At 32.5% G+C, this 288,358-nt stretch overlaps 4 protein-coding genes and 2 long non-coding RNA genes across 7 annotated transcripts; 4 read left to right on the plus strand and 2 right to left on the minus strand.

Moving 5' to 3' along the window:
- Positions 1–4,575: 4,575 nt before the first annotated feature.
- Positions 4,576–9,248, plus strand: LOC126889499 (uncharacterized). Its single transcript, XR_007700049.1, has 2 exons — positions 4,576–6,087; positions 6,239–9,248. It is a non-coding gene; the product is annotated as an uncharacterized LOC126889499 (long non-coding RNA).
- Positions 9,249–25,206: 15,958 nt separating this feature from the next.
- Positions 25,207–43,780, minus strand: LOC114324554 (hydroxymethylglutaryl-CoA synthase 1). The gene is made up of 2 exons (XM_028272412.2): positions 43,147–43,780; positions 25,207–35,060 (listed from the first exon to the last, which is right to left on the minus strand). The coding sequence occupies exons 1-2, from the start codon at positions 43,569–43,571 to the stop codon at positions 34,118–34,120; spliced, it is 1,368 nt and encodes a 455-aa protein (XP_028128213.1). The 5' UTR covers positions 43,572–43,780; the 3' UTR covers positions 25,207–34,117.
- Positions 43,781–55,329: 11,549 nt separating this feature from the next.
- On the plus strand, positions 55,330–59,101 carry LOC126889498 (uncharacterized). Its single transcript, XR_007700048.1, has 2 exons — positions 55,330–56,551; positions 58,820–59,101. It is a non-coding gene; the product is annotated as an uncharacterized LOC126889498 (long non-coding RNA).
- Positions 59,102–62,457: 3,356 nt separating this feature from the next.
- LOC114324555 (angiogenic factor with G patch and FHA domains 1) lies at positions 62,458–89,260 on the plus strand. Of its 2 annotated transcripts, none has more exons than XM_028272415.2 (8): positions 62,458–62,772; positions 62,826–63,047; positions 66,721–66,879; positions 69,705–69,786; positions 73,580–73,978; positions 84,151–84,355; positions 84,412–84,511; positions 88,985–89,260. In XM_028272415.2, exons 1-8 carry the CDS (start codon positions 62,569–62,571, stop codon positions 89,150–89,152), a joined length of 1,539 nt encoding a protein of 512 aa, XP_028128216.2. In that variant the 5' UTR covers positions 62,458–62,568; the 3' UTR covers positions 89,153–89,260. The 2 variants fall into 2 exon arrangements, with proteins under 2 accessions (XP_028128216.2, XP_028128215.2); XM_028272414.2 differs by lacking the exon at positions 69,705–69,786 and adding an exon at positions 69,826–69,946.
- Positions 89,261–93,535: 4,275 nt separating this feature from the next.
- On the plus strand, positions 93,536–113,687 carry LOC114324556 (15-hydroxyprostaglandin dehydrogenase [NAD(+)]). Its single transcript, XM_028272416.2, has 5 exons — positions 93,536–93,713; positions 99,544–99,670; positions 99,825–99,931; positions 102,794–103,131; positions 113,474–113,687. Exons 1-5 carry the CDS (start codon positions 93,618–93,620, stop codon positions 113,619–113,621), a joined length of 816 nt encoding a protein of 271 aa, XP_028128217.2. The 5' UTR covers positions 93,536–93,617; the 3' UTR covers positions 113,622–113,687.
- Positions 113,688–117,796: 4,109 nt separating this feature from the next.
- LOC114324557 (uncharacterized) lies at positions 117,797–175,272 on the minus strand. The gene is made up of 10 exons (XM_028272417.2): positions 174,992–175,272; positions 174,772–174,936; positions 170,343–170,530; positions 160,466–160,561; positions 154,172–154,257; positions 152,994–153,153; positions 147,677–147,886; positions 139,044–139,369; positions 136,150–136,410; positions 117,797–131,631 (listed from the first exon to the last, which is right to left on the minus strand). The coding sequence occupies exons 2-10, from the start codon at positions 174,920–174,922 to the stop codon at positions 131,493–131,495; spliced, it is 1,617 nt and encodes a 538-aa protein (XP_028128218.1). The 5' UTR covers positions 174,923–174,936; positions 174,992–175,272; the 3' UTR covers positions 117,797–131,492.
- Positions 175,273–288,358: the final 113,086 nt, after the last annotated feature.

The raw sequence follows: 288,358 nt of genomic DNA on the forward strand, positions 1-288,358 counted from the left end.
GCCATGTGTGTTGCCTCTTATCAAGATTTGCCCTTATTTTGTAATGTCTCTATTATGAGGCTGTTCCAATATTTTATTGATCTGCTCTATCTGTTTTACCCTATTGGTTTAGCTTCTGGTTCAATGTTGTCGAATTCGAATAATTAACAAAAATTTTGATCGTGTGTGACCGTGCATCCTACAAAACCGTTACAATTTTACCACAGAGAAACTGGATTCTATGCTGCAGTACTGCAGAATTGATATCATCGACGATTTTGTCGAACGACTCCGCAGTATGGTGAGTGGCCGGCTTTACTGTTCATCCGTGTTATATGACCGAACTATGCTAATTGTTTTTCGTTTAGTGAGTCAAGCAATGGTTTAATTTTAAGTTTGTTTCTTATTTCTTCATTTCTGAGTATGTGTGTTCTTCTTGATCCTATCGTTCTTCTGAGGTATATCATATCTGCTGCTTATATCCTACTATGGTGTCTTCTGCTTGAAATCCTCTATGCAGATAGAGAAGCTATGCTAGATATGCCTCTATAGTTCTGAAAGAGCCATTCTTGTGAAATGGTACAAATATTTTTTTCCATATTAGATTTAGGATGTATAATAATCTTTTCTTTGCCTTTCCTCCTATATGTATATTAATTTAACATTTCTGGACTAACTGTACGCTCTCAGGAGCTTTCCCAGTTTTAATATTTCCTACTTCTTCCGTTCTTCCTCTAGTTCTTCTTGTTGTATAGCTTATATTTCCTCAGTGTTTTCCTCTGATCCGCCATTTACGTTATTTTCATTTTCTTTTGCTTTTCCTTGTTCTCCGTTCTACAGTTGATCGAAATGTTCCTCCCATCCTTTCATTATGTCCTTGTCGTCGATTAATATTGTTCCATTTTTGGTTGTCTATTATTTGTCTTAGACTTATTTCTTTATTGCTTCATAGGATTTTCTTTTTTATTTAATAGTATGTACATTCTTTCACGGTTTTTGCTGTAAATTTTAAAGAACCGCTTGAATTGACATGAAATTTAGCATACGCATAGCTAACATGTCAAAGAAAAAAAGTGATATGGTGCCGATGTGTGCTTTTCCCCTAGGGGTGAGTTTCACCCCATCACGTCCCGATATGTCCAAGATAAGTCCAAAAATGGATAAACTGATTAATTTTAAGCAACTTTTGTTTTATAGAGTTTTTTCACCAAATCAATACTTTTCGAGTTATTTGTAAGTGAATATATTCATTTTTCAACAAAATAACCACGTGTTTAGACAGTTTTTCGCAAATAACTCAAAACGTAGGCATTTTGTCGAAAAAAATATTCTTACCAAAACTATAGGCTATAAAAACTTGAAAAAAACGGTGTATATGTTATAGTCAAAGCCCGAATTTCAGGCACTCCTAGGTTTGACTAGGCAATCCCCAGGTCTAACTGACGGTCTTAGTCAAAGCCCGAAATAAATTACAGTTTCGGCCTTTGACTTGTCAAACCTAGGAGAGACTACGTTGACCAGGCAAAGGTCGAAATTTAATTTTATGAAATCGGGGTTTGACTAGTCAAACCCCGATCAGCTATTAAAATGTTGTAATTTGTTAGATTAGGTTTAGTAGAACGTCATTTTTTAATTGTAATGTTTAGTATTTTTATATTGCCGTAATTAAAATTAAAAAATTGGTGTGTATTCTCGCATGTTGAGGCATTATGGCATTTAGAGTTGCACAATACGTTAAACCTTTTACACTTACATAGTTTTGAAGAGCACTTCTTATTGCAGTGGTATTTTATAGATCCTTGTCATCCAAATTTAGACTCTTTTGTACTTATTTCTCTTAGAGACAGCTTAACGTCTGGAACATCTTTGAAATTATGAAAATTCTCTTTGCATTCTCTTATCTGATTTAAAAAAAAAAAGTGTGTTTATTGTTCCGTATTTCGTACAAACTCTATATAAACCATCAATTATTGTTTTATCTTGTATGATACCCAAAATATTTCGAGCATCTTCTTGGCACGCGTTCGAGCATGCGTTGTGCACAGACAGAAAAGATTAAAATAAATAAAGGAAATTCGATTGAAGGTCTTCGTGCCCAGGCTAACGCTATGAAACAATTAAGTGAAAAAAAATGTCCTCCAATTTCGATCGGAAAAATTGTAACAATACCTATCCCCAGCTTTGATAGAGCCATAGAGGATGCTCGAAATATTTTGAGTAGCATACAAGATAAAACAATTGACGGTTTATATAGAGTCGATACGAAACACGGAACAATAAACACACTTGTTTCAATAAATCAAATAAGAGAATGCAAAGAGAAATCTCCTAATTTCGAAGATGTTCCAGACGTTAAGCTGTCTCTGTCTCTAAGAGAAATTAGTACAAAAGATTCTAAATTGGGAGGACAAGGATTTATAAAATGATACTGCAATAAGAAATGCTCTTTCAAATTACGTAAATGTAAAAGGTCTAACGTATTGTGCAACTCTAAATGCCATAATGCGTCAACATGTGAGAATAAACACTAATTTTTTTATTTTAATTACGATAATATACAAATAATAAACATTAATATTAAAAAATGACGTTTTATTAAACCTAATCTAACAAATTACGCCATTTTAATAGCTGATTTCATAAAATTTAATTTCGACCTTTGCCTGACCAACTTAGTCTCTCCTAGGTTTGACTAGTCAAAGAACGAAATTATAATTTATTTCGGGCTTTGACTAAGACCGTCAGTCAGACCTGAGGATTGCCTAGTCAAACCTAGGAGTGCCTGAAATTCGGGCTTTGACTATAACATATATATTAGGTCTCTATACCTAGCAAAAGCAGGGTTACAGCTAATTAAAAATAGGTTCATATTCGAAAAATTCCAAATAGAATAATTCAATGTGAATTATCCAAATAATGAAGCATTCTTGGTGAAAACACATTACAACTTTTTTAAAGTGTTTAAAAAAAGCTTTATTTCTGTTTTTATAAAAAAAATTCTAGCATCAAATGTAACCAAGCTACGCTCAAAATAAAGTTGGTCCTTTTGTTTTGGCAAAAAAAAAATCAGGAATATCACCCCCCAATTAGCAACTTAAATGAAATTAATCGTTACCGCTTCACAAGTTACTTTACTTATGTTGTGTTTATAATATGATCCGTAAGTTTCATCGATCCAAAGTGCTTATTTTTGAAAAAATTTAGTTTTAAAGTAAAATTTTTAAAAATTTTAATTTTGAAAAAAATGCTTTTTTTTCAAAATAACTTAAAAATTGTTAGAGATACCAAAAATCTTAAACAATAAAAAAAGTCGGCTTTACTTTTCTGAATATTTTTTATTTTTTTGTTTTTCTGTAAGACAAAAATTGGTTAAGATTTGGTGTTTCTAAATTTGCATACATTCGTGTTAAGTGACTCGTTCAAGCCCTTTTAACTACAGCTCTTTCAAAAATAAGGACTTTGAACCGATGAAACTTACATATCATATGGTCAATATATACGCGAGTAAAAAACTTGTGAAGTGGTAACAATTAAGTTTATTTGAAATGCTAATTAGGGGGTGACTTTACCGATTTCTTACCAAAAAAAGGGAACAACTTTATTTTGAGCGTAACTTGTTTACTTTTGATGCTAATTTTTTTTTTAAAGAAAAATAAGCATTTTTTAAACACTTTAAAAAAGTTAAAAGGAGTGTTGTCCAAAAAAGTGCTTCATTTTTTGGTTATGGCACGTTAAAATATTCGATTTGGAATTTGACGAATATGAACATATTTTTCATTAGCTATAACTCTGCTTCTACTAGGTATAGTGACCTAATATGTACACCATATTTTTCACTTTTTTACGTGCTATATTTTTGATAAGAATTTTTTTCGACCAAATACTTATTTTTTGTGTTATTTGCGAAAAACCGTCTGAAAACGTGGTTATTTTGTAAAAAAAAATTAACATATTCACTTGGTGAAAAAACTTTATAGCACAAAAGTTGCTTAGAATTAGTCACTGTATCCATTTCCGGACTTATTTGGAACATATATTTTTCACCCACAAAAGGGGGTGAAACTCACCCCTAGGGCACATCGTCACAATATCACTTTTTTTCTTTGACTTCTTAGCTATGAGTATGCCAAATTTCATGTCAATCCAAGTGGTTATTTAAAATTTAGAGGTCTTGCAATATTCTACCTTTAAAGAACGTACTATAAGTACGGTTTCTTGCATTTTTTGACAATTTCTTTCAACTATTTTTCTCTGTATTTTGTATCTTTCATTATTTTGATTGTGTTTTGTCTTGTATGTATTCTTTAGATAATTTCTTCTTTACCTATAACCCGGTCTATATAGACATTTCAAATAACAAAAATTGCCGGAGAGCCAAATTTTGGTGGAGAGCTAGGGTATACCATAACAAATAAAGTTTAAAAAGTCCCCATCGATCCCATGTGTGCGTCAAAAGTTATTCGGGGTCAAAGGTCAAAATTTGAGATTTTTTGGATTTTTTTCGAAAACCTGTAACCAAAGTTGTAGATCTTAAAATTCTCTACAAAAATTGTCCTTACTATTTTTTTCCTAAGAGTTGCCATTCCTGAGATATCGCGATTCAAAGAGTCACATTATACATGATACGCACACGTTTCCACACCACCTGTAGTGTACTCGGCGCGTTTTTTTACCGTGGTTTCCCCTGTAGGCCTACTTCACTAACTGTTTTGACAATTTTAGGATAATTTAAGGAAACAATACCGGTCAAGTTCTAGATATTACCTCCCTAATAGCACACGACGTCCTTTGGACGTCCAAAATAGGTCCATTTTTGGTCCTTACGTCCATGGACTATAAACGGACGTCCTTTGGACGTCCCATGTTGGACGTCCTTCGGAAGGAATAAATATGGACGTCCTTTGGACGTCCGACGTTGGACGTCCTTCGGACGGAATAAATATGGACGTCCTTTGGACGTCCGACGTTGAACGTCCTTTGGACCTCCATACTGGACGAAATACGGACGTTTTATGAACGCTTATATATTTTATATTGGACACATTATTACGGGATCAAATAGCAAAATAATTCAATAAAATATTAACTTACGCGTTAACTTTACGTTAATGAAATACAGTCAAACCTGTCAGTAACGGCCACTAAAATGAAAGAACTATTGGCCGATATAGAAAGGTGGCCGTTATTGCCAGTTTTTGTAGTCTAGATATACAGTAAAACTTGTGTTACTGGCCACCTGATAAAATCGGCCACCTGTACTAACTGCCGGTTTAAATATTCCCCAAACCAATTATATCTGGACTACAAAAACTGGCAATACCGGTCACCTTTCTATATCGGCCAATAGCTTTTTCATTTTTAGTGGCCGTTACTGACAGGTTTTACTGTAATTGGTTTGGGGAATTTTTAAACTGACCGTTAGTACAGGTGGCCGGTGTTTGCAGGGGGCCGGTAACACAGGTTTTACTGTAGTTTAAATCGAAAAGATTAAATCTTAATTCAAAATTGTATATACAATTATTACAATTATAAACAAACTATATAGTTTAATATCCAAAACATGTTTTTGATTTTATGTAATGTAATGAAAATCTTATTTGTAAATTATTGGTTACAATGTTTAACAATAGGAAATATTCAAGAATAAATAAAATAAAAGTTTAATCCTAACAACACAAAACATTCCAGGAATATAGGTACTACCGTTCTATTCCGTGAACATCTATCTGATTAAATTATATTATGGGTGGAAAGTTACCACAAGATATTCTATGAACATAGTACAATGTCTTCCTGGAGGGGTAAAATTTTCCATTACAAGAGGCCATTTACTGTTCAATTTGCGTTCATTTTCAAATTTGCCGCGCGAGTATCTATGTAGCGTCGCGTGGTCATTGGTCATCACATTTCATTTTCATAAGATAAAAGATAACCTAAAAATTTAGTAAAAATTTTGATTGGAAAAAAATGCATCGATAAGGGGGTGTGGGAAATGGAAATTAGTGGCTTTTCTGCTGTACTGTCTGCTAGTCAAATCACACAACACTTTTTTCTATGCTGCTAGTTTTTGCTCTGGGCTCTGGCTGGATCTCTTGTTTAAACAATTTTGTAAGTATTATAAAATCCGTTTTCAATTTTCTTTATTCTTTATGAAACGAATCATTTATGCATGCATATTATTATCTGTAAATAGTACCTATTTTTTTTATTTTTAATTGTAAAGAATAGAAAAATTACCCTTCATTTTAATTTTTTTTAGAATCAGCTGAAAGTGGCCTACAAAAAAAAACCAAGAAGGAAATATATAGCCTTGTGGCTATGAAAGGCAAAAGAGAGATATAAAAAGTGTATTGGCTAGTTGGAAGAAAGTCCACATTGTCCATGCATAATAAGTTATTACTTTATCAACAAATATCAAGAAGATAGCAGGGTCACGAGCAACAACTTCATAAGTTCAAGAATATCGAGGAAATCCAGCTCCTCGATACTACTGGGCAAACTAGAAGATTGAAGAGGACAAAGCCTTTTGAACTAGTTTGAGTGATAGGTGATAGTGAAAAACGGAGCATAGTGCTTGTGTGCTGTGCCTGTGTATGTTAGAATAGTGCACGATCTTGTTAGATTAGATAAGAGACGCTATGGGGTAAGCTCTTCATTTTAAGAAACAGTAGTAATTTAGGTTAAATTAAAATTGCTCATTGGTCAGTTATGACCAGATTGTTTTTTTATGTTTGGCAAAAAGGACTTAAGTCAGAATTGCACATTGATAATGTTTTGATGATTTCTGGACCAGAAAAAAACTGTTGTAGATGTAAACTGTATGTACAGTAGAATCTACTACAGTACTGTAGAAATCATCAAAACATTATCGATGTGCAATTCTGACTTAAGCCCTTTTTCCCAAACATCAGAGAATTGTAATGTACAATAATTCTCCTATCTGCTTTTTCATGAATTTTGTAGGAGATGAAAAACCATTTTTAGGATCATCTGCTTTCACATGTAAATTTTGACATGTTTTGTAGTAAATAGATAGTTGAATTTACTACAAAACATGTCAAAAAATATATGAAAACAGGAGGTGACTATAAAAAAAGTTTTTAGTCTCTCTTACAAAACTCATGAAAAAACAAATCGGAGGTATGTCACATCAGTGACTATATCCAGGGAATGTCTAAAAAATATACTTTGATGTCCCAAGAACCAAATATAACCTACAGTCCATCTAATTTACTTACTGTTGCACGTCATTATCTACGCCAGAGATCTAAGTTGACATAGTTGCCAAAGTATAAAAAGATCCTGAATCCATTTTAAATCAAATATATCACATAATTATTGTAAACGTGGATTATACAACAAAACAAATTAATATTCAATGTAAATAAGTAAAAACTTAAGAAATAGAGAACAAGAATTAAGTTATAATCTTTTAAGATTTGCAGTGCAAGAGTTTTTGCACTGCATTGTTAATAATTAAAAAACGGCTCCGAACTCTTGGCAAACAGCTGGTAGGTTTCTTTGTATAAGTTTGTCTACAATAACAACTAAAAAAGTTGTCAGATACCTCGATTATTCCAAGTCGTTATAAAATTAGGTGAAATTTATATTTTTATAGTAGAGGATCTTTTTATAGTAAAGTAAATAATAAAAACAGTAAATATAATAAATAAAACAGATACTTATAGTAAAGAATATAAACAAATATGAAGTGTCATCACCGTAACTGTCAAATAAATGTTACCAATTTATTCTAAAATGTCACCTTCGTTCGATTACAGTTACAGTGTGATCCGAACAAATCTGCTTCATAAAAACGCTTTATAATCCATTTATACAAATTAAATGAAACATATTATTGTGTATTTCTTTAGGTTAACATTAATAGAAATCTTCAAATATTATTTCTACGCGTATATAATAAAATATGTCTAGTGGCTGTAATTCCATTGTACTCGGCAAAGTGATTCTAAAAAAGAACACACCTACCGCCTAAATATTTCAGTTAAAATAAATAACAGTTAGTAAATTAGACGAAGTATGTAGATATATACAGGGTGTAACAAAAATACAGGTCATAAATTTAATCACATATTCTGGGACCAAAAATAGTTTGATTGGACCTAACTTACCTTAGTACAAATGTGCACACAAGAAAAGTTACAGCCCTTTGAAGTTATATATATATAATAGCACTAAGGGCCTTAGAGGCCCATGGCTTGAAAAGTTTGTTTTTTTCTTCATTTTCACGTTTCTTTATGTACTGAGATCTTCTCTGGCTTGATATGTGATTTTTCTCCATTCCTTCCTGTTATTCATTTTTCTTTTCTGACCCTGTAGCACCATTCTTTCCAAATCTTTTTCGACCTCTTGCTTCCATCTATTTTTCGGCCTTCCTCTTCTCTTTCTTGAAGCTGTAGTGTAGTTTAGTACCATTTTTGGAGTCCTCGTGTTTGGCATCCTTTCAATGTGACCTCGCCATCTAAGTCTCTGTGCCTTTATCACTCATTTGAAGTTACAAGATGAAGTGATTTTTTCCAATATATCGAAAACTATTAGAGATTTTTTATTGAAAATGGACATGTGGCATTATTATGGCAGCAGTATCTTACGAAAAAACTATAGTAAAATTTGGACACCCCATAAAAATATTTTGGGGGTTTTGTTCCTTTAAACCCCCCCAAACTTTTGTGCACGTTTCAATTTAATTATTATTGTAGTACCATTTAAACACAACGTTTTAAAAACTTTTTTGCCTCTTATTGCTTTTTCGAAAAGTCAATTTTTATCGAAATATTTTGAATATTTGTCAAATCCACCACATATTTGTATATGGTTAAGTACAATTATGGAGACTTGGTAATAATATGCAGACTTATTTATGCTTTACATTTTTAGGTATATTTTGAACCATATTAAAAAAGAAGCCAGATCTCGATAAAATGTGCCTTATCGAAAAAATACAAAGAGGCAAAAAAGTTTTAAAAACATTCTGTTTAACTAATGGTACCTCAGTAATAGTTTAGTTTAATTGGAACGTACACAAACATTTGGGGGGTTTAAAGGAACAAAACCCCCATAAAATTTTTATGTAGACATGTTAAAAAAGAAGTCGCAACTCGATAAAAACTGCCTTATCTGAAAAATACTAAGAAACAAAAATATTGAATTTAACTAATGGTACCACAATAATAAAATTGAATTGGAACGTACACAAAAGTTTGGGAGGATCTAAGGGATCAAGACCCCCATAAAAATTTTATGGGGTGCACAAATTTCACCATAATTTTTCTTTAAGATATTCCTGCCATAATACTGCCACATGTCCATTTTCAATAAAAAATCGCTAATAGTTTTCGATATAATCGAAAAAATCGATTTTCATTTTGTAATTTCAAAGGGCTGTAACTTTTTTTATGTGCATATTTGTACTAAGGTAAGTTAGGTTCATTCGAACTATTTTTGGTCCCAGAATATGTGATTTAATTTATGACGTGTATTTTTATTACACCCTGTATATACAACCGATTACGCACCACCTTAAAAAGTGGGCATTTTTGATGTCTCGAATTTCCTAAACCTGTTGTTGCATCTAAGTGATTTTTTTATAATATTCTAGCCTAGGCTATAGGTTAAGTACCTCCTTATGCTTGTCATGCACGGGGAGCTATACTGTAATATATATTATATCACATCGCACTCTATAGTAATGAGTGAGCCTGCACATACGGAACCATTTGTTTCCTGTCTGCAGGCTCACTCATTACTATAGAGAGCGATATGATATGTACATATATTACAGCATAGCTCCCTGTGCATGACAAGCTTAAGGAGGTAACCTATAGCCTAGGCTATAATATTATAAAAAAATCACTTAGATGAAACAACAGGTTTAGGAAATACGAGACATCAAAAATACCCCATATTTAAGGTGGTGCGTTAATTTCTTGGAGAAGTGTATTGTAATTTAATGTAAATAATGTAATATCCAATAATTGTAATTTAATATAAGATGTAATATAAGTTCCTTAAAAAATATATTTTTTATTTCCCACGACATTAGATGGATGTTCGGCAGCAAGACATTGGACCAAACTGGGACGTCCTATGAAGGCCAATTGACGTCCACCGAACGTCCCTTCGGATGTTAAGTGGACCTCCATTGGGCGTTTGGCAACGTGGCATTTGGACCAAAATTGGACGTCCTGTTAAGGTCCAATTCACGTCCCCTAGAACATCCGGTTAAGGTCCAATTTACTTCCGATTAAGGTCCAATTTACGTCCGATTAAGGTCCCATTTACGTCCGATTAAGGTCCAATTTACGTCCTATTAAGGTCCAATTTACGTCCGATAAGGTCCAATTTACGTCCGATTAAGGTCCAATTTACGTCCGATTAAGGTCCCATTTACGTCAGATTAAGGTCCAATTTACGTCCGATTAAGGTCCAATTTACGTCCTATTAAGGTCCAATTTACGTCCGGTTAAGGTCCAATTTATGTCCGATTAAGGTCCCATTTACGTCCCATTAAGGTCCAATTTACGTCCTATTAAGGTCCAATTTACGTCCGATTAAGGTCCAATTTACGTCCGATTAAGGTCCAATTTATGTCCGATTAAGGTCCAATTTACGTCCGATTAAGGTCCAATTTATGTCCGATTAAGGTCCAATTTACGTCCGATTAAGGTCCAATTTACGTCCCCTAGGACGTCCGATCAAGGTCCAAATTACGTCCGATTAAGGTCCAATATACGTCCCCTCGGACCTTAGATGGACGTCCAATGGACGTTCGGTAGCGCGACATTTGGACCAAAATAGGACGTATAAAGGACGTTCCTCGGACGAAAACGGACGTCCAATGGACGTCCCTAAAGTCCGTGAAGGACGTCCAATGGACGTCCATTGGACGTCCTTGTGCTATTAGGGCTTATTATTGATATTGATTATTGACATTGCTATTGATTATTAGGTTAACTATTGTTTTGATTTCTTTGGATATTTTAATCAGATTCATATTCTTGAAAGTCTACTTCAACAGCCAAGTCTTCTTCGATTTCATCTTCTTCCTCTTCCTCTTCCTCTTGCTGGATGTTCAAAAATTGTTCAAATGTGACTGAGTCATTGGTCTCTCATTAAAATGGTTTAGATTTAAAGGTTCTAGGTCGAACAGCTGTCATGATGCAGTGGCTAATATTCGTACAAACTAATTTTAGATGATCTAAATTATTACGCTTGTTTTTTAAGATGACTTGTTCCAAAAAATATGACAATGATTCGGGAATATCGTTATTTATATCCTCGAACATTCTACCTGATGGGGGGTACATAGTATTATCGAAAACACAAGATTCTTCACGAACGATTGCTGCTGCGGCTTTCAAAGTTTTTAACCGCTTGTCTTTTTTATCCAAGTCTTTTTTATCAGACCAGACTTGACTTAAAATATCTTGGTAATTGGCAATAAAACAAATAAATGTTAATTTTCCAGGCTTTTCTGTAATAATAATTCTACTACCATACTTCAATTTCAATCGTATTTTTATAGTTCTGTCATCTAAAACTACATCTTGACAAACATTCCTTAATTCATCCAACGAAAACTGGCAATCATCACTCGTTTCTATGAATTGAAACATTTTCTCCATCGCAGAGTTTACAGTTTCATCTTGTGGACGGCCAATTTTACGACCAGTATTAGGTTTTAAGAAAGATTTGTAACAACTGTCATGGTATTTTGCATCAGCAGCGACTAAATCATACTCAAAATTAATACGTTCAAGAACAGCCTTCGAAACATCATCAGAACGATCTTTAGCTAATTTCAACAGGGATTCTTTGAATTTTAGTGTAGTCACGTTACGAATTATTTTTCGAAGATGCTGTGCTTTCTTTATCTCAGATTCTTCATTGGCTTCATTCCCACAAAATAAACAGTATTTTTTGAAACAAAAATGTGATTTACTTACTCGCGTTCTAGTATGAGGTGGACTTACTTTTGAAGTACTAGCCTGTTCCTCCTCACGTTGTCTTTTCACTGCAGCGATTGAAGTTTTCCGAATGTATGATTTTCTGCAATTCACGTGTATTGTAACGGATTTTTGAGTTCTTAAATACTCAATAAACTCATCACCTCTCTCGACACCAGCCTCGATTAAATTTGGCATTCCACGATCAACCACAACTGTTTTAGTTTCACTTAAAAGTTTATTGCAAATAAAGCAAAACTGAGACATTTTTAAAACTATAAAATTGTACAAATAACGGTAACGGTACTAAATGGTAGACGCTTGTAATAAGTACTTATATTCACTTGAACTGAACCTTTAGCACTAAAAGAAACAGATAATATTATGAACCAGACCTACTGACAATACTGTAGCCATTGCCTATAATAGACAATCTGTTCTTTTTTAAACAATGGTATAGCCAAATGTTTTTCAAGGCCACGTGGATAGAGGAAATTCAGTTTGGGACTGATTACCTTTTGAAGAAATATTTTCAGAATAGTATAATATACTATATAAAAGAGACACAAATAGGCATTTATACTTGTCTTAAGGGCCACATATATACGTGGCTTATATGTGCATATAATGTATAAAGTAACTTTTAAAATCGCGATATCTCAGGAATGGTAACACTTAGGAAAAAATTGTAAGGACAATTCTTGTAGAGAATGTTAAGATCTACAACTTTGGTTTGAGGTTTTTTTTTTGATAAAACTTACCGTTTTCGAAAAAATCCAAAAAATCTCAAATTTTGACCTTTGACCCCGAATAACTTTTGACGCACACATGGGATCGATGGGGACTTTTTAAACTTTATTTGTTATGGTATACCCTAGCTCTCCACCAAAATTTGGCTCTCCGGCAATTTTTGTTATTTGCCAAGCATTTTGATGTCTAAGTTGACCGGATTACTACTTCTGCCAAGTATGAAAAGGATACGTTGAATAGTTTTAAAATAGTGAGCAAAAATAGTTTTTAAATTTTTAAACAAAACACCCTGTAACTCAGTAAGGAGCCATATTTTATTTAAGCGATTGTCGATTGTGGTTAAATCTTAATATTTTGATGTCTTCTGTCACCCATTGGCTAATGTCCAATTAATTATGGGACACCCTGTATATTAGCAAGTTTTCGTTTTCCAATATCGTGATTCCCTTCCTTTTCTTTTTGTTTCTGTTATAGCTACGACTTCAATATTCTTATTTTCTATTTCTTTCCTCATTTCTATTTCATTCCTGTTTATGGCTTTTATTTCATATTGCCATTTTTAAAGGCCATCTCCTGGTTGTCTTATGTTGTCCTTTAAATGTAGTTTCTTTCTGTGTATGTTATCAGCTTTATATTCAGTCATGTCCTTATTCGTTGCTATTTCTATTTCCTGTTCTGTCCACGTATTTTCTTTCACTTGATTTTTGAACTGGCTGGACATTTCATTGTTTGTAGCTTTTTCTAGCATGTTTGTTTTTTGGTTCCAATTCCATATTGTGTATTTTATATTTATGAATCCGTAAGTAACCGATTTTGTTCTTTCCCATTTACCCTTTCCTTTGTAGCTATGTTATTAAGTTTTCTTTGTATTTTGATCTCTTTTAGTGTCATTGTTATTCATATCTTGCTAATTTACCTTTGGCTTTAAATACTTTTAATTTCTCGTCGAATTTGTATTTTTTTATAGTACATACAAAGTAATTTATAAATTTGTATAATACATTGGCGGGCAAAAAAGTTAGGGCACTTGATGTTACACTTTTGATGTCTCAAAATTTCATTTGCATATCTCAACCTTTATTTAGAGCATTTAGATTTAGAGCAACAAATAAACTGTCACTTTGTAAGAAAAAAGTCAACATCCCGTATCTCGGAAACGAAGCATTTGTGGACATATCTTTATAAAGCAAACAGTCATTATTTTTTCATGCAGAATTACCCCATAAAGTTTGTCGCACTTATTAAGAAACACCCTGTATTGATGAAGAACATGGCTAGTTGTTAAAGTACCTAACGTTTTTATTATCCAACATATGCAAATGAATAAAAAAAGAAAATGTTAAGAAAGTCTCAGGCTACAATTGAGTTTTAATTTCAATATTTTACCTATGCTATAATACTCCACAGAATGTTCCGAACTTTAAGGAAAAAACACAGTATGATTCTTACACCCGGTATAAAATGACATTTACCTGTCTAGCAACAATATTAATACATTGAGATTCTTAAATAATAAAGCTATAAGATACTAAAAAAGTCACTCAAATCGGACAACAGGTCGATTTTTATTTTTAAGTTATGATATTGTGGCATATATGGTATACTAGTGACGTCATCCGTCTGGGCGTGATGACGTAATCGATGATTTTTTTAAATAAGAATAGGGGTCGTGTGGTAGCTCATTTAAAAGGTTCTTCAATTCTCTATTCAGTAATTTAAACATTTACATAATTATTTATACAGGATGTCCTTCTACTTCTTTTTTTGTCAAATACAGTAAAACCTCGATATAACGGACTAATTGGGGGAACATGGTGTCCGTTAAAGCCGAAAGTCCGGTATATAAAATAGGTTTAAAATAAATCAGACTATTTAGAAATGTGTCCTCATTATGCTATAATAAAAAGTTTATTGAAATTATTTGTAAAATATAGCGTTTGGGAACCACGGGGACCCCGTTGTTATGCAATGTATCTTGGTATGGACAGGGTTAAGTATGTATACTATTAATAGGACGTTTTTAATTTTTTAACATTTGACCGGATTTTTGGTCCATTATATCCGAAGTCCGTTAAATAGAGGTCCGTTATATCGAGGTTTTACTGTAATTTAATTAATTAAAAATTTTTTGGAGACCCTGTATAAATAATTATGTAAATGTTTATATTACTGAATAGAGAATTGAAGAACCTTTCAAATGAGCTAGCACACGACCCCTACTCTCATTTAAAAAAATCATCGATTACGTCATCACGTCCAGATGGATGACGTCACTAGTATACCATATATGCCACAATATCATAACTTAAAAATAAAAATCGACCTGTTTCGTGATTTTTCCTTAAAGTCGCCGGTTTACGAAATAACGAATTTATTCCTTTCATTTGCACCATACTGTCGGTGGAAAATAGTGTCGCGCACGCTTGATTAGCAATTAAAAAACAAAGGAGATTTCATCAATAGAAGTTTAAAGAATATCTACCTGCCTTGGCAACATTCAAATTTTCAGTTTTTCACATAGTTTTTGAGGGTTAAAAATGGCCGATTTCGCATTTTTTCAATTTTTAATCGCTGATATGTTAAAAACTATCATTTTTAGAGAAAAGTTACCAAAGACCTTTTCTGTTTGGAATGATCCAAAAAACCTAAAAAAAACTTTTTTCCATGCAAAAAAAATAATTTTAGGAAAAAAAACAAAAAAATACGTTTAAAAAATTTTTGACCACCTTTTGGTCCTGGCAACATGCAAATTTGTTAAAAGGAGTCCTTTTTGAGTAAGACTGTGCAAAAAATCCGAATTAGAATATTTTTCCTAGCGGATTCGCAGTGGCTTTCTGGACTATATGGTCCTATCTGTGCCTCAACTTTTACCAAGTAACTTTTTTTCGTATCTCTTTTGTATTGTATCTCTGTCTCGTACTATTGCCCTACCCTGTATACTAAGTAATATATATACTAAAGCAGATAACGTTTTTTTTTTGTTTTGCTTGGTTTTAATTTAACACTAATTATTCCAAAATAAAAACAGATGATTTGTTAAATCTGTATGAACCGTGCATTTACACTCATTATCAAAAATAACCCGTGCATGTTAAGTCAATCACTATCTTGGCCTAACATGACCTATAACATGCATTTTTTAATTGGTTAAACAAGTGGAGCTTTTTAAACGAGTTAAACACTTCAGCTGCCAATTTTTATATTGTAAAACAAACAAGAATGAAAAACCGCTTAAACGCCGTAAAGAAATAATAAATATTATTGCAGATTTATCTTTTATCTTCCGTAAATTGAATGCTGCATCATATTTATAGAAAAACACATAAAAATTAAATTGAATTAAATACAGAGTGTATTTTATAGCACGTATATTAGTTTCAATTTATTATACTAAATAAAAATATACATTTTTATGTGACAGCCTTATCTCAAAAGTTGAAAGTTATTAATATGTATAAATAAATATCCTGATATTGAAAGAATGTTTTAATTGATTAAAACACTTATAGCTAATTATTCAATAAAATGTAGTCAAGTGCTGTTAGAGACAAGGCGAAAACGGCGGGTTCGTTGGAAAAAATATTCCTACGAGATTTTTTTGTATAATCACCTTCGTGAGACATTCCAGAATAAGGTTCAATAAGTCGCCCACGTGAAAAGTGGTCCAAATTTTTTTAAATCAAATTTCAAAAATCGTTATTATCGGCCTAGACATTTTTTTAGGTTTTTTGGACCATTCTGGACAAAAAAGGTCTCTTGTAATCTTTCTCTAAAGTTGATCGTTTTTGAGTTATAAGCCATTTAAAATTTGAAAAACGCGAATATGGCCACTTTTAAGACTTATTAACTCGGTTAAAAATCCAGATTTAGCCCCCTATAAGGGGAAAATTCATTCATCCCAGATACCTAGGGTATCAGAAGGATTGAGCTCTGGTGGGATTCTTTCCGTGTTATCGAGCCCTAGGTGACTTGGTACGCCGGAGTATCTCCCAAAAATTTTCGCACGCATCTGGAGGTCGATAGTAGCACAGCTTTCTGCATAGTCTGGTAAAGATGTTCATTTAGACCCAGCTTTTTGATGTTTTCTATGAGGTTCTTTGGAATGACTCCAGTAGTAGAATACTTTATATATTTTCAATATATCGATAAGCCATGCATGCGGCACTAAATCAAACGTTTTCTTGTAGTCAATGAAAGCAGTAAAGAAATTTCGTTTTTTGATATATGCCTGGTTAGAAATGACCGAGTCGATAATAAGCTGTTCTTTACAGCCCATGGAACCCTTAGCGCATCCTTTCTGTTGAGGCTCTATGATATTGTTTAGAGTTAGAGAACAGTGTTGGTAGATACGCCGAGCTACACAGGATGTGACCAATTTGTGCAATGTAGGTAGACAAGTAATTGGGCGGTACTTGGTTGGATCTTGGGTGTTATTTTGATCCTTCGGTATTAGATAAGTGGTCCCTTTAGTAAGGAATTATGGTAGTTCCTGCGGATCAAAAATAACATAATTAATTAAAATTGACAATCGCTCATGAACACACCAAAACTTCTTTTTTTTAGAAGTTTTGGACTCCGTCCGGGCCAGGAGATTTCCAGTTGTGAAGCTCTTTGATAGTATTCGAGACTTCTTCAGTGGTGAAAGGTTCGTAAGTAATATTATTGTAACGTTGACAGTTGTTCGTCGTGTCTTCAATCCATCCAGCATTGTTGTTATGAGTAGCTGGCGTTGAAAGTTGGTTTCCCCAAAACTCATGAATTTCTTCTTGACTTGGGTATACTTTATTTTCATTTTCCACAGTGGAGTTAAGTTTCCTATAAAACGCCTTCTCTGAATGCTCAAAGAGTATGTTGTCGTATTTTCGGTTATTACTGGCTTTGTATCTCCTTAGACGGCCTGAATAAACGGAGAGTTTTTGTTTTAATGTGTCCAAGCAATGCTCAGCTGTGTTGTTTTCTGGATCATGCTGTGAGTGTCTCGGAGTATTTCGCATTATTTCTTCAGCTCTTCTAATTAATTTTCTACTCGTTGTTCCTCGAATATATTCCGTTATTTGACCAATATCCCTTCGCAACTATTCAATTTTTCTTTGCAGCCGTTTTTCCCAAGGTGCAATTATGTCACCAGTCCTTCCGTTATTAATACCCCGTCGTGTTCTGATCTTAACGCCCATTACATTAGCAATAAATGTTGCTGCACAGTAGATCAACATATGCAAATACTCCAATGTTTAAGCTTCTACGACATAATTGGGTAGGACTTCAGTGTTCATAATTTGTAACAGCGTACTAGAAGAGTTTATTCTTGGTAGCGGTGGTCTGCTAAGTGGGTTTGTTCGGTTAAAAATCATTATTATGAAAGTCAGAAAGTGACTAAATCAAAGTTTAAAGCCTCCCCTACATGATCCTGAAGAAATGTGTGTCAGTAATTTATTACTAAGCTGTTATTTTTAATTATTAACAATGAGCGGTAAGATCGTATTGACGTGGCTGTAAATGTGAGTGCGAGTAAGATGCACCATTGACTGCCGGAATAGCATCTATCTCGCATTCACCATTGATGGCCGCTTAATATGTGAATAGCGCTCATTATTATTACTTAAAAATAACAGCTTAGTAATAAAATAATGACAAAAATTTCTTTCAAAGATCTTTCAATTTACGTACCTACGTATGCACCAATGCAAATAAAGTTTGAAAAAAAATATATTGTTTTTAGTAAATATATTTATTATAATTTTTGTGTCGTTGGATTTGTCTTCGTTGGGAATAGGATAATTAGTATTAAAATATGATGAAAAGGAAATTAAAAATTTGTGTAGAAAATCTGGTGTTTTTTAGATTTTCTACGATTCATCAAGGGAAAAGTAATTGCGAAGAGGCTACAGTTCATAAAAAATGACGTATTAACCTTATTTTTAATTTTTGATATTATTTTAAGTATTAAAATTAGTTTAATATTTAAATAAAAATACAATTATTAAACTGTTATATAAAATATATTTATTTCGTTGAAATCATAATAATAGAAGTATAACTTTTCTTGTAGTAGCGTATTATTGTTTGATTGTCAACTTCATAGATTCGTGATAATGATGCAAAACTTCTTCTTAAAATCCCTAATCCAAAATAGGCACTAATTCGTGAAATATACTGTACGTCACGACTAAAAGAAGATCTGGGAAGATTCATATATAAATAAAGCGTGCTCCAAATATACATAATTTCTGGAAGTCTCATTATTCATTGCATCATTAATCATCGTTTAAATAATCAAACAATAAAGTATACCTCGAATTCTATTAGGAATTTCCACGCCCGCCCATGTGTACTATGTACTGTTGAATCTGATCATGTCATTGTTTTGTTAATGTTAACATACCAAAGTGCTGTTGTCTATTTCTTTTTTCTTTAACCTGATTATATAAACACATTATTACTCACTTCAGAATTGAAATCCCAGAATTTATTTTTAATTAGAATGTCCAACAATGAATTGACAAGATTGAACCGAATTGAAGATATTGAGTAAAATGCCGAAAAGTATATTTATATTTTTTATATTTATTTTTATTTATTTAACATAACTTTTCTACAATTATTAATGTACAAGCCCCTATTGATAATAAAATGGAATCCATATTTTGAATGATTCATTCTCTAGGTGCCCTGCAGATGTACCTCTACCATATTGGCTCTTAACAAAGGGGAGTTCGTTAAGGGGGGCCCGAAAAAAATATATCCTTAAAAATACTCCAAATTGTCAGATTAAGATAAGTTAGGTATAGTATTAGTCCAGAGAAATAAGATTTTTCTCGTGACACATCCCCCTCCAAGCCGAAACCAATATATTAACCTATATGTTTCCTGCAGCCGATTTTGATGCATAGTTACAAACAAATGAAGATCAAAAAACGCTCAATTTTCGCTTTTTTCGTCTATTACCAAAAAGTTAAGCACTTTAAACAAATTTAAGAATAAGAAACTCATAAATCGTATAAAAAACTTCAATATGGCGTTCGCTGAATATGTCCATCCTTATTGGTTGCTTAGAAAATTGCAAAATAAATCATAAATTTTGAGTTTTTCAAAATATTCATAACTTATATAAAAATTAACTTAGAACCTTCTTATTACACGGAATGCTGATACTTCTTGTACTTAAATTATATTTTAAATTTCAAAGCAATTGGTCAAATAGTTTAAAAGTTATTTAATTTGTTTATCCCAAATTCATTTTTTTTGCAACACTACAAGTCAGAAAATTATGAGGCTACAATCATACTTCGGACAGTTTATGAAAGAAGAACATTTATACTATTACCATTATTAAAAATAAATGACAAAAAATAATTTTAAACAGTGTAAAATTATTTTGAAAAAACATGTCGATTTTTTGCTTACTTATAAACAATTAGAATAACTTTTTAACCGTTACCTGTAGAAAAATTATTTTTTCATATTTAGAAAGACTGAATTTTTATACACATTTAAAAAGAAAAACAACTATTCTAGGACAATTAGGGACAAAGTTAGCCCCCCCCCATTTATTTAATTCACATGTTTTTGCAAAATAATTTTGCAATATTTATAATTATTTTTTGTAATTTTTTTTAATTAAATTAATACTGTAAATTTCCTTCTTCCATAAACTATCCAAAGTATTACTGTAGCTTCATCATTTTCTGACTTACAGTGTTGCAAAAAAAATAAATTTGGGATAAACAAATTAAATAACTTTTAAACTATTTGACCAATTTCTTCGAAATTTAGGGTATGAATTAAACACCATAAGTCTCAGCATTCCGTGTAATAAGAAGGTTCTAAGTTAATTTTTACATAAGTTATAAATATTTATAAAAACTCAAAATTTATGATTTATTTTGCATTTTTCTAAGCAACCAATAAGGATAGACATATTAAGCAAACGCCATATTGAAGTTTTTTATACCGTTTATAAGTTTCTTACTCTCAAATTTGTTTAAAATGACTATTTTCTTAGTTATAGACGAAAAAAGCGAAAATTTCCCGTTTTTTGATCTTCATTTGTTTATAACTATGTATATCATCAAAATCGGCTGCAGGAAATATATAGGTTATTATTATAGATGTCCATATTACTCAAAAAATTTGGTTTCGGCCTGAAGGGGGTTGTGTCGCCAACAGGCTATTTTTTTTCCTTATTTCTCTGAACTATATTTTTACTACAAAAGCGACATTACGTAGGTCAAAATTTTTGACGTAAGAGAACTGTCAAAACATTAGAATATGACTTTTCATTATTGTCATGTTTATTATAAACATGGCAATAATGAAAAGTCACATTCTAATGTTTTGACAGTTCTCTTATGTCAAAAATTTTGACCTACGTAATATCGCTTTTGTAGTAAAAATACTATACATGCAAAAGAGTGTATATTTCAAAAACCTGACGATTTGAGCGGGGCGTAAAGAAATGGGCGAGTTAAAAAGTTTCACAAAAAAAAGAATGTGTGTGTACTTTGTACGCACGTAAGAAGTTATACTTCTATTATATGATTATATAATTATAAACGAAATTAATATACTTTTTATTTATATTTTATTTAAATATAAAACTAATTTATACTTACTACTTCTCAAACATTTTTATTAAAACAGTGCCAAAAATTAAAATAATAAAAGAATAAAACACACACAAACACATTAAAAATGCCACAAATGATTTCTGAACATTAATTGTCGGAAATTTTTTTAACTAAATACGTATTTTCTGAAAATAAAATTATATAATGAATATACTTACAATCATAAAATGTATAAAAAAATAAAAAAATAAAAGTTTCTATTGGGATTTGAACCAACTTACCAGCGCGGCTGGTATTGGCGTTGTATTGGGGTTCACTCGCATTTTACGCTTCGCCACGGAGACAGTGTGTCATTATGTGCGAAGATCGACTAACTAAACGGATTAAACTTTTGACATTTTTGCATTATGTAAATCAAATTATTTTGATTTTGAATTGAAATGATTTAGAATTGAAAAAATACAACAAAACATAGAGTAAGAAAACAATATATTAGGTGAATATTGATAGAAATTTTGATGGTAATCAAATTATGTAAATAAAAGTATTACATACTATGTATTTTGGTAGGTACCTATGATACATTTACAATTATTACGTACCTGTTGCTTTAAAAACTATTTAAAAATCACTACAATTATAAACTTTTTTGTTTTGCCATATTGGATAATTTTTGTCATGTCATTTGAACATCCAATCAGAACAAAGTTGTAATGCGACTGCGCCGGGATCAAAGGTTTTAATCCTATTAAAATTCACCCTCTATCGCGCGTAAAGAAGTATAACTTCAAAAAGCGAATAATTCGCGAAATGAACGTTAGATCGAAAAACTAAAAAATACGTGTTTAATATTTTTCAAAAATCTATCGAGTGGTGGGGTGGGCGGTTACTTTAAAATCTTAAATAGGAGACCCAAATTTGTATTCCAGATTTGGATTCTTTACGTCAAAATAAGCAACTTTTATTCGAAACATTTTTTCGAATTATGGATAGATGGCGCTATAATCTGAAAAAACGATTGTTGGAAATGGAAAATTAAATTAAAAAATTGCAAGCGCCCACTAAAATGAAAAACGTTACTTAACTTTTTTTGGTTTTAGGACCTACTCTTCACAACCCAATAGGTCCTCAAAGAGATCGAGTGACTGCACATTTAGCATACTTTGCTTCCCTACTATAAAAAATTGACTAATTCTAAGCAACTTTCGCTGTATAGAGTTTTTTAACTAAGTCAATACTTTCCGAATTATTTGTAATTGAAATTTTTTTTTCGACAAAAAAAACCACGTTGGCAGGCGGTTTTCCGCAAATAACTCAAAAAGTATTTTATCGAAAAAATATTCTTAGCAAAAATTTAGCATATAAAAAAAAGAAAAAAATGTGTATTCGTGAAGTCTATAGATCCAGCAAAAGCAAATTTGTAACTCATGAAAAATACGTTCTTATTCGTCCAATTTCAAATCGAATAATTCAACATGAAATAACCAAAAAATGAAGCCTTTTTCGGGAAAAATCCATTAAAACTTTTTTAAAGGGTTTAAAAAAGCTTTATTTTTTACAAAAGTTTCTAAACATTAAAACTAAGCGATATACGCTCAAAATAATGTTATTTTAATAAAAAAAAAAAATCGTGAAAATCTCCCCCCATTTAGCAGCCCAAATAAAATTAATCGTTACCGCTTCACAAGTTGCTTTACTTATGTATTTTTTATATGATCTGTAAGTCACCGATTCAAAGTGCTTATTTTTAAAAGGGTTATAGTTGAAAGGGCTTGAACGAGTCACTAATCACGAGTGTTTGCAAACTTTGAATATCCATATCTTAACCAATTTTTGTTTTACATTAAAACAAAAAAACAAACCCTAATTTTTTGACTCTTGTATTTTTTGTATCACTAATTGGTCTGGATCCCGCATATGAAAAAAAAGTTGATTAATAGCAAGCTGAAAATTTGTTAATAGCTTAAGGGTGTCTAGTCGGATAAACTTTGATATATGGGAACACTGGAACAGAGGCAGTTTTAATTGTGGAACAGGTTAAAAATTTGGAACGGTCAGACCACGAAAACGGCACATTTATTTTGTCCGACAGAACAGACTTAAACTCTCCGAACAGAGATTAAACTCTCATGCAAAAATCAGACTGCTATTTATACCCTGTCATAATTCCTGTCATTTGACATATTCTACATGTTCCACTCATTAAAACGCTCATTTGGTGATAAATAGCAGTCTGATTTTTGCATGAGAGTTTAATCTCTGTTCGGAGAGTTTAAGTCTGTTCTGTCGGACAAAATACATGTGCCGTTTTCGTGGTCTGACCGTTCCAAATTTTTAACCAGTTCCACAATTAAAACTTCCCCTGTTCCAGTGTTCCCATATATCAAAGTTTGTCCGACTAGACACCCTTAAGCTATTAACAAATTTTCAGCTTGCTATTAATCAACTTTTTTTCATACGCGGGATCCAGACCTATAATACTTTTTAAGTTATTTTGAAAAAAGAGCATTTTTCCTTCTTCTTCTTTTCTTATACTTGTTGTAGATCTATCGATCTGTTAATTCCGACGTTGAAGTATTTCTGGAGAGGTAGACTGCCAGCTATCTCTCCATGTTTTTGGTGGTCTCCCCGATGGACGCTTGCCAGCTGGCTTTCTTTCTAGCGTAATTCTTGGTAGTCTGTGCTCCTTCATTCTTTTTACATGACTGAACCATTCTCTTCGTCTTTGCCTGCCCCATCTGACTACATCTTGCACGCCACAGTGTTCCCTGATGATGTTGTTTCGTATTCTATATCTTCTTGCCTTCCCTGCTATTGCACTTAGTGTCTTCATTTCGGCTGTTCGTAGCATGCTTTTGGTTTTATTGGTGTCTTCTCTTGATTCAATGCCATAGGTCATATAACAGATCTGATGCAAGTTTTATAAATTCTAACTTTGCTGTCCATTCTCATATATGGGTTATTCCAGACCACATCTCTCAAACATCCGGACAAGACAGCGGCCTTGTTAATTTGTCCTCTTAGGTCTCTGGCTGGGTCATGATAACTTGATAACTCTACACCTAGATATTTGAACTGGTAGCATTTTTCCAATTTTTTTTAATATAAAACCAAATTTTTTCAAACATAAGCACTTCGAACTGGTCAAACTTACAGATCGTATAAAGTATAAACAATACATAAAGTAAATGGTAAAGCGGTAACGATTAATTTCATTTGGGGTGCTAAATAGGGAAAGATTTACACGATGTTTCTTTTACCAAAGAAAAGGGGTCAACTTTATTTTGAGCGTATCTCGGTTAGTTTTGATGCTAGAAACTCGTATAAAATATAAAAATAAAGCTTTTTTAAATCCTTTAAAATAATTTAATAGGTTTTTTTTCGAAAAGTGCTTCATTTTTTGGTTATTTCACGTTCAAATATTCGATTTGGAATTTGTCTAATAAGAACGTATTTTTTATGAGCTACAACTATGCTTTTGTTTGATCTATAGGCTTCACGAATACAATTTTTTTTTTTCGTTTTTTCATAAGCTACAATTTTGCTAAGAATATATTTTTTAATAGAGTACTTACTTTTTGGGTTATTTGCAAAAAACCGCCTGAAAACGTGTTTTTTTTTGTCGAAAAATAAACATTTTCAATCCCAAATAACTCAAAAAGTATTCACTTAGTTAAAAAATTCTATAGAAGGAAAGTTGCTTTTAGTCAATTTATCCATTTCCGGACTTACTTTAAACAAGCGTTTTTTCACCCCCTAGAAGGGATGACTGTCACCCCCAAGTAAAATCTTGGGATAATTTAATCCCACGGTTGTTATTTTTCTTTTGACTTCCTCTTTTGTTCATTAATTACGCTCGCTTTACGAGCTGTACAAGGTTTTTAAAGAAGTCTTCAACTATCCTTGTTACGAGGTCACGTCACAGGAGAAATAAAAAACAAGTCTAGTTTTTAAAAAATACCTGTATTTCAGAAGTAACAACGAAAGGTAGCCACTTTGGTACATCCTACGAATTACATTTTAGCACCACTTAAAAACTAAAAAACAAACTACTGCGCAACAAAAATTTCTGGTAGTCGTCCTCATACGCTTCAACATAAATAAATTAACAAGAAATCTTCAACTTAATAATAATAATAAATGTTTGTATATGTATATTGCAACTTAAAATAAATGTGAAAAAAAGTCTAAAAAACAGCCTACGAAAGGTCTTTTCAGTAAGTTAAAATATATAACAGTTAGGTATATTTAAGATTTACGTTAGAGTTATGGATTATAAAAAGTTCCATAAAGGGATTCACCCAGGTATTTTGGATTGTCTTTAATCGTTTCTCTGTCAATTTGTAAATAAACCGTCAAAAATGTTTCAATAACATGTACAATTAATTGATTTTAATAACACTGAGTACGATGTTAACAAATAATAATAACAATAGTAATATATGTCGACAATACAGCGTCGAACTATTGGTTGACATCAGGAAAGATGTTCCCTGAAACGGAGGGTTCATTACTGGCCATTCAGGATCAGGTTATACCAACCAAAAATTACCTGAAATATATCATCAAAGACCCTCAGGTCCAAAACGACAAATGCCGATATGGATGTCAAACCCAAGAAACCATCCAACATCTTACAGGGGCCTGCCAGGCATTTGCTGCAACTGAATACAAGGAACGGCATGACGCAGTGGGAAAAATCCTTCACCAAGAGATAGCTATCAAGCTGGGACTTCTCCAAACGGACCATCTCCCGTATTATCAATACGTCCCAGAGAGTATGCTTGAGGATGGCAACTACAAGCTATACTGGGGCCGCACTGTGCTCACAGGCCAAACAGTGGTATAATATAATAGACCAGATCTCGTACTAGTTAATAAATTAACAAGACAAACAACACGAATTGATGCGGCGATACCTAACAACAACAATCTACGTAGTAAATTTACTGAAAAGATCGCCAAGTACAGAGTTCTGGAAATTCAAATACGAAGACAATGGAGAATGCAAAGTACCCAGACGATACCTATTATTATGTCTACTACTGGAGTCATTCCGAAGAACCTCCTCGAAAGCATAAAAAGCTGGGTCTAAATGAACATCTTTACAAGAACTGCCAGATGTGTACGAAAATTTTTGGGCACCTGCATACCAAGTCACCTAGGGCTCGACAACACGGAAAGAGTCCCACCAGAGCTCAATCCTTTTGATACCGTAGGTATCTGGGATGAGTAAATTTTCCCCTTAGAGGGAGTGTGAGCCGTATGACTAAATCTGGATATATTACCACTTCGAGCCAAAGATTCTCATGGTTTGGTTTCCAAGCTTCCTCCATTCCTGTTTGTTCTTGGCTTTTTGTTTCCAATTGCTTACATTGAGATACCTCAGATCGGCATTAACTTCATGTCTCTATGCGGTCCTAGGTTTTTCTTTTCTCTTTTTACCACCTATTATAGCGCTTAACAAGATTTTTGGCATTCCAACTTAAGTCATTCTTTGCACATATCCTAACCATCTAAGTCTCTGCGCTCTTACTACTGCAATTATATTATATTAGGCTGCTTATATAATTCTTCTAACTTTTTGTTTGTTCTTCGTATCTACTGATTGTTTATTATTTTTCCGCCAAATATCCTTTGAAGTATTTTTCTTTCCCATACTTGTAACATTGATCGCTCAGTTTTTGTCATAGTCCAGCTTTCTGAGGCATACGTACTTATTAGTTTTATTATTAAGGGAACTTATTGCACATGCTATTATCTATGTCTTTAGGGGTTGGTGTTTTATTGGAAGTCACCCCTCTCCCACGGCAAATGTTCTGCCACTACTACTGAAGCGCCTTCAGAAAATTGAGGAACAATCACCATAAGTGCTGCTAGAGCAGAACGAGACACCTCAGGTTTTTACACATGCTGAATAGAGTGCCTCTAAAAATCATTAGATATGCCGACGAAGCAGTAGTTTTAGCAAATAGCAAAAAGCAAAGAAAAAATATTGTGTTAACTCGACTATTATGATTTTTTCCACCATTTCTAATAGCCATAAAATAGATCTCATTATTTAACCATTTTGAAGGTTTATTTACAAAAAAACATATATTTTTTCACATTTGACCAAATTTCGTCTAAATCGCCTGGACTATAAGATATAAATTTGTCAATATGTTAAAAATGAAAGTGATTACACCTACTTTCACCGAATAGTGTATTGAACAGGCACTTGAATAGAAATTTGAGCTCTATAATGTATAATTATTCCATTTCCGAAATTTCAACAACGGATTATTATGCTGCATTTCCATAACATTTCCCAAATCACACCTAACAAGGTCTAGGAATATTTTTAATAAAAATTTTATGTACTACTAGACTGGGCAGATTATCCGAGAATAGGCCATTTTTGGGAAAGGTTATTTACCAGCAATTTTATTGCTGGAATCGAATATTATGACTATTATATTAATAATATAGGTATGCAAAGTCCGCAGATAGTGTGCTACGTTTTTTATAAACAAAATGGCGCCCCCAAATGTTTTTTTCAATGATTGCTCTATAAATCCAAAGATTTTAACTTTACACCAAAAACACCCAAATAAAAATTCATCGTAATTAAATTCTGCATAGAGACATGTTTTTCCTGATTTACTTCGACGAAAATTTTCCTCGGAAAATGCGGGCTTTTCCAACAAAATCTTTAATTTTCAACTAAAATTTTAGGTAAGTAATTATTTATCAATAATTAAATAACTTGGTGACATAAAAGCCATTTTGGTATAAATTATATTTCCAGAAGCCGATGACAATTGAATGAACAATTTAGCAACAAATAAATTGTTAATTAACAATTTACTTACGGTCGCTATAATAACCATAATAATTACGATACATAAGAATAACTATGATTTTTGTATAAAAAGGCACTATACCTATCTAATGTACTTTACAGAATTGAAATTGGACTATTTAAACGGCCTCAGGAATATTTTAAAATTATAAACAATTTTTTGACTTATAAACAAATAGAATATCTCGGCAACTATTAAATTAAATTAAATTATGAAAACGGTATTGGAAGGAACGCGGTAGGAGGCTGCTTTTAAAAGAAAAAACGTTTAATTGCGATGAGTGGTTAGTATCGCGTATAAAGACAATAGTCATATAAAAAAATTATTTTTTTAAAGATGTGTTTATTAAGTCTAACTAATTGAATCCTGTTGCAATTAACCTTCGGATGACCAAGCGGGGGAAATTGTGACCCCAGCGTATGTTTTTCTTTAATAAATTCAAAAGTATTTTCAATTTTTAACTCATTATTTTTTTATTTGACTTTAATATCATTCTAGATATCCTCATATTTTGAAATAAAAAAAATTCCCTATATTTTACGAATAAAAATATATTCTGAAGTTGATGTTTAGTAAAATACCGTCTATTATGTGTAATTCCAAGTAGTTTTACGCTAATGACGTCGACTTTGCAAAGTAACAAGACACTTACTCAACATACACACTACACATATAACTAATACTCACGTTGTGTTTGGCTGAATGTCCATGCCATAAAAAAAATAAAAAAGAAAACTTCATTTTTTTGTTAATTGTCATTTTTTACCTGGGGTCATTTCCCCCCCCCCCCCCCTTGGTCATCCGTGTAACAAAAAAAGGTTGGTCATCGGAAGGTTAAACAAAAATTGTTACAGAAAGGCAAAAACGTGTCTCCCAAATTAAAATTCATCTTTTGGACACTCTACAGAGGTCAAAAACAACTAAAAGTATCAAAAAAAATTTTTGTACCTCAAAACATTCTTAACAATATAAGAAAATATTTCTTTATTTATTGATAATGGTTATAATTATTATTATGGGTATAATTATAACCATAAATAAATCGCCTGATTTAAGAAAAGTTTTTTTTTATATTTAAAAATTGTCCTTTTTCCAATTTAAAAAAGTAAAAGTCCCCTTAACGAGTATGGCTGCATAATTTGCATAATATCCGAATGTTTTTATCATCCATTTAATTAAGTATAACTATGCATCTAATTAAGTCGAAAGACAATCGAAAGACGTCATTAATTTTTGTCTAAATTGTAAACAAGTTGACTGCTTATTTTTATCAACTTTTAACAACAAAAACCAACTTTGAGAGTCGCAAACAAGTATTTGTTTTGACCAACATCATCTTCGAAGTGCCCCATAAAAAATACATCAAATCAACTTTTTTGGGTGGTCATTACTCATTAAGGATGTTGTCAATAACACCGTAATGGTTGCTTTAATAAATGTCTTGAATTATTTATGGGTATTATAATTAAATACTGAGAAGTTTAATAGACCAGGGCGCATCTGTGAAAATATTAGTACATTTGGACGTTGAGAGGTGACTCAAATTTTTTTGCAGAAATTGCTTGAAAATAACTCAAATAAGAATATTTGAGTTATCCTCCCTCTCAAAAAGGTCCGGAACATTCTTTAAATAATCAAAATGTCAAAAAATGAAGGAAAAATTCGATTTTTTTCTACGTTTTTTGATTATAACTTAAAAAGTATTCATTTTCAAGAAAGGTTGTACTGACATAAAAGTTGCGTAATTAAATTTCCTACAATATAGAATTAGTTAAAAATTTAAAAAATAGTCACTCTTGTTGTAAAATAGCAATAATTGCTATAAAACCATACAAGAACAAGTATTCGCATTTTACGTTTTTCAACCATTTATGTTACACTTAGGACCTTCATATTTCACCCAGAAAAACCTTATGATACATTAAAACAATACGATAAATTTCATTAAGATCGGTTCAATAGATTTTGCAAAATAAATTGTGCAATCCAGCTTTCGCAAAAAAAATTCATTTTTTCGAAATGTTACAGGACTGAAAATAAAGAAGATAGCAAGTTGAAATTTTTTTCGCGTATAGAAGTGTACTGTACCTTTCATTTACAATTTGCAAAATTAAAATCGATGAACTACCACGGCGTCAGGAATTTTTTTAAATAAACATTCATTATTGGTGCTACGCGCAGGACAGCGGATAGTTTGCTCTGATTGGGCATTCCAATGACCTTTGATAGTGATTGATACATTTTAATTTTTATTACATTTCGATATAAATAAATAAATTTGTTTATTGCAAAATAAAAACACATACTCTATCCTTTGAAATAACACTCTTTTTAGCAAAAACTTTCTTTGTTCGTATATTTTAACTTAGAAAATAAGAGTTTATTATTTTTAAACATATGCAATTGTTTAAACAATATTTCACAAACAATAATAAAATTAGTTTGATTTTTGGGGAATTAAAATATTAAAATACAACAAAATATAGAGTAAGAAAATTAGATAAAGGTTGGAAGAAATTTTGGTGGAAATCAACTTGTGTTAATCGAACACCGCTGTCCTGCGCGTAGAACCAAAAATCAATGTTTATTTAAAAAGTTTCCTGACGCCGTGGTAATTAATCGATTTTAATTTTGCAAATTGCAAATGAAAGGTACAGTACACTTCTATAAGCAATAAAAAATTCAACTTGTTATCTGCTTTATTTTCAGTCCTGCAACATTTTTAAAAAATGAATTTTTTCTGCAAAAGCTGGATTGCAAAATTTATTTTGCAAAATATGTTGAACCGATCTTAATGAAATTATTTTACTGTATCATAAAGTTTTTCTGGGTGAAATATGAAGGTCCTAAGTGTAGCATAAATGGTTAAAAAACGTAAAATGCGAATACTTGTTTTTGCATGGTTTTATCGCAATTATTGCTATTTTGCAACAAGGGTGACTATTTTTTAAATTTTTAACCAATTATATATTGTAGGAAATTTAATTACGCAACTTTTATGTCAGTACAACTTTTCTCAGAAATGAATAATTTTAAAGTTATAATCAAAAAACCAATAAAAAATTCGAATTTTTCCTTCATATTTTGACATTTTGATTATTTAAACAATGTTCCGGACCATTTTGAGAGGGAGGATAAGTCAAATATTATTATTTGAGTTATTTTTAAGCAATTTCTGCAAAAAAATTTGAGTCACCTCTCAACGTCCATCTCAAAACAGATGCGCCCTGGACTATAACGACTTTGTTGATTGCACAAAAAAATAGTAAATTGGAGAAGACGATATTTTTCTTCTTCTTCAAGTTCTGTTCAGATCTTTCTTGTTGGAGCTTTTACCACGCTGAGCAGATGAGTTGTGAATTATTTAAAATTCTCTCATCTTAATTTCCTCGGCATCCTGTATGATTTATAATTTTTGAAAATCTCGGGAGGTTGTAACCAAAGAAAGTATTCCACCTGTTGTCAATCTGGTGGTATGGGAACGATATTTATTGTCGTTTTCTGTGCTACTTCGATTGATAACTTACTTTGTTTTGCGGTAGATGGCCCTAGTTCATCCGTGACATTTCTTTCTTTGCAATTCGGAAAGGCCCAAAGTGTGGTACGTGGAAGAATCTGAGAGAGGAGGATATGGGACTACTGATGAGGGGGAAACAATCCCCGAAACCGGTATAGACTCTTCCTGCACTCTCAGATTTAACCAGAGTATTATGCAGCTGCTGCATTTTCGTGTTACAAAGAAATTGAGAATGTTTATACATTTTTAAAAAGTTAATTTGTTGCTACGCAGACTGCAAAATAAGTGAAAATCGTTATCTATTAATAACTTTTACTAAAACTAACTTAGAACTTTAGTGTTTCACCCAAAGTTGGTTATTGGGGTACTTAATAGACCCTCAAAATTTGAGACCGATCCAATAATTAGTTTAAAAGTTATTCTATTTGTTTATCCCAGAGACCTTTATTTTGCAATAACATAAGACAGAAAATAATGAAGATATGGCAATTCCGCGTATGCCAAATGAAAGTAGAAAAGTGATATAATCGAAATGTATTAAAAAAAGATAAAGAAAAATCATCTAATATAGTCAAAAATCCTAATGCCAAATTTTGGAAATTTTGTAGTTTATAAACATTTAGAATAACTTTAAAAATATTGTACGGAGAAAAAATCTTTTTGCATATTCGAAAAGCTGGCCTTTTAAACGAATTTTTAAAAATGTAGTTCAATTGGTGACTTGCCGTGATAAGTGAAGAGAGAGCTGGGAGCCGACAAATGTATAAGTTCAAAAACTAAAAAGCAGCTTTAAACTACTATCACTTTATATATCTCGGGATCTACTCAATGGATTTTGATCTTTCTTGTTATAATTTGTATGTACATTTTGTGTATATTACAAATATGCAATTTGTCTAGACATTTATTAGTTAATAAACAGTCTAATTTGTTTAAACATTTTTTGACAAAATAATTTTTTCCCTAAAATCCCTTTTTTTTAATCATACTATCATTGGTAATCATAGAAAATAGAGCGACTGGTTACAACTTTTTGTTGATACATTTTTGACAAAATTCCTATTATTATACAGGGTGTCCCAAAAAGATTGGTCATAAATTATACCACACATCCTGGGGTCAAAAATAGATCGATTGAACCTAACTTACCTTAGTACAAATGTGCTCACAAAAAAAGTTACAGCCCTTTGAAGTTACAAAATGAAAATCGATTTTTTTCAATATATCGAAAACTATTAGAGATTTTTTATTGAAAATAGACATGTGGCTTTCTTATGGCAGCATCATCTTAAAAAAAAATTAAAGTTACATTTGTTCACCCCATAAAAATTTTATGGGGGTTTTGTACCTTTAAACCCCCCCCCAAACTTTTGTGTACGTTCCAATTAAATTATTATTGTGGCACCATTAGTTAAACACAATGTTTTTAAAACTTTTTTGCCTCCTAGTACTTTTTCGATAAGCCAGTGTTTATCGACATATTTTGAATATTTGTCGAATCCACCACATATTTTTATATGGTAAGTACCATTGTAGAGACCTGTTAATAATCTGAAAATTTATTTATAATTTACATTCTTATGTATATTTTGAAAAAGAAGCCATATCTCGATAAAAGATGACTTGTCAAAAAAAGACTAAGAGGCAAAAAAGTTTTAAAAACACTGTGTTTAACTAATGGTACCACAATAATAGTTTAATTGGAACATACACAAACATTTGGGAGGTTTAAAGGAACAAAACCCCCATAAATTTTTTATGTAAATATATTAAAAAAGAAGCCGCATCTCGATAAAAACTGGCTTATCGAAAAAATACTAAGAGGCAAAAAAGTTTTTAAAACGTTGTGTTTAACTAATGGTGCCACAATAATAATTTAATTGGAACGTACACAAAAGTTTGGGGGGGGGGGTTTAAAGGAACAAAACCCCCATAAAATTTTTATGAGGTGGACAAACTTCACTATAATTTTGTTTTAAGATGTTCATGCTATAAGAATGATACATGTCCATTTTCAATAAAAAATCTTTAATAGTTTTCGATATATTGAAAAAAATCGATTTTCATTTTGTAACTTCAAAGGGCTGTAACTTTTTTTGTGAGCACATTTGTACTAAGGTAAGTTAGGTTCAATCGATCTATTTTTGACCCCAGAATGTGTGGTATAATTTATGACCAATCTTTTCGGGACACCCTGTATATTAGGTTTGTTCGTAGAACGATCAGCAACCGTTGCCAACCGTCAGACGCAAGCGCGTTCGTAGTCTACGAACTCGAACTGTTAACTGCGCAGCGCTAACTGTTAACTGCGCATGCGTCTGATGGTTGGCAACGGTTGCTGATCGATTGGATCGTACTACGAACAAACCTATTTAACAACTGCTGGTAATAACCAAAAGCGTAATATCTTTTATCCAGGATTGTTTTGAAATGCAGCATAACTTTCTTAATACGTAATACCACTCTCTATTAATACTACGTGGTCAAAAAAGACTACGAATACCCGTTGGTGAGCGAAGGAATCCTATTGTAAAACCTTCTATGCATATCGTCTATTTTAATCAAATAATACGTTCCCGGGAAATACCCTTCTATACTACTGATAGGCTCATAAGGAGCCTTGTGACAAGTCTCCTGCCTCAATTCTAAACTAGCCTCGAATTTTTTCGGTTCAAATTTAACCCGCTGCTCTAGCCTTGATTTCACCAAAGAAGAATTCGAAATTATACGTTTTAGAGCCTCGGTGTTATTACTAACTGTTAGAGAAAACATAGAGGCTGCCAAGCCTGATCCGTAAGAAAACAGAACGATTTTATTACCAGCCAGAACCTCAGGCTTTTTATTCACTAATAAAGAAACTAATCCGCCGTACAAAGACGACGTATACATATTACCAACTTGCGTAGCTACCAAAAGAGACGGTTGCGTTTTTTCTACAAATTGCTGTTTACTTACATCTACGAAGGCCTTTTCTAAGTCTCTATCGAAGTAACTGTCTTCTAGTTTCACCTTTTGGAACTTTTCCAGAGACGGGTACAGGTCGGGCTTCTGTAAAAAGTCGTTTAGAGCCATTCGTCCTACGGATTTCTGCACGAGTTTGCAGAAAGGGGTGTGGAATAGAACCGCGTCGAAGTCCTTCAGCGTAACATCCTTTTTATGCTTCTCCGCCACTTTTTTCTTGTAAAGGGAGTAACAGTTGTCTAAAGCACTTAGGTAGCACTGAATTGACAGTTTGCCGTCGACTACTGGATACTCGGAAGTGAGGTCCGGCTTGTAGAAGTCGTAGGCGTGTTTCAAGTACGTCGCACGAACGCCCCTGTCAATTACCAAAGGGGCATTAGGGCCTAGTAACATCGCTACTGCTCCAGCTCCTCCTGTAGGCCTGGCGGATCCTTTGGCGTATACTGCTATGTCAGCTGCCACGACTATCGCGTATCTGTAACAAATTTAACATCCTAGTATCTAGTAAATAACTATGGTAAATTTGATTAAAACTTATAGTGCAGGCCCTGGAAGTGTTTGAGTATGCAAAACCTGAGGACCGGCAACTTTGTTCATATTCTTTTACCTGAGAAATTGAACAATGAAAAACTGAATCTTGCCGGAAGGTGCGATGGTGCCTGGTTATCCCCTCCCTGTCCCTATATTAAGGGCAGATGAAAAGCGATTTTTAACAAAACAGAATATTTTTTTGGGTCATTCATAATCTAAATAGACTACATCATCAACTGTTGATGTAGTCTATTTAGATTTCTCCAAAGCTTTCGATCGTGTTCCCAAACGTCGATTACTAGCTAAATTGGATCACTATGGTATCCGCGGAAAGTTAAACTTTTGGATTCAAAATTTTCTATCAGACAGGTACTTCCGAGTTCGTGTTGGGGAAGCTTATTCACTGGACAAACCAGTCAAGAGTGGAGTTCCACAAGGATCAGTACTTGGACCACTACTATTTTGTATATACACTAGTGATCTTCCTCTTGTTGTATCCAGTAAGGTTTCCATTTACGCAGATGATACTAAATTATATGTGAATCCAATTATTGACCAACATGTTCTTCAAACCGACCTTGACGCAATATTGAAATGGTCCTCAGAGTGGTTACTTCCACTGAATATTGAAAAATGCGTCATACTACATACTGGCAAAAATAACCCATTACTACCGTACTTTATTAATGGGCATCCCATAGAGTCAGTAACCTCCCACAAAGATCTTGGAGTGATAGTTAACAGTAACTTAAATTGGTCTGACCATATAGTGTCCGTGTGTAAACGTGCAAATTCCAAACTGTTTCTAATCCGCACATGTTTTACACGAATATCTCTAACCTCAATGAGTAAACTTTACTCTATATACGTCAGACCTATTCTTGAGTTTGCCGGACCAGTGTGGAGTCCAGATCTTAACCGTGATAAAGTCTTACTTGAAAATGTTCAACGTAAAGCCACAAGACTGGCATTTGGCCGTGTAAGACCTAATTATGAAGACAGACTATCCTTGGCTCATCTAACAACATTTGAACATCGACGTCTTCGAGGTGACCTAATTATATCCTTCCGTATTTTAAAATATAATTTTGGAAACCTTAACACAATATTTACGCTAAATCTAGACGAACGATTAAGAGGTCATCGTTATAAATTAAAGAGGGAACAGACGACAACAAGATCCAGAATGAACTTTTTACCAAACAGAATATTTAACATCTGGAATAACTTAGATGAAGACACCATATCGGCAACTAGTGTTAACATTTTTAAAAATAGACTTGATAATTCTTTATTTTCTTTGCAAGACTGAATAATTTTAGGACGGCATTATTTATTGTTTCAAAATTTTGTTTGAAATTGTAATCTTTAAAATTTTTATTAGTTTTATAACGATATTTTTCTTTGTTTTGAACATTATGGGAGCTTTACAGGATTGAATTGTTTTAGGGCGACATTGTTTTATTGTTTCAATATTTTTATTTGATGTTTGTTAATTTTTAACTTTATTCTTAATTTGTATTAGTTGTAAAATGATATTTCTCTTTGTTTTTGGGCATAATAGGAGCTCGCTCCTCTGCCCTTATTTGATTTATAATAATAATAATAATAATAATAATTCTAAGCAAAAAATGTTCTTACAAGTTTTTTCGTAAGATGCATATAGTTATCGAGATAACCGCGGTTGAACATTCAAAAATCGAGAAATTGCAATTTTTGAACCCGAATAACTTTTGACTAAAAAATAAAATAGCAATTCTGCTTGCAGCATTTGAAAGTTTAAGTCAAATTATACCGATTTTGATTATTTGCATTGCTAAAAATTAATTTTTTTATTGTTAAACAAAGCTATAAACGAGTAATGCTTAGTGATGTGTGCATTTCTCATTTATGGTAGGGGAGCCCAAGCGGGGATTTTTGCAGTTACTCGAGCGCGTCAGATTAGCATATGGGGAGAAACCTTGTACCCTGTAAATGTACCTCTTCCATATATTGGCTCTACCGCCCGGTTTCATAATCAACTTTAACTAAAGTTCACTTTAACGTTGACATTTACCCATATGAATTGCATTGATAAAGGTATTTTTTTTGGCATACACATTAGTGATTCAGCCAGTCACAAGATACATATTATAGCCCTAACTAACCTAAATAATCCTAACTACCTTAAGCGAATATTCGAAATAAAAATCAATAATTATGACAAAAGGAACATTAACTGGGATTGATAAAGGTATTAACTTAAAATTTAAAGTCCACTTTAACTGATTATGAAACCGAGCGTTAATACTGAAGAGTTCGATAAGGGGGGTCCAAAAAAATCTATCCTTAGAAAAATTCGAAATTGTCAGATTAAGATAAGTTAAGTGCATGCAAAAGAGTGTGTACATATTTAAAAAATCTGACGATTTGGGCGGGGCGTAAAGGCAGTTTTACATTATGCTATTTTCATGCTAGGCAAGAGCCATGCAAGACAGATCATGCAACTGCGCATGCCCACGCGCTATTTCCATGCAATTCCTGTGCTAGACGAAAGATTAACATGATCTATTTTTCATAAAATTTTTTCATTTCTAAGTTTAGAATAAAACAACCTTATTTTGTAAATATAAATGTTATTTATTGGAAGTAATAATAATTTGTGATTTATACTTGAATATATTTAATGTTGGACTGAAATTTTCAACTGAAATATCTAAAGTTAATGTTTTGGTATATTTCTGTTGTTGGCAACAATGAAAGTGATATCAAAAATAGCACAGAAATAGCTCTGATGTAAAAAGACCAGGCTAGGCAAGAGATATGCCATGCAAGATGGACTTGCATAGCATGAGACTTGCATAGCCTTGATGTCAAGCTGCTTTAAGGAAATGGGCGAGTAACAAAGTTTCACAAAAAAAGCGAATACTTCGTGAAATGAACGTCAGATCGAAAAACTAAAAAACACTTTCAATATTTTTCAGAAATCTATCGAATGATACCAAACACGACTCCCCACGAAGAGGGGTGGGGGTAAATTTAAAATTTTAAATACGAACCCCGCGATATTTCGCGAAATTAACATCAGATCGAAAAACTGCAAAATACATGTACATATTCAATATTTTTGAAAGTCTATCGAATGGCACAAAAACACGAGGTGGGGAGGGGGGTTACTTTAAAATCTTAAATAGGAAGCCCCAATTTTTATTGGAGATGACATTTTTTCGAATTATGGATAGATGCCACTATAATCGGAAAAAACGATTGTTGGAAATGAAAAATTAAATTAAAAAATGGAAAGTTCCCCACTTTATGGAAAACTTAACTTGACTTTTTTTGGTTTTGACTCTTCACAACCCAATAGGTCCCCATAACGATCAAGTAACTGCAAATTTAGCATACTTTCCTCCCCTACTATTAAAATCCAACAAGTAGGTACAAGTGCAAGTGCCTGCAAACAGGCAATTTCTATGTAGCATGCATAGCGTGCATGCGACAAAATGCTCAAACCCTATTTGTTTATAGCTTGGCAAATAATTAAAACCGGTATAATTTGATTTGAACTTTTAAATGCTACAAACAGAATTGCTATTTTATTTTTAATCAAAAGTTATTCAGGTTAAAAAATTGCAATTTTTCGATTTTTTGAAAGTTTAACCGCGTTTATCTCGAAAACTATGCATCCTATGAAAAAACTTGTAAGAACATTTTTTGCTTAGGATGACCCAAAAATACAAAAAAAGTGTTTTGTTTTGTGAAAAATCGCTTTTTATCTGCTCTTAACATTGGGGCAGGGAGGGGATAACAAGGCACCATCGCACCTTCCGGCAAGATTCAGTTTTTCATTGTTCAAGGTCCCAGGTAAAAGAATCCGAACATAGTTGCCGGTCCCGAGGTTTTGCATACTCAAATACTTCCAGAGCCTGCACTAATACCTATTTGTCAAAAAATCAAATCAAATTGATTATTAGATTTAGATAGGTATGTGATAACCGCCCTGAACTTGGCACCCTTAATGATAGCACCCTTCCAAATTTTTAGAGTTCTGAGCTCTTTTTGAAGAGTTCTATAGTTCTCGCCGGGGTGCAGAAAGAGTTCTGCAGTTTAAATGCCGTTTTTTTTAAAACAAATTTTGGGGTGCCAATTTCAGGCCGCACCCCTTTTGTGCGGAAGGGTAGTTCCAGGTGCACAATTTGGAAGAAAATAAAGAGTTCTAGAGTTCTCAATAGTTTTTTTAAGAGTTCCGTCATAGTACTCGAGTTAGGGGCATTTGAAAAAAAAGCGAGGATTTGCCGCCGCATGCGTATTGAACGATACTTGAGAATTATTATAGTTTAATATTATTAAAGTATAATATTATTATAGACTAAAAATAGCTTTTCATGGAGCAAATCGAATCAAAAGGAGCAAAAAAATTTGTAAGACAATATTAACATTTAAACAATCGATGCATATTCCCTTTTTTTATCAAAGTGTACTAAAAATTTAATGTATATTGAATCTCGAATTAGTAATTATTTACATAAGAATTTTTGTCTTTAATTATACAAGTTTATGAATAATTTATTCATAATTCATAAACAATAAATTAGAGTTGTTATATTTTTGTTAACCGCCCTGAGCTTGGCACCCTTAATGATAGCACCCTTCATGAATCAAAGGATTATTATTAACCATTAAACTATATCTGCATATGTGGTTCATCTTTCTTAAAGAAAAAATATTTTTTGCCTCCTTTTTATTTATTAAATGAAAGATGAACCACATATGCAGATATAGTTTAATGGTTAATAATAATCCTTTTTATTATCCGATTTATTAAATAAAAAGGAGGCAAAAAATATTTTTTCTTTAAGAAAGATGAACCACATATGCAGATATAGTTTAATGGTTAATAATAATCCTTTGATTCATGAAGGGTGCTATCATTAAGGGTGCCAAGCTCAGGGCGGTTAACAAAAATATAACAACTCTAATTTACTGTTTATGAATTATGAATAAATTATTCATAAACTTGTATAATTAAAGACAAAAATTCTTATGTAAATAATTACTAATTCGAGATTCAATATACATTAAATTTTTAGTACACTTTGATAAAAAAAGGGAATATGCATCGATTGTTTAAATGTTAATACTGTCTTACAAATTTTTTTGCTCCTTTTGATTCGATTTGCTCCATGAAAAGCTATTTTTAGTCTATAATAATATTATACTATAATAATATTAAACTATAATAATTCTCAAGTATCGTTCAATACGCATGCGGTGGCAAATCCTCGCTTTTTTTTCAAATGCCCCTAACTCGCGTACTATGACGGAACTCTTAAAAAAAACTATTGAGAACTCTAGAACTCTTTATTTTCTTCCAAATTGTGCACCTGGAACTACCCTTCCGCACAAAAGGGGTGCGGCCTGAAATCGGCACCCCAAAATTTGTTTAAAAAAAAACGGCATTTAAACTGCAGAACTCTTTCTGCACCCCGGCGAGAACTATAGAACTCTTCAAAAAGAGCTCAAAACTCTAAAAATTTGGAAGGGTGCTATCATTAAGGGTGCCAAGTTCAGGGCGGTTATGTGATATTGATATTATGTATCCAAACACTTGAGGAAACCGATAAATCCATGTTAGCAAATGCTCAAAGTTGAAATATATACAGAAGACATGTACTAGATAAATTATAATTTACAGATTACATACAAGGATAACCATTGACACACCAAAAAACTAAGAACTCTCTGATGTGTTGAACACTCCTGATACAGAAATTCCTGACCAAAAAATTAAACCTTTATACAATATACTCTCTCTATAAAGAACACGAGTATTACGAGGTTTTATTCATATCGAGGTACGTTAGGGGTCCCATGAAATTCCTATTAAACTATAACGTGTCTATGACAATGGCTATAAATAAATATGTATGTAATCAGGCGAGAGGAAGATGCCATAGTCAGAAAAGTTTTTGACCGAAGAGGGCCGATAGGACAACGAGCAAGAGGAAGACAGAGACTTAGGTACTAAGACAACTTAGAGAATGATTTAAAATCTATTGGAATTAGAGCATGGAGAAGAGTTGCCAGAGACAGGGGTAAATGGAGGATTGTTCTGAAGAAGGCTTTGGCTCATAAAGAGCTGTAATGCCACTGATGATGATGATAACGCCTCTATGACAATGGCTATAAATAAATATCGCAGCTGCCTGTATACAAAAAAGACTTATCTTTGTGCTTATCGAGACTAATGATGTAATAAACTCTCCACCGCCTGTCAACTCTTCCTGTTTATCCGCCAACTCTTTTCAAAAGTGCTATTCAAACAATATTTAGCATCATACATTGCTCGGAATGGCTTCACGGAAGTTAATGTTTTAAAAAACTACATATTCATAAGTATGCACAATATTATTGTTGTCTGATATAATGAGATTGGCTTATAACAAGGTAATTAGTGTGCCATTTCAGTTATCGTTATAAAAGGAGTCTACTGTAATAATATTATGACTTTTAAATTAGGCGCAAAATAGGCGCAAAAATCCACAGTTAATTTAAAACAAATGGTTTTTGACACATGTATCCTTCCTGTCATGACTTATGGAAAAGACACCATGACACTTATTAACCAATCTCTTAATAGACTTAGAACAACTCAAAGAGCTATTTAACTTTTTAACTTTAAAAACTTTTATGTAATAGAATATTTATATCAGATTGAAAAAAACTTAGCATTTTATAAGATATTTTAGAATAAGAAACAGCACTTACACCCATTGTCTTCCAATTAAATACTTGGACTGTACTTGTACCTTTATACAATTTTTACATACAATTTAATTAACGAAACACCGAAATTTTGTAAAAAAAAAGTGAACAATTGCCATATAAAATATAAAAAGTAGAAAACACACTAGAAATAAACTTAACTAGTCATTATCGCTTTCAAAATCTGGTTCGTCGGGTTCTTGTTGAATATTATCCTGAGTACCTTGATCTGGGATTTTTTATCTTTCCTGTTGTTGGTAAATCGAATTTCTGTAGAAGTTGTGATGGATGGGAGGCACAAACTGCACTGATTCCATAAGATTAGCATATGTTGCCTGTTTTAATAATGGATTTCTGGTTTCACATGGTCTAGATCATTTTGTAATATTTGAGGTATTCCCCGACGATTCGGTTTCATGCTCAAATTTTCGAAAAAAGATTTAGTTCCTACACTGTTCTTGAAAAACAATGTATCAGGATGATCTTTATATAGGTATTATATATTATTAATCAACGTAAGATTTTTGTTTGTTTACTCTTAATATTGGTTATGAACATGTGTGCTTGGTTGTACATTAATTTCCAGCCACGTCTAAAATGTAACTAACTTTGCAAAAATATAATTACTAAAATTACTAGATAGATATAGACAATAGATTTGGTTTAGAATTACCAGACAATTACTAACAAGTATTAATGAGTTGGTTGCCAAACGATATAACTAACACTTGTTTGGAGGCCAAGGGATATAAGCATACTCATATCCATATAAGTGAAATATCCATAGATATCACTACTGGTTTTAAATTCACTTGTATCCTTTGTACACAACATTAAAATGGGTATTGACTATATATTACTGTTCTTATCTCCAACTTGACCAAAATTGCACTTATACCCCTTGGCTATTAGACGCCTCATATAAGAACCAAACATCTGAGAAGAAGAACCAAAGTAAAAGGTGTTATAAAAGCTATGGCAAAATCTAAATGGAAATGGGCAGGGCATAAGAAAGCAAAGAGAAGTGGGCAAAGAGATTAACAGAATGGCATCCAAGAGCACATAAACGAGGCATAGGAAGATCACAAAAATATGGATTGATGACAGTAGAGAAGAAGCAGGAGAAAACTGAGCACCAGATAGCTTAAGACGGGCAAATATGGAAAGCACAAGGGGCACAAACACTATGTCCAGAATTGGACCAGACGAGGCTGTTAAACAAGAAGAAATAGATCATCTTGGAGTACGTTTACAATCATGTTTAAAAAGTATTTTTGTGAACTTACCTTCCATTCCAGGAAGAAGACTCTATCCAATTCACAGCATTGATGAGTGCTGCTGTACCACCATAACAAGCATTAGTTGTATCTATACCTTCTATATCAGTAATACCATGTGGTTCGAATAACTGCATAAGAACTGTTTTAACACTTTTCGATTTATCAATGATAGTTTCAGTGCCAACTTCCAAACGACCTACTTCTTGTGGACTAACGTTGTAGTTTTCCATTAATTTCTGAACTGCGGTAAGACACAACGAGTTGATATCTTCTCTGTCAGTACAAAACCCCATTTTTTGTTGGCCCAAACCAATGGTGTATTTTCCTGTAGAAACTCCATCATAAACTTCTAGTTCGGTTTGGTCCACGTATAAAGAGGGAATATACAGCTCTAGGGCTAAAATACCAACATCTTTTGGCCAATGATCCATGGTGAATTGACGAAGGGAAGATCACGATTAAAGACACAACGTTTTCACTTGTACGACTAAAGAACCGTATTTTAGTACTGCATCCTGCATTTTTCGGATGTAGTGTTAAATAATTTCACCATTCCACCACTCTTTGAACATCTCCAATAATAATTTTAAAAACCCTTCCCATTACTGTATCATCATCATCATCCAATAGTTAACCTCAATTTTTTGAACAAAAAGGCAGCGTTGCCACCTTCAAACTTTCTATTCTTAGAAGTTTATATAAGAAACTATTTAATTTAATAATTTTGTACTACATATTACAAAATGAAATAATTAAATAAACCAATGAGGTTCATTTACATTAAATAAAAATATTATCAAAAAAGTAGCTGTATTTAAACACAAATAAATGATTTTTTATTGTAATATCCCAGCTTTCATTACAATAAGTAAAAGTGACAACAGTAGGTTTTCATCATCCAAATTAGCACGAGTAGTGGCTAATAAACATATTGGCGGTAAATTAATTCCTATAAAAAAAATTGTGGTCATACCGGGAATCTTAGGACTGTCGTCTTGTTAAAGTTAAACAGTGATATAACTTATGCTATTTGCCACGTTTCTGGTATTTTGGATTCTTCTGATAAGTATGTGCGTTTCGTTTCAATTACCGTTTCGTTTTTCATTTGCTGATTCGATTGTCGTAGTACTTTTCTGTTTCTTATTTTATTTGTCTTGACTATGGTTTATTTTTAAACCAAGCGGAGTAAATAGTTCAAGTAATGAAGCTTGAAATAGGACAAAACCTCGCAATTTTTACGGAATGGATCGATTTGCTTAAAAATTTGAGAATAAGTAGTGGATATAGTCCAAAGATCAAATCAAAATCTATGCAGAAAGGCGCTTTTACCATAGGGGTGGTGGCCACCCCATCTTGGGGGGTGGAAATTTTTTTATTATATTTTGACCGCAAAAGTTGGTAAAAACATTAATTCTAAGCAAAAAACGTTCTATACATTTTTTTTGAAAAAATTAATAGTTTTCGATTTATTCGTTATCGAAAGTGTTAGTTTTATCGAAAAAATCAATGTTTTTAATAAGTTTTCTGCTAATAACTCCAAAAGCTTTCGTTTTATCAAAACAACTGTACTTAACAAACGTGTAGGTACCTTTTAAAAAAATAAACAAAACCATTTTTTTAAATTTTCTTCAAGACCAACAGTAACGAGCTACACTTTATTATATGTTAACTCTTCTTCGTCAAATAAATGCTAAATATTGTAGTGTCAAAGTCAAAAGACGGGGAAACTATGCATTTTTCGAGGATAACTTGTTCAAACTAATTTAAAGTATTTAAAAATATCTATCTCTAAAAAAAGTCTCTAGCTCAAAAAATAAGTGACTTTTAATGAAAAGAATGTATTTTTTTTTCAGGGAAAAAGTGATCGGAAGAAACCTCCTAATCACTACCCTAATTAAAATTGGTGATTGACATTATTTGGTCTTCTTTATTTATATATTGTTAATAGGTTCTAGAAGTTTGACCGGCTTAGAATGATTAGTTTTAAAAAAACGGAGTTAAAAGCGAATAACGAATTTTTGTAGTTTGGAAAAAATGGCCTTTTCTTCAGAACAGAAAGATTAGCATAAGAGATATGAAAAAATGTTTAATATGAAATTGTAGCCTATTTAATTAGCAAGAACCTGCTTTGCAAAAAATTTTTTACGGCAAAAATTGGGTGAGCTATTGACAATTAAAACTTGTAATAACATGCAAAAACCACCTTTAACAACCCTTTTAAAGTCACCTCTTTTTGCAACTGATGATTTTAAAAAGATTTAATATTAATAGACTTAAGACCTTGTAAAAACCTACAAAATTCTTTTTTACCAAACTTTCTAAGATAAAAAATAAAAAAGTTACGGTTAAAAAATCAATATATTTTTTTGAAAAAAAAAAGGTGAAATCCAATTGGAAGCATAATAATGTTAGTTAGCGATGTTTTTAGTCATTGACCTTATTCATTATTCTTTAGTTATGTATTATTAATAGATGCTAGAAGTTTGACTGGCTTAGAATGATTAGTTTTTAAAAACCTGGAGTTAAAAGTGAATAACGAATCTTTGTAGTTTGGTAAAAAATACCATTTTCTTCAGAATAAAAACATTAGCTTTAGAGATGCGAAAAAATGTTTAAATATGAAATTGTAGGTTATTTAATTCCCAAGAACTTGGTTTAAAAAAATTTTTTCTACGGCAAAAATTGAGTGAATTGTAAATGATTACCGAAAAACATTGATTTTTTCGATATAAAACTAACACTTTTGATAGCAAATAAATCGAAAACTATTAATTTTCTCAAAAAAATGTATAGAATATTTTTTGCTTAGAATGAATATTTTTATCAACTTTTGCAGTCAAAATATAATAAAAAATGTCCACCCTAGAGATGGGATGGCAACCACCCTCATGGTAAAAGCGCCTTTCGGCATCATATAGATTTTGATCCTTGGACTATCCACTACTTATTCTCAAATTTTCAAGCAAATCGATTTCATTCTGTAAAAATTGCGAGGTGAAAAGCTTCGGTTCCTGGACTAAAACTAAAAATATAGATTCTCAACCAAGAAAGTCAGTATAAAAAACACCAAATCCATCTTCTTTTTTGGTTGATCATATCGGCCTTTGACCAGGGCCGCCGCTACCATGTGTGCAAAGTGTGCATCGCACACGGGCGGCCGATTATAGGGGCGGCCAAAAGCAGTCCACTGAGGTTATTTTTTTTTAATGAAAATAAATTCAAAAGCAAATAGTAATGATTCAGATATTTCTATAAACTCTAATATTTCAAACAATCTAAACAAAAATGCCAGTAAATGTTATTTATTATATGAACTGTCCTTTTGCAACTGTAGTCATAAAGTAGTTCCGGGAATGCTTTTTAATTCAAAGTGGCTGGCGGTTTTCGGACTTTAAGGATATTTTTATCTACGTGGTTCATATGCGAATTTTTCAAATTCTGAACATTTATTATTTGTTAAGAGAGTACGACACGACAATAGGATACTTTCCGAGAATTTAAATAAGTGCTTGTTAAGTTGCTCTCATTGAGTAATAAAAAAGTCTTTTTTATTACTCGATGGTTTAAAAAATCTTTTTTATTACTCGATGATTGCTCTGTTATAATATTGGTCCTTTATGCTTGTATGGTTTTAGATGGGTTATAGTTCAGTCTAAGTTGAGAATTTGATGATTTTAGACACGCTTTTGATAAACGATTTTGTTTGTAATAGATGTATAGTAGTGTGCCCGTTTCTTTTGCACACTACTGTATTTCAAATAGGCCTGGAACCCGCGTGCCAAAAAAAGGCGATTAATAGCAAGCTGAAAATTTGTTAATAGCTTAACGGTGTCTAGCCGTGCAAACTTTGATGTACGGGAACACTGGAACAGGGGAAGTTTTAATTGTGGAACAGTTTAAAAATTTGGAACTTCAGATTACGAAAACGTCCCATGTATTTTGTCGGACAGAACATCCAATTGATTTGTTACCCTTTAATTAAACTCTCATGCTAAAATCAGACTAAAGTGTTAAAAGGGGACGGCAAATATTAAGCTGCACACGGGCGGTCAACACTTTAGCGGCGGCCCTGCCTTTGACGCTAATCCATAAATATTATATTATACTAATACGTCACTAAAGAGTTCTAAAAACAACTGATTTTTATATAAAAGTAGACTAAAAATCTAAAAATTAAAGGACCAACGCAAAAAAAGAATGTGTGTGTACTTTGTACGCACGTAAGAAGTTATACTTCTATTATATGATTATATGATTATAAACGAAATTAATATACTTTTTATTTATATTTTATTTAAATATTAAATTAATTTATACTTAATACTTCTCAAACATTTTTATTAAAACAGTGCCAAAAATTAAAATAATAAAAAAATAAAACACACACAAACACATTAAAAATGCCACAAATGATTTCTGAACATTAATTGTCGGAAAATTGTTTAACTAAATACGTATTTTCTGAAAATAAAATTATATAATAAATATACTTACAATCATAAAATGTATAAAAAAAAATAAAAAAATAAAAGTTTCTATTGGGATTCGAACCAACTTACCACGCGGCTGGTATTTGCGTTGTATTGGGATTCACCCGCATTAAAACTGCGCTACAGACACAGCTTGTCATTATGTGCGAAGATCGTCTAACTAAACAGATTAACCTTTTGACATTTTTAACTTATGTAAATCAAATTATTTTGATTTTGAATTGAAATGATTTAGAATTGAAAAAATACAACAAAACATAGGGTAAGAAGACAATATATTAGGTGAATATTAAGGTGTAAAATAAAAGTATTACATACTACTTATGTATTTTGGTAGGTTCAAGGTAGGTATCGGAGCCCGTATAACGACTAATAAATTTCGCAATCAATTGCGTCGTGCGAAGTGGCTATGTTCAAATATCATAACAAAATTTGATCAACTATTTATAAAACACTTACCAGTGAAAGATTATTTAGCTTTGAATAAGCGAGATCTGCGGCACTCATACTAGGCACAGTTTGATGAGCTTTCACATTGGCATGCAACAATCATTTCTTCTATGTAAATAAGTCCAAAAATATAATATGAAAACTATTTAAAAAGGCAGTATAACCATTAACTAACTTTTTGTTTGTTGTTTCTCTTCCTACAAATTTTAAAACGCAACAAGCATACATTATAACCAAACCATGCACAGTCCCACAGCTGTGCCACAGCTGCCATATTGGATAATTTTTGTCATGTCATTTGAACATCCAATCAGAACAAAGTTATAATGCGCATGCGCCCGGTCGCTAGGTTTTCCCATATAAAATTTCACCGTCATTACGCCCGTAAAGAAGTATAACTTCAAAAAAAACACAAAAAGCCGCCGATATATCTTAACCTATGAAATGCCAGTAGTGTCAAAATTTTATAAATGTCATTAACGTCAAAATTTCACAACAGGGGAGTAAACTTGCTTGAGGTTGGACCAATTACAAACAAGCAGTACGGCGCGGTAAATTTGAATTACTTCTCTTGATTTAAAAACAGACCATAGTGTCTGACCGACTGTTTTTCAATAGAAGTTCTCAAATTCTTCCATTCATTATTTATATCTGGTTTTATATATGTATAGTGGTTTGGTAAAGAGAGATAAGGGTCAGCATAGATGTGTAAACACAAAAGCTGCTCTCCTATTCAGAGGTAAAAAACAAATAACAGTTTAACGAGCCTTACGTACTTCTCAGGAACCCATTTCTCTCACATACATCTCCATAGCTCTTGTCTTGTCTAGGAGATATCTTTATGTGTATAACAGAGAAAATTTGTTTGAAAAATTGAATGACTTCATGAGAAGTACGTAGGATTGTACTCATAGACAGTACTAACTTTAAAATGACAGTGACAGTTGACATCCTTTAAACAACTGTCACTGTCACTACTGTCACTGTCAGGCGTGTGTGATCTACAAGAATCTACAGGTCGAGCAAGTCTCGTAAATTTCACGATTGTGAGCCACGCTTCACGCAACCGTGTTTGCGTACTTGTGTTTCGAGTTGCGTGGTCGTGCGGAGTTATATTTACCAATTCGCGCAATCGTACTTGAGACGCTGTGTCGAGGTGTTTGAAAATTTGTGTAACTTGATTATGTGGTGTGAAGGTGGTTAAACTTTTGTTTTATTTTTTTTCGCAGAAAATTTTTAGATGAAGTAATTGTATGATGAAGATAACACAGAAAATACAAGAGGGCAGCATACTTTGCAAAACAACTGTTACAATTTGAAATCAACAAGTTGTTGTCTTGCAGGTAAAAAAAGTGACTTTTTAAAAAAATTATATCTTGGAAACTAAAAATTATTTTTATTTATAATTGAAACATGTAAAAGTATAGTACTCTCAAAAAAATTTCAGCCAAAAATATTCATTTTTGGTAGAGTTGACTGCAATTTTTCGACAACAGCCCTTTTTTGCGGTGAGCAGCATAATTAACAAGTCCAGTCTCATCTGAAATCAAAGTTTCTTGTAGTTTATACCTCTGGCTAGTGAATGAACAAAGGATTTTTTATTAGATGAGGTCATTTTTGTTTTATAAAAAAAAAACTACTTTAAAAATGAGAAAAATTGGAGTCAAAAATGTGTTTATGTAAAATCTTCAAATTTCATTTTTTTTTAATTCCTTCGTTCATATTCTAGCCAGAGGTATAAACTACAAGAAACTTTTTGATTTCAGATGAGACTGGACTTAGTTATGCTGCCAACGCAAAAAAAACTTAAACTCTACAAAAATGAATATTTTTGGCTGAAACTTTTTTTGAGACTACCTTAAGTACTATACTTTTACATGTTTCAATTATAAATAAAAATAAATTTTAGTTTTCGAGATATAATTTTTTTAAAAAGTCACTTTTTTTACCCACAAGACCTATGTAACCCCTTAAAAAAATGTTTTGAAGAATATGTTTGATGGCCAAGATGCATACATATATTTAGAAGGAAAGTTCCTGATTTCTGTAGTAGGTATAATACATAATACCAAAGAGGAAGTAGCCCTAAGCGCCGGACTCCACTTGCGATTTGTAGTTGTGAAAATTGAACACATTCTTTCAAATAGAAGTCAATCCATGATTATTTAGTCACAAATGGATTGACTTGTATTTGAAACAATGTGTTCAATCTTCCTGATTACAAATCGCAAGTGGAGTGCGGCGGTAATAACACCAAAATATTCCATATAGGTACACAGACATTGAAAAATTCCTGGAATATCCCCGAAAACATGTTCCCTGAACATCCCAGGAAAATCCTGTGTCAGCATTTTAAACATTACCTAAATGTCTTATTGTAACATTCCATGAATGTCCACGAATGTTCTCTGGACATTCAAAATATATTTTGTAGACATTCCCTGGATATACCAGAAATACAGTGATGAGCGCTCTAATAACCGGCAAAATAGCACAAAAGATGTATTAAGTAGTGAGATAAAAAGACATGAAACTAGTCGAGCTGGGAAATTTAGCGATATTAACTTATACATTTAGATTGTATTGATTGTGTACCACCTTCAGACGTATCAGACGAGTTTGGAAACTACCACTGTCACAGTGACAGTTTTAGTTGACATACTCCTCCGATATGTGTAAAGGTGGGATCAATATAACATAAATTTAAAGGTTAATTTCGCTAAATTTCCCAGCTCGACTAGTTTCATTTCTTTTTATCTCACAACTAAATATGTTGCCCATATTTTGCCGGTTATTAGGGCACTCATCACTGTACATCCTTGCTGATGTGACAATACCTCCTATCTGTTTTTTCATGAGTTTTGTATGAGAGATGGAAAAACATGTTTTAAGGTCACCTCCTGTGTTCATATGTAAGTTTTGACTTGTTTTGTAGTTCATAGATAGTTTAATTTACTACAAAACAAGTAAAAAAATATCATATGAAAACAGGAGGTGACCCTAAGACAAGTTTTTAGTCTCTCTTACAAAACTCATGAAAAAAAACAGATAGGATGTATTATTACATCACTAACGATATGTGGCCATACCAAATAATACATCCTTGATAAATATAAACATTTTTATTGAACAAAATCTTTTCGTACATTTTTTTAATGCAATTTACTGATATTCCTAAATATTTCAAAAAAATGTGTCACATTTGCTTTGTAAACCTTTCTTTTGCCTTTCGTAGCCACATATTCCGTTTCCTTCCTGATTTTTTGTAGACCACTTCTCTCAGCTGATTCTAAAAAAAATAAAATAAATGGTAATTTTTCTATCCTTTACAATTAACAATCAGAAGAAATATTATTTACAGATAATGATATGCATAATAATAATAGGTTTGTTCTAGCATCAGTTTCAAACAGTTTGAAACCATCAGCGAATAGTGGACCAGCGCGAGTAGAGGGGATCGCACTGGTGACCATATTATGTTCTTTTACTGACCAACTGTTTGCTGACGGTTTTTGACTAGTTTGACTGTTTGCTAGAATAAACCTAATAATAATGAATATTTTGTATTTTGACAATGACATCTGATGTGGAAGTCAAAACATTAATAAAATTATTTTTTCAAGTTAACTTTCACATGCGCGTCTTAAAATTGTACTTTTAATACTTATATCATAAATAACTATTAAAACTATCTTAAAAGGAAACAGTATCGATCAACAGGGAGCGAAAATGTGTTCCAAGATTGCGGCTGTAATTTTGAATATTTTTCGAGATATTTGGCACACATATTCTTAATATAATAAAGAATGGCGGTACAGAGCCCAATTTGAAAAATATATTAATATGTGGAAATTACTCTGTAATTAAATACAATATAAAAAACGAGCTTGTACCGCCATTAAGAAGAACAAAAAAATACACTTTCTTCAAATACAACTTTTTTATCCGATTTTGTGTTATTTTGGAACTACTAAAATTTTTTATTTCATTAGTAGTTCCAAAATTACACAAAATCTAGGCATCGGATAAAAAAGTTTATTTGAAGAAAGTGTATTTTTTGTTCTTCTTAATGGCGGTACAGGCTCGTTTTTTAAATATTGTATAATTACAGAGTAATTTCCACATATTAATATATTTTTCAAATTGTGCTCTGTACCGCCATTCTTTATTATTTTACGAATACGTGTGCCAAATACCTCGAAAAAAATATTCAAAATTACAGTGGCAATCTTGGAACACGTTTTGGCTACCTGTTGATCGCTACTGTATTAACTTAAAACATTGTAATTTGCTAAACCAGTATATTTTACTCTACTACTACTCTACTAGCTACCTCATTTTCCACTGTTTCTAAAGACTTGTTTACATGGGTAGAGTTTTGAGGAGAGTAGAGTAGAGGTAGTACTCTACCAAAAATGGCTTGATACCATTCACATGAGGAGAGTACAAGTATAGTACTGATGCTAGTATAGTGAAACCGATTTTTGTATTTTTAAACACTCTTGATTATAAGTGCACCTTAAATTCTTAATTTTTTGCTTAAGCTCGTTTACTCCAAAGCCCCCTTTGCCATTCTTTTGACGATTTCATCCTCCGCAGCTTGCTGCAAACTTTTATTTCTGTAGTATACACTACCTAAATTCCATAAACACTGGTATTCGCCGTATTATAGCTCTACAAGTTTTAAAGTTTCATCTTCGGTGAACTTCATTTTCACTAATTACACAAAACACAATTCCAGCCAGAATGACAGCGCCCCCATGTACTCTCCTACCTACTCTATTCTGCCATAATTGAGCGTGTTCCATGGGTAGAGTGTGCAGCCGAGTAGCCATTTTGGCAGTAGTGGTGGTCATAGAGTAGTTACTTTGCCATAGGTTGCTAGTCACTCTACTTTAACTCCAACTATACACTCTACCAGCTATTCTACTGTGCTGAGCATTTTTACAGGTAGAGTTACTCTACTCTATCAAGTACTTGCATCATTACTCTACCCGTGTAAACAAGTCTTAAATCTACTGAATGAAAATCTACTTAATCTTAATCTACTCTTAATGAAAAATGTCTAAAATCATTTACCCACCTAGTATTATTGTAGAATTTAAGACAGTCCAGTGCCTTATAAATAATTTCAATATGAATATTTTTTCCTTTAATTCTCCTTTGATACCACTCCATTTTAGATTTTGGGGAACTTATTTTATTGTGTTTATAGCCCATATTTATTGAAGGAACCCAATCTGGAGATTGTTATTATCGATTAAGTCGGCTGGTTTTCCTATTTTCCTATAAGATTAAAATGTTAACATCTTCAAAAATCGTTACTGTTGTAATTGTAACTTACCAGATATAAAATGATTACAGCAGACAGGACAGGAAAATTTTCATTTCGCTAGTAAAACCTGTACATTGTATTGCATTTAACCATTGTTGTCTCTCAGATACCTTATTTAGTTCAGTTTAAAAGTGAACTTTATCTTGACTTTATCACAATTACTTTGCATTTCACACTTCAAAACACAACACCAATGAAGCATATCTTTCTAAATTAATACTTCCAGAGAAAATGTTAAATTAATCTTTGTACAACACAAAATTACAAAGAAATACAACTAAAATTATCTAAAACTCATGAAGAACAGATAGAATAAGATTTATCTTTTACACCCAGTAGCCATATTGAGAAATAGTATTTTATTTATGAATCAGTAGAAACGATTATACAGTGGAACTCCGATAAGTCGGCCCCCGATAACCCGGAAGTCCGGCTAACCCGGACCGATTTTCATCAGACAAAAATTTAACAAATAATTTAACAATTTTATCAAATAAAAATGTATGTAGGCCAAATAATATTTCAGAGATAATGTGTATTTGTGTAATTTGAACACATAAGTACAATAGTAAAAATGATTCATGCACACGGCGGCAGCCAGAGCGACCGTCTCAGCTTATCGGAAAGAACAGACACCTGTCTGTATTCCTTTTTCTTTATTTATGTCAAACTGTCTTAGTATTGTTTAAAAAAGACGTGACTATTTAAAAATTCTTGTATTGTGTGTAGTACAGCCTATTAATCACTTCCGTTCTGTAATGTAATCGTGCTTCAGATTGTGTTTGCTTTGTCTACGTAATGGTAACAAAACGTAAAAATGTTGCAGTGACAATGGAAAAGAAACATTAGGTAGGATTGATAAAGACGAATCTTTAAAATAAATTTATTGCAGCATCATAATATGATATTATGCTACCATAGGTCTGGATCCCGCGTATGAAAAAAAAGTTGATTAATAGCAAGCTAAAAATTTATTAATAGCTTAAGGGTGTCTAGTCGGATAAACTTTGATATATGAGAACACTGGAACAGGGGCAGTTTTAATTGTGGAACAGGTCAAAAATTTGGAACGGTCAGAACACGAAAATGGCACATTTGTTTTGTCCGACAGAACAGACATAAACTCTCCGAACAGAGATTAAACTCTCATGCAAAAATCAGACTGCTATTTATCACCTGTCATAATTCCTGTCATTTGACATATTCTACATGTTCCACTCATTAAAACGCCAATTTGGTGATAAATAGCAGTCTGATTTTTGCATGAGAGTTTAATCTCTGTTCGGAGAGTTTAAGTCTGTTCTGTCGGAAAAAATACATGTGCCGTTTTCGTGGTCTGACCGTTCCAAATTTTTAACCTGTTCCACAGTTAAAACTTCCCCTGTTCCAGTGTTCCCATATATTAATGTTTGTCCGACTAGACACCCTTAAGCTAATAACAAATTTTCAGCTTGCTATTTATCATTTTTTTTTTTGTACGCAGGATCCAGACCTACCATATTATGGTGTCGGTACATCTCTACAGTATGACTGAGTTTTTTACCAAGAAATGAACAAAACTCTACACTCTATACAACTATACGTAATTTAGATGTGTACTGTGCATATGTGTTTCATGTTTTTGTAATTGTAATGGAGGTTATTTATTAATTTTTACTATATTCTCCGGCTAACCCGGATTTTCGATAACCCGGATCGGCCGCGGTCCCGATTAATCCGAGTTATCGAGGTTCCACTGTATTTAAATTTGGTAAATATAACTCCGCACGACCACGCAACTCGAAACACAAGTACGCAAACACGGTTGCGTGAAGCGTGGCTCGCAATCGTGAAATTTACGAGACTTGCTCGACCTGTAGATTCTTGTGTAAGACAACTATGTGTCAGACACGGTTAAACACAGTATAGGTAATAGGTATTTAGTCCATTCCGAAGTTGTAGTTTGTTTTGACATTTCCGTTTTATTTAACCTAACCTATGTTTTGTGTTTTATTGTGTTGTATACAAGGAGTTGTATATTGAAATTGAATTGATTCTTGTTTCATTGAATATAGAGGAGTTGTTCTGTTGCAAGTTGTTCTAGTTTTGTTGTTTTAAAATCTGCGAAAAACTATTTATAGATAATGGTGAACTTAAACAAGAAATGGACATGCAGTTTGCTGATTACTTAATTGTGTACTCACAACACATAGGTACAGGCATTATGCAAATACATACCATTTAGAGGATACTTCATTCAAATTGGAGGACTCTGCGATATTGGGCTTCCTTAATAGTTTACCAGACGTAGACACTGTCTTTTTCTTGGTAGAAAATGACACCTGTTTCACCCTTTCTGAATTTTCTCAAGTCTCATATTTGGATCAACGTGAAATTTGTTGGCTTTCACAGCTTTAATTTGATTAACGGCTGTCATTAAAATATCTTCACTGTTGCATTTTTGACCTAATGCAATTACTTACAGTGCTGAGCAGATAGTATCTCATGTAATTTCTATCTATCCCTCGGTTTTTGATGTGTGCGTAGGTGCTGAAGACTCCAGTTCTTCCCAAATATCACTGCTTGGAACTTAATTATTTAGTGTGACTCATGTAATACAAAGGTAGTGAATGTGCTGGCAAATATTTGATTGAATTAAAGATTTGATTGAATTTAATTTAATAAAATAATCAAGGCAAGTACATGAGTAGGAATGGTAGCATATTTTACATAGTATGTAGCTGACAAGATAACATACATTAAACAGTTTCTCTGTAACAGTACATATTTTTGAGTTTGTTTTATTTTTAATTATCCATTTTTTAAATTCATCATTTCCTTCCACACTTTCAATATCAAATTTATAATTTGTGGCTACAATTAATGGCAGTCAATCAATCAGTCCTTTTTCCTGAAAGCCACAAAAATCTTGACAAAATTAAATCAAAACATATTTACAAACCTTTTGTTATCTGAATTAGTCTTTCCACTTGTTTATCTCGAGTGTAGTGTGTCAAATTATGCATGCTTTTATCTAGTTGTTTCACCTTTTTATAATACTGTGCATACTCTCCAAGTACATATTTGTATTTGTTAGTAATTCCTTTCTATAACAGTAGAACCCCGACTTAGTATTCAAACTATAATTTTTACTCAGGTACTCATAAAATTTAACAGTACCAGAATCATTCTCCAGTTGGAAAATTCAACAAATCTATTTAAAAGTTGTTAACTTCTAAAGTACTTTGTATAAATTTCAAGCACTTGTATACATACTTCCATTCTTTTTTCAACTACAGAAATTTTTGTTAGATTAGTTTTCCAGGCACAATCAATGTGCCAGGAACAAAATAATCGATTAGACACAGCTGTCACATTATCACTGCTGTCCATCCGTTATAAAAAGTTTCCATTATATCTCTCATAAACATATCTGTAGTGATATTATTAGGTAGAAATTGTAGTATTCATTCTATTTGAAATCATGTATGTCACAGCAACGCCTTCACCAATATTAGTTCCATAGGTACCATCAATACAAACAATTTTTTTTGCAAATGTCATGACAGCATAACGTTGTACATATATCATTCATAATGATAATGCAGAAATCTGAGCAATCTAAATTATGCTGACTATCCTCAGAGCCTTGAGGTCTGTAGTATAATACACTGGCTACACACTACGTTTTGCCTGAGACCCTGTCTGCAGAGACTCATTTGCGCAGGTAAGAGCAGCAAGACGGTATCACATGTAAGCCTCCAAGCGCCGCCTGTACTCTCGTCAACATGCTGAAGATTTTACCTGTGCAGTTTTACTTGAAGTGTGGTCAGAAGTTCAGTCCGGCAAAAGTTTTCAAGGTGGACAGTCGAAATGAGTGATATTAGAAGCATTGCAAACCTATTCTTAATTGAAGAGTTGTACAAATTTTTGAGCTGGCATGCATTATGGAAGGTGAAAAGTAGAGAATGAAGCATACACTTTAATGATTGAAAAATTAAAAGAGGCAATATTTTATTTTTAGTTCATTCTAAAATAGAGAATTCTTTTAAATCATATAAATTTCTTTTACCATTTTAGTATTTAATTTTCCAATATTGGGGTACTACTGCCAAAAAAAATTTATATACTTATAATAATAGAATATAATAATTAATCAACTTATGTATTTCTGCTAAGTTCTGACACTGTTTTCTTGTGGCATATTTAATGTAGTATTATGTTCATATGGGATTGAGCCACTGTTGTAGGTGTAAAGAAAATTGCATTTCTTAATTTACTACTGATTGGTGTTTCAATTTCTTTCTACTCTCTACAAAAATTTAAGCAGAATTTTGGGCATGGATGCCAAATTTTTGTCGAAATAAAAGATGCTAATCGAATTTCTAACTGTCTAAGAAATTTCCTGCTGTTTCTATTGTTGACACTTGACACACATATTTGTTGCATATTTGCGTTTGTGGAATAATCATATCTACCTGAAAAGGTATTTTGTAAGTTTCTATCAATTAAAAACCATGATTAATTTAAAAAAATTTCTTTATTAAACTATATCTACGTTCACAATATTTAGAACTTGAATTAAATTCTATAATTAAACTATATTATGAATTACACCATGGCTATTTTGGCATGGTACACTACCTTCATTATTGAAATACCATAAAAAAAGTTTATCCTTAGTTTGCTTGGCGTCTCTGGAAATACTTATATAATGTTATCTCTGCATATCAATGAGATTAGAATCTTCTGTTCTTAAACCATTCCTATTGTCAACGTCTAAGCTTCCAATGGGAGTATAGGTTGAAGCATATTTAATTCTCAAAAAGTTATGGAGTACACAATATGTCATGACAATGATATATACAGTTTTTAGATTTAAATTAATAGTGGTATGGAAAATTCAAAATCTGTTAGCTAAAATACCAAAGACATTTTCTACAACTCGCCTTGTCCTTGACAGGCGGTAATTGAATATTTTGCGTTCATTTGTTAATTCTCTTTGATTAAACGGTTTTAAGAAATGTGGAGCTAAGGCAAAAGCTTCAACACCAATAAACACGTCACTAAGCATTTTATCTGAACCACTGAGGCGATCAAAGACTGGAATTTGTAATGTATTTTCTTTTAATTTGTTGTAAAATATTGTTTGCTCTATAACACCTCCATCACAAATTCTCCCATTCACGCCAAATTCGTATATTATGAACTCATAATTAGCATTTACAACTGCCATCAAAACCATACTATGAAATCCTTTATAGTTATAAAAATAGGAACCTTGCCCATTTGGTAGAATACTCTGCACATATTTGCCGTCAACGGCACCGAAGCAATGGGGAAAGTTCAATCTTGCTTCAAATTCCTTTGCTATATGTTTCCATTATTCTTGTGGCTTTGGAATCTAACAAAAATATTTTTTTAGGATTTCTCTGACACAGTTTCCAGTACAGAACTGCCACAGGAATCTCCAGTGGAGTTGCAACCGCTCTCACGGACATCCACAAATCAAGTTACAAAACTGTTACATGACTCTATTGGAGTTGCAACCGCAATTGGATAAAAGTGAAATTCGAATAATGCCAGAAAGACTATAACCGTCCAAAGTGATAGTGTGAAATTAAAATCAAATGATTACGTATAAATCATATTTATAATAATTATAAATAGTAGCTGTATTTTTTAAATAAACAGATTTGATAAGTTATATTATTTTTCTACAGTTGGTATGTTTTAATAAATATATTTTAAGACTACTGACAGTATTGTTGGTACTTTGGATCTTTTATTTATAGTAGAGGATCCAATATAATGTCGATCTGCACCGATCTGTTTAATAATGGATTAAAATTATTGGATATGTAATTTAGTATGGTAACAATTATAAAAAACAAGGGGTGCCCGATATAATTTTGTTCTGACTATAATTAACATGCATACATAATCGAAAACCTCTTATACCCGAAGGTGTCGAGGTGTACAAGCTCTCTTAAATTTTTTTCTACAAATGTACACCACTCTTTTCTGTCTCTAGCTAGTTCCTTCGGCTCACTCTATGTCTTCCCTCTTTCTTTGAGAATCTTGCTTATCCTATTGTTCCATGTTTTTCTTGGTCGTCCTGTACAGTGTATGCCAGTAGTACAGTCTCATTTACGCATTCAGTATTATTTTCTGTCATCCATGGTTGAAATTTAGCGTATTCCTTGTCATAGATACGTTTATTTGGTAATAGATTCTCAGTCGCTTTATTGGCTTTTTTTCAGAAATATCGAATTTCTCTTGCATTCTGACTTTTTTGACAATTTCACATAGAAAAACTTTGTTTATGTTAATACCAAATTGCTAACCAACATCACTTTTCTACCAACAGTACTAAATACCTGCTGCGATACAGTATTTCTTCTAATTTATTATATTATAAAATTAAAACTTTAACTGACGCAATGAACCGCTATGACATAAAATTTTATATTCACCACATGCATAATTATGTAATTTATAAGCTTGTCGCCCTTAGGGTATAAACATCTATTTAATGCCCTTGATACATAAATAACTGTTTAATATATAAAAAAAGTAATTTTTTTAATTATTCATTAATTATAGTCAAAACAAAATTATATCGGGCACCCTTTTTTTTATAATTTGTAAACATACTATAAATTACATCAAATAATTTTAATCCATTAAACAGATCGGTGCAGATGGACCTTACATCATATCTCATTAGACTATTAAAAGGCTATTAGATTAAATTAGAGGAATTAGGGATGGTGCCAAAAGAATGTGCAGATAAAATTCGATTACGAAAACGTCAAGAATTACAGAAAATTGGATGCATATGCAGTAGTCATATAATATTAAAAGTAAATAATGTCACAAATGAGGTTTCTATGACATTTCAAAACACATTATTATGGCGTGTTTTGGGCATGATATAGTGTTGAAACATATAGACCATTAGCACTAAAAACATAGGAATAAATCGACTTTTAAATACAGCACCTAGAGACTTTAAACTTTTCGTGTCTAGAGACTTAAACATGTCTATGGTCACGTCACCTTCTGGATGCACTACCTGGTGCCCAAGATCACTGCTAAGACATGTTGTCTTCTGGAGTGTGGAGGATTTTTGAGCACCGGGGGTCATTTCCACCCATTTTTCTATAGTATACCTTTTTTCTGACACCATCCTAAACACAATACAAAAAGTTGCAAATCTCTAGGTGCTGTATTTAAAAATCGATTTATTTTGTGCTAAATGCCCTGCTCTAATATTCGCATTTGGAATTACTGCTAATAATATAATAAATCCCTTTTAATGCACCAATTTAAATAAGACTCCTATTATCATTATAACAAACATCACAAATTTTAAAACAACAAAGCTAGAACAACCTTGGACAGTTTAAAAGTCTCTCTATATTCAGTAAATAAATAAAACAAAAAATCAATTCACAAGTAAGTGTAAAGGCAAAAAAGGCATAATATGCCTGTATATAATATATTATATTATTTTATGATACACATATAGGTTATGTCAGAAGGGAAATGTCAAAACAAAACTACAACTTCGGAATGGACTAAATACCTATTACCTATACTGTGTTTAGCCGCGTCTCTATGTGTCAGCCAGCAGATAATAAGCTAAAACAGTGTTACCAGGTCTAGTGAAATTTCACTAGATCTAGTGTTTTTTTAACAATCTAGTGAAGTAGTGATAATTTTTCAAAATAGACACAATTCTAGTGATTTTTGGAAATTTCCATTATATTGAATATTTTTGCTACATTATAACAAAAAAAATATTTTCAGTAGTATTTTTAATACTTTTGTATTAAAATTCATTTAATACTTCCGTGTATTGTTTAAAAATTACTTTGCAAAGAAAGAAAAATCTCCGGAAATTTGTGATGGCAATTTAATACCTAATCATAACATACCATAATTTTAACATAAACATGGTAATCCTTAAAAGTGATGAGTCAATTCACGATAACGACTCTCTTCTCAACTCAAGAGTTTCAAGTGTCAAGAGAAGCTTTAAAAAATTACATAAATAAAAAATAATGGTTGTGCGGTTTTCTTTGACTGTGAACTTATCCATTATCCCAACCATAGAAAATCACGTTTGTCTTATCTGTTTCAACCAGATGAAATAAACTGTTAATAAATATTGTGTTTCATCATAATAGGCCTGGATCCCGCTTACCAAAAAAAGTTGATTAATAGCAAGCTTAAAATTTGCTAATAGCTTAACGCTGTCTAGTCGGACAAACTTTGATGTACGGGAACACTGGAACAGGGGATGAAGTTTCAATTGTGGAACGGTTTAAAAATTTGGAACGTCAGATTACGAAAACGCCCCATAATATATTTTGTCGAACAGAACTTCCAATTGATTTGCTACCGTTTCATTAAACTCTCATGCAAAAATCAGACTGCTATTTATCCAGAATATAATGCTATGTTCTTCGTGTTGAACTCATTAAAATGCCCAGTTGGTGATAAATATAAGTCTGATTTTTGCACGAGAGTTTAATGAAATGGTAACCAATCAATTGGAAGTTCTGTCCGACAAAGTACATGGAACGTTTTCGTAGTCTGACGTTCCAAATTTTTAACCTGTTCGACAATTAAAACTTCCTCTGTTCCAGTGTTCCCATACATCAAAGTTTGTCTGACTAGACACCGTTAAGCTATTGACAAATTTTCAACTTTTTTGGTACGCGGGATCCAGGTCTATAATGGCGGACCTGAGTGAAAATCACTTAGCTCTTTATTTATAAATTAATTGAATTATGGTCGCTTGGAATAATAACTTGAGCATAATTATTGTAAGGTCTTTTTGCGTTTTAACCTGGATAATTCAAAAATAGGGAAATCCCCTGAAAATTCTAGGAAAGCCCTATAGTTACGAGTATGCGCAGTAACGAAAAATGTGTTACTGTGCATGATTGCACGTTATTGCGCATGCGCGTAATCTAGTGAAATTCTAGTGATTTTTTTCAGTGAAATCTAGTAACTTTTATAAATTTGACCTGGCAACACTGAGCTAAAAGTCTAAAAGTGGATAGGAAATTGGAGGTGGTATGGAAAATGGAATGTGGAATTAAATAAAATGTTGATGTTATGATTTTGTTAATTGTGAAATAAACAAATTTATAGATAAAAATGGATATCGAAGTAGAACAGTCGGAAACAACTAAAACTAGTGACTCTTCGTGTAGTGAATCCGACATAATACAGAAATGTGATACGAATTTAAAGAAGAAACTACTTGAAGAGTTTCCAGAAGCCCTAGAATATATTAAGAAGCTGGAATCAATTATTAAGAGACATATAAAGAAGATTAATAAACTAAGGAACAAATTAAAGGTTTATAGTGTAGTCTATTCAATTAATAACTATTTACAATATATTGTTTGTAGGCAAAAGTTAGATGTAAAGAAAATAGTACACAGACCGATCTAGAGGAATCATATTCAGCTACTGATAATACAGAGGCTATTGAAACTGCTGAAAACACTCAGAAGAGTCTAGTAGACGACATTAAAGAAGCAGCAGAAATTGCTATGCAAAAAACTGGGTTCGTCTATGAAGAAACTTCAGGACTATATTATGACTATAATACTGGATACTATTATAATGCAGTAAGAACCAATATCTGTTTAAGAGTAAACAGTAGCAACAAAATATAACTTCGGGAGATAGTATCATAAACTTTGGCAACAGTGGTAATCTTTGACATTATCTAAGATTAATATTTTGACAATATCATAGTCGCGCTAAATGGAAGTAATAGAAAACGATTTTATTATTAATAAATAGATATTTATAAAAATAACCCAAAATGGGTGAAAGTTTTATGTTAAGATAGGTATTTAGAAAGGTATTTGCATGAAATATCTAATAATAAAACAAAAATAAATAATCATTTTTTGTTGCGAAGTGAAACAAATTTCGATTTTCGAATAATTTTGGCACAGTTTTTAATGGACTTTTCTTGAAAGGTTTCACTTTATTTTCCGTTTGATTTACTTTTTCCATTTTGTTAAACTATTGATAATATTTTTAGAATAAAAAATCCTCCTAAAACTTTATATACTAACTCGCATTTAACAACAATCTATTCTTTCAAAGAGGCCAACAACTTATACAACAACAAATATATAATAAATTAACTATCAATAAACACTACTTTCCTATGAAACAACAATAATGAATTCTTAAATTAACACACTACTGTACTGAACAGATATCGATAAAGATGACAGAACAGTGATAATTTCTCTATGTTGCCTAATTAGTTATTTAGTTATAATATGTTCGATTTCTTGTTAGAAATAAAAAATTTTAGTAGTTCCAAGATTAAACAAAATCTAGGCATGGGATAAAAAAGTTTATTTGAAGAAAGTTTTTTTTCTTCTTAATGGCGGTACAGGCACCTTTTTTCAATATTTTATTTAGTTATAGAGTAATTTCCACATACTAACATATTTCTGAAATTGGGCTCTGTACCGCCATTCTTTATTATATTACGAATATGTGTGCCAAATATCTCGACAAAATATTCAAAATTAGAGCCGCAATCTTGGAACGTGTCTGTTGCTACCTGTTGATCGCTACTGTAGCCTCTTAACACATTGCCTGCCACATCATCTAAAATTGACTGACAGGAATTTTTTTTGTAGGCCATGTCGGTTATAAGTATATGAGTGACAATGTTATTTCAATAGGGGCCACTTGAGTACACTGTCTGATTATCGAACATTGACGATCATATTGGCAATAATAACTTTGTTTACGGCAGCTCTAAACAGATTAGTGGTAGTCTCTTGATATCACTACTCAAATAGCACCGAACAGGTTTATTAAGTCTTTTAAGGATGCTTTAAAACTGTAGAATAAAACTGAAATTAAAACCATTTGGTTTTTAAGTAAACCTTAAGGTTGCAATAAAACCGCTGTCAGCATAAAAGGGCACACTCTGAAAGAGGTCAATAAAACCACAAATAAAAACCTTCTTAAAACTTTGTTTTCTTAAGCAACTGATTTTAAAGCTGCTGTGAAAGTGCTTTTAAAATCATGTTAAAAGACACTTTAAGTGCAGGCAGTTTTATAGTAAACTTAAAAAGGTTTCATAAGTGGAGACTTTTAAAGACAAGTTACCATATTAAATGATTCTTTAAACCCATATACTCCATATAGGCCAACACATTTTTACATGTCATATGATAGAAAGATACGTATTTGTAACCATAAAATAATAAAAAGTGCTTAGTTATTTTGGACTGTCATGGTAGAAAAACACTTGCGCACCCAACTTTATTGATGATGTTAACAAAAATAGTTTTAAATAACTCACGCGCCCTAAAATTTCTGACTTTTGGCGTTTAAAAAATAAAAATAATAAAAAGCTTTAAAACTGAAAAATATTAATTTGAAAGAAAAATACGTTTATCTACAATTTTAATGTTTTAATGTTAAAATAAATCGAATTTATGTCTTGTAAGATGCTTATTTATAATTTTTATGTAAGCCTTATATTGTAATATATCATGGCTTTCAGCATCTCCAGAAAGCAATATGGCTGAAATCCAAATAAAACTATTTGGTCTATCGACACAGAATTGTTAAGATCAAATGGTTTTATTTTATACCTTTCCAAGAGCATATATCCTACATAAAAGCAAGATTGCCTTGGAATTAAAACAATTTAGTTTTAATGTTGCTGTCAATAATGCAACTTGGTTTAAATGTGAATCTAACCTAAAATCGAGGCGTCGTAGTACTGTGTGTGTTGTAGTTTTCTTTTAAAATGACCAGTTCGTTTATATTTTAAGTACTTGCGACTTATTTCTTACATACTAATTGTACTTCCACTTTTTACAACACACTACACCACTCTTTCGCTGTAAAACAAATGGCCGACCATGTTGGACATGAAAGAAGAGGTGATGAGTTTAGTTTTATTGTTTCTAACAAGAAGCATAGTTTAGTCTTTACGATAACCAAATTGATTCAGTTAAGAGCGTTTGGTTTTAATATAGCCTACTAATTGCTTTTAAGAAAGCAACTTTGAAGAAAACTAAAAAAATAGTTTTAATGCATATGTTCTACTGACATAATAGTCTTAAGATCAGGTAGTTTTAATAATAGGTTTTATTAGTAATATTAGGAGAATCTTTAAAACTGCAATAAAACTAGAAGGTAACAAACTAGAATCTAATAAAACCAAACAGTCCGGAAGTTCTTCATAAAACTGATTGGTTTTAAAGTGAACTGAGAATAAACCATTTTAAAACTACAATAAGATAAATTATCTATTAAGATTAATTAGTCTTATTTGATAATCTTATCAGATACTTTAAAACTAGTGACAAATGCTTAACAGTTTTAAAGTTCTGGCAGTATATCTACAAGGCAACTTTAAAACCATTATCGTCTTATTAACCACAATAAAACCTTTATAAACCTTAAATAAAACTAAAATGTTTTTATTGTGCTACTTGGGTAGTGGAGATTTTGGATCCAGATTTTGGACGATCTTGTTGGCTGATGTCTCATTACATGGCCGAAATATTGTAACTTTCGAATTTTTATTGTTTTCGTTATTTCTGTGCTCTTATTCATTCGATGTAAAACTATTTCATTTCCTATTCGATGAACCCAACTGATCCATAAATTCGTCGATAGATCCACATCTCAAAGGCCTCCAATTTTTTCATTAGTGTCGTAAGGGTCCAGCTCACCATGTCATACAGCAAAGTATGTAGCAGCATATTAATCTGATTTTAAGGTTAATGTGATATCTCTATTAATAAGAATTTTCTTTGGTTTATAGAAGGTGCTGGCTTTTTCAATGCATATTAGCTACAGTAATAGGGGTCACAGCCATTATTTTCTAATAAATTGTGGGAGGTCACACCAAAAAAAGAAGATATATGAAATTTTTTTTTTCTTGGGGCCCCAAAATTTTTTAATAAAGTTTCACTGGGTGCCTCAACAAAATTGTATATAAAATTCCATATATCTACTGTCACGTAATTTTGAGTGATAGGAGGGTATTCAAAAGTTTTCATATCAGTTATATTTTATGAGCTACACTGCCTCACCTTAAAAGTTTTTGTCAGTCATATCTGTCTGACATGACCCCCCAAAGTTGAACAACTTTTGTGGTGTAGTATCACCAGATGCTTTTTGAGAATGGCGTATGGCAGGCAATGTGTTAATTTAAATTTATATAAATGTACATGTAATATTTGAGATAATTTGTACAATGTAGTGTTTGTTCGAATCTGATTAATTTAGAACTTTTTGTAGGAATATGGTTTGTATTATGACGGCACCACTGGCAAATATTTGCAATATAACTCTGAGACACAGACCTATGAGTATCATTCGCAGGTTGCAGTACCTAGCTTGGATGCAGATAGAGTAGAAAATGCTATTCCAAAAAGGAAAAAGAAACATAAAATTAAAGTAAGTTTTCAATATGGAGTGACCTACATTTTGATTCCTAAATTGCTCCAAATACAGGCAACTTACAGTGCACTGTTGGTAGTTGAATAAGAGCCCTAACAACTAAATATTTGGATAACTGAAAATTTATTGAAAACATTCAACTTCACATAATTGCTTATTAAATAAAATAACGATATTAACAATACATCTTCTTTCTTATAATCCTTAGTGGCCTTCAGGGTGTCGGATCAACAATACATTAAAGTCTATAATAGGGAACTTGCACATTTTTTTTATTACATAATAATGTTCAGTTTTGTTTAAAAATGAGATTTCTAAAATTTCACGCTTCAAAAACTCATAATAAGAAGAACAAATTTAAAATCTTCTGTGATATCAAATAGTTTAAACTACCCGTGACGTCATATAGTTCTACTATACACATAGGTTATGTTTATGGTTATATTTAGGTATATTTTATTGGCCTCCACCTACTTGGGTATTTGGCCAGCTCATCCTCGCGAAATAAGGGAAAATATTTATATTTTAATGACATTTATTGTATGTCATTGTAATAATATATACCAGTTTGTTGAGATTGGAGTTTGATACAGTTTTTGAAGAAAAGGAAAGAAGGTTTACTATGGAAAATAAAAGAAAACACTATAAGTGTTGTTTACTGCCATTTTGTAAAAGTACAATTTAAAATAGTTCAAACGATCAAAAACACTTGTGACGTCACATAACTGTATTTTCTACTGACGTTTATAATGTCTAATTTAAAATTATATTATACAATTTTGTTTACTTTGTTGGTGCAAAATGTAAACACACAACCATATGATGTCACGACGTGTTTTGGGCTATTAGGTGCAATAATTTGAATTTAGAACCGTCTTTAGGGGACAAACGGAACACAAAAACAACTTTTTTATCTTTGATACATGCTTTAAATTATGTTCTGTTGTGATTTATATTTTTTTCGAATTTAAAATTTTATACAAGTTCCCTATTAATAATAAAATATTGAAACAGTCTCAATAAACTTTGAATTTCAGTGTTGGTGGAAAAATAAACGAAAATATTGCAAATCGTGACAACTAAATGTTCAGACAATTCAAGAAATTACTATTTTAATGTGGTGTTACATCGCCAAGTGCCTTTACAATATCACAGCAATTCTGCCTTGCATTGTCCTTACTAAGGATTGACACAAGTCAGAGTCAAAACTATCCCATTATTCACCTAATTTTCTCCTCAAGCACCGTCCTACTGGAATATAAAATTTGAGTCCAGGTAGAGATCGTGAGCACTTAGTACAAGACTATTTTTCAAAATTTCTTAATACTTTGCTGTGTTAACTGTATCTTCCGCTACCTCGTTTTTAAACTAGGAAGAGTAATTAAAATTTATGAACTTTTAACATTTATGAAATTTTGACACTATTGGCATTTAAATGTTCACAATTTAACACGCTGGCTGCCATAATGTTAAAAAAAGTGGTGGACACAACATTTGTGCTCTGCACTCTACTGGTAAATTGAACTGTAAGGCATTGTACCATAGTTCATAAAGTGTTGCCACAGCCCAGTTGGCAAATTTTCTCTAGTAATTGTTGATCCGTATCAGATACTATTAAGTCTTCCAAACTCTTACGTTTAGGTTGGACACTTTCACTCTCACAATAATGCTTAAGTATGTCTGCAATTGTAGACTTAGCCAGATCTAATTCTTCAGCAATTTCTCGTATTTTTATCCTGACTTTTTTTTTTAATTATTAATTGACAAAATGTGGTATGTGTTGCACTTTTTGTGGCCATTTTTGAATAAATACTTTATCAGAGCTTTTCGCTAGAAGTTTGTTACAAGTGACTGTCAAGAAACTTACACCTTATTATGGATTAATGTCAAAATTATTTATTTTATACATATGTATAATAGTAACCAGATATTTCCGAACATTTAGTTGCTACGATGTGCGATATTTTCATTTATTTTTTCGCCAATATTTTATTATTAACGATAGAATCTAATGTATTGTCAATCTCATTTTTTAATTCAATAAGCAAGGTTGTGAAGAAGAATGTTTTCAATAAATTTTTGTTTGTCCGAACAGTTAGATGATAGGGCTCATATATCTATAGCAACACGCTTCATTTATTATTTTTTTAATTGCTGATTTTAAATATTAACTTTTTATTATATTAATTATTATTATTAATATTAACTAATCTTTTCTAAACGAAAATAATATAGGTCATTTAAAATTCACATGTGTTTCGCTCCTAAAATACAAAAACCAGATTGTATAAAATTAATGGTTTTTCTGGGAAACAAATTCCCGATTAAATAGTTACCTTATTAGACCTTATGTCAATAAATCACTTTTTAAATGCATTCGAAGACGCTTCTTAAAACTACAGAAATGTTTTCAGCTTTTAAACACCAGGTAAAGGGCCAGCCTCTTTATGTCGATAAATTAGTCATCAACGTAAAACCACAGACATATGTTTTGAGTTCAGCCACATCAGTCGATACACAACCATCGGTCGGTCATACAACCCTCGCTGGGCCCAAACAATAACAAACCCTCTTACGAGATATAAGCACGCCTTTTTTAACCAAAAATAAATAAATATATTACTGTTCGTTGTTGTACACTTATTTTAATTTAAGTTAATTGTTTCCGTTAACCACCCACGGAACATATCCTTAGGCTTAGAGTAACATGTAAAAGTGAGAGAGAGAGAGAGAGAGAGAGAGAGAGAGAGAGAGAGAGAGAGAATATTTTCAATTCAACCATCAATAAGGTTTTATTATACTAATTTCATTTTCTTTTTCAGGTAAAGACTTCTTCTGATATGGACGAGTTATTGCTATCTTTCAATAATATGAACATAAATACTCTACGAACTAACGCCCTGGGTACGTATCATAATAAGTAACATGAAATTATTATTTCAGGCCAAGAAAATCCTCAAAACCGACAATGAAGATGGCCAAGAAGTTGATAACATAGAAGAAGGCGAATGCTCAGCTAGTGATACAAACAGTGACGATGAAGAGGTCGATTCTGATTCTAGTGGTAGTTATTTTTTATTTTTGGTTTTTTTCATAATAATACCTAATATCACTCCATTTAGATAAATCAAATTATAAGAAAATTGTGTTGTTTTGTTATTTTGTAAATTTAAATAAATAAAAATAATATCATAGTCAAACAACAATATCCAGTAAAGCTCCGTAGATCTGTTATAGTAACACACTGAGGTGCAAACAAATCGATCCACTTAAAAATTTGGTCATTTTGATGTCTCGAATTTCTTAAACCTGTTGTCCAATATAGGAGCTGTAATAATATCGCTGTAATAATATTATTGCTAGACAGAAAAACTGTCATTGTATACCGGGTGTACGAATCAAACTGTGTTTTTTTTCTAAAAGTTTGCATCACCCTGTGGACTATTCTAGCATTTATAAAATACTGAAATTAAAACCCAACTATAGCCTCAGGTTTTCTGAACATTCTTTTTTTAGATTCATTCGCTTATGTTGGATAATAAAAAAGTTAGGTACTTTAGCAACTGGCCATGTTCGTTATGACCGATAATATTACCCATATGCCGCCAATGGTAAAAGTAAAATTCTTAATTGTATGTCAAAAAAATTTGCAATAGCTACGTCTTAAAACCCACCAAATTTGATTTGCATATCTCAACTGGTTTTAAAGCAATAAATAAATCGCCAGTTTGTAAATAAAAATTGAACATCCCGTATCTCGGAAACGAAGCATTTACGGACATATGACTATAAAGCAAACTGTCATTATTTTCTCACGTAAAATTACCCCTTACAGTTTTTCGCACTTATTTAGAAAAACCCTGCAATGATGACGAACATGGCCAGTTGTTAAAGTACCTAACTTTTTTTATTATCCAACATAAGCGAATGAATCTAAAAACAGAATGTTTAGAAAACCTGAGGCTATAGTTGGGTTTTAATTTCAGTATTTTATAAATGCTAGAATAGTCCACAGGGTGATGCGAACTTTGAGAAAAAAACACAGTTTGATTCGTACACCCGGTATACAATGACAGTTTACCTGTGTAGCAATAATATAATTACAGCGATATTGTTAATGAATAAGGCTATAACATGGTATAAAAATCACTTAAATCGGACAACAGGTTTAGGAAATTCGAGACATCAAAATGACCAAATTTTTAAGTGGATCGATTTTTTTGCACCCGAATGTAGATAGCAATAAAAGTTAATAACAAAAATTGTAGCCAACTTTGAGCTTCACATTTCAAAATTAATTAGAATGTTACAGGGTGTTCGATAACATAGTGGCAGACCAAGCTTATGTTTTTTTAAATGGAACACCCTGTATTTTATTTTATATTTGAAATCTTCTTAACTTATTCATTACAAAAATATAAAGGTTTGTTTTGTTATACATGGTATTTACAAAGTTATAACCAATTTTATATGAAAATCGTAACAAGTTCAACTCACTGTATAAATAAAAATAAGCACAAAAGCAATGGATTATTGATGCCATATTTTTTTATTTATTGTCAAAATTTTCATAAATGATTGATATTGCTAATTTTCTTTATATTGAATACAGGGTGAGTCAAAACGCAAGTACATTATTTTCTCAGTAATTTTAAATGGAACACCCTGTATTTTATATCACTATCGAAAAGTACCATTACCGTATTTTAATTTTTATATAACATTCCCTATGTCTAAATTTATTAGTTTTCGAGATATTTTCATTTTTCAGAGCAAATTATTAATTAAGTGTCTAAATTTTTCCAAATTTTAAGTAAGCCATAACTGAATTGCCTAAAACTGACAATTTACGATTACTGATTATTAGACAAGGCGAAAACGGCGGGTTCGTTGGGAAAAATATTCCCATGAGATTTTTTTGCATAATCACATTCGTCAGACATCCCAGAATAAGGTTCAAGAAGTCGCTCACGTGAAAAGTGGTCCAAATTTTTTTTTACATTTTTTTTTAATCAAATTGCAAAAATCAATGTTTTTGGCCCGGACAATTTTTTTGTAAGTTTTTTGGACCATTCTGGATAAAAAAGGTCTCTTATAATTTTTCTCTAAAGTTGATCGTTTTCGAGTTATAAGCAATTTAAAATTGAAAAAAAAAAGAAAAATGGCGATTTTCAAGGCTTAATAACTCGGTTAAAAGCTATTATTATGAAAGTCAGAAAGTGACTAAATCAAAGTTTAATGCCCCCCTACAAAATCCTGAAGAAATTTTTGTCATTATTTTATTACTAAGTTGTTATTTTAAGTAATAATAATGAGCGCCATGTACGTGTTAGCAGCCGTAAATGCTGAAAGCGAGAGAGATGCCATTCCGGCAGTCCAATTGTGCATCTTACTTGCACTCACATTTACAGCCGCGTCGATACGATCTAACCGCCCATTGTTATTAATTAAAAATAACAGCTTAGTAATAAATTTATAACACAGATTTCTTCAGGATCATGTAGGGAGGGCTATAAATTTGATTTAGTCACTTTCTGACTTTCATAATAATTTTTAACCGAGTTATTAAGTCTTAAAAAGGGTCATTTTCGCGTTTTTCAAATTTTAAATTGCTTATAACTCAAAAAAGATCAACTTTAGAGAAAAATTATAAGAGACCTTTTTGTCCAGAATGGTCCAAAAAACCGAAAAAAAAATTATCCAGGTCTAAAATTATGATTTTTGCAATTTGATTAAAAAAAATTGAACCACTTTTCACGTGGGCGACTTCTTGAACCTTATTCTGGGATGTCTCACGAATGTGATTATGCAAAAAGATCTCATGGGAATATTTTTCTCAACGGACCCGCCGTTTTTGCCTTGTCTATATCAATCTGGTAATAAAAATGTAACAATGTAGCAAATAAAGAAAGAAATATAATTTATTAGTAATAAATTTTACAAAAAAAAAACACAACCACAACATACATTTTTGAAACAATTAAAAACTACTTTTGTATGTAAGTGTAACAAATAAAGAAAGAAAAATAATTTATTAGTTATAAATTTTACAAAAAATAACACAAGCACAAAATACCACATTTTGTGAAAACAATTAAAAACTACTTTTGTATGTCAATGTAACGGATGAAGTGGATGGTGGATTCTAGTAGCTTTCGAGAAATGCCAATAGGTGGCAAAAGGTAAAACTACCGCCATTTTGTATGAACTTTTTTATGCTATCTCTGAATAACGTTATATTTAAGTATTTATAGTCGAACAGTCATTTTAATAATTATTAATAAATCTAACAAAAATACAAATAAAAAAAATACAAATGCTGTTATCGTAATTCTTAGATATCTATTTAACGAATGATAACAAACTGATTTTGACATATTTTATGACAGCGTTTCATGTCAAATTGCAATAATACTACGCATGTGTAATCTTTGAAATCATCTGAACTGGGTTCATGAACGCTTGAATATCACCGTTCATATTGAACGCAGTTTAAACCACCCAAATCGTTTGAACGGGAATTGAGAAAGACTAGTTCACTAAAAGTTCAGGTTAAACTTGAGTTGAACTCGATATGAGAAATCGGCCCTTACAGTTTGCTTATTCATTTTTATTAAAAAACCAAAGATTATGTGTTATTTTTAGTTATCTAGCATAAAAAACGTATCAAAAGATTTCCAACGTTCTATTATTTCAGATATATCTAAAAGTTGGCCACCTTGCATGCGCATCATAGTCGAATCAACAGAAATACCGGGATTAAAGAAAGGTTCACTGCACATAATTACTTGCAGTGGAGGATCACTAGGTCGGGAAGGGGCGCATTCCATCCTTCTGAAAGACCCCAACGTCAGTAAACACCATCTCAAAATAACCTTTGACGAAAAAGGTGGACAGTACCAAGCAGTGGATCTGGGGTCTAGGAACGGAACTTTGCTTAACGGGAAAAGAATGTCGCCGTCCAAACAGGAAAGTGATGCTATGGACGTAGTGCATGGCAGTAAGATCCAAATAGGCCAGACTGTTTTGTTGTGCCATGTGCATGATGGTAACCAGACGTGCGGGCATTGTGAACCAGGACTTATTCAAGTTGCAGGTATGTCTATAATCTAGAATTAGATAACACTAACTGTAGTTTCTTTAGAAATTACAAAATATTCGACATAATGATAAATTAGGGAGTCAGTGTAGAACGAAAACTTGCATTTAACTAGGTTTGATCGGAAATAAGCCACAATTTTACTAAAAAATGATTTTATTAACGTTTCGACGCCCAAATCGGGTGTCGTCAAAATACAAAAAATATTAATGAATTAAACAAAAATTTTGTTGCTTAGTAAAAAAATTCTTCTAATAATTTATTTAATCTGACTCATTTTTATCGGCAATTCAGACATATATCTTGAAGCTCAGTAGACTCATAGTCAACTTAGAGCTCAGTGCAAAATTTTATCAAAAAATTGTTATGCTAATTATATACTTTCAACTGAGATTTCGATCCAAGCTAATCCAAAAAATTTTTGGAAATTTGTAAACAGTAAGAAAGAAAATAATAGTATGCCTGTCTCAATGTCACTCAACAATACACTAGCCTCTAATGGCAACGATATTGCAAATTTATTTGCTAGCCATTTCTCTTCAGTTTTTAGTAATAAAACTCTTAAGCATAATGACAATTTAATACAGTCTAAGGTCTGTGTATCTTCCTATATTATACCAATTTCAAAAATATACGAAAATCTTTCAACTCTTAATGTCAATAAGGGACCTGGGCCAGATGGTATTTCTCCCATTTTTCTTAAACGATTCTCTTTTATTCTGTCTCGGCCGCTTTATCATATTTTTAATAAATCCGTTCAGTTGGGGGAATTTCCTGACTTTTGGAAACTATCCTATGTCACTCCAATTTACAAAGCAGGTAATAAAGCTGACATAACGAATTATCATCCTATTTCTATTCACGGCACAATTCCCAAGGTATTTGAGAGAATTGTTACTGATTACCTTAATTATGACTGCTCTTGGATACTAAATTCTCAACAGTTCGGATTTTCTTGTGGTAAATCAGCAGAACTTAGTTTGTTGCTTTATGTTGATACCTTGTCTGAAGCTTTGGAGAGGGGGTTGCAGATTGATTCAGTGTATACTGACTTCTCCAAGGCTTTTGATAGGGTGAACCATGATCTTTTGTTACATAAGCTCAAATTATATGGCATAGAAGGTCCTGTGTTGAAGTGGTTGGGCAGTTACCTAACAAATAGAACACAGCAGGTTAGGGTTAATCATCATTACTCCAACACTTTTCTAGTAACCTCTGGTGTACCTCAGGGCTCTCATTTGGGTCCACTTTTGTTTAACCTGTATATTAACGACATCGTCACCTGCTTCTCTAACACTTCTGCTCTCTTATTCGCTGATGATCTTAAATGTTATCAAATCATTAATAATCAAGATGATGCAATATCATTGCAATTAGATTTAGATAATTTAGCCAACTGGTGTCTTGATAATGGGATGGATTTGAATGTCAACAAGTGTCACATTATCCGGTTTTGTCGGAATCATCATTTATCAGTATTTAATTATACCATAAATGATCAATTATTGGATACGGTAGACTCAATTAAAGATTTAGGTGTTGTTCTTGATTCCTCTCTGAGCTTTAACCATCACATCAACAATATTACTCAAAGATCCATGAAAATGCTTGGCTTTGTTAAAAGGACAACTCGTGATTTCACGAACGTGTTCGCTATTAAAATGCTCTATTGTTCTTTAATCAGGACGCACCTTGACTACTGTTCTCCAGTTTGGTCCCCACATTATTTACACCTCAAGAACAAACTTGATAGTGTTCAACATAATTTTCTTAGATATATTGGGTTCAGAAAACACATCAATTATATGTTGTTCTGAAGCCATTTGTAGTACCATCAATTCTCCTTGTAGTGAGCTCTCAAAATTTTTATTAAATATTATAAAACCATTTGCAAATAATAATGACACATTTATAAAAAATACACAACATTTTTTAAACAAAGTAACAAATATTGAATTTAATCCAAATAATATTTTAGTAAGTTTTGACATAAACAGTTTATTTACAAATGTGCCATTAGATAAAACTTTAAACATAATTAAAACGAAGTTAGAAAATGATAATACATTGATAACTAGGACAAAACTAAATGTATCAGATATAATGGAGTTATTGACATTATGTACTAATAATACCTATTTTCAACTAAATAATGAATTCTATAAACAAAATTTTGGTCTAGCAATGGGCTCTCCTTTATCTCCATTATTGACTAATATATTTATGGAGGATTTCGAAATTAATATCATTTCTAAACAAAATTTAAAACCCACAGTATGGTGGAGATATGTAGATGATGTGTTTTCAATATGGCCTCATAGATCAGAATTGTTGGATACATTCCTGAATATTATAAACGATCAAGAAGAGACAATAAAATTTACAATGGAAAAGGAATACAATAACACTTTGCCTTTCCTCGATGTTTTAGTCTCAAAGAAGGATACTGGATATGAGACTCAAGTGTATAGAAAACCAACACACACCAACAGATATCTCAATTACAAATCAAATCACAACATCAACGTTAAAAAGGGAATCATTAAATCCTTATATGATAGAGCCAAAATTACTTGTTCTAACGAAAATTCATTTTTAGAAGAAAAACAATTGTTAACATCTGTTTTATTAAAAAATGATTATCCTTTATCGTTTATAAATAAGGAATTGACAAGATTAGATCGAATGGAACAGAACAACTTGGAACGGGATCCTACAACATTCACAAGAAATAATACCAGGAAAATAACAATACCATATATAAAAGGACTATCCGAGAAACTTAAAACGATAGGAAATAAATTCAACATTTCAACAACATTCAAAACAACAAACACATTGAGATCTATTCTATCTAAAACTAAACCTAACAATGAACAAGAAAGAACAAAGAATTGCATTTATAGAATACCTTGTGAATGCGAACAATTTTATTTAGGTGAAACATCAAGACCATTAAACGTTAGAATAAGTGAACATCAGTCTTATATTAAAAACAGAGAATTTGATAGATCTCAGATATGTCAACACGCATGGGATAATGAACATAGAGTTCAGTGGAGAGATTCAAGTATAGTCCTGAAAGAATCAGATAGTAAAAAGAGAAAAATCAAAGAAGCGGCTCTAATTATGCTAAATGAAACCAATTGTGTCGCAAATTCCTCGGTAGAATGCAGTAGGATGTGGTTACCCATACTGAAAGAGGAAGTCAATAGAAAGAAAATACCACGATTAGTAAGTCAATAACATATCGAGTTAGTACAAATTTTATATTTTAGTATTACTTATTGTATATCTATGTAATATTAATATTATTTATAATTTAAACATATTAAAGTCAGAATTTGGTATTAGTTTTTTGAAGGTAGATTAACTGTAAGACCAAATACTTACGATGTCGGGATAGTATCACGAGGTTTTTTCCTGGTTTTCCCTCGTGATTTACTATGGAATCTCTAACACGAGAATTTTACTGTCATCGTTGCATTTGGTTGTCTTTTTAAAGACAGATCACATGCTATGATTTTTTTGCGACGGATATTCTTGAGTTGGGATTGATTTCATGTAATCGAATGAACTCTCTTTTAGTAAAGTCGTCCCAGGAACGCAACTCATAAATATTGGCGATATCATTTTAAAGTCTTCTACTTTAAAATGTATAATATACGTCTGAATTGCCAATATAAATGAGTCAGATTAAATAAATTATTAGAAGAATTTGTTTACTTAACATGTTTGTTTTATTTTAATAGTATTGTGTATTTTGACAACGAAACCCGATTTGGGCTTCGAAACGTTAATAAATTCATTTTTTAGTAAAATTGTGGCTTATTTCCCATAAAAAATACGTAATAATAACATTAATTATAATTATACAGATATGGAACGATTTTTGAATATCTCTTCTCTGGATGTCCGTAGGAGGCGTAAAGATCTTACAGTATTGTTTAATATTATCAATGGCATATATTACTGCCCTGAACTCCTTGCTAAAATATTGTTGTTTGTTCCACCACGATCAACAAGACAAATTCAAACCTTTCATATTTTTTTTCATAGATATAATTACTCATATTTTACTTTTGTTCCTAGAACACTAAGACTTGCTAACTCCCTAGGTGACCTTTTACTTTTTGGTAACTGTGTTGATGTTTTTAAGAACCATTTAACCAAATTAAATATTTAGCAATGTCATAACCTTGTTATTTGTTAGTAATTAATGTTTTGTAATTATTTTACCTTGTCATGTCTTTTTAAATGTTTTGTACTCTCTCATTTTATTCTTATATATTCAACACTGTAATTATCAATATCTTATTAATGTATTACCGAATTGGGCTTGCCCGTATAAATAAATAAATATATTATACATTTTAAAGTAGAAGACTTTAAAATGATGATTAACTATTTATATGGGAAATAAGCCACAATTAAATTGAAAAAAATAATTTTATCAACGTTTCGACGCCTAAATCGGGTGTGGTTGTCAAAATACAAAATACTACTAAATTAAACAAAAATGTTGTTGCTAAGTAAAATATCCTTCTAATAATTTATTTAATCTGACTCATGTATACTCGATTGACTTACTAATCGTGGTATTTTCTTTCTATTGACTTCCTCTTTCAGTATGGGTAACCACATCCTACTGCATTCTACCGAGGAATTTGCGACACAATTGGTTTCATTTAGCATAATTAGAGCCGCTTCTTTGATTTTTCTCTTTTTACTAGCTGATTCTTTCAGGACTATACTTGAATCTTAATTAATAATAATCATAAAATTATTTTTTTCAATTTAATTGTGGCTTATTTCCCATATAAATAGTTAATCATAAAAATGCCACAAGGAAATAGCTTCAGAACAACTTTAAAATGATATTGCCAATATTTATGAGTTGCGTTCCTGGGACGACTTTATTGAAAGATAGTTCATTCGATTACATTAAATCAACCCCAACTCTAGAATATCCGTCACAAAAAAATCATAACATGTGATCTGTCTTTAAAAAGACAACCACATGCAATAGTGACAGTAAAATTATAAAATAATATTGGCAATATCATTTTAAACTCTTCTACTTTAAAATGTATAATATATAAAAAGGTAAAAAGGTAAGGTAAAGTTTTCAATCCTAATAGCAACATTTATAATATTGAAAAATATTAAAAATATTACTAAAAGATTTTTAAATTGAAAACTTATTGGTCCATTTCTATATTTGTATAATATATGTCTGAATTGCCGATATAAATGAGTCAGATTAAATAAATTATTAGAAGATTTTTTTTACTAAGCAACAACATTTTTGTTTAATTCATTAATATTTTTTGTATTTTGACAACGACACCCGATATGGGCGTCGAAACGTTAATAAAATCATTTTTTTAGTAAACTTGTGGCTTATTTCCCATCAAAACTAGTTAATTGCAAAAATGCCACAATAAAATAGCTTCAGAACACATTAAGAAAACTTGTATTGTTTCGGAAAAAATCAAACAGGCTTATATTTTCCTAAATCCTTTTTTGTTGGTTTATAAATGTTACAGTAAAAAGTTCTACCCACAGATTTGGCCGCTAATTGTTTATTAATTGTTTAAACAATAAAAGCTGTTTGGTATAAACAATTTTAAAACTATCGGCGAATTCATCATTTTACCTCGATGATAAATGTTTTTATTTTGTTTTTAATTATGCTGAATCCGAATCTAACGTTAAAATTGGAGAATTCAAAAAAAAATTGAGCTCTTTTACAGTATGTCTGCGTAATTTGGAACCATATGGGAAACTATTTTATTATCAATTTTACGAAAAAAGTTATTCTTCATAAAATGCTTGGTCTAAAATCTGAGATCGAAATATCATCTATCAAATTTTGTACGAGAATATTTTTTGACATAAGATCGAAACATCAGATATCAAGTTTTATCCAACGAGATATGCCAAAAAATATTAATTTCGCTCAAGAGTAAAGTACGTTTATATTTCACAATATGTATCGAAAATTTCGAAAAGTTGTTTGGAATTCAAAACTATATTTTAACGTGCAACTACATCCTTCTAATTGAAAGAAAAAATTACATTTTTTTTAAATTACAGATACCCAACATCAATTTATTACAATTATGATAACTATTTTATTATTAATTTCACGAAACAAAGTTTTTTTTTTATAAAAATGGTCTAAAATCTAAGACGCAATTCTAATATATAAACTTTTATAAATTTTGTACGAGGTATGTTAAAAAATATGAATTTTGCTCAAGAGTAAAGTACCTTTATAGTTCACAATATTTCAATTAGAAGAATATAATTGCATATATTAAAACATAGTTTTTAGTTCCAAACAACTTTTCATAATAAAAATTTACTCTTTGACGAAATTCATATTTTTTTACATAAGTACCTCGTATAAAATTGATAAAATTTGATATCTGATGATTGCATCTTAGATTTTATACAATGAAGAGCATTTTACGAAGAATAACTTTTTTTTCGTAAAATTGATAATAAAGAAGCTAAAAATGCGAGCATTATCATAACGAAAAGTTTGTTTATTTACGTATTTGAATTATGTATTTTCAATGGTCAAGTCTGTTTTTTTCTAAAATTTATATTTTCGTAGGTATTTAAAAAAACAACTAATTTCGCAGTTCATTTGTTTAATAAAAAAAATGAAGCACCCACTTTTGGAGTAGATCTTTTTGATATTAGACAAGGCGAAAACAGCTGGTTTGTTGAAAAAAATATTCCCATGAGATTTTTTTGCATAATCACATTCTTGAGACACCCCATAATAAGGTTCAAGAAGTCGCCCACGCGAAAAGTGGACCAAATTTTTTTTAACAATTTTCAACGAAAACATTTCTTTTATATATTCGCAAAAGTCTATGTGTTATTGCGTTGCAGCTCCTGCAATACTCAGATCAGATTTATCGATGGATTCTTATGCAGTTTTTTCTTCTGAATCCAAATCTGAAAACGGCATTTCGATATTTCTAACCGTGACGTCACACTTCCGACACACTACACGTCCAGCTGAAATCGTTGCTATTAAGTAGGCTAGTTTTTTAACCTCGATTTGTTAAGCAAAGCATAATAGGTTATTTACATTTGAGTTTGACACTTCGTGAATGTCAAACTAAATTTTAAATTAAGTATTAATAAAACATTAATGACATTTGATAGTAAATTTAATTATTATATAAAATAAATAAGATGTTCAAAAATACAATTTTAGTATATTTTAAAAGCAATAATTTATTAACAGCTTCAAAAAGGTTTATACGAGTATGGGGCCTCCCCTTTATGATAAATGGACTGTTCCATTTGCTATGAAATTAAAATATAGTCGGTTCGCTAAACTCGACACAACTGGCTAGTGATTTTAGTAGGTAATTTTTTTGTTTTTGCGAATTTTGCCAAAATTGACAAAATTAGTAATTATTAACTAATTAGTAATTATTTTTTTGCCAAATTGGCAAAATTATTGACTGAAATCACTAACCAGTTGTGTCTGAGTTTAGCGAACCGACAGTATATGAAAGAATATTGTTTGGTGTAAACAATTATGGTCTGATATGTGCAATTACATCTTTCTAATGGAAAAAAATATTTGAAGATTTTTCTCAAATTATGGATACCAGCAACATTTTCATTTATAACTCTTTTATTTTTAATTTGACGAAGAAAAGTTATTCTTCATAAAAAGCATGTTCTAAAATTTATGATGCAATCATCATATGTAAAATTCTATTAATTTTATACGAGGTATATAAAAAATATGAATTTCGATCAAGAGTGAACTGCCTTTATAGTTCATAACATTTAAATTAGAGTGATATAATTGCACATTAAAACATAATTATTAATTCTAAACTACTTTTCATAATAGCAATTTTCCATATTATGAATTAAAATACGTAAATAAATAAAGTTTTCGTTATGATAATGCTCGCATTTTCAGCTTGTTTTTAATCAAATTGCAAAAATAAATTGTTTCGGTCCGGACAATTTCTTTTAGATTTTTTGGGCCATTCTGGACAAAAAAGGTCTCTTGTAATTTTTCTCTTAAGTTGATAGTTTTTGAGTTATAAGGAATTTAAAATTTGAAAAACGCGAATATGGCCATTTTTAAGACTTAATAACTCGGTTAAAAATTATTATTATGAAAGTCAGAAAGTGGCTAAATCAAAGTTTAAAGCCCCCTTCATGATCCTGAAGAAATTTGTGTCATTAATTTATTACTAAACTGTTATTTTTAATTATTAACAATGAGCGGTAAGATCGTACTGACGCGGCTGTAAATGTGAGTGCGAGTAAGATGCATCATTGACTGCCGGAATGGCATCTCTCTCGCACTCACCATTGACGGCAGCCTAATACGTGCATGGCGCTCATTATTATTACTGATAAATAACAGCTTAGTAATAAAATAATGACAAAAATTTCTTCAGGATCTTGTAGGGGTGACTTTAATCTTTGAGTTAGTCACTTTCTGACTTTCATAATCATAACTTTTAACCGAGTTATCAAGCCTTGAAAATCGCCATTTTTCGTTTTTTTTTTCAATTTTAAATTGCTTATAACTCGAAAACGATCAACTTTAGAGAACAATTATAAGAGACTTTTTTTCTCCAGAATGGTCCAAAAAACCTATAAAAAAAATTTATCCGGGTCTAAAATATTGATTTTTGCAATTTGATTAAAAAAAATTGTTAAAAAAAATAGACCACTTTTCACGTGGGCGACTTCTTGAACCTTATTCTGGGATGTCTCACGAATGTGATTATACAAAAAAATCTCATCGGAATATTTTTTCCAACGAACCCGCCGTTTTCGACTTGTCTATATGTTTTTTATTAATCATTCCTTAAGGCTATGGGTACATAATTCGAAAATATTTTACGTGTATCCCTACTTTTTCTGTCTTTACACGGCAAATTACGTGTAGTAAAATTCACACTGGTATGGATATGTAAACATTACTAGAATGTCATTCTACTTGAAAATGTCATCATTAATTTAAAGAGATGGGTTTTGAATGTTCTTGGATAACTGCTATTTTTATAATTGCAAATTATTAATTCAGTTAATAAATGTGATAATTTTTTCACTAACTATGTATTCAGTGATTGTAATAATTTATTTGTACAACAAAGACTAATACTCAATCGAAAAAAGAGAAAAAGTGTTAAAGTGATTTTTTAATAATATATTGTTATGGAACGCTTACAATTTTGAACATCTTTAACAACAAAATACTTGGATCACAGAATATATTATCCTGATGTATTCTCTGCTTGGATCTTCCACAAATAATACACAATAAATAACTTTTTATTAAGTTCACGTCTTAAATCAATTATTTATCAAATACATTATATATCAATAATATTTAATCAATAACTCAACATATTCCCGATGCAATGTCAAATATTTAAAATTGTCACTGATTGTCAGTGTCTGACTGACAATATATGCTGACAATATTATATTCGGCTGAGTGCGTTGTAAGACAAAGATAGATTTGGAAAATATTACCACGGCATTGTGTTTATTTTTTTCAAATCCTGAAAAAACCAATAAATATTTTTGAAAAATTTAAACGCAGAATGAAAGACTAAATTATTACCGAGGGCCGAAAGTCCCTTAGAATAAATAAAAAGTTTATTTTGAATGATATATTTGAAATGAAAAATCACACTAAATTTTCTCTTAGTTTTTCACCCCTGTAACTTATTAAAATAAACATTATAGAAGTTCTCAGGGACTTTCGGCCCTCGTTAATAACGTGATCTTTCATTCTGCGTTTACATTTTTCAAAAATACTTATTAGTTTTCTCAGGATTCGAAAAAAATGAATCCCCATTTGAATATCATTGCAGCCGAAAATACGTACCGATCCTCTTAAACAAATTATAAAAAGTTCTATGTTGTTTGATTTTTTCCGTAAGTAAAAACTCCATTCACTCCAGTAAATTTTTAGCAAATGGTTAACATTTCAGAATTGAATTTCCTAAGTATTCCTGGTAATTTTCTCCTTTGGTTTATGTTTAAAATGCCATTTTCCCTCTCTTATTCTTCATTCCAATTCTTCATATTGTGTTGAAGCATTTCTGCGTTAGATGAGGAATACCTGTAATCAAATTAAATCATATCTATTTCAGAACCAGTACCAGGAAGAATATACAGTTACAGTAAATCAAATAACCATAAAAAGGAATTGAAGGGTTTGAAAATGCGCTACGGCGTCTCTGAGTACGAGGGAGACTCTAAACTGGCAAGTGGATACACCGATCGAGCTCAGAAGAGAAGGGAAACTGTCGGGAGTCAAAATCCTCATGAAAAAACCCAAGTAGCATCTGTAGATGAGTATGGGTACCGAATATTGTATGTAGTTCTTAAACATTTATAGCTTCTGTTTTCAGGTCGATCAATAAAGAGAATAAAGGGTTCAAACTACTGCAGAAAATGGGATGGAAAGAAGGAGAATCGTTGGGCAAAACTGGCGATGGTCTCATAGAACCGGTAAGTTTATAATTCAAATACATGTAGGAAACAGGCTGAACCTAGCAAACTGGACACAAGTCCGGTTTTATTTTTTTTCTGGTATATCAAGGGGTGCTTATTATGAGACTAACTTTTTCTTAAAAAATTTCGCCCGTAACCCCCATTTTCATCCCTTAAAAGGGGGTAATTTATGATTTTTGCGAAACGTAGCCCTTCCTGTACGTTTTGCAAAAAAATTCGTTAAAAGAAATATGATCCGATGACCGCACACAAAAAAGTTATACAAAAGTAAAAGAACTTTGCTTACTTACTGAAGGCTAAAATCAGCTTCAATAATCTTTTTGCAAACGAGCTCTTCAGTGTCTAGGTAATAAATTTGGTCTACTCGAGATTAAACCAGGTTCTGTATATCCTCCTAACTATTATCTCGTTTATGTTAAGTTTTTGCACTGTTAGAAGACGCTGTTGTAGTCGAACGGCTATTAACAGGAAAATATTATTAACAGCAATTGTTATACAGGGTGTCCAGAAACTCTACCGACAAACGAAGACAGGAGATTCTTCAGATAAATTTAAGATGATTTAACCCAATTCACTTTGTCCGAAAATGCTTCCTAAGGGAGCTAGAGCTCTTTGAAGATGGCGTCTTGTAATTAGTTTTTCTTAAATACTTCCAGAACGCTTCTATTTAGAAAAACAAAAATTGGTACGCGTATTTATCTTCAAGATATGAATCTAATCCATCCATTGCAAATTTCTAGTACCGATCATAGGCGTCCGTTTTGGGTAGGGCAGCGGTTATTTTATCGCATAACTTTTTTATCTTTAACTTTTATGCATTTCTGACACTGGATTATTAAATTGTGAAGTAGTCTAGTACTGAAAGGTACTCTTGTTTTAAATCGGTAGGACACACGTTTTCTAGAAAAATCGATTTGAAAATTTTTCGCTTTTTGAATTAAAAAAAAAATTCAAAAAAAAAACTGTTTAGAAAGACGAAAACTGGTACATTTATTTATATTCCAGAGATAAATCGATTTCATTAATTGCGAATTTCTAGTACTGGCCATAGGCGTCCGTTTTGGGTAGTTCAATAGTTATTTTATAGCATAACTTTTTTGTCTTGAATTTTTGAGCATTTTTGACACTAGATTATTAAATTATGAGGTATTCGAGTACTAAAAGTTACTCTTACTTTTTGTTGGTAAAATACTTCGTTTTTTGTTGAAAAGTACTTTCAATTTTTTTTCAAATTCCAAAAACGAAAAACTTTCAAATCGATTTTTCTAGAAAACGGTGTGTCCTACCGACTTAAATCAAGAGTACCTTTTAGTATTAGAATACCTCACAATTTAATAATCCGGTGTCAAAAATGCATAAAAGTTAAGGACAAAAAAGTTATGCGATAAAATACCCGTTTCGCTACCCAAAACGGACGCCTATGACCGGTACTAGAAATTTACAATGGATGGAATCGATTCATCTCTGAAAAGTAAATATGCATACCAATTTTCGTTTTTCTAAATAGAAGCGTTCTGGAGGTATTTAAGAAAAACTAATTTCATGAGGCCATCTTCAAAGAGCTCTAGCTCCCTTAAGAAGCATTTTCGGACTAGGTGAATTGGGTTAAATTGTCTTAAAATTATCTGAGGAATCTCCTGTCTTCGTTTGTCGGTAGAGTTTCCGGACACCCTGTATACAGAGAGAGTCTGTAATTTGGAATAAATTCAATATCTCAAATACTAATTGTTTTTTTGGAAAATGCTCAGACTCGTCAATTAGTATTTCAAATTGTCCTTTTTTACATACAATAATAATGTATACAGGGTGTCCCAATTTAGAGATATGACGCGATCGTTGATTTTCTTAAATGGCAACACTGTCATTTTGATAGCTATTTTGATAGGGTGTGTAAAGTTATACACAACTGCAAAATATCAAATTTTTATTCTCTACCATTTACAAGATAATAGAAAATAACAAAGTTATGTCTGTATTTTGGAATAAATTCAATAATTATTATAATACTAATTGTTATTTTGAAAAATGCTTAGACCCGTCGATTAGTATTTCAAATTGTCCTTTTTGACATACAATAATAATGTATACAGGGTGTCCCAATTTAGAGATATGACGTCATCGTTGATTTTCATAAATGGCAACACTATCATTTTGATAGCTATTTTGATAGGGTGTGTAAAGTTATACACAACTGCAAAATTTCAATTTTTTATTCCCTACCATTTACAAGATAATAAAAAATAACAAAGTTATGAAGAACAAGAAATTAAATAATAATTGAATTTAATTATTTCGAATAAGCAAATGCTCATAACGTTGCCCATTGACAATTTGACAATAATTGAGGGCAATATTATGAGTATTTGCTTAATTGAAATAATTAAATTCAATTATTATGTGATTACTTGTATTTCATAATTTGTTATTTTTTATTATCTTGTAAATGGTAGGGAATAAAAATTTGAAATCTTGCAAATGTGTATAACTTTACACACCCTATCAAAATAGCCATCAAAATTACAGTGTTGCCATTTAAGAAAATCAACGATGACGTCATATCGCTAAATTGGGACACCCTGTATACATTATTATTGTATGTATAAAATGACAATTTGAAATACTAATCGATGGGTCTGAGCATTTTTCAAAAAAACAATTATTATTTTAATTATTGAATTTAATCCAGATTACAGACATAACTTTGGTTTTTTCTATTATCTTGTAACTGGTACTGAATAAAAATTTAATATTTTGCAGTTGTGTAAAACTTTTCACACCCTATCAAAATAACTATCAAAATGACAGTGTTGCCATTTAAGAAAATCAACCATGACGTCATATCTCTAAATTGGGACACCCTGTATACATTATTATTGTATGTCAAAAAGGACAATTTGAAATACTAATCGACGGGTCTAAGCATTTTTTAAAAAAACAATTAGTATTTAAGATATTGAATTTATTCCAAATTACAGATTCTCTCTGTATACATATATAACGGATTGATTACGGCTGTCGCCGCTTCTCTGACCCCAATTTCCATCTTTTTCTGTCATATTTATGCAGTTGCCTCTTCTAAGTCTCTTGCCGCCATTGCTTCATCAATATCGTTGCGCCAACTTCTCCGTGGTCGTCCCCTCTTTCTTCTTTCAGGAGCGATCCATTCCAGTACTCTTCTAGGTCCTCTGTACTCTGGCATTCTTTTAACATGTCCGTACCAGGTTAATTGATTTCTTTCTATGTCATCGTTGATATTTCGTTCCATTTTCATTTCGTTTTTATTTGTTCGTTTCTAACTCTCGTAGAGAGTTTAAGGCACGGGTCGCTGCTCTGCCCTTGTTTATTCTTTCCCTGATTTCATCTGCGCTATTTCCCTTATTGAAAATGACGCCCAAATATTTGCAGGATTGCACGCCTTTGATTTTGTCATATTCATGTTTAGACCTGCCACCTCATATGCTTCTTGTACTTTTCTCACCATATAGCTAAGATCGTCGCTGTATTCGGCAATTACTACCTGGTGACCCGCAAAGAAAAGTGTATATAGCGTGTTTTCTCCCACCGTTATTCCCATGTTCCTACATTTTTTTACACATTTCACTAAGGATCTATCTAGATAGATTTAAATAAGGGGGGTGACAGACAGCAGCCTTGTCTTAGTCGCTTTGTTGTTTGAAAAGGAGACTTGAGTTCTTGTCCCATTTTAATTCTTGCAAAGTTTCCTTCGTAGTATTTTTGAGTGGCGTTAATAAGAATTGGGTCTATTTTCAAGTTTCCCATTTCTATCCATAGTTGGGAGATCTGTACACTGTCATATGCTTTTTCCAAATCTATTAAAGCTATATGGGTTTCTTTATTTCTCTGCACTCGTTTTTCCATTGCAATTTTTAATGTGAAAATATTATCCATTTGATATCATTAATTTTGAGTATAGTCGGCCTATAGTCGCAATCACTGCTATCCCTCTATAGTTTTTAGGATCCGTCTTTGTGCCTTTCTTGTGTATTGGAGAGATATACGACTGTCTCCATTCTTCTGGAACTTCTTCTCCGTTTACGCATCTTTCGAATAATTTTCGGATCATTTCAAACAGTTTTGGTGATCCATACCTAATCAGCTCTGGATGTATTCCACCTGGGCCTGGGGATTTTCTTAATTTCATTCCCTTAACTGCTTCTTCCACTTGGTTCTATTGATATTTATATTCTTCCTTCTACTTCCACTTGTTCATTTGTCTGTCTAAACCTTTCTCTTCTCTCCGTTAATAAGTTCTCAAAATGCTCTACCCATGTGTTCTCTGGTATTCTATTTATTATGACATTGTTTGTGACAGCAGTTGTTAACCTCTTAAATCCATCAGTCTCCAAATATACGAGACTTGATAACAAAATTGTAACCATTCTCAATCAATTTTTTGCTCCCAAACACAGTGTAATAAACTATAAAATAAGTCCTGAAACTTTTTCACAGATCAAACCTACATCAAACGAAGGCACTGCGGGAATTGGGGCCGCCAATACACAAGTGACTTCTATTCCGACTGAAACAAAGAAACAATCCATTTGGAAGAAGACGAATGAGAGGTTTCAGAAGCTGCCCGAGTCCAGCGATGCATTTGATGTGGATGTAGACGACTGAAAGTGTTGTGTTTGTTTTAATAATAGTAATTTACTTATTTTACTTTTTTATATATGTGCAAAGTTGTGTCTATATTTATTGAAGTTAATAAAAAACATTTTCTGAAAATTTAGTTTGATTTTTTTAACCTGTAAGTACCTACATAACAACTGAAAAAACATAAAGAACTACTATTAATAGTAATTTACTTTTTTTACCTATATGTGCAAAGTTGTTTCTATTGTATTTATTGAAGTTAATAAAAAACATTTTCTGAAAATTTGGGGTTTCATTTTTTTTAACCTGTAAGTACGTAACAACTGAAACAAACGTAAAGAACTACAAAGATGGATCCGTAAGCGACTGAGCCATCTTGGACTAGTGGATATAACATTTGTTGACTATGGATAGAACCATTTGTTGACTAGTGGATGTAACAAGTGGGGCAAAAGTAATCACACGATGTTCTTTTGCTGTTATTTTTTTTTTTTTTTTATAAAAAAGGAGTCTTTTTTACTTCTTTTATCAACGACAAGAAAGCGTTTGATTCAATGGCGCTTGAATGGTTCATAGATAAAAAATATATAAATGACAACTACAAACTGTAATGCGACAGTACTGTGCTCACAGAAAAAACAGTGGCACATTATAGACCAGATCTCATACAAATTAACGAGACATACAATACTAATATTCGAATGGAAAGTACCCAGACAATACCTATTATTCTCTCTACTACTAGTCATTCCGAAGAACATCCTAGAAAAAATAAAAAGCTGGCTCTAAAGGAACATCTCTATAAAGCCAAGCAGAAAGTTGTTCTATGCTCGACGTCCAGATGAGTATGAACATTTTTGGGAGATACTCCAGCATACCAAATCGCCTAGGGCTCGATAACACGGAAAGAATCTCACCAGTGCTCAATGCTTTTGATACCTTAGGTAACTGAGACGAGTGAATTTTATCCTTAGAGGGGGTGAAAGCCGTAGAGCTAAATCTGGTTAATAATAAACTTCCTTCTTGTATGTAGGCTTTAAAGCCTGTTTCTTCTTCAATATTAGCCTGCTAAATAGTTTAAGTTATCGCACCACCTTTTTCTTTGTCTGCCAATACTTCTTCGTCCGTTTGGTGACATGTCTCATGCTATTCGTACTATCCTATCCTCTGCCATTCTACTAATGTGTTCGTTCCACTCCTGTTTCCGTTTTGTCACCCATCGATTTATGTCTTCTACATTGCATGATCTTCTTATGTTTTCGCTTCTCTCCCTATCCAACAAACTTTTCCCTGATATTCGTCGGAGTATTTTCATCTCTGTTGTTTCTAGTAGTCGTCTCGTTTTAGATGTGTCAGGTCTTGTCTCCGCCGTGTATGTCAATATAGGTCTAATTGCTGCTTTATAGATTCTTGCTTTTGTGTCTTGTCTTAGGTGTTTGTTCTTCCAGGTTGTGTCATTTAGAGATCCCGCCGCTTTACTTGCTTGTAAGCTTTGTTGCCGTACTTCCTCTTCAACATCTCCGTAACTGGTTATATCTATTCCCAGATATCTAAACCTTGCTTCCTGCTTTATTATTTTCCCATCAATTTTGATTTTACATCGTAGTGGGTATTTAGATGTTGTCATACATTTGTTTTTTTTTTCTGCTGATATTATCATATTGTATTTCTTGGCTGTTGTATTGAAGATGTGTGTTAATCTTTGGAGATCGTCTTCTGTCTCGGCGATTAATGCGGCGTCGTCTGCATAACATAATATTTGGATTTCTTTGTTCCCCATTCTGTAACCATGACCTTTACGTACTGATTCTATTATTTCGTCCATTATTAAATTAAAGAGCAGTGGGCTTAATGAGTCACCTTGTCTGACTCTTTGTACTGGTATAAACTGCGTTAGTTTTCCATTTATCTGTGCCTGTATTCGATTATGAAAGTAGATGTTTTCGATGGTTTGTATAATATTGATTGGTATGTTTCTTCTATACGGTAAATGTAAGACGTCTTCGACTTGGATGCGATCGAAAGCCTTTGTCAGGTCTATAAAACATAGATATGCTGGTTTATTGTACTCGATGGCCTTTTCTGTCTAATAATAAACACTTAACTAAAATATAGTCAGAGGAAAGGTTCATCCATGCAGGAGGTTTAGATATGCAAGATGGCCAAAACATCGAGGCCATGGGTGAAAACGACATGTATAAATATGTCGGAGTAAAGCTAGCACGGAAAACGAAAAATTGATAATGAACAAATGAAAACCGAACTAACTTCCGAGTTCGTACGAAGAGTGAGACAGCTAAATATCTAGTAATATAAAGTGGTAAAGCGGATATAGAGAACGAAGAACACTTCTAACAAAGGGACAAAAACATCATCCACGCAGTGTAGTAGAGAGAACAACATTACCGCGATATCTAGGGGGAAGAGGACTCATGGACATAGGTGAGCAACTGGATAAACAAGTTACTAATCTAAGATCATCATCATCATCTTGGTGCTACATCCCTTAGAGGACCTCGACCTTCTCAAGATTTCTACGCCATTCTGTTATGTCCCTTGCTTGCCATTTCCAGTTGCCGACTCCGATCTTCTCGGCATGTTGTGTTACCCCGTCCATCCACCTCAGCTTTGGTCTACCCCGTCTTCTCATTCCCACGGGTTGCGCTGTTAGAATATTTACTAATCTAAGAACAAGAACTTAGTAGATGACACAACACCTATTAAGCTGAAGGATCAAGAAATGCGCATAAACCACCTGTTTAAGCAAGAAAAAAATGCGCACCTGGATAGGTAAGCCTCTGCATGGGCGGTATCTGATAGAGGTTAACCAAGAACATGTCGACAATTCAGCGTCCAACTATTGGTTGACGACAGGAAAGATGTTTCCCGAGACAGAGATAGAGGGTTTCCTACTTGCCATTCAGGATCAAGTTATTCCAACTAGAAATAACCTGAAGTATATATTGTCAAAGACCCTCAGGTCTAAAACGATAAAATGTCGATACGGATGTCAATCCCAAAAATCCATATAGCATCTTACCGAGGGCTGCCAGGCATTTGTCGGAACTGATTATAAAGAACGGCATGAGTCAGCAGCAAAGATTCTTCACCAAGAACTGGCTAGAAAACTGAGACTTGTCCAAACCGACAATCTCCCTTATTATCAGTACACTTCTGATAGAATGCTTGAAAACGACAACTACAAGCTATACTGGGATCGCACTGTGCTCACAGACCAAGAGTGGCACATAATAGACCGGATCTCATACTAGCTAATAAACTTTGCACTAACTTAATAAACTTGCAACGTAATACAAGCACTAAAAATTGATCATAAACAAATGAAAACCGAACTAACATAGGAAAATAATATTAGGTAATAGAGGTGGCGATACCTAACAACAATAATCTGCGTGTTTAGCGCAACGAAAAGATCGCCAAGTATAGAGATCTCTATATACAAATAAGGAGACAATGGAGAATGGAAAGTACCCAGACAATACCTATTGTTCTTTCTCTTTCTACTACTGGAGTCATTCCGAAGAACCTCATAGAAAACATCAAAAGCTGGGTCTAAATGAACATCTTTACAAGACTATGCAGAAAGCTGTCCTTTTCTCGACGTCCAGATGAGTAAGAAAATTTTTGGGAGATACTCCGGTGTATCAAGTCACCTGGGGCTCGATAACACGGAAAGAGTCCCACCAGAGCTCAATCCTTTTGATACCTTAGGTATCTGGGATGAGTGAATTTTCCCCTTAGAGGGAGTGTGGGCCGTATGGTCAAATCTGGACAATTAACTAATCTACTTGGTTTTTGAATTACTATTTCACTCGAGCAGTGCTACATTTAACTCCATTGCAATATTATTATTCAAAATCTAGTAAGTCAATTTTAATGAAATTTCGTGTACGGTTTTAGCACATTACAAAAATTTTCTAAGCGAATTAGGAAGATTCCAAGTGTAACCTAAGTGATGGAAAATCATTGAATGAGGACAGGTTTGTTTTGCCCCCTTATTTTATATTTATTGCTATTTTGCAGCAAGGTTGATAAATTAAGACATTTTTAACCACTCGCATCTGATAGAAAATTTAATTATGTTTGTTTTATTCCTATACGACTTTGTTCCAAAATGAATCGCTTTAAAGTTATAAACAAAAAAAGTAGAAAAAAATCGATTGTTATTCGAAATTTTTTAATATTTTAATTTTTTTATTAATGTTCCGGGCATATTTTAGAAGGAGCATAAATCAATTATTATTTACGAAGTTATCACCTAACTTTATCTGTAAAAATCTGAATGCCACCTCTCACATCCCCCTAAAAACAGATCCTTACTGGTCTATAATACAACTTGACGAGATATAAGATATAACAAAACAAATATAGATACACAAGATAAGAATGCAAATTAAATTCAAGCCAAATAAAAAAGTCAGTCTAAAAAATCTATAATAATCTAAAACGCGTCTAGTATAATTATATAATGTTTGAAGTTATCGATAAAGTTGCTTTAATTACAGGAGGTGCCTCAGGTATAGGGCTCTGTTATGCTAAGGAGCTCTTAAGAAATGGGGTAAAGGTAAGAATTATTTACTATAAAGTAATATACCACAATGTACACTATTTACATAACTTTTTAGGGGAGTCAATATAGAACGAAAACTTGCATTGTTTCGGAAAAATTCAAACAAGCTTATATTTTTCTAAAACTTTTTTTGTTAGTTTATATACATGTTAAAGCATTGATTATAGACACGGTGTCTATAATCAATGGTTAAAATAAAAAGTTCTACTCACAGATTTAGATGCTATAGTACGTTCTTTAAAAGTAAAATATTGCAAAACCTCTCAATTTTAAAGAACCGCTTGGATTGGCATGAAATTTGGCATACACATAGCTAACAAGTCAAAGGAAAAAGTGATTTGTGCCGATGTGTGCTTTTGCCCTAGGGGTGAGTTTCACCCACGTTTGAGGGTGAAAAATACATGTTCGAAATAAGTCCGGAAATGGATAAAATTACTAAAGTAATTCCAAGCAACTTTTGTTCTATAAAGTTTTTTCACCAAGTTTATAGTTTTCGAGTTATTTGCGAGTGAATATGTTAATTTTTCTACAAAATAACCACGTTTTCAGACGGTTTTTCGCAAATAACTCAAAAGTAAGTAGTTGGTCGAAAAAAGATTCTTATCAAAAATATAGCACGTAAAAAAGTGAAAAGCATGGTGTATATATTAGGTCACTATACTTAGCAGAAGCAGAGTTATAGCTAATGAAAAATAGGTTCATATTCGTCAAATTCCAAATTGAATATTGTAACGTGCCATAACCAAAAAACGACCCTTTTTTGGGGAAAACTTATTTTAACTTTTTTAAAGTGTTTAAAAAAATGCTTATTTTTGTTTTTTTAAAAATTTTTTAGCATCAAAAGTAAACAAGTTACGCTCAAAATAAAGTTGGTCCCTTTTTTGGTAAGAAATCGGGAAGATCACCCCCTAATTAGCATTTCAAATGAACTTAATTGTTACCACTTCACAAGTTTTTTACTCGCGTGTGTATTGATCATATGATCTGTAAGTTTCATCGGTTCAAAGTCCTTATTTTTGAAAGAGCTGTAGTTAAAAGGGCTTGAACGAGTCACTTATCATGAGTGTATGCAAATTTAGAAACACCGAATCCTAACCAATTTTTGTCTTACAGAAAAACAAAAAAATACAAAGTATTCAGAAAGGCAAAGCCGACTTTTTTTTATTGTTTAAGACTTTTGGTATCTCTAACAATTTTTAAGTTATTTTAAAAAAAAGCATTTTTTTTAAATTAAAATTTTTAAAACTTTTACTTTAAAACCAAATTTTTTCAAAAATAAGCACTTTGAATCGATGAAACTTACAGATCATATTTATAAACACTACCCAAGTAAAGTAACTTGTGAAGCGGTAACGATTAATTTTATTTAAGTTGCTAATTGGGGGGTGATCTTCCTGATTCTTTTTTGCCAAAACAAAAGGGACCAACTTTATTTTAAGAGCAACTTGCTTACATTTGATGCTAGATTTTTTTTTATAAAAACAGAAATAAATCTTTTTTTAAACACTTTAAAAAAGTTGTAATGTGTTTTCCCCAAGAATGCTTCATTATTTGGATATTTCACATTGAATTATTCTATTTGGAATTTTTCGAATATGAACCTATTTTTCATTAGCTATAACTCTGCTTTTTCTATGTATAGAGACCTAATATATACACCGTTTTTTTTTTCACTTTTTTATAGGGTATAGTTTTGCTAAGAATATTTTTTTCGAAAAAATGCTTACGTTTTGAGTTATTTGCGAAAAAAACCGTCTAAAAACGTGGTTATTTTGATGAAAAGTGAACATATTCACTTGCAAATAACTCGAAAAGTATTGATTTGGTGAAAAAACTATATAGAGCAAAAGTTGCTTAAAATTAGTCAGTTTATCCATTTCGGGACTTGCCTTGGACATATATTTTTTCACCCCCGAGATGGGGTGAAACTCACCCCCAGGGCAAAAGCACACATCGGCACCATATCACTTTTTTTCTTTGACATGTTAGCTATGCGTATTATGCCAAATTTCATGTCAATCCAAGTGGTTCTTTAAAATTTACAGCAAAAACCGTGAAAGAATGTACTACTAATTGTTTAAACAATAACAATTGTTTTGTATAAATAATTTTAAAAATATCGTTGAATTAATTATTTTACTTTGATCAAAAATATTTTTATTTTGTTTTTGATTATGCTGAATCCGAATATGACATTACAATTTGAAAATTCAAAAAAAAATATATTTTTTTATCCCAGATACAAAATTCACTATTCAAATGAAAATAAAAATAGTAAATAATTATTTAAATCTGAAACTTTTCTTATTGGAACCCCTTTCTGGTAATATCCTTACAGCCGGTTTCCGAAACGTTATTCAAATCTCCGATCATCTAATCGGCTGTCAGATTTGATCAACTGTTAACCTGTGATGGGTTTCTCAAACGCCAATTATTGTAAAATTGCATGATCATAGATCATGTAATCGATGATCTGACATACGATTTGGTAGCGATACTGTCACAATTGCCTCTTATCCTTCAAAATTTCAATTATATTAACCTCTAAATCCAAACTTGTATCTTTAGATTCTAAAGGTGCATTCTCTCTTACGTACTGTCACTTTTGTTTGGAGCAAGAATTGAACGAGAGCATTTTAAAAATGAGGCTAGGTAATGTGACGAGAGTTGGAGATATAAAACAGTATATTTATGATGTATAATATTTTATACTCGTATTTTTATTTTTGGTCTATATATTTACTTTTTATATTTATTTTTAATTTATTTACCGGCTGTTTTATTGTCTTCAAAGTTAGCTGCTATAATTTCTCACACGTTTTCCCTCTTATTTACATCGCTATAATCATTATGTTCTGCTTTTTAGAGCTCTGGCCTCTCAAAAAATAGCTCTATAAGTCTACAATCCTTGTTATCTTACTTTTTTAAAAGAAAAGAAAATATAAATTATATAATCAATTATAAAAAATATTCGAGATATCCATGTTCTGCAAGTTAAATAAATATTTTAAATTATTTCTTCCATAAAAAAAATCTTATTTTTATCGAATAATATGATTTATATCATTTATATACAGAGAGCACGTAAAGGTTGGAATAAATTCATTTTCTCGAGAATGGACGATTTTGGAAAAAAATCCCGAAACAGGTCAATTTTTATTTTTAAATTACGACTTTTTGGCATATATATCATTCTAGTGACGTCACCCGTCTGGGCGTGGTGACGTCATCGATGATTTTTTTAAATGGGAATAGGGGTGGTGTGATAGCTCATTTGAAAGATAATTTAATTCTCTATTCAGTAATATAAACATTTACATAATTATTTATACAGGGTGTCCAAAAAAATGTTTTTTAATTAAATTTATTGACATAAAAAGAAGAATGCATGTGATTTATTTAGTCCAAAATACATTTTACTGCTCTCAGAAAACAGAAAAAAATGTTTATTTGAAAAGTAATCATTGCTTCGCTTAAATTTAATGTTCAAACTGTCAAGAGGAAGGTGGGTGGCGGCTTTAATATTGAATTTAAGCAAAAAACAATATTTATTTATCGAATAAACATTATTTACTGTTTACTGATAGCAGTCAAATGTATTTTGAGTTAAATAAATTACACACATTCTTCTTTTTATTCTTCTTTTTATGTCAATAAATTTAATTAAAAAATTTTTTTTGGACACCCTGTATAAATAATTATGTTAATGTTTATATTACTGAATATATAATTGAATTACCTTTTAAATGAGCTATCACACGGCCCTATTCTCATTTAAAAAAATTATAGATGACGTCACCACGCCCAGATGGGTGACGTCACTAGTATGATACATATGCCAAAAAGTCGCAATTTAAAAATAAAAATTGGCCTGTTTGGGGATTTTTTTCCAAAATCGTTCGTTCTCGAGAAAATGAATTTATTCCAACCTTTACGTGCTCACTGTATGTGTTATTTGACAATTTTTTCCCGGTATTTGTTAATTACAGTAATTAAAAAACTAAAAAAACTCTTAACAGCCCGTTAATCGGCGGATAGTCCCAGATTAGGTGACAGTCCATTTTTACCGCCGTTTGACAAGCGAAACTGGTTAATCAACCTTTCGGAGACTCAAAACACTCATGATCGGCTGTTAACTAACGATTAATCTTTTGTCAGGTGATCGACTGTTGTTAAAACTAGTTTGGTTGACGTTTCTGACGCATTTAATCTATTGTTAATCGTCGATTACATAATTTTTGAGATGATCATCCTTTCGGAAACCGGGCGTTAATCTCTGACTTTTACAATTTGAATTGTTGAATATTGTTGAATTAAATAAGTTGTCCATCTAGTCTGACTTGTATCTTATTGATTTGATAGACGCATTCAATTGTTTTTATAATATCCAGTCCAGCGGGATCTCATAAAGAGATGTATTATATACATTTTTAATTCTTTTTCTATCAAATACCTTCTTTTAGATCGATTAATAAAAAAATCCCAGTTGTTTTGCTTTGGGATTTTTTTTAAACAAACAAGCAAAACAACTGGGTAAGAAATAAAACAAAAGTCAAAGACGCAGGACAACATTATAGCTAGGCTACAATGGAGCTTCGCAGGTCATAACGCTAGACAAACGGACAATAGGTGGAATACCACAATACAACAATGGAGACCATGGATAGGAAAGAGAGCAAGAGGACGACCCCAGATGAGATGGGGAGACGATATTAAAAAGATCGGAGGAACGCACTAGAAACAGAAAGCACTAAACAGAAGCGAATGGATGAAACTGGGGGAGGCCTATGTTCAAAATTGGACAAATTAAAGGACAAAAGAAGAATAAAAAAAAGAATGTGTGTGTACTATGTACGCACGTAAGAAGATATTCTTCTATTATATAATAGGTAATTTAAACGAAGTAAATATACTTAAAAGGTTATTTGTATTTTATTTAAAAATCAAACTAACTTTCTTATCTACCACTTTCAAAAAATGTTTATTAAAACAACTAAAAATAAAAAAAAATATGAGTCGCCGGGAATTGAACCCGTAACCTTCCAATCTCAGTGCTACCGCATTTCTAACTACTCCATCGAGCCACTAGAAATAAACATGTAAGTTTCAGATATAATTACACAACACGGCGACATATAGTGTAAAAATGTTATGCTTACATAATATTTTATTAATCCAAAAACACAAGAATTATAATAAATAATACATTTTCTAAAACCAATAATATATTCTTTTAATGACTTATTTGCACGGTTACAGATACATACATACCTATCTTGAAAGATTAGGAATGAACTACATAATATGTAGTTATTATGTACATATTATGTACTGTCAGAACTACATACTGTCAGTGTGCGCAGGCGCGCGGTAAATGTACAATTTTACCCTCAATCGATTCGCCGCTAAAGAAGAATATCTTCAAAAATCAAGTTTTTTCAGAGTGAAAATCACTAGGTAGAGGTTTTATTTTACTGGATTGCCAAGTCAGATTAATCTCGCTTCTTGTAGATGTTCAAAAAGAACTGACATCTAGACGGCTATAAGATTCGCTTCCTGTGATTTGTTCTGTATCTTGTGATTGTCTTATTCGCCAGTTTACAGCGTTTTTTATTTTTTCGTTTTTTTTTTGTAGTTTGTTTCCATGCATTTGGAAGTTTTTGAAATTTTTGGACGTTCTTTGAAAGTGCATTTCTTCTCTCATTTCTTCATCGTCTGTTAGTTTGTATGATCCTGCGATTAAGGCTTTGTTAAGTACCTCATAACTTGCAAGATAAGTTTTAAATCGATTTTCCAAACATGTAAAGAATTATAAATATTTCAGGGAGTTACAATAGCAGACATTGATGTAAAAGTGGGAGAACATGCGGTAGAGGAGCTTAATAAGGAGTTTGGTGCGACGAAAGCTATATTCATTAAAACTGATGTGACTAATAAAGATAATTTTGAGGGTAGGCCTTTTTAATCAGCATAGCTTTAACTAATTGAAACTACATACTAAATATAAGAAGTATATTAATACTAGAGCAAGATGAAATGTTTTAAGCTTAGTTATTAGCTATTTTTAGTGCAGCATTTTTTCACTGTTGACTGTTTTATTTGTAGCTGCTTTTATTCAAACCGTAGATGTTTTTAAAAGTGTTGATATACTTGTTAATAATGCTGGAATCTATAACGATAGAACTTGGGAGAAAGAAGTGGAAGTCAATATTGTAAGTTTTACGAAACACTATTTTATTTTGTAATGGATATTATTTTTTCCTTCTTCCTAAGGTCGCTGTATATTATCATGCACGTAGCGTTTAGTTTCCGAAATATATGATTTAATGGTTTTAACCTTTAACTACACGCGGTGACGTATTTTGTACGCCAGATATAAGAATTCTACTGCAAATATATTTAAAAGTTGAATTTTTGACCTTGTTTATCTATCTAAGCTATCACTGGTATGTGCTTTACAATTGGTTTTAGTTTCGTTATAATCGGTAATCGGTGTTTTGGGAAGATCGTAATTTACAGTTTATTATTTGTTGTTGCCGGTGGTGGACAATATACGCCGCAATTATTGTAATATAAGTACATCTTTCAATTGTTTTTTAGTCATTATGGCACAAAATATATTTTTCTTTATAAACAATACTTTTTCTCATGTAAAAAATCACATTTCAAAAAAATTTTTATTAGTAATTTTATTTACCATGGAATCAGACTCCAGTCATAAATCTCAATTGGCTTACTTAGAAGGAACTCACAAGTATTTGCTAATGCCGAATAAGGTTTATAACAAACAACCAAGTGTATTTTTTCAAAAAAAAAATAAATAAACAAATTAGCTGTTTTTAAGTTTATTTCCTTGTGGCGTATAAAGTACGCCACGCGTGTAGTTATGTTATAACTTGATGCGCGGGTAGTTAAAGGTACAATATAAACAATTCACATTGTCTGGAACATATCGTATGATAATCACGTGCATGATAATATGCAGCGACCTTTACTCATAAAAATCATTCATACACAATCATACAACTTCATGTCATCAAGAAATATAGAACATCTTAGATTCTTCCCTATAAGATCTTAGATACTCCTCTAAAGAACGTCTGAGTGAATGGTTGTACATCAATTAAGTAATTAGTTTCTTCAATCAGTATTTTATTACTTGATAATAGAACAAGTCATGGAGTTTAAATATCTTGGCATCCCACTATCTAGTCACGGAAAGCTCGAAACTGAAGTGGAAGTTCAAGTGAATACAGCAAACAGAGTTGAATGAAACAATATGGAGAAATAAGAATATCTGAAAAGAAATCAGAAGGCAGAATTTACAAAACAGTCATCAGACCAATAATGACAAACGCAGCAGAAATACGACCTACACAGAGAGAACAAAAAGAATGCTAGAAACGATAGAGATGCAAACGCTTCGAAAAATCGATGTTAAGATACTATGGGACAGTATACTAGAAGTACAGATATACGACGGAGATTTAAGGTGAAGAATATTAATAACTGGATAAGAAACGGAAGAGTAGAATGGAATGACCACATAAGCCGAATCACAACAATTAGAGTAGCCAGTAAAGACGATGAGAAACGTTTCCCCAATAGGAAGGCGATCAGTGGGAAGACCACGAAAACGATGGAAGGACAACTTACTGGAAGCACATTGAAAAAAGCGACAGTCATTCCTACACAAAAAGAAGAAGAAGAATCAGTATTTTATTTTATTTTAACTTATTTATAGGAGAAGTGACGTGTATTATGTATCTGGTAGATGGACTGTGAATGACTGTGTGGAAAATTGTTTTTGTCAGGCGCTCACTTTAAGGCATATCTTTCGAATAAGTTTCAAAATGACATTTTATACCCTTATATTTAGTTTGTTCTAACACAACGAAAAACCGTCATGTAACGATCAGCGTCCTGACTAAACAAAATAACCCATTGAACGTATTATTTTATAGTAACGTCACAGTATAAAGAGGGACAGTAGAACCACTCTCCGAAAAATTGGAAGTAAAATCTGTAGTCGCGCATGGCGACCGCGCAATGTTCTTAGTCGCTTTTGCCCCACTCTCGCATTGCTAGTCACATAGAAACGTACGGCTTTTAACAGGGCAAACTCGCATCCACCACTGGTGAATTACCAATTGCTTACTTCCGGTATTACTTCCTGAGATCAAAGCGCCGACAGAAGAGTGATTTTACTGTGGAACCTCTATATACTGTGGTAACGTGATCGTTACATGACGGTATTTCGTTGTGTTGGAACCTGTGATAAGAAGTCTACTTAAAACAGCGAGGAGTCGAATCGTCGGAAAGAATGGTTAATTCAGTGGAGTAGTGGGAAAAGTTTCACAGATAAAAACACTAAAACAGGTTGAAAAAGAATAATTGGATCGAGGAACCTGGAAAAAAAGCAATGGAGAAACTATATAAACAAAAAAAAACCAAACTATGAGCTGCAAAGCTGCACAAATAAATAAAAAGGCAGAAATTACAGAACACAGTTTTTATACGAGTAAAATAATATTATGCTTTTTTATTTAAATAATAGAAAATTTACAATGGGAAGTCCCGCCAGATCCGAAAAGCTAAAGGCTTCTACCGTGGAACCAACTTTCTGGTTATAATACGTGTTTCCCAATACGTGTTTTCTACAATTTACAAAGCAAACAGACGATGGATAAAGGGACTCTACAATATGCACTCACCTCCCGTCAATTCATCTAGGTAAAAATTCCATCGAAAGTTGATTCCGTGAACTCACAATATGAGTAAACTAAGAGAAAATAAAAGACAGTTTATATTTCATTTCGTTTCAGAGGCTTTATTCATCGTCTGTTTGCTTTGTAGATTGTAGAAATCACGGATTGAGGTTGAATCCAGAAAGTTAGTTCCACGGTAGAAGTCTTTAACTTTTCGGATCTGGGACTTCTCATTGTAGATGTTGCTACAGCGTCTGAAAGCGAATTATTTGTATAATTAAAAGCCTCTAAAAGGTTCGTATAAAGTCTCTAAAACGGAATGAAATAAAAAACTGTTTTTCATTTTCTAATATAAATTTGTTTCAGCGAGGAACAATAAACGGAATAATCTTGGGTTTAGAAACATACTTAAAAAAATTTAAGCAAGCTGACGAAGCCGTTATCATCAACACAGCTTCGATTGCTGGTATAAGGGCAGGTGCTTGGATGCCCATTTACGGCAGTACCAAGTTTGCAATAACGGGCATGACTCAGTGCTGGGGAGATCCTTTTCACTTCCAAAGAACAGGCGTTAGGGTGGTTGCCGTATGTCCAGGAGGTACTCACACCCCGTTGTTTGAGGCGGAAAACTACTCTTTACTGCCTGAGTATATAGATGCACAAAATCTGGCTTCGGAGAAAAGTGGACTAAAACATAGACAAAGGTAATCAGAATGTGTGTGTGAGTACATACAGGGTGTTTGGTAGGTCGATGGAAATTTTTTAAGGAATAATAGGGGACGCCATTTGCAAAATTTTTTGCTAATAATGTATTGTTCAAACTGTTAAGGTTTCCGAAATAAAGTTAAATTTGTCAATATTCGACAACCGTCTATTTCACGCTAAAAATTATCTAGGCGTACTACCTCCCTGTTTTACGAATGGAATAAAAATGTAAACCTACAACACTGACTCTTCGCATACAATTTCCATCAGCTATCGTCTATCGTCATTCTATCTACCTGCTATCCTAACAAACAATCTACCTGCTATGAAGTGGTTTATTTTGGTTTATAAACATGGTTATTGTATGCGTATGAAAGGTGCGTTTTACTGTTTTGACATCCGAATTGTGTTTGGAGTTGCATTAACAACGAAAGGTTTTTGCAATCTGAGCAAGTAATACGTAAGGCATTTTGTATGTCAGGGAAGTATCTCGCTTAGATAATTATTTTTAAAAATAAAATAGACGAGCAGCCTTATTTTCGAATATTGACAAATTTAACTTTATTTCGGAAACCTTAACAGTTTGAGCGATACATTATTACCAAAAAATTTTGCAAATGGCGTCCCCTATTATCCCTTAAAATATTTCCATCGACCTACCAAACACCCTGTATATAAAGAGAGACATGTGTGAGGTGTGAGGGAGTAACAACTAGTGTTAGGATAGGTGTGGTGCGACAGACTGATACATTTCATATGAATGTAGGATTACAGCAAGGCTCGGAGCTTAGTCCCAATTTGTTCTCATTAGTTTTGGATCTGATAACAATGAAACTACAGGGTAAAATTCCCTGGAGCTTAATGTATGCTGATGATGTAGGGGTGGAACAGCTGGAACGTTTTCTTCTCGTAGCACTACAATCCGGGGTGGGTCTTGACTGACTGCACAACTCGCTTATTCCATTTCAAACGGTCGTCCATGATAATTGGGTCAGTGGATAGCCCGATCTACTTCCTGTGGGGGCTTCCTCCCAGATTACCTTGGCAATGCTGTTATTATGGAGTCTATGGACATGACCAGCCCATCTTAAACGTTGAGATTAATTTCTTGGACTACGTCGCTCGCCCTATACATCTGCTTGACCTCAGAATTTGTTCTCATTCGGTATTGGTTGCTATTAGGGTCGTGATAAGGTCCAAAGATTCTTCTGAGGATTTTGCTCTCAAAACATCTAAGTTTTCTTTCAATTGCTTTGGTCAGAGTCCATGTCTCACACCCATACATGAGCACCGGTCTAATCACTGTTTTATATATTCTGATCTTTGATGTTCGTGTTAGGCTCTTATATTTAATAGTATTGTGTAGGCTATAGATACATTTGTTTGCTGCCTGAATTCTCCCTCTAATATCTTTCATAATATCGTTATCTGCAGTGATTGTTGCTCCGAGATATTTAAAACGCTGCACTCTTTCAAAGTTATATGGGTCTTTTGTAACATTTTGCCCTATTTTATATCGCCCCTTTGGCTGTTGATGCACATGTATTTGGTTTTCTCTTCATTTAGGTACTATTAAACCAGTTTGCTTTGCCTCTATCTCCAATTTATTGAAAGTCTCCTTCACATTGGTGATGTACAAGAATTCATCTGTACTCAGTAGATATATTTTAAAAACACCCTGTAATTATCTACGATAATTACTTTCAGTTATTTATGTCATCATAACAAACATTACAACCTTCATTCGATTATATAAATATTGTTAGCCAAGATCACGATTCACTAATAATTGCAGAGTCAATTATAAACACTTTTCATGGTCGATGCTGAATAGGCATTTCTAAATATATAAACAGTTAAACTATAACAAGGGAATTCTTTATTATTATATTAGACATTCGTCATTCTATTTTGGTGATCAGACGTAATATTTCCACATTAAAGATAGTGTCTCTTTCTACACGAGATGTTCTTTGGGTGAGGTGCTACCAGCTTATACTAATGCGAGTGTAAATAAACCAACTCAACAAGTAAGCGTATCAATTATTCCACCCCTCGGATAAGGGATAACCACCCTCACCGGGAGAAGATAGCCTTAGTGCCCAGGGCTGTCATATGGCGATCCAGAACCAGGGAAGAACGCAGGACTGGTGAACAGGACAGGTATGGAGAAACACGTCAATGTTCAGGCACCTAGACCACCTTAGACAACAGTGTGGTATGTAAAATGGATGGAGACATCAGGCCGACGCGGAGCTGAGAATGGAATAGTATGGAGATGGAACATCGTGGGACAATGGACAATGGACAATGCTATGGAACGTGCAGCGAGGACTTGTGATACGAACAAAGACGTGTAAAAGTGGTAAGTCCATATTAGCTATTTTTATGGTATTTCCTGATTAATATAAAGTATAAAGTATAAACATTATGTGCTACCTTAATTACATTAATATATGTTTCAAGTTTACCTAGTTTTACTTAATTATTCTATTCTATTACCAATATTTATCAATATACAAAGATTTTTTTTTACCCTCATATTAAGTTATTATAGGACGCAATGATACAATTTTATATGATTTTTACATATTTATCAACGTATACTTCATCCTTGCTGACTTTTATTCATTTATTATTTGACTACTGATTTTTAGTACATTTTTGCAAATTTTATGATTTTAATATTTGCTATCGTAAATATACCTATCAAAATAAATATACGATATAACAAATATACGCTATATGCATAATACATTTAAATTATTATTCTAACTACTTATTTACAAGGGTTAATATAACGTTATTTATTTTTGAATTTTTATTACTACTGCAATTTTTACATATTTTTACCATATATTGACGTATTATTTTATCTCTATATTTTTACTATATATCTATATACTACATATCTATATACACCGTAAGACTATCGAATTTATATTTTCGCTAAGAAGTGCAGAAGCTGAAAAAAATTATGTATAAATGAGTAGCAACAAAGTTACTTGGGAAGATTTTGTCAAAATAGTTGAGGAAATTGCACAAGAAATAGACAGGCAAAGCAGAAGAGTCTTAAAGAAAAAAGTTCCGAAATCTAAGGACATAAAGGAAGAAGTAACGACACAGCTAATTAAAGCTTATAACAAGTTCACACAATTGACTAGGAAAAACTGGGAAGCACTTTCGGACAAACAAAGGGAATCGTGCAACAAATATTTTGGAAAAATCAGAGACAAAGTTATACGAGCATTTCAAGCAGTAAATGTGAGAACAGTGGTTCCAAGTTCAATACATCAACCAATCGACAAGGAAGTTGAAGAGGAACAAAGCGATGAGGAAATAGAAGAAGGAAAAAGCGACGAGGAAGGAGAAGAAGAAATAATTAACGACGAAATAAAAGAGAAAAAAGGTGACATAAAACAAGATATAACAATATTAAACATGGCTTTGACAATCAATGAATTTTTGAATATCGCAAGCAAGATATTGCCCAACGAGTTCGATGGAAGCGCAGGGAAATTACAACCATTTTTAGACGCATTAGAACTACTTGGAAAATTGGCAGAAGGTCATGAAGACACAGCTGTAACGCTAATAAAAACGCGACTCACCAATAAGGCTAGGAACCTAATAACCACAGAAGATACAATTCCACGGATAGCTGAAGCACTAAAGAAAGAATTAAAAGGTGATAATCCGAAGAATTTAATAGCCAAATTAGCAAAAAAAAGGCAAGGGCATAGAGATGCAGCAGTGTACGCATCTGAAGTGGAAGAGTTAGCAGAACAATTAAAAGTAGCATACATAGCGGAAGGAATGCCACTTGACTTAGCAAAGAAATATACGACCGAAGCTGTAGTAACAACAATGAAACGAAACGCTAATGCAAAGAAAGCTAAGCTAATACTGGAAGCAGGTAACTTTACATCACCGCAGGAAGTAGTATCTAAATTTTTGTCGATCGATACGACTGAAGAAAATGCACAAGGAAGAGTCTTAAATTATAGGACAAACTACGAGAATAGGAGAGGACAGCAGCAATACAGAAGAGGATACCATAACAAATATGACAGAGGAAGAAGAAATAACTTCGGACAACGGAACGAAGGAGAAGCAACGGACAATCAACGAAATTATTCGAACAGAGGATACAGACAATTTAACAATCAAACATACAGAGGAAACCAGAGAGGCGGACGTAACAGGAACGTAAGGTTACTAGAAATAGAGGACAGTCAAGAAGAGCAAGAAAACCAGCAGTTGGGGTTTTGAATGAACAAGAAGTTGGAAGCACACAGGCAGAAATAAAATATAACATTTACAACTTCGACCTAAACCTAACGAACTTTGTACGAATGAAAACAGGAATTCTTGAAAACACAAGCACTTTTATCATAGACACAGGAGCTGACATTTCAATACTAAAATGTTCACAAGATTTTATGAAGGAACAGGTGAAACCAAACACAAAGGCAAAAATAAAAGGAGTCACTAAAGGAGAGTTGCAAACAATGGGAGAAGTTGAGACAACACTCGAAGTAAAAGGAACTCGATTCGAACACATCTTTCAATTGGTAGAACCTAACTTTCCAATTCCAACAGACGGAATCATTGGGAGAGACTTTATTTCTAACTTTCAATGTATACTAGATTACGCAAACCTTAAAATGCACATTAAAGAGGACAACGATTGTTACATTAGTACGAAAATTCTGGATAATATAGACAATGACACCATAATAATACCGCCTAGATGTGAAATTTACAGAATCGTAAAATTTTTTCAAACGTTAAAGAAAGACAGGATAGTGGAACAGCAAGAAATACAACCAGGAATATTCATAGCAAGAGCAATTATTTCAAGTAATAATCCATACATCAAAATTTTGAACACAACGTACGAAACAGTAAATGTAGACGCAAGCACAATCAGGACGTTGGATATTAAACTATTCAATATATATAGGCTAGTCAACGACAGCAAGGACAGAAAAAAAGAATTACGAGAATCACTGAAATTAGACATACCAGAATACATACGAGACAACTTAGTATCGTTATGCGAGGAATATTCGGACATATTCGCCCTAAGGCATGATATGTTAACCTGTAACAATTTCTACGAACAAAAACTAAGAGTTAAAGACCAAACTCCGGTATATATCAAGAATTATAGGACACCTCATGCGCAAACAGAGGAATTAAATCGACAAGTACAAAACCTAAGAGACCAAGGAATCATAGAACCATCTACATCCGAGTACAACAGTCCAGTAGTACTGGTACCGAAAAAAGCTATAGATGGAGGAAAAGCATGGAGATTATGCATAGATTTTAGACAACTGAACAAGAAGATAGTTACAGACAAATTTCCATTACCAAGAATAGATTCGATATTAGATCAACTAGGAAGAGCAAAATGGTTTTCAGTTATAGACTTAATGTCAGGCTTTCACCAGATACCATTAGAAAAATCATCGAGAAAATACACATCGTTCAGCACAGAAAATGGAGCATTTCAATTTACTAGATTACCTTTTGGATTAAATGTAAGCCCAAATAGCTTTTCAAGAATGATGTCAATAGCATTTTCAGGATTAACACCAGACAAAGCATTTCTTTACATGGACGATATCGTAGTAATTGGAATATCCGAAAAACATCACTTAGACAACCTGAAAAAGACATTCGAGACATGTCGAAAATTCAATTTGAAACTTAACCCAGGAAAATGTCAATTCTTTAGAAGGGAAGTAACATATTTAGGACATGATCTTTCTCAAGAGGGAGTATCACCAGACAAAGCGAAGTATGCAGCAATTGAACAATATCCGACACCTCAGACAGCGGAAGAAACAAAGAGATTTGTAGCATTTTGCAACTATTACAGACGTTTTATTAAAAATTTTGCGGAAATATGCAGACCACTCAACAAATTATCGAGGAAAGGAGTAGAATTTTCGTGGACCGAGGAGTGTGAAAAAGCATTCAAAAAGCTTAAAGCATCTCTGACGAAACCACCAATTTTAAAATATCCCGATTTCAACAAACAGTTTATCTTAACAACAGACGCATCTAATGAGAGTTGTTCAGCAATCCTAAGTCAAGATTATAACGGAATTGACCTACCTATAGCATATGCATCAAGAAGTTTTAGTAAAGGAGAATGTAATAAACCTATAATCGTTAAGGAATTACTAGCGATTCATTGGGGAATTAATTATTTTAAATGTTATCTATATGGAGCACCAACATTCAAAGTAAAAACAAACCATAAACCTTTGACACACCTATTTGCAATGAAATAACCAACCTCAAAACTCACGAGGATCAGATTAGACCTAGAAGAATATGACTTCGAAATAGAGTATATAACAGGGAAAAGTAACTACGCAGACAGCCTTTCAAGAATAACATTGCATCAACTAAAAAACCTATACATAGACAACGCCCATATACTAGCCATAACAAGAGCTCAAGCAAAAGAAAAGGAGAAAGAAGCAAGACAAACAAAGGCTGAAAGTGAACTCGCACTACAGCCAGAAGCCACCAAACAGACAGTAAGGAAGGTACTAAATAATTTAGAGGCGCATAGACTACCAATTTTGTCCTTTGGAGCAGAACTAATCTCACCAAGACTGAGCATTAGGGCCAAAAACAAAATAAAATGCAGCAAAAGCATAGCAACAGGATTGAATCATTTCGATTTAAACCAAGCGTTGGTACAGCTTGATAAGCTGGCGGTAGAGAATGCAGTACGTAAAGTAAAAATATACGTAAATGATATTATTTTTAAAATGTGCACAATTGATGAATTTATTAAAGAAGGAAATAAAAAATTGAAGAATATAGAAATATACATATGTGAAGTACCAGAAACAATAAAAGATGACAAAGAAAAACACAGATTAATAGAAGAATACCATAATCACCCGATGTTCGGAGGACACTTAAAGAAAAATAGACTAATAAAGAAGCTAAAAGCAAGATTTAGATGGAAAAATTTAGAAAAAGACGTAAGAAAATACGTTAAACAATGCCATGAATGTCACATTAACAAACCGAATAGAACACTTGTCAAAGAAGACGTGATATCGGACACTTCTTCGAAACCAGAGGACACAGAATACGTAGACACGATAGGTCAACTCACTAGAAGCAATGAAGACAAAAAAGAGCGGCAAAAAGAAAAGAATAGGCTCAAAGCGACACCACAACACTTTAAAAGGGGAGACCTAGTCCTTGTAAAAAGGGAAGATAATGGTAAGTTTGATAGTCTTTATGTAGGTCCTTTCACGATAACAGAAGTAAATAACGTTAATTGTAAAATCAGAATAGAAAACAATAAAATCAAGGAAATACATAAGAATAGATTATATGCTTACAATCCGAAAACACAGTGAGTGACAAGTGTTACGAAACAATGTTGTTAAACGAACATTTTATATTATTTATGTATTTGCGTAGGCTTAGGAAGTTTGTATATAAAATAAATTTTTTGTATTGATTACAACACAGTATGGGTTGGTAGTACGACTTGCAAATTTCCCTCCCCGTAGTCGGAAAATTCCTAAAAAGGGAAGGTGTACAAGAATTCATCTGTACTCAGTAGATATATCTTAAAAACACCCTGTAATTATCTACGATAATTACTTTCAGTTATTTATGTCATCATAACAAACATTACAACCTTCATTCGATTATATAAATATTGTTAGCCAAGATCACGATTCACTAATAATTGCAGAGTCAATTATAAACACTTTTCATGGTCGATGCTGAATAGGCATTTCTAAATATATAAACAGTTAAACTATAACAAGGGAATTCTTTATTATTATATTAGACATTCGTCATTCTATTTTGGTGATCAGACGTAATATTTCCACATTAAAGATAGTGTCTCTTTCTACACGAGATGTTCTTTGGGTGAGGTGCTACCAGCTTATACTAATGCGAGTGTAAATAAACCAACTCAACAAGTAAGCGTATCAATTATTCCACCCCTCGGATAAGGGATAACCACCCTCACCGGGAGAAGATAGCCTTAGTGCCCAGGGCTGTCATAGTGACAGTTTCACACAATGTCAATGTCATCCGCGTATGGTAGTTGTACTTATGGTCCGTTTACTGTCAGTAATTGTTACAATTTGTGCTGTTCTTACTACTTTCTCCAGGTTATATTAAAAAGGAGAGGTGATAGCGCATCTCCCTGTTTCCAGCTACTACTTATTTCTAACGATTCTGAGAGTTTGTTACCTATTCGTACTCTGGATATACATCCATTTACACATATCTTAACAAGCTGGATAAGTTTTTTTTTTAACTAACAGTTCTGCCATTGCATTCTACATCTGATCACTTTTAATGTTGCACGCTTGTCGGAAATCTATGAAGAGATTATGGATAGTTCTATTGAATTCCCATTATTTTTCAACCAGCTGTCTTAGAGTAAAAATCTGACCTATAGTTCTATTTTTAAGCCGGCTTGGTATTCCCCTATGAAATTTTCTACAAACGCTGTTAGCCTACTTAATAGGATGTTCGAGAAGATTTTATACGCTGTATTAAGTAGGGAGATATAATTAGAGTACTTGGTTTTGTCTCCCTTTTTGATGGATGGGGATTACTACATTTTCGTGCCATTTTGTTGGTATTTTCTCTTCATGGAAAGCTGGAACAGTGCAGGTAAACTCTTGAAGGAAAAGGTTTAAAACTTAAAACAAAAACATAGTATTTGGAATGTTCATTTAAAGATGGAGTTAATACAATTAAAATGATATTTTTATTTTTTAAATGGTGAAATGATGTGAAAAGTAATAGTTTAAGTACTTAAGGTCGGTATTATAGAGTAATGGAGCCATAGATGGAACTGCATGGCGTAACTTAGGGATGGATGGGTGAAGTGGAAGGAAGCGAGTGGTGTGTTGTGTGAGAAAATTCCAATGAAGCTGAAGAGAAAAATCTAAAAAACAGCCATAAGACGAGCTTTAATACAAGAAACTGAACGTTGGGTAGTAGAATGAAAGTGGATAAAATTAAGAATGAGTTGGAGATGAAGAGAAAACTTATTGGTAGAGCTAGATATTGGTATGACCCAAGAAAGAAACTTAATGGAGAAATGTAATTGGAAAAGCGGATAAAGCCAAAGAGAATGATGATTAGACTTAGGCAAATATGCAAATAAAAATGTATGAAATATGCGCATAATTATGCAGTATTTTACCCAAAAATATGCATGTTTATCTAGAAAATATGCAGGTAATAAAAACAATATTCGCAATATTTTTTTATTTACAACCTTCACATGTAATAATTAATATGTAGTTACCTATGTATTTTACAAACCAAGCTTATGTAATTAAATATTTATTTTTTTTAACAAATAAATGATATAATTTCGAATTGTGGTAATAACAATAAATTATCAAACGGTGTTCAAAATTTTTAAATTTTTTTTTCAAATTTAGATACAATAATGTTGGTTCTAAATTAAGTGGTTTGGAAAATGTCCCAGCTAGTACCTACTTGAACCACTTCAGAAAGAACCTGGTAACTGGTAACCACTGTTTATTTCCATGGTTTCTTTAAATTCTTGGAAAATTGCATTCCCAATACCTATGTATTACTTTTAATGTTTTGACACAAGGATTCAATTTTTTTTATTAAAAATGTACTGTCTAAATATTTATTAAAAATGTAATGTTTTCTAAACAAAACTATAGTTTGATTTTATGAATGGCACTGAACTGTTTATTTTCGGCATTTTCAAAGCATAATAATTATTCACAATTACAAAGACACTTGTTCACGGCTTATTTTATAACAAAAGGGAAATAGACCGTTAAAATAAAAAATTTATTTATATAAAAAAATAAAAAATAGAGATATAAACTGGCAGATGTTGGAACCCTTGTATCAAGGACAAAACGTGACAAAGTTATGTATAAGCTGGTATCTTTTATTAGTTACTACATTCCGATACCGATACCAAAAATTTGACTACCAAGAGATTATAAAACAAAATCAAATATTGAGATTATCAAGCTATTTGTTACCTGAATATAAAAAGATATGTATCTATAGTTAAAACCAAAATTTCAAATTATATGCACTTTATGCAGATTTATATAAATTTATGCAAAATTGTAAATTTTTGCATTTTTTATGCATAATTTGCAAAAAACGCCATTTGCATATTTGCTCAAGTCTAATGATGATGAATCGTTATCGTTAAATTTGAAATAATACGTTACATTTCGAAATAGCTTCACATGTATTAAACTCATTTCAAAGACATAAAGACTGTTACTAAAATTACAAACATTTTTTATATTTCAGTCCAGAATTTGTCGCAACAGAAGCCGTTAAAATAATAAAGTATGCGAGAAATGGAACATTATGGGTAGTAGAATGTAGTGAACCTGCTTATCAATTTATATTACCCGAAAGAGACACATTCAAAAATAATAAACTTGTGGAGAAATAACCAAAGTTTATTTTTCATTCTAACGAAGAGATTGTAATAATTGAATAAATATAAAATACACAAGAATTTGAGTATTATTGCATAATATATTTCCTATTGCGTTAGGTACTCTTTATTGCTACGATAGAGAAAAGTAAAACATATGGAATTCCTTGATTTCTCCGAAAATATAAGTTGGAAGCGCACTATAAGATCATCCTCTATTTCAGTCGTTCTCTTTATTATCGTATTCATACCTCTGTGTCAGATGCACGAACGATACGTGTCTGGCAGGCGCGTTTTGTTTTATCGTCTCGCAGAAAATTTCAAAGGTAAATATATTCAACGAGTATTATTGGTTATTATGCATGAATACAGACTTGTTATGCTATTGAGTATATCGATTGTACCTTTATTTTAATATTTTATGATGTTCTGTAATTAAAAATTACGACTTGAAAAAATGTTGATACTAGTTTGAACTTATGTACAAATCCAAATATGGACAGTCGTTGGTTCCTAATTATGGAATAGTGGATTAAGTACATAAATGTGTGGGCTCATTATGATTGTGCTAGTCCCAGAGTTTCATACACGGATCTGTGATGTCTGCATATGAATTAAGCTACTTCTTTCATTTTTCACAATTTTCTTATTTAAATCTATTTGATCTCTGATGTTAATGTCTATTTCTGTTATTCATATGTTGGTTTATGCGTATATTTCATATATGGGTACCTATTCCATATTTGGTTACTCATTTGGGATTTTGTTTTTTTTGTTCTCTTTTATTTTGTTAATTAAGGTATTTAATAGAAGGCTTTTAATTAACTACTACCTACATAAAAATGTATGACTGATTTGTCATTGTTATAACAATCAACTGTTTTCATTTAAGGCCATCGGTACATAATTCGCAAATATTTTACGGCTATTCCTACTTTTTCTGTCTTTACACGGCGAATTACGTGTAGTAAAATTCACACTGGTATGGGTATGTAAACATTACTAGAATGTCATTCTACTTGAAAATGTCATCATTAACTTAAAGAGATGGCTTTTAAATGTTCTTGGATAACTGTTATTTGTATAATTGCAAATTATTAATTCAGTTAATAAATGTCATAATTTTTTCACTAACTATGTATTCAGTGATTGTAATAATTTATATGTACAACAAAAATTAATACTCAATCGAGTAAAGAGGAAAAGTGTTAAAGTGATTTTTTAATAATATATTGTAACTATGGAACGCTTACAACTTTGAACATCTTTAACAACAAAATACTTGGATCACAGAATATATATTATCCTGATGTATTCTCTGCTTGAATCTTTCACAAATAATACACAATAAATAACTTTTTATTAAGTTCACGTCTTAAATCAATTATTTATCAAATACACTATATATCAATATTATTTAATCAACAACTCAAAATATTGCCGATGGCATGTCAAATATTTAAAATTGTCACTGATTGTCACCGTCTGACTGACAATATGCTGACAATATTCTATTCGACTGAGGGCGCTGTAAGACAAAGATAGATTTGGAAAATTTTACCAAGGACATTTTGTTCATTTTTTTCGAATCCTGAAAAAACCAATAAATATTTTTGAAAAATTTAAACGCTGAATGAAAGATTAAATTATTACCGAGGGCCGAAAGTCCCTTAGAATAAATAAAAAGTTTATTTTGAATGAGATATTTGAAATTAAAAATCACACTAAATTTTCTTTTAGCTTTTCACCCCTGTAACTTATTAAATTAAACATTATAGAAGTTCTAAGGGACTTCCGGCCCTCGCTAATAACGTAATCTTGCGTTCTGCGTTTAAATTTTTCAAAAATACTTATTAGTTTTCTCAGGATTCGAAAAAAATAAATCCCCACTTGAATAGCATTGCAGCCGAAAAAATGGTATTCCATAACGACTTTCCTCTACCTATCCCAGGCTTTACAACGACCTCTCCCCTCGTGTTTCTTATCTCTGTTTCGTTGTTTCCGTTTCTGTCGATGGTCATGACTTTGGTCTCTTGTATATTTATTTTTTTACCATATCTCATGTTTCTTATCTCTGTTTCGCGGTTTCGGCTTCTGTCGATGATCATGATTATTCGTAATTTGTTCCAGTTCTTCTGCTGAAAACGCCAATTGAAGTGCATCATCAGTATATCGTAGGTTTTTGATTTTTGTCCTGGAGGACGATTTTACGATTTTGGTTTCCGAAACGGTCAGTATGGGTACTCGGGAAGCTCTCTTTTGCATGCGAATACTCTTACAAAGGAGCATTGAGTTTAGGAAAAATATTTACGTATGCGTTATAGATTTCGAAAACGCCTGTGATAGAGAATCACATACATTAATATTTCAATGCTTGGACTTAGTTGGTCTGGACACATACTACATTAGATTGCTCAAAAATATTTACTACAATCAGACCGCTTGTATTAAGTTAGACCAAGAACCAAGACCAAGTCATCAAAGGATAGTCAACTTGAACTGTAACATATATATTGTAACATTGAATATAATGGGAGACATTACGCATCTCTGTCAAACTCCAGATTTAAATTTGAACTTTTTCAAAACCACGTTATTAACTCTTACACTATCGATATTATTAACATACAGTTCTTGTAATTAATAGATTATTATACATGTTCTGGCGTAAGCATTTCTCTAAGTATATGCCACATTTTATCCCATTTTACATTACATGTGTCCGTGTCCCTACCTGCGACGATTCCACATTTACCCAGGGCCGTAACTACCATTGGGGCAGTGCTCCGGGGCCCCCGTTTGGTTGGCCGTGCATAGATTGTAATGAGATCGAATAAACTTTTTAAAGTACTTTCAGTCAAGTTCTACTTCGAGTTGTCCGATTGTAATAAGTACACCGCATCTTAATGCTAAAAACTTCAATTACCGATTTTAACCTGTTTCATCTGCACCATTATAAAAAATTTTGTCTCAAAATCACTCCATGAAGTCACCTGCAGTCTTCGAAGTTCTGCATATGTTAGAATTTGTTTTTTTAAGATTTTAATGAAAGGTACCGGATGTCGTTTTCTAATATCCCCGTCAAATTGGATTCTGCTCTCATTATAGCTGTATACAATTACTTCCCGACGGTCTCCTCCTTTTTGACATTTTCCTATCTCCTTCAATTTTTCTTCAACTTTTTCCATATCGAATTTTAACGCATTCTCGAATTTTTCTTCCACCTTTGCAATTTTATGTATCTTCTCAGCAATGTGGTTTACCTCTTCTTGCATTTTCTCTAAATAAACCTTCATATTTTTCCAACTCCCAACGAAAAGTATCGTTCGTTGGGAGGCACTGAAGTCTTCATACCAATCTGAAAGATGTTCCTCGAAAGTGACTCTAAAACCTCTCAATCTCAGTCCAACACGCTGGACTGGAAGATTTGATGCAGTCAATACATTGAAATACAGATATTGCGATGTTTTGAAGTGCCTTTAAAGTCTAGTTCTGACAAGTTACAAAACAAATAAAGAGACGAATCAACATAACTGAAAGAAGAAACTAGAATTATTCAAATTTGTTTTGCTACTTGTTGTGCAAAATAAAATCCTTGAAATCCTCAACATAGTCTCGAAAGCACTGCAATCAAAATCTTTGGACCTTTTAACAGCTTACAGTTTACTTGAAGAGAGCCTCTTAAAAACTAACTAAAATGAGAGGATAATTTGAAGCCTTCTTTCAAGAGGCTTCAAATACGTGTCAACGTTGGGGAATCCCAGTAGGGTTCCCTCCAAAAATAATGCAGAAGACGTAAAAACATTTCGATGAACTGTGCGAAGATGAAACACTTCAAGATCCTAAGTCATGCTTTAGAGTAACCGTGCTTTATTCAATGATCGACACATTATGCCATCAGCAGACAGTCGCTTTCAAGGAATGAAAGCAGTGTTAAATACGTACCGAATTGTTCAACCTGATTTTATGTTGAATACAAACGAACAAGACCTTCAAAAAAAAAGCAATCAACTTCGTAAAACGTTTTCCAGATGAGAGATGGGGGGTTTACCCCACTTCCGCTGGGGGTAGCCCCGAGACCTCCCGGTGGGGGGCCCCCAGATCACGTTTGCCCTGGGGCCCCCAACATCGTATTTACGGCCCTGCCTTTACCTTATTCAACCTAAAATGTGTTAAATGAAAAATAAAAATCCATGAACATCCAGTATATTATATTCACAACTACTGAATAGAACATCCATATATTTACAGTAACATAAAGGTTAATATTAAGACGACATCGAAGTCAAGTAGTGACCATTTAATGGAGAATACCACACAACTTAGACAAACAATACATGTAAAGTAATGATTAAAACTAATATCATTAAATGAAAAGTATAAAAATTTTTAAATGTTTTCAACAAAACAGTTTTTCACGTATTGCACTTAATTTTCAAAACAATAATACCGAGGACGAAAAGATTTCTACTAATCTACCCAATATCCTTAATTTAACCCATGAAGGACTCGCGTTGCATTATGGCAACAATGTTGAGTTAGACAGAAACTGCTTCTGAATACAAAAGTTTTACTCCAATAACAGATGGCGCTAGTATTTTTTTGAAAAACTTTTTTTTTATTTAGCTAATGTCTCGACAACTAATGGCCATTGGCATGGTAGGCAATACAGTGAATTTTTGCAGTTAGGTATCTAGTGTCATGTGTAGTGTGTGTGTGTGTTGAGTAAGTGCCTTGTTACTTTGTAAAGTCGACGTCATTGTCTTTGCAAAGAGACGCTAATTGTATCCGAACGTCTGCGGTCCCTCATGTGAGTACCGATCCCACAAGGACAGAAACTACCTTCAATTATTAATTTATAATAAACGAAAAATTTCTGACCCTGGTGTGATTCGAACTCACGACCATTCGGACCTTTCGATCCAAAGGTGGGCGCTCTTACCACTGAGCCACAGAGGGGGGTTGAAAAAAAACTTCAAAACTGTATATTATGGTATATTTTGTGTGTTATACAAAATAAACTTCATAATATTAGTGTCTTATTTTTAAATAATTTTACTCTCAGTTCTAATCTAATGTCTTTGTTGCAGAGAATTATTATTTCTGTTGTTTGATCATTACTGTCTGTAACAGATCTTTTATTAAATATTTATTCCTTCACTTAAGTAGTAAGGCTTCTTAAAAAATACGCAACCTCGTCTTATACGAAAAAAACCCGGCTTTCAAATGTTTTTGGAAGTTTCTACTAGATTTTTCCATATTTCATCACCTTCCAAAGAAAAAAATGAAAGAGTATTAAGGCATGTTTAAAAAAATCTTCCAAAACGTGAAACACATCCGTCTACAAGTGTCTCTAGCCGTTCTTTTAGTAGTTGTCACTTTCTGACAACTAGTGTAGACGAAAAGAAGAAACACGCAGGGTAGATCTGTATATCGACTTTCCGAACAATTGACTGCATACTGAAGTAGGCAAAGGCTATAACGTACAATATCTTCAATATTTACTTTGACCTCTTTAGTTATATAGTGTGTTAATTCTTCTTCCTTTGGCATATTTTAAAATACCTGTATGTTTAAATTTACAATGGAGGACATATCTGACAAGGATTGCTGTTACCATATGGCAACATGTATTTTTTGACTTATTTGTGAGGGTAAAATCTTAAAATTATTTTTAGCAGTTTTTCTTTGCATATTTTATGTTATTAGAGCTCTTTGGCCATCAACAATTCTGTTCTTCATGGGTTAACCGGGTGATTGACATATTTATAGTTATTTTGATCCATTATAAGTAAAAAAACAATTATTGCCAAATACAATGATTAGAAAAATAGTCTACATTTGATCTACAATGCTTTCTGTTTACCAATTACTTATTAACTACAATAAAAATCGCATGTTGGAAATTTACTTCAGAACGAACACTCCTTACGTCAAAGGGTTTACACTATACTAGAATTAGCACCTTTACAACAAATTTCTGCACTGTTTTAATGATATATCTAAGGATTTTTATATCTAAACAATGATTTTATATCTATTACGAATGACTGTATTATATGTCCTAACCTACAATACGATAAAGTGAAAAATCATGAAGTCTTTTAGAAAATTCTTACTAAAGTACAACTTACAAAAGATAAACAAAGGTTTAAAGACATTATACAGGTGATGTAAAATAGGTAAAGTGATTTTAGTATCAAAGTCAAAGTATTATGCACTTACCGTACCTACAAGATGCATTTAATTTTGTGTTTGTAAAATTAAGCAAAGCCGACCCTGTGTGCGCAGGAGTCAAGTGTCATGTTTTATTTCTCCCTAACTTTTAATAGGGTTTTTCATCGATTGTCATTTGTTTCGAGCTTCTGTCATATGTTGTATAATCTGTGTATAATATTAATATACACGGATTATACGAGATATGACAGATGCTCGAAAAAGTGACTGTGAATGAAAAGCCCTACTAAATCATGTATATAACACAACATAATTCTTCACATTTAAAGGGTTTTTACCCAAAACATTTTGGTAGCTCAGACATGCTATTTTTTGTAAGTATGGTCTCTGATTTTTTAAACCTCTGTCAACTTATAGTACTAGTGAATCCAGTGGCACGTACCTACATAATGGAAAAAATATTAGATGGCGCTGGTACAAAAGACAGGCATTGTGGGATAACTCTGGATAAGAAATGCATGGCTGAAATTTTAATGGAGGTTAACCCTGACTTTGAAAAGTTAAGAGGACCAGGAGAAAAATAAGTTTGGTAAATTTATTTTGCATTTAAAGTATACACGATTAGATTTAAAATGGCCGTTTTTCATCACTTCTGTTTCACTTGATCATTTATCGGACAACACTACCACCAGGAACTGCAAGTTGTCTACATTTGGAGTAACTCAGTAATAAAAAACAGAATTCAATGAGATCTTTGTTATTTTTTGTCTAATAAAATCAAAAAACCAAATATTTTCAAATATTTGTAGATTTTGGTATTTGCAAATTCTGTAAGGTGTATATCCAAAGGAAGTGTACGGCAAACATAATTGTTTTCATATTATGAGGAAAATTAGAGTCGGTGCTCTACCTAAAATGGTACCTTTACACAAGGACATTACATACATTAGTTTCTTTATGTTATTTTTATTTGTTTCCTCTTCTATTACCTCTCATTGCCCCATTGCTATATATTACCCATTCATTGTTTTTGTGCTGTACGCTGTCATTACGAGCGTAGGCGCAAATATTTTACGGCTATCTCTACTTTTTCTTTCTTTACATGGGAAATTACGTATAGTAAAATTCTCACTGATATGGAGACTAGACTAGTTGAGAATAACATTGTCATCATTAACTTAGAGATGGCTTTTGAATGTTCTTGGATAACCGTTACTTGTTTAACACTTAAATTATTAATTCAGATAATTAATATGATTATTTTTTCACTAACTATGTATTCAGTGATTACAATAAATTATATACTATACAACAAAAACTAATACTCGACAAAAGAGAAAAAGTTATTTTTTAATAATATATTGATACTATGGAACACTTAGATAAATTTTGAGAACATCTTTAACAACAAAATACTTGAATCACAGAATATATCCTGGTGTATTCTCTGTTCACGTCTTAAATCAATTATTTATCAAATACACTATCAATATTATTTAATAAACAACTCAAAATATTCCTGAAGTCATGTCAAATATTTAGTAGCCTTATTTGTCACTGTCTTGTCACCACGTTCTGTTCGACTGAGTGCATTGTATGACCAATATTTTGTTCATTTTTTCAAATCCTGAAAAAACTAATAAATATTTTTGAAAAATTTAAACGCAGAATGAAAGACTACATTATTACCGAGGGTAGAAAGTCCCTTAGAGCAAACAAAAAGTTTCTTTTGAATGAGATATTTAAAATTAAAAATCACACTAAATTTTCTTTTCTTTTTCACCCCTGTAACTTATTAAAATAGACATTATAGAAGTTTTGAGGGACTTTCTACCCTCGGTAATAACGTAATCTTTCATTTTGCGTTAAAATTTTTCAAAAATACTTATTAGTTTTCTCAGGAGTCGAGAAAAATGAATGAATTTAAATAGCATTGGAGCCGAAATTTTGCGCCTATCCCCTTAAACAAAACCTATAAAATTCTATCAAGACAAATATGACGTGTAAAGAATACGCATGCGCACAATAAATGCAGAATTAATAATTAAATATACTTTCTAAAGCTTTTTATTTACATTAGCATCTAACAATAAGAATTAAGAATAACAAAAAAGTAAAAAATTCTAGTTAACAAAAACAAATACCTTATGAGAAACACAAAAAAAAGATTTCAATAATAATAAATTTTGTAAGAGGTACGAATGTATCAAGGTTAATGATCTAAAAGACTTCGCAAATAATAATAATACACTGTTGGAAGTCAAAGAAGTGAATATATGGCAGTTCATAACATGGAATTAAACGGAGATGACAGCAAATTTTAAGCCGGCAACACAAGGGCGGATCCAGGGAGGGGGCCATGCCCCCTCCGAGAATTAAAAAAAAATATATAAATTTAAATATTTGCAGTTCAAATGTTTTTAGTTTCAAACACATATATATGAGGATAAATATGTCTTCTTGACTAGAATTGAACAAAAGCAGTAAAGGTAGCTTCAAGAATGACATAGGATGTTTTGTAAATCAAAATGTTGATAATTTTACAGAGTGCCGATTGTTAGAACGATCTTGGCAGCCATTAAAATCGTGTAAATTTCCACATTCTGTACACATACAGAATTAAAAAGAAATGGAGCGTTACTTGGGTCACCAGCGCTTAGAACAAAGGAGTTGGTTGGTACTTTCGCATATTCAAAAGATATTGTTTTGTAAGTATGGCGTTTTATTTTTCTAATGAAAAATATGGTCACAATAAAGGGATGACAGCCCAAAAGCTTGTCACTAAACCTTTATCATCTTTCGCTAAACTCATGGACAAAGACGGAGGCATACAAACTCATGAAAAAACATCATACCACAAGAAATTCGTTCAGATTGGGCTGGATTTTCTACAGTTATCGCAACCCGCAAAAGTCAGTCATTAACCAGATAGACTCTCAGAGATCTAAAGAGATACAAGAAAATTGAGAAAGACTATGACCAAAAGTAAAGTCTATAGGGTTTTTAGGTCGACAAAATATTCCTCTAAAAGGCCATCGTGATAATGGCCTTCTGCTTCTGGACGAAGATGCTGGACCCACCAATGAGGGGAATTATTAAGGTTTAAAGTCGCATCAGGAGATAAGACTCTTAAACAACACCTATCCACAGCATCTTCCTGAGCAACATACATTAGTAGCACCATTCAAAATAAATTGATAACATGTGGAGAAATAATTGAACAAATTATGAATCAGAGTGCAAATTATTACTCTGTCATATTTGACGAAACGACCAACGACGTATCCCACATGGAACAGCTTTCTCTAAATTTGAGATACCTAAATACACAATAACAACATTCGTGAAGACTTTGTCAGGTTCATTGACGCTTATGAGATAATTAGTGAAAATCAAGGAAGAGGGGAAAAAGAAGGCTTGCCAGGAGAAGCATTGGAAAAAATAGTATTAAACTTATTGAAAGAACTGCACTTGGATCCGAAGAAATGTGTAGGAATCCGTACTGACTTTAATAACGTTAAGTTTTGAATGTCTTTCCCTCCACTCATTGGCCCTCAAAAGTGTGTGAAAAGTGACTTAAAACTCGCCATTAGTCTGTACTCGATTATAGTCTGTACGAGAGATAAAAATTGAAATATTTCTCAGCATTACTGATGTATATGTGGTATGTGCATGTCTTTGACTTCCAACCCTGCGTACAAGTGACGAAAAATTATAATTTTTGTGCGATTTCAAATTGGAAATGTTTTTAGGTTATGATACCTGTCAGTTACACGCATAGACATAATATACTACCTAGACTGCGCGCTGTAATCTAAAATTGTTCCCCCAGTGTGACAGAGAACAGTGTTTGTATTTAGGGTAGGCATCTCTAATCGGCGAGGTTTATTAAATCGGCGGTAGTGGGAAAGTCACGTGGTCGATAAAGCCAACGTCATTGGATAAATCTCGTCGATTAGAAAGAGATGCCTACCCTAAATACAAACAATTTTCTCTGTCGCACTGGGGGAATAACTTCTTCATTTGATGCCTATTCGTTTCGAATTTTGGCCTATCATTCTGGCTATAATTATTTTATTAAATGATGCTTTACATATATTAGTTTTTGTTGTGGAGAACCATTTCCTCAGGTTCTTTAACCATGATATTTTTCTTCTCCCAATTCCTCGTTTTCCGAATACTTTGCCTTGAAGGGTTACCTTCAGTAATCTGTATTTAGTGCCGTTTCTCATTATGTGTCCGAGATATTCTAACTTTCTCCTTTTAATCGTATACATCACCTCTCATTCTTTCCCCATTCTTCGTAGTACGGTCTCGTTGGTTATCTTGTCCGTCCATGATATCCTTAGGATTCGCCTGTATAGCTACATCTCGAATATTCAAGTTTTTTCTGCATCGCTTTAATGAGTGTCCAGGATTCAACTCCGTAGTATAATATTGAGAAGATATAACATCGTAGGAGCCTTACTTTTATCTCCAGATTAAGGTTGTGGCTTTTAAAGAGTTTGCCCATGTTGTTGAATGTACTCATTTCTTCTTTACGTGCCATCTCCGAGACGAAGGTTGGCAATCATCATTGCTATTCTAACTTTTGACACTACAACCCGAAAGAGTTCAGTTGAGCTATATCTAAACCATTCTCTGAGATTTCTAAATCTGGACATTTTGCTTCTACCTATGCTGCGCCTTCCTAGAATCTTTCCCTCATTATTAATTTTAGGAGTTCATATCTGTCACCACGTGTTATATGACCCAAATATTGTAGTTTTCTTATTTTGGTGGAATCCACTATCTCCCTGCTGTTCCCTATTCTTCTTAGTACTTCTTCATTGGTTATTCTGTCTGTCCAGGAGATTCTCAGCATTCTTCGATATGTCCACATTTCAAATGCTTCCAATCTATTGAGACATTGTTTATTAAGAGTCCATATCGCCACACCATACAAAAGAACAGAAAATACATAACACTTTAGTACTCGTTTTCTAAGATTTAGACTGAGGTCTCTACTACATAATATTTGTTTCATAGATTGAAGGCACTTCTAGCCTTTTCTATTCTAACTCTGATTTCTTTGGTATAATCGTTTGTTTCATTAATGTTTGTCCCTAAATAGTTATAATTCTGAACTCGTTCTATCGTCTTATTCTTTACGTGTAGATTGATGTTTCTAATATTTTTCTTTGATATAACCATGAATTTTGTTTTTTTATGTTTAGTGACAGACCAAATTATTCACTCGTTACAACCATCTTATCTACAATTCTTTGTAGATCTGTAATATTTTCTGCTATTAGTATTGTATCATCAGCATATCTAATCTCACATATGGGTAGGCCATTTATTTTTATGCCTGCTACTTCATCTTCTAATGCTTTTTTGAATATTTCCTCCGAGCATGCATTAAACAGTGATGACGACAAGACACATCCGTGTCTAACACCTCTTTTGATTTTATTAGTTTTTAAATTATTTATTCTTATGACAACTTCTTGTTCATAATACAGATTATTTATTATTCTTATATCCCGTGTGTCGATATTCTTTGTTCACAGTAGTTTTATTAGCGGATTATGTTTCACCCTATCGAATGCCTTTTTATAAGCTAGGAAGCAGACATAGATGTCCTGGTTTACATCTAAACATATCTGTATTAGCACATTTACTGCAAATAATGCCTCTCTGGTTCTCGAACATTTCTAAATCCGAACTGAGTTTGTCCAATGTCTTGTTCTAAATTTTTATATATTCTACGATGAATAATCTTTAGAAATACTTTTAGTGTGTGGTACATTAGACTGATGGTACGGTGTTCGCAACATTGTCTGGCGTTTCTCTTTTTCGGTATAGTCACGAATGTTGGTAGAAGCCATTCTTTATAGACGGAGAGGCAGCGCTGAAAAATCTCTTTGAATTTACTAAAGCTAAATTTTTCACAGTTGATTACTGTGATTGTGTAGAGAAACATACTGCGGTCGGTCAAGCGAAACGTAGAACAGGGGTTACTGAGAGGGTATCAAAGTTGCTTTCCTACGAAGGTAATTAAATCCATTTACTAAGGCTAAAAATCAGTACACACATTCTAAATTGAATATAAATAAAATTTATTATAGTCGGTCAGCTGTATGACGGGACAGAGCCGGTCGGTCGGCCCCAATGAATGTACAGGGTTATTCATTATATTTTGACCCCCTTGTAAACTGCTTTATTTACAGAATTAGAAAGAAATGTAAAATACAAAAGTAATTCGATTTTTAAATTATGATTTTTTGACATATATATCGTACTAGTGACGTCATCCATTTGGGCGTGATGACGTAATCGACTTACAGTACTCTATACAGTACTGTAAACATTAAGATCATTATTTATACAGGGTGTCCAAATTTTTTTTTTAATTACAGTGGAACCCCGATAAGTCGGCCCCCGATAACCCGGAAGTCCGGCTAACCCGGACCGATTTTCATCAGATAAACATTTTGATTTTCAATATTTTGTATTTTTCAATTTAATTGTGGCTTATTTCCAATCAAAATAGTTAATTATCAGACAATCCTTTCAACAATAAAAGTGTATGTAATATAATATTTGAGAGATAATGTGTCTAGACTCTCTGTGTCATGTACTTATGTGTGTAATTTGAACACGAGATTAAAAATTACTCATAGTACACGCCTCAGAAACAACAGCCAGCTGTCTGTAGTATCTATTCCTTTTTATTTCAAACTGTCAGCATTGTTTAGGAAAGACTATTTAAAAAATTCTTTTATAAACAATGGTCTTTAGTATTGTGTGTCTTGTATTGTTTGGGTTTGGTGTTTTTTTTAGAATTGTAATGAGTAGGTAATATGTACTGTGCATATTTATAAAAATATTTCATGTTATTTCAATTCTAACGGAGTTTATCTGTAAGTATACCGTATTTTATTAATTTTTACCATATTCTCCGGCTATCTCGGATTTTCGATAACCCGGATCGGTCGTGGTCCCGATTAATCCGAGTTATCGAGGTTCCACTGTATTAATTAAACAATTAATTTAATTAATTTTTTTGTACACCCTGTATAATTAATCATGTTAATGTTTATATTACTAAATAGATTTTTATATAGATTACATCAGATATAAAATTTTATCAGTTGTATAGGAAGTGTGTAAAAAATGTTCTCCTTGCTCAAGAATATCTCTATTTTTGATCATATTGAAAATTAATATAGAGAAAATATGTTGTAACCTTTTAAACATATACAGTGTGTCTGCGTATATGGGAAACTTTTTTAATATCAATTTTACGAAAAAAAGCTATTCTTTATAAAGTGCTCTACATAGTCTAAAACCAAAGACGCAATCATCAGATATCAAATTTTATCAACAGTATGCGCCGGACTCCACTTGCGATTTGTAGTCGCGCGATTGTTTTGTCACGAAGATTGAACACATTGTTTCAAATACAAGTCAATCCATTTGCGACTAAATAATCGGGGATTGACTTGTATTTGAAACAATGTATTCAATCTTCGCGACAAAACAATCACGCGACTAGAAAATCGCAAGTGGAGTCCGGCGCTAAACGAGGTATGTCAAAAAATATGAATTTCGCTCAAGAGTAAAGTGCCTTTATATTTCACAACATCGAAAATTGTCATTGAGAAAAATTGTTTATAATTAAAAATTATGTTATAATCTGCATTTACTCTTCTAATTGAAAAATTTTTTTTTGAAATTTTTTTTCTCAAATCACGGACACCCAACATCATTTTTATTTATGATAGCTTCGTTATTATTAATTTTACGAAAAAAAAAATATTCTTTACAAAACGTTCTGCATAGTCTAACAACTAAGATAAAATTATAAGATATTAAATTTTGTCAATTTTATACGAGGTATGTCAAAAAATATGAATTTCGCTGTAAAGTACCTTTAATTTTCACAATATTGAAATGTTATTATAAAAAGTTGTTCAGAATTAAAAACTATGTTTCAGTATGAAATTGCATCCTTCTAGTTGAAATATTGTGAACTATAAATAGGTCTGGATCCCGCGTATGAAAAAAAAGTTGATTAATAGCAAGCTGAAAATTTGTTAATAGTTTAAGGGTGTCTAGTCGGATAAACTTTGATATATGGGAACACTGGAACAGGGGCAGTTTTAATTGTGGAACAGGTTAAAAATTTGGAACGGTCAGACCACGAAAACGGCACATTTATTTTGTCCGACAGAACAGACTTAAACTCTCCGAACAGACATTAAACTCTCATGCAAAAATCAGACTGCTATTTATCACCTGTCATTTGACATATTCTACATGTTAGACTCATTAAAACGCCCATTTGGTGATAAATAGCAGTCTGATTTTTGCATGAGAGTTTAATCTCTGTTCGGAGAGTTTAAGTCTGTTCTGTCGGACAAAATACATGTGCCGTTTTCGTGGTTTGACCGTTCCAAATTTTTAACCTGTTCCACAATTAAAACTTTCCCTGTTCCAGTGTTCCCATATATCAAAGTTTGTCCGACTAGACACCCTTAAGCTATTAACAAATTTTCAGCTTGCTATTAATCAACTTTTTTTTTCATACGCGGGATCCAGACCTAAAAGGTATTTTACTATTGAGCGAAATTCATATTTTTTGACATGCCTCGTATAAAATTGAAAAAAAAATGATATCTTATGATTGCATCTTAGTTTTTTGACTATTCAGACATTTTTATAAAGAATAACTTTTTTTCGCAAAATTAATAATAACGGTGTTATCTTAAATAAAAATGATGTTGGGTATCCGTAATTTGAGGAAAATTTTCAATTTTTTTTTCAATTAGAAGAGTGTAAATACATATTATAAAATAATTTTTAATTACAAACAACTTTTCTTAATAACAATTTTTGATATGAAATATAAAGGCACTTTACTCTTCAGCAAAATTCATATTTTTGGACATACCTCGTATATGATTGATAAAATTTGATATCTGATGATTGCATCTTAGGTTTTAGACTATGCAGAGCACTTTATGAAGAATAACTTTTTTTCGTAAAATTGATATTAAAAAAGTTTCCCATATGGTTTTAAGTTACGCAGACATACTGTATCATATCGGCATCAAAATCTATCGTTTAAAAAATGTTTTAGCTGTGACTATACAATTGACCTTTTTGGACAAAAGCATCCGCCTATATCTTTTTCACAAAGAATTCGACTACTTGTTGGATAGTCTTGATGATAGAGGTCCACCAGAATGTTCCTCATCCCTTTGGTAACTGACAAGCATTCATCTCGATGAAATAAAACTTTACTCAAAACAGGTACACGTATGTTTACTTCTACAAATAATGTTTAACGTTCACAACTTATCAACTAAAACCTAGAACTGAATATATTAACTCTATGATTAAAATAAAAATATACATTATAATACAATTAATATTATCACAAATTTCTTTCAAATGTTTCATGAGCCACTAGTCTAGCTGGCAGCTATAAAAGTGTATGTAAAATATAGCAAGAAATTCGAAGCACGAAAAATCCTTACTAAAAAGCTTATTTTTTGAATAAATTGAAGCCGTAAATATTTTTGGATAGGTCTATCATGGAACGGTATATGGTCCGGGAAATATACAGCGTGTACTTGTCTTCACGAAGCCTACTAGCAAAGAAAATAAGAATAAAAATTGCTTTGACAGAAATAAGTAAACTGTTCGTAGCTACAAATAATTACGAACAAAAATTGCATAGAAAAATTAAGGGTGTTCATATTGGAAAAATATTCTGTCCTCCCATTCCCTTTTTTCCTTTTCTACCTCATAGAGGGCACGAAAATGTCTTTTTTAATACAAAAATCGTTCAGTTTCTGCATCGAAATGTAACAATGGATGAAATACGTATCCACCACTTCTTTAACCTACAGATTTATTTCGCATCCACAGCATTATTCAGATCTAACCCTCGGCAACTGTTTACAGACCTCACAAGAATGCTCCAGATAAGGAAATTTGGAAATACTTGGGACGTATTTGACCCAACCAAAAAGTTGACAAATAAAGCACTAATATCAACCCCAGAAGAAGTTTATGTGGACGAATAAAATCCAATTTTACCTAAAAATTCTTGGTCTATTAGCTAGGACCGGAATGCCTTTCCCTTTTACCTTTTCTAAGGGCAATTTTTTTGTTTTTGTTTATGTTGCACAAACGCAACATACTCATAAACTCCAAAAGAATGTTGTATGTAGAGATATTTAGAGAGAGAAACGAAAGAGAAGAACTTAGAGGGTGGAATGTGGAATACAAAAGTTGACAAATAAAACCTTGGAATCAACCCGAGAAGGAGAATATGTGAACCAATAAGATCCAACGTTACCTAAAATTTCTTGGTCTATTAGCTAGGACCGGAATCCAGACTCTTTTATATTTTTTAGTGGTAGAATTCTGTGTTTTTGTTTATTAGTGTGTTGCATAAACGCAACATACTCATACCAAAAGAATGTTTCAGGTAGAGATATTTTGAGAGATAAACGAAAGAGAAGAACTTGGGGCGTATTTTGAGACGTATTTTTGTTTATGCGGGTGTTGCACAAACGCAACACACTCAATAAATCCAACAGAATGTTCCAGGTCTATATTATATTTTGAGAGAGAAACGGATGAGCAGAACTGGGGGCATATTTTGAGACCTAACACAAAAGTCGAGAAACAAAGCGTTGAAATCAAGCTGAGAAAGAGAGTATGGGATCAAATAAGATCCAATTTTACTTATAAATTCTTTTTTATTATCTAGGACCGGCATTTATTGGCTAAAATGATAATTAGGAGAAGAAAAAAGGAAAAAAACTAATTTCTTTGAGCCTGTGCACCCTTTACATATCAGTAAAGATAAAAGATATTTGACAATATCTCACTTTTAAGCTTCAGGCGTTAGTAATAGAATTAAAAATTGACTTTTCTATACTTTTCACGATTGAAAAATATCAATAGATGACTGGTTTATTCATACGATGCAAATATCTATGAATATTTATTTCCCTGATGTATATTTGTAGCTCAGGAACAGCTTTAAGCGATTTTATGGGAATCATAACACAGGTATAAAATTAAAAACTTCTATAAATATATTAACGTTTCTGCTTTCGAAGTCACACAGGAAAAAGATTTTTAAACGTTTTTTCCCGTCCACATGACTAATCTGAGATAAGATCTGTTATACAGAACAAGCCAAATAAGAACGGGACATAAGCAGTTATATAGAAACAGATCCATGTTTTCCTATTATACTGTCTAATATCCCCAAAAATGCCTAAAACTGATATGCTACAAGATAAAGGGCTTTGGAAGAATATTCGGAAAGAGCATTATGAATGACAATTATCAAATATCAAAAGGAGTCAAGTTTTGAGATTTTTAAAAACTGCGTCATCTACTTATCATTTTTCGAAACTAAGAAGACTAAAAGTATTTCAATCAATACTTATAAACTGGTAAAACACTGGTAAATATATTTTTGTAGTAGTCATTAATCAGTACGTGTCTAGTACTGTTCCTACTAAACGTTTTGTTTATTTTTTATATTTCCCGATAAACTATTCTATATTATAAACTTGGCAACAATATCATGTATATAGAATACCAAAATCTACGAAATAAAACAACTGAACTATAATTTTACATAACTTTTTCATCGGCCTTCTGCTATATAAGTGTTCAAAACACTTCTGAAAGCTATAGACTGGCTTGCACTTGTTGCGCATCTTCGGGAGTAGGATTTACGTTGGCGCTGATTGTGGTCACGTGGTTTCCAATGCTTAGTGCAGCTACTTTGGCACGCTGATAGGCGCTTAGAGTATTTTGGCCCAAAAACCTGCAATAACACAATAACACATTTACACTCGAATGTTTACTGCATCATATAGAGTGGACCAAAAGTCTGGAAACGTTTAACCTTCGGATGACCAAGGGGGTAAATTTGGACCCCAGCGTATGTTTTTCTTTAATAACTAATAATTTTCATATTTTAACTTATTACTTTTGCATTTGACTTAATATCATTCTAGATATCCTCATATTTTAAAATAAAAAAAAATCCCTATATTTTACGAATAAAAAATATATTCTGAAGTTGATGTTTAGTAAAATACCGTCTATTATCAAAATCTATTTTTAGACTGTGGTGCCTGTTATGTACGAATCATGACATTCCTGTCTGCTACAGTCAGTCATTATTATTATTATTTCCTGGCGTATATTATTATAGTTTCTTAGTATTTTGTGTACATATAAGATATGGCCCGTAAATATCTTACTGAGGCTGAGTTACAGGAAATTGTTGCTGCTAGCGATTTTTATGATGATAAACAAGATGAAATAGTATCAGAAAACGAGCATGTATTGTTAGATGAAGATTTAAATGCTGAAAACATTCATTCCAGGTCATTTTTGACCTGGGGTCATTTTTTACCCCCGTTGGTCATCCGTGTAACAAAAAAAGGTTGGTCATCGGAAGGTTAATTACCTCTTAAATGGATAGTGTGTGTACCGGGTGTCCCAATAAGAATGGCTCTCGGCCATATCTCAGGAACAGTTTATAGTACAGCTTTGGGAAAAAAAATTTATAACAAAAGTTGCCTCGGGAAAAGCCTGGAAATTATTTTTATAATTGTGGGTCCACCGTTAGAGGGCGTAATTGAATGTCGAAAATTAAAAAATCTAAATTTTACAAAATTTTCCTGAAGAAGAGGCACTGGAAATCCCATTATCGTATTCTTCATAAAATTCAGCGCATATTTGATTTCACAAGTTTAAGTCTACCTTTGCAAATAAAAGGTGGGGATGAGTGAGAACCTTGTCATAAAAAATAGCTGTAAGTCCGGTTCTGCTAAATCGAATTTTGCAAACTTGGTCTTGTTGAAAACAGATCTTTTTCATCAATGTAAGAGGTATAATTTCGAATCAGCATAATAAGTAATATGCCAGCTAGGAGACGTTATTTAATTTTTTGTAGGCATAGGCATTTTTAATCCTGTATTATAAAATTAGATTAAATTAGCAATAGAATAGCGAAAACCGCATGTCGATACCTTTTTTCTATCTCGAGATATCTTCAGAAACGTGTAAATTTGAAATATAACTGTTACTGTCACCGGTAAAATAAGTTAAGGAAAAGTAGTGTGCGATGGAAAAAACACAGAAACATTTTTCAGATGTCAACGTATATAAATATAATTAATTAAAACAATAACACAAACAATACTATAAAATACAACAAAGAAATGAAAATAACTACTTAGTGACGAATTAAATGTTCAAATTGTTGCCCATCATTTTCGATGCAATCGTTTACTACGCTACTCGAGAACACATGATCCAGAGAATACGAAACGCCATTCAAAGCATTTCGCGAGCAGAAATTGAAACTGCTGTTCAATCTACTCTTGAAAGAGTAAATGCGTGCATCGCAAATGAAAGGCAACAATTTGAACATTTAGGTCGTCACTAAATAGTTGTTTTTATTTCTTTGTTATACTTTATAGTGTTGTTTATCTTATTGTTGTTTTAATTAACAGGGTTTTTCAACGCTTCTCATTTGTTTCGAGCCTCTGTCATGTGTTGTATAATCCGTATATACTTAATATTAATATACGACATATGACGGAGGCTCGAAACAAATGATAAGCATTGAAAAGCCCTATTACAAACGTTGACATCTGGAAAATGTTTCTTTGTTTTTTCCATAGCACACTACTTTTTCTTAACTTCGTTTAAATATACACGTTTCTGAAGATAGCTCGAGATAGAAAAAAGGTATCAACATGTGGTTTCGCTATTCTATTGCTAATTTAATTTAATTTTATATTACACGATTAAAAATGCGTACTTAGTATTTAATATTTTCCAAAGAAAACTAGATTTCTGAAAAAAATGAAATAACGCCTCCTAGCTGGCATACCACTTATTAGACTGGTTCGAAATTATAACTCTTACATTGATGAAAAAGATCTGTTTTCAACAAGACCAAGTTTGCAAAATTCGATTTAGCAGAACCGGACTTACAGCTATTGTTTCATAACAAGGTTCCCACTCACCCCCACCTATTACATATTTGCAAAGGTAGAATTAAATTTGTGAAAGCAAATATGCGCAGAATTTTATGCAGAATACGATGATCGAATTTCCAGTGCCCCTTCATTAGGAAAATTTTGTAAAATTTAGATTTTTTAATTTTTGATATTCAATTACGCCCTCTAGCGGTGGACCCACAATTATGAAAATAATTTCCAGGCTTTTCCTGAGACAACTTTTGTTATAAAATTTTTTTTCTCAAAGCTGTACTATAAACGGTTCCTGAGATATGGCCGAGAGCCATTCTTATTGGGCCACCCGGTACAATAGAAGCATGTACATACCTGAAATTGTTAACATAACTTCAGAGTTTTGTGGACTGTATTAGGTTATTGGAACAATGTAGATTTAGAGAGGGGCTATGATATAGTCCAATTCTTTTAATTATAGTGTTTAAATTTAGTGGTACATAATTTAAATCAACATGTTTCTATGCTTTTGTTTTATATTTTTAAGATGTTCCTGACTGCATGACATCGAAAATATTGTTGAACTGGAATTGAAATAAAGGTACAATATACAGAGTGTTGTATTTAAAAACATAAAGTGACTAATGATATCAGAAAAATGGTAAACGTGGCAACACTGCAAGTATCAAATTTGAAATCTCCATATTGCAGAATAGGCATATCCCGGTGTTTGTACAATTCGGGCCATCCATTTTAGAGATAATTAGTAGTGATGTTGAAAAAGTAACTATTCGTTACAAAGTACTCGTTACTTACAAAGTAACGATTACTATACAGAGAGGCAAATCGTTACTTTGATTACTCTGATTACTTCGTACCAATCGTATCAAAGCTAGTAACGACTATTGTATCTACATACTTTGATTACTCTGATTAATTCGTTACTTCGTACCAATCGTATCAGAGCGAGTACTTACTTTACTTACTTACTTAGTCCTAAGCCTTTCTACCTTTAGGTGTAAGGCTGGTGGAGTTGAGTTTGGCATTGTAGTCTCCATGCTTTCCGATCTTGCGTTAGGTTTCTTGCACTTTCCAATGTCAATCCCTTCTTCTCGACTTCTTTCCTGATTTCATCTACCCACATAACTCTTGGTCTTCCTCTTTTGTTTTTCCCCTGCACTCTCGTTTCGAACACTCGTTTTGTAAGCCTCTCGTTCGACATTCTACACACGTGCCCGAACCATCTTAGTTGTCCCTCCACTATTTTTTCATTGATTGGTTCCAGTTTTAGGTTTTGTCTAATTGTTTCGTTTCGTATTTTGTCTGTCCTCTTTCTGTTTGCTATTTTCCTCAGGAATCTCATTTCCATAGCATTGACTCTGGATTTTTGTCTCCCCGTCAATGTCCATGTCTCGCTGCTATACATGATTGTTGGTCTAACTACTGATTTAACGACTGCCGTTTTTACTTTCTCCGGTATCTCTTTTTTCCCCAAAAATGTTCGTTTTCATAGCGTTAAATAAGCTTCCTGTTCGTCCCATTCTCTCGTTTATTTCCATGTCTTGTTTACCATTTGCTTCGATTATTACTCCTAGGTATTTAAAATATTCCACTTGCTCTAGTTGTTTCCCGTCTAATTCTATTGCGTGTGTATTCCTCGTATTTGAAATTATCATTGTTTTTGTTTTCTCTGTATTAATTTTCATATTTATGTTTGATAGTTCTTCTTCTAGAATTTCAAGATTGTTCTGTAAGTCTTCTCTGGTTTCTGCTATCAATACCATGTCGTCTGCAAATAGTAGCTCCGATAGTTGAGTCCGTTTCATTTGTCAGTATCCTAATGTTAGTTTTTCATTCTTCTCTTGGCTTTCTTTATCGCTTCATCCAGTATCACTGAGATCAGAGCGAGTAACGACTATTATATCTACTTTGATAACTTCGTACCAATCGTACTATTGTATCTACTTTGATTACTTTGATTACTCTGATTACTTCGTACTTCGTGAAGGTCGTTATTTATATCAGAATACCTATACAAAATACCTACCTACTGAGAAATACGATTCTCGATATGATTACCGGTACTGAAATGCAAAGTTAACAAAAGTAATCATAGTAATCAAAGTAACGAATACTGTAAATGATTACTTTATACAAAAGTAACGATTTGTAACGAATCCTCGAAAGTAACTATAATCAACATCACTAATAATTAGGCGTTTTCAGATTTTGGTCCACTCTGTAGAACACTTTCCTGGATTTTAAAAGACCGTTTGATAAGGTCCATAAGGTCCTGTATACGAACATAACAGAAAAGCGTAAGTATAGTAAATTCATAGTATTCATCTCACCTGATACAGACGTAGATTACCATCAGTGCCAGGCTGGCGCTGACCATTCTTATGTACGGATTTGCATACAACTGAATTGAGATCCAAGCTCCGGCGACGGCAAGACACATGCATGTTACGATGAAGGCAGTACTTCCCCAGTGTTGTGCAGTAAAACCTTTGTCCCATTTCACCTCGCTGCTCTTAAGAATGTCGTATTCGTAATTGCAAACTTTGCATTTTAAAGGTTCGTTACTGGAGGAAGAGCTTTCCATTAACCATCTGAAAAATAAACTGTCATGTAATATCGATCCATCACAAAAAATTCTACCCTGATTATTTCATTGATAAAGATTCTGACCAATAGAAACCTACAAGAATAAAAATTACGGCGATTATTTTTTATAGATCTAGAAACAACATAGATCAACATATATACAATAGACTACATAGACAACTTGGAGTAGCCATCAAAGCTGCAAACAACGAAACCTTCGAACATTACATTACAAACCTTACAGCAAATGGTCAGACGCTATGGAAGGCGACTAAGAAGCTCAAAAAACCATACACAACAACTATTCCTCCCCTCCATAAACCAAATGGTGAATGGGCTCGTTCCAACAAAGAAAAAGCGGACGTCTTTGCTGAACATCTTACAAGTGTATTTCAAACCGAGCCACCAGACCCTGATGAAGAAGTGGAAGAACTAATTAGCGCAGCATGTCAAATGTCCTTTCCAATCAAAAGTTTTACTCCTATAGAAGTCAAGAAAGAAATAACTAAACTCAACTCACGAAAGGCTCCAGGTTATGACTTAATCTCGGCACAAGTACTAAAACAACTTCCTCGTAAGGCCATTATTATGCTCACAGTAATATTTAATCGCATGATAAGTTTATCATACTTTCCAAAAATATGGAAATTTGCAAAAATCATAATGATCCTTAAGCCAGGCAAAGTGCCCAATGAAGTAACATCTTATCGACCCATCAGCCTACTCCCAATCGTTAGCAAAGTTTTTGAAAGATTGCTGCTACAAAGAATATACGCAGATCATGAATTCCTAACATTACTACCAGAACATCAGTTTGGTTTTCGGGAAAATCACTCTACTACACAACAAATCCATCGAATAGTAAATGAAATATCAAAAACTCTCGAAGAAAAGAAATACTACAACGCTGTATTCCTAGATATCTCACAAGCGTTTGACAAAGTTTGGCACAGAGGTCTGCTTTACAAAGTAAAATTAGCACTATCTAGTAACTATTTCCTCCTAATCAAATCCTACTTATCAAATAGATATTTCTCGGTAAAATTCAAAGACCAACAATCCAGCCTCTGTCCTATTAACTCCGGAGTTCCGCAAGGTAGTGTTCTCGGGCCGCTGCTGTTCTCACTCTACACAGCCGATATACCAGAGTCTCATAATACTACGATCGCTTCCTTTGCTGATGACGTAGCAATACTAGCTGTAAATGAAGATCACATACAAGCCTCACAAGACCTGCAACACCATCTGGACATACTCAGTGAATGGTACACAAAATGGCGAACAAAAGTAAATAAAACAAAATCATCTCAAATAATGTTTACCAACCGCCACAACACATGCCCACCTGTAAGAATAGAAAATGTACGAATACCAACAGTAACAGACGCTAAATACCTTGGCCTCCATCTTGACCAACGTCTTACTTGGAAAAAACATATCCAGACCAAAAGAAGACAACTAGACTTGAAATTCCGGCAAATGTATTGGCTCCTTGGACGCAGATCAAAACTCAACATCCAAAACAAAATTCTTCTGTACAAAGCAATACTCAAACCTATTTGGTACTACGGACTACACCTCTGGGGCTGTGCAAAGTCAACATCACTGAATATCATCCAACGATTTCAGTCTAAAGTTCTAAGATCAATAGTAGATGCACCATGGTACGTAACTAATCAAACACTTCACGAAGACTTAAATATACCTTTCATCAGAGAAGAAATCCATCGAGCCACGGAGTCACAAAATGAGTGTACCATTCACCATGACAATGAGTTAGTAAGGGAATTATTCCATAATGGCCCTGCCACAAGGAGACTAGATAGAACCTGGCCTCAGGACCTATTTTAAAACTTAAACATAAATAGAATAAGATGAGACATCATTGGAAGTATCTTCTTCATGTCCAAAAACATGGAACAAATTTACTTAATACTCTTTTAATTATGTAGATTGTAAATAAACATAATTACATAAAAAAAGATTATTTTTTAATGATTTTAACTTCCAATCGTGTAGTAAGATTTTTCATCACATGTTTAATTCTGTCCAACCAGATTATTATTACAGCGGTAATTTTCTACTGTACATTATGACAGTGAGAATAATTTTAAGTAGATTGTTCCTGTTTAATTCCAACCAGTTTCCTAGTTTTGACAACTGTCACATTTAAGAAAATATCCATAATATACTTTTAGTTCTGGATCAAATGTCAAATTGTCACGAGTTGTCGAGTTTACTTCGGTAAGATTATTTCATGAATAAAACTGTATTTATAAATAATTTTAACTAATACTTTATTAATATCTTCGTGTAAATATTTGCTAAACTGTGCTGTTCACTTTGATAAGTTGAAAAATGTGTGTCACATTAATTGGGATTAATGTCACTGAATGTTTTTATACAAAGACTTGAAATTTAAATGTAAGTATTAAAAAATAACCTTACGAATATCACACGACCGTAAGAATAAATAAGAAAATAATGCTCCAATTTTCTTTCTTAAACTTGTTTCCAATCGGCAATAGTCACTCGAGCCCTCCGGGCTCTCGTGTCTATTGTCAGGAAACAAGTTTTCGAAAAATTGTCGCATTATTGTCAATTTATTTTCACTCTCTTGTGATATTAATGCTCTTACCTTCGAAGACATTCGTGATGAACACTCGACACGTCGCCAGTGCAGTCGCACGGCTGTATCAGGGGCTCGGTCTTATCGGCGTCGTAGCATATCCAGCATTCCCGTCTATCCAGAAACGCTTCGTCGTCGGTGTCAGTCTTAACATTTTGATCGGTAACGTTTTCGTTCCTCGATTGGTCTATTTTGGCTAAAAGTTTGCTCGGATTCAGTATCCATAGCTCGGAGGGTTGCATGCAGTTCCACAATACTGCTGGAAACCATAGAGCGACGCCTATTTCCACCACTCTAAAGATTATGTTGTGCAGGTTTCTGGAGTTTATTGGCACCTGTAACGGAATGATGTTAACAAGATAGTGCAAGAGATCCAAACGAATGATAAAACCGAAAAAGTACTATTATACTCGATTTGGAAATGCATAATTGCTCATTTTTAGACATTTTTATTGAATAATTTCACTAAAGAAATAATAAAAATGTGGAAGCAGTACTTTGAAGGACTAACAGAACGGAAACAATATAAACAAGAAATAAGAGAGGAATACATGATCGAAAATAGAAAGGAAATTCAACAAATAACAATACAAAAGACGAAGTTACGGAAGCCATTGATAAATTAAAATTGGGAAAATCTCCAAGCCAAGATGAAATCACAGCTGAAATGTTAAAATACATGAGTGAAAATTCAAAAGAAAAATTCCGAGGCCCACACGAAATAATCACGGTAAAAAAACCATCGGATTGAAAAACAGATATAATAGTAATACTGTTTAAGAAAGGAGGCGCAAGAAATTGTGAAAATTATAGGGGTATTACCATAGATTATCAGAACATGTGGTATTACACTGACATGCGTTCCTGCTAAAATATTTAATAGAACAACTGAAAAAAGGCTACGGGGAAAACTAGAAATACAATTAGAAGAATCTCAACACGGATTCAGAAAGGGAAGGAATACCCAAGATCTGATTTTTATATTGAGACAAATAGGAGAAAAACTATGAATTGATGAAAGACAAACAGATCCACATAAGCTTTATTGATTTGAAAAAGCTTTTGATAGAATAAGAAAGGAAGATATATATGGACATGTTTGAAGCAAAATGGAATAGAAACGGATATGATAGAAGATAGGTGTAAAACAAGGCTGCGTACTATCTCTTCTACATGGTACTTGATGACGCATTAAAGCAATGTAAGGAGAAAAGTAAAAACATGATATTGGGGAAATGGAAAATGAATAATACAGACATACAAGAATTACTATTTGCAGATGATATGGTACTGGTAGTTAATTCAGAAAAGAAACTGCAACAAATAATGAGCATGGAAATAAACACAGACAAAAGCAAAACAATCGTAATGTTAACTACGAAAAAAGTAATAAAAATTAAGGTAGAAGGACAAGTATTATAACAAGTCAATAGCTACAACAACTACTTAGGTACAATTATTGAGGAAGATGGGAAAATAGACAAAGAAATAAACCATAAAATAGGAAAGGTAGCGACAATTTACAATACATTAAGAAATGCGTTCTTTGGAAAGAAAAAGATACCCAAAGAAGTAAAAGCACAAATGTACCCAAAAGTGTTAAGGCCTTCAATCGTCTTATGGGAGTGAGTCGTGGACGCTAACAAAGAATAATAAAAGAAAAATTAAAACTACAGAAAGGAGATTCCTAAGAAAAATAGGTGTCACAAGAAGAGATAAAATAAGAAATGATACTATAACTCAAATCTCTAAATTAAAACCTGTCGAGACAATTATAGGGGAAAGACAGCTAGGATGGTTAGGCCACATCCATAAAATGAACGACGGAAGAACAAAAAAAGTATATGAAGTCAGAGTACAAGGTAAAAACAAAGTAGGCCGCACAAGAATGAGATGGGAAGAACAAGTCAGACAGGAAGCAAAGAAGATAGGACTGCAATGGAATGCGTCTTTAGCCCAAAATAGAACATTATGGAAAAAAAGTATTAGAGAAGCACCGCAAGAGTAAATGTATAGACAGAAAAATTAGTACTTTATAATTATTAAAATTGTATTGTTAAAATAAGTATTTTATAAGTATTAAACATGTATTGAATAGCGAACTTACACATTTTTTTTATTACATAATAATGCTGTTTCGTTTAAAAATAAGATGTTCTGAAGCTATTTTCTTGTGGCATTTTTGTAATTAACTATTTTCAATGGGAAATAAGCCACAATTTGACTAAAAAATGATTTTATTAACGTTTCGACGTCCAAATCGGATGACGTTGTACAAAAAATATGAAAAATATTATTATTAAAAATAAGATTTCCAAAATTTCACGCCTTAAAACCTCAAAATAACTTAGAAGTACAAATTTAAAATTTTCTATGTATTTAAATCATTTCAAAAGAATCAAAAACACTTGTGACGTCACATCATTATATTTTCTACTAACGTTTATAATGTCTCATTTAAAATTATATACAATTTTGTTTACTTTGTTGGTGCGGAGTGTAAACATTATAATCTGTAAACAATAAAAGCTTATTATCCTACTTGCACTTAATGGGAAAACTTCATTTTTACACAAAAGAAATATTTTTATAAATCAAAGTCTAATAGATATCTCACCTAAAATCTACAACCTGGTACGATACAGAAAAGTCTGATAAAAGAATCTCACAAGTGTCCAGAATTAGATAATGGCACCTCTTAAAAAAGATGATTGAATTAATACAGTTGAATTGGGCGAAAATTACCTGACAAATAGCGGAATTTAAATAAACATCCTTTAAAGAAAACTTTATTTCTGTAATGGAAATAATAAAACAAATAGTAGTGCAGAAAGCCACTGCGCATCCGCTAGGAAAAATATTCTAATTCGGATTTTTTGCACAATCTTACTCAAAAAGGACTCCTTTTAACAAATTTGCATGTTGCCAGGACCAAAAGGTGGTCAAAAATTTTTTAAACGTTTTTTTTTTTGTTTTTTTCCTAAAATTATTTTTTTTGCATGGAAAAAAGTTTTTTTAGGTTTTTTGAATCATTCCAAACAGAAAAGGTCTTTAGTGACTTTTCTCTAAAAATGATAGTTTTTGACATATAAGCGATTAAAAATTGAAAAATTGCGAAATCGTCCATTTTTAACCCTCAAAAACTATGTGAAAAACTGAAAATTTTAATGTTGTCAAGGTAGGTAGATATTCTTTAAACATCGATTGATGAAATCCCGAAGAGTTTTTTGCAATACAATATTCAAAAGTCCTTTGTTTTTAATTGCTAATCAAGCGTGAGCGACACTATTTTCCACCGACAGTATGGTGCAAATGAAAGGACTAAATTCGTTATTTCGTAAACCGGCGACTTTAAGGAAAAATCCCGAAACAGGTCGATTTTTATTTTTAAGTTGTGATATTGTGGCATATATGGTATACTAGTGACGTTATCCATCTGGACGTGATGACGTAATCAATGATTTTTTTAAATGAGAATAGGGGTCGTGTGCTAGCTCATTAGCTCATTTGAAAGGTTCTTCAATTTTCTATTCACTAATGTAAACATTTACATAATTATTTATACAGGGTGTCCTTCTACTCCTTTTTTTGTCAAATAATTTAATTTAATAAAATTTTTTCGGACACCCTGTATAAATAATTATGCAAATGTTTATATTACTGAATAGAGAATTGAAGAACCTTTCAAATGACCTAGCACACGACCCCTATTCTCATTTAAAAAAATCATCGATTACGTCATCACGTCCAGATGGATGACGTCACTAGTATACCATATATATTCCACAATATCATAACTTAAAAATAAAAATCGACCTGTTTCGGGATTTTTTCTTAAAGTCGCCGGTTTACGAAATAACGAATTTATTCCCTTCATTTGCACCATACTGTCAGTGGAAAATAGTGTCGCGCACGCTTGATTAGCAATTAAAAAACAAAGGACTTGTGAATACTGTATTGCAAAAAACTCTTCGGGATTTCATCAATCGATGTTTAAAGAATATCTACCTACCTTGGCAACATTCAAATTTTCAGTTTTTCACATAGTTTTTGAGGGTTAAAAATGGCCGATTTCGCAATTTTTCAATTTTTAATCGCTTATATGTCAAAAACTATCATTTTTAGAGAAAAGTCACTAAAGACCTTTTCTGTTTGGAACGATCCAAAAAACCTAAAAAATTTTCTTCCATGCAAAAAAAATAATTTTAGGAAAAAAACAAAAAAAAAAACGTTTAACAAATTTTTGACCACCTTTTGGTCCTGGCAACATGCAAATTTGTGAAAAGGAGTCCTTTTTGAGTAAGATTGGGCAAAAAATCCGAATTAGAATATTTTTCCTAGCGGATGCGCAGTGGCTTTCTGGACTATAGAGAAAAGACTTAATTATTGTATCCAAGTTAAATTAACTTCATTTGTATATTATTCCACTTTATATCAAAATACTTATCTTATCATTAAAACATTTAGTGCAGTCACTGAAGGTTTTCACCTCAGATTTCGTTGAACATCCATCGATGTTTATGAAAATTGGTCAATATTTAGGAGATACCTATAGAAACAAAGGTGTCATGGTGCCAACTTGCGCTTTTTCCTTGGGGGTGAATGCCATTCCTTCTCGAGGGTGAAAATTATTTTATTAAAAATATCCACAGAAATCGATAGAGATACCAATTCTAAATCAAATAACTCAAAAATAATAAGTTTTTTCAAAAAAGTTGTCATTACCAAAAATGAAGCTAATAAAGAATCGAATAAACTTCTTATTTGAAAAACCATCATTCTCTTTGCCTTATCCCTATGCGGGGTCGACTTCCCTAATTGCATTTTCCCCCACAATCTTGGGTCATATCATCAATATTAAGCCCCCCTTTACCTTTACCAACATGTCCTGCCTAATCGTCTCCCCCCGGTCTTCTTTGGTCTTCCTCTCCTCAGCTATTCTTCGTATTGGGGAGCGTTCAAGTATTACGTAACGCGATTTTTGACCCCCCAACCTGCGTTACGTAATACTTGAACGCTCCCTTGGTTACTTAACGTCTCGACGTTCAACATGACCAAACCATCTTCTATGCTCTCTCATTTTCGCATCAATTGGTGCTACACCTAGCCTTCCACTAATATACTCTTTTTTTTGTGAATTTGATGGCCTTGGCTGAGCCAATTAGCCAGACAATTTATTTTAAAAACAAACAATTTTTTTTTTCAATCAGAGGAATTTTTTCTGTATTTCTAACTCTAAATATATGTGCATAACAAACTAATATACTACGATCTAAAAAAATACACTGTTTTGGATGTAAATATTTTTTTTTCTATATACAGTTGAAACCGCTTATTGGAATAGCCTTCGTGCCAATCAAAAGTATTCCTATAACCGGGATATTCTAATAACCGATCAGTGGTTCTTATTAGAAACGTTTCGGGACCTCAAATTTCTATTCCTTAAACCGGGATATTCCTTTAAGAGGTATTCTAATAAGCGGGTTTGACTGTATTTATTTTTTTTGTATTTGAAGGGTGAAGGAAAAAAACAGGGAATGTAACATTTTATGAAAAATTGAGATATTGACACTTTCTAACAGATATTTTATGTATTTACTATTTACAGTAGAATGGTAGATAATAACTTGGACCGTCCGATAAATATGCCTATTTAAAATAGTACTGCGAAGGAAAAAACTGGAAATGTCCACGCGTTAAATACAAAAACAAGGAGAGTCCACTTGAAAAAAAAAACAAAAATTAACTACGTTTTTATTGCGAGTTTAGTCGTTTAGTTTCCTTTGTTTATGTTTGTTAGAAAGTTCTTTTTCTTCTTAGGGTGCCAGTCCATCCGAAGGTTGGTGATCATTCTGGCTATGATGACTTTGTTGGTTGCTATACGGAATAGTTGCGTTGAGATCTTTCTATACCATACTATCATGTTAGCAAGGCAGAATATTCTTCTTCGTTCTGGGTCCTTTTCCCTTAATTTTACCTTGTAAACTGCATTGGAGTAGCTCGTATCTGCCTTGATTTCTCAAGTCCTAAGTACGGCCCTTCACGATGTTGACTAAATCTGCGGTTGTGTTCATTCTCCGTAGCTGCAGTACTTCTTCATTGGTGACTTTGTCTGTGCATGGTATCTTCAGGATCCTTCTGTACAGCCATAGCTCAAAGGCCTGAAGTGTTAGAAACGGCACGGCCTATATAGTTAGAATTAAGCGTAATGGAGTTTCTCAAAAAATTAATGCGTGTTTTAAAGCATTCATGTCAATACATGGTGTAACTAAGGGCAAAATTGAACACTTACAAAAAAAATTTAAAAGCCACAGGAACTTCTGGACAAGTGGACAAGACAAACGTGGTAAGCATGGTTCCCAGCATAGAAAGTTTCATCCAGAATCGCGTGAAGCAGTATATAACCGCATAAAGTCTTTTAAAACTAGAATATCCTATTACAGTTTACACGAATCTAAGAAAAAGTATTTACCAGAGAGTTTGAACATTACAAAAATGTTCAACTTGTTCAAAGAAAAACATCCGACCATTAAAGTTTCTTACGTTACATTTTATCAGCAAATTTCGTTTGTCCTTTGGTTACCCAAGATCAGACACATGTTCAGCATGTGATGAATTCTAGGCGAAATTACAATCATTAAATTATGACAAGGTTGCTGCAGAAATTCGCAAATTAATAATTCAAAATGAGTTACACAAACGTAAGACACAGACATTCTATAATTTTGAAAACGCTGCTCTCAAAAAGTCAAAAAAATCAGGCGACCATTGCATTAAACTATGAAAAAAATAATGTATTTCCTTTTGTTATAATTTTTATTACCTTTATTATTGTCATAATTTTGTTTTCAGCCTTTCTATCAGCTGGTGCAACTAATGTTTGTAACGTAAAATATAACGTGATGTTTGGACAGTCCTTGTTTTTTTTCAGTTTTTATTTGTAGTTAGCTACTTCTTAATTTTTTTATCTCTGGTTTTTAAAAATTTGGTTGAAATGTGTTTGTGTATTAAACACAATGTACTTTAAGTTTACTAAATAAACATAAATACTATTTCTTCAGTGCAATGGTTTCAATATATGTAGTCACAAACAATAAATTTCCTATTTTCTCAAAACAAAGATAACGTGACATTCCTTGTTTTTTTCATTAACCCTTCATTTGTTTTATTCTTTTTTTAATTGGTTTTTTTTACTACGCTAAGACATAAACCCGATTCAATATCTCGGAGGTTTACATCTTCTTAGTTTTTTTTTCTTTTTTTTTTCCTTTTTTTTTCTTTTTTTTTTTTGGTTTTTTTCTTGTTCTTTTTTTCAATTATACTATACAATAATTACTTAAATCTATTACTAATATACTCATTTCTAATTTTATCCTTTTTTGTCACTCCACTCATCCATCTAAGCATTCTCATTTCCACCACATGCATTCGTTGTTCCTCTTTCTTTTTCACTACCCAGCATTCAGTTCCGTACATCATAGCCGGTCTTATGGCTGTTTTATAGAATTTTTCCTTCAGCTTAACTAGCATTTTTCTGTCACACAACAGACCACTCGCTTTCTTCCACTTCATCCATCGAGCCCCAATTCTACTGCATGCATCTCCATAGATTTCTCCATTACTCTGTAATACCGATCCTAGGTACTTAAAACTATTGCTTTTCAAAATTATTTCACCATCCAAAGATACCATTTTATTTGTAGTAACTCCATCTTTAAATGAACATTCCCAATACTCTGCTATTGTCCTACTAAGTTTTAAACTTTTTTCCTCCAGAGCCCTTTTATCTCCACTGTTACAGTTTTTGTTCTAAGTCTCTTTCACTACTTCCTACTAACACTACATGTAGTTTCGCTGTTATCTGGTCCAAAACTATCGACAATAAATAAGGACTAGGCACCGAGCCTTGGTGGAATCCTAATTTCACATGAAAAAGTACTAAGTGCAAGTATTTGTCGGAATACTTAATAGTTCATGTACCAGTACACGTATTTTTTGGAGCACTTAGAGTAGAGTACTTAAAAGTACTTAAGTACATTTTTTAAGTACTGTCGGTAATCAGTACCACAGCTCTGGGTGTTACCGATATGTACATCGGGGTATTTCGCTAGTTTACTTGTATAAAGTACGGAAATAACGAGTATTTCTAGCAACAAGGAATCGGTACTTTGTATCGGGTAGGTACTTTTTTACATCACTATTCAACGGGTCTAGAGACTTCGTACATACAATTTTTTCACTTTTTTATAGGCTATATTTTTGCTAAGAATATTTTTTTCGATAAAATACTTACTTTTTGAGTTATTTGCGAAAAACCGTCTAAAAACGTGTTTTTGTTAAAAAACGAACATAATTTACTCGCAAATAACTCGAAAAGTATTGACTTAGTGAAAAAACTATAGAATGAAAATTGCTTAGAATTGATCAGTTTATCCACTTCGGACTTGTTTTGAGCGTATGTTTTTTCACCTCTGAGAAGGAGTCGTACTCACCCCCAGAGCAAAAGCGTACATCAGCACAATATCAATTTTTTTCTTTGACGTGTTGGCTATGGTATACCAAATTTCATTCAATACAACCGGTTCTTTACAACTCGGAGCAAAAACCGTGATTAAAAGGCCTATAATAAATACTGCACTTACCTTAGTTTTCCAAAATTCTGAGAGAGTTTCCGAAAACAAGAATCCGGATATCACAATCAACATCAGAGCTTGACTTAACAGTCCTATTCGGGATTGATGCAACTGAGACAAATTGATCTGCGTCTTTAAGAGAGCCTCGTCTTTCAAAGGCTCCGTTTCGAAAGAGTTACCGGCCAGTTGTAGCGGTCTTGCGATGAATCCTCCTCTAACCTGAAAATAAACAATACGAGTGTTTAAAAACATCAATTTAAACAAAGAAAGTACAGAAGCACTATAGATCTCTTTCGCCAGAGAGCAAATTTCTGGTAATAACCTGAAATCAGAACTTTTTACACTTTGCAAAGCATACGGACCGATAAATAATAGACATGAGAGAATCTACAATATGCATTCTACACCTCGCTCGCCAAAAAAATTTTTTTAATTAAATTAATTGACACCAAAAGAAGAATGTATGTAATTTATTTAATTCAAAATACATTGTACTGCTTTGTTACTACGCATAATTATTCCTTATTGCGGCTGCGCGTAACGATTCAAGAACGGTTTTGTATCGAGTTGGAACAAACCTTTTGTCTCAGGAGTGGATTGCAAAATTGAAACCGTCAAAATTCGAGAGTGAATTAACTGATTCGTTGGTGTGATATACTAGGTTTTAAGTTATTCGTATTTCGCGCGGTGTCACTGCCCATTGTTGACAGCAGTGACCATCCCACTACTCTGTAACAGTATATAAGACAATTGTAACCTGTATTCGACCTCTTGTATGTTACTTCAACTGTATAATAAAAATAGTCCGTTCATGTCCGGCTTTTATTTAAAGTGTAACGTCTCGAGCACGTGTCAGCTGAATAGCTAGCGCTGATACATTACAGTTGGCATTAAACTGTGATTAAGCTATCTCTCATTTCATCAATTTAAATTAATTTTATTTGGTTCCCCGTATTTAGTAATTTTATTTGTCAAAATTCGAGAGTGAATTAACTGATTCGTTGGCATTAAGCTGTGCTTAAGCTATCTCTCATTTCATCAATTTAAATTAATTTTATTTGGTTCCCCGTATTTAGTAATTTTATTTGTCAAAATTCGAGAGTGAATTAACTGATTCGTTGGCATTAAGCTGTGCTTAAGCTATCTCTCATTTCATCAATTTAAATTAATTTTATTTGGTTCCCCGTATTTAGTAATTTTATTTGTCAAAATTCGAGAGTGAATTAACTGATTCGTTGGCATTAAGCTGTGCTTAAGCTATCTCTCATTTCATCAATTTAAATTAATTTTATTTGGTTCCCCGTATTTAGTAATTTTATTTGTCAAAATTCGAGAGTGAATTAACTGATTCGTTGGCATTAAGCTGTGCTTAAGCTATCTCTCATTTCATCAATTTAAATTAATTTTATTTGGTTCCCCGTATTTAGTAATTTTATTTGTCAAAATTCGAGAGTGAATTAACTGATTCGTTGGCATTAAGCTGTGCTTAAGCTGTCTCTCATTTCATCAATTTAAATTGATTTTATTTGTTTTCCGTTTCCATAAATATTGGGTTTGAATATTTTTGGAACAGACTGTAGCTTTTTTTTTCTATAAAAATCTTTGACTCAAGAATGCGAATGTCAGTGTACGTATCAGTTCGCAAAGTAAAGTATGTATGTGAATGCATCGCGAAGAATACGGTGACTCTCTCGCACTTTTAACCCGGTAAAATGGACAATTTTATTACACAAACTCTTTTCAGTGTGTCCTAGATATTTATTATTCTCTGTTATAATGTACTATGTCAAACGATTATTCTTTATTTTCATCTTAAGTACAACGTGAAAAAACCAAACACATTCCGAACTACGCCCTTGAAGTCTGCCAATAAAATCGAAGAAAATTGCAGTACCATGGTCCTTAAATATTTGGTATTGTACCCATAGAGAAAATAATTAATATAACCTATTTCTCAACAATTAGTGGAAATTAAAGTGAATTTCCACCAACGAGGAAGAATTGGCCGAAGTCGAAGTGTTTTATTATTCAGCTTGCCACATTTATTACAAAGGTACTGCAACGCCTCTAGACCTTCCAAAACAAATTTTTATCGAACTCTGCAATTTAGGCTCCACAGCTTTTATCACTTCTTCGTTAGAAGAAAAATTACCTTTTTTAAATAGCCGGACGGATCCAGATCTGATGAATTATTGTGTGTTCGGGTAATTCGAACTCTAAATTACGAACTGATCGTATGGAACATAACATTTTTGTTTTCACCCAATTTTGAAAAAAATGTGAAAACCTTGAATTATGCACGTCCGTCTTTCTGTCTGTGAACACAACTCCTCCGTCATTATTCGCGGTGTGCAAATACTTGGAAGGGATACGTTAAACGATCGTGCGCGAATAGCGAAGAAATATTGCAACTTTCTTAAATAATTCATATTGTCAATTAAAATTGTCAAATTGACGTACATTTCATATCTACTGTCATTGAAAAAGAAAAATTATATGTTGCTCCACAATATTGATACGACATGCAATTATTAGTCCAAGTAATGAAGCTTAAAATAGGACAAAACCCCGCAATTTTTACAGAATAGATCGATTTGCTTGAAAATTTGAGAAGAAGTAGTGGATAGTCCAAGGATCAAAATCCATATGAGGAAGAAAGGCGCTTTTACCGTGAAGGTGGTTGCCACCCCATCTCGAGGGGTGGAAATTTTTTATTTATTTTGACCGCAAAAGTTGAAAAAAACGTTCATTCTAAGCAAAAAACGTTCTATACATTTTTGTAATAAAATTAATAGTTTTCGATTTATTTCCTATCGAAAGTGTTAGTTTTATATCGAAAAAATCAATGTTTTTAATCAGTTTTCTGCTAATAACTCAAAAAGTTTTCGTTTTATCAAAACAACTTTGCTTAATAAAAATGTGCCTTTTGAAAAAATAAACAGAATAGTTTTTTTATTTTCTTTAAGACCAATAGTAATCGAGCTATACTTTATTATATGTCAGCTCTTCTTCGTCAAATGCTAAATATTGTAGTTTCAAACTCAAAAGACGGGAAAACTGTGTATTTTTCGAGGATAACTTGTTCAAACTAATTTAAAGAATTTAAAAAATATCTATCTACAGAATAAAAAAAGTATCTGGCTCAAAAATTAAGTGACTTATTATGAAAAGAATGTCAGTCCTTATTTTTTTTCAGCGAAAAGTGATCGGAAACTTCCCCATACTTAACACCCTAATTAAAATTAGTCATTGACCTTATTTGGTCTTCTATATTTATGTATTATTAATAGGTTCTAGAGGTTTGAGCGGCTTAGAATGATTAGTTTTTAAAAAAAATGGAGTTAAAAGCGAATAACGAATTTTTGTAGTTTGGTAAAAAAATGCCTTTTCTTCAGAATAGAAAGATTACCATCAGAGATACGAAAAAATATGTCAATATAAAATTGTAGCTTATTTAATTCCCAAGAACGGGGTTAGCAAATTTTTTTTTTCTCGCAAAAACTGAGTGAGCTATTGACAATTAAAACTTGTAATAACATGCAAAAACCACCTTTACCAACCCTTTTACAGTCACCTCTTTTTGCGACTTAGGATTTTAAAAGGATTTAATATTAATAGCCTTATAGATATTATAGAGACCTACAAAATTATTTTTTACTAAACTTTCTAGGATAAAAAAAAAGTTACGATTAAAAAATCAATATATTTTTTTGAAAAAAAAGAAGAAATCCAATTGGAAGCTTAATAATGTAAGTTAGCGGTGTTTTTAGTCATTGTCCTTTTTCATACTTCTTTATTTATGTATTAGTAATAGATTCCAGAAGTTTGACTGGCTTAGAGTGATCAGTTTAAAAAAAAATGGAGTGAAAACTAATAACGAATTTTTGTAATTTGGTAAAAAATGCCATTTTCTTCAGAATAGAAAGATTAGCATTAGAGATACGAAAAAATGTTTCAATATGAAATTGTAGGTTATTTAAATCCCAAGAACTTGGTTTGAAAAAAAATTTTCTACGGCAAAAATTGAGTGAATCGTAAATGAGTATAATATCGAAAAACATTGATTTTTTCGATATAAAACTAACATTTTCGATAGCGAGTAAATTGAAAAATATTAATTTTATCAAAAAAATGTATAGAACATTTTTTGCTTAAAACGAATGTTTTTATCAACTTTTGCTGTCAAAATATAATAAAAAATTTGTACCCCCAAGATGGGGTGGCAACCACCCCCATGGTAAAAGCGCGTTTCGGCATCATATAGATTTTGATCCTTGGACTATCCACTACTTATTCTTCAAATTTTCAAGCAAATCGATCCATTCTGTAAAAATTTCGAGTTGAAATGCTTCGGTTCCTGGACTATATTATATAAAGGTAAATTTAATTAATTGTATTTTACTTGCAGTACTGTATTTTAATAACTAATTTTATTTACTACATACAATTGTTTTCGTTTTGATAACATAACCTGAATCTTATTTTTTCTTATTATTTTTTTGGGCTTTGGCCTTGACAATTATCCAGTAACCAGGACTAATATAATTGGCCAATATAATTAAAAGTGCGAATAAAGTTGCAGAGCGTAGAAATAGGTGTCGCTTTGCCGAACTTGGACGGTCCCAATACCAGGTAGAATGACAAGTGTGGTGTCAAATGAAAGCTTATAATCCAAGGATGGTACTAAAGGTGAGAAATTTGACCTAGCTGTCTGTCCGTTCGACCGCGAATTTAACTCCTCCGTGATTATACCAGGTAGAATGACAAATGAGGTGTCCAATGAAAGCTTATAATCCAAGGATGGTACTAAAGCTGATAAATTTGACCTAGGCTGTATGTCCGTCCGACCGCGAATTTAACTCCTCCGACATTATACCATCTTGAATGACAAATGAGATGTCAAATGAAAGCTGATAATCCAAGGATGGTACTAAAAGTGAGAAATTTGACCTAGGCTGTCTGTCCGTCCGACCGCGAATATAACTCCTTTGTCACTATACCAGGTAGGATGACAAATGAGATGTCGAATGAAAGCTTATAATCCAAGGGTGGTACTAAAAGCGAGAATTTTAACCTATGACTTCCGGTTTGAGAAAAGCAACCAGAAGTACTGTTTTAAAGTCACAGGAATAGTACAAGTGACATATTATTCGACGCGCCCGATTATTTTGGGTGAAAACCTAGGACTTACGAAGTCCAATTAGTTGTCTTGTTGAGTGGTCATTAACGTTTAAGAGGTACCGAAATGACAATCTACGTAGCGGGTACTATATTATTCACGCTACGTATTCTTATGTTGTTAGTTAAATTTAATGTTTTATATTACCTTAAAATAGACTTCCACTCCGTAGATTAAGAAGAAAATAACAACGATGAACATCAATACAGCATAACAACCGTTGAACAGATGATGATAGAAACCGGGATCATCTGAGGGAGGTTCAGCAAGTTGAGTGGTCAAAAATTCGGCTAACAGAAGACTGTAACTGGAAGAAAACAAACATATATATGTATTAATAAATGAAAGCACTTTAAAAACTATGTGCTAAGAACACTTCTAAACTACGCCGTAAAAATTTTGGAGTGTTTAACACCCTCCCCCCTTCCGTCGTAAAGCGTCATTTACAGTCTCGCCCCCCCCCCCCTCATGCCGACGTCGCAATTGCAACTCATGACCTACCCCCATTAGTGATTTCTATTTTAAATTCCATGTTATTTCTGGATTTCTAACTAATATTCAATCAAAGGTGGATTACCTTAGTTGGGTCTGAAACTCAATAAAATGTACTGGCTGATAGGAAAAAGGTCACAACTGAGTTTGTACAATAAAATATTAGTATATAAGGCAGTGATTAAGTCAATATGGAGCTATGGTATCCAACTGTGGGGATCTGCGTCGAGATCCAATATCGACATCCTGGAGATATTCCAATCGAAGACCTTCAATCCTTCAATCGAATACATTAATCGTGATCTTCAAATGAAGACTGTCAAAGAAAAAATTGCCAGTTACGCCCAAAAATACAACATACGACTACAAAACCACCCCAACAGGCTAGTGAAGAACCTAATGAGATCCCAGGCAAACAGAAGGCTAAAGCGCCACACTCCAAGCGATCTACCAACAAGATTTTAAATTTTCAAAAATACTAAAATTATGATTTCATAGGTTATTGTCACTGGACAGTCTCCTGCAAGTCTCTTTTAATCTTTTAAACAATTTACTTATTGTAATCATTATTACAGATTGTAAATAAATGGAATGTTAAAAAAATTTCTGGATTTTTTAAAGTTAACTCTCAAACTTTATTTACGAATGTATCCAAATCAGTACTAATATGTAGCTCATTAATATCCGCGTACTTTTTTTCCCTCAATTCACCCCACAACTAATTAGCTTTATTGGACAAAACACAACACTTTTATCGGAGTTCCTAAGCATTTTGTTTTGATTTCAATGCCATTTCTTTTATTAAAACAAAGTATAAATAGTAGTTAACTTACCTGATCAAATTAAAAGTAACGAAGGCCAGAAAAGATTTGGAAAGAAACTGCGGTCGGTCCCAGCGAATTCCCGGTAAATGGAATACCTGTAATTAAATAACAAACTCGCTGTCATTATGACAATAATGTCAAAATAATTTTAAAGTTATAAAATCAAACTCATCATTAGATTCACATCTCTTATGATTCTAGTGTCTGAATTATTTGTCCAGCGGTTATACCAGGGTACATATAATTTTTCTTCTTCTTCTTTTTATTTTATATAGACAGTAATGCCTGTTTGTCTTCAACGGTGCCTTTCGTTCTGTCCCTAAATTGTCATTCCATGTTTTCCTTGGGCGTCCTATACTTCTTCTGCCTAACGGTGACTTGTACCTGGCCATCCTTGATTCAGACATCTTGCTTATGTGTTGATTCCACTCTTCTTTTCTGTTCTTTACCCAAGTATTTATATTGTCTACCCCACATATGCGACTGATTTCAAAACTTCTTGCGCTGTCCTGTAGTCCTTTTCCGGCAATCCTTCTTAAGATCTTCATTTCGTTGGTCTCCAGATGTCTTTGTGTTTTGTTTGTATCTGGTCTTGTTCCGGCCGTGTAAGTCATAACTGGCCTAATAACCGACATATATTCGGGCCTTTGTTTCCACTCTTATATCAACAGCCATTTTCTCGTGGAATTTTGAGAACCAAGGTCGATTTCCTTGAAAATTTGGATTTAGGTAGTAATTATAACCTTTGTCAAAATCTACCCTATACCGAACTGCACTTTTGCCCTGGGGGTGAAAACAACCCCATCTAGAGGATGAAAATTTTTAATCAAAATAACTATGGAAATGATAAAGTGACCAATTCTGGGTAAATTTGGTTCTATATTTTTTTTTGCAAAATTGACACTTTCCAAGTTATTTGTGATTGAAACTATGCATTTTTCATTGAAAAAACTCACGTTTTATAACCGCTTTTTATGAATAACTTATAAAAATTAATTTTCTAGAAAAAATTATTAAAAACAAAATTGTAGCTAATAAAAAAACAAAGAGATTCGCGTCTGAAAGACCTATATAAACCCAATAACGACTGACTTATTGCTCTTTAAAGGATGGTTATTTTCGAAGAACATCGAAATGGAGAACGTTTAATCTCAAATAACTCGAATGTGGTGCAATTTTTTGGGAAAACTTAGGAGACAACTTTTAAAGCCCATTAAAAAACCTTTCAAAAGGTTTTTGACAAAAGTTTTTTGCATAAGAACTAACTGACATGACCAAAATAAAATCGCTCTCTGCTTAGTCATTTCTCAAATATAAAAATTAAACCCTCGTCGTTACAATCCTAATAGAAATTAATAGTTTCCCACTTGAAATTAACTTTATTTAGGTATAATTGATACGATCCATATGATTTGACTGGTTTGGAATACTTATCTTAGAAAAACTAGTTGATTAAACCGAAAATGATATATTTAAAATTTAAAAAAGTGCATTTTTCTTAAATGAATCTAAAAGTATTCATAATATGAAAAAATGTTTCAAATATTAATAATTGTAGAATTTCTTTTCCTGAAAATTTTTATTTTTAAATTATAATAATGTCATTTTCAATTTAATTAACTATTTTTTTCTAAACTAAGCATTCCAAACCGGTCGAATCACATGGATCGTATCAACTATACCTAAATAAAGTTAATCTCAAGTGGGAAGCTATTCACTTCTATTAGGATTGTAACGACGAGGGTTTAATTTTTACATTTCAAAAAGAAAAAAAAGCAGAGAGCGACTTTATTTTCGTCATAAGTCAGTCAGTTCTTATGCAAAAAACTTTTGACAGAGCTTATTTGAAAGATTTTTTAATGAACTTTAAAAGGTGTCGTAAGTTTTCCCAAAAAAATTGCACCAGATTCGAGTTATTTGAAATTGAAGGTTCTCCATTTCGAGGTTCTTTAAAAATAACCATCCTTTAAAGAGCAATAACTCAGTCGTTATTGGGTTTACCTAGGTCTTTCCGACGCGAATCTTTTTGTTTTTCTATTAGCCACAATTTTGTTTTTAACAATTTTTTCTATAAAATTAAATTTTTGTAAGTTATTCATGAAAAACGGTTATAAAACGTGAGTTTTTTCAATGAAAAAGGAATAGTTTCAATCGCAAATAACTTGGAAAGTATCAATTTTGCAAAAAAAAATTATAAACAAAATTTACTCAGAATTGGTCACTCTATGGATTTGCACAGTTACTTTGATTAAAAAATTTCCATCTCCTAGATGGGGTAAAGCGCAGTTCGGCATAGGGTAGATTTTGAAGAAGTGTCAACAGAGCTTAAACCCAAAGTTTCATTAAAATCGCTGTTGATTATAAAAATTCCACGGTTTTTTGCCGCTGATGAGTGGTCTATTAGGTGTTTGTTTTTCCAAATTGTGTCGTTTAGGCATCCGGCCGTTCCATTCCGGTCATCCATTCAGACATTCTAGACAATTCAAATAACTGGTAGACTGTAGACGATTCGAGAACAGGATCGGAATACATATAATAAGAGAATTTGTATTGTAGGGACTCATTCATAACTCTGACATGAAGTGCGCGTTTTATATTGTCGAGTATACCGAACACCTCTGAACGTGTTTAACTCAAGTGAGGGTCAAATGGTGCCCGGGGCCTAATCATGTGATATTAAGGGCCGGTATTTCAATAGCTACTTAAGCTTTTGCTTAGCTAAGCCTGTGTCAAAAGTTAAGGAGAAGCTTAAGCTGGGTGCTGTATTTCCATCATTCTCTTAACTAAACTGATGCTCAGCTGTAAAGTTAATTGGTTTGGTACCTCTGAATACGTCAAAGTGCCAGAGCTAACTGTTCTGAGGTAAAAAACCACTACTGTTGACATTTAATTTTATCTTGTCATCTGTATCAATGTTATTTTTACTTCACTTAATTTTGTGTACATGGTACATGTGTTTTTAGTTTATTGTCTATATTTTCTCTGGTTATATTTTTATTGTTATTTTACATAAGCAATAGATCCGTCTTTGTAATTTTGTTTATTGGATATATTCCTTAAAATGTCAAATTGGAATGTAAGTTTATTTTTGTAAAATAAATATACCTACCAAGCATTGTAGAAATAAACAATTTTCATGTGCCTACACCTTCCAAAAGTTGTAAGAATTTTAATAATCCTTATTACGATTAATAAATTAATAGATTATTATTTAATAATCCAATAATAACTTTATTACTTAAAAGTTGGTTTTCAAAACAACTCTATAATTAATAATCTATAGAAATAACCTCAAAAAACAGAAAACAAATTTTAAGCAAAGGCTTAAACCAACTCCCGCGCGAGCTTAAAATTATTTGGTTTAAGCCTAGGCTTAAGCCTCAAATTGAAGTGGAAATACAGGCATCTAAGCTTAAGCAAAGGCTTAAAGTAAGCTTTGGCTTAACTGAGGTTGGAAATACCGGCCCTTAGAACATCCATGTTACTTTTAACAATTGTGGTCAATGTTTCCAAGACTGTATAATGTTATAGGGTTTTTACCAAAATATTTTCAATTTTGGTGGCTTAGCATGTGATCATCCTGTGAATATAACCTAAACTTTTTTTCAACCTTGTCAACGTTTAAAATTTTGCTTTAACTTATTAGGTTATACTTATTTTAGGTTCAACACTGATGATGATCAGAATCAGATCGAAAATGTTCTGCATATGTGATGTATCCCTTTTTGGGGAATTTTAATAAATTCTTCTTCTTCTTCTTCAGGTGCCGTCCTCGTTCCGAAGTTTGGCTATCATCAAGGCTATGCGTATTTTTGATACCGTAGATCTAAATAATTGGCAGCTGCTGCACTTGTACCAATCTCTTAAATTCTTCAACCATGAATGTTTTCTTCTGCCAATGGATCGTTTACCTATTATTTTTCCCTGAATAATTAATTGTAGTAGCTGGTACTTTTGTCCCCTCATTATATGTCCCAAGTATTGCAGTTTGCGCTTTTTAATAGTAAGCGCAAGTTCTTTTTCTTTCTGCATCCTTCGCAACACTTCCATGTTTGTCACTCTATCTGTCCACGATATTCTCAGTATCCTGCGGTACATCCACATCTCGAATGCTTCTATTTTCCTTGTATCGATCTTTTTCAGTGTCCAAGCTTCCATTCCATAGAAAAGAACTGACAGCACGTAACATCTCATCAGGCGAATTTTAAGATTTAAACTTAGCTCTCTTCCGCATAAAACTGTTTTCATTTTGGTAAAAGTAGCTCTAGCTTTTTCTATTCTGATCTTGATTTCTTCAGAGTTGTCGTTGTTTTCATTAATCACAGTTCCCAGGTAATTATATTTTCTAACACGCTCAATTCTTTGATCATGTACGGTTATGTCAGAAAAATTTTGTGGAGATTTCGACACCATCATTATTTTTGTTTTTTTGATGTTAAGTGATAAACCGAACTTTTCGCTGCACTCTACTATTCTGTTTATCAGTGTTTGGAGATCTTCCGGGGTTTCTGCTATTAATACTGTGTCATCAGCGTATCTCAAATTGTTTATTAAAGTGCCATTTATTTTAACTCCTATATCTTGGTCAGCAAGGGCTCTGTTTATAATATCTTCTGAATATAAGTTAAACAAGGTTGGTGAAAGTATGCATCCCTGCCTTACGCCTTTTTTTATCTCGAGTTCCTCGGTTGTTTCCTGTTCTACTCTAATATTCGCCTTCTGGTTATAGTAAATATTGAAAATAATTCTGAGGTCCCTTTTATCCAAGTTTTTCTCTACCAACAGTCTCATCAGGTGTTCGTGGCGAACTTTATCGAACGCCTTGTTGTAGTCAATAAAGCACATATATATATCCTGGTTAACATCCAGGCATCTTTGGCACATGATATTAAGTGCAAATAGTGCTTCCCTTGTTCCAAGCCCGTTTCGAAACCCGAACTGAGTATCACTGATGTCAGCGTCTAGTTTTTTGTGAATTCTTGTATGTATCACTTTAAGAAATACTTTTAGTGTGTGTCCCATTAAGCTTATTGTGCGATGGTCGGTGCACAGTTTTGCGTTTGTTTTCTTTGGAATAGTCACAAAAGTTGACAGAAGCCATTCCTTAGGTATTTCTCCCGTTTTATAAATGCAGTTAAAGAGGTCAACCAAAACATTTACTGTTTCATCTTCCACAAGCTTAAGAAGTTCCGATGGAAGTCCATCTGGACCCGGTGATTTGCCATTTTTCATTGTTTTTATAGCATATAGTATTTCTTCTTTAGAGATTTTTGGTCCTTCCTCACCTTGTATGTTACCAATATCATGATCCTCTCTTTCATCGGCAAAGAGTTCTTCTATATAATTCTTCCAGGTCGTAAGCTTTTCTTGTAGGTCAGTTATTATTTGTCCATTTGCGTTGTATAGCACATTGGGATGCTTTCTTTTTTGTATACCTGCCAATTCTTTTACCTTTTTATGTAGGTTAAACGTATCATGTTTTAATTGCAGTTCTTCAATTTCTTCACATTTTCTTTTGTAAAAGTTTTCTTTCGCTGACCTTATTTCATCTCTAATTTGCTTGTGTATCTCGTTGTATTTTTGTTTGCATTTTCCCTTAAACTGTCTTCGTTCCTCCATAAGACTTAAAATTTTCTCTGTCATCCATTCTTGTCTTTTTGTCGTATTTCCTCTGCTAAGGATATTCTGAGCGGGTTTTATTAGGGCTTCTTTTAAGTCTTGCCACTTGTTTTCCACGTGCGTGTTTGGTTCCTTTGTAGACAACATTCTTAGGTTACCATTTATCTGTTGCTTTAATTCTTCTTTGATTTTTGAGTTCTGTAAGCGGCTGGTATCTTTAATAAATTATACACCTATAAAGGATTTTACTTAAATTTTTTCCTTCTAGAGCTTAATAAATTGCAAACATTTCTGCAGAGTACATGATGCATCGTGTATCTAACTTGAAATTAGGAATTCTTGCCGTATCCAAATGGTTTTCAAGATACGTTCAAGTTCAAAGTTTTTGAAAAACTGAAGTTGCATAAACGTAACATACCTAATTTCTAATAACACTGCACTACAAACAACTTTTACCACCATCTAATTCACCAACAAACTTCGAAATGTTTAGTCCACAACCACAGATAACCTTAAAATAGGCTAATTTACATTTTATATGTCGTTATCCCCTTAAAGGTGTATTTTTATAGCCTTCATATTATATAATAAATGATATCAACGCACATTAAGAACTTTTTAGGCATTTATTGTTTATTGATGCAAATTACTATTTGTATTGATAAAACGAAAAAAAAAACTTACCTCTGCCCAAAAGCAAACAATTAGCGAAGCACTTGACATCAGAAGAGGATAATAGGAGGAGAGTAGACTGTTTGACCAGCCGTATTCAAACAATTCCTGCAACAAGATTTTAGTTAAACATGCAATTCAAATAAGTGTATAGTAGATATAAAACTGTTTTAGTTATGTAATAGTATTTTCCTGAAAGTAATCACAGTGCAGTCACTGAAGGTTTTCACCTCCGATTTCGTTGAACCTATTCCTCAATTAAAACTTCCCCTATTCCAGTGTTCCGGTACATCAAAGTTTATCCGACTAGACACCGTTAAGCTATTAACAAATGTTCAGCTTGCTATTAATGAACTTTTTTTGATACGCGGGATCCAGGCCTAGTAAGGGAACAATTGAAGCACAAGTTTTACAAAAATTAAATAATACCATTGAAAAATTGTAGGATTTGCCACGGTCTTTCAAGTGACAAATATTTTCTGGAGACATTTTTCGGACGAAACCAATGTGGGCCAATGCCTCTTAGTCAGCCTAAAATATGCTACTATCACATCAGTTGATGTCGAAAGGAGTTTTTCTATTTATAAATACCTATATTCACATAAATAATTTAACATACCTAACATTCAACAAAACACATTATGAATTTTAAGGTTATTTATCATATATTAAATAGGTAAAACTAAAACTTACAAGAATTATACTTTTCTCATAACTGATTTTAGATTTCTCATAATAAAACAGTAGATAGTTAAATGTTTCTCAACTTAAAAATTATTTTTAATAGAAAAAGTTGAGAAACATTTAACTATCTACTGTTTTATTATGAGAAATCTAAAATCAGTTATGAGAAAAGTATAATTCTTGTAAGTTTTAGTTTTACCTATTTAATATATGATAAATAACCTTAAAATTCATAATGTGTTTTGTTGAATGTTAGGTATGTTGAATTTTTTTGCAGATTATTGACAAAAATATTTTTTTTTTGCATATTATCGACAAAAGTCTTGCATATTTATGCGCATATACTTTACATTTGAATATGCATGTTTACCTAAGTATGGTTTTCATCAGTGTTCACATTAATTCGTACAATACCGAGGATTCTTTTACGAGAATCAGACACGATCAAAGAATAAACTGAACAGAATTTTTAGACAAATTTTGTGTCCTTTTCAACGCATAACTTTCTTGCAAAGACACACAATAGTAGGAACTTTTTAGAGGGACCAATTAAATGAACAGCTAAACTAAAGTGCATAGAAATCAGCCCACTTTAAACTTTTGACTTGAACTATATTTTTTTCAGAAACTCTTATTCGGATCAAAAAAACGGATATACCGTTTGAAAGATAATTGAATATGCTTTAATATGAGTATACATTTGTAAGAAATGACCAGAGACCAATAATATAGAAGAAATTATAGGTACAGATAACACAAGAAATCCTTAAGCAACTACAAATAAAAATAAAAAATGTCAATTCCAACTTACAACCAGAAATCAGTAAGAATGAGATAAAAAGAGCACAATATTATTTAATAAATTTTGACAAATTTCTTATTATCTTATAAACATCAAATAAACACTTTTTTCTACGAGAGTGCAAAAATGTCTACTTTCGCGCACGCGTTTTAGTTTAGAAAGTTTCACTTTTCCGCACGCGTTTTACTTTTCCGCACGCGTGTAGATATTTTAATATGGCCTTAAAATAATTATAATACATGCAATAAACTAATATTTAGATATTATTTACTATTTTATTTTAAATGTTTCTTATTGTGTTCCGGTTTTAATGAAATTAACGCGACAATTCGATGAAATGAAATTATTTTGACATAATATTCGAAAGTCAAATCGGTAAACAATAACAGTCGTTTTGAATCATCGTCATGGATACCAAGATCGTCGTCATGCTAACTAATTATATTGAAAGTTTGGTTTTGACAACCTTGTCAAAGAATTAATTTGTGTATGTATTTTCATATTAATTAAATTTATTGATTAAGATTTGGTAATTTTTTAAAGACTCGTAGAAAAAATATTGTTCCTAACTCTTGCAGAAAGTCTCTTTTCCGCACTCAACTGCTTGCCGAACTCCCGCTTCGCGTCGTTCGGCAAACTGCAGTCGCGTGCGGAAAAGTATGACTTTCTGCACTTGTTAGGAAAATAAATATTATATGTTTAGCTGTTTCTACGCCTATAAATGATTAGCAATCCATGACAAATTTAAACTCATATTAAAGCCTATTAAATTATTTATTAAAAAGTGGGATCCCTTTTTTGGTGAAAGTGATTAGTGCCAGGAATAAATATAGTTTAAGTCAATAGTTTAACCCATGAACGGCTAGAGTTACCATATGAAGGGTCAGAGGGAAAAACGATGAATGTCAATTGTTGGTCATTTTGCGATTTTTGTGCAATCTGTTAGCTTATAAAATTTACTATCAACCTGTGAATGGCCAATGGAACATAACGACGAGAATTGTCTTAAAAACGTGTTACAAGATTGGACGCAAGGGGGAAAAACAATGAATATTTAACTTTGTTTCTCATTTTACCGAAAATGCTTCCAGATAGACATTAATCGTTCTTCCCCTGACAGCAACTGGTTGGTAACAGTTGCGCCCATATCTATTTACGTTCATATTGTTGAGACTTGTTGGACATTTAATATAACAGTTGCGTCATTTTACTGTCGAATATTAGTGCAAGCAGTGATTTAACTGGATTCTTCAAAACAAAACTACTATTAGTTGAATTAGTGTGTTGAAGTTTGTAGTATAAAATGGACTCACAACCAGTGGACCTTCGTCTAGAATAAGTGTTAGAAATATTTTATTTTAAGCATAATTGACAAAATATTGGTAACATATGATAGCTAATAGATCACTTTCGATCTATGTTAGATTATTTTGATGTTAAAATTTACCAGCTTCATAATTAGCACTATTTTGTAGAGCGTTACCATATGGTAACGCTAGCCAGTTAGGGTGCTAATGTTAATTTACTATTTATTTGTTCCAGGCGAGGTTTTACGTTAGAAGAGACCTTGAACACCGTTTATGATGATGAGATTAATATTCAAGATATTTTTATAGAGCCTCCATAATCAAATATTCTCAGGGATGATGACTCAGATGAAGACATTTATATTTAAAACAACTATAGTGAAATGTTTAGTGGTAAAGATTCTACGAACGGACTTATACAATTCCAACAATGAACTAAAATACGGTCGAATTAGAAAGTGAATGTACCCGCGATTGAAGTAGACAATAGAATGTTTCTAAATGGTTTCCTAGAAAGAAACGACGGTAAACAATTTGTTTAATTTTAGAATATAGGGTTTTTCTAGGATGTAAGAAAAAATTAATTTTAATATCTCCTGGAAATTAACAAGACAGAAAATTTTTATACAACACTATTTGTTCTTAAGAAATGAAAGTAGGGATTAAATGTGTAGAGAATGCTTGTGATTGGCGAGGAGAATGATGGAGCGAGAATAGAGTGGTCCAGTAAAGTCCAGTTTGAAAAATAGTAATTTTGTGAAAAGTGGTGAATTTGGTGGTCGTGTAAGCAGATTCCTGTTGAGACGAAATCGTGATAGAGTCGAGAAGTACAATCTCCTCGTGTCCGAATAGATTCCAGTTTCTGTCTGGAACGAGTAGCCGGTTTGTATCAATTTTACACAAGATATCGAGCTGAGAGAAAAAATTTTGGAATTATAAAGATTGATATTGTTTGTATCGAGTCGGAGATTAAATAGAGGAGAGATTTCGGGGGAGTGCTGTTTTTGAAGTTATACTTCTTTACGCGCGATATGAGGGTGAATTTTTATATGTTAAAACCTACGATCCCGGCGCATGCGCATTATAACTTTGTTCTGATTGGATGTTCAAATGACATGTCAAAAATTATCCAATATGGCAGCTGTAGCGCAGCTGTGGTTTGGACGGTTGACGGTTTGGTTATGTATGGTTGTTGCGTTTTAAAATTTGTGGGAAGAGAAACAACAAAGGATAGTTAATAGTTATACTGCCTTTTTAAATAGTTTTCATATTATATTTTTGAAGTTATACTTCAAAATGTTTTAATTTATGTATTTATCAGTCCAGAAAAGGTGTGGAAAGAATATATTAGTGTTTTTAAATATATTTTTCTACAAACGTGTTAAAAATGCAATTTTTAGGACTCCATAGGAGCGTTAAAAATGCTACTTTAAGGCACTAGTGCTTTAAAATTTTTAAGGCACTGCAGTTAAAAGTGAATTGTCAAATTGTGAAACGTCAAAATATTTATATTTCATTTATTAACATTAATATCAATAATACAACCTGCGCAATTTGAAAAAGGTGGTTTAAAAGGTTTTTTATTATAATTTTGTGTCTTTGGATTTGTCTTCCTTGGGCGTAAAATAATAAAACATCTATTTTTATATTTCACTTGCCACCGTGATGTATAATTATATATATCTGAAAGGTAACTAGCATGCGGCTTGATGGCCTTGTTGGTAGAGCATTGGATCAGAGATAAAAAAATCGCGAGATTGCGGGTTCAAATCCCGGACGATTCATATTTTTTTTTTAATATTTGGCATTGTTAAGTTTTGGTTCATTTTTGGTAATTATTGTTAATTTTTTGTATTGTAACTGTTAAGTAGGTACATTTATTTCGTTGAAATTATATTATAATAGAAGTATAACTTCTTACGTGCGTACAAATTACACACACATTCTTTTTGTTTGTGAAACATTTTGGAAAAGAAAGACTAGCAGCATCCGAGGAGCATGTGTGGGAGAACCGATGACAACACAATCCATGAGAAGAAATAAAGAATATAAACAAAGGTTAGTCAGATTATTTGTGAAGAGGAGAGAGTTGTTGTATATTACATATAATATTTGTTTTTTATCAATTTAACAGTTTTTACAGCATAATTTATTCATTCATAAATTCATAGAAGAGATAAATAATCTACTTAAAAGGTAAATTAAATATTGTTTTTTTATATAATAATAAGAACAGTCTACCGAATCATTTATATCAAAATTTGTTAAAAGAAAAAGGAGATAGTAGAATTAAAGATTATTTTTATTAGATAAGAAAATTTTGACAACAGAATAAAGTTTTAGCATACATTTTGAATCTTATATTTATGGTATAGTAGTATGGTAAAGTAATAAATAATATTTATATGCTTTTGAGTATATTTATTTTCCCTGTATTGTCCTGGATAAAGTAAGCAACGAGAAATACTAGAAGCCACAAACTAAAGGTGATACATTAAAATCAATTAGCCCTGAGAATATTTTTTAATGGAAATTTTATTAAATTTTGGTTTTGTTTTTATGAGTAGCAATTAAAATAATTAATTAATTAACCGAATTAATGAGATGCTGATCAATCTCATAGCAGACAGAAAATACAGAGCATAATTAATAGTACATACAAAATGTTTGAAATGTGACGTTGAGCTATGTATGGAATGTAATGAAATATTGTATACCAAATAATTTTGTATTAGAAAAAATATGTTGGAACATGAAAGGAAGCCCTAATACAATTTGGAGAAAAATGGCCAGTAGTATTAGAGAGACTGCTATTGAAATACTTGGGAAAACGTCAGGAAAAAAGTTTGAGGATAAAGAGACTTGGTGGTGGTCAAACGAAGTACAAGGAAAAATAAAAGAGAAGAGAAAATTATATAAAAAGTGGCAAGAAACCAGATCCGACACAGATCTTCAAAACTATATGGTGGCGAAAAAGGAAGCGAAAGTAGCAGTAGCAAAAGCCAAAGCAGAAGCGTATTCAAACCTATATGATCAACTTGATACCAGGGAAGGCGAAACGAAGATATATAAAATAGCCAAACAGAGAGCAAGGAAAGCAAAAGATTTTAATCAGATTAGATGTATCCGAGATGAAAATAATAAAATACTAGTTCACGAAAGGGAAGTCAAAAAGAGATGGAGAAAGTACTTTGACAGCTTATTAAATGAAGAATTTGACAGACAGCCTGTAGAGTCAACGGAGACAGTAGCAGCAATGGTCACCAAAATAACCAACGAGGAAGTGGCTCAAGCGCTTCAAAAAATAAAGAAAGGAAAAGCGGTAGGACCAGATGATATTCCTGGGGAAGTATGGAGAGCATTGGGAGAGACAGGAACAAGGTGGCTAGCAGGTCTATTTAATAGAATTATGGAAGTCGGACAAATGCCAGACGAATGGAGAAGCAGTATACTCGTACCTGTTTACAAAAACAAGGGAGATATACAACAATGTACAAACTACAGGGCTATAAAACTGCTTAACCACACCATGAAAATATGGGAAAGAGTAGTTGACAGACGGATACGTGAAGAGACCGAAATATCCGAGAATCAATTTGGCTTTATGCAGGGTAGATCAACAACAGATGCAATTTTCATTATAAGGCAGTTGATGGAAAAATACAGGAGTAAAGAAACAAACGCTCATATGGTATTCATTGATCTTGAGAAAGCATATGATAGAGTTCCTCGAGAGATTCTGTGGTGGGCACTCAATAAGAAAGGAGTCCCTGGTGAATATGTAAAGATTGTGAGGGATATGTATGAGGGAGTAACGACTAGTGTTAGGACAGGTGTGGGAGAGACTGATAAATTTCATGTGAAAGTAGGATTGCACCAAGGCTCTGTGCTTAGTCCGTATTTATTCTCATTAGTTTTGGACCAGATAACAGCGAAACTACAGGGTAACATTCCATGGTGCTTAATGTATGCTGATGATGTCGTGTTAGTAGGAAATAGTGAAAGAGACTTAGAACAAAAACTGGAACAGTGGAGACAAGCTCTGGAGGAAAAAGGTTTAAAACTTAGTAGGACAAAAACAGAGTATTTGGAATGTTCATTTAAAGATGGAGCTACTACAAATAAAATGGTATCTTTGGATGGTGAAATGATTGTGAAAAGCAATAGTTTTAAGTACCTAGGATCGGTATTACAGAGTAATGGAGAAATAGATGGAGATGCATGCAGTAGAATTAGGGCTGGATGGATGAAGTGGAAAGAAGCGAGTGGTGTGTTGTGTGACAGAAAAATTCCAATGAAGCTGAAGGGAAAATTCTATAAAACAGCCATAAGACCGGCTATGATGTACGGAACTGAATGTTGGGCAGTGAAAAAGAAAGAGGAACAACGAATGCATGTGGCGGAAATGAGAATGCTTAGATGGATGAGTGGAGTGACAAAGAAGGATAAAATTAGAAATGAGTATATTAGGGGAAGTCTAGGTGTGGCACCAATTGATGCCAAAATGAGAGAGCATAGGTTAAGATGGTTCGGTCATGTTCAACGTCGAGACGTTAATCACCCAATACGAAGAATAGCTGAAGTGCAGATTCCTGGAAGGAGTAGGAGAGGAAGACCAAAGAAGACCTGGGGGGAGGCGATAAGGCAGGACATGTTGGTAAAGGGGATTAACATTGATATGACCCAAGACAGAATTGTGTGGAGAAATGCAATTAGGGAAGCCGACCCCGCATAGGGATAAGGCAAAGAGAATGATGATGATAATACGTGTTACGCTAGCTTTTGCTAATAAAGTGTGTTCCTATCATTTCTGTTTTAATTTTCCGAAAATATACAGTCTTAAGACATCGTTAAACAATCTCCTTTGGCTACAATAAAAAAAAAATCGCTGTTAGAGGGTTAAAGTGGGCCGATTTCTATGAACGCAAGTTTATATATTATTTGAAACCCTAACAAAAAAATGTTCCGACAAACGAAAATTTATTGAAAACGTTTATCATCACAACTTTGCTTACTGAATTAGAGAACGAGATCAACAATAAATTTAAGTCTATCACTGACTTAAAGAGAAAATTAGGTGAATTATGGGATAGTTTCAACCCTGACTTATGCCAGTCCTTAATAAGAACAATGCCAAACAGGATTGGCACCGTTGTAAAGGCGCGTGTCAACAGGGCCCCCGCTTCCATATGTGCAAAGTGTGTACTGCACACGGGCGGCATCCTTTAGGGGCGCCAAAACCAAGGGTCAAAAATTGCAAAAATATTTACAAAAAAAATCAAGAACCAAAAATTGATTTTAAAATATAAGTTGAGAAATTAAATAGTTCAGTTTTACTTTTTTTGGATGGCATTATTAGTCTGTCTAAAAATTAAAAATCCCGCTATAAAAATAATAAACACCCATTCCGTAGACAAAACTGTAAAGAAATACCTAACTATGCCTTGATTTCGTAGAAATATTCCAAATTGTACACTGATTAAGCAATAGTGTGTGGGCGGTAATTTTATTTCATCGATAAGCGAACGATCGTGTGGCGCTCAAATGATGAATCGACAAGATTTGAAAATCACATACCTATCAAATAACTAATTAGAGCCGGCTGTATCGTCCCCCATATTAGCGAAATTATTCCGACTCGATTTTTTTACACAAACTTACTAAAAATGAGGTCCTTATAACAAATCCACAGGGAGCCAGGCGGTGCCGTTGTCGAAAAATTGTTAAAACAATTTTTTTTAAAACAAATTCACAAAAATAATTTTTTCATTTCGAACAATTTTTTTTTGATCGCTTGGGTTATTCTGAGTAAAAAAGGTCTCTTGTCATTTTTCACTAAAATTGATTATTGTGGAGTTATAAGCGATTAAAAATTTAAAAAAATGCGAAAATTGCCATTTTCAGTCAAAGTCAAAAGTGACCAAATCAAAGTTTAAAACCCCTCCTTCAAGATCCTGAAGAAATGTTTGCCATTATTTTATTACAAAGCTGTTGTTTTTAATTATTAACAATTAGCGCTATAGTCCAGGCTTTATCGTTGCCCACGTTAGCGAAATTATTTCGATTGGATTTTTTGCAAAAACTTACTCAAAAACAGGTCCTTATGACAAATGCCCAGGGTTCCAGGCGGTACCTTGGTCCAAAAATTTTTTAAACAATTTTTTAACAAATTCACAAAAATGTCATGGCCATTTTCGCATTTTCAAATCTTAAATCGCGTATAACTCGACAACAATCAATTTTAGAGAAACATGACACCAAGGTCCCATGAAACATGGGACCTTTTATACTCAGAATGAACCAAGTTATCTAAAAAAAATTTGTTCGAAATGAAATTTTTTTTTTTTTTGTGAATATGTTTAAAAAAATTGTTTAAACAATTTTGCACCCTGTGGATTTGTTATAAGGACCTCTTTTTTAGTAGGTTTGTGCAAAAAAATCGAATCGGGATAATTTCTCCAACGGAGGCGACGATACATCCCCGTCTAAATGGATAAAATTTGAAAATCGCGTTACTCTGGGTTCGTCATTTACAAAAAGGTGGGATGTTGTGAGAAAAAATGTTCTCGGGTTAAGTTTAAACCCTCTAAGTGTGACAAGATGGTCCAGCAGAATTGATTCAATAAAGCCCCTTAAACTTTATTCAATAAAGGTTTGCTATGGTGTTGCAATAGTGTTATTTGTTCCTATTTTGCTTTATTTCAAGCACCTACCTACCTACCTTTAAAAAAAATAAAAAAACATTATTAAAATGCCTTAAGGGGCGCCAAAATCTCTTTTTGCACACAGGCGCCAGTAGTTCTTACGGGGGCCCTGCGTGTCAATGTAGCCCCAGATTGAAATAGTAATTTCTTGAATTGTCCGAACACTTAGTTGTCACGATATTATGCAATAGTTTCGTTGATTTTCCGCCAAAACTTATAGAAACCAAGCCATTTCAATATTTCACTATGATAGACTTTAATGAATAATAATTTTTGATCTTGTTCTTTAATTCAATACGCAAGGTAGTGAAGATGAACATTTTCAATAAATTCTCCTTTGTCCGAACATTTACTTGTTACGATTTGTATTATTTAAAAAACTGAATACTTACAGGAAAGATAAAATATGCACCCCGTATCAAGCTGGCCAAGCAAATGACGAAATAGATCAACTTCTGAGTCGTTACTTTGCAAGCTCTGAATAAAGTTGGCGCTTTCAATCTTCTATATTCAGACATAATGCATGTTATTAGTTGAATAGCACACACTAGACTGATGAAGAAGAAAACACCTCCGATACCTGTAAAAAAAGACAAAATATAAGTGCTTTTTCACACAACCAATATCTTTGTCTTACTTGGACAAGAAAATGGGAGGGTGACTCATAATGTAACATGATATACTAATTGTACGAGGTGCAAAACAATTACGACATTTACTAGTAAGAAAATCAAAGTAATAAAAATAGTTTCAAAAGTTAGCATCAACTAAAATTATGCTCATTTTCATAGTTGATTTTTTCATGAACAGATTAACGGATTCCGCTAATTTTTTTTAATACCTTAGATTTTTCTTTGGTATTTACACAGTTGAGCAAATGTTCACTCAAACTTCTTTTTTGTACTTATACCGGGCTGAAGAAAAGAAATGGTTTTCTTATGTTAAGTTTGAGACACCTGTAGGGAGGACATGGTACAAGTGTGAATTACCATCGAAATCATAGTATAGCTTTATGTTTTGTGAACACTTTGTTTTTTGAATGCCCCTGATATCTTTAGATACAAAGAAAATAGATGGTATTATTCTTTAACACCTGTTTTAACTGAAACAAAAGTTTGAGACACTCTGTAGGGAGGAAAAGATACAAAGGTAGGTATACATCGAAATTATGTTATAGTCTCATATTTTGTGAACATTTTATTTTTTTAGTTTCTCTCATATCTTTAATAACAAAGAAATTAGACGGTTTTAATCTTTAACCCGGCATTGGTCGCTAGGTAAGTTGTTACGCGAGTGGTCGCGCATGAGATTTTTTTTCACATATCCAAATTTTGCTTTTCTTTACAAAATTTTACAAAAAAGATGAGATTTCATCAACGATAAAGCCATTTGCTTTAAAAAGACACTACCTTTTTCTGTATTATTATTATTATCTTTATATAAAATGTGACTATTGATGCCGCCAATATTTAACATTGAAAAATATGTGGTAAGTGACCATCTACAACTAACACGTGAAACAGAATATAAGATTTTCATATCATCGACCACACCCACGGAGCCATTTATTACATCATAAAAGGATATTATTTTAGGCTTTAAGGGGAAAAATAAAATTAATTTTTATACACAGTTGGTGACGCCGGTGGTCGCTTGATGAGAGAATCTCTCACATGAAGCGCACTGACTCAACAATATGGTGATACTAAGTAAACTGAGCGGACGAGTCTATTAGATTGTCGAGGGAGGATAGTTAGGAGACTAGAAGGAACTACAGCGCGTATAATTTCCCAGAAAAAAAGTTGTGCGCAATTTTCTGAAACAGTGAGAGAAAACCTCATATAGCGACCACTGACGGGTTAATATGTGTTTTAACTGACGATATGCTATACGTGAGGAAGTCATGTCTTATCATACACTAAGATGAAATTATTTCCTATATATACTGCAAAAGGAACAAAGTGTTCACAGAAAGTTCTCTGTGCAATACACCTCTCGCTCTTTAAAGAGCAACCCAAGGAAATTCCACCCCAAAACATCACAGAGCCTCCATTAGACAATCTTGTCTCTCGTATGTTGCGATGTGTAGACCCCTCACTTGTTCGACAACTAAACTCTTAAGGTGTCGACCAGAATTGTTAAAGTTATGTGCCCTTCTGTTTTTAAGGTTTATTAACTGTTATTTTTTATTGTTCATTTAGTTTTGTTTCAGTTAAAACACGTCATGGGTGTGGTGGTCACTGAGTGGGTAACACTGAGCCACAAACCCCTATCTTTTGCTGTATTGCTCAATATCGCCAATTTTAAATGTTAAGTTCTCTGGGGCAACATATCTCTTCCTTATAGTGCATAATCATGAGGTGACCTAGGTTACAGAACTGTTTGCAAATTTTGAATTTAGGTATGTGTTCTTAGTTTGTTGATTCATTTTTGTTTATGAACGTTCTACTGAAAGTGGCTTTCTATAAATATACCCAAATAACCCCATCAAAATATACCCTTCAAACTGGTGATATTTCTATATTATTGCCAGATTGGAGGGGTAAATTTTTGAATTTGGGTCAATTTCTAATGCGAGTTGTTACATATAAAAAATTTGTTTTTGATATATTCTATCCTCAAAAGTTTACTTTTAAAGAAATCTATTACTAACTTTCCGATGACCAACCTTTTTTTGTGACACGGATGGAAAATTTTTTTCATAAAATATAAGGAATTTTTTTATTACAAAATATGAGGGTATCTGGGATGATATTAAAGTCAAATAAAAAAATAGTTAGTTTAAAATTGAAAATATTTCTGAATTTATTAAATAAAAACATACATTGGGGTCAAAATTTGCCCCCCTTGGTCATCCGAAGGTTAAAAGAAAGTCAATTTCCATGGAAGACATACGTTTCTGGAAATTATCTGTTTGATTTTTCAATTTTCTTTGCCAGATTTTCTCCAATAGTTGAGAAATCCTCAACAAATATATTAGTCATACCTTTAGGGTCCCAAGACAATTTCGTTTGACCCCATATTATTTTATTACACATTTCATTGATCAATAAAATTAATAAAATGTGGAACATCAACCTTTTGAATGCGGAAAGCACACTGGTGTGCTTTGTTAATTGTTGATAAAATGCAAAAGGCGCACCAGTGCACTCTCGCCCCATTAACTTTTAATTAAGCAGAGCAGGGCAACTCCCTACTACACCCACACCTCGCTTTATGGCCTAGATACGTTCCACGAAACATGGCCACAAAGCGAAATGCCATATAACGAATCAATTATTCTAATACAAATTCATAAAAATTTAATGGGATCGGTTCCAAATTTGTTAAATATGTTACATGGTTTGTCGTTAAAAATGCATTTTATCTATTTATTTTATTTAAATCAAAAATACATACAAAAAAAGCACATACACTGGTATATAAAATAATAATAGATTCCAAAAACCAAAAATAATCTACAAACTCCAAGCTTTCTTGTTGTATCTCCATATAACGGGTAAATGATTTTTATTTAGTCCTGTAATAGGCCTTGGATTTTTGAACAAATTAGAAGTGGTTTTAGCTTAAAATCACCAGTGGCATTTGCACCAAGTAAGGTTGCACCATCACCAGATTGCAAAGTTAATCGTTCTTTAGACCATTTATAACCAGACACAGATTTTTCGGTTTTTGAAATGTACGTGCGATCAGGCATTTGCTTCCAACAAAGTCCTGTTTTGTCTACGTTAAACACTTGTTTAGGTTTATAACCCCCTTTTTCTATAATTCCCTTTAAAATCTTAAGATATTCCTTAGATGCGGTCTCATCTCATTTTATTTTCAATTTATGCATATTAGTGGAAATAGAAAAGAGTGTGCATCGAGATTGCATTTGCTTGAGAATGACAACATGGGGCTGTTATAGCGAAATGATGTATGTAGAGCGGCCATATAGCGAGGTATCAGTGTATTTAATGCCGCACTGAAAGAGTTAAGAAAAAAACAAAATAATTTATTTCATCTTTTAATCACAACATTTTAAATAGGACACAGGTCCATGTCGCCTAATAGAGGACTTCTGTCAAAAATCAAAATGTATATAAAACTATAATACTTCCCCATTTTCAAAGCCATCTTCCAAGGTTACAATTTTATTCCACTGCATGTACTTAAAAGTTTCGTTTATCAAAAAGACCTTCATTTCTAATCACTTAGATAAAAAACTATACACCATATAATAAACATCATTACTACTACACTATTAAATTGTATTATGTACACTGTTGGAATAATTAATCACCTTCAAGGAAGTACAGAACAATTGGCAACATGGGAGTTCCCTTCAAGTGCAAGTGTACTGAATAAAAATGATCATATTTACATTTGAGTGCATGACATATGGATCTGACAAAAAGCAAAACAATTGTAAATTAAGATGAATTATCCATGTCACTAGAAAATTGGTCCTATATTTTTAAATGTCAATTTAGAGCAAAACAATTATGATAGATTGTCTGTGTATCTACTGAACAAATATTGATGTTAGTTTATCACTAAGCATTCCATCAGCTTCTGTTTGTGTGATATGGAGAAAATTACAAGGAAAATTATCAATGAAGCAGTCTTTTGCTTTACATTCAGTAAGAAGAAAAGCGTACTATTTTCCAATGACAAAAAATACCTCAACAATATCAGTTACCTGACCTCAATTGTAACTTCTCTTTACAAAAGGATAAAAATAGTTTATTTAGCATATTTGTTTAACTCAATAAGGACTGGATGTATTGTCATTTAAATAGATATGCTAAAAAACATTAGCAAATGCAAATAGGTACATACCTGTATGGTAAGGTAAATTGGGGCCATCACAAAGATCTCCTGTGAACCTGATATCACACATACAAGTCCCATTGTAACATTCTCCTCTTCCCGAACAATCCCTTGTGCAGCTGGAGGATAGTCCTGACATAATTAGGAGATGTCGAAACATACTTATATACAGTCCTACAATTTAAAAATAGAGTAGCAGGAAAGGAAAACCCAAATATTTAGTTTTTACCTTATGGACGTTTGTAATTTCCTTTGTCTTTAAAATGATGACAGATGCCCGAACAATCAGTCTATACCACAATTATTATGTTTTTAAGCACGCACATTATTGTGAACAAAACTTTCATACAAAACAATAAAATACTCCTCAACTCCTCAGTTCTCCATTTTACTGAAGTTTGTTCGTTAAGAAAAATATCTACATAAAGAGCAATCAGTTAGTCATGTATCCCTTTTACTTTTAGTTACTTGAATTGTCTCTATCTCTGTTTACTACATGGAGATACGAATAGTTGAACATCGTCGAACGAATACGGAAAATGATGAAAGCTAAGTGACATATGAAGGAAAAAGTTCGGCAACCGCCTAACTTCACGCGCAAGAGGGTTGCCATATTACACGAATTATCGTGTAATTACACGATTTGTTCCTATTTTACACGATTACACGAATCAAGTACGAAATCTTACGATTTTTACCATTAAAAATTTTCAGTAGTATTTTTAATACATTTTTATTAAAATTCACTTAATACTTCCCTGTATTGTTTAAAAATTACTTTGCAAAGAAAGATAAATCCTCGGAAATTTGTAATCTATACTTTCATGCCTAATCATAACATACCATAATGATAACATAAACATCATTGGGAGAGTCTCAAGTTAAGTACTCATTTACACTAAAGTAAAATATAGGGGAATCCCCTGAAAATATTAGGAAGGTATAAATATTAGTCAGTCACCAACCGTTCTTGAATGGTTCCGCGCATGCGCGATAGCGTATAATTATGCGCAGTAACACAGTTTTTGTTACTGCGCAGACCCGTAACCATTCAAGGACGGGTTATTAAGCATTTTCCGACTACACGATTTTACACGATTTTCAGTAGTCGAGTTTCACGATTTTTGCTTCACTTCATCTGGCAACCCTGCGCGCAACTTTGATCCGAAAATTAAAAAAAAAATATGCATTTAAATCCAGATCACGTAATTGTTTGCGTCTTATAAAGTGAGTACAAAGACATACGTAATTTTTTTTTTGTAATTACAGCTTCAATTTACCGTGACTTGCAGCGGGTCATTTGGGTGTATCGGAGTTGCGCGTGACGTTTTGGGTGTTGAGGTTTTTGGACCGATCCGCGGAGAAGAAAACTGTATTGTTTAATTTGAATTCACAGTTGCTACATATTTAATCACCGCGTACAAGGTGGCGCCAGCAATAATTATAAAAATAATTATGTCTCACGCAGTGATATCATATCACTGGTCTCACGTCTCCATAGTCTCATATTAATAAATCCCTAGATTTCAAAAATAAATCGAGAGAAATCCCTTTATTCACTAAAGCTTTAACATTCCTAGATTCGGGAAAATCTCTAGACGTACTCTTTTGGGTACAAACCATTAATATTACAGGAATCTGTGTTAGTTACGGCTGGCATCAGTAGATGGCACACACAGTTCAATTTTCAAATTAGTTGCAGTGCCTTTGACAGCCGAGTATGGACTATTTGTGTCGATTTTCAATGAAAATTTAGTGAAAATTCGGTTTTAAAATGGTGAAACCGCGTGAATTGCGAGTGAAAAGTGCATCTTTCATTCATTTTCCACCGGCAGGAAACATCATACAAACATGTAAGTAAATATTGTAGTTAATATCAGAGTTACTATAATCATATGTGACTTTTGACAGTTCTGCTATGTAAAATGTTTATAGTTTTCCTATTTTCTATTGATTGTCACAAAATTTCGGGAATTCCTTTGTTATTTCTTTATTAAATACGTTTAGACTTATAGTTTTGCTAGCTTAAATGAAAATTCATTTTAATTAACTAAAAATCTAATTTAATTAAACATTGTTTAATGTTATAGAATTGAAAAATGTTTACAAACATTTTAGCAAGTGCGGGTGAAGATTAGCATATTGTAATTTAAATGATAAAAGCATTTAAATTAAAAAGGTTAAAGACCTCAGGTTTCAGGCTATGTACAGATCAGCTGATTAGATTGTCATATCCCCAAATAGCCTAAAATACAGAGTGAGTTTTATGTATGGAACGCCTCAATTAGGTATATGGGAAACGGCTTGCACGATTTTTATAGATTTCGGTGGATAAGGGTCTTCTAATGCGGCCGATATTATAGTGGTATTTACATTGTTGTCAGATTTTCCGTTTTCTGGAAATCTAATGAACTTTCTTATTGCAAATGGAACACCCTGTATATTTTTTGAGTTTTGGAGTCCTTAAGACATACTGATTATTTTTCATGTAACATTCCCTATACGCTATGAGCTCGTAGGTAGAGGGGATAATTAAAAATTCGCGAGCGCCAGTAGTGACAAGTCTGTAAGCTTTTACTGAAAATTTGACATAAACGTCAAAGTGATTAATTTAAAACATTGAAATTAAAAACATTAATAGGAAATAATATTAGTAGTCCAGGAATCTAAGCTTTTCACCTCGCAATTTTTACAGAATGGATCGATTTGTTTGAAAATTTTAGAATAAGTAGTGGATAGTGCAGGGATCAAAATCTATATGATGCCGAAAAGCGCTTTTATCATGGGGGTGGTTGCCACCCCATCTTGGGGGTGGAAATTTCTTATTATATTTTGACCGCAAAAGTTCATAAAAATATTAATTTTAAGCAAAAAATGTTCTATACATTTTTTTGATAAAATTAATAGTTTTCGATTTGTTCGCTATCGAAAGTATTAGTTTTTTATCGAAAAAATCAATGTTTTTCGATATTATACTCATTTACGATTCACTCAATTTTTGCCGTAGTAAAAATATTTTTATATCAAGTTCTTGGTAATTAAATAATCTACAATTTCGTATTTCAACATTTTTTCGTATCTCTGATGATAATCTTTCTATTCTGAAGAAAATGGCATTTTAAAAAAAAACTACAAAAATTCGATATTCGCTTTTAACTTCAGTTTTTTAAAAACTAATCATTTTAAGCTAGTCAATCCTCTGGAATCTATTAATAATACATAAATAAAGAAGAACTAATAAGGCCAATGACTAAAATCACCGCTAACTTACATTATTATGCTTCCAATTAGATTTCTCCTTTTTTTTTTCAAAAAAATATATTGATTTTTTAACCATAACTTTTTTATTTTTTATCCTAGAAAGTTTTTTAAAAAAGGATTTTATAGGTTTTTATAAGATCTATAAGGCTGTTAATATTCAGTCTTTCTAAAATCCTCAGTTGCAAAAAGAGGTGACTTTGAAAGGGTTGGTAAAGGTGGTTTTTGCGTGTTATTACAAGTTGTAATTGTCAATAGCTTACGCAATTTTTGCCGTAGAAAAAATTTTTGCAAACCAGGTTCTTGGACATTTAGTAAGCTACATTTTTATATTTAAATATTTTTTCGTATCTCTGATGCTGATCTTTCTGTTTTGAAGAAAAGGGCGTTTTTTACCAAACTACAAAAATTGGTTATTCGCTTTTAACTCCATTTTTTTAAAAACTAATCATTCTAAGCCGGTTAAATCTCTAGAGCCTATTAATAATACATAAATAAAGAAGACCAAATAACGTCAATGACCAATTTGAAATAGGTTGGTGAGTAGGGGGAACTTTCCGATCACTTTTTAGCTGAAAAAAATAGGGACTGACATTCTTTTTATTAAAAGTCACTTAATTTTTGAGCTAGAGACTATTTTTTTATTTGTGGAGATAGATATTTTTAATTACTTAAAATTAGTTTTAACAAGTTATCCTCGAAAAATGCATAGTTTTCCCGTCTTCTGACTTTGAAACTACAATATTTAGCATTTGACGAAGAAGATCTAACATATAATAAAGTATAGCTCGATTACTATTGGTCTTAAAGAAAATTTAAGAAAACTGTTTTGTTTATTTTTTCAAAAGGTACATTTTTGTTATGCAAAGTTGTTTTGATAAAACGAAAACTTTTTGAGTTATTAGCAGAAAACTGATTAAAAATATTTATTTTTTTGATATAAAACAACACTTTCGATAGCGAATAAATCGAAAACTATTAATTTTATCAAAAAAATGTATAGAACGTTTTTTGCTTGGAATGAATGTTTTTACCAAATTTTGTGGTCAAAATAAAATAAAAAATGTCCACCCACAAGGTGGGGTGGCAACCATCCCCATGGTAAAAGCGCCTTTCAGCCTCATATAGATTTTGATCCTTGGACTATCCACTACTTATTCTCAAATTTTCAAGCACATCGATCCATTCTGTAAAAATTGCGAGGTTTTGTCCTATTTTAAGCTTCATTACTTGGACTATAGTTGGTCAAAACTGTGGTGTATATTTTTACCTTAAATATACTTACGTTTTAAATACTGAATTTAAGTTTTTTTAATATTTCGTGTAATATGTAATTATAAATTAATCTGAGCGCCATCTACACGATAATTGTGAAAGTATCCGAAGTAAGAAATTACTATTTCATTAATAGAACGTTAAAATGATTAGCAAAATCTTTAAAAAATCGATTACAATTTAATTACTTTTTTGCGTTGTAAATATTAGGCGATAACAAATAAATATTAAATTTAAAAATTACCGGTGAAAATTGCATTAGTAATCCGCTAGGAGCGACACCAGCGAAGCTCAGAGCGTATACCTAAATGCCGTAATTTCGGAGTTATTGGTACATTTACTTTGACAACATTTTTAAAACAAATTAGGTGTAACAAGCTGAAAATGCGAGCATTTAGTCCGATCAGGGAACACACAATTTTACGAAAACCTCCAAAAAAATAAAGGAAGGATGAAAATTTGGGAATAGGTAGTTAAAACTGTCTATTATTATATAAGAAAAAGTTTACAGTTCTATATCCCCTCCATTTTTCAAAAATTGGGAAATACAGGGTGAAAAATATTTTCTAGGGAGTGAAAAAATATACGTTTAAAATTGGCCAGAAATTGGATAAAATGACTAATTCTAAGCAACTTTTGTTGTATAGAGTTTTTTCACTAAGTCTTTTCGAGTTATTTGCGAGTGAATATGTTCATTTTTAACAAAAAAAAAACATGTTTTTGGACGGTTTTTCGCAGATAACTCAAAAAGTAAGTATTCTAGCGAAAAAAATATTCTTAGTAAAAATATAGCTTATAAAAAATAGAAACAAATGGTGTACACGTGAGGTCTGCAGACCCAGTAGACGCAGAGTTGTAGCTAATGAAAAGTAAGTTCTTTTTCGTCAAATTCGAAATCGAATATTTCAATGTGAAATAACCAAAAAACAGAGCACTTTTCGGGGAAAATTCATTACAACGTTTTTAAAGTGTTTAAAAAGGTTTATTTTTGTTTTTTTTTAACTTCTAACATTAAAAATAAGTGAGTTACGCTCAAAATATTGTTGGTCTCTTTTATTTTTTGGTACAAAAATCGCGAAAATCGCCCCCTAATTAGCTTCCCAAATAAAATTAATCGTTGCCGCTTCACAAGCTACCTTACTTTTACTTATGTATTATTTATATTATCTATAAGTTTCATTGGTTCAAAGTGCTCATTTTTGAAAAAAATACTGTTTAAAATAAAACATTTTTTTTTATTTTGAAACAAAATGGAATTGTTCATGGAATTAACTTAAAAATTATTAGTAATACCAAAAATTTTTTAAGAGTAATAAAATGTACGTTTTGATTTTCTGAATATTTTTGCTTTTTTGTTTTCTTGTTAGACAAAAATCGGTTATGCTATGGCTGTTCAAAATTTGCCTAAAATCGTGATTAGTTACTTGTTCAAGCCATTTTAACTACAGCTTTTTCAAAAATAAGCACTTTGAACCGATGAAACTCACAGATCATATACCTAAAATAATACATAAGCAAAGTAGCTTGTGAAGTAGTAATGATAAAATTTATATGTGATGCTAATTAGAGGGTGATTTTCGCAATTTTTTTACAAAAAATAAAAGGGGCCAACACAATTTTGAGCGTGACGCACTTACTTTTAATGTTACAAGTTTTTTTTAAACAAAAATAAACCTTTTTTAAACACTTTAAAAAATTTGAAATTAATTTTCCCCGAAAAGTGGCCCGTTTTTGGGTTATTTCACTTTGAAATATTCGATTTGGAATTTGATGAAGAAGAACCTACTTTTCATTAGATACAACTCTGCTTCTACTGGGTCCACAGACCTCAAGCATACACCATTTTTTTCAGTTTTTTGAAAAGCTATATTTTTGCTAAGAATATTTTTCGCTGAAATACTTACTTTTTGAGTTATCTCCGAAAAACCGTCCAAAAACATGTTTTTTCTGTTAAAAATGAACATATTCACTTGTAAATAACTCGAAAAGTATTGAGTTAGGGAAAAAACTCTATAGAACAAAAGTTGCTTAGAATTAGTCATTTTATCCAATTCCGGACTTATTTTGAATGTATATTTTTCACCTTCAAGAGGGGGTATTCCCCTCCGTAAATTTTTTCTTATATAATAATAGACAATTTCAACTAGCTATTTCCAAATTTTCATCCTTCCTTTATTTTTTTTTGGGGTCAGATTGTTCTTTGATCGGGCTAATTATCATAACGAAAACTTTGTTTATTTACGTATAGGTCTGGATCCCGCGTATGAAAAAAAAGTTGATTAACAGCAAGCTGAAAATTTGTTAATAGCTTAAGGGTGTCAAGTCAGACAAACTTTGATATATGGAAACACTGGAACAGGGGCAGTTTTAATTGTGGAACAGGTTAAAAATTTGGAACGGCCAGACCACGAAAACGGCACATGTATTTTGTCCGACAGAACAGACTTAAACTCTCCGAACAAAGATTAAACTCTCATGCAAAAATCAGACTGCTATTTATCACCAAATGGGCGTTTTAATGAGTGGAACATGTAGAATATGTCAAACGACACGAATTATGACAGGTGATAAATAGCAGTCTGATTTTTGCATGAGAGTTTAATCTCTGTTCGGAGAGTTTAAGTCTGTTCTGTCGGACAAAATAAATGTGCCGTTTTCGTGGTCTGACCGTTCCAAATTTTCAACCTGTTCCACAATTATAACTGCCCCTGTTCCAGTGTTCCCATATATCAAAGTTTATCCGGCTAGACGCCCTTAAGCTATAAACAAATTTTCAGCTTGCTATTAATCAACTTTTTTTTCATTCGCGGGATCCAGACCTAGTATTTAAATTCATAATATGGAAAATTGCTATTATGAAAAGTTGTTTAGAATTAAAAACTATGTTTTAATGTGCAATTATATCATTCTAATTTAAATGTTGTGAACTATAAAGGTACTTTACTCTTGATCGAAATTCATTCATTCATTCATTCATTTTTTATATACCTCGTATAAAATTAATAAAATTTGATATATGATGGTTGTATCATAAAACTTAGACCATGAAGAGCTTTTTAGGAAGAATAACATTTCTTCGTCAAATTAAAAATAAAAGAGTTATAAATGAAAATGATGTTGGTATCCATAATTTGAAAAAATCGTTAAATATTTTTTTCCATTAGAAGAATGTAATTGCATATATCAGAACATAATTTTTTATTCCAAACAACATTTCATAATAACGATTTTTAATATTGTGAAATAAATAAACGTACTTTACTCTTTAGCGAAATTCATATTTTTTGACATACTTACCTCGTATAATATAGATACAATTTAATATCTGATGGTTGAATCTTAGGTTTTAGGCCATGCAGAACTTTTTATGCAGAATAACTTGTTTTCGTAAAATTAAAAATAAAAATGTTTCCCATAATATACAGGGTGTTTGGTAAAGAATGGGCCATAGGTTAACAGTAAATTCCTGAAGTTAAAATAGGTGGATTTAAGCTAACTTACATTAGAACAAAACTTGATAATACCCGAAATACAGGGTGTCAAAGTTAAACTTTTATTTTATTTATTTTTGAATATTTTCTGACAGGCATGGAACAACAATACGAAACTTGGTAAGTCGTGTAAATACTGTACACCCTTCTAAATTATGTTAAGCAAACGTTTCTGGCTACTACCAGAGGCGTACGACGGGGGAACGTGAATGGTTGGCCCTTCCCAAATTCTATGCCACTAGTGGAATTTCTATTTTAGTGCAATTTTTGGATTCTCCAATACTTTCTATGGAAATAACATACTCTTCATTTGTAACGATAAAGGGTTTAATTTTCGAGATATTTCAAGCTAAAAACGAAGGAGTATGATACCTACATTAATCAAAATAAGTGTGCCTTTCCATTTTTAAAGATTAAAGAAGACAATATAAAAGAATGCTTCCAACACGAACAGCATATGAACTGTAGCAAACTGAACATAGAACACCAATGATATCGATGAGCACCAGAAACGTCTAAAAGTCTAAAGCATTGTTAGTCCTGTCGCTACGTGGGTAAAACGGCCTCCTTAATTCAGCTGGACTTACCCAAATTTTTTTTATGTGTTTTGACCCGCAGAACACGAATTTTTTGGGTAACAGTTGATCCGGATGTCGATAAGATTGTTATAAACAAAGAACTTGAGGAATTACATAACAGCGATTTTTTGAAAAACAATAGCTATTTGTATAACAAGGGAGGAAAGTGTAACTTTTCCTCCCGAGAATGAAGTTTACTGCCCGACGCGTAGCGGAGGGCAGTAATCATTCAAGGGAGGAAAAGGCACTTTACTCCCATGTTATACATATGGTTTTTCCACCTTCCTCAAATAACAAGTCATTTTGTCATTTTTACTTAATTTATTTATGTAACTAACCAACAAAATTTATTAGAACTAAAACAACAAGTAGGTACAATATAACTGTCAGCTGTCAAATATAAGTCAAATTATTAATGTAAACATTGTTAAATAAAAATAACAATTTACTGTTTTTTACCATTCTGCAAAATACAGGATGTTTTATAAATAAACGTTAAAATGTATAGATACTCCGTAATAGAAAATAGATATTATACAGGGCGTCAATAAGTTATATTTCATGAATGAAATATTATGACGTCACTTTTACTTTTCCTCCCTAGGGAGGAAAAATATTTTCCTCCCTAGGGAGGAAAAGTACAACTTTGCTCCCTACAATCAGGTCCGGAAAAGTATACTTTCGGTAGAGGTAGGTGGAAAAATATTTTTTTGTACATATTTATTTGGTGATCCTCAGAAAAAAATGTTCTTACAAGTTTTTTCGTAGGATGCATAGTTTTCGAGATAAACGCGGTTGAACTTTCACAAAATCGAAAAAGTGTAATTTTTGAACCCGACTAACTTTTGATTAAAAAAAATAAAATAGCAATTCTGCTTACTGCATTTGAAAGTTCAAGTCAAATTCTATCGGTTTTGATTATTTGCATTGCTAAATTTTTTTATTGTTAAACAAAGCTATAAACACATAGTGTTTCCCGTGCCCAATGCATGCGTTTTAATGTACTTAATCTACGTAGAAATTGTCTGTATGCGCGCCTACTCGTTCGATTTCAAATGAGAAATGCATTGAAAACATCATTCAAGCACTATGTGTTTATAGCTTTGTTTAAAAATAAAAAAAAATAATTTTTAGCAATGAAAATAATCAAAACCGATAGAATTTGACTTTAACTTTCAAACGCGATAAGCAGAATTGCTATTTTATTTTTCAATCAAAAGTTATTCTGGTTCAAAAATTGCAATTTTTCGATTTTTTGAAAGTTCAACCGCGTTTATGTCGAAAACTATGCATCCTAAGAAAAAAACTTGTAAAAACATTTTTTGCTTAGAATGACCCAAAAAATACAAAAAATGTTTTGTTTTGCGAAAAATCGCTGTTATGCAATTCCTTAAGTTCTTTGTTTATAACAATTTTATCGACATCCGGATCAACTGTTACCCAAAAAATTCGTGTTCTACGGGTCAAAATACATAAAAAACTTGGGTAAGTCCATCTAAATAAAGGAGCCCGTAGCACCCCCTCCTGGCCACAGCACTAATTTGTTTATAAGCCAAAAAATTGTTTATAACTTTAAAACATTGCTGAGGCTGCATAAATAGATAGATTTGGAAAATATTACAACGGACATGGCGTGCATTTTTTCGAATCCTGAAAAAACTAATAAATACTTTTAAAAAATTTAAACGCAGAATGAAAGACTAAATTATTACCGAGGGCCGAAAGTCCCTTAGAATAAATAAAAAGTTTATTTTGAATGATATATTTGAAATTAAAAATCACACTAAATTTTCTCTTAGTTTTTCACTTCTGTAACTTATTAAAATAAACATAGAAGTTCTCAGGGACTTTCGGTCCTCACTAATAACGTAATCTTTCATTCTGCGTTTAAATTTTTCAAAAATACGTATTAGTTTTCTCAGGATTCGAAAAAATGAATCCCCATTTGAATAGCATTGCAGCCGAAAATACGTACCCATCCTCTTTTAAATGATCGTTTCTGCTTAATACCAGAGGCGTACGACAGGGGAAAGTGAAGGGTTGACCCTTCCCAAATTCTACAAATCCCACTGACGTAATTGCTATTTTAGCATAATTTTTAGATTCTGGGATTTAGATGGGAGCCCCATATATTCCAGTTGAAAAATAGCGATAAAACTTTTCATATGAATCTTCATTGCCGGACGATTGCTCAACCCAGGTCTAGACTCATCTAGTTATAATTTAAACCACATTTAAAAAATTGGATTAATTTAATTCCAATACTATCAATGATCTCATTGTTCAACGAGCTGTGCAAAGTGAGATCATCGGAACATTACCATTTCGTCTTCCCGAGAAAAATTAGCATAATTTTGAACTGACAGATTAAATAATTTATACGTTTATGATTAAAATAACCTTTTATTGTTGCCGTACACAGTACACATAGCCCAGTAAATGATCATTTTGAAGTGCAATTTTCAACGTCCCGACGGATTTACTTGAATATTTGTATTCAGGTTCTACTTACTATACACTTTAAGTGGACTCGTGCCGTTGGTTGCTCTTACGTGAGGGGGGGGGTGAAAACCTACGTTTAAAATAAGTCCGGAAATAAATTGACTTCTTCTAAGCAACTTTTGTGCTATAGAGTTTTTTTAAATAAGTCAATACTGTTCGAGTCTTGTCGTAGTCTCAAGACTACGATGATATCTGTCACATGATAAGCTAATAGAGGAATACAGGAAATGAGTACTAGAGATCAACATAGGAAAAACCAAATATGGTTTTCCATATTTGGTTTTTCCTAAAAAATAACCTCAAAATTAAGAGGCTACAGTAGCGATCAACAGGTAGTCACAAACGCGTTCCAAGATTGCGGCTCTAATTTTAATTATTTTGTCGAGATATTTGGCACACATATTCGTAATATAATAAAGAATGGCGGTACAGAGCCCAATTTCAGAAGTATGTTAGTACGTGGAAATTACTCTATAACTAAATAAAATATTGAAAAAAGGAGCCTGTACCGCCATTAAGAAGAAAAAAATAATAAACTTTCTTCAAATAAACTTTTTTATCCCATGCCTAGATTTTGTGTAATCTTGGAACGACTAAATTTTTTTATTTCTAATAAGAAATCGAACATATTATAACTAAATAACTAATTAAGCAACATAGAGAAATTATCACTGTCATTTTGACAAACCTGCGTTAGATTTTCTCTAATCTGTTCTGTCATCTTTATCTATATCTGTTCAGTGCAGTAGTGTGTTAATTTAAGAATTCGTTATTGTTGTTTCAGAGGAAAGAAGTGTTTATTGATAGTTAATTTATTATTATATTTGTTGTTGTATGAGTTGTTGGCCTCTTTGAAAGAATAGATTGTTGTTAAATGTGAGTTTTAGTTATAGTAGGTAGGTAAGTATATTTTAGGAGGATTTTTTATTCTTAAAATATTATCAATAGTTTAACAAAATGGAAAAAGTAAATCAAACAAAAAATAAAACCTTCCAAGAAAAAGTCCATTAAAAACCGTGCCAAAATTATGCGAAAATCGAAATTTGTTTCGCTTCACAACAAAAAATGATTATTTATTATTGTTTTATTATTAGATATTTCATGCACATACCTTTCTAAATACCTATCTTAACATAAAATTTTCACCCATTTTGGGTTATTTTCATAAATATGTATTTATTAATAATAAAATCGTTTTCTATTACTTCCATTTAGCGCGACTATGATATTGTCAAAATATTAATCTTAGAAAATGTCAAAGATTACCACTGTTGCCAAAGTTTATGATACTATATCCCGAAGTTATATTTTGTTGCCACCTGTTGATTGCTACTGTTTACTCTTAATACCAAATTCTGACTTTACTATAATTTTGTTTAAATTATAAATAATATCAATAATACATGGATATAATATATGTAATACTAAAATATAAAATATGTACTAACTCGACTATTGACTTACTAATTGTGGTATTTTCTTTCTATTGACTTCCTCTTTCAGTATGGGTATCCACATCCTACTGCATTCCACTGAGGAATTTGCGACACAATTGGTTTCGTTTAGCATAATTAGAGCCGCTTCTTTGATTTTTCTCTTTTTACTATCTGTTTCTTTCAGGACTATATCTCTCCACTGAATGTGGTTGTCTTTTTAAGACAGATCACATGCTATGATTTTTTTGTGACGGATATTCTTGAGTTGGGGTTGATTTCATGTAATCGAATGAATTATCTTTCAGTAAAGTCGTCCCAGGAACGCAACTCATAAATATTGGCAATATCATTTTAAAGTCTTATACTTTAAAATGTATCATAATATGTATCTGAATTGCCGATATAAACGAGTCAAATTAAATAAATTATTAGAAGAATTTTTTTACTAAGCAACATTTTTGTTTATGTTAGTAGTATTTTGTATTTTGACAACGGCACCCGATTTGGGCGTCGAAACGTTAATAAAAATCATTTTTTAATAATATTGTGGCTTATTTCCCATTATAAATAGTTAAAATTGTAAAAATGCCACAAGAAAATAGCTTCAGAACAACAACTCAAAATATTCCCGATTCATGTTAAATATTTAAAATTGTCACTGATTGTCAGTGTCTGACTGACATTATCCTGGCAATATTCTATTCGACTGAGTGCATTGTATGACAAAGATAGATTTGGAAAATATTACCACGGACATTGTGTTAATTTTTTTTTGAATCCTAATAAAACCAATAAATATTTTTGAAAAATCTAAACGCAGAATGAAAGACTAAATTATTACCGAGGGCTGAAAGTCCCTTAGAATAAATAAAAAGTTTACTTTGAATGAGATCTTTGAAATTAAAAATAACACTAAATTTTCTCTTAGTTTTTTACTCCTGTAACTTATTAAAATAAACATTATAGGAATTCTCAGCTCGCTAATAACGTAATCTTTCATTCTGCGTTTAAATTTTTCAAATATACTTATTAGTTTTCCCAGGATTCGAAAAAAATGAATCCCCATTTGAATAGCATTGCAGCCGAAAATACGTACCGATCATCTTAAATAAATTACATACATTCTTCTTTTTGCGTCAATTATTTTCACTAAGAAAATTTTTTGGCCACTTTGTATAAATAATGATATTAATGTTTATATTAATGAATAGAGAATTGAACACCCTTTCAAATGAACTACCACACGACCCATATTCCCATTTAAAAAATCATCGATTACGTCATCACGCCCAGATGGATGACGTCACTAGTATGAAATATAATATATCAAAAAATTGAAATTTAAAAATAAAAATTAACCTGTTTCGGCATTTCCTTAAAATCTAATAACTACTGCCAAATATCGAGGTAAACTCTATTCTTTGGCCCACCCTGTATGTACATTTTTTTTATTTGGAAAAAAATGCTCTCTTTTCAAAATAACTTAAGAAGTATGTATTAGTGATATATAAAATCTCAAAGGGTAAAAATATAGGTTCTGCTTTAATATTTTGGATTTTGTGTTTTTCTGTAAGACAAAAATTGGTTATTATCAATATTATGGCTGTTCAAAGTGCTCTTTATTGGTGACACGTTCAAGCCCTTTTAACTACAACCCTTTCAAAAATAAGCACTTTGAACCCTCTAAGCCTACTGATAAACAATACTCATTGCTTAATTTGATGCTATGTAGAAACTTTTATAAAAAATAAAAAGAAAGCTTCCTTTAAAACACTTCAAAAAAAGATGTAAGTTAATTGAGTTAATTAATTAATTAATTAATTAATTAATTAATGTAACTTAATGAGTTTTTCTCGAAAAGTGCTTCATTTTTTGGTTATTTCACGTTGAAATATTTGATTTGGAATTTGACGAATAATAACGTATTTCTCATGAACTTTGCTTTTACTGGGACTGTAGACTTCATCAATACCTACACCATTTTTTTCGTTTCATTAGAAGCTACATTTTTGCTATTTTTGAAGTTATACTTCTTTACGCGCGATATGAGGGTGAATTTTTATATGTTAAAACCTACGATCCAGGCGCATGCGCATTATAACTTTGTTCTGATTGGATGTTCAAATTACATGTCAAAATTTATCCAATATGGCAGCTGTAGCGCAGCTGTGGTTTGGACGGTTGACGGTTTGGTTATGTATGGTTGTTGCGTTTTAAAATTTGTGGGAAGAGAAACAACAAAGGTTAGTTAATAGTTATACTGCCTTTTTAAATAGGTTTCATATTATATTTTTGAAGTTATACTTCAAAATGTTTTAATTTATGTATGTATCAGTCCAGAAAAGGTGTGGAAAGAATATATTAGTGTTTTTAAATATATTTTTCTACAAACGTGTTAAAAATGCAATTTTTAGGACTCCATAGGAGCGTTAAAAATGCTACTTTAAGGCACTAGTGCTTTAAAATTTTAAGGCACTGCAGTTAAAAGTGAATTGTCAAATTGTGAAACGTCAAAATATTTATATTTCATTTATTAACATTAATATTAATAATACAACTTGCGCAATTTGAAAAAGGTGGTTTAAAAGGTTTTTTATTATAATTTTGTGTCTTGGATTTGTCTTCCTTGGGCGTAAAATAATAAAACATCTATTTTTATATTTCACTTGTCACCGTGATGTATAATTATGTATATCTGAAAGGTAAGTTGCATGCGGCTTGATGGCCTTGTTGGTAGAGCATTGGACCAGAGATCAAAAAATCGCGAGATTGCGGGTTCAAATCCCGGACGATTCATACTTTTTTCTTTTTTTTTTTTAATATTTGGCATTGTTAAGTTTTGGTTCATTTTTGGTAATTATTGTTAATTTTTTGTATTGTAACTGTTAAGTAGGTATATTTATTTCGTTGAAATTATATTATAATAGAAGTATAACTTCTTGCGTGCGTACAAAGTACACACACATTCTTTTTTTTTTTTTCGATAAAATACATACTTACTTTTTAAGTTATTTCCGAAAAACCTCCTTAGAACGTGTTTTTTGTTAAAAAATAAACATTTTTACTTGCAAATAACTCGAGAAGTGTTGACTATATTAGTTAAAAAACTCTATAGAACAAAATTTGCTTAGAATTAGTCAATTTATCCATTTATGGACTTATTTTAAACGTAGGTTTTTTCACCCTCGGGAAGGACTCTCACTCCCAAGTAAAAGCAACCAACGGCACAAGTCCAACTTTGAAGTGGAGGGTAAGTAGAACCTGAATTCAAATTTTCATGCAAGTCGGTGGTAACAATGAAAATTACACGGTAAAATCACCGTATTTCACGTTGATTTACTGGTCTATTCGTCGTCACGTGTTATTTTAGTTGTAGTTCAGACAATTGGCGAAATGAATACAATGCTTTGCCAAATGAATTCGGAAAAGAACAGATGGTTGGATTGGTATAATATTGGTATTGTTATGACATGACGTTACAGGGTGGACTAAACTAAACGAGTAGTAGTGCTAACTATTCATTTGTAAAATTAAAATAATAATTCTTCTAATTTATTAGCTTTATTCACTTTATAAAGATTTTTTATCAGCACTGTATAAGTACCTAGTACCTGTGCGGCAGTGCGGCTAAACAACAGCCTCTTTTCTCAGAATGGTTTGCACACAATAATGAAAATCTTTACAAAGTGAATAAAACGCATAAATCAGACGAATTATTATTTTAATTTTACAAATTAATACTTTGTCTTGCCATATCAATTTACTATTTTAGTTGGGAATAAGCTACAAAATTATCCAAATATAGCACTATCTGACAAAAATTGGGTATCAGATAGCCAGTTCGACAAATTCATTTCAAAACTTTTTATACTGCAACCGCCACACTACTAGACACATTGAGCTAATACAGCCCTGGACCCTTCACTTGTTGCACTGTTTACTTTTGTGTCTAATGACGATGACGTCTAGAACGTCAGAAAATGCATAGAAACCAAATTTACAGTTGAGTACCCGAGTCTTTACCCATGCGTCATCATTTAAAGCATACGAAATAAGTCGGAAATTTATTAAACGCAACAGTAAGTGACAGAAAGTGGGTATTATTCCGATCACGGGTTATAGTATAAAATTTTTTTTTTTTTTTTTTTTTTTTTTTTTTTTTTTATTGACATCCCAATTTATTACAATCTGCCGTTTTTTACAAAGTAATAAGCATTAAATAATATTTATGTCGGCTAAACTATTGACATGTGGCGAACATACCCATTAGTATGCCGCTCTTAATGTTAGTCTACTAAACTATTCTAGGTGGTTTGGGTGTTCCCGCAATCGGTCCTTGTATTTTTTTATTCGATATGTAATTTCTTCCTTTACATAAGTTACCTCTGCATCTCGATGTACGGCGTTGTTGGTGATGTACCAAGGTATATTTAAAATCATCCTTAGTATTTTGGATTGGAACCTTTGTATTATTTCAATATTAGAATTTGCGGCTGTTCCCCACAGTTCTACCCCATAGGTCCAAATTGGCTTCAACACCGCTTTGTATAGGAGTAATTTATTTTGTGTTGATAACTGGGATTGTTTTCCTATTAGCCAGTATATGTCTCTCACTTTATGGCTCAATTGTTTTCGTTTGGAAAATATGTGTTTTTTCCAGGTCAGTTTTCTATCCAGGTGAATCCCAAGGTACTTTACATCGTCTTTCTGTGGTATTTGTTTGCGGTTAATGTATAAAATTTAGTCTAATAATAATAGTCAAATTTAAGTTTTGCTTTAAAATTTTGATGCATAATTACAGCTACATTTGAAGTAGCTTAATAAACTCTTTTATTATCATTGTTAATAAATAAATAAATAAACAATTTATAAAAAAATCGATAATATATTTTGTTTATTTTATTTGATTCACTTTGGCATAACATTAAACACAAGCATTCCTTAACTGTGTCAACAATGAGGTTATTTGTACGTTGTCAAAATTTATCGTAAAATAACATAAACTTATCATAAAATTTCTAACTCCAATATAAAATTAGTTGTGAAAACAACTGTTTGTATACTATAAAAAACTTAAAAATGCAAAAATTCGACAAAATAACAGCAAAAAGTTCAACAAACTGACAGCCATAAAAGTAAACAAACCAAAACGTCAGAAATTGTACTTAAAATATGTGAAAACATCCCCAATCGTCTTTCTTTGTATCTATCTCTTTTCAGTGCACTGAGTCTAGATCGTTCATAAAAATAACATGTGTTTTTACTTAATAACAGGCGGCAGCTGGTTTGTCATTAGTTTCATGCGTGGAAAAGAATGATGCTAGATAAAAAGTATGTGTTTTATCTCGCCAGGTATTAATGACGCACGGGTAAAGACTCGCGGACTCAACTGTAAACATAGACTAATTAATAGACGTTTCATATCCAAACAAAGCGTTGTCATGAAGCATCTAGACTAGAGCTAGAGCTAGGTGATTTGTGACGATACCGACAAAGTAGAAGTAGACTACCACTGTTTAAAAAGATTTTCGTTTTTAATAAGTTTGCGTCATTTTTTTGTCCGACAATCACTTTTTTAATAAACATGTATTATTTGAACGTTAAAAAAAATTAAAATTATGACTTTTGTAATCGCAAAACTCAAGAGATTAAATGTCGCATCGGAAAGGCAAATAGTGCATTCTTGACTATGAGCTCTGTGTTCAAGAGCCATGACATCACTCTAAAAACAAAAATAAGGCTCCTTAAATGTTATACTCAGTGCTTCTATACGGAGTAGAAACGTGGACATTGAAGGCGAAAACTCTATCGAAACTTCAAGCTTTTGAGCTATGGTTGTACAGAAGGATCCTGAAGATACCATGGACAGACAAAGTCACCAATGAAGAAGTACTACGGAGGATGAACACAATCGCAGATTTAGTCAACATCGTGAAGGGCCGTAAACTGCAGTACTTATTGCATATAATGAGAAATCAAGGCTGATACGAGCTACTCCAGTGCATTTTACAAGGTAAAATTGAAGGAAAAAGGGCTCCAGGACGAAAAAGAATATCCTGGCTTGCTAACCTGAGAGCATGGTATAGAAAGACCTCAACACAACTATTCCGTATAGCAACTAACAAAGTCATCATAGCCAGAATGATTGCCAACGTTCGGAAAGGACAGGCACCCTAAGAAGAAGAATCGCAAAACATAACCTACCATAAGTAACATATTTACGTTGTCGGACTAAGGAAACGAGTAGAGATGCATCAAGTCAAACTAGTTTGATTTTACTCAACAAACTTGACTTGACTTGAAAATCAAACTTTTTGTATAAAAAAGTTTGACTTGACTTGATTTCGATATCTTTAGGTTTGACTTGAATTCAAACATCTTCAAACAGTTTGAAAAGTTTGAATATTACGCAACGTGTTTATTTGTTTAATGGCGGATCAACGGGAGGGGGGAGTAATGGGTGGGGGAGGGGTAGGGGAAATTCCCCCCTCCCAACAAGGTCCAAAAAATTTTTTTTGACAAATTTCAATAAACATAGAAATGTATTGGCTGATATGATATTTAAACCGCAGACAGACAAATAAAACCCAATAAACGCGCCAGTTAGGATAATAATTATTAAGAAAGCTTATATATAGCGTCTTATAGTATGATACAATTGATCCAAATAATGGCATAAACCAGACATCCAAAGTGAAAGTTATCATCCAACACCAAATTGTTCTATGTGGTCCACATAATGTTCAGAAAAAAGTCACACCATTTTGAGCGTCGGGTTTGAAGGGGAGAGGGGGGAGAAATCGGTAAATTCGTAGTTTTTTACGTTTTTCGTCAATATTTTTAAAACTACGCGGTTTAGCATGAACAACCTTTTATACTATAATGTTCTACATTCAATTTGAAATAAAAAAGGCCCAATGCATAATCTTTCTAAAATGAACGGTTCCAAAGTTACGGAGGTAGTATAGTATAACTGGTCAAAAAAAGGCCTAATCCAAACATCCAAAGTAAGAGTCTTCCTCCAACACCAAATTGTTCTATATTATGGTCCACATATTGTTCAGTAAAAAGTTTCACCATTTTGAGCGTCCGGTTTGAAGGGGAGATTGGGGAGAAATCGGTAAATTAGTAGTTTTTTTACGTTTTTCGTCAATATTTCTAAAACTATACTTTAGCGTAAACAATATTCTATACAAAATTATTCTACATAAAATTTAAAACAAAAAGGTCCTATATATAATTGTTATAAAATCAACGCTTCCAGAGTTACGAAGAGTGAAAAGTGGAGGTTTTCGATATTTTTTTGTATTTTTTGAGCAATTGATGATGGTTTTGGGTAGTGAGGTTGACGTTTCTTCAAGGGCTTATCACTAACATGCCACTGAAATAGCAAATTTTATTTACAAAACACAATCCTGTTAAAGAAAATTTCTTTCAGCAGTAATAATATTATAAATTGCCCAATTAATATAAAAAGTATCGAAAACTTCCACTTTTCACCCTCCGTAACTCTGGAACCATTGGTTTTATAACAAATACGTATAGGACCTTTTTTGTTTTAAATTTTATGTAGAAAAATATTGACGAAAAACGTAAAAAACTCCAAATTTACCGATTTCTTACCCCCCCCCCCCCCCAAACCCGACGCTCAAAATGGTGTGACTTTTTCATAACATTATGTGGACCATATAGAACAATTTGGTGTTGGAGGATAACTTTCAGGGCATTTTAATGAGTGGAACATGAAGAACATGTCAAATGACAGGAGTCATGTTGGTTAGTAATAGCAGTCTGATTTTTGCATGAGAGTTTAATGAAAGGATAACAAATCAATGGGATGTTATGTCCGACAAAATACATGGGACGTTTTCGTAATCTGACGTTCCAAATTTTTAAACTTTTCCACCGTTCCAGTGTTCCCGTACATCTAAACACCGACCGTTTGTCCGACTAAAATAGACACCGTTAAGCTATTAACAAATTTTCAGCTTGCTATTAATCAATTTTTTTTGGTACGCAGGATCCAGGTCTAATAACCCAATGGTTAGTTTTGAATTTTAAAGAAATATCAACGAATATACAGAATACAGCAATACTTGTGTATTGTTATTTCGAATGAACTAGCAGCTTGGTACCAGATGTTTTTTCGGACTTGGCCCTAAGATAAATAAATGCCTTTTTTAATAAAAGAAAGTCATAAAAATTCCAAATCATTTTATTTTGAGCTGTCCATTGAGACACATGTTACTGTGCTTGATCTGCTAAATACAAATTTTAGGATTTTTTCACTTGAATACTATTTTGTCCTATTGTAACATCAGCGGAGCGTGAGGGGGCAATATAATACAATCCAGGGGTTCTATGTAAAATATAAACGAAAGTTGAAAAGGTGGAAGATTGTGATTCGGTAGTTTTTTTATTTAAGTTAAAAAAACAATGTTACGTAATGCGCTGTTCGAATCATCCTACCCCCTCCCCGTGTAACGCGCCGTAACGTTTTACATGACCCCCCCCCCCCAACTTGCGTTACGTAATACTTGAACGCTCCCAAAGTAGATTAAATTACACTTTGTATGATAAAAAAACTATCCAACGAATTCTTTGTTTTAATCTAGTAACACTCAAATATAAAAAAGTTATATGGATAAAACGAAACTTGCCAGCAAGTAGTTCTAAGCATTCAGGAATCATTTTCAAGAAATTTAAATTTACGACCCTATTTTGATTATAATCGCTTCCTGTATTAAGTTACTTTTATGTGGCACTCATTGTATTATTAATTTTCTTATCTTAATTGGCAACTAACATGACAATCTCGACAAAAAAGTATATCTACTAAATAAATTATTTTTCAAACTCTTTCAAACTAGTTTGACAAACAGTTTGAATTTTCAAACCTGTACGATTGACCAGTTTGACTTGACTTGAAATATTTGTCAGAAGGATTGACTTGAGTTTGACTTGAAATTAAGTCAAACTCAAGTCAAGTTCAAACATTCAAGTTAAACTTGTGCAACTCTAGAAACGAGGCTGTAAATTTGTCGAACAAGAGATCGACAATATTTAGTAATTTATTATCAAAATTGAAAATATTGAAAATTGATGAGTGCAACTGATGAGTGCGAAAACCTCCGAAACCGGTATAGACTCTTCCAGCACTCTCCGATTTAACCAGAGTATTATGCAGCTGCTGCATTTTCGTGTTGCAAAGAAATTGAAAATGTTTATACATTTTTAATTCATTTACTCTTTTGTTGAGTACTAAGGAATCTTTCTTGTTGGAACTTTTTCCACGTTGAGCAGATGGGTTATGAATTATTTAAAATTCTCTCATCTTAATTTCCTCGGCTTCCTGTATGATTTATAATTTTGAAAATCTCAGGAGGTTGTAACCAAATAAAGTATTGCACCTGTTGTCAATCTGGTGGTACCTATGGGAACGATATTTATTGTCGTTTTCTGTACTACTTCGATTGATAACTTATTTTAAAAATTATAGTTTTGCAATAACAAAACCTAACCGCACTAGAGCTACAGGTTTAGGCGTTTAGTTACACTCTGAAATTTTTCAGAAAGTGATAGGCTCGCTCAAACAAAGCAGTCAAAACCATTTTTAAGACTTTTGTAATCATTTTTAAAAAAGGACGATGTACTATGGACTACTAATATGAGAAGGAATTCATGAATAATTTCATGCATGGAATAAGCTAGAATGGAAGAACTATATTAGTTTTGCATTCTGAATTAAACATCTGATATACTAATATCACAAAGTATGTTGAACTGCAGTTGCGAGCTCCCCATTCCCCATTCTACTTTTATCGCAACTACAAAAATAAATCGCACACCCGCGCTATCGTAGGCATTAAGACAGGAAACGATACACGATACTTTTTTGTTTTTGTGTACCGGATACATGTTATTTATACCGAATCAGCAATTAACATTTTAGAGCTTATGAGTTTTGTTTTGTAACGAAAATACAAGACGCTAGCGAATAGTGAAAACGAGAGTAAATATTCCTTGAATTTCAATAACTATAATAAATACTTGTTGCCATATTTCAATTTTGGTTACGAAACCAAGCTCGGATTATATTACTTCTTACATTACTACGTATATCGCGTTGCAAGTTATAATTCTACTTCTTTTAACATCATAACCCTGGATGGGTCTTTGCCTATCTGACTGTCCTTCTATTCAGACCTGGCTTCCTTCTTCTCCAGTGTCTTATATTCATAGTTTCCACCTTCAGATCGTCTTCCACGTCATTCATCTATCTCGTTTTGGGTCTTCCTTTTTTTAGTCTTCCTATCGACTTCCATTGTAATATTTTCGTTGTTGTTTTTGTATCTTCTTGACTTTCACAAATCTTACAATCTCGTACCCTTCGCTTCGTTATTTCATTCATTAATTTCTTTATTTTCCAGTGTCACAATACCGATTTTTAAGAAAGGACAAAGAACATGTCTGGACAACTACAGAGAAATAACTCTCTTAAATACGACAATGTAGTTATTCACAGGCCTACTCAAGGATAAATTGGAATCACAGATAAAGAACAGCAAGGATTCAGAAAAGACAGGTCGACGACGGACGCAATATTTGTCATGAAACAAGTGAAAGAGAAGTCGATAGAATATAGCAAACCCGCGTATATTTGCTTCATAGACCTAACAAAAGCATTTGACAGAGTCAGACCTAGTGATATATTACAGAAAATGAAGCAAAAAAGGATACCGGTATACATTGTGGAAGTCATAAAACACATGAATAACAACACGACAAAAATTAAAACAAACGATACCACTACGGCCAACATACCAACACCAGGGGGAATCAGGCGGGGAGACAGCCTCAGCCCATTTCTATCCAATATGCTGATGGATGAAATAATAGAAGATATGGAATCGCTACAACTAGGATACAGACTCGGTCACAGTAGAATCAATGTAGTGTGCTATGCGGATGATACAGCCCTGATTGCAGGGGATGAGGATGACCTACAAAGACAACTTTATCGATTCTACCAAGCATGTCGACGACTCAACATGAACATTTCCATCCAGAAAACAAAATGCATTACCATTGCGAAAGATCCAATTAGATGCAAGCTCGTGGAAGAGGGGAAACCCATAGAACAGCTAAACCAGTTCAAATATCTAGGTGCAAATTTATCAAGTTATCATGACCCAGCCAGAGACCTAAGAGGACAAATAAACAAGGCCGCAGTCATGTCAGGATGTTTGAGGGATGTGGTCTGGAATAACCCATATATGAGAATGGACAGCAAAGTTAGAATTTATAAAACTTGCATTAGACCTGTTAATGGTATTGAATCAAGAGAATACACCAAAAAAACCAAAAGCATGCTACGAACAGCCGAAATGAAGACACTAAGAGCAATAGCAGGGCAGACAAGAAGGGATAGAATACGAAACAACATCATCAGGGAACAATGTGGCGTGCAAGATGTAGTAATATGTGCTAGGCAAAGACGAAGAGAATGGTTCAGTCACTTTGTTCATTGCCTTTGAATGCGGTGAAAAGATAAGGACAGAATATTTTAATCCGGTCAACTTAGACATCAAAATGCTTGGCAAATAACAAAAATTGCCGGAGAGCCAAATTTTGGTGGAGAGCTAGGGTATACCATAACAAATAAAGTTTAAAAAGTCCCCGTCGATCCCATGTGTGCGTCAAAAGTTATTCGGGGTCAAAGGTCAAGGTTTGAGATTTTTTGGATTTTTTTCGAAAACGGTAAGTTTTATCAAAAAAAAACCTCAAACCAAAGTTGTAGATCTTAACATTCTCTACAAAATTTGTCCTTACAATTTTTTTCCTAAGAGTTACCATTCCTGAGATATCGCGATTTTAAAAGTTACTTTATACATTATATGCACATATAAGCCACGTATATACATATGTGGCCCTTAAGACAAGTATAAATGCCTATTTGTGTCTCATTTATTTAGTATATTATACTATTCTGAAAATATTTCTTTAAAAGGTAATCAGTCCCAAACTGAATTTCCTCTATCCACGTGGCCTTGAAAAACATTTGGCTATACCATTGTTTAAAAAAGAACATATTGTCTATTATAGGCAATGGCTACAGTATTGTCCGTAGGTCTGGTTCATAATATTATCTGTTTCTTTTAGTGCTAAAGGTTCAGTTCAAGTGAATATAAGTACTTATTACAAGCGTCTACCATTTACTACCGTTACCGTTATTTGTACAATTTTATAGTTTTAAAAATGTCTCAGTTTTGCTTTATTTGCAATAAACTTTTAAGTGAAACTAAAACAGTTGTGGTTGATCGTGGAATGACAAATTTAATCGAGGCTAGTGTCGAGAGAGGTGATGAGTTTATTGAGTATTTAAGAACTCAAAAATCCGTTACAATACACGTGAATTGCAGAAAATCATACATTCGGAAAACTTCAATCGCTGCAGTGAAAAGACAACGTGAGGAGGAACAGGCTAATACTTCAAAAGTAAGTCCACCTCATACTAGAACGCGAGTAAGTAAATCACATTTTTGTTTTAAAAAATACTGTTTATTTTGTGGCAATGAAGCCAATAAAGAACCTGAGATAAAGAAAGCACAGCATCTTCGAAAAATAATTCGTAACGTGACTACACTAAAATTCAAAGAATCCCTGTTGAAATTAGCTAAAGATCGTTCTGATGATGTCTCGAAGGCTGTTCTTGAACGTATTAATTTTGAGTATGATTTAGTCGCTGCTGATGCAAAATACCATGACAGTTGTTACAAATCTTTCTTAAAACCTAATACTGGTCGTAAAATTGGCCGTCCACAAGATGAAACTGTAAACTCTGCGATGGAGAAAATGTTTCAACATAGAAACGAGTGATGATTGCCAGTTTTCGTTGGATGAATTAAGGAATGTTTGTCAAGATGTAGTTTTAGATGACAGAACTATAAAAATACGATTGAAATTGAAGTATGATAGTAGAATTATTATTAAAGAAAAGCCTGGAAAATTAACTCAGTCACATTTGAACAATTTTTGAACATCCAGCAAGAGGAAGAGGAAGAAGATGAAATCGAAGAAGACTTAACTGTTGAAGTAGACTTTCAAGAATATGAATCTGATTAAGATATCTAAAGAAATCAAAACAATAGTTAACCTAATAATCAATAGCAATATCAATAATCAATATCAATAATAAGATAATATCTAGAACTTGACCGGTATTGTTTCCTTAAATTATCCTAAAATTGTCAAAACAGTTAGTGGAGTAGGCCTACAGGGGAAACCACGGTAAAAAAACGCGCCGAGTACACTACCTCACAGGTGGTGTGGAAACGTGTGCATATCATGTATAATGTGACTCTTTGAATCGCGATATCTCAGGAATGGCAACTCTTAGGAAAAAAATAGTAAGGACTATTTTTGTAGAGATTAAGATCTACAACTTTGGTTTAAGGTTTTTTTTGATAAAACTTACCGTTTTCGAAAAAAATCCAAAAAATCTTAAATTTTGACCTTTGACCCCGAATAACTTTTGATGCACACATGGGATCGATGGGGACTTTTTAAACTTTATTTGTTATGGTATACCCTAGCTCTCTACCAAAATTTGGCTCTCCGGCAATTTTTGTTATTTGAAATGTCTATATAGACCGGGTTATTTAGCTGATAAGTGAAATGTCAAGCAGGATATTTAGTTGATAAAAGAACTGGGCGCCAACTGTTGTTAGAAGAAAAATGGTAAAACAAAACAGAAAGTTAAGAAATGAATAAAATCAACCAAAATTGGATTAAAATAATTATTTAAATATAAATTAATAAACACGTGATGTTTATAACGTTACACTTTCGATGCAATTACTTCGCTCTACAGCATTTATCTGTCATATCGTAACATCTCACTCGTTCAAAGTGATAGATTACAAGTATGTATAAAACATTTGCGGATGTTTGTCGTAGCTGTATTACAAATAATGGCACCACTTATTTACTCATACGGCACAATGCAGAAACGAGGTAGTCAGTTAGGTAAAATTAAATAAAATGATTATGAGGTTGTAATTTGTAATAATGAACGAGACCGGCCCGGCGAGTTTACGAAGTCTTGTTGCCATATTTGCAGGTAATGAAGAGTTTAATGTATCCCAACGATGTATAGTCAGTTTCACCTATGAGACAACGAGAAAATAATCCCATCTGATTAGAGGCTTCACAGCCAAAAGAGAAAATGCATTTTTGTTCTTAGTGTGCAATTTTTGCTCTAAATTTTCGTAAGTTGTTTGGTTTCTTATAGTTTATTAAGATAGATATGAACCTAGATATTTATTCCTGTTTCATCGACCTCGAAAATGCATTCGACAGGGTCCGACATGAAAAGCTAATAGAATTATCGAAACACAGAGATATAGACAGACGAGATTTACGAATTATCATCAATCTGTATTGGAATCAAAAGGTCAATATAAAGATAGAAGAACAAGAGTCCGAGAATATTGATATAAAGAGAGGAGTAAAACAGGGTTGTGTTCTGTCGCTGCTACTGTTTAACGTGTACAGTGAAGCCATATTTCAGGAAGCGATAGCGGAACTAAGTGATGGAATCTCCAGGAACGAAAGAATAGTAAATTACAAAAGAATCGCTGATGACACCGTTATAATGGCAGACACCCTGGAATCGCTACAAGAATTGGTAAATAGAATTAACGATTATTGCGTTAGATATGGACTAGAAATAAACAAGAAAAAAACTAAAATTGTCTCAAAAACACAACATGAAAATGAAAGGTTAATGATAGAGCAAACCCAAATAAAAAAGTAGAGACATACAAATATCTGGGAACCTGGGTTGATGACAAAAATGACCAAAGCAAAGAAATTAAAGTCTGAATTGAAACTGCAAGCCAAGCATTTATAAAAATGAAGACAATGCTTACAAACAAATACCTTCAGGTGCCTCTCAGATTGAGGGCTCTAAGATGGAGGGTAAACCGTTAGAGAAGGTGGACAAGTATAAATACTGTTAAAAATTAAGTTAGATGAAATAACTAAATGACCAACAACAATGTATAATTCACTCAATTACAGGACAATATACGGCCTCCTTTATTCAGATGGACTGACCCAAGTTTTTTTTATGTATTTTTACCCGTAGAACACGATTTTTTTGGGTAACAGTTGATCCGGATGTCGATAAGATTGTTATAAACAAAGAACTTGAGGAATTACATAACAGCTATTTCTCGCAAAACAAAACATTTTTTTGTATTTTTTGGGTCATTCTACGAAAAAAATGTTTTTCAAGTTTTTCGTAGGATGTATAGTTTTCGAGATAAACGCGGTTGAACTTTCAAAAAATCGAAAAATTGCAATTTTTGAACCTGAATAACTTTTGATTAAAAAATAAAATAGCAATTCTGCTTACCGCATTTGAAAGTTCGAGTCAAATTATATCGGTTTTGATTATTTGCATTGCTAAAAATTCATTTTTTTATTGTTAAACAAAGCTATAAACACATAGTGTTTCCCGTTCCCAATATATGCGTTTTATGGCATGCTACGTAGAAATTGCCTCGCTTGCACTTGTACCTACTCTACCTACTCGTTCGATTTTAAATGAAAGATCATTGCAAACATCACTCAAGCACTATGTGTTTATAGCTTTGTTTAACAATAAATAAATAAATTTTTAGCAATGCAAATAATCAAAACCGATATAATTTGACTTGAACTTTCAAATTGCGGTAAGTAGAATTGCTATTTTATTTTTTAATCAAAAGTTATTCGGGTTCAAAAATTGCAATTTTTCGATTTTTTGAAAGTTCAACTACGTTTATCTCGAATACTATGGATCCTACGAAAAATATTGTTGGACATTTTTTGCTTAGAATGATTCAAAAAATACAAAAAAATGTTTTGTTTTGTGAGAAATCGCTGTTATGTAATTTCTCAAGTTCTTTGTTTATAACAATCTTATCGACATCCGGATCAACTGTTACCCAAAAACTTCGTATTCTACGGGTCAAAATACTTAAGCCAAACAATTTTGATTTATTTCCAACACGCGTAGGGTAACGCTTAGATTCTTGAACACTATCTTCTTCTCTATTCACTTCTTGATTTTGACTCACACTTTCTACACTTTCCATATTCTCAGATTCCACAATTTCATTGATATGTACCACTTTTCACTTATTCGGAGTTTTCATTTACATAAAACATTCCGACTGATTCTGGTTCACTAATTCGGCTTTAACTTCAGAAATTCGCAAATTGCATGTAACCTCAGATTTAAATCGTACGTCGTGGCTCGATTCGATTCTTATTTCAGATGGAATCCATATTCTAAAACCATCCCTGTCATTCACGTAACCAACTAAATAACCATGTATCGCCTTGTCATCAAATTTACTGCGAAAATTCTTGTTTATGTGAACATACATTCAGTGCCAAATATTCTTAAATGTTTCAAACTCCCAACTGGCTTTTCATACCACAATTCATAGGGACTTTTATTCTCAATTGATGACTTTCCTGTGCGATTCAGAAGATACACTGCAGTATTGCATGCTTCTACCCACAATTATTTGGACAACTTGCATGGGTTTAACATGGAACGAGCACACTTTACAATGGTACGGTTTTCCCTTTCAGCAACACCATTCTGCTGAGTTGTATAGGGTGGAGTGATATAATGCTCTATACCTCTACTTGCAAGAAGTTCAGATACCTTTTTATTGTCAAACTCCCTCCCTCCATCGCATTTCAGTTGCGTTACTACATGGTCATTTGTATTTGCTTCATTTAAAAATTTTTCTAAGAAGGTACATACCTCACTTTTGTGTTTCATAAAGAAAACTTTCCGAAACTTACTAAAGTCATCTTTAAAACATACGTAATAACTTCCTTTTCCCTGTGATTCTATAGACATGGGTCCTTTCACGTCTGCATGGATTTGCTCGCCAGTGACTTGTGGCCGATTGATCCTAGTTTTAAATGGCAATCTATGCATTTTTCCAATTACACATCCATCGCAAAAGCTTTCTTTCTTTGCACCCATCAATGTCTATATTCATTTTCTTCAAGACTTTCTTTACGTGTTGGTTATGCTGATGACCAAATCTTTCATGATACACTTGTAACATATCTGTTGACTCTACTAAGTTTGCTTGAATGGGATTGGTCGGTTTCATAACACGTATATTAAGTGCATAGAGTCCATTACTGAAGTACCCAGTCATTACAGATTAAAAATTATTTTTATCATGTAGATTTACACCTTTTTCGTCGAGTATTGTAACGAACCCCCTTTGTGCAGCAGCTTTCACAGAAAACAATAGGGACTGACTAGGATATTACTTCACTTTGCAAAAGATAGGGATGCGTTTAGAAAGTGATCGCTAACCTTCGTTAGAAGACGGCACAATAAGAAGAAGAATCAGTGGGCAGAATTCAAATTGATTCATTGCGTATGCGCAAAAAGATAGCTGTGTTACATCTGGTACCTACTATAACAATGTACCATCTCGATAATTGTACAACTTTCGTTTTTTTCGGTGATTATTATTATAATTACACCATATGGTTTCGAATGCGGACGGTCATGATTTTTATTATGATTGATATAAAATGGATTCTCAGATCGGCGATTGTTGAGAAAAGAACTACTGACTTTTATGGTATATAGGTTGAGGAAAAAAATGAGAAGCATTGAATGCGTTTTTAGGTAAGGACAACTTTCGTTTTTAATACATCTATGTCAAAACGGTCAATAGGTTCACTTTTATTAACCGTTAATTGAGTAATGGTTTTTAATGTGTAAGAGAAGCTCGGGTAGGTTTTCTGTTTGAAGAATTTCATTGTAAGGAATTGAATAGAGGTGATATGGCTAATTATTTATATCTACCATTAATTATATCCTACCTATAGAGAACCAGTGGAGCCAGCGCAGACAGTACCTGCAATAGTGTACAAAATTATCAACAAGAAGTTGCTCAAGTACCTACCACAAAACATTAAGGAATGTAAAAGAAGTGGCACAAATTATTAGAAGTCGGATTTGTAGAAGCAGTAGCAGAAGTAGTAGAAGACTTAGAATCTGTGTGCAAAAAGGGATTGTTCAGTTATACATACAAGTTGCAGTGCCGTAAAAGTTCTTAGTAATATCATCAAATATGTTCGTCTTGTGGTGCCTATCCTTTATAGTTCAGAGAAATATGGAAAAAATGTAGTAGTAGTATGGACATCTATATTAATAATCTATATGTTTCCTGCAGCCGATTTTGATGATATACAGTAAGATCTCGTTTTATGCGGTAGATACGTTCTAGAGGAAAGCGCATAAAAAGAAATCGCATAAAAAAGACTTTACTTGTATTGAAAAAGTAGGTATACGTTCCGCAGTTTTCTAAAATCACATAAAATGGTGGACGTTCGTCCACCAAAAATTGTAGGTATGTTGTACACTTAATCTACGGGTCCATAAAAATAGACATGTTTTGTCAAGGCCTCAACTATGCGTGTGCATTTTTTGAAATTTTAAAATCGATTGCATCCCCCCTAAACAAAAAATAAAAACGAAAAATGAAGTTTTTGATAGTCGGGGAAAGGAGAAGTGTATGGTGGGTTAAAATTATGCTGAGTCTTATTTGTTAATCATATAGAACTTAAAAAAAATGAAAAAAATTGAATTCTGGTAGTGAGGGAGGGTAACTGACTTTTAATTTATTTATCCCGTTCGTAAATGGAAAGTTTGGTGTGCCGTTGTCGAGGCATGTGCCACTAAAAAGTGACGGCACAGTGCTCATAGGTTTTTTTTGAGGTTCTGCTATTTAAGTTAGACTTATCGTACCTAAAATGATTAGCAAATTTCACATATAGCGGCTCTTAGTGATCTAATGAAAAATAAAACTTTACATGACACTCACTTGAAACGTTTCAATCCAAAAACCAAAATGTGCTGCTTTTTATACTGCAACTTGGAATCTTATTATTACCGCAAAATTGTAAACTCACAACTTATAAAACGAAGCACCACTAATTTTAAAAAGATTATAGGTAAACAATCCGAATGATGTACAAATGTAAATAATAGGGGATCAATGTAAATAAAGAGGAATCCCCGGATTGCAAACGCCCACTTTACTGACATCTGGATGTGAATGGGTAATATTTAATCATAATAGTTAATAATAGAAATTTTTTGGGATGAATTTTCGGATGAAATACAAACCGCACAATTTCGAAACCGCATAAAAAAATCCGCATAAAAAGAGACCTTACTGTACATAGTTATAAACAAATGAAGATCAAAAAACGGTAAATTTTCGCTTTTTTCGTCTATTACCAAAAAGTTAAGCATTTTAAACAAATTTGAGAGTAAGAAACTTATAAATCGTATAAAAAACTTCAATATGGCGTTCGCTGAAAATGTCTATCCTTATTGGTTGCTTAGAAAATTGCAAAATAAATCATAAATTTTGAGTTTTTATAAATATTCATAACTTATGTAAAAATTAACTTAGAGCTTTCTTATTACACGGAATGCTGAGACTTCTTGTGCTTAAATCATACCCTAAATTTTAAAGCAATTGGTCGAATAGTTTTAAAGTTATTTAATTTGTTTATCGCAAATTAATTTTTTTGCAACACTATAAGTCAGAAAATGATGAAGTTACAGTAGTAATACATTGGATAGTTTATGAAAGAAGAAGATTTACACTATTAATTTAATAAAAAAAAATGACAAAAAATAATTCTAAATATTGCAAAATTATTTTGCAAGAACATGTGAATTAAAAAAAGGGGGGCTAACTTCGTCCCTAATTGTCCTAGGAAAATTGTTTTTCTTTCTAAATGTGTATAAAAATTCAGTCTTTCTAAATATGAAAAAATAATTTTTCTACGCATAATGGTTAAAAAGTTATTCTAATTGTTTATAAGTAAGCAAAAAATCGACATGTTTTTGAAAAATAATTTTACACTGTTTAAAATGACTTATTGTCATTTTTTTTAAATTAAGTTAAGAGTATAAATGTTCTTCTTTCATAAACTCTCCGAAGTGTTGCTATAACCTCATAATTTTCTGACTTATAGTGTTACAAAAAAAAAATGAATTTGGGATAAACAAATTAAATAACTTTTAAACTATTTGACCAATTCTTTTGAAATTTAAAATATAATTTAAGCACAAGAAGTCTCAGCATTCCGTGTAATAAGAAGGTTCTAGCTTAATTTTTACAAAAGTTATGAACATTTATAAAAGATCAAAATGTATGACTTATTTTGCAATTTTCTAAACAACAAATAAGGATAGACATATTCAGCGAACGCCATATTGAAGCTTTTTAGACGATTTATGAGTTTCTTACTCTCAAATTTGTTTAGAATGCTTCACTTTTTAGTAAAAGACGAAAAAAGCAAAAATTTACCGTTTTTTGATCTTCATTTGTTTATAAAATTATGTATATCATCAAAATCGGCTGCAGAAATAATCGGATAGGTTATTAATATAGATGTCGATACTACTCAAAAAATTTGGTTTCGGCCTGGAGGGGGATGTGTCACGAGAAAAATCTTATTTTTCTGGACTATGAACTTTTTGGTAGTTTTCAGCTATTTATTATTTTCTTCCAGAAAATGCAACCAAACAGAATGGAATGGAATTTTTAAGGATGGAAGCCTTTTCACGTCAGTTTTTGATATAATTTAGAGCAAATAAGTTAAATTCATCGTCAGTACTCATGTCGAATGTTGATAAATCAAAGACCAAAGGAAAACATATGAAGAAACGCATAATTCGGTGCACGCTTGTACACCCACGTTCACAGTTAGAAATATGAGTAAAGGTATCGAGAATACCTATCCCGCAACTCATATGGAAATCTTGAAATCAATACCATTTACACGTTGAAACGTAATCGACAATGGGTTTTGTTGTTAACGGAGCCGTTATCGCTTCATCAGGCTATAAACTGTGAAGATTACAATGCGAGTTGTATAATTTTTATCGGTATTTTATTATAATCACGATATCGATGCTCAGATGTGTGGTCTTCTGCCTTTCTTGGCTCTAAGTACCGACAAGAACACGAGCGACGAGCAACGAGCACGGGCGATTCCGTATTTACGACGTTTGCATACGATGCGATGTCCGAAAGAAGATGATTCGATATAAGATGAGGATTAATAAGAAGATACTGTTAAAAAATATGCTCTTCAAATGGCTAAAATATCCACTAAACGCAAAAAGTATCGCATAATTTTTGAAACCGAAAAAAAATTTTAAAAATAATTTTTAATTTTTAGCAGAATGTGAGAGAATACCCGTCTATCGTCTTCTTTAGGTGTCTACAAACCCATGACATTTCAAGTTGAAGCGTGTTTTTGCCGAAAAAAAACAAGAAACAAAACGTTGTTAAAGAAGAATATTTAATTTGGACCTTTGTGTTCAAGCATTTGATCTGTGCACTACTTAGGTCTGCTTGAGCTTTCAATGAGGAGGTGCGTTCTTACAAGAAATGAGTAATATAACGTCAGAACAAGCAGCCCAAATTGCAGGTTTAATTGGAAATGGCCGATCGCAGCAATATATCTTGCTGAAGTTATGGGAATCCACCAATTCAGCGTTTCAAGAGCTTTAAGAAGGTATAGAGAAAGTGAAGGATACACAAAAAGACCAGTTCCAGGACTTTCCAGGTGCACGAACCCAGCAGATGAACGTTATTTACATCTGCAGACTTTGCGTACACATCATGTTACAGCTAGACACAGGCCCGGACTGGGCCGCCGGCCCACCGGCCCACGGGCCGGTGCGTCTTTTGACTTGGTTAGTATCTATCCATTAAAAAATTAAACGCTGAAAAAAAATTTTTTTTAACCTTTACACAAAAATGATGCAGCTATCATTCGCCTAAAAAATGTTTTTACTTGCTTCTGATTTCGCCGTTTGGCACCGAAGGCGCACCAGAAACCTACATAATAAAGCCAGTGGGTACAACAAAATACCAGATATCAGATAATCAAATAGCTTAGATACGATACGCGGCGCCCTCGAAGACCATTTTTACTATTCGGGCGCCTTTCGTAGGTTCAATATCCTCTGTTTCTATTGTAATAAATAGTTTAGATGCGCCCTCGAAAACTATGTTTGTGATTCGGGCGCCTTTCGTGGGTATCAATTTCCGCTGTTTCTATTATAAAAATAGCGAGTGGAGCCCTCGAAGACCATTTTTACGATTGGTGCACCTTTCGTGGGTATCAATTTCCACTGTTTATCAAATAACGGATATTTATACCTATGGAAGGCGCCCAAATCGAAAAATGATCTCCGAGGGCGCTGCGCGTCGCATCTAAGCTATTTGATTATCTGATACCTGATACAAAGAGTGTTATATTCCACAATTGGACTAGAATATACAGGTTTGGTTTTCAGTGCTCCAAAACCACATTATACATGCAGGATTGTTGTGTCCCAAACTCCTAAATAATAAAGCCAGTGGGTACAATAAAATACAACTTGTATCAGGTATCAGATAATCAAATAGCTTAGATGCGACGCGCAGCGCCTTCAAAGACTATTTTTATGATTCGGGCGCCTTTCGTGGGTATCAATTTCCGCTGTTTCTATTATAAACAATAGCTTAGATGCAACGAGCGGCGCCCTCGAAGACCATTTTTACGACTGGAGCACCTTTCATGGGTATCAATTTCCGCTGTTTATCAAATAATGGATATTTATACGCGAAAGCACTACGCGTCGCATCTAAGCTATTTGGTTATCTGATACCTGATCTCTCGATCAACTCCTTCAAATCCTCGCATATCGGACCGATCAAGCCAAGAGTACCCACAAAAGCTTCCTGATTTGAAAATCTTTTTAGATCGATTCATCTTTCCGTTTCTTCCTTTTGCTCCTTAGTTCAAAACTCACATACTTATGTAAGCTGAGCGATTGTTCTTCCAAACCAGTCCAGCTTATGGCACTGTTTAGAAGTAATGTTGAAACCTGCGAGAGGTCCAGAAAGGATTCACTATTACTTCTTACGAACGTAGGTCATTTAGCACGGTAAGCCCCATAGCGTGGATCCATTCTGATAGGTATTCCCCTCTCGAAGCGGGACGTTTGGTGAAACATAACAATTGTACGCCAGGCGGTCTACAACTTATGCCTTAACATACCTATTAACATTCTTAACAGAGTGTCTGGTGATTCCAATACCTCCGTTCACTACGTATACCGTCACGTCACATCCCCTATCTTTAACGATTCTCTGTCGAAAGACCAAATGTCATACCTTTCCTTCGTGCGAATGCCTCTGCAACGTCGTGAGCGGCCCTCGCCCTTCCCACATTTATTTAAAGGAACTGCGTATTAGATGGTTCTTATCTTCCTAACTTACTTACCCATACGCTGTCTGATTCCTGGCCCTAGATGTTTTCACCCATCCTTTTCTCATCGCTTGTGGCAGGATGTTGTTTCTTGAGGCCCCGCTTTTCCAGGATCAGTTTTTTACACTCCGGGCACTGTGACCGGATTCTCTAAAAGTGAGGGAAAAAGTCGTCTCACTACTGCACTCTCGTGACTGGTGCCCCCTCCTTATCACATATGTAGTAGGAGTCCTCCCTGTTTTCTCTCTTGTAGTCCGTTTTACTATGCCTGAAATGCAGGCATCTAAAGCACACCTGGACACGCAGTCTCTCCCGTATCTTGCATGAGTTCCAGCCAATAGGTATATGTTCTCTTTCCAGTGCCTTCTTGGCTGCGATACGTGTCAGTCCAACCGTGACGTTTGTGTTCTCTATTTTCCCTTATACAAATGAGTTTGACGTCGTCAGGCTTCCTGCTGCCGGTATACCTCCGAACTTGTCTCAGGATTTCTACCTTGGGACTCCTCCGTCTATATCAAATAGGTACACCTGGACCTGATAGCCCCGGACAACCTCTACTGCGTTTGTCTCCGTCCCGTGCGGGCCACGAAAGTCTTCTTCAGGCGCTCGTTCTGTTCTTTCTCTGTCACTTCGAGGATGAGGTCCCCTCTTATGCCTTCTTTAGTGCTTTTAACGCTAATCCCCTTCTTAAATTAATTACTTAAATTAATTAAATTAAATACTTATCCATATATTTTCCACGAGTAGGGGCGAATTATACTGTCTAGCGAGGCAGTGCGCCCTTGCCAACGCTTAGGCTTGAATTACAAAGGAGTTTCACCAGTTCTCCGAGGGCTTCGTTTGAGACCGTCTGACGTTAGGCCATTCACCACTTAGGCACGGATCGCCTGACACCGTGTGTGGTTGCGGATTTTTTATCGAGGTTTACTCTTATGCTATATGGAATTTAGTTAAAAAGTTGAAAAAATTCAAAAGGTGACTTCTATTGAACACAAATCATCATGATTTTTGTTAAATGTTTTTGAATCAATAGATTCTTTTGTAGCAGCAAGTGAAAATTACTCACCAATTCCCTATTCCCAATAAAAATAGTAAATTATTTTATGGATTTAAATTAAAATTAGAAATATTGATTTACTTTACACGCGTTAGGATTTCAAAAAAGTTTGATGTCAAAGCTTAAGAGGGAGGTCTGGCGCCATTGTTTAGATATTAGGTTGGCGCCTTTTTTAGAATTTGGGCTGGCGCCTTTTTTATAATTTGGGTTGGCGCCTTTTTTATGAGCCAGTCCGGCCCTGGCTAGACAACTGCAAAATGATCTTTTCACAGCCCGTAATGTTCCGTTCGTAAAGTGCCAATTGGGTTAGAAACAGATTAAGGGAATTTGGAATCAGTCAGAATGTCTGCTACTGCTCCACTGTTAACGAAGGCACTATGGTGCACTATCTCGATCAAGAGCGTCACAAAAAAAAACCCTTATAATTTTTATATTCACCCCTGCCCACCACCCCTTTGTCTCCCACGCAGAAATTGTCTATTATTATATAAGAAAAAGTTTACAATTCTACATCCCCTCCATTTTACAAAAATATACATTCAAATACGGAAAAGGGGGAATACCCCCTCTCAAAGGTGAAAAATATACATTCAAAATAAGACCGAAATTAGATAAAATGACTAATAATTATTCTAAACAACTTTTGTTCTATAGCCTTTGTAGCCTTCCTTTTATATATTCTTTGTATTTGGTCCTTTTGCTGTTGTCTGCTAGGTTTTTTATTTCATATTTTTCAATTTTGGATCCATTTTCTTTTTTAATGTTTGAGATTCTGGCTCTTATTCTACTTTCCACTAGGTAGTGATCTGAGTCTGCATTTGCCCCTCGTCTGCTGCATACGTTTATTACGTCTGAGTGATGTCTAGAGTCAATAATAACATGATCGATCATGTTTACTGTAACCCCATCTGGAGATCTCCACGTTCCCTTATGAATATTTTTTCGCTGGAAGCATGTGCTGGCAATGACCATGTTAAGGGAAGTTGCTAGATTTATTAGTCTGATGCCATTGTCATTGGATACTTCATGGAGGCTGTGCTTACCTATCGTTGGTAGGTATTGTGGCTCTTTTCCTATTTTTGCGTTGAGATCACCATGTCATTCTTTGGGCATGAATGGTATGCAGCTTCTAGGTCTTCATAGAATTTTTCTTTGACATCGTCTTCTTTTTCCTCTGTAGGGGCATGCACATTTAAAATGCTACAGTTAAAAAAAGTTCCCCTTAGTCTCAGTCTAAACAACTTTTGTTCTATAGAGTTTTTTCGCTAAGTCAATACCTTTCGAGTTATTTGCGACTGAATATGTTCATTTTTAACATAAAAAAACATGTTTTTGGACGGTTTTTTCGGAGATAACTCAAAAAGTAAGTATTTTATCAAAAAAAATATTTTTAGCAAAAATGTAGCTTATAAAAAATTGAAAAAAATGGTGTATGCATGAGGTCTGTAGACCCAGTAGAAGCAGAGTTGTAGCTAATGAAAAGTAGGTTCTTCTTCGTCAAATTCCAAAACGAATATTTCAATGTGAAATAACCCAAAAACGGAGCACTCTTCAGAGAAAATTCATTTTAATTTTTTTAAAGTGTTTAAAAAAGGTTTTATTTTTGATTTAAAAAAAACTTCTAACATTAAAATTAAGTGAGTTACGCTCAAAATATTGTTGGTCCCTTTTATTTTTTGGTAAAAAAAATCGCGAAAATCACCCCCTAATTAGCATCACAAATAACTTTTATCATTACCACTTGACAAGTTACTTTTCTTATGTATTATTTATATGATCTGTAAGTATCATCGGTCCAAAGTGCTTATTTTTGAAAAAGCTGTAGTTAAAATGGCTTGAAAGAGTAACTAATCACGAGTTTAGGCAAATTTTGAACAGCCATAATAGCATAAACAATTTTTGTCTAACAAGAAAACAAAAAATCAAAAATATTCAGAAAAGCAAAGGCGAACATTTTATTACTCTTTTTTTGGATTTTTGGTATTACTAATAATTTTTAAGTTAATTCCATAAAAAATTCGATTTTATTCAAAATTTAAAAAAAATGTTTTATTTTAAATCCAATTTTTTTCAAAAATGAGCACTTTGAATCAATGAAACTTATAGATAATATAAACATTACATAAGTAAAGTAACTTGTGAAGCGCTAACGATTAATTTTATTTAAGAAGCTAATTAGGAGGTGATTTTCGCGATTTTTTTAGCAAAAAATAAAAAAGACCAGCAATATTTTGAGCGTAACTCACTTACTTTTAATGTTAGAAGTTTTTTTAAAAAAACAAAACAAAAACCTTTTTAAGAACACTTTAAAAAAGTTGTAATGAATTTTCCCCGAAAAGAGCTCCGTTTTTGGGTTATTTCAAATTGAAATATTCGATTTTTAATTTGACGAAGAAGAACTTACTTTTCATTAGATACAACTCTGCTTCTACTGGGTCTATAGATCTCATGCATACACCATTTTTTTCAGTTTTTTTATAAGCTATATTTTTGCTAAGAATATTTTTTTCGCTAAAATACCTACTTTTTGAGTTATCTGCGAAAAAACGTCCAAAAACATACATATTCACTCGCAAATAACTCGAAAAGTATTAACTTAGTGAAAAAACTCTATAAAACAAAAGATACTTAGAATTAGTCATTTTATACAATTTCGGACTTATTTTGAATGTATATTTTTTCACCCCCGAGAAAATATTTTTCACCCCGTATTTCCCAATTTTTGTAAAATGGAGGGGATGTAGAATTGTAAACTTTTTCTTATATAATAATAGACAATTTTAACTACCTATTCCCAAATTTTCATCCTTCCTTTATTTTTTTTTTGAGGTTTTCGTAAAATTTTGTGTTCCCTGATCGGACTATTAGTTACGTCATGATCTACTTATTCCCAAATTTTGGTGCACTCCCAAATCTCGATAACGAGGGTCATAAAATCCCTTATAATTTTTATATTCACCCCTGTCCGCCAACCCTTTGTCCCCCATGCAGCGTTCCGCCCCTGGAGATTTTTCTTAGTTACGTCATGACCGACTTATTCCCAAATTTTGGTGCACTCCCAAATTTCGATAACGAGGGTCAGAAAATCCCTTATAATTTTTATATCCAACCCTGTCCGCCACCCCTTTGTCCCCCACGCAGCGTTCCGCCCCTGGAGATTTTGCAGAGTTACGTCATGACCTACTTATTCCCAAATTTTGGTGCACTATCTCTATCATGAACGTCACAAAAAAAATAATAAAAACCGCGACTCTAACCCCTTATAACTACCCTCGTCGCCGGCTCTAGTATCCGCCCATAAGGGAAAGTCATGTACACAACTAATTCAACATATAGTATGGTATAGTTAGACCCAAACCCAGACATCCAAAGTGAGAGTTATCCTTCAACACCAAATTGTTCTATATGGTCCACATAATGTTCAGAAAAAAGTCACACCATTTTGAGCGTCGGGTTTGGGGGGGAGAGGGGGAGAAATCTGCAAATTCGTAGTTTTTACGTTTTTCGTCAATACTTCTAAAACTAAGCGGTTTAGCATGAACAACCCTCTACACAAAATTGTTCTACATTAAATTTGAAATAAAAAAGGCCCTATGCATAACCCTTCTAAAATGAACGGTTCCAAAGTTACGGAGGTAGTATAGTATAATTGGTCCAAAAAAAAGGCCTAACCCAGACATCCAAAGTTAAAGTTTTCCTTCAACACCAAATTGTTCTATATGGTCCACATATTGTTCAGTAAAAAGTTACACGATTTTGAGCTTCCGGTTTGGGGGGAGATGGGGGAGAATTCGGTAAATTAGCAGTTTTTTACGTTTTTCGTCAATATTATATATAAAAAAGGTTCTATACATAATTGTTATAAAATCAACGGTTTCAGAGTTACGGAGGGTGAAAAGTGGAGGTTTTCGATACTTTTCATATTTACCAATTTCTCCCCCCTCTCCCCCCCAAACCCGACGCTCAAAATGGTGTGACTTTTTTCTGAACATTATGTGGACCATATAGAACAATTTGGTGTTGGAGGATTACTTTCACTAGGGATGTCTGCGTTTTTGGTATAGTTATATCATAAATATTGCCCAAAAAATATAAAAAGTATCGAAAACCTCGACTTTTCACCCTCCGTAACTCTGGAACCATTGATTTTATAACAATTATGTATAGGACATTTTTTGTGGTAAATTTCATGTAGAACATTTTTGTATATAACATTGTTTACGCTAAAGCATAGTTTTAGAAATATTGACGAAAAACGTAAAAAGACTACTAATTTACCGGCTTCTCTCCCATCTCCTTCCCAAACCGGACGCTTAAAATGGTGTAACTTTTTACTGAACAATATGTGGACCATATAGAACATTTTGGTGTTGGAGGAAGACTTTTACTTTGGATGTTTGGGCTAGGCCTTTTTTTGGACCAGTTATACTATACTACCTTCGTAACTTTGGAAACATTCATTTTAGAAAGATTATGCATAGAGCCTTTTTTATTTCAAATTTAATGTAGAACAATTTTGTATAGAGGGTTGTTCATGCTAAACCGCATAGTTTTAGAAATATTGGCGAAAAACTTAAAAAAAACTACCAATTTACCGATTTCTCCCCCTCTCCCCCCCAAACCCGACGATCAAAATGGTGTGACTTTTTTCTGGACATTGTGTGGATCATATAGAACAATTTGGTGTTGAAGGATAACTTTCACTTTGGATGTCTGGGTTATGCCATCTTTTGGATCAACTATACTATACTAATATTCCCGTATAGTGTGTCCACATTACTTATCACGAGCAAAATCCGCTTCCAGCTCTTGGACTATATGTCTTTCGTATAGTTGTTAATAGAAAGAACCAGAGAAATAAATCGTTTCTGTAACTAATTCGAGTAATTTCTTTGTGTCTTTCAAGAGCTAACGAACACGCACTTTATTTAGTATCGTAGAAAATCTGATTAATGGCCAACAAGTCGCGAAATCAATTTTCAACCTTTCAGACCTTGTTTCCGCACGAGCCGAGCCCATGCCGACAACCGACAACAAATAACTAATCGTTGCTAATTCAAAAGTCAAAACGAAAAAAATTATTCGCAGCTTTGGCACACTTAATGAACTTACGCCTATAACATTTTACTTTAAATTAATATAAGTTCAACTTTGTATACAGGATACGTAGATATATTTATACAGTGCTAGTCAAAAGTCCGTACCCCCCTTCGTATCTTTTGAACGGTTATACCTATAATAGTGAAATTTGGAGGGAGGAAATAAACGGATGTAAGCTTCTTAACTGGTCATGACAGGTGACGTAATTATGACAGATGACTTTACAGCGCCACTGTGACAGATAATTTTAAATGGGACCTTATGGCAAGTGATACCTCGTTTGAAAGGTATAGAAAATACCTATTCAGTCATACTAATTTTGTTTGAGTTTAAGCTAATTTTCATGAATAAATGAAATAAATATAAAATTGTAATTTCGAATTTAATTAATAAAAATTCAAAATTCCGCATATGATTGCTTGTCAAAAAGGTTGACGTTGACGTAAAAACTACTAGAGAATTGAAAAACGTCAACTTTTTTGACAAAAAAAAACCATAGGCGGACATTTGAATTTTTATTAATTAAATGCGAAACTACAATATTATATTTATTAAATTTATTCACCAAAATCAAAATCAACTAAAACCCTAAAAAATTAGTATGCCTGAATAGGTATTTTGAATAGGTACCTTTGAAATGAGGTATCACTTGCCATAAGGTCCCATTTAAAATTATCTGTCACAGTGGCGCTGTAAAGTCATCTGTTACTATTACGTCACCTGTCATGACTAGTTAAGAAGCTTACGTCCGTTTATTTCCTCCTTCCAAATTTCACTATTATTAGCCCAATAAAATAAAATAAAACCAAAATGTAATTCCGTACAGGTTGGAATAAATTTTTTATTAAAGTTTAGGTCAAAACAAAAGATATTTTCAAGAAAGTATATGATTCATATGAGGGGATCATTGTTTAAATAATTAAAAATTGGTAATTTTTGCAAAAAAAAATACTTTTTTAACTGTTGCGGCAATGCTTGTTTTTATTAAGGATTTTACAATTTTTTTCTGCAAAAATGAAGAAACTGTCTTTTATATGAGACTTACTAAATTAAATTTGACCCATAATTTATTTAAATAATTGTAAATCAAAATTGAAAAACAAATTTCCAAAAAAATATTATTTGCAATATAAATCAGCACTATAAAATATTTTGTTTTGCAGAAAAAGTTGCGCTATGATATCACTATAAATTGATAAAAAAATTGGTTGATAAATATTGAGTAGTTTATGAGATATTTAATTTGTTTTTAAAAAATTACCATTTTTTCAATTGCAAAAACGCGGTTGTTGCCGATAGATTATACACATTTTAAAGGTCTCATTTTGTTTGTTTTTATGTGTATTTTCGACAAATGTATTGACAAACTAAAATGTTAATTAAACACCCCTTCAAAATGACGTTTGAAAATTGGTGTAATTTGTTTAAAACTTGTTTTTTTTTAATAACATCACCGGGATTAAAAATTTTTAAATTATTTTTCGATATATGTTCCTGGTAATTTTGGACACACTTACAAAAGAATAAAATTTGCTAGATCCATTTTTTGCCGAGACAGCTTTTCCAAGTTTAAAAATTCATAATTTGTCTATTTATCAATATTAACATTTTAAAGTGCGTGAGTACATCTATCAACCCCACTACTTGACAATGTCATTTACACATAGAGCTAAAATTTAAGAATATTTTAAAAAATAATGATTTTCGTAGCGACCTTAACTGAAAACTTTTTGCATGAAGGGTGGTGCAGTAGTACTTTGCAATATTTTCTTTAATAATGGACCAATTTCAATGTTTCTTTTTATTTTATGGTAGTATATAAAAATACTAAATGACTCTTTTAACAATAAATATTCGTAAATTTGTTATAAACAATTTTTTTTCAATTTTTTTTCTGTAGATGTTATAAATAAAAGTTGACACAAAAGATTTTTATATAAAAAAAATAATTCTGAATTAGCATTAAAATTTGTTACAAGGCTTTTTTCTTTGTACTTTGTATTAAAATATATATGTATTTTACAATTAATTTTATAATCTTTTTAACAGGTAATACACTAAGAATTGTGTATATATTTGTTAATTTTTATTCACTTATATACATAATATATTTATATAGAGGTTGTCCTCCATTATTTTTATATATTTAATTTTGTAGATATTTACATTATTTTTGCGAGATTTTACCAATGATTTGTACAAAGAACAAAGTTTTTGTGATTCTTTAACGAAATTTTACTATTTTGTTAAATTTTTAAAATAAAAATTTATTTCAATGCTCTTTTGTGATTATCTTTGGTGCCAAGTTTTATTTATCACATTACTAGATTGTTTATAACTAGTTAATGATTATTTATGGCAAAAAGGGTCATGCACATTATTTAAGGGCCAAGAGAGTTATTATTTTTATATGCTACCCCAAATTAATAGAAAATATTGAAATTGGCCCATTATTAACGGAAATATTGGAAACTACTCCTCCGCCAATTTTCAGACAAAAAGTTTTCATTTAAGGTGCTACGAATATCATCATTTTTTAAAATATTCTACAACTTTTATTATGTTTATAAATGACATTGTTAAATATTAAGGTTAATGTCAATATTGATAAATAAACAAATTATGAATTCTTAAACTGGGAAAAGCTATCTCGGCCAAAAATGCTTCTAGAAAATTTTTAGTTTTTTGTGGATATGTCAAATATTACCTAAAATACGAATATCGAAAAATAATTTAAAAATTTTTAATCCCAGCGATGTTATTAAAAAAATAAGATAAAAACAAATTATACCAATTTTCAAACGCCATTACGGAGGGGTGTTTAATTGAAATTTTGATTTGTCAATACATTTATCGAAAATATATAATATAAAAGCTAAACAACTGAGATCTTAAAAACTTGTATACTCTATAGGCAACAACCGCGTTTTTGCAATTGAAAAAATTGTAATTTTTTATAAACAAATTAAATATCTCATAAACTACTCAATATTTATCAACCAATTTTTTTGTCTATTTATTGTGATATTATAGCGCAACTTTTTCTGTAAAATAAAATATTTTATAGTGCTTATTTATATTGCAAATAATATTTTTTTGGAAATTTGTTTTTCAATATTTATTTACAATTATTTAAATAAATTATGAGTCAAATTTAATTTGGAAAGTCTCATATAAAAGACTGTTTCTTCATCTTTGCAGAAAAAAATTGTAAAATCCTTAATAAAAACACGAATTACCGCAGCAGTTAAAAAAGTAAATTTTGTGCAAAAATTACCAATTTTAAATTATTCAAACAATGATCCCCTCATATGAATCATATACTTTCTTGAAAATATCTTTTGTTTGGACCTAAACTTTGATAAAAAAATTATTCCAGCCTGTACGGAATTACATTTTGATTTACATGTATTGTAATTTTATTTGATCGGTCTATATAGGTATAACCGTTCAAAAGATACGAGTGGGGGGGGGGGGTACGGACTTTTGACTAGCACCGTATAAATTAAAAAAAAGATGTATAACATATAAATATTCATCATCTTCTTAAAGTTTCATCTCCTATTGGAGTTTGGATATCATAATGGCTATGGTCACTTTGTTGGCTGCTGCTCTGAATAGTTGCAATGAACTACAGTTAAACTATTCTCTAAGATTCCTCAGCCAGGAGATGAGTCTTCTTCCTATGCTTTTTCTTCCTTGGATCCTTCCTTGCATAATAATTATCAGCAACTCATACTTTTCTCCTCCGGTTATGTGACCCAAATATTCCAGTTTTCTTGTTTTTATACTCTTCATATTCTAACTCCTTATTTAAACGTCGTAGCACTTGGTAATCCTTTGAACCCATTGAATTTTCAAAATTCTTCTGTAACACCACATTTCGAACGCTTCTATTTTTCTTATGTGATGTCTCTTCAATGTCCAAGCTTCCACTCTGTATAGTAATATAGAAAATTTGTAGTATCTAAGGCCCGCTATTTCTAACCGCACTTAAGTCAAAGCTTACTTTAAGCCTGAGCTTAAGCTTAGATGCCTGTATTTCCACTTCAATTTGAGGCTTAAGTGTAGGCTTAAACCAAATAATTTTAAGCTCGCGTGAGAGTTGGTTTAAGCTTTTGCTTAAAATTTGTTTTCTGTTTTTTGAGGTTATTTCTATAGATTAATAATTACAGAGTTATTTTGAAAACCATCTTTTACGTAATAACGTTATTATTGGATTATTAACGAGTATTAAAATTCTTACTTATTTTGGATGGCACCTGAAAATGATTTATTTCTACAATGCTTGGTATATTTATTTTACAAAAGTAAACTCATATTCCAATTTGACATTTTGAGGAATATATCCAATAAACAAAATTACAAAGACGGATCTATTGCTTATGCAAAATAACAATAAAAATATAACCAGAGAAAATATAGACAATTAAACTAACAAGACATGTATTACCATGTACACAAAATTAAGTGAAGTAAATGACATTGATACAGATGACAAGTTAAAATTAAATATCAACAGCAGTGGTTTTTACCTCAGAACAGTTAGTTCTGGCATTTTGACGTATTCAGAGGTACCAAACCAATTAACTTTACAGTTAAGCATCAGTTTAGTTAAGGAAATGATGGAAATACGGCACCCGGCTTAAGCTTCTCCTTAACTTTTGACACAGGCTTAGCTAAGCAAAGCCCTCAAAGCTGACCAAAGCTTAGAGCCCTCAATCTGAGAGGCAACTGAAGGTATTTGTTTGTAAGCATTGTCTTCATTTTTATAAATACTTGCTTTGCAGTTTAAATTCGGACTTTAATTTCTTTGCTATGGCCATTTTTGTCATCAATGGGTTCCCAGATATTTGTATGTCTCTTTTGGACACCCTGTATAAATAATTATGATAATGTTCTATAAACTTTATCTATAAAAAAAAATGAATAACCATTTTCAATTTCGTTGCAAAACGAAAATACAGCCGAACCATATTCCAGTCCAATCAGAGAGTGCTGCAAGCACCAAGTAGATTTATTTATCTAGTAGGTATGTAATGCTTTGATTTATATGCTTAATTTGATTACCAACAAAAGTTCTACCAATCTTCATCTAATATATTGTTTTCTTACTGTTTTGTTGTATTTTAATATTTTCTTCCACAAAAATCAAACTACATAATTTGATTTAAATTCAGAATAACTGTCAAACAGTAAAACGTTCAGTTGACCTATTTTTCCACATGACAAATAATGAGTAATTGGATGAGTGAGTCTAGGCTTCGATTACGAATCAAAGCGTCCCCAAATTCGCGGGTTCGAATCCCGATGCAAGTTTTTATTTTTTTATGCATTTTATGATTGTAAGTATATTTATTATATAATTTTCTTTTTCAGAAAATGCGTATTTAAAATTGTTGCCAACAATTATTATCGTTCAGAAATCATTTTTTCTTTGTGGCATTTTTCAATGTGTTTGTGTGCGTTTTATTCTTTTATTTTTTTTAATTTTTGGTATTGTCTTAATAAAAATTTTTGGAAACTAGTAAGTATTAAAATTAGTTTAATATTTAAATAAAATATAAATAAACTGGTTAAAGTACATTATATCAATTTCGTTAAAATCACATAATATGTAATAGAAGTATAACTTCTTACGTGCGTACAAAGTACACACACATTTTTTTTTGTTCTTTTTTAATAAAAAGTTAGTGACTAGAATAATGATCATTATATTTCCAAGTGTTGCCAGAATTAATAGTGCTTTTTAGTTTTTTTTTGTAGTACTTAAACATATTTTATGAAAGTAAGTTGCGGAGAAGAACCGGTCCTGGTCAGATTAATCTAAATCTTGTTCGATTAGAAATGCACATCTGCATGTCAAATCAATTCGAACGTACAAACATTTGTTGGTCATATTGTAATTTAGAGTTTGTGTAATGTATACGGGGGTCGGTATCTGGGTCATACGGACGGATGGACAGATATATACCGTACTCTCGCGTAGGTCGTGGGTGGAGATCTATCTCTCGCTAGCAAGCAACGCAAGATACGAGACTCATGAGACTGGTATGCACTTATAGACTGGAAAATAAAGTCTTGGAAAGAAATGAAATTCACCGATACACACCATTTAGATCTTATATTGGCTGTTGATGTTCTAATAATTGCTGCAGCTAAAAAATGCTCAATAACTGATCACAAATTTTTTTAAAGCGGAGTCAGACAAGGTGAGTCGTTAAGCCCACTGCTCTTTAATATAATAATGGACGAAATAATAGAAACAGTACGTAAAGGTCATGGTTACAGAATGGGGAACAAAGAAATCCAAATATTATGTTATGCAGACGACGCTGCATTATTCGCCGAGACAGAAGACGATCTCCAAAGATTAACACACATCTTCAATACAACAGCCAAGAAATACAATATGATAATATCAGCAGAAAAAACCAAATGTATGACAACATCTAAATACCCACTACGATGTAAAATCGAAATTGATGGGAAAATAATAAAGCAGGAAGCATGGTTTAGATATCTGGGAATAGATATAACCAGTTACGGAGATGTTGAAGAGGAAGTGCGACAACAAAGCTATAAAGCAAGTAAAGCGGCGGGATCTCTTAATGACACAATCTGGAAGAACAAACACCTAAGACAAGACACAAAAGCAAGAATCTATAAAGCAGCAATTAAACCTATATTTGCCTATATTAACATACACGGCGGAGACAAGACCTGACACATCTAAAACGAGACGACTACTAGAAACAACAGAGATGAAAATACTTCAACGATTATCAGGGAAAAGTCTGTTGGATAGGGAGAGAAGCGAAAACATAAGAAGATCATGCAATGTAGAAGACATAAATGGATGGGTGACAAAACGGAAACAGGAGTGGAACGAACACATTAGTAGAATGGCAGAGGATAGAATAGTACGAATAGCACGAGATAAGTCACCAAATGGACGGAGAAGTATTGGTAGACCAAGAACAAGATGGTGCGATAATTTAAACAATTTAGGAGGCTAATATTGAAGAAGAAACAGACATTAAAGCCTACATAAAAGAAGAAAGAAGAAGAAGAATTTTTTTTATTATACATATTTATGTATACAGTGATGAGTGCGCTAATATCCGGCAAAATAACGAAAAACACGGAAATCATATTACGTTGTGATATAAAAAGAGATGAAACTAGTAGTTAAACATTAAACCAAACATTAACACAAACCAGTATAGCATCAGAACCAATATCGAATTAAAAGCACTCTACAATAACACCGATATTCAGCCCTATTCTGTAACTTTTAACAAATCGAATAGAAATGACCAAGTCGAATCGTAATTACCCAAAATCGGAATGTTTGATATCTATCGCGTCATTTTTGTGTTTGGATCGGTATTCTGTAACTCATATCGTAATCGAAATCCCTGACTTCTATTTCACGCGGTTCTGAGGAGGTGGCAACCGCGCAGTAACCAGCGAAATTGTGTTCTGTGACCTATTTTGTTACTTGAAATATGACACCGTTGCCATTTCCTCAATGTTTCATACTTTCTTCATACTATCCTCAAAGTTTTGAGAAGTAAATAAAATCAGCCCTATTCTGTAACTTTTAACAAATCGAATAGAAATGACCAAGTCGAATCGTAATTACCCAAAATCGGAATGTTTGATATCTATCGCGTCATTTTTGTGTTTGAGCAATATTCGTGTAAATACTGGATGCAAAAAGCTCAAAAGAGGATAAATGGTTTTAAATTAAAGTTAATTAAAATTGATATAAAAAAGAAGATAAACTGATAAATAAAAAAGATAAGTGAAGATAAGAAGTATAAATGCTTTTAAATCAAAGATATTTAAATTGATGTTATTAATTCATTATTATTAATAAATTATTTAAAATTGATATTACTAATAATATGCAATCTTTAAGATTCGATTCCAGTTGAAATAACTGCTAAACAGCTTTTCCCAAAAATGGCATCTTTTCTATAATTTGTTCGGACTATGAGCGTTGACTGATAAATATACAAGTATACTGGTATAATATTTATTTATCAATTAACGCATAAGAAGTCTATCGTATGCTATTCTTGTGCATTATACCATTGATTGCAATTGTACAAGAAATATGCGAACAAAATATGGCAACAATGTGAATGGGAAACATTCAGACGCCAAGTAGCAAATAAATAAGGTTAGGTCCAATTATTCATACTCGTACAACATGTCTAAATGAAATATATATAGTTCTCTAAACAAATAACACCACAGACTAAAAATTAAGCAGCTAAAAAAAGGTACAAATACTATAAATAATTATAAATAAGTAGTATGTAATTAATTATTTTTATATATAAAATATAAAAGTCAAAACAAAACAAAATGCGCTTGCGTCAACCACAATTCCGATAATCGAAATCTCATCTCGACAGGGTAAATGCTGTCGAAGTGATTTCTATTCACATTACGATTGTAGAGATTCCGAAGTAGTTATGGAATACGGATTTGGACTATTTCTATTCGACTTGGTCACTTCTATTCGATTTTACTGACTTCTATCATCGAAATGAGTTACAGAATAGGCATGATTGTCCGAGAAATTAAATCACAGCGACTTTGATGGGCAGGCCACGTGCACAGATTTCATAACGAGAGACTTGTAAAACTGGTATGGTAGTCCAGAGAAATAAGATTTTTCTCGTGACACATCCCCCTCCAGGCCGAAACCAAAATTTTTGAGTAGTATGGACATCTATATTAATAACCTTTGTTTCCTGCAGCCGATTTTGATGATATACATAGTTATAAACAAATGAAGATCAAAAAATGGTAAATTTTCGCTTGTTTCGTCTATAACCAAAAAGTTAAGCATTTTAAACAAATTTGAGAGTAAGAAACTCATAAATCGTCTAAAAAAAGTCAATATGTCGTTCGCTGAATATGTCTATCCTTATTGGTTGCTTAGAAAATTGCAAAATAAATTTTAAATTTTGAGTTTTTATAAATATTCATAACTCATGTAAAAATTAACTTAGAACCTTCTTATTACACGAATTGCTGAGACTTCTGGTGCTTAAATTATATCTTTAATTTCAAAGCAATTGGTCAAATAGTTTAAAAGATATTTAATTTGTTTATCCCAAATTCATTTTTTTTGCAACACTACAAGTCAGAAAATTATGAGGTTACAGGAAGACTTCTGACAGTTTATGGAAGAAGAACATTTATACTATTGACTTAATTTAAAAAAAAATGACAAAAAGTAATTTTCAACAGTTTAAAATTATTTTGCAAACACGTCGATTTTTTGTTTACTTATAAACAATTAGAATAACTTTTTAACCGTTACCCGTAGAAAAATTATTTTTTCATATTTGGAAAGACTGAATTTTTATAAACATTTACAAAGAAAAACAATTGACCTAGGACAATTAGGGACGAAGTTCGCCCCCCTTTTTTTAATTCACATGTTTTTGCAAAATAATTTTGCAGTATTTAGAATTATTTTTTGTTATTTTTTTTAATTAAATTAATAGTATAAATTTTCTTCTTTCATAAACTGTCCAAAGTATTAGTGTAACTTCATCATTTTCTGACTTATAGCGTTGCAAAAACAAATTAATTTGGAATAAACTAAGTTAATTTTTACATAAGTTATGAATATTTATAAAAACTCAAAATTTATGACGACGAAGACGAATAAAAATGGTATACATTTTTATTTTATTTCAAAATTTATGATTTATTTTGCAATTTTCTAAGCAACCAATAAAAACAGACATATTCAGCGAACGCCATATTGAAGTTTTTTATACGATTTATGAGTTTCTTACTCTCAAATTTGTTTAAAATGCTTAACTTTTTGGTAATAGACGAAAAAAGCGAAAATTTACCGTTTTTGATCTTCATTTGTTTATAACTATGTATATCATCAAAATCGGCTGCAGGAAACATATAGGTTATTATTATAGATGTCCATGCTACTCAAAAAATTTGGTTTCGGCCTGGAGGGGGTTGTGTCACCAAGAGAATATTTTTTTTCCTTATTTCTCTGAACTATGGGAGGAGATTCCTACAGGCAAAAGATTATTCGGACGTCTCAGAATGCGATGGAGAGATAACATCCAAGCAGATCTCCGGAAAATGAACATTCCATTTGACCCTAGGTTGATGGAAGACCGAACAAATTGGAAGAAAGTTGTACAGTCAGCCAGGACCCACCCAGGGTTGTAGCGCTACGTGATGATGATGATTAAACAAACTTGTATACTTTCAGTAGCTAAATACAGTTAAGTTCTGTATTATTCTTCTTAAAGGAGATTGGCTATTACAATTGCAAACTCTTGTCTGCCTCCAGATGTTCTTATTAGCTGTTCAAAATTTAGCCCTGTCCATTGTCGGATGTTTCTCAGCCATGATAGTCTTTTTCTTTCTATTCCTCCCTTTCCCTCAATATTTCATTTCACTATTAGTTGAGCATATTGGTACTTGTTATTTCCCAGTATGTGATCTAAGTATGATGTTTTTCACTGTTAAACAGTTCTCGTTCCTTCTCTATTATATGCAGTAGTTCATAGTTTTTGAAGTTTGAAGTTTTATTGATTGAAGTTCTGTATTCTTTCAAATACTACTCTGGGCTAATTAGAAAAATACAAGGAAAAGTTATTTACCAGCAATTTTATTGCTGGAATCGAATCTTATGATTGTATATATTAATAATATAGATATGCAAAGTCCGCAGATAGTGTGCTACTTTTTTTATAAACAAAATGGCGCCCGAAAATCGTGTTTTTTTTCAATTTTTGCTCTATAACTCCAAAGATTTTAACTTTACACCAAAAACACCCAAATAAAAATTCACCGTAATTAAATTCTGCATAGTTATAAATAAAACTTTCCCCGGAAAATGCAGGTTTTTCCAACAAAATTTTTAATTTTCAACTAAAATTTTGGATAAGTAATTGTTCATCGATAATTAAATAACTTGGTAATATAAAAGATCCTTTCGTATAGATTATAATTCCAGAAGCCGATCGAAATTGAATAAACAGTTTAGCAACAATTGAATTGTTAATTAAAAATTTACGGTCGCTATAATAACCACAATAATTATGATACATAAGAATAACTATGATTTTTGTATAAAAAGACACTGTAATAATGCACTTTACGGAATTGAAATTTGACTATTTAAGTGGCTGAGGAATATTTTAAAATTATAAACAATTTTTTGGCTTATACACAAATAGAATATCTCGGGAAATATTAAATTAAATTAAATCATGAAAACGGTATTGGAAAAAAGCGGCAGAGCGCTTCTTTTAAAAGAAAAAAAGTTTAATTGTGATGAGTGGTTTCTGAGATACAACCGATCAAAGTTGACCGGCATTTACGGCAAAGATATAAACAATAGGATCATAATTTTCCAACCATCACCTTTTTATTTTTGTCCTCTTTCTCCACACTTCATATCTTTAAAATACTTATAACATATATTATTATAATAAAACCTATCGATATTACGAGTGAAAATTGCCAAAAATAGCAAAATTCCAATCAAAAATTAGGTTGGAGAAAATATAATCTCAAAGTTCAAAATCGGTATACTTTAAAAAAATGCATTTTCTCGGCTTCCCGTGGAGCAATTTTCTTCATTCTTTTTTGTTCTCAAGTAACTCGAGTAGAGCCATCTAACTAACGCATTATTAAATGTCAATCTTGCTTTTGTTTTATTAAAATAAATTAATTTATTTATAAGAAAAGACAACTACATGTTTTTTCCAGTTGTAGACTTTTTTCAGATAAACTTACTACAAGTGTACCTTTTAACGTTAAAAACACAAATATTATTTAAACAAATTAAAAATAATTATTATAACAAACAATTAAAAATTAATTTATTATAACAAAACAAAAGCAACTTTGACATTTAATAATGCGTTAGTTGGATGGCTCTACTCGAGTTACTTGGGAACAAAAAAAGAATGAAGAAAATTGCTCCATGGGAAGCCGAGAAAATGCATTTTTTTTAACGTATACCGATTTTGAACTTTGAGATTATATTTTCTTCAACCTCATTTTTGATAGGAATTTTGCTATTTTTGGCAATTTTCAATCGTAATATCGATAGTTTTTATTATAATAATACATGTTATGAGTATTTTAAAGATATGAAAATTGGTGTGGAGAAAGAGGACAAAAATAAAAAGGTAATGGTTCGAAAATTATGATCCTATTGTTTATATCTTTGCCATAAATCCCGATCAACTTTGACCGGTTGTATCTCAGGAACCACTTACCCAATTAAACGTTTTTTATTTTAAAAGAAGCGTCCTGCAGCTTTTTTTTCAATACCGTTTTCATGATTTAATTTAATTTATTATTTCCCGAAATATTCTATTTGTTTATAAGCCAAAAAATTGTTTATAATTTTAAAATATTCCTGAGGCCGCTTAAATAGTCCAATTTTAATTCCGTAAAGTACATTAGATAGTTACATTAGATAGGTGGTTATTATAGCGACCGTAAATTTTTAATTAACAATTCAATTGTTGCTAAACTGTTCATTCAATTTCGATCGGCTTCTGGAATTATAATCTATACGAAAGGATCTTTTATATTACTAAGTTATTTAATTATTATTGATGAACAATTACTTATCTAAAATTTTAGTAGAAAAATCAAATTTTTTTTGGAAAACCCGCATTTTCCGGGAAAAATTTTCGTCGAGGTAAATCGGGAAAAACACGTCTCTATGTAGAGTTTAATTACGGTGAATTTTTATTTGGGTGTTTTTGGTGTAAAGTTAAAATCTTTGGAGCTATAAAGCAAAAATTTAAAAAAACACGATTTTCGGGCGCCATTTTGTTTATAAAAAATGTAGCACACTAGCTGCGGACTTTGCATACCTATATTATTAATATATACAGTTGTATACGTATACAGTTGTATACAGTTGTATATACACAAAATTGCTGGTAAATAACTTTTCCCAAAAACGGCCTGTTCTCCGATAAATCTGCTCAGACTATACGTACTGGAATAATAAAACCCATCGACTGGTCTATCCGAAGAAACAGCCTACATTACTGTAACATTACAAGATACCAATCACCGAACATTTGTAACTATTGGTCGTACAATGAAATAGCAGATAAACGAGATATGGTATATGGAATATGGTGTATTGCCTTATATCTAATTTACTGCTGATCGTGAGTTATGAACCAGTAACTGTTCATACGCATACATAAAAGTACCGAACAGAAATAGAAAGCAACAAATTAATATTGTGGAGATTGATAAAATGTTCGTGTAATTTGTGAGGTTGTCGAGAAAACTGCCATTTCGAGGATTTATTTTGTCGATAAAGGAGAAAATAGCCACCTACGAGATATTTGTCATGAAAGGAAAGAAAAAGTTCGAAAACGACCAGTAATGAAATGTTTATGGTCCACCTCCGACCTAATGTCTCTCCTATGGGTAGTACATGTGTGAAAAGGCCATTATCCTTAAACTTAAAAAAAAACATGAAGCGATAAACTACCCCAGATAATCGAAATATCATCTAAAAATAATATTTCAATCAATTATGATATCGCTTGCCCTAGCCTAGCTCAGATTCCCAATAGCCTAATAAAATAAAAAAAATCAAAATGTAATTCCGTACAGGTTGGAATAAATTTTATATCAAAGTTTAGGTGAAGACAAAAGATATTTTTAAAAAAGTATCCAAATCATATGAGGGGATCATTGTTTAAATAATTAAAAAGGGGTAATTTTTGCACAATATTTACTTTTTTAACTGCTGAGGTAATTTACATTTTAATGAAGCTCTTTAGGATTTTATTCTACAAAGCTGAAGGACAAATCTTTTACCTAAGACTTACTAAAGTAAATTTGACCCCTTCATTTATTTAAATAATGATATATAATATTTAAAAAACAAATTTGCAAAAAATTATTATTTGCGTTTTAAATAGGCACTATAACTTATTTTTGTTTAATAGAATAAGTTGCGCTATATTACCAATATTAGGCCAAAAAACATTTGTTAAAAAATATTTAATAATTTATGAGATATTTAATTTGTTTATTAAATGTTACTATATTTTCAATTGCAAAAACGCGGTTGTTACCAAAAGAATATAAATCTGTGTAAAACCTCATTACTTTTATTTTTATGAATGTTTTCGATAAATGTATTGTTAAATTCAAATTTCAATTTAACTCCCCTCTAAAATGGCATTTTAAAATTGTTCTAATTTGTTTATAATTTGTTTTTTAATAACGTCACGGGGATTAAACATTTTGAAAATCTGTTCAGATAATCGGGTTCCTGGGAATTTTTTACTAATTAACAAATTTTTTTTGTCGTTTTTTCTTCTTATTTTTTTCTTTATAGTAAAAGATATAGTTTTGCTTATAGAGGGGGTTCCATTAAGAATGTCCAATCTCTGAGTTGTAGATTCTAGACCTCAAAATATTAAGATTTAACCCAAATCGCATAAGTAAAATATGGCTCCTTATTGAGTTACAAGGTGTTTTATTTAAATATTAAAAAAAATATTTTTGCTTAGTATTTTAAAACTATTCGACGTAACTTTTTTATACTTCGTAGAAAGTGTAAGTACTATACACCCTATGAAATTGTGTTAAATACAAGTTTCCGGCTATTACCAGAGGCGTACGACAAGGGACAGTAAATCGTTGATCCTTCCCAAATTCTACGTCACTGGTGAAATTGCCATTTAAGCACAATTTTTAGCTTATCTAATAATCTCTATGTAAATGACATCTTCTTTACTCGTAACGATAAAGTCATTATAAGTAACGGCACAGTTATTTAGTTATTTTGATTAATATATTGTGCCGCTTAATTTTTAGTTTCAAATATCTCGAAAACTAATGATTTTATCGTTAAGAATGAATGATATACTCTTCAGTCTTAACGATAAAATCATTAGCTTTCGAGGTATTTGAAATTAAAAATTAAGCTGCACAAAACATTAATAAAAATAACTGTGCCGTTACATGTTTAACTTCAAATATCTCGAAAACTAATAATTACTTTATCGTTACGAGTGAAGAGTATATTATTTACATAGAGAATATTGGAGAATCTAAAAATTGCGCTAAAATGGCGATTTCGCCAGTGACGTAGAATTTGGTAAGGGTCAACAATTTGCTTTCCTCTGTCGTACGCCTCTGATAATAGCCGGAAACCTGTATTTAACATAATTTCTTAGGGTGTATATTACCTACACTTTCTACTAAGTATGAAAAGGATACGTCGAATAGTTTTAAAATACTGAGCAAAAATAATTTTTAAATTTATAAATAAAACACCCTGCAACTCAATAAGGCGCCATTTTTTATTTAAGTAATTTTGGTTAAATCTTAGATAATATTTTGAGGTCGAGAATCGGCAAGATTGGACATTCTAAATGAAACCTCCTCTATAAGCAAAACTATATCTTTTACTATAAGGAAAAAAAAAAGAAGAAAAAACGACAAAAAAAATTGTTAATTAGTGAAAAATTCCCAGGAACCCGAATATCGGAACAGCATTTCAAAATGTTAATCCTTCGCGACGTTATTAAAAAAAAACAAATTATAAACAAAAGAACAATTTTCAAATGTCATTTTAGAGGGTAGTTAAATTGAAATTTGAATTTATCAATACATTTATCGAAAACATACATAAAAATAAAAGTAATGACATTTTAAAAAGGTTTATGTTCTTTTGGTAACAACCGCGTGTTTGCAATTGAAAATATAGTAACATTTGATAAGCAAATTAAATATCTCAGAAATTATTAAATATTTTTTAACCAGTTTTTTTTTGTTAATACTGGTAACATAGCGCAACGTCTCCTATTAAATAAAATAATTGATAGTACTTATTTAAATCGCAAAAAATATTTTTTTGTAAAGTTGATTTTTAAATTGTATATATAATTATTTAAATAAATAGGGGGTCAAATTTAATTTAGTAAGTCTTAGGTAAAAGATTTCTCCTTCAGCTTTGTAGAAAAAAAACCCTAAAGACCTTCAATAAAATGTAAATTACCTCAGCGGTTAAAAAAGTAAATATTGTGCAAAAATGACTCCTTTTTAATTATTTAAACAATGATCCCCTTATATGATTTGGATACTTTCTTGAAAATATCTTTTGTACTCACCTAAACTTTGATATCAAATTTGTTCCAACCTGTACCTACTAATTTACATTTTGATTTACATGTAGTGTAATATTATTTTACTAGACTACAAGGTGTGTGTTCGTGTTCAACTTGTCCTAATCAAGAATATGAACAATGAAAATCTGGATTGGAAGCAAACAAAACAATATTTTAACTAATAATCATATTTATTGTTTAATAAAGATATAATTAAAATATGACTTATTAAATTCAATAACATATATTCAGATTCTTGCCAAAAACTAACAATTTTTGGATTTTACTTATGGCTTTTGGTATTGGTTCGATGGTAACTCATTGATGTCGAATGGTACACAGCTGTTGACTTGTAGACCTGGGCAGATATTGTGGCCTCATGTCCCTGCAGCAGGTCTTGGTGGTATTGGTCGCTGCAGTCTAGTGGAGATGCATCTTGTTTGTAGTTGTCGTTGTCAGCCACTCATGCTCCCGAAAGGAGAAAGGTAGATTTTATCCCAAAAACTAGAAGACAAAAACTGTATCAGAGACAATAAAAAAGTCAGAAACCAAAGTGTGCCTTTGCCAAATAATCGTAAAATGTAGCAAATGGCAAAGGAAAAAAATAAAATTAATAGTGATGATTACTAGTTAAATTATTTGACCACTAGAAGGAGATCAACAGGAAGGCTAAGAACCGATAATTAAACAAATTATGGAAACGAGGAATGATATGAACAAAAAAATACCTATACAGAAAAGGAAGCTGGGTAGACTACTTCCGATCTCTATTTGCTAAAGGCGACGATAATGAACCACCAACACCTGAAGTTACGACAAACGAAGAAATAAACATCGAGGAGGGAGAGGTAAAGGAAGCATTAAGAAAATTAAAAAATAGAAAATCTCCAGGAGAGGACAGAATATCGAACGAACTCCTAAAGTACGGAGGACAAGATCTAACTAAACAACTAGTAAAACTAATACAAAAAATAATATAACAAAACATAATACCACAAAAATGGAGATCAAGCATCCTAATACCTCTCTTCAAAAAAGGAGACAAATCGGACCCGGAGAATTACAGAGGAATTAACTTATTAACACAACATTAAAATTAACAACTAAAGTGATAACAAACAAATTGAATGAAATTATAACATTATAGTCGGTTCGCTAAACTCAGACGCAAATGGCTAATGATTTTAGTACGTAACTTTTTTGTTTTTTGCCAATTTTGACAAAATTTGCAAAATTACTAAATATTTAGTAATTATTAACTATTTAATAATGATTTTTTTGGCAATTTTATCAAATTGGCAAAATTACTAGCTTAAATCACTAGCCAGTTGAGTCTGAGTTTAGCGAACGGACTATAGCAGAAGAACAACAAGGTTTTAGGTCGGGAAGGTCATGCACTGACGCTATATTTATAATGAGGCAAGTTCAAAAGAAATCGTTGGAATACAACAAACCGGCATATTTATGTTTCGTGGACCTTAATAAAGCATTTGACAGGGTCACATTAAAGGACGTTATCCATTTGTTATACTCGAGAGAGGTACCTCTAGGAATAATTAAAACGATCGAAAACATCTACCAGAACAACACAATAAAAGTAAAAGTGGAAGATGAACTAACTGGCCCAATTGAAGCCGGCAATGGGATAAGACAGGGGGATTCCTTGAGTCCTTTATTGTTCAACCTGATCATGGATGAAATAATAAAAAAATAGGAACTAAAAAAGGATGCCAAACGGGAGAAACACAACTTAAAATAATCTGCTATGCAGACGATGCAATACTAATTTCTCAAAGAGAAGATGATTTACAACGTATGCTGCACCAATTTAACATAACCGCCAGAAAATTTAACATGCTAATATCCTCAAAAAGACAAAATGCATGGTTATAAAAGCAGATTCAATAAGATGTAAATTTGAGCTGGAAGGTCAGATAATAAAACAAGGGATGGAGTTTAAATACCTACGCATCACACTATCTAGCTACGGAAGGCTCGAAACAGAAGTGAAAGATCAAGTGAATAGAGCAAACAGAGCCGCAGGTTGCCTGACTGACACAATATGGAGAAATAAAAATATCGGAAAAGAAATGGAAGGAAGAATTTACAAAACAGGCATCAGACCAATAATGACATACGCGGCAGAAACATGACCCGACACAGAGAGGACAAAAAGATTGCTCGAAACAGCGGAGATGAAAACCCTTCGAAAAATCGATGGTAAGACTCTATGGGGCAGAGCTAGAAGTACAGATATATGACGGAGATGCAAGGTGGATAACATTAATAACTGGGTAAGAAACAGAAGAATAGAATGGAATGACCACATAAGTCAAATGAAAACAATTAGGGTAGTCAGGACAGCGAGAGACGGTTCCCCAATAGGAAGACGATCAGTGGGAAGACCACGAAAGCGATGGAACGACAACTTACTAGAGGCACATTGAAAAAACAGACAGTCATGTCTATACAAAAAGAAGAAGAAGAAGAAGAAATGAAGAAATTCAAAAGAAGCCTTTGATTTCTTTTATTTATCACAAACTTATATTTAATGATATTTCAAGGTACATGAACACAATCACCGATTTAGTTTGGTTCAGTTTTATGTAGATCAGCTTCCCTTTGGGACATATTAATATGAATGAAAATTATAATAGGACGATTATTATCATCGACACATAAAAAACGAGATACAAATTTGTCTAAAGTCGATTATGTCATGTAGTGATACGGTATCTCGAGGCCCCCAGGTCGTCGATTCGGGTTCGATGTGTTCGGGTACCCATTATACCATTAGGGCCTTAGCGCGAGAGAGAGGCGGGTATGTTATTGGTGGGCAAGCTCCCCATCGTGAGCCGGCAGGTAAGCGCCACACCGAGGTGTTACATTAATTATAAAAAGTGACGGGTTATGGCTCCAGACGAGATTTTGTGGTTGATTTTTTTATTCTTTTTCGAGTTACTTTTAACTCTTCTTGGTATAATGCACAAAATGAACATGGGCGGCGCTACAAAATATTTGTTGGCTTTTTCCAAGATTAATGTAAACGAAGATGAAAACAGTATTAAGAGGATGGGTACGTATTTTCGGCTACAATGCTATTCAAATGGGGATTCATTTTTTTCGAATCCTGAGAAAACTAATAAGTATTTTGAAAAATTTAAACGCAGAATGAAAGATTACGTTATTAGCGAGGGCCGAAAGTCCCTGAGAACTTCTATAATGTTTATTTTAATAATAGGCTATTGATTATATTCAAAATAAGATAGCTTAAAGGAACTACGTTAACGGGGTTTTATTATTTCATATGGTCAATGGACATCTATATATGAATAAACCGCGGAGTGCTACCATTTAAAGGGGTGCGTTTTTGAGAAATGGGTGAATTAGTCCCTGGGCACAGGTTACATTAGGGTGAGTTCTATGCACTTTTGGTACAAACATATCTACATAAAAATTGTTCCTATCTAAATTTCCTATCTAAATATCACTTTTTAAAGTAAATGATACTTTTTTTTTACAAAAATATATTCAAAAGAAAAAGCACAAGGAAGCGCAAAAGAAAGAAATTTTGTTTTTTGTCCCATAACTTTTGTCCACGAGAATATAGGTATAGACATTGCTTTACAGAAAAAAACCTACAGATTCCTTCTTTAAAATGTTGTTTAGTAGAGGTAATTAGGATTTACAGTTTTCGAAATATGATTTTTCAAAGTTCGCCACTCATCGCAATTTTGGACAATTTTCCTTGTTATTTCGCAAATATTGTTCTGTAACTTTTTTCTACGTAACTTTAGATATATGCAATTGTACACGTAATAGAAATAGAAATCAATTACCTTTAAAATGGTCTACTGTATAACGTTGTACGACTTTTTTTTAAAGAGATTATGGTTTTTTAAGGTTTTATACTTTAAACGATTTTTTATAATACAATATAAAAATAAAATAATATTATTATATAATATATTATATAATATTATATTATATATAGTATATATAATATAATATTATATTATATATTATATAATACCTAATATAAAAAAAATATTATTTTTTACATTTTTTAGGATTATTTTTGAAATTTCTCATTTTATAACTTTTTTTTTCTAATACTATATATTGCTCAATAAAGAGGGCTTACTTTCTGTTCTTTAAAATGGTGTGGAAACCGAGTGATTATTTGATATGTTTATACCTGTATTATTTAAAATTATTTCTTTTACAAAAATTACATAAACATTAGTCTTAGAAAACATCACTTTAGTTAAAATTATTTAAACGTTGACATTTAAAAAATTTTCAAAATCGAAGTCCATCTCTTCGTTAGCATTAGCATCAATATCTTCCTCTGACACCTCAGTTATCTTAGAGTTCCCACAAGCCCATTAGTACATCCCCAAGCCCAGTTTTTTGTACATCCTTTGGTACATTTACATGCTATTTTTTCAAGCAAAGCTTGTGGTGCAGGAGCTTTGACAGTAAATATTGGAATTATTCCATATTTTGAAGTTTGCCCGGCCGGGTCAAGTGGATCCAAAGTATTACCTATAAAAAATAAGATTCAATCATAACACACAATCACATAAAAAAGTTATAATGAGGAATTTAAAAAATAATCCTAAAATCAAAAATCGTTGCAAGTACTTATTACATTTTGAAAAAGCATATCTTATTCAAAAATAATCCTAGAATTTTTTGTAATACACCATTTTAAAGTAAACAGAATAAGCTTTTATTTTTAATATATAATATAGACCTAAATGTAGAGAAAAAGTTATAATGGGAAATTTAAAAAATAATCGTAAAAAATATAAAAACTCGTTAAAAGTATAAAGTCTTGAAAAAGATAACCTCTTTAAAAGAAGTCGTACAACATTATACAGTAGAACATTTTAAAGGTAATTGATTTCTATTCCTCTTACATGTACCATTGTATATGCCTAAAGTTACGTAGAAAAAAGTTACAGAACAATATTTGCGAAATAACAAGGAAAATTGCCCAACATTGCTGTGAGTGGCTAATTTTGAAAAATCATATTTCTAAAACTGTAAATTCCAATGACCTCTACCAAACATCATTTTAAAGAGAAAATATGTAAGTTTTTTTTCTGTGAAGCAATGTCTATACCTATATCCCCGTGGACAAAAGTGAAGGGACAAAAAACAAAATTTCTTTCTTTTGGGTTTCTCTGTGCTTTTTCTTTTGAATATATTTTTGTAAAAAAAAGCATCTTTGACTTAAAAAAGTTATATTTAGATAGGAAATTTAACCAGGAAAAATTTTTATGTAGACGTGTTTGTACCAAAAGTGCATAGAACTCACCCTAATGTAACCTGTGCCCAGGGACTAATTCACCCATTTCTCAAAAACGCACCCCTTTAAATGGTAGCACTCCGCGGATTTCTCATATATAGAGATTCATTGACCATATGGAATAATAAAACCCCGTTAACGTTGTAGTTCCTTTCTATAGTACATAATTAATAGCCTATAAGTTACAAGGGTGAAAAACTAAGAGAAAATTTAGTGTGATTTTTAATTTCAAATATCTGATTCAAAATAAACTTTTTATTTATTCTAAGGGACTTTCGACCCTCGGTAATAATTTAGTCTTTCATTCTGCGTTTAAATTTTTCAAAAATTTTTATTGTTTTTTTCAGGATTCGAAAAAAATGAACACAATGTCCGTGGTAATATTTTCCAAATCTATCTTTGTCTTACAACCCACTCAGCCGAATAGAATATTGTCAGCATTATGTCAGTCAGACACTGACAATCAGTGACAATTTTAAATATTTGACATGGCATCGGGAATATTTTGAGTTGTTGATTAAATACTATTGATATATAGTTTATTTGATAAATAATTGATTTAAGACGTGAACTTAATAAAAAGTTATTTCTGCCTGGTTGCACCAACAGATCTTAAGCTCCAGCTTAGCTAAGCTCTACTTATAGATAGGGTCTCCTTGAGTATCACTTACGTTGCACCATAATTTTAGATTCTTACCTTATTATCAATTATATCTATTATTATATTATGGTATTCTTATTGTAATATATTATAATTATATTATATTAATTCTTACGATATTCTCGACTTAAGCTTAAGATCTGTTGGTGCAACCGGGCATTAATGTGTATTATTTGTGGAAGATCCAAGCAGAGAATACATCAGGATAATAAATTCTGTGATCCAAGTATTTTGTTGTTAAAGATGTTCAAAATTGTAAGCGTTCCATAGTAACAATATATTATTAAAAACTCACTTTAACACGTTTCCTTTTTTCTCGATTGAGTATTAGTTTTTGTTGTACAAATAAATTATTACAATCACTGAATACATAGTTAGTGAAAAAATTATCGCATTTATTAACTTAATTAATAATTTGTAATTATACAAATAACAGTTATCCAAGAACATTCAAAAGCCATCTCTTTAAGTTAATCAAGACATTTTCAAGTAGAATGACATTCTAGTAATGTTTACATATCCATACCAGTGTGAATTTTACTACACGTAATTTGCCGTGTAAAGACAGAAAAAGTAGGGATAGCCATAAAATATTTGCGAATTATGTACCCATGGCCTTAAGTAATGAAATACTTCTTCTTCTTTTTCTTTTATATAGGCAGTACTGCCTGTTTTTCTTCAACGGTGCCTTTCATTCTGGCCCTAAATTGTCATTCCATCGGTTCCTTGGGCGTCCTATACTTCTTCTGCCTAACGGTGACTTGTCCCTGACTGTTCAGACATCCTGCTTATGTGTTGATTCCAGTCTTCTTTTCTGTTCTTTACCCTGGTATTTATATTGTCTACCCCACATATGCTGATTTCCTCACTTCTTACGCTGTCCTGTAGTCCTTTTCCAGCAATCCTTCTTAAGATCTTCATTTCGTTGGTCTCCAGATGTCTTTGTGTTTTGCTAGTATCAGGTCTTGTTCCAGCCGTGTAAGTCATAACTGGCCTAATAACTGACATATATTCGGGCCTTTGCTTCCACTCTTAGGTGTGTATTTTTCCAAATTGTGTCGTTTAGGCATCCGGCCGTTCTACTGGCTTTAATTATTTGGCCTTTTACCTCTTCTTCGATATTGTTGTCGGCTGATAAATTAATTCCCAGGTATTTGAAAGTCATTAGGGGGCGTTCAAGTATTACGTAACGCAATTTTTGAAGATTTCTGACCCCCCTCCCCCCTATGTAACGCACCTTAAAGGGGCGTTCAAATATAACGTAACGCAATTTTTAAAGATTTTTGACTCCCCTCCCCCCATCCTGCGTTACGTAATACTTGAACGGCTCTTGTATAATTTGATTCCAATTTGCATCTTATTGGTTCTTTGGCTATTACTAAGCTTTTTGTTTTTTGGGCTGATATTTTCATATTCATTTCTTTTGCGTTAATGTTGAATTCTGGAGTAATCTTTGTAGGTCGTCTTCGCACTCCAACGGCGTAACCAGGATGATCCTAAGGGGGGTTACAACTTCAAAATGGCTTGATTTGTCAACAACACATATTGGTGTTAAGCGTATAGAGCTCAAAGTAGATCCCAATGGGGGGGAGGGGGATTAAAACCTCCAAAACCACCCCCTGGTTACGCCTATGTCGCACTCTGCTACTAACACGGTGTCATCAGCGTAACAGAGTATTTTTCTCTCTCTATCGCCTATTTTGTACCCTCTTTTTTCTTCACTTATTTTATTATGGCATCCAACATTATGTAGAGGGTTTAGTGAATCTCCTTGCCTGATTCATGTGTTTGCTCCTATGGGTTCTGTTATTATTCCATTGACTTTCATTTCTATTTTATTTCTTACATATATGTTTTCTATCAGTTTTATGATATCCAGTGGTAAATTTTTGTCATATAGTAGGTGTATCTATCACATCTTTTAATTGTATTCTATCAATCGCTTTCTCGAGGTCTATGAAACAGAAAAAGGCTAGCTTGTTATATTCTAATGATTTCTTCGGTATTTGCCTTATCACAAAAACTGCATCGTTATATGATCTTCCACTTCTAAATCCTTGTTGTTCATCCGATATATTTATGCACGCCATTATTTTCTCCATCAGTATTTTTGTTGTGAGTTTCAGTATAGTGCTTACTATATTTATCCCTCTATAGTTACTGGGTCTGCCCTATCACCTTTCTTAAATAACCCTATTATTTGAGTGGTTCACTACTTCTTCCTGTATTTATTATTTTACTTATCAGGATATTTAGTTCTTTATGAAGTCTTTCTTCTCCGTATTTTAAAAGTTCATTAGCTATTCCATCTTTCCCAGGTGCTTTTCGATTTTTAAAGCGTTCGTAATATCTTCCTCTTTAATTTCTGTTTGCTCATCCGATTCTAATCCTGGTGTTTCCAGTTCTTCGTGATTAGCTGTTTTATACAGGTTTTTTAGATAAGTTGTCCATGATGTATTTGTTTCAATATGTTTTACTTCTCTCAATTCCTTCATCTCTGCTCTTTGACCTCTTATGTAATGGAATACTGAGAATAGAAATTAGAACTACAAGATTGTATGCTCTACCCTTTTATATGAAGTTACAGACAATTACGGACACAACTGCAAAAAGACTTGCCAGTTTTGAGATGTGGTGTTATTGAAGAATGTGGAAAATATCATGGATACAACACGTAACAAACACGAAAACATTAAGAAAGATGACAATGGAAAAAAAAATACTTAACACTATGAAGGAAAGAAAAATGAGCTACTTTGGTCACATACTAAGAAGTAAAAAATATGAGTTGATGCGATTGGTTATACAAGGAAAAGTGGAAGAAAAATAAAAGAATCGGGGAGACAACGTACGTTCTAGTTGAAAACTTTAAAGCAATGGAGTAGAAAAACAACAATATAACTCTTTAGAACTGCTGCAGGCTGCAGATAGAGTAAAATGGGCCGTGATATCGCCAAAGTTCTTACCGAATGAGGTACATGAAGAAGAAGAAGAAATATGTAAATTAGGTGCTCGCTTTTCTCCGTCATTTTCAGCAGTAAAAAATGCGAAGAACACAAAAGAGATAGTGTAAGCAAAAGCTTTTATGAATCTATGAAAGCTGTGATATTATTTTGCATTTGCCTTGTATTACGTTCGATAATATCATCATCATCATCAATGGCGCTACAACTCTTCGTGAGTTTTTGCCGCGTTTACTATTCCCTTCCATGTTTGTCGGTCCTGTGCCACTAATTCCCATTGTCGCACTTCCATTTTCTCTAGATCTTCTTTGACAGCATCTTTCCACCTTTTTCTAGGCAGCCCTATAGACCTTCTTCCATCTGGCCTTTCCCAGAACACATTGTTTATAAGGCGATTGTCGTTACTGCGTATCACATGCCCTGCCCATCTGAGTCTATTGGCCTTTATATATCTGACTAGATTTTCTTTTCCGAATAGAGACTCTAGCTCGTTATTGTATCTGCGCCTCCATTCGTTTGTCACGCTGTCTCTGCAAGGGCCATATATCATTCGAAGGATTTTACGTTCCCACACCAGCAATTTATTTACTTATCTCTTTGTTAGCGTCCATGTTTCGCTTCCATACGCGACTGCTGGTCGTACTATGGTCTTATATATCTGGATTTTTGCACCTCGTGAAAGAAGTTTTGACTTCATTAGATGTTGCATTGCAAAGAAAGATCTGTTTCCTGCCATTATTCTCGTTTCAACTTCTCGCTCTAATTTGTTGTCATTTGTGATTGTTGCTCATAGATATTTAAATTCTTTAACCACTTCGAAGTTGTGATCGTTTATAGTAATGTTTTGCCTTATTCGCCGTCGTTCTTGTTTTGAGATGACCATGTATTTTGTTTTGTCTTCAGTTATTTTGAGACCGATGTTTAATGCAGCTTCTTCAAAGCTCGAGAAAATATCGTTAATTTCTAATGTTGGTTGTGCTACTGCGTCTACGTCATCGGCAAAGGCGAGTATGATTTATGCTCCCCGAGCAGTTATGTCTGGTTTGATTTTTGGATAAATTTTTCACATGACATATTCTGAGGCCAGGTTAAACAACAATGGGGACAACGGATCTCCCTGTCTCAGTCCAGAATTTACGCAGAAAGCGTTTGATATTTTCCCCCCTACTCTAACTTGTGCAAAGGAGTTACTTACACACATTTGTGTTACCGCAGCTAGTTTCTTGGGTACGCCGAGCTCGATCATTGCCTTCCATAATGTTGCACGATTAATTGAATCATAAGCCTGTTTGAACTCTATAAAGATCTGATGCACGTCCTGATTATATTCCCAATACTTTTCAAGCATTTGTCGTATTGTAAATATTTGATCAATAGTCGATCTGCCAGGCCTGAAACCACACTGGTAATCAACAACTATTTTTTCAGCGTATGGTACTAATCTTTTTAATAATATCGAAGCCAATATTTTATACGTAGTGTTGATTAGTGAGATGCCTCTGTAATTCATGCATGATTCCTTTTTTCCTTTCTTGTGTATGGGTACGATAATACTACTACACCATTCTTTCGGCATTATTTCTTGTTGCCAGGCCTTTTCTATTAATTGATGGATTTTACTTATGAGTTCATGACCGCCTGTTCATGATACAGATGTGAAAGGCAGAAAATCAGTATTGGGAAACCTTCCCAAAAAGAATAGAAATTGATTTCTATGGCCTTGAATCACATCAGTGATATTAACGAATTACCTTTTACTCATTTTCAGTTTTAGTGTACAATTTTAATACATATCATATAATATGTACATTCTTAGTTAATAGTTAAAACATAGTCGTACGCCTATGTACCATATAACAATCAAAATCCATCCTCGTCCAAGTCGCTCGTAATACCAAATGAATATAATCGTCTGGCCATACAATGTTTCATCTTTCAGTGATGATTGTAATATTCGTTTCATTTCGTAAAAGAAGATTGAGTCTTTTGTGATTCGAACTCTCGTAAAACGTTTATTGTTTGGCAACTCGAAAATACACAAGAGTTAGAGGATTGTACGATCTTTTCAATTGTCCATTTTCGAGGAACTCGACATATGACTACGCGGTCGTTTTGAAAAATAGAGTAATGGAATTTTGTTTGTATAGAGGTAGAGTATAGAGTATAGAGTAAAGATGTATACAATTCTAGTAGTAGTACATATAGTTATAGAAAGTAGAATGGGATGTGTATGGGAGATACAAAATATAATTTTTGTTATTATCTCTTAATTACATCGACTTGCTGGTCAGTTAATGGTGGTCCACCCTAACTCTTTCACAATATATTATATTTTGTTGTTATATTTGTGCTTTTAGTTTGATCCTTCTGAATCGATTTTTATGGTAAAATTTATATTATCCTATTTTTAGTATCATAATCAGCCTCTTTCGATCAACTGCTGGACATAGGCTTCCCCTGTTTGTCTCCAAAGTGTGTCTCCATCTTGTGTTTTCTGTATCCAGTTTTTTGTTGTCCTTCGTAAGTCGTCTTGCCATCGTGTTGGTTGGTCTTCCTCTGCTACGTTTATCGGCTCTTGGTCTCCATTCAACTAGTTTGCGAGTTCATCTTCCGTCCTTCATTCTGGCAACGTGTCCAACCCATTTCCATTTTAAGTTACAGCTTCTTTCAATGACGTCTATGACTTTGGTCTTAGCTCGTAGATCGTCGTTTCTAATTCTCTCTCGTAGAGTGGCCCGTATCATTGATAGCGATCAATGAATTTCTAGTATAAACAATATTTTTTGCCAAAGTTCAGCTGATAAACCAAAATTCTGAAAGCGAGATACAAAGAGTTATCAACAAAAACCGAAAGGATAAATGCAGATTTTTGTTTATATTCGGTTCAGATCCATATAGCCATTTCAGCATCCTCATGCCTCATCAGTGAAGCTATGCAGTCACAAATCTGAAGGAATATAAACAATCTGACTTATTTAAGGGAAACCATCGCGAAAACAATGGTTCCACCTCTTGAGACGCATTCTAGCGACATCTCTTGTATTAAGAGGAAAACGAAAAGCCCTAGATACAAAGTTTACTACCTTTTAAACAATTAGAATAATTGAAATAAAATACAGTAAACAATATTTTAAATCCAAGACTTTTCATCTTAATGAAAACCTCTTAATAAAAACCGAAAGGTATAACGTTCGATGATAACTAGAGTTGGACTCTTTCCGTGTTACCGAGCCCTACGTGATTTGATATGCATGAGTATCTCCCTAAAATTTTCGTACACATCTGACCATCGAGAGTAGTAGGTACAACTTTCTGCATGGTCTTATAGAGATGTTCATTCAGACCCAGCTTTTTTGTTTTGTAGAAGGTTCTTCGTAATGACTCCATTAGTAGAGACTACAATATGTAAACTAAAAGGGGGTATGTAACAAAATGAACTTCTGTTGGAGTGATATACTCCAACAGAAGTAAGGAAAAGAAAAACTAGATAGTTGAATACTGAAAAGAAGAGAATGTGGGGTGTGTAAAGAAAAGGATGAGTGGCTTCTACGTTGAGAAGCCGCAATAGGAAAGATACTACTAAAGTGCAGTAGTACTGAAGAAAGGGGAATTAGAAGGGATAGAAGTAGAAGTGGGAAGAGACAGAGGCAAACTGAATAGAGTTAGCTAGCTATAGATGCAAGAGAGCAACTTGACACTCAAGGATGGATACGGCTCGTTTGCATGCCTGTCGAAGAACAGTAGCTCTATATAGATAGTAATGATGACTAGAAGATGAAATAATAAAATAAGAATAATGTACTGAAAATGAATGGAGATGAATAATGACTAAAAACGAACAAAATAAATAAAACTAACTAATCATGGACGCCATGAAAATGATCTTCGATCATTTTCCCAGGTATCTTATACTGCTGTCAAATATTAAATATATCAAACCTGTAATAACAAACATAAAGGAATAATAAAATTCATGATATACAAAATAAATACATATTTATTAAAAATAACTACTAGATTTTTGACAATCTCTGAGTTACACAAGCATATATCATGTAACTCTAAAATGACATAAGTTATACAAGAAGCTATATATATTTTAAAGATAACAACAATAATGTTATCTGTTATAAACTTAAATACCTCTTACATATATATAGGGTACAAAATTACATAAGTCTTCTACCAAATGGTTATAGTACGCCTGCTACGTACAACTAAAGGAAAACCGATGAATATTAAAAGTAATATAAATAAATATATGTAAATAGGCATGAGCCTAACTAAGGGAAAATACTAAATGAATTAAGCAAAGTTAGATATACAATGAATAAAGTAGAAATGAAGTTGAGATAAATACCGACGATGACCTAAATTAACCGAACAAACGGAATAAAGGGAATAACAGTAAAATATTTGGGAAACAAGCTAGTAATATTACAAAATAAATTTACCCGAATTACATAAACCAATATCAAAGCAATAATAAAGTATTAAAAACCTAATTTTCTCTAGGCTTATTCCTGTGCACAAGAAGTTACCGTAGATACAAAGTTTGGGAACCAAATAATCTAATATACAAATATGTCAAAAAAAAAACCAGAGGTAACCTAAATCTGGAAAAAAAACATAGTGTATTTAAGAGATAGTCTGAAATATAAAAAAAACCAATAGTTACTAAAACACCTCACTAAATGTTCCCAAACGAGGTTGCGGTTACATCCTAGAAAATGATGCACCAGGATGGTGCGGCCCCATGACTCCTGTAGGCCCAGGTGCCAAGACGAAAATTGAGCTGGAACGCTCCCATAGCTTGTTCCCAAAATTACTACCCAATGATGACTTGACTGTGGCTGTAGTGGTTTCCCAAGGTGGTCAAATAAGGTCTAGGACTTCATGGTAGGGTTTCTCCCAAATGGCTAAAAAACATTCCCAGTTTTATTTCTCATTTTAAACATGAGCAAAAAGTAAAGGGAAGAAGAAATAATTGAGGAACTTTTTAGAAGCAATAGTATAGAAAAACCGACCATTAAAACTGGAACAAAAACCAATCTCAGGTAACCTTGAACTGTTTTGAGTGTGAATACATGGACAAATGACATTGAAATGATTTATTTGAGGAAATATCTGTAAAAATATATTGAATTTATAAAAATATTGGAGGTTCAATAAATTTAAAACCTACAGAGAAATGATAATTATTTCTAATATTAATTGAGAATTGCATATGTTTGGTTATGTCTAACCAAAAAATATATTAATATATAATTTTCCTTGAATGAATATTCAATAATCGAAATAATCTACATAAAATCCAAATAATGAGTTGACTAAGAAATTTAACAATGAACCTAATATCTCAAAGGTTCCATCACAAAAACCAAGGCTATACATAAAAAATTACTATGAAAAAGTAGATCTCACCGAATGATTCCTATTTATACTCCAACAGGAGTTGTCACCCACATGTCTCCTCACTCCAGACAATCCCTGGTGGTAACTTTTTACTTTACGTTAAATTTCTTATGTGATAAAATAAGTTGGAGGAAATCATCCGCCATTCTATATGGTATATCTATTCGACACCACAGCTCACAGTCAAGTAAAGAACGAGAGGCGTTTCTCCGCCAAGGTAAACGTCAAATTCTCTCAGAACCCGAATAATGCTCGATAGGTGGAGTACGTTCCATCACCGAGGTATGACGTCACCTCAGTGGTCCTATACGAGAATTTAAATGAGAGACCGAGGGAAAATAATAATAATAATTATTAAAGAGCTACTTTCGTAACGTGACCGTTACAGGTAGTTCCCTGGGTTGGCTGTATATCTTATAGTTAAACAAACTGGAACATGAAGTAAAACTGCGATGACTACCACTGGTAGTCATCGTTGACATAAGATGGTTGATTGGGTCCTCGGGTAGAGCATCACCATGTTCCCAGAGGTTATATCTTTGAACATCGGCGTTTAGCCTTTACAATATTATTATAACACAATGTAGATTGATTTATAATCACAACCATTGTTTGGTTCTGGGGCTATTTTGCAAGTATTTCAAATTCACTGATGATGGACCGATAGGTTCGAAAACGTTCTGAGGAACACATTTTATTCAATCCATTGGGATTTTTAAAAATTTTAGTAAATATACCTTTTACATAGAAGTGGTTTTACTTCATGTTCCAGTTTGACTACAATATGTATTGTCTTTGTACTTTGCATTCTCCATTGTGTTCGTATTGGAATTTCCAGATCTCTGTACTTGGCGATCTTGTCAGTGTATTTAGAACGCAGGTTATTGTTGTCAGGTATCGCCACATCAATGAGTGTTGCTTATTTCGGTAATTTATTAACTAATGCGAGTGTACAGGATTTATATTAGCATTCAAAAAATAAGAGTAATTCATATCGATTTAATTTTTAAAAGTCTCAAACAAATATTATTTACATGCATTGTTTTGATTTCGTAAATTAGGTGACATTGCTTCTGCAATGTAGACCACTCGTTTTGAAAAACAACGGAGTCAGCAATTATGTACTATTAGTATTTCATGGTCACATTCAGGTATGAAATCATAACAAAACAATTACGATTTATTTATAGATACGGAGAAAGTAAAGCAGAGATCATTCATTATTCATCATTCATTATTTAACCATCAAAGTAGTTAGAATATAGACTTTGTCCACCAACTCGTTACTGGCATATTTAGTGTTGGCAAATAAATATATGTCTGGTAAATAGTGTTCCACTTAATCAATCCCATCATCGGGGGTAACTACCCCAACTACCATACGAGATCTGGTCTATCATGTGCCACTGTTTGGTCTATGAGCACAGTGCGGGTCCAGTATAGCTTCTAGTTGTCATTCTAAAGCATGGGTACTCTTTGGAACGTATTGATAGTATGGGAAATGGTTTGTATGGAGAAGTTCCAGTTTGATGGATATCTCTTGATGAATGATCTCTCCTACTAAGTCATGCTGTTTCTTAGACCCAGTTGCAGTAAATGAATGGGAGCCCCCGGTAAGATGTTGAATGGTTTCTTGGGCTTCACATCCATATCGATATTTGTCGTTTTGGACCTGAGGGTCTTTGACGATATATTTCAGGTAATTTTTGGTTGGTCTATCTAACCTGATCCTGAATGGTGATTAATGAACCTTCCGTTTCAGGGAACATCTTTACTGATATCAACCAATAGTTCGACGCTGTATTGTCGACATAATCTTGGCTGACCTCATTGGGATGTCGCCGTGAGAGGTTTACCCATCCAGGTGTGCAATTTTCGTCCATTGTAAGGTAGTTTACGTACATTTCAGGTTCTGCCAGTTTGATCGCGGATGTGTCATCTACTGCGCAAATAGCGCGATGTAGAGTAGATGTCTCAGTCTTCATCTGAAAATAAGTTCTTAAATTAGCAATCTGTTTATCTAATTGTTGTTCTTTCTACTGTACTTTGAGGATGGTGTTTCTGTGCCTTTGTGAGGTGTGTTCTTACTTTTCGCTGAAGATTTTCTATATCTGTTTTTGTCCACTTAACAATGGCACACAATGGCAAATGAATAGCTAAGCGCGGAACATGCGTAAGTGTTTAGTGCCTTATACCAATTTCTACTGTTAAGGTGTGAACGAAGTAGCAGCTGTTTTACCCTTCGTATAAACTCAGTAGTTATCTCAGTTTTCATTTGCTTATGGAAATGGTACCATTATTAAAATTATTATTGACATTTAGCAACTATTACGATTAAATTTCTATAAAACCGTACGTGTATAAATGATATTAATTTAAATAATCAATTTCTCCAACCCGCATATGCTAGTCCCGTTAGCTTAATTGTTATTTTTAAAGAACCTCTCATGGTATGTCACGATTTATATTTGCCGGTATCTATTGTCTAGTCAATTTATTATCCGTTTTTACGATGTATATACATATATAGATCGTTCTAATGATGGAGTTCAACAAATCTGACCCTTTTGACCGCGGTAAGTTTCTTTCTTTAGATCTGATCGTCGTATCTGTCGGCCTAGACGAGTTGCGATTGTGAGATTAGGTTGAAAATGTATCGATATGATGCCGGTAACTCGAACAAAATATGGCTTTCTAATTGGAACCTCACACAAAGTACATCAATATGATGGTTATTGTTTAAGCTTAAGATATAACAGAGTAATGTAGTAACGTTTATGTTAAAACCATGGACCTATAAATAAAGATCTTTATTTTTTACCGGATGAAACATTTTTTTATCAAATTTCATACATAGGCAAATACGACTTGCATGGGTCGCCTATCAAAATATGGTCATCATAGCTTATCCTTAAGGGGGACCGTAGGGTTTGAAATCTCCATTTCAAGCACATTTTTGTGAATTTTTTGAAATCATGGTAGAATTATTTGATTTTTAAGTTAAATAAGCATATTCAGTACAATTCATAGAGTATTAAAAAAAATCAAACAAAAATATTGAAAAATAAAAAAATATGAAAAAAATTTTTTAGTAACGCTTTTTTTAGTTTTGAGTGACTAACATTAGAGATATTATAAAAAAATCTACTAAAAACAAAAAAATTCAAACTCGAAGTATTATTCGAAAAAAACTGAGTTTAAAATCTCACACATTCGTTAAAAAATTTAAAAAATCTAACACATTCGTTAAAGAAAAGTGTGGGGCGCGAAAAGCAAAAAGTAAGTATGTACAGTGGAACCCCGATAAGTCGGCCCCCGATAACCCGGAAGTCCGGCTAACCCGGACCGATTTTCATCAGATAAACATTTTGATTTTCAGTACATATTTTGTATTTTGACAATGACACCCGTTCTGGGCGTCGAAATGTTAATAAAATTATTTTTTCAATTAATTAAATTGTGGATTATTTCCCATCAAAATAGTTAATTATCAGATAAACATTTCAACAATAAAAATGTATGTATGTAATATAATATTTGAGAGATAATGTGTATTTGTGTAATTTGAACTATACGATAGTAAAAATGACTCATGGCACAAGCCGGCAGAAACAACAGGCACCTGTCTGTAGTATTCCTTTATTTTTTATATCAGTGGTCTTAGTTTTCACTGTTCTTAATGCATAATAACAAAACATCGTTCCGATTGTGACTGTATGAATACAGTATTGTATTGTTCGCTTCCGTTTGCTTAGGTTTTAGTTGATTTTTTTATAATATTTTTAATTTTAGTCACTCATAACTAAAAAAGTTTCTTAAAAATTTGTTTTTTTCTTATTTTTTTATTTTTTACTTTTTAGTCTTACATCATGTAAGGCTAAACATGAGTAGGCATTATGTGAAACAAAAAATTCAACGTCGAGTTTTTTTAGTTTTAACGATTTCTGAATTTTTGGTATCACTAGAAGTCAAAACAATGAATTTTTTTAGCAAAAATCACATATTTATTATTGTTACACAAAAAATAAGCATAAAACTAAAATATTTTGACATCCTTACCTCACGAAATGTCTAAATAAAATATTTGAAAGGTGGATCGGCCAAGTGTATTAATTTTATACGAGGTAGGTATGTCAAAAAATATGAATTTCGTTCAAGAGTAAAGTACCTTTATTTTTCACAATATTGAAAATTATTATTAGGAAAAGTTGTTCAGAATTAAAAACTGTGTTTCAATATGCAAATTACATCCTTCTAATTAAAATACTGTGAGCTATAACAACTATAAACGTACTTTACTCTTGCGCGAAATTTATATTTTTGACATACCTCGTATAATATTAATAAAATTTGATATCTGATGGTTGAATCTTTTATGATGGTTTTTGACCATACAGACCTGTTTAATAACTTTTTTCGTAAAATTAACAATAAAAAGCATATTAGTCCTGTCGCCAGGGGGGGTACAACGGCCTCCTGTATTCAGATGGACTTACCTAAGTTTTTATTATGTATTTTGGCCCGTAGAACACGAATTTTTTGGGTAACAGTTGATCCGGATGTCGATAAGGTACACTTTTGGTTAGAATGGCCCAAAAAATACAAAAACATGTTTTGTTTTGCGAGAAATCGCTGTTATGTAATTCCTCAACTTCTTTGTTTATAACAATCTTATCGACATCCGGATTAACTGTTACCCAAAAAATTCGTGTTCTACGGGTCAAAATACATAAAAAAAACTTGGGTAAGTCCATCTGAATACAGGAGGCCGTTGTACCCCCCCTGGCGACAGGACTATATTTATCCACTATGTTTCCAACATAAGTAGATACGCTGTATATTCAGGTAAAAATGATTATTTCACAGCTTTCTGCTTTTTTTTTTACTGTATTTACAGTGATTACAGTGATTACAGGCGAAACGTTGATTTTAATTTACGAGTACCATATTATAAAAAATGTAAATTTTCGTAAATGATATATTGGATAGACCATCATTAAATTTTGAACGTTCAAATACACACAGTGACACCTCTTGTAACTACTGTTGTACCGGTATTGTTCTGTCTGACAGTACAGGTACGTGTACACTATTGATGGATGAGTTTTTACTTTTTTTCCGCCCGAACACTTCGGGCTATTTAACCGTTCTTCTTTTCTAATTACAACTTATGAAAAATTTGTTTGTCTTGACCTTTTAATAGATTTTTAATTAAAAATGTGAATTAATGGAGGAAGAATAGGTGTAATTTACTTTTTTTGCTATTCGTTAGAAGTGAGCATTCTTAATTACCTTCAACTTTACATAAGACAAACGGACAAAAGATATTGTCATAATATTTGCTAGTTACTGTTTTTAATGGAAATAAGCCACAATTTTATTTTAAAACAAGTTTATGTGGCGTTTCGATTTCCACTTCGGAAATAATTTTCAAAATACAAAACAAAACTTGTTTACTAATTAAAGCTATCAAGGAGATGTTTAAAAATACAACAAATAAAATAAAAACTGGAAACAAGACAAAAAAGGATTTCATACAGGTCTTCGTCTTGTGATGCTCTCCTTTAGTGGAGGTTAGCGATTACACTGGCAAATCTGTCTCTGTCCAATGTGACTCTAAACAAAAATATTGAATCAAGGCACAAACACTCATAGCGGAAAAAGGAAGTCGTAGAACGTAGAACAAATCCCAATAATCTGATATACAATACATAGGCAACACATAATACATAAAACACAATTAACACAAACAGCAAAAACAAACAGTCAGAATTTCATACCCATACATATTTGTTGTGGCCCAAAAGATTTAACATTAGCTGTTAAAGTACGTTTAACAAAATGTTACGTATACAGTGTACTATACTATATAGTGGAATCATGGACATTAAATGTAGAGACAATGAGGCGACTTAATGCCTTTGAAATGTGGACCTATAGAAGAATTATGAGGGTTTCCTGGGTAGATAGAGTTACGAACAACGAAGTACTGAGAAGAATAGGTAAAGAGAAGGAAGTTGAACTTACAATTAAAGAAAGAAAACTACAGTATCTCGGACATGTGATGCGGGGCGAGAAGTATGGCACCCTGCGACTCATAATGCAAGGAAAGATAGATCGCAGAAGAAGCATCGGAAGAAGACGAATTTCATGACTGAGGAACCTGAGAGAATGGTTTGGATGCAGCTTAAAACAACTATTTAGAGCTACTGCCTCAAAAATTAAAATAGCTATGATGATTGCCAACCTCCGTAGCGGAGATGGCACCTGAAGAAGAAGAAAATATTGAGAGAGTAAAAAAATATACTTACTTGGGTACGATAATCACAGAATATCAACGCGTATTGAGACGGCCGTCAATGTGAGTGCGAGCGAGATGCACCATTGGACGGCCGGTATGGTGCATATCTTTCGCAGTCACCATTGTCGGCCGCCTAATACGCGCTTAGCGCTCATTGTTAATACAGTACAACCTGCCATATCCGGACCTGTCATATCCGGAACTCCCCATATCCTGACGGTTCTGCGCCGTCCGTATCTACCGAAATCTACCGAGAAAGGCAGTCCTGCTGTTGGACAACGCACTAAAAGAAGAACTAAAAGATGGCGAAATAATGTATTATAGAATCTATAAAACGTGTCTATCCACGAAAGTTATTGACGGCGTTGATTACTGGAATGTATGAAGGAGAAAACGTTTCAGAGACTGAAAAGAAGTAGTGATCTTGATATCCGGATTTTTTCATATCCGGATCGGTATGTCGCGACATTGATCCGGATATGGCAGGTTTTATTGTAATTAAAAATAACAGATATAATAAAATAAAATTTTTTCATTTTAATTGTGGCTTATTTCCCATATAAATAATTAATCATAAAAATAACAGCTTATACTAAATTTACAATCAAGATGCAGTAGAAATAAACAAACCAAGACACGTTAAATGCTACTAGGAGCACTCCCGAATCATAATTTATAATCTATATAAATAGTAAATCCCAAATCATGATTTCCAAAATTTATACATGTAAATTATGATTTTTTTATGTAAATTATTATGTAAATTATGATTGGAACTCACCATTGCCTGGTCCCAAGCCCAGGATGAGAAAGGAGGAGGGTTGTGCGTGAGGTTAGCGAATACTATTGCTAAAGAAACCTCTACAAAAGAGGGAAAGCAGCTGGAATAGATAACATTACCACAGAACTACTGAAAGCAGATAGAGAAACATCGGAAGAAATCCTGTATGTACTAATAAACAAAATATGGCAGGAGGAGAGAATACCTGATGATTAGAAAAAAGGTATAATTGTAAAGATACCCAAGAAGGGAGATCAAACGAATTGCAACAAAGATGCAACAAGGATTATACTAGAAAGAATAAAAGAAACTATAGACCAGTTGTTAAGACCAAACCAAGCGGGCTTCAGAAGTAATAAAGCATGCACAGATCATATTAACACATTAATGCGTGGTTGCACCAACAGATCTTAAGTTCCAGCTAAGCTAAGCTCTACTTATAGATAGTGCCTCATTGAGTATCACGCACGTTGCACCATAATTTTAGATTCTTACCGTATTATAAATTATATCTATTATTATATTATGGTATTCTTATTGTAATATATTATAATTATATTATATTAATTCTTATGATATTCTCGACTTAAGCTTAAGATCTGTTGGTGCAACCGGGCATAAGAAACATTGTAGAACAAACAATAGAATGACAGAGCAAAATCTATATAAATTTCATTGACTTTAGACAAGCCTTTGACCGGATTAACAGAGAAAAAATGTGGGAAATATTAAAGAGATATGGAATTCCAGATTCCATTAAAATACATAAGAATTATCAAAATGTTATATGAAAACTATACCGCACAAATCATGCACAATGGGAAACTCACAGAACCAATAAACATAGACAGTGGACAGGGGTGTATTCTATCAACAACCATATTTTTGATCTTAATCGACTGGATCATGAAGAAGGCAACGAAAATTAAAACAGGAATTAGATGGAATGTTTTCGGTCAGCTTGAAGATCTAGACTTTACGGATGATATATGTGTGGTGTCCGAAAAAAGGCAACATATGCAGAAAAAAAAACAGAAAAGGTGACAAAAGAAGCAAGAAAAATAGGATTAGAGATTAACACAAGAAAAACCAAACTTATGAAGATAAATACGGATAGACATTTGGGTATATTCATTGAAGCAGAAGAAGTAGAAAATTTACAGAAGTTTTGCTATCTGGGAAGCATAATTGACGCTAGCGGTGGAATAGAAGAGGAAATTAATGGAAGGATAACTAAAGCCCAAAATGCGTTATATATGCTGAAGAAAACATGGGAGTCCAATAAATTAACAACCAAAATAAGGATATTTAATACAAATGTAATAGTAGGGGAGCGAAGTATGCTACATGTGCAGTCACTCGAGCGCTTTGGGGACCTATTGGGTTGTGAAGAGTAGGTCCTAAAACCAAAAAAAGTTAAGTAAAGTTTTCCATTTTAGTGGGCGCTTGCCTTTTTTTAATTTAATTTTCCATTTCCAACAATCGTTTTTTCCTATTATAGGAAATATAATTATTTAATAATAATAATATAATATATTCAAGAGAACGATTTTCCACGATAAGCAATCTTTTAACGGAACTTAGTGCAGTTCATAATATCCAACCCAGATAATTATCTATCCATAATTTGAAAAAATATTTCGAATAAAAGTTGCTTATTTTTAAGTAAACAATCCAAATATGGAATAAAAATTTGGGGCACCTATTTAAGATTTTAAAGTAACCCCCCACCCCACCTCCGTGGGGGGTCGTGTTTGGTACCATTCGATAGATTTTTCAAAAATATTGATTAAATGTATTTGACAGTTTTTCGATCTAATGTTTATTTTGCGAAATATCGCGGGATATGTATTTACAATATTAAATTTACCCCCCACCCCTCTCCGTGGGAGGGTCATGTTTGATATCATTCGATAGATTTTTGAAAAATATTGGACACGTGTTTTTTAGTTTTTTGATCTAATGTTCATTTTGCGAATTATTCGCTTTTTTTTGTGAAACTTTTTAACTCGTCCATTTCCTTACGCCCCGCTCAAATCGTTAGATTTTTTAAATATACACTGTTTTGCATGTCCTTAATGTACCTTATCTTAATCTGACAATTTCGAGTATTTTTAAGGATAGATTTGTTTTCGCCCCCCCCCCTTAACGAACTCCCCTGTGTTAAGCGCTAATATATGGTAGAGGTACATCTGCAGAGCACCAGGTTTCCCCCATATGATAATCTGACGCGCTCGAGTAACTGCAAAAATCCCCGCTTGGGCTCCCCTACCATAAGGAGCATTTTGCTATATGCAGCAGAAACTTGGAAAATAGAGAAAAAGATTATACAAAAGGTGCAAACATTTGTAAATAGATGCCTTAGGCCTTAGACGAATATTGCAAATATATTGGCCAAATCGGATAAGTAACAAGGAACTTTGGAGAAAATCTAATCAAGAGCCGATAGCCAAAACGATAAATAGACGCAAATGGAAGTTTATTGGACACACATTAAGGAAAAATGAAGATGATATAACCAAACAAGCCCTGGATTACCAACCAATTGGAAAAAGAAAACAAGGCAGACCAATGACATCCTGGAAAAGAAATATTACCAGAGAGCTAGAAGACAATGGGTTAACATGGAAAGAGGTGAAAGCCCTGGCCAGAACCAGAGATGAATGGAGGGGGACTGTAGAGGCCCTATGTTCCAAATGGAATCAAGAGGAGTAAAGTAAGTAAAAGTAAATTATGATTCGGGAGTGCTCCTAGTAGCATTTAACGTGTCTTGGTTTGTTTATTTCTACTGCATCTTGATTTTAAATTTAGTATAGTAATAAAATAATGACAAACATTTCTTCAGGATCTTGTAGGAGGGACTTCAAACTTTGATTTGGTCACTTTCTGTGGTATTAAGCTTTAAAAATGGTCATTTTCGCATTTTTCAAATTTTAAATCGCATATAACTCGACAACAATCAATCTTAGAGAAAAATCACGAGAGATCTTTTTTAAAAAACAAACAAGAAAGAAGTCAATCTTTGAACACACTCAGTGATCAAAAGATACAAAGTTGGTTCACCGACCAATCGTAACAAAATCAACAAATGAAATAGAGAATGTGGAAAAATCCCCTTACGAATAACTCACACATCCACTATTTCGGGCTGGGAAAAATTTTTCGAATAGAATCAAAGATCCAAACACCAGTTCTCAGAAATGTGTTGAAGAGGGCGAAACACATTTCTGAGAACTGGTGTTTGGATCTTTGATTCTATTCGAAAAAAAAATTTTTCCCAGCCCGAAATAGTGGATGTGTGAGTTATTCGTAAGGGGATTTTTCCACATTCTCTATTTCATTTGTTGATTTTGTTACGATCGGTCGGTGAACCAACTTTGTATCTTTTGATCACTGAGTGTGTTCAAAGATTGACTTCTTTCTTGTTTGTTTTTTAAACATATATTTTACTTTAAGTAATTAGGGAATTAAAACTTGAGACTGTCATTGTCAGATGATGCGTAGATATACGCTCCTGTTATGTTCTATGTCTCGGATGTTGTTTTTTTGATGGAATGTGTCTAAAGATATTCAACCTCTCATCTTTACCGACGAGCCCAGGGAGGTTGAAGAGGGCGAAACACATTTCTGAGAACTGGTGTTTGGATCTTTGATTCTATTCGAAAAATTTTTCCCAGCCCGAAATAGTGGATGTGTGAGTTATTCGTAAGGGGATTTTTCCACATTCTCTATTTCATTTGTAGATCTTTTTTGTTCAGAATGACTCAAATAATCTAAAAAAAAATGTCCGAAGTGAAGAAATTTATTTTTTGAATTTGTTTAAACAATTTTCCCGCCGCGGCACCTCCTGGCGCCCTGTGGTTTTGTTATAAGGACCTCTTTTTGAGTAAGTTTGTGTAAAAAAAAAACAAATCGGAATAATTTACCTAACGGGTGCGAGGATACAGCCTGGACTAGAAGGTTTTAATTTTTTTACTGCGACACAACAGATAACACTGTCGATAAAAAAACGAAAGCCATTAGTTTAACTGTATTATCGATGTCCTTACAAAGAGTTAGGTTGGGCAAATAATCCAATAAATTCAACAAAGCATTTGCTTCATGTCCATAGAAAATATATCTCTTACACGTATCTATTGTATAACAGAAATTTTTCTGCAGTGATTGATGGACTACATAGTTGGTAGTGAAATGCGAGATATGTATACGTCGATAACAAAAGATCGTCAATTGGCAGGGCGTAGCACGCTTCAAGGACTCAAAAAGTTTTTTAATCAAGTGGAAAATAATGCTAAGAATGTGTACGATTTTTTCTTATCAATCTATAAGCTACAGGCCAAAGCAAAGACAACCTAGTAAGGGGGTTTGTATTTAGTCCAGAAAGCCACTGCGCATCCGCTAGGAAAAATATTCCGATTCGGATTTTTTGCACAATTTTTTTGCACAAACGTTTTTTTTTTGTTTTTTTTCCTAAAATTATTTTTTTTGCATGGAACAAAATTTTCTTAGGTTTTTTGGATCATTCCAAAGAGAAAAGGTCGTTAGTGACTTTTCTCTTTGATAGTTTTTGACATATAAGCGATTAAAAATTGAAAAATTGCCAAATCGGCCATTTTTAACCCTCAAAAACTATGTGAAAAACTGAAAATTTGAATGTTGCCAAGGTAGATATTCTTTAAACATCGATTGATGAAATCCCTAAGAGTTTTTGCAATACAATATTCAAAACTCCTTTGTTTTTTAATTGCTAATCAAGCGTGCGCGACACTATTTTCCACCGTCTCAGTATGGTGCAAATGAAAGGAATAAATTCGTTACTTCGTAAACCGGCAACTTTAAGGAAAAATCCCGAAACAGGTCGATTTTTATTTTTAAGTAATGATTTTGTGGCATATATGGTATACTAGTGACGTCATCCATCTGGGCGTGATGACGTAATCGATTATTTTTGTTAAATGAGAATACGGGTCGTTTGCTAGCTCAGTTGAAAGGTTCTTCAATTCTCTATTCAGTAATATAAACATTTACATAATTATTTATACTTTTTGAGTATGATTGTGCAAAAAATCCGAATCGGAATATTTTTCCTAGCGGATGCGCAGTGGCTTTCTGGACTAATTCAAATTAAGATCAAATTGACAAAGATTATACCAGGATAGTTTGATATAAAACTAGCCATTGACAGATGGCGTTACTTGATATCGAATTGCTCTCTGTTTGGACATTTGCCATTCATGACATTACGTCTGTCAAAATTTTAAGCCAAAAAACTATTAGTTTGGTTTTTACAGCCGTCAGAGGCCGACAACTTTTTTGTTTTCAGAGAAATGGAAAAAATCGAGTATCATTCGGTGATCAAGTTCCTCCACAAAAAGAGGAAACGTGCAAATCAAAGCTGACCTGGACGACGGCGACGTATATGGTAAGGCACCTTCGTTACGTTAGCAGCAGTAAAATTTTGGAAAGCTGAATTTGTTTGTGATCGCACGAGTGTTTTTGATGATGAGCGTCCCGGGAGGCCAAATGAAGTCACCAAACCGGAGATGATCAACAAAGTCCATGACATGATTATGGCAGATCATCGAATCAAGCTCCGCGAATTAATAGAGGCCCTAAACATTTCTTACGCGTACACAACATCATTCACCATCATTTGGACATGAAAAAGCTATCCGCGCGATGGGTGCCGCGTTTGCTGAAAATCGACCAAATGCGAAAACGTGACCACTTCGGAGACGCTTGTGGCGATGATACAGCGCGATCCGAAGGACTTTTTTCGCCAATTTATTACCATTGATGAAACCTGGATGCATTATTACACACCGGAAACCAAATAACAGTCGAACAGGCAAAGAACAGTCGAAGGCCCGCCGAAGAAGGCAAATAGTGCATATTCGGCCGGTAAAGTGATGGCGACTGTTTTCTGGTATGCGAAGGGCATCATCCACATTGACTACTCGGAAAAAGGAAGAACAATCAATGGCGAGTACTACGCATCATTATTGGATATATTCGATGCTCAATTGCGTTGAAAACGCCCTGGTTTGGCACGCAAAAAAAGTGCTTTTTCACCAAGACAACGCACCGGCTCACCGATCGGCCGTCGCCATAGCAAAATTCCACGAATTGGGCTATGAATTGGTTTAACACCTACCGTATTCTCCAGATCTTGCCGCCAGTGACTTTTTCCTGTTTCCAGACCTAAAAAAATGGCTCTGAGGACGCCGTTTCGCAACAAACGATGAAGTCGTCGCTGAAACTTCGGCCTATTTTGAAGAGCTCGAGCAAAAGTGCTATTCGGTTGGGAAAAAAATTGGAACATCGTCTTACTAAGGCCCCGTTCTCATGACAGCCGCTTAACGCGCGTTTTGATAACGCGCGATTACAACTACATACATTTTACTTGAGACCATTCACATGCGCGTTTTAGGTCATTAAAACGCGCGTTGGCATGTGAACGGTCTACTATTTTATTGTTGAAGATTTTCCTTGGCATTTGATTTATCCAATAAAATACGTTCTTTATTGTTTCTGCACATTTGAAACTCCTTTGATTTATAATCTTATCACAATTATAGTGATGTCTGGAAGCGACAAAATATAATCCATACGTGTTTATTAATTACCTTATTTGAAGATTACCGTCTTAAATACACAGAATATTTAATTTAGAAAATATATAAATAAATGTCTACACGAGGACTAATATTTACCCACATTCATTTGAATTTTTAAATTCTTTGAATTAATCTTAGTCAACGTAACGAACGTGCTGGCGCCTCTAGGCACACAATGTAGTACCAAGTGCCATAAAATTCACAAATACAAATTTTTATCAACATCTGCAATTCTGAGTTATATAAACAACGTATCACACATGTTTGATATACCTTGTAACAAATGAAAAACCGGTGGTATAAACGGTATAAGTGATATCAAAAATGAATAGATATATGCAATATAAACTTCTGTGCATTTACATTTTTCAATTTATTTGTGTACTTTAAGACAATATTGATGTTTTCTGCAAGGGCCGCATATTAAAAAAAACGTGAAACATAAAACATGAAACAAATAAAAGTGAAATGAAAATGAAAGACAGTTTATGTTTCCTTTCGATTCAGAGGTGATACACAATCTCCAGACAGCTATGTAATTAAAAACGTCTTAAGACGTCCTCAGTGGAGCTGCTTCCGAATCAAAACGAAACCAAACTGTATATTTATGTGTAATTTTAAAAAATAGTGTAAAGTCCACATTTAGGACGCTGTAGCGACATCTCTTAAAAAAAGAGAAAAGTCACAGATACAAAATTCATTATTAAAATAATAATAAATAATTATTCGCAGTTCGAATTCATCAGTCTAATAGTGCGGACATAAATTCGTATGCTGGTATTTTTACTTTTTGTTGAGATAAGTAGATATATTACCTGCTAATTATATTTTAATTGATATACCTAGTATTTCAAATATTGATTCTCGTTTATATTTAAAAGTTTTGATTTGACGATTTATACAGGGTGTAACAAAAATACAGGTCATAAATGAAAGTACATATTCTGGGCCCCAAAATAGTTCGAATGAACCTAACTTACCTTAGTACAAATATGCGCATTAAAAAAAGTTACAGCCCTTTGAAGTTACAAAATGAAAATGGATTTTTTCGAATATATCGAAAACTATTAGAGATTTTTTATTGAAAATGGACATGTGGCATTCTTATGGCAGGAGCATCTTGAAGAAAAATTATAGTGAAATTTGTGCATCCCCGTAAAAATTTTATGGGGGTTTTGTTCCCTTAAGCCCCCCAAACTTTTGTGTACGTCTCAATTAAATTATTATTGTGGTACCATTAGTTAAATTCAAGATTCCTAAAACTTTTTTGCCTCTTAGTATTTTTTCGATAAGGCAGTTTTTATCGAGTTAAGGCTTACTTTTTAACATGTTTACATAAAAATTTTATGGGAGTTTTGTTCTTTTAAACCCCCCAAATGTTTGTGTACGTTCCAATTAAAATATTACTGCGGTACCATTAGTTAAACACAGTGTTTTTAAAACTTTTTTGCCTCTTTGTTTTTTTTTCGAGAAGGCACCTTTTATCGAGATATGGCTTCTTTTTTAATATGGTTCAAAATATACCTAAAAATGTAAATCATACATAAATTTTCATATCATTACCAAGTCTTCATAATCGTACTTAACCATATACAAATATGTGGTGGATTCGACAAATATTCAAAATATCTCGATAAAAACTGACTTTTCGAAAAAGTACTAAGAGCCAAAAAAGTTTTAAAAACATTTTGTTTAACTAACGGTACTACAATAATAATTTAATTGGAACGTACGCAAAAGTTTGGGGGGGTTTAAAGGAACAAAACCACCATAAAATTTATATGGGGTGTCCAAATTTCACTATAATTTTTTCTTAAGATACTACTGCCATAAGAATGCCACATGTCCCTTTTCAATAAAAAATTTCTAATAGTTTTCGATATATTGGAAAAAATCGATTTTCATTTTGTAACTTCAAAGGGTTGTACCTTTTTTTATATGCACATTTGTACTAAGGTAAGTTAGGTTCAATCAAACTATTTTTGGTTCCAGAATATGTGATTAAATTTATGACCTGTATTTTTGTTACACCCTGTATATTTTATTTACAAGCAATAATTGAAAACATTTCAAATATTTTATAAACCGTTGGGGGGAAGGCGATAAAGGTCCTTATTTTGTATTCGTGGAAAGTAAAGAAAAACATATTGGAAGGCTTTTCCCAATTAAAATTGGTCACTATATACTCCCTGGTGAAAAATTAAGTAAAGAAGTGGAGGATATAAATTCAGTAGGAATAAACCGCGAGAAAGTTATATTTAAAACTATGGAAACGGCTAAGTCGCTAGTTAACCATTATGTCATAAATCAAAAATAATTTAGTAGCGTATATCCCTAAATTTTATACCCGCAAAAAAGGCATCATAAAAATGGTTGATACTTCTTTCTCCGTGGAGTACCTACTAAAGGCCATTATTTCCAATAAAAAAAATTGTAAGCGTTCAAAGAATGAAAAGAAAAATTATAGACTCAGATGGAAATTTCAGTTTAGTTAATAGACAGATGATTATAGTACAATTTCTGGGCAATGAAATCCCACAAAACATACAATTTAATATTTGTAATTTTCAAGTAGAACCTTATATACAACCGGTTGTCCAATGCCTTAAGTGTTTGCGTTATGGCCATTCGGCCAGACAATGCAAATCTAAAGATAGCAGATGCAAAAATGCACAGGTTTGGATCATCTGGAAGATGAATGTCAATCAGAAAATGTTTGTATTTACTGTAAAAACAATGAATTCACTTCAATATCCCGTAAGTGCCCTGTTTTCACAAAACAAAAACAAATTAAACATATTATGGCTCAGGAAAACATTTCCTTTAAAGAAGCTGAAAATATGTATGTAAATCCTTCTTATGCTAAAATTATTACGAATAACAGGTTCTCGGTATTAAATAATATTAATAACTTTCCACCATTGCCTGAAGTAAGGCAAACATCTTCTCATAGTTCTTCAGCCGTATTAAGGAAACCCTTTATCAAAACAAATATTCCTACTTCCAAAAAAACGAAAACCTTACATCTACATATTTTAGAGTCCTTTTCGCTTTCTTTTTTCGTCGTCTCTTGTCTAATAAATTGTAAAAGTCGGACATTAAGGATGCTACCAGTAAGCGGTTCCAATAAGAAAAGTTTCAGATTTAAATAATTATTTATTATTATTTTAATAACGAATTTTTTATCTGGGCCTTTTCTCTTTTCTACGAAGCAAATAAATTGTGAAAAACGAAACCGTTTCATGTTATATACTAATCAAAGAAACAATAATAAAATTTGTATAGGCAATAATGGAAAGTGGTGATGACGAGGTCGTGGCTGTTGTGGCAACTCTTTTATTACTGTCCAAAAACAAAAAAAGAAAAGGGTGTTATTTAGATGGATCAATACAATGATATAAATCATAACCATAGTACATATTTGGTTGCAAACGAATTAAATAATCATCCTGCCAAATTTTAATCATTTTATATAAAGGAACAAATATTCTAACATTTACATGATGTTTTATAGTAGATCCTGATTTTGAAGAAAAAATAATATTTTCTTGTTATTGTCTATTTAGTACCTCTCCAGGTTATAATATTGTACAACTCTTCGTTCTGCTCCACCACAAAAGCCAATGCAATATTTAATTCTTGGTCGGCATTCATTTTACGCATATAATTAATTGTCCAAAACACTGAAACTGAAACCGAAAAATAGAACACGACCTATTTCATGAAACACGTTTCAAGAAGATAAAAATGTTTCATGGGCATGAATCACACTCGTTTCATAGATGGGCGGACGCCTATTTGTTTCATTTTCATGAAACATGTTTCATGTTTCTTTGGTGTGCGGTCTCCCGAAGATAAAAATGTTTCACGCGCATGAATCAAACTAGTTTCATTGGTAGGCGAACTTCTATTTGTTTAGCAGTGTTCTATTTTCATGAAATATGTTTCAACGTTTCATGTTTTACGTTTCATGTTTCGCTGGTGTGCGGCCTGGCCTCCCTTAGGGATTTTTTTATATTTTTTTTATATTTTTTTTATTTTTATATTTACATTTTTCTTATAACTATATTTCAACATAATATATAAACCCAGAACCTATAAATAAATAATTATTTTGCTTCTAACCCTTTGGTTAAGGAGAACAAAAGAGGTTCTTTGTACAAGGATCTGAAGCTGACTTTAAGAACGCTTTAAGATTATGTCTGCAAAGTGTTATATTTTCTCGACACTGCTATATAGTTTGGTGCATGAGAAATGCAAAAAAATTTAGTAGATTTATGCTCTACTCATGGGGATAAAACTTCCAGCCTACTAAGACAATCACTTGAGTTTTTTTATCCAGGTGTATAAAAAGCTTAAGAGAATTCTAAGTAACGTCAAAAGCCTCCTACAATTTTACCGTACAGAATAAATTGCAAGTAATATCCCGGTGTTCGGTTGTCGTTGACCATCCAGTAAGATTAATCGACATACACAAATCATTAGAACATGAAAAATGGATAATTTATGCACGGTGGCAGATCTACATACTCTCGTGCTGCGTACAGTCCCACAAATGAATTAACAACCGAAAAAACATGACAAATTCCTCGTCCATTAATAACTCGACAAGTAAAAAAATATTTTCCGGGTTAAATTATAAATTATTTGGATTTTACGTAATGTTGACAGAACGGATGAAATACGACGGTTAGAATGTTCTATGTGGTACATAGGCGTGGACCGTGTTTCAGAAAAAAATGAAATTACTAAGAAAGTTGCTAACACGGAAGGAAACATTTATTATGTTTTTTTTTCGATATTTTTCTTGATCACGTATGTAATCAGAATCCAAACGGAATGCTTTCAATATGGAGTAGTTTAATTATTCTAAAGATAATCCTTATTTGACTCTTTTAGGGGAAAAATGTTCTAAATACAATAAACTAATAAGACACAATGCAAACAACACAAAACAATCTGTCAAAAAGACATTTGAACGCAACAGAGAACCTGATGCTCTCAAAAGGTCTAAATTATGGTAGGGGAGCCCAAGCGGGGATTTTTGCAGTTACTCGAGCGCGTCAGATTATTATATCGTCGGCGTCGGTCTAATAAGCAAATTGCCTAAGTCACAAATTGAAAATTTTACAGGAGAGACAACAAACTTTCTACTTATACTATATCCATATTAATAATAATAATCAAAATATATTTATTTACTGTCATTATCTAACGTTTTCAATCAAAACAACTTCAGAAACACTGACATATAGGTAATATTCGTATGAATGGGAAAGAACGTTTGGACTTCAGCAAAATTCGTTTATCGAAATTGGCGCGAAATAAAATAATAATGGCGCTTGTGGGAATTGTCAGGCGGTAACTTTTACCCTCTACTACTAGATGACACCAAAAAACAATTTTCGCAAAAAAAGGACTTAGGCAATTTGCTTATTAGACCGACGATATGGGGAGTAACCTGGTACCCTGCAGATGTACCTCTACCATATATTGGCCATTAAAACAGGGAAGTTCGTTAAGGGGAGCCCGAAAAATAAATCTATCCTTAAAAATACTCGAAATTGTCAGATTAAGATAAGGTAAGTAAGTACATGCAAAAGAGTGTATATTTCAAAAATCTGACGATTTGAGCGGGGCGTAAGGAAATGGGTGAGTCAAAAAGTTTCACAAAAAAAGCGAATATTGCGCGAAATGAACGTCAGATCGAAAAACTAAAAAATACGTCCTCAATATTTTTCAAAAATCTATCGAATCGTACTAAACATGACCCCCCACGGAGAGGGGTGGGGGTAAATTTAAAATTTTAAATACAAACCCCGCTATATTTCGCAAAATGAACATCAGATCGAAGAACTGCAAAATACACTTTCAAAACGTTTTTGAAAAATCTATCGAATGGTACCAAACACGACCCCCCACGGAGGTGTTATGGGGGATTACTTGAAAATCTTAAATGGGACCCCCAAATTGCAGATTTGGATTCTTTACGTAAAAATAAGCAACTTTTATTCGAGACATTTTTTCGAATTATGGATAGATGGGGCTATAATCGGAAAAAACAATTGTTGGAAATGGAAAATTAAATTAAAAAATGGAAAGCGCCCCCTAAAATGGAAAAATAATATTCAAGATGCTGTAGAAATAAACAAACCAAGACACGTTAAATGCTACTAGGAGTACTCTCGAATCATAATTTACAATGTATAAACTTTGGAAATCATGATTTGGGATTTACAATGTATATACTATTGTGTTTTCAATTTATCAATCAAAAGGCAAAATAAAAGTTAAATTAAATTTTTTTTTAATAACGCGGGCACATAAATTTGATACACCCTGTATATTGATCTGTAAATATTTATTAGAATTTAGTTTGGATGTAAGTGGATTTCTATTTTAATGAGTTTTCCGATGAACCATTAAAGACTTTTGTGAGTAATTAAAGTGAAAAGGACGATGTATTTAGTTTTAAAATGTAAAAGATTGTTTATTACGGGAACTATAGAATCTACAGGTAGAGGTAATTATCATTTTCTAGAAAAATGGTTTAAAAGAAAGTTTGGAATTTTAATATCTTTGTTTCAACCCGAGTAAATGTTGTAGGGTTCCCCGAAAGTAATTAGGATGGTCGGAATAATTTTGAAAATGACTGTTTGTTTGTCGAATGGAAAAGAGAAATGTTTCTGATTCTTGGCAATTTGGAAGGGGAAAAGTGGTTGGAATGATTGAGTGAGTTTGAAAAAGAAGTCAGTATGTTATTGGCATCGCTGAGGAGCAGTTCGACGTTTTCGTGGATAGGTAGTTAGCAAGTACCAGTGGTTGTTTGATAGTGGAGAATAGTGCTGAAAAGTGGAACGAGAGATAGATCAAATTGAGACGAAATACCTCTTTGATTCTGTATTATTGTGAGAAGGAGAGCAGAGAATTTTTTGGAGTCTGTTTGAATCGAGTACTGGTCAAAAGCGGCCTGGCTTGTTGGAGAATTGGTGCTGGTATGCTGATGGTTTTGAAGCTGGAGAACGGAGAGGGCTTTGATGAGTAGCCTTTAACATAGTCAACGAGGGAGAGCTGTTTTGGGTCACGAGAAGACATCAGAGTGAGTGAAGCAAAAGGTCAGTCAACTTATGTGAAAGATATTTTTTATGTTCGGAAACTAAAATTTTGAGTAAAAAGCATATGAATTAAAGTTCCAATATTTCAAAAAGTAAATAGGAAGTATAGCTAATCTTGCGAATACATAAATTGGTTTTGTTTAATTTGTTTTACCAAAGTCATCGGGAACAAACCGATAAATTGTTTTTTAACTAGAATAAATTTAAGTGGTAAAAATTTCATTCGGACATCTGTGTCCACAGGTTTTAGATTTGATAGATTTTTAGAGTATTGATTTTGATAAATAAAAGACAATTCTGTATGTTTATTTTATATTTTTGCTATATTTCTTTTTCCTATTTTATCCCGATTAGGATCAACTAAGAGATACTGAAACCACGAGAGAAGATAAGCATAACGTAAGGTAATTTAGACATTTTTTTAATATTATAAAAAGGCACCCTGAGATTTTTTATTCATTTTTTATGTATGATTTGCGACAATTAAATAATTAATCAAATAATTAATATAAAATTAATAAGAAGCAGATCATAACAATACATTGATTTGGGAGTGCTCCTAGTAGCATTTAACGTGTCTTGGTTTGTTTATTTCTACTGCATCTTGATTGTAAATTTAGTATAGACATTAAGGTGTTCCGAAAAAACCAAAGTTTAAAAATGTTTCCCCGGCTGTTTTCTGGTGATGAGTAGCCTATAAAACCTCAATTTCTGTCAGCCCAAAATGTTAACACTAACCCTTGTCCCAAACCCATAAAAATTTTTTTTTGGGTTTTCAAAGATTTTTTATTATTTTTCTTAATTAAATTTTATATTATTTGCTATTTCATTATTTCGAATACTTTCTCTCTCATACACCGACTATAATACTGCGCATAGACGCCATCCCCCACCGCCACCTTTAGAATCTTTCAACTGTACGTGCTTCTCAATTTAAATATTTTTAGTCCAATGTAATATTTTGTATTCATACTGAAGAATGGTAAAATATACAGTGATCAGTACCAAGAACCGGCAAAATAGGGCAAAAGACGGAAAACATAATACGTTGTGCAATAAAAAGAAATGAAACCAGCAGAGGTGGGAATTGATAATTGATCAGTAGTAATTACACGAGAGCTCTAAAATTATCGATTTGTATCCCGAGTGACACTTTGACAGTTTTAATTTCACGACCCGAAAGGGAGTGAAATTATGTCAAAGTGACACGAGGGCAAAACAAATTGGTAATTTTGAAAATCTCGAGTGTAATTCGGTAAGATTATTTCATGAATAAAACTGTCTTTTTAAATCATTTTAACTAATATTTTATTGATATCTTCGCCTGAATATTTGCTAAACCTGTTCATGGTGTTCTCTTTGACAAGTTGTAAAACATTAATAATTGTCGTTAATGTCACTGAATGTTCATTTTTGCGGCATCTGACGTAATACTTGACGACGGGAAATTATCGAAAAAATTATCGATGTAATCTTTATAAATTGATATTGTATTGATTTTTTCCCATCTTTAGTCGTATCGGACGAGTTTGGCAACTACCACTGTGACAGTGACAGTTTTAGTTGACGTTCTCCTCTGATACGTCTAAAGGTGGGAAACAATCAATATAAGGTAAATTTATATGTTTCTATCGCTAAATTTCCCACCTCTACTGTTTCATCTCTTTTTATCTCACAACTTAATGTGTCTTCCATCTTTAGCGTTATTTTGCCGGTTATTAGCGCGCTCATCACTGTAAATTTACATTATATTGATAGTTTTCCACCGTTATATGTATCGGAGTTAAACTGTCACAGTGGCAGTTTTCAAACTCCTCCGATACGTCTAAAGATGGGACTCTCTCAACGTTTTTTACCGTACATTGTGGCGTTTAACGTGTTCTTTCAAGTAGTTTATGAGTAATTTAAATATTTCCATTTTATGACAACTTAGGGCCGGTATTTCAATAGCTGCTTAAGCTTTTGCTTAGCTAAGCATGTGTCAAAAGTTAAGGAGAAGCTTAAGCTGGGTGCCGTATTTCCATCATTCTCTTAACTAAACTGATGCTCAGCTGTAAAGTTAATTGGTTTGGTACCTCTGAATACGTCAAAGTGCCAGAGTTAACTGTTCTGAGGTAAAAACCACTACTGTTGACATTTAATTTTATCTTGTCATCTGTATCAATGTTATTTTTACTTCACTTAATTTTGTGTACATGGTACATGTGTTTTTAGTTTATTGTCTATATTTTCTCTGGTTATATTTTTATTGTTATTTTGCATAAGCAATAGATCCGTCTTTGTAATTTTCTTTATTGGATATATTCCTTAAAATGTCAAATTGGAATGTAAGTTTATTTTTGTAAAATAAATATACCTACCAAGCCTTGTAGAAATAAACAATTTTCATGTGCATACACCTTCCAAAAGTAGTAAGAATTTTAATAATCGTTATTACGATTAATAAATTAATAGATTATTATTTAATAATCCAATAATAACGTTATTACTTAAAAGTTGGTTTTCAAAACAACTCTATAATTAATAATCTATAGAAATAACCTCAAAAAACAGAAAACAAATTTTAAGCAAAGGCTTAAACCAACTCCCGCGCGAGCTTAAAATTATTTGGTTTAAGCCTAGGCTTAAGCCTCAAATTGAAGTGGAAATACAGGCATCTAAGCTTAAGCAAAGGCTTAAAGTAAGCTTTGGCTTAAGTGAGGTTGGAAATACCGGCCCTTAGTAGATATTCTATACTTATTGGAAAATGAACTTGTGTTTGTCGTAAATTGTAATATAATATATCTCTCGTTAATTTTGCATTCAAAGAAAATATGGTTCAAATCTCTAATCGAAACATTATCACAAAAACAGACTGATGAATTAACTATTCCTAATTTGTGCAGATGTGCCTCATCATAATAACGAGCCGTGTCGAGTTTTTAATCTGACGACAGTAGAAATATCTGGCTTTGGCAGGCTATACTTAAATATGTATTCAGGTGGCGGAGGAAGTTCTGTAAAGAAAAATATAAATTTTTTGATATGCTTGAAATATTTTTCCATTGTTTTTTCCATATTTTATTTATTCTAGCTTTGACGTCATTTATTGCATCTGTCGATAAGATCTGAGTTAGGATCTCACGTTTTTTTATTGCATCTTTGGCCAACTCATCCACTTTCTCATTACCCAGTATACCGGCATGCTCTTTTGCCCATATAAATACTACTTCCACTTTAGACAAATTATTTTTTATATTACTAAAATCAGTGTTTTCAATTGCATATATTGCAGATCTGGAGTCTGTTATTATCACGTGTTAATCATCTTAATATTTACTCAAATTTTAAGTTTTTGCTCTTTTAAGTTTTAATGTCATGTTAAAACTGTGAAACTTTCTTTTATTGAAAGATTTGGCACGCCCGCTACATGGCTATTTTCTATGATTTATGACCCTTATACATATTATACTCGTATGTTGTGTGATATATTCGGTCTCGGTGTGGGTCGCATCTTCAGAAATATGCATAATTCCTGTTGGTTATTAAGTTTCCATTCCACGATGATATATTCAAGGATCTACTATTATTTATAGAGGTAGCATCTAAAGCAAAATTACGTATATTCTTACATCTAGAAATATCTAAAGCATGTGATTATTGGGTTATGAGGACTATGAACGAAATGTAAGTACCGTACGTTTTTAAATAGATATAAGTATGTATAGTTACTTCAATGTCAATTGATGGCAAATCAGTTCTAATGGCTCAGTTAGAACATGTTAGTAGTGGAGCATTGGATGCTAAATTTGCAGTTATTAAAGCGTCATGGGGATCTATTGAGTTATGAAGATTAGGTCTAGTCCAGGAACCCAAGCTTTTCACCTCGCAATTTTTACAGAATGGATCGATTTGCTTGAAAATTTGAGAATAAGTAGTGGATAGTCCAAGGATCAAAATCTGTATGAGGCCGAAAGGCGCTTTTACCATGGGGGTGGTTGCCACCCCATCTCGGGGGTGGACATTTTTTATTATATTTTGACCGCAAAAGTTGATGAAAACACTCATTCTAAGCAAAAAATGTTCTATACATTTTTTTGACAAAATTAATAGTATTCGATTTATTCGCTATCGAAAGTGTTAGTTTTATATCGAAAAAATCAATGTTTTTCGATAACAGTCATTTACAATTCACTCAATGTTTGCCGTAGAAAAAACTTTTTCAAACCAAGTTCTTGAGAATTAAATAACCTACAATTTCATATTTAAACATTTTTTCGTACCTCTGATGCTAATCTTTCTATTCTGAAAAAATGGCATTTTTTACCAAACTACAAAAATTCGTTATTCGCTTTTAACTCCAGTTTTTTAAAAACTAATCATTCTAAGCCAGTAGCCAGTCAAACTTCTAGAATCTATTAATAATACATAAATAAAGAAGAATGCATAATGCCAATGACTAAAAACACCGCTAACTTACATTATTATGCTTCCAATTGGATTTGTCCTTTTTTTTCAAAAAAATATATTGATTTTTTAACCGTAACTTTTTTATTGTTTATCTTAGAAAGTTTGGCAAAAAAGAATTTTGTAGGTTTTTACAAGATCTATAAGCCTATTAATATGAAATCCTTTTAAAGTCCTCAGTCGCAAAAAGAGGTGACTTTGAAAGGGTTGGTAGAGGTGACTTTTGCATGTTATTACACGTTTTAATTGTCAATAGCTCACTCAATTTTTGCCGTAGAAAAAAGTTTTGCAAACCCGGTTCTTGGGAATTAAATAAGCTACAGTTTCATATTTAAACATTTTTTCGTATCTCTGATGCTAATCTTTCTACTCTGAGGAAAACTCTACTCTTTCTACTCCATTTTTTAAAAACTAATCATTCTAAGCCGGTCAAACTTCTAGAACCTATTAATAATACATAAATAAAGACGATCGAATAAGGTCAATGACTAATTTTAATTAGAGTGGTGATTAGGAGGTTGCTTCCGATCACTTTTGCGCTGAAAAAAATAGGGACTGGCATTCTTTTCATTATAACTTACTTAATTTTTTACCTGGAGACTATTTTTTACTTCTGGAGATAGATATTTTTAAATACTTTAATCAGTCTGAACAAGTTATCCTCGAAAAATGCATAGTTTTCCCGTCTTTTGACTTTGAAACTACAATATTTAGCATTTGACGAAGAAGAGCTAACATATAATAAAGTATAGCTCGATTACTATTGGTCTTAAAGAAAATTAAAAAAAAACGGCTTTGTTTATTTTTTTCAAGCAGCAAAATCTGCTTTCGCTGTGCGTAGAAACAGACAGGAGTTAAGGAATTAAAAATACAAACAAATAATTCTTGGGGTTAAAATCGCATTGAAAAAGCGATTTCATCCCCAAGTCTTAATTTATGGAAAGGCTAGAGGAATTAAGCCTATCCTACGAGATCGATAAACAGGATTGACTAAAAGTATTATTAGAATTGTTAGGAGACCGTACATTACCATGGTAACAAAACAACAAAAATTTAAAATTGTGGACAGAGTTCAGTGAAAATTTTGAGAAAGCTTTCTATCCCAGAGGATATTTGCTGCAACTGGAGGAGCAAATCAGAAATAGAAACCTAGGAGAAGCCATAGAAGTCGAAAAGACCCGAGAAAATTAAAATCTTCAAAGACACCAAAAATACAACCCCAAAAATAAGTAGTTTTTCAGCTTGGTCGTTATGTTCAATTTACTATAAGTTTTGACAAATTCAATAAGAAATAGCTTCACAACAATACAAAACGTATTCTTAAAACGATTATATTCTTTATAGTGTAGGAAACAGAGGTTGAACTTCGCAAACTCGACACAAGCCCGGTTTTATTTTTTTCTGGTATATCAAGGGGCGTATATGAGACTTACTTTTTCTTAAAAGATTACGCCCCGGAACACCCATTTTCATCCCTTTAAAGGAGATAATTTGTGGTTTTTGCGAAACGTAGCCTTTCCCGTACGTTTTTGCAAAAAATTCCTTAATAGAAAGTTGACAAATCAAAGTTGACAAGTTTTTAAAAAAGATATTTAAAAAAAAAATATTTTTCCCTAACTGTAATGGAAATCAAGAAGGAACCCTGCGGCAATTAATCACAAATAAGTGGCTGATTTTTTGGTATAGGTTGTATTTAAGGGCAATTGCCCATCTTTTAATTACAGGGTGTTAACTTAAAAAAAACCCCTTTTTATTCCATCTGAACCGCTTATGTTAGCGTAAAAAAACTTTCAGCGATTACCCATGTATGTACAAGTGTTAGTTACAAATTTGTATAATCGTTGATTGAAATATTAATATGGTTGATTAAACCCAATACATCAATCAACGGTATAATGCACCCCCATATTTTTCTCGGAACCCCTCCAAAAAAAAGGAGAATGAATTAAGAAAATATGCAAAAATTGATTTTGGGACACCACTGTGGCTTTAGGGTACAAAGAAAGTAAAATATGCATAGGTCATAATGTGTAACAGACAGTGTGTTCTTTTATCTGTCATAAGTACGTTATCAATAAAATGAATAGGCGACGAAAAAAAAAACAAAAATTGTAGCCCGCCAAAGCATTTCTGAGGTTTACGGCGCCAATGTGCCGTAACGATTGCTCATACGAAAAAAATGCATAATAAGATCTTATTTGTAGAGAAAATAGTGGGCTTTAATTCTGTATAAGTTTTGTTTCAATAAAATGCATAGTTAATGAGAAAATCGTAAAAATATGCTCGCCAAACTTATTTTCAGGGATAGTGGTAGTTTCCGCAGGTATATATTTATGAAAAACCCTATTGATGGAGTATAGGCCCATATGGGTCAAAAAGCGAAACATTTTTTTTTCTTTTTCAACCCCCCGTTTTATTTTTTGGCTACAGCGGTTGCACCAGGAAATCGCTTTTGGTGTCCATGCATGGGTAATAAGAACGTGCACAAAATAGAATGCAGCATTTTAATAAAGAGCTTCTCTCAACTTACGCATCCGAGGCTACAAAAATTACCTACAAAAAAAGCTGAAAATTGGCAGGATTGTTAAAAATACCATCATAAATGAAATCTAAAAAGTCCTCATAAATCCGACCCCTGCTAAAAATTTTACGCGGGGTCAAAGGTCACCAAAGATGGTTTTTAGCGATTTTCAGCGAAACGGTAAGTTTTATGGTAAAATTAGTGCTAACAAAAAATGTAGATTAGATAATTATCTATAAAAAATGTCTTATTACTTTTTTTACTGGGAGCCACCGTTTTTGAGATATAACGATTCAAAAAGTGGTAATCGTCATAATATGCGCACACGTTTCCACACCACCTTTGAGGTAGTGTACTTAGCGCGTTTTTTTTAACGTGGTTTCCCCAGTAGGGCTATTCCACGGATCTGTTATGATTCTGTTTAATTTAAAGCTATTTAATAATTGATATTGGCAAGGGTTAAAAATGATTAAACTTTATATAAAGCGGTATTTAAAAAAAAGGGAAATTTATCAAACTGGTTCATAATTTTCCAATACTTCTGCTTCCCTTGTTCTTCTTCTCATTGTTCTTCTTCCTCTTCTTCATCTTCTAGTTCTTCTTCTTCTTCTTCTTCTTCTTGTTCTTCTTCTTCTTCTTCTTGTTCATCCTGGGTGCAAGTAAATTGTCCCAATAATGACACATCGCATGGCTCCTCGATAGAATCAAATGAATCCTCAATTGTTGGTGATTCAACATTGGAGCACGACCGGTTTTGACAATTAGTGCATGCTACCGAACAAAGCAGTCCAACTTTTTTGCAACCACATTTAGCGCTACATACCTTTTTACAGTTGCAAAAAATTATGTTCAGGAGTTTTTCCGGCGCAGGGGGGAGTAAAGTTTGAATTGGTTTTAATGAACTGTCGACTAATTTTTATCCCCAGTCTTTTGAATCTAGCTGATAACCAAGCCACACTTGAACTTGGTAATATACCCGAAAAAGATGTTGATGAGCAGCCACTGAGGTTGGAGGAAGACAAGATAACTGCACTTGTTTTTTGTTTCGAGTACTTTTAAAAAAACATGCATATCGAAACTTATCTAAGCACGTAGTTTTCTTAGGCGCTCCATACATAGAGAGAAGAAAGCTAATTCCGTTGGAAATAACTTCTTGTGGAGTTGAATTAGTTTTTTTTTTAAACTTCAGCACATTCAAGCAAATCTTGTTTTTCAAACATTTTAAAAACAGTCGTTTTACCCCTCCTGAAAAATGCAGATGTCGTATCACAGCCAGTTATTGCGTGTAAAAATAGTATATGATTTTGACATTTTGCAAAAGTAGATAAACTTTTCGATGAATATATTTCCGATTGGTTTTAAAATCCAGGTTTTTAAGATCCAGGTTTTAAAAAAAAAATAGTTTTTTCGATTGGAGTTCTACCAGTGAGTAATACGAGCAAGTCTACATCTTCACCTACAACAATAGTTGTATTTGTTAAATTGAATTGCTCTATGGCTGTTTCAATTATCATTACGTCAAATAATACGCGCAAATAGGCGCAAATAAAACAATATTCTGACATTTTTGTTACAACAATGAAAATAACACGAAATTCACGATAAAAAAATATAGGTTTAACACGTATTTTCACTCCGGAGTAGTACTCAAGACTAATTAATACCTCGAGGGTGTCATCTACCTGAAGTATTTCGCTACCCAGGAAAATTACGGTGTAATTTGCATAAGTATTCATTAGTACTTAGCAATAAACATTTTGCCTAGAAAGTTGTCTTTCATTATTATGTTCAAACCCTTCGGAGAAGAGAATAGGTAGGGTGATTAGATTAGCTGACGAACGTGTTTATTCCGACAAAACCCATCTTTGCAAATTGAACTAAGGCGCATAAATAAAAAGAATTATTATAAGTTAATACTTTGTCATTTGTTGTATTTTGTTGTGTATTTTTGTTGGGATTAAGCCGTAAAATTCAAATAATTCTTATTATTTTCGCGTTACATTCACTTTGTAAAGATTTTTTGTTGGCACTGTAATATAATACAGCTTATGGATTGCATCCCTCGGTAGACTGCAAGCTCTATAGTAGAAACATTATCATATTTATAATCTTATATTATTATGTGTAATATAAGTTAAGTTGACCGTAGAATATTATGTTTACTTGTATTACAGCTTCAGTGATGTATATACCTGGTGTACTAATACATATATTATGACGATTAGAAGTCTTTCAACTCTTTGAATCGTTGTATCTCAAAAACAGTGCCTCTTAGGAAAAAAAACTATTAAGATATTTTTTATAGATAATTATCTAATCTACATTTTTTGTTAGAGATAATTTTACGATAAAACTTACCGTTTCGCTGAAAATCGCTAAAAACCATATTTGGTGACCTTTGACCCCGCGTAAATTTTTTAGCAGGGGTCGGATTTATGAGGACTTTTTAGAATTCATTTATGATGGTATTTTGAACAATCCTGCTAATTTTCAGCTTGATGGTAATTATTGTAGCCTCACTCCTATTTTTGAGTCTAACTAGACCGGTCTAATGGTGTGTGAAGGATTCCAAGAAAACCACTTTTTTTATTAATTCTCCTTCTTTGGGGTGGTTCCGGGATAAAAATGGGGTGCATTATACAAATTTGTAAATACATAATACCAGTACATGAATAATCGCTGAAAGTTTTTTTACGCTAGCACAAGCGATTCAGATGGTATAAAAAGGGGTTTCTTAAAATGTAACACCCTGTAATTAAAAAATGGGCAATTGCCCTTAAATGAAACCTATACCAAAAAATCAGTCACTTATTTGTGATTAATTGACACCAGGTTTCTTCTTAGGTTAGGGAAAAATAATTTTTTTTTAAATCATCTTTTTTAAAAACTTGTCAACTTTGGGGCGCCACCCCCGCTAAACGGTGGGTGATGGACATATGCTATCGCGGAACAAATATAGTCTTCTTCATATTTCTATTAAGTAAATTTTTTGCAAAAGGTAGAGGAAGGGCTACGAAAATGGGTGTTCTGGGGCGAAATCTTTTAAGAAAAAGTTAGTCTCATAATAAGCACCCCTTGATATATCAGAAAAAAATAAAACCGGACTTGTGTCGAGTTTGCGAAGTTCAACCTCTGTTTCCTACACTATTAAGAAGTTAGAAACATTCCCATATATCTTAACGCTTCTACACTACTATTTATAGCAAACCATCCTTCGATGCATAATACATTCGTTTAGTTAGATACATCAACTTAAGCACCGATTCTCATTTCTGACATACAGTAAGCTCTAACCGGAACAACAATACGCAATCAACTGTCATATTTCATTCCCATACGGACCGTCGAAAAAGAAAAATCGAAGTATGTCAATCAAAACAGATGTGACGGGCATTCAGTATCTCGGAACGAAGAAAGAACGAAGTTCACAGACATCTCGAGACAGGTCCTATTAATTTCTTGACACCATCGATTGTGAGCTCTGATATTTCTCGATTTGTAATAATAGTGACGTTTATGACAGGTCAGACGCGTTTTGATGTGATTCTAGATACTACAGCGAACGCATCAGGTTCGACTTGCTTTTTATGAGGATAGACAAGTCTATTTTCAAGGTATTCACTTTAAGATGTTCACTTCCTCATTGTTAAATAAATATCAGATACAGTTCAGTCCATTATACAGGGTGTCCCGAAAAGATTGGTCATAAATTATACCACACATTCTGGGGTCAAAAATAGTTCGCTTGGAGCTAACTTACCTTAGTAGAAATGTGCTCATAAAAAAAGTTACAGCCCTTTAAAGTTACAAAATGAAAATCGATTGTTTTCAATATATCGAAAACTATTAGAGATTTTTTTTTTTTGAAAATGGACATGTATTATTCTTGTGGCAGGAACATCGTAAAACAAAATTATAGTGTAGTTTGTCCACCCCATAAAAATTTTATGATGGTTTTGTTCCCTTAAACCCCCCCCCCCCCCAAACGTTTGTGTACGTTCCAATTAAACTATTATTGTGGTACCATTAGTTAAACACAGTGTTTTTAAAACTTTTTTGCCTCTTAGTCTTTTTTTGACAAGTCAAATTTTATCGAGATGTGGCTTCTTTTTCAAAATATACCTAAAAATTCAAATTATAAATAAATTTTCAAACTATTAACAGGTGTCTATAATCGTACTTAACCATATACAAATATGTGGTGGATTCGACAAATATTGAAAATATGTCGATAAACACTGGCTTATCGAAAAAGTACTAAGAGGCAAAAAAGTTTTAAAAACATTGTGTTTAACTAATGGTGCCACAATAATAATTTAATTGGAACGTACACAAAAGTTTGGGGGGGTTTAAAGGTACAAAACCCCCATAAAATTTTTATGGGGTGCACAAATTTCACTTTAATTTTTTTATAAGATGTTGCTGCCATAAGAATGCCACATGTCCATTTTCAATAAAAAATCTGTAAGGGTTTTCGATATATGAAAAAAAAATCGATTGTCATTTTGTAACTTCAACGGGCTGTAACTTTTTTTGTGTGTACTATTATATATAGGTAAGTGAGGTTCAATCAACTTATTTTTGACCCCAGAATCTGTGGTATAATTTATGACCAATCTTTTCGGGACACCCTGTATATTACAATCAAATGTTGCATCGGTAAACTTCAAGTTAACATTAACCCATCTCTTGCAGTAAGTGATAACATTCACAAAAAAACCTTTATAAAATACACTAAGCATCAAAATTAACGCACCACCTTAAAAATGGGACATTTTTGATATCTTGTGTTTCCTAAACCTGTTTTCCGATTTTAGTGATTTTTTTATGTGTTATAGCTTTATTCTTCAAGAATATCGATGCAATAATATTGTTTGGAACACTCTGTGGAATATTCTAGTGTAAATAAAATATTGAAATTAAAACTCAACTGTAGCGTTAGGCTTTCTTAACATTCTGCCTTTTGATTCATTCGCATGTGTTGGATAATAAACTCCGTTAATTTTCTCCGATAAACTTAACTCCGTTAATTTTTATGACATCAAGTTTATCTGACAACCATTTCAAAGGTAATTGCAAGGGCTATAACATCTCATTAAATTTAATCTTCTAAATCTACTATTCTTTTAAGACAAAGGGTAATAGGGCCCATGTTACATGGTTCTCGCAGTAAAATTTAGGCTTTAAACGTTTCTATCTCGGTTATTTTTTATCATACAAAAATATAAAACAGTACAAGCTTTAGAAAACTAAAATTTCATTCTGTATTCTTTCTTACGTGTATCGACTATTTTTTGAGTTATTATCAAAAGAAAATGAAATTTACGAAAATTTGCAAAATTCTGATTTTTTTAAATTAAATTTTTTTTTCAAAAATATGCATTCTAATCCGGTCAAAATTTTTGAGGTCATTATCTACTTCTATTAAAATAAAGAAATTTTTATAGTGATTACTATAAATTTTAATTTTTATGGAAATGACGTATGTTTTATTTTTCATTTTTTCCTAAAAAAATTGAAAGGGTTATTATCTCCATCATAACTTGCTTAATTTTTATGTTATTCTTCCACAGCTTTTTTGATAGGTATTTCTGAGTGCTTTATGTTTAGTATGTTTATGTATCTAATAAAATTAAGCGTTTTCCTGTTATTTAAGCTTGAATACTTAGGTTTTAGGTCTGGATCCCGCGTATGAAAAAAAAGTTGATTATTAGCAAGTTGTTAATAGCTTAAGGGTGTCTAGTCGGACAAACTTTGATATATGGGAACACTGGAACAGGGGAAGTTTTAATTGTGGAACAGGTTAAAAATTTGGAACGGTCAGACCACGAAAACGGTACATGTATTTTGTCCGACAGAACAGACTTAAACCCTCCGAACAGAGATTAAACTCTCATGCAAAAATCAGACTGCTATTTATCACCAAATGGGCGTTTTAATGAGTGGAACATGTAGAATATGTTAAATGACAGGAATTATGACAGGTGATAAATAGCAGTCTGATTTTTGCATGAGAGTTTAATCTCTGTTCGGAGAGTTAAAGTCTGTTCTGTCGGACAAAATAAATGTGCCGTTTTCGTGGTCTGACCGTTCCAAATTTTTAACCTGTTCCACAATTAAAACTGCCCCTGTTACAGTGTTCCCATATATCAAAGTTTATCCGACTAGACACCCTTAAGCTATTAACAAATTTTCAGCTTGCTATTAATCAACTTTTTTTTCATACGCGGGATCCAGACCTATTTGAGTATTCGATGAAAAACAATGTACATTAAATTACCTATAACATAACTCACTTAAAATTAATATTAAAAGGTTTTTCAAACAAGAAATTTATTCGATTTTTTATTAGCTTTATTTTTGGTAATGACAACTTTTTTGAAAAAACTGACTATTTTTGAGTTATTTATGAAAAACCGCTTGAAAACATGCATTTTTTTTAACGAAAAATCAAAATCTTTGATCTTTAATAACTCAAAAACTATTGATTTATTTTAATAACTTTATATAATAAGTTTTACTTATTTGTGGGATCCTCTTTGTGATGTAAGCCTCTTAAGCCTCTATTGATTTCTTGGGTTATTTTTAATAAAATAATTTTTACCCCCGAGAAGGGGTGGCATCCACCCCCAGGGAAAAAGCGCAAGTTGGCACCATGTCACCTTTGTTTCTTGCGGTATCTTCTAAATACTGACCAATTTTCATAAAAATCTATGGAAGTTCAACGAAATCGGAGGTGAAAAACGACTGTACTATGGCATTAACCAGCATTTATTCAGTCGATATTAAAACTTCTAGATAAATTTATTGACAGAAAAAAATATCGTAAAATGTTTCTTCATAACCATTAAATACTATGTCCAAGTGTATTCTTGGTGATAGACCAATTATCTATATATCCTCATATATTAGATAAGAATTAATGATTTTATTTTTAATGTAAATGTGAACTTCTTCCTAACACGGTGGACCTTGTGTGGATATATCCAATTATCTGAAAACCAATCATTTTTAATTATTCATATATCGTATCGTTAATATCAAAACAAGATATATATACCCAAATAAAAGCCGTTTCGTCGTGATGGTAGATACAGAAGCAATTAATTAAGAAGGAAATTAAATGATGTCCAAAAACGAGCCGAGTTTTCAGTGCGTATTTCATAATACCACCAGGAACGGATTGGTAAATTTAAAAATAAGCCATACTGTGCAATGTACAAACCGGTGGCGCCCAAAATACGGACAGCCAAAATCCCGACGGCCAAAACACCGACACGCCAGAATCCCGACACAATCCTCGCACAAGCAAAAATCCCGACCACTACATTTTGAATATTTATTGTTTCCTTTTCGAATGCAATACCAAATCATATTATACAGATACAGTATTGAAATTGAAAAATTAATTACGTACTAATAAGTACGGGTACTAATTATTATGTATTTTAAAAGAAAAAATCATTAAACATAAAAATCATTTTATAATATAAAAGCTATACTTACTGAAATGGAAGGTAGTAAGTGATCTGCTAGCGTCTCCAATACAAACATTTTACAGAGATTCCAAAATAAGGTGCTGCGTGCCATAGTCAATGCGCCATACTGCCATAATGAGCCATATGTATCCAACGAGGTGATTCAACACATCGCCATACGTTGTAAGATTATAGAGACCTGGTAATTGTAATATGAAAAATAAAAGTATATTTTGAAACATATTAAAAAAGAAGCCACAGCCACATCTCGATAAAAACTGGCTTATCTAAAAAGTACTAAGAGGCAAAACAGTTTTAAAAATATTGTGTGTAACTAGTGGTACCAAAATCTTCTTCTTCTTCCTTCTTGTATGTAGGCTTTAAAGCCTGTTTCTTCTTCAATATTAGCCTCCTAAATTGTTTAAGTTATCGCACCATCTTTTTCTTGGTCTGCCAATACTTCTTCGTCTATTTGGTGACTTATCTCGTGCTATTCGTACTATCCTATCTTCTGCCATTCTACTAATGTGTTCGTTCCACTCCTGTTTCCGTTTTGTCACCCATCCTTAAATGTCTTCTACATTGCATGATCTTCTTATGTTTTCGCTTATGTTATGATATAAAGCCTCGGTACCAAAATAATAATTTAATTGGAATGTACACAAACATTTGGGGGGTATAAGGGAACAAAGCGCCTATAAAATTTTTATGTGAATATTAAAAAAGAAGCCGCATCTCGATAAAAACTGGCTTATCGAAAAAATACTAACAGGTAAAAAGTTTTAAAAACATTGCGTTTAACTAATAGTGCCACAATAATAGTTTAATTGAAACGTACACAAAAGTTTGGGGGGGGGGATTTAAGGGAGCAAAACTCCCATAAAATTTCACTAAGATGTTGCCATAAGAATGCCACACTTCTATTTTCGATAAAAAATCTCCAATAGTTTTTGATATACAGTATGTCCCTGTAAGTTGTATCCATATGGAAAACTTTTTTATTATTAATTTTACGAAAAAAAGGTATTCTTTATAAAAAGCTCTGCATGGTCCAAAACCTAAGAATTAACCATCAAATATCAAATTTTTTGAATATTATACGAGGTATGTCAAAAAGTTTGAATTTCACTCAAGAGTAAAGTAGCTTTATTTTTCACAATATTGAAAATTGCTATTATGAAAAGTTGTTTGGAATTAAAAACTGTATTCTAGTATGCAATTACATCCTTCTAATTGAAAAATTTGTTTTTTGAAAAATTGTGGATAACTAACATAATTTTCAGTTACTTTAATTCAGATAACTCTTTTATTATTAATTTTACGAAAAAAAGTGATTCTTAATAAAAAGTTCTGCATGGTCTAAAATCTAAAATACAACCATTTTTTGTCAAATTTTATCAATTTTATACGAGGTATGTCCAAAAAGATAAATTTAGATCAAAAGTAATAAAGTACCTTTATAGTTTAGAATATTTCAATTAGAAGGATGTAATTACATACTGAAACATAGTTTTTCTACGAGCGTGCAAAAATGTCTACTTTCGCGCACGCATTTTAGTTTAGAAAGTTTCACTTTTCCGCACGCGTGTTACTTTTCCGCACGCGTGTTACTTTTCCGCACGCGGTTTTTACTTTTCCGCACGCGTGTTAATTTGGATATGTTAATATGGCCTTAAAGTAATTATAATACATGCAATAAACTAATATTTAGATATTATTTACTAATTTATTTCAAATATATCTTATTGTGTTCCTGTTTTAATGAAATTAACGCGACAATTCGATGAAATAAAATTATTTTGACATAATATTCGAAAGTCAAATCGGTAGACAATAACAGTCGTTTTGAATCATCGTCATGGAAACCAAGATCGTCGTCATGGTAACTAATTATATTGAAAGTTTGGTTTTGACAACCTTGTCAAAGAATTAATTTGTGTATGTATTTTCATATTAATTAAATTAATTGATTAAGATTTGGTAATTTTTTAAAGACTCTTAAAAAAATATTGTTCCTAACTCTTGGAAAGTCTCTTTTCCGCACTCGACTGCTTGCCGAACTCCCGCTTCGCGTCGTTCGGCAAACTGCAGTCGCGTGCGGAAAAGAATGACTTTCTGCACTTGTTAGGAAAATAACTATTTTAATTCTAAATAACATTTCATAATAACAATTTTCGATATTGTGAAAAATAAACGTATTTTACTCTTGAGCGAAATTCATATTTTTTGACATATCTCGTATAAAATTGATAAAATTTGACAAAATATTGTTGTATTTTAGATTTTAGACCATGCAGAACTTTTTATTAAGAATCACTTTTTTTCGTAAAATTAATAATAAAAGAGTTATCTGAATTAAAGTAACTGAAAATTATGTTAGTTATCCATAATTTTTCAAAAAACAAATTTTTCAATTAGAAGGATGTAATTGCATACTAGAATACAGTTTTTAATTCCAAACAACTTTTCATAATAGCAATTTTCAATATTGTGAAAAATAAAGCTACTTTACTCTTGAGTGAAATTCAAACTTTTTGACATTTTTTTTTTGTTTATTGTTTATTTAGGAATAACAATAAAGATTTACAAAAAAATAAAAACCATAATGAGTACTACCTAAATAAACATAAATAACGATATATAATAATAATATTCAAATATAATAGACATACCTCGTATAATATTCAAAAAATTTGATATTTGATGGTTAAATCTTAGGTTTTGGACCATGCAGAGCTTTTTATAAAGAATAATTTTTTTCCGTAAAATTAATAATAAAAAAGTTTTCCATATGGATACAACTTACAGGGACATACTGTATGTATTGGAAAAAATCGATTTTCATTTTGTGACTTCAAAGGGCTGTAACTTTTTTATGTGCACATTTGTACTAAGGTAAGTTAGGTGGTTAGGTTCAATCGAACTATTTTTGGTCCCAGAATAAATATGTGATTTAATTTATGACCTGCATTTTTGTTACACCCTGTATATTTGCGAAAATTGTGCATCTCATGATCACTGTTATATTTCACAATAGAAATATTTTAATCCTTATTTATTTAACCGTGAGAGTTAATACTACCATGTAACAATCTTGTTAATTCTTGTTTTAGTAGTGTCTTCTTGAAAAAAATCCGATTCTGTTTTTAACCCATTGACCCCATCGGCACCGGTGTCATCTTTCTACTTGATGACCAATTAATTTTTTTAACGGTTCCCCATAAGTTCCATTCACGTTTTTGGAATTACGTGTTTAGCTGTTTACTGTTTCTTTTTATCTGATTTGATTTCACGAAATTTATTGACCAATAAAATGTTCCAAAATGCGGACATGTATGATGAATATTTATTTGCATTTTTTACAAAATAGCGAAGGTTCTATTTATTATGAATGAAATTGGAAACGATTCGATATGGTATGGCTATTGGTTAGAACGTCATAAAATTGTATTTAATGAAGGAAATATTGGCATAGTTAATTATTTTATGAATTTCCGTGGGAGATCTTTGGTTATTAGTTAAATAATTGATATAATATGCAAACAACTAATTAGTTTTTAGTGTCCATTATGTCATACTTATTATGAGTGGCCACGTTGGCAGTGTGAATGAGGCATGAGGCTATGAGCTATATTTTAACCCTATATTGCAAGAATTTTCACTGTATGTACTAAGAATTTCCACAGTTTTCACTGTATTCCTTTACTCAACCGTTCTTTCCAGTTCTTTCTGTGATCCTTAAGGTAAGTTAAGTACATGCAAAATAGTGTATATTTCAAAAATCTGACGATTTGAGCGGGGCCTAAGGAATTGGGTGAGTCACAAAGTTTCACAAAAAGAAGCGAATATTTCGCGAAATGGACGTCAGATCGAAAAACTAAAAAATACGTTTTCAATATTTTTCAAAAATCTATCGAATGATACCAAACACGACCCTCCACGAAGAGGGGTGGGGAGTGAGTTTAAAATTTAAATACGAACCCCGCAATATTTCGCGATATAAACATCAGATCGAAAAACTGCAAAATACACGTATTCAATATTTTTGAAAAATCTATCGAATGGCACCAAACACGACCACCCACGGAGGTGGGGTGGGGGTTACTTTAAAACCCTAAATAGGAGCCCCAATTTTTATTGCAGATTTGGATTCTTTACGTAAAAATAAGCAACTTTTATTCGAGACATTTTTTCGAATTATGGGTAGGTGGCGCTATAATCGGAAAAAACGATTGTTGGAAATGGAAAATTAAATTAAAAATGGAAAGTCCCCCACTTTATGGAAAACTTTACTTAACTTTTTTGGTTTTAGAACCTACTCTTCACAACCCAATAGGCAGGCGCGGATCTAGAAATTCATAATAGGGGGGGGGGGCAGACTTACCTTAAATACAGTGATGCCACAGCTACCGATTTTTCGGTAGATCTATCGAATACCTGTAAATCTATCGATCTACCTAATTCTCCTTTTTTTTTTCTACCGAAAAATCAAAATTTTTAATTTTCAAATTAATCTGCCGATTTTTTTTTCTACCGAAAAATCAAAATTATTAAAAACAATTTTTTATCGAATAGATTTGGCAACAGGGTTTAGTCAATTTTCAAGAATTCTTGAATTGCTTTTACTAGCTTATGACCATTGGCGGATCCAGGGGAGGGCGATGGGGGCGATCGGCCCCCCGTCTCAAACCAAGTTATATATAAAGATTATAAAAACATTCATTTATTCATTTATTTTGCACAGAAATTTAGCCAATCGGCCCCCCCTCTTGACGATGCTTGATCCTGCTGGATCCGCCACTGCTTATGACACAATGTGCGAACCAGCAGATACGGATTTACCGATATCAATTTTATGACCAGTCCTTTGTCCTTTTATATTATGATTTTGGGAGTAAAATGTATCTACCTGAATCTGAATAGTGAATACTGAAGGATTGTGGCTTATTTTGATATAGAAGATAATTCCAAACTAAAAATAGTATTTATATTAAAATCTTAAAAAATAGCAGTCTGATTTTTGCATGAGAGTTTAATCTCTGTTCGGAGAGTTTAAGTCTGTTCTGTCGGACAAAATAAATGTGCCGTTTTCGTGGTCTGACAGTTCCAAATTTTTAACCTGTTCCACAATTAAAACTGCCCCTGTTCCAGGGTTCCCATATATCAAAGTTTGTCCGACTAGACACCCTTAAGCTCTTAACAAATTTTCAGCTTGCTATTAATCAACTTATTTTTCATACGCGGGATCCAGACCTATAATATCATTTTGCTTAGTTATGTTATTTAGGTATGTGATATCCACGTTGCACCGCTCCTTTTAAAAATTAATTACTCAGTGATTTGACAACCGATTTTGAAAAACTTTATATCGCTGGATAGGTGAATGACCTTTCTTTCAATTTACAAAAAAATATACTGGGTGTACCATTAAAAAAAAGTCAACAACGCATATTTCTATCTTAAGCCGTTTAGAAGTTATAGGCAGTTAAAATAGGGGAAAATATAAGTGGACACCCAGTATTATGTTTTCCATCTTTTGCGCTATTTTGCCGGTTATTAGCGCGCTTATCACTGTATAACGAAAATTCCCAGTTTTCAGATTTATTTTATTTCCGTACGACTGTTAATAGAACGAATCGCCGGCATCAACTTAAATAAAACGTACAAATAATCTCTTTCAACTTTCTACATATCACCTTAATCTTTTTTGAAGTCTTAATA

Source organism: Diabrotica virgifera, chromosome 8, assembly GCF_917563875.1.
Source record: "Diabrotica virgifera virgifera chromosome 8, PGI_DIABVI_V3a".
Lineage (NCBI taxonomy): Eukaryota > Metazoa > Arthropoda > Insecta > Coleoptera > Chrysomelidae > Diabrotica > Diabrotica virgifera.

Excerpts from the sequence above, each read along its gene's own strand:
- LOC114324554 (XM_028272412.2), bottom strand. The coding sequence starts at position 43,571 with ATGGATCATTGGCCAAAAGATGTTGGTATTTTAGCCCTAGAGCTGTAT. Across the intron at positions 35,061-43,146 it reads TCTTCTTCCTGGAATGGAAG|ATACGCGATAGTCGTGGCAG; the intron begins GTAAGTTCACAA and ends AATTTGTTACAG.
- LOC114324555 (XM_028272414.2), top strand. The coding sequence starts at position 62,569 with ATGGATATCGAAGTAGAACAGTCGGAAACAACTAAAACTAGTGACTCT. Across the intron at positions 62,773-62,825 it reads AACTAAGGAACAAATTAAAG|GCAAAAGTTAGATGTAAAGA; the intron begins GTTTATAGTGTA and ends TATTGTTTGTAG. Across the intron at positions 69,947-73,579 it reads GGTCGATTCTGATTCTAGTG|ATATATCTAAAAGTTGGCCA; the intron begins GTAGTTATTTTT and ends CTATTATTTCAG.
- LOC114324556 (XM_028272416.2), top strand. The coding sequence starts at position 93,618 with ATGTTTGAAGTTATCGATAAAGTTGCTTTAATTACAGGAGGTGCCTCA. Across the intron at positions 93,714-99,543 it reads TCTTAAGAAATGGGGTAAAG|GGAGTTACAATAGCAGACAT; the intron begins GTAAGAATTATT and ends TAAATATTTCAG. Across the intron at positions 99,932-102,793 it reads AAGAAGTGGAAGTCAATATT|CGAGGAACAATAAACGGAAT; the intron begins GTAAGTTTTACG and ends AATTTGTTTCAG.
- LOC114324557 (XM_028272417.2), bottom strand. The coding sequence starts at position 174,922 with ATGTTTCGACATCTCCTAATTATGTCAGGACTATCCTCCAGCTGCACA. Across the intron at positions 160,562-170,342 it reads GTGCATATTTTATCTTTCCT|GAATTGTTTGAATACGGCTG; the intron begins GTAAGTATTCAG and ends ATCTTGTTGCAG. Across the intron at positions 139,370-147,676 it reads CAGAATTTTGGAAAACTAAG|GTGCCAATAAACTCCAGAAA; the intron begins GTAAGTGCAGTA and ends ATTCCGTTACAG.